Below are 241,210 nucleotides of genomic sequence, written 5' to 3' on the forward strand. Positions count from 1 at the left end.
TGATTTATTTGAGATCATAAAACACTAGGAACAAGACACACGTTCTTACGTGTAATCCGAGATGACAGATGTATTTTTAAAGAGTGAGTTTATTTCAGAAATGAACAAAAGCTGCAAAACCCAAATTAAAAAGAACTTGGATACATAGATAAGAGAAGCTACTATTCTCGCCTCAACTTTTCCAGTCTCAGCAACTGAAGCGTCTTTAGAAGTAACTTTCTCCCTTAAAGATGTGGGGCAGTCCCTACATAAGTCTAACGGGTCTGACCCTCCCCACCCCGCGACCAGGGGTCACTCAGCGCCCACGGTCCCCACTCCCAGGCGGCAGCTCCAGCGTGGCTGCGACTCACTCCCTCTTTGGGGATTTGAGGACGGAAGTGAACAGAGAACTCCGAGTCCGCGGAGTTACAGTCACGCGGGAGGCGACACGCTGGGTGGTGGCACCGGCGGGTCCCCCCACCCCGCTCCACCCGGGGCGGGGCCGCGCTTCCTTCCGCGCCCGGGAGAGACCTGCAGGTCCGGGAATTTCCCTGGCCCGGGGCTGTGAGCTTTCCCGCCCCGACCATGGATAAAAGGGGTGCTCCCGTCTCGGGGAGCCACAGAGCTCGCTCCGCCAGCAATCCCGCCGGCCCTCCCGCTCCAGGCACCGCCGCCCCGACCCTCCGAGCTGAGCCCCATGGCCCGCGCCGCCGCCGCCGCCGCCTCCCGCGCTCCCCGGCTCCTCCGGGCCGCGCTGCTGCTCCTGCTCCTGGTCGCCGCCGCCCGGCGCGCAGCAGGTGCCACTCGGCGCCCCGGGGTCCCAGGGGCGGGACCGGGGTCGGGTGGGCCCACTGGGGGACAGCCCCGCTAACCGAGTCCGTTCTCCCCGCAGGCGCGCCCGTGGTCTCTGAACTGCGCTGCCAGTGCCTGCAGACCATGCAGGGGGTTCACCTCAAGAACATCCAGAGTGTGAAGGTGACGTCCCCAGGCTCCCACTGCGCCCAAACCGAAGTCATGTAAGTGCCGCCGCGCGCCCCCGCTGCTACAGTCCTTGTCACCCCCACCGTCCCAATGTCCCCCACCCTGACCCCCAGCCCGACCATCTGCCTCATGTCGATTCTCCCTTCTCTCTGCAGAGCCACTCTCAAGAATGGACAGAAAGCATGTCTGAACCCCGAAGCCCCCATGGTTAAGAAAATCATCGCTAGGATCCTAACCACGTAAGTTATGGTTTTTATTCACATGTGTGACTAGAGCCATTGGTCACAAATACTGGCATCTGCCTCCTGAAAATTGTATCAGAGAAACCCAGGGTCTAGCTGAAGGACTGAAAATCATTATTTTACGATTAACTTTGCTGTTAACGTTATTAATCTGCTCTGGTGCCAGAAGGGTATTTCCAGTGCCCTCTATCCCCATCTCCCTCTCCATCTCCATTGAAATGAGTGTGGGTAAATGTGTTTTTCTGAAAGATTAAGTAGATTTAGCCAATGATGCTAAAATGCCTGCTACCCATTAAGGAACAACCATGTTTACCTCAGTCCCTAATGGGCTTCAGACTTGAAAAGTGGGACTCGTGGTTTCGGGCAACATGGGCCTCTAAATCTTAGTGCTGAAGAGCAGGAACTTTGCAGTGAGACCTCCCTGAGTTCGAGTCTAGGATCCCTGTGAAAGCTTTTAATCCCTTTGAACCTTAGCAAAATGGGGTAGATAATAGTAGCTATTCCATGTATTTGTTATATGAGGCTTTAAGTGAGGTGATGCATGTAAATTTTTAACCCAGCATGATAGTCAGGGAGCTTTCAAGCCAATAATAGATTTGATTCCACAGCCCCGCTTTTCCTCAATAGAAGAGCAAGCTCTCTGCTGTACAGGGCAGTAGGTAGAGCGGGTCCTTCTCTGGGTGCAGGGCTGGGCCAAGGGTCTGCGTGCTGAAATCCCTCCAGCCTCCGAGGCCAGCGTGAGAGAAGAGCAGCTTTCCTCAGCACCTGTAACAGTAACCCTTTTCTCATCATAGGGGCAAAACCAACTGACCTTGAGAGAAATAAGAAGCTCTTTGGTGGCAGTTCCTGAAAGGTGGTCCCTGCCCTTATTGGAACTGAAAGTGAAGAAGAGAACAGCCAGCTTCTGGTGACACTTAGAAAGGGTTGAATGTGTTTGACTATTTTGTATGAGAGTTCTATTTATATATGTATGTATTTATTTTTCAAAGCTTGTATTTTAATATTTTATATGTTAGTATTTAAAAGTGTGAATATGTTTAATCAAACATAATCTGTCCTGATTGCTATTTAATTTGAAGACGATGGGTTTTAAGTGTCTCATTAAACTAATAAATATTAGGAGACCACTGAGTGCCAGGCACTGTGACAGAGGTGGGGGGGACGTGGGATGGGAGAGGGAGATACAAGCAATGAGACAGCCAGATCACTGTTAAAGTCACAGAAAGTATGTGCACATCTATTTTTGTACTTGTTTAAAAGAATGTCAGTTGTTATTTATTGAAACTATTTCATATTATATGGTCAACATTTTTATGTTGAAGCTTCCCTTGGACATTTTATGTCTTGCTTGTAAGGCATAATGCCTTGTTTGATGTTCATTATGCAATGTTTCTCTTTGTCTTGGAACAGAGTTAAAACTACTGTTACATTTTTACAAATGACCTGAAAATAAAAGTTTTGCAAAAAATAACACGCTTGGGTTTTGTTTTATTCTTCTTGATCTTTAATTCCTCCTGGCTGCCCCAGGTGTTGCACAGGTACTGTAGGTCACACCCAACTTTATGCCTGTTCCCGGCTGTTACTTCCCTTACATTTCTGTTACTCAGGGAGGAATATTTGATACACTACCCTCCCAACCACCTTCAGAATCCTAGTTTTATATAAAATATTGCTGTTTTTCACACTGACCAATTCATTATTCAAAATCAGTTCTTTATAAACTTGTGAATTTTTATCGATATTTAATAAGAGTTCCTATAAATGTTGTTGGTAAGTGGTTTTTCAAACAATTATGCAATTTTTTCCCTTTTATTGAGGCTGGGAGCAAAAGGTGGAAGAGTGAATCCTTCCTAAGAACTCAAACAATTTGCACTATTTAAAATAGCAGTAGAGGGGCCACCCCCGTGGTGGTGTAGGGGTTAAGTTCAGCACATGCTGCTTTGGCAGCACAGGTTTGAGGGTTCAGATCCCAGGTGTGGACATACACCACTCATCAGCCATGCTGTGGTGGAGACTCACATTATACAGGAGAGAAAGATTAGCAACAGATATTAGCTCAGGGCTAATCTTCCTCAGCAAAATAAATTAAAAAAATAATAGAGCCAGCCCTGATGGCCTAGTCATTAAAGTTCGGTGACCTGGGTTCGCTTCTTGGTCACAGAACCACACCACCTGTCTGTCAGTTGCCATGCTGTGGCAGCAGCTCACACAGAAGAACTAGAAGGACTTACAACTACGATGTACAACCATGTACTGGGGCTTTGGGGAGAAAAAAAAAAAAAGAGAAAGATTGGCAAGAGATGGTAGGTCAGGGCTAATCTTTCCTTGCCAAATAAATAAACAAACAAATAAATAAATAAATAATCTACGGAGACAAATGCGTACTGTAAAGTAAAATACATGACAAAAATAGCATGAAGGACAGGTGGGGAGATAAATGGGTTTAGGATATAATGTTTCTTCAATTGTTAGAGAGAATATTAAGGAAATTGTAATGTAACAAGAACACATATTGCAATTTTTAGGGCAACTCCTAAGAAGGAAATGCAAAATTTTGGATTTAAAAATCTAAAAAAGAGATAAAATGGAATAAAAGAAAATACTTGAAGAATACAAAAGAAAGCAGAAATCAACGAGTAAAGGAACAAAATAACAGGACAGTGAGTGGAAGGACAAATCTTCCTTACAGAAGAATGCGTATTAATATAAGTAGAATCTCTCTCCTCCTGAAGATGGGGCTTAATTCCCCTCCTCATGTGAGTGTGGGCTGGGTTTTGTTACTTACTTCTGAAGAAGAGATTAGGAAAAGGGAAAAACAACAACATTACAATGGAGAAATCTGGCAGATACCACCTTTACTAAGTGATCAAGATTGTTATCACCAGTTCTGTCAGGTGAATATCATGTACTCCCTCCGTATGGTATGGTGAGAAGGGCACTTCATCTCCATGATAGTCTTCCCCGAAACCCATACCAGCAGTATAATCAGGAGAAAATCATCAAAAAAATCCAAATTGAGGAACATTCTACATGATATCTAACAAGCATTATTCAAAAGTGTCAGTCATGAAAAACAAGACAAGGCTGAGAATCTGTCACAGATCAGAGGAGACAAAGGAGAAGTGATGACTAAATGCAATGTGGTATTTGGGATTAGATCGTGGAATAGAAAAAAGACAGCAATGGAAAATTGGTGAAATCTGAATAAAGTTTAGTTACCACAATGTACCAATGCTAATTTCTTTAGGTTTGACAAACGTACTATAATTATGTAAGATGTCGACATTAGGAGATACTGGGCAAAAGGTCCAAAGGAACTCTCTGTACTGCATTTACAATTTTTTTGTAAATCTAAAATTATTACAAATTTAAAGTTTATTTAAAAAAAGAAAGGACAAATAGAATAGCAAGATAGTAGACTTAAATCTAACTTTATTAAGAATTACAGTAAATTTAAATTCAATAAACACTAAATAAAAGTCAAAAATTATCAAAGTGTATAAATAAAAAAATCTATACTGCTTAAAAGAGACACACTTTAAATATTAGAACACAACTTGAAATTAAAAGAATCGAAAGTGTTATATATATTAAAAAGATAAGAAATAACAAGTGTTGGAGAGGATATGGAGAAAAAGGAACCCTCATACACTGCTGGTGGGAATGTAAAATGTTGCAGCCACTATGGAAAACAATATGGAGATTTCTCAACAAATTAAAAATAGAAATACCATATGATCCAGCTATTCCACTTCTGAGTATTTTCCCAAAGAACATGAAAACACTAATTTGAAAAGATATATGCACCCCTATGTTCATTGCAGCATTATTCACAATAGTGAAGACTTGGAAGCAACCTAAGTGCCCATCAACGGATGAATGGTTAAAGATATATCTATACTATTTAGCCATAAAAAAAGATGAAATTGTGCCATTTGCAACAACATGGATGGACCTTGAGGGTATCATGCTAAGTGATATAAGTCAGACAGAGAAAGACAATTACTGTGTGACTTCACTCATATGTGGAAAATAAACAAACACATAGATACACAGAACAGATTGGTAGTTATCAGAGGGGAAAGGGTGGGGGGAGGGCAAAAGGAGTAAAGGGGCACATGTTTATGGTGACGGATGGCAACTAGACTTCTGGTCGTGAATACGATGCAGTCTGTATAGAAGTTGAAATATAATGATATACACCTGAAATTTATATAATATTATCAACCAATGTGACCTCAATTAAATACATAAATAAATAAATAAAAAGCGTTATATGATACAAAAACTAACTGAAAGAAACCTGGCATGGACATATTAATATCCATATTAATTACTTATTAATAATTATTAATCTATTATTAATATAAATTATTACCATATTGGTTAATAATTGACATATTAATTAAGGGCTAATTGATATATTAGGGCTAAAGGAAAGAAGTAGTCAGAGATAAAGAAGGCTGATTCAAAGTAAAAAGGGGTAATTGTACAAGTGACAAAATAATACTAAAATTTTATAAATTTTGTAATGTACTATCAAAATATATAAGGCAAAATGGAGAGAAATTAAAGTAGCAACAGATGGAACCATAATCATTGTTATAGATTCTAACAAACTTCTTTCAATACTTAATAGGCAAAGCAGTAAAGAATCAATGACAGTATAGAAGAGTTAAGCAACATGATCAACCAAATTGGCATGAGTGACATATATGGACACTTCATCAAACAACTGCATAAATTACATTTGTTTTTCCAACACACAGGGAACATTTTGTAAAAGAGACTACATGTGGGACATAAAGAATGTATCCACAAATTCCACAAATTTCAATATGTTGAAACGTTAGAGAAGACATTCTTTAGTCATCAAGTTTTTTTGATGACTTGTAATTTTTCTAGCTGAAATATGTATCCATACACTGTGTGTGATATGTTTGCTGTGGTTTATAACTCATCTCAACTTCCTAAATTTTGCTTCCACAATACAGGAAGCATGAAACAGTGTCATCATACTATTTTCATCCATTACAACCATATTTTCAGAGACATTTCCTCATTTCATATATTTATTTTTTGACATATTCGTTTGTAATTTTGGCTTTCCTGTATTTCTTTGGTTTACATTATATATAATGTAATTTAATTACTCATTACTACTTCCACAAAAGTTTAAAAAATAATCCTAAAATGATGCAAATACAAAGTTTATATTGAAATCTATTCTTTTAAAAGCCTTGGAATCATGCCCAAATCTAATATATTGGACAGTGCTCAGTGTTAACTGAAACATTTCAAAATAATTATAAATTGTTGAAGTCATCAAGATGGCTTTACTACAGAACAGAAGAAAGACTAGCTGTGTTGCAGAAGGAAGTATGCAGTTTAGGTATGGAAGAACCTCACATTTGGAGTTTCTGTTTTAGCAACTATATCTTTTGCAAAACTGACCACAGTCCCTTGTATATTGTATATGCCTAATAAATGTCTTTTGAATTTAATATCTATTTTCCTCTCATTTTCTGCACATGCCCTGAATCTGTAGATTACCCCAGCCTTTCCATCCTCCCCATAATAGATAGCCAATAAAGGTCACAGTGTGATCTGTGCAAGAGGGCCATGGAAATACCTTGAGATACATCTAGAGGCTTCCCAGTGGAGGTAACATCCAAACTGGGTCCTGACAGACGAGCAGGATCCTACAGGCATATGGCCTCCAGTGTCCCAGCCCTGCCACCTCTTCCTGCTTGAGTCTCTCCTTTCTCCCTACTGACAGAGTGAGATCCAGCTACATGAGCCGTTTGCTGCTCCCAGTACTCATTCTGCTCTTTCCAATAGCCACGCCTTTGCTCACTTGGCCCTCTCTTGGAATGTCTTCCACACTTCAGTGTTTCCCATTTACCTGGAAAATTCCTCATCATCTTTAAGATTCACAGGAGTGAGCACCTCTTTCAAGGAAACCTATCTGACAATCTCTCAGAAACCCACTCTATAAGAGTTGGATTAGGTGCCCCGTCTCACTCCTAATACTTTGAGAATGGTTTACCATGGTATTTACCATACTTTTATTTATTTTTTTTTTTGTGAGGAAGATCAGCCCTGAGCTAACATCCATGCCAATCCTCCTCTTTTTGCGGAGGAAGACTGGCCCTGAGCTAACATCTGTGCCCATCTTCCTCCACTTTATGTGGGGCACCACCACAGCATGGCCTGACAAGCGGTGCATCCGTGCGCGCCCGGAATCTGAACCCATGCCACCAGTAGCAGATCTAGCACACTTAACTGCTATGCCACAGGGGCAGCCCCTTTACCATACTTTTAAAAGAAATTTGATACGTTTATACATTGTAATATGATTGTCATAGTAGTGATAATTAGCACCTCTATCGTGTCACATAATTATCATTTCTTTTTAGTGTTTGGAATAATTAAGATCTACTCTCTTAATGAACTTGATGATTATAATATTGTTGTCTATATTAACTATACTGTGAATTAGATCTCTACGACTTATTACTACTCATTGCAAGTTTGTACCCTTAAACAGCATCTATCCTATCCTCCTACCCTCATCCCCTGGTAACCACCATTTTACTCTTTATGAGTTTGGCTTTTTTAGGTTTCACATATAAATAACATCATACAGTACTTGTCTTTCTCTGTCTGACTTATCTCACTTAGCATAATATCCTCAAGGTCCATCCATGTTGTCACAAATGGCAGAATGTCCTTTTTTCTAGTGGCTGAATAATATTCCATTGTGCATATATGTGCATATATATATATATATATATATCTCACCATCTTTTTTATCCATTCATCTGTTGACGGACACTTAGGTTATTTCCATATCTCAGCTATTGTGAATAATGCTACATTAAACATGGGAGTACATATATCTCTTTGATATCCTGTTTTCATTTCCTTCGGGTATATACCCAGAAGTGGAATTGCCAGATCATATAGTAGATCTATTTTTAATTTTTCCCCAGACTTTTCTAAAATTTTCTATTTGTACATTCATCTCTCCTATTGCATTGAGAGTTAGAGGGTAGCAGAGTCTGTCTTACTCCTCTTTGTATCCCTGGCACCTAACTTCAATCCCATCTTATAAATGCTGAGAAAATGATGAGTGAAACTGCTGAAACAAATGGAGAAAGAAAGGAATTAAATTTGGGTTGAGATGTCCTTTTGGATAAAAAGATAACTCTAGTAAGTGCAGTCAGTAACAAAAACCCAGCTCAAATTGGCTTAATGTAAAGGGAAAGCATTTGACCTCTGAAACTAAAAGACTGATGAGTAGATAGGATAAAGCTGGATACTGCAGCTCAAAAGTTCTCTTCAGTAATCAGTCTCACTCCAGATCAGGCTGCTTTTCTCTGTGCTGGCTTCATTTTAGGCAAGCTGTTCTCAAGCATTGGCAAAGCCCCACGCTTCTGTTCTACCAGACATAACTCAGCAGGAAGCAAGGGCTTGTTTTTCCAACCATTTCCTGACAAAGAGGACTCCGGGGAATTTTTCTGACTTGGCCAAGCTTAGGTCACTTGCCCATCCCTGCACCTATCAAGTGGCTGGGGGTTGGACCTAGACTGGAAGAACTGACCAGTAGTACTTTGGGTCATCAGCCCACTCCTGGAGCTTTGAAACAGGGTCACTCTACTTGAATCACCCAGACTGAGAGGAAGAAGAGCTGGTTCCCCAAGGAAAACCAAGGGTCTGTAGCCAGAAGAAGGAAGGAACTCAAGCCAGGCAGAAATGACAAATGGACCAGGTGGATAACATTGACGCTGGACAAAATGTTCTGGACTGAAGAAGTGGATGGATCCGGGGATTTAATGCCACATTCAGACATCTTCATTCTGCTCCCCTCAGAACCGGAATCATTCTACCAGAAGCAGTAATTGCAATCAAATAGGGTCGGCAGTTGTGACAACACAATGTCCCAAGGCCAGGACAGGGACAGCAGCACTGCACCGCTCACTCCGTTGTCCCAGGAGGCAGTAGCAACTCTGAATTTTAAAGGCAGGTTAGATTGTGTCAATCAAATATGCAAGATGCAGTAAATATGGTAGCTCAAAATGGGATTTAGCTACCAACGATTTATTTTAGGGATGGCTCTATTCTTTTAAGATTGGTAATTGTATTAGTTTCAAGTTTGGGCATGTAAATCTGTCATTCAGTTCATAAAATGAATAATAAAGACACTTGTTAAAACAAGAAAGAATTGGATTATTTTAGTAGGCTTCAGAACACCATGGCTTTTTTAATTTTCTAAAAAATAAATATGAGGCTGTTAGGAATTAAATTATGAGAATTGATATATTAAGGTAGAAAAAAACCTTTCTTCTGTAAGGTGTGTATTAAGCAAGTCTTAGAGACATAAACTCATAGATAATTCTACAAATATGAGGCTGCTTCTTGAAATGTTTCATCCTTTCAGCTACTACTGTAAATTTTTTGATGCTTTATTCATTCACCCTGAGTATTTGTTTACACCAATACACTGGGTTGGATCTGGAAAGCATTAGGGCAAATATTTTCTGTTCTTTCAAGTTATAAAGAGAGTAAGTTCTGAGTAACTTCTTGGTAATGCTGAAGGAGAAATATTTCAGTTATTAAAACATGACAAAGAGCCCAAACTGGGTCAGCAGAAAATTGTGATTTTATTTCAGCAAATAAGAGCTAACTAAAACGCTCAGTTGCCCTCCTGGGAAGCTCTCAGGGTAGAGTATTCACTCCCATTGACCTGCTTTTTGAGGTGAAGTCCACTGATTGGGAAAATCGGATAGATTGATGAATAGATATGGATTTTATTAACTTTAAGTATATCATATTCATGCCACAAAAGAAAACTCTTGAGATTAGTGAAATAAAACACTAGAGACTTTTGAGCAGTTTGCTATTTCTAAACGTTAGGAAAGGTGAAGTTGAACTATTCAACCAGGAGGATAACAAACATATTTAAACAACACAAAACCGCACTTCTGAAGTCATCTGTCCTTTGTCTCAGAAGAAAGGATTTTATTGTGTAGTAGTTAAAGCTGTACTGCCTGGAGCCCAAATGCTGAGTTGTACTGACTGTGAGGCCTTTTGGCAAATTACTTAAACGCCCTGCCCGCTAGTTTCCTCGTGGAGAAAAACTGTGGAGAAAAAAACTGGTAACTCCTTCATGGGGCGCTCGAGAAGACTAAGTGGGTTTTATACATATGTAAAAGATTTAGAACATTGCCTATTATGTCAAAGTATTATTTATTATAACACTTCATGTTTACTCAGCATTTTCCAAGCACATAAAATATGTCAGTTACTAGGGGTGTAGAAGAACAAAGGAAAGATCTGCTAAGGTTTGTTCCTTGGATAAAATTTCAAAAGTCTTAATAGCAATCTCATTATATTTTCTGTCTTTCATAATTTTTCTCTAATAAAAAGATATACATTTATAATCAGAAAAATAAAACTACATTTTTAAATTTTAAGGAATAGCTATTAGAATACATTTTTGAGCTACCATCTCAAGAAAACACAGAATTTCCAACTAAGAATCCCAGAAAAATAAAGATAAAAACAGCAGTATTTGCACAAATTCTCAGTTACTGCTGAGTTACTCATATTTTATAAACTTTAGGTCCTCTTTCATTTCCTACTCCTTTTAAAGAAAAAATTTAATTCCCTATTCTTTTTCACAGGACTGTACTGACGAGTACTGAAAAAAAATGTAAAGACAAATCTTTATTTATAATCTAGTCATTTAAAATCTTTCCTAATAATTGAGATGGGACATCTCATCTTTTATTCACATTTTGTAGTTGAAAACACTAAAACTAGAGTTATAAAATTACCCAATAATTAAACTAGACAACAAACATTCATTCTAAAATTTCTCTTAAGAAAAAAACTAATACAAAAATTTTATATTGGAGGGGTTTTTGTTGTTTGTTTTTTGGCAAAGTTTCTTTTCTCTTTGTACAAGAATTTTTATCCCCAGGTGAGTTTTAACTCAGTAATATGGAAAATGCAATTTCTACTTTATTTAGTTAAAAATCATAGCATTTAATATGTACTGGTGTTTTACAAATGTTAACACATTTATCCATCATAACCTGTTGAGGTCAATACTACCATATAGGGCCGGCCCCGTGGCTTAGCGGTTAAGTGCGCCCCCTCCGCTGCTGGCGGCCCAGGCGCGCATTGGCCACCACTTCTCTGGCCATGCTGAAGCCGCGTCCCACATACAGCAACTAGAAGGATGTGCAACTATGACATACAGCTATCTACTGAGGCTTTGGAGGAAAAAAAAAAAAAGGAAGAGGACTGGCAACAGATGTTAGCTCAGAGCTGGTCTTCCTCAGCAAAAAAAAAGAGGAGGATTAGCATGGCTGTTAGCTCAGGGCTGATCTTCCTCACACACACAAAAAAAATACTACCATATATCTCCATTTTACAAATGAGAAACCAAGGCATAGAGAGGTTATATGTCATGTACCCATAATTGGGAGAGCTGAAATTCCTACCCTGGCACCTCTATAGCATCCCCACACATACCTTTCCACTGGTATCCCCACACCTCTCACTGATCTGCATCCAGTGTCACACCTAAACCATCTGAAACCTACACATTACCCAATAAAGGACATTAAAATGGCGGGTGAAAAAATGAGCTACTGAATGGCACAGGCTAGAGTTAGCTTGAAATGTTTTATTAGAAGCCACTAGAAACAAAATATGATTGCAATTATTTCTCTAGAAAGGAAATCAAATCACTAGAGGCAGGAAAGTCCATATCACATGGAAATGAACGAGATTTGTGTCCGTTAAACAACGAAGTGGAATTAGATTCCTGACCTAACACTTAGACATGACACAGGAATGCATTTCTTTGCTGCTTAGCTGAGCAAAGGGTGCTACTCACACCAGGCCTCAGATCTCACACGCCCACGACCTTTTTAGTGCCTGGACAAAACTAGAAACTGTGAACCCCGTGACACAATGCAGCTTTCCCTCCCCTCAAAAGCTCCAGAATGACCACCAGCCTCCTATTTCAGATTAATCAACGCCATCTATACCAAAAGGTGGTACTCATGAATTTACTCTAGCTCTGGAAGTCCCAGAATTTCACCGGGGAAGTAAACTATGTGGGATTACGACACTTTGTCCTAAGTTAAATGCTGAATTAAACTTTTGACTCTGGTCATCCCCTTACCCGCCGTGAGATGACATGACACACAGTGTGATTTATTTGTGCTTGTAAAATACCAGGAACCAGGAGAACATTCTTATATATAATCTGAGATGACAGATGCATTTTAATAGAGAGTATTTACGCAGATGTAAATAAAATCATCAAGCCAGAAGATATTTATGCGTATGTAACAAATGAAAAATCAGTTATCCCCCCTCCAGCGCCTTAATTCCCCCAATGCTGATAACTGACGTGTCTCGGGATGCGTGACTCCGTAATAAGAGACACCGCCTCTTGCAAGGCGAACTCACTCCCTCTTTGGGGATTTGGGGACGGAAGTGAACAGAGAACTCCGAGTCCGCGGAGTTACAGTCACGCGGGAGGCGACATGCTGGGTGGTGGCACCGGCGGGTCCCCCCACCCCGCTCCACCCGGGGCGGGGCCGCGCTTCCTTCCGCGCCCGGGAGAGACCTGCAGGTCCGGGAATTTCCCTGGCCCGGGGCTGTGAGCTTTCCCGCCCCGACCATGGATAAAAGGGGTGCTCCCGTCTCGGGGAGCCACAGAGCTCGCTCCGCCAGCAATCCCGCCGGCCCTCCCGCTCCAGGCACCGCCGCCCCGACCCTCCGAGCTGAGCCCCATGGCCCGCGCCGCCGCCGCCGCCGCCTCCCGCGCTCCCCGGCTCCTCCGGGCCGCGCTGCTGCTCCTGCTCCTGGTCGCCGCCGCCCGGCGCGCAGCAGGTGCCACTCGGCGCCCTGGGGTCCCAGGGGCGGGACCGGGGTCGGGTGGGCCCACTGGGGGACAGCCCCGCTAACCGAGTCCGTTCTCCCCGCAGGCGCGCCCGTGGTCTCTGAACTGCGCTGCCAGTGCCTGCAGACCGTGCAGGGGATTCACCTCAAGAACATCCAGAGTGTGAAGGTGACGTCCCCAGGCTCCCACTGCGCCCAAACCGAAGTCATGTAAGTGCCGCCGCGCGCCCCCGCTGCTACAGTCCTTGTCACCCCCACCGTCCCAATGTCCCCCACCCTGACCCTCAGCCCGACCTTCTGCCTCACGTGTATTCTCCCTTCTCTCTGCAGAGCCACTCTCAAGAATGGACAGGAAACTTGTCTCAACCCCGAAGCCCCCATGGTTAAGAAAATCATCGAAAAGATGCTAAACAAGTGAGTTTCCTGTAACCCCAGGGAAAGTACTTGATCTAATGAATCTAAATAATATGGGGAAAATAATAATAGCTACTTGATGGGGTTTGCTATGAGGCTTAAGTGATGTCATGCATGTACTCTTTTAGCATTATGTTCTGGGTTTTTGAAGCTAATGATACAGTTGTGACCACAGACCCCTTATTCCTAATTAAACAGCATCCAGGAGCCTGGCATTTTCTGCCACACAGAGCAGCAGTGGTATAAGCAGTAACCACTAAGTACAGGGCTATGTAGTCATTTTTTTGAGTCTTACTAACCGCAACCGTTTTCTCAATACAGGGGCAGTGCCAACTGACCTAGAGAGAAGAAGGAAGCCTACTGGTTACTGTTGCAGCCTTAGTGGAATGGGCATGAAAGAAGAGAAACATACAGCTCCCGGGGCACCTGTACTGTGTTTAATGTGTTTGACTGTTTCTTATAAGAGTTCTTCTATTTATTTACATATGTATTTATTTATTTATTTTTCAAAGCTTGTATATTAATGTTCTATCTAATATTTAAAGATATGAATGTTTGCTAATTCACTGTACTGTTATTTTAAAAGGTTATTTTCATGCTAAATCAAAGTTAGTTCACTCCTATTATTTAATTTGAAGAAGATGCATTTTAAATGCTCTTCATTTATTAAACTAATTTTTTTTTGTCGGGGGTTGGGGGTGGGAGGAGACTACACTGAACATCCATTATGACAAAGGCTGGAAATAAATAGTGGGAGATCCAAGCAAATAGGTCACTGTTAATGTAGGGGAATGTATGTGTATATCTATTTTTGTACTGTTGAGAAGAATGTCTGTTATTTATTGTAACAGTTTCACAGTATGTGGTCAACATTTCTGATGTTGAAGCTTAAAGACTACGATGTTCTATATATCCCTTGGACATTTTATGTCTTCCTTGTAAGGCATAATGCCTTGTTTAGTGCTAATTATGTAGTGTTTCTCTATGTCTTGAAATAGAGAAGTTTAAATATTTATTGATATATTTTTAGAAATAACATGAAAATAAAGCTTTTTACAAACATTGCTTGCTTAGGTTTGTTTTTTACTTCTTGACTTTTTCTTCCTCCTGAATACCCCAGTGTTGTAAATTTATAACAGACTGTGGATCACACTAATTTAAGGCCTGCTGCTCGCTGGCACGCCTCTTGTTTCACTCTTGTTCATGAAGGCATCTTTGATGCTTTTTCAAAGTCCTTGTAGGCCCCCACCTTAAGAATCCCTGTTTTACATAAAATATTCATTTTGTTTCAGTATAACCAACCTGTTATTCAATTCTAGCTCTTTAAAATTTTTCCAGTATTTATACATATTTTTAAAAGAACTCTCATTTAAATTATTTTGTTAAATGGTTTTTCAAACAATTATACATTCTTTTCCCACATAATGAAGCTGGGAGCTAAATTGTCGTAAAATGGATTCTTCCTCAGAACTCAATTTGTGCAACAGGGAAAAAAAAACGGAAAAAGTGCGTGGCTGAGCGCTTCATCTGTATGAAGTTCTCAGGTTTCTGAGAAGAGCTTCGTTTTCTAGCCTTCATGGAGAGATAACGATCACTAGGTGTAGTGCTGTTCCAGTGCTTCACAGGTATGGTGATGGTTTAAATATTTCTAAACCTGTAAAGCTGAATTTACCCATTGCCCCAGGATGACAGGAACACATCCAGCCTTCTCAATAGAAACAAAGGCTGTCTGTCATCTCATGATAAAGAAGGATCTGAGTCACCTGGAAAGGAACACACTCTAAATCTGAAAAGAAGGAAAGATGGCGCACGTGTGGGGAGGGCCAGCTAGGATGTGTGCTTGTCTCTGATCCAGGACCTGTTTCTGGGCTCCTACATAGCCTTCAGCAGGAGGAAGAAGGTGGGTGCATACCCAGGCCTGTTCTGAGAAGCGGGGTAACTGAAGACAAGAAACAAATACTCTGAGCCTCCATATCCTCCCCTGAAAATTAAGTAAAATAGTCTCTTCATAACAACAATGGTATGTGCTCAGAATGAATGAGATAAGAGATGACAAGAGATTTTCACATATAAAGTATATAGGGTAACTATTCGGGTTAAATACTGATTCAGCTTGAACTAAAGAAGCCTGACTTATGGCCTATCAGATGTACCTTGCACGTCTGCTTTAACCATTAAAGAATGCACTTTCTTAGGATAAGAATGCATCCTTTCCCTCCTATACCCTATCTCTAATGCCAGTATTAATCCCTTTCCTGACCTGCTAACTTGCAACCGAATACCTCTTTAAAATTTGATGAATATGTGTCCTGGGCGTGTTTAATGTATTTTGTTCTTTGTTCTAAAAAGGTGTAAGACTGTACTGAGAACCATGCTTCTCCAGAATGCTTTCTTCCTTTCTGGAAAAGCCCTTCCCAGATTATGATCCTCACTTTGGCTCAAGTAAAACTCAATTTATCTCTCTTATCTATAGAATGGTTATTGGTTATTTTGCATCAACATTTCTTGGTGTAGTCTGCAGGATTTCAGAGAAGCCCACCAGAGACTACCTGGACTCTACTTTGAACTGGTGCTTGGTACCGTGCAGGCCCATTGAGCCCCTGCAGCTTTATGGCATTCTTCAGGTGCCCCTGGTGAGTTCTTCCTGAAACTCGGACCTCCTTATTTAAGTTGTAGGTCCTGACTTTTGCTTGAGCTGTGTCAAGTCTTAAGACTAGGTATCTTAAGGGCTACTGGTACATACCCTAAGTAAGAGGAACCTAGGGAGAATTTCCTAGCCAGGGGAGCATAGGGGGAACTTTGGAGTGAACAGTGCAGGCTGATCTTTTTAATTTGGCTTTAAATTGGAAAGAATTGTGTCTATAAAGTCTGAACAAATTGTTTAATAGCAAAATGAGACTGAAAACTCATTCGGCTCTCAAGAGAAGGGACACCAGCTCCTCCCAGTCGTAAGGTGTTCTCAGGTGACTGAGAACCTAGTGGGAGTGTCTGAGGTTGAGCATCGTGATGCACAGCAGTCCTGTAGAGAATTCCATAGTGATCATTCACTTTAAGTAATTGACAGCTCATCTGGGGATGCACACCTGAGGACTGGTCATCCATGTGCTCTGAGCCTCCATGGTACGTTTAGACTGCCAGCAGGAGAAACTGAGACACATAAGAGAACGTTCACAACCTTTTGAAGGGAGTGACACTCACAAGCAGCACGCTTCTGATCCACTACACAGTCTTTAGAAATTGTTCGGACTTCATAGTAAAGAGAAACTAAAAGAAAACGGGGAAATCGTGCTAATAAAGCCAACCGGTTCCTGAATTGGCATCTATAATTCTATAATTTCTAAAAGAATTCTATTTGATTGTCTTAAAGTAATCACTTCTATAACTGTAGTAGAAACTAACCCAAATGTCTTTCAAGTTAACATGATAAAAAAAATAATCTTTGGTAAATGAAAGCTTATTTAAGTTTCTTGATTTGAAATAAGCATGACTTCAGAGGTATGAGGATTGGATATGATGCAGACACGGAACCTTCATTCTCCCTGGGGTTATTAATCAAATAAGCTGATGTTATCTCTGTTACAAAATTTGTCAGCAAAAATAACTTAGAATGCTGGCTGATTTTGTCTAATGTCTCATGAAGTTTTTGTGGGTAATTTAAACATAATTTTTGAGAGGAAATGATTTAGGTAGATATAAATGAGATAAGAGTTTACAGATTAACTTTTAGTAATAATTATATTTTATGTCGTGTGTACTTACAACAGCTTCTAAAATCTCTTCAGTAACTTAAAACTTCAGAGTATTGCTAGATCAAATTAAATGATGGAAAATTCATTAAATATCTAGATTATTTTCAAATGAGATAAAGAACTATTAATTGCTTAACAAGTATAAGTTTACCACTTTTTTCTTCTTATTACAGGGAAAGTAAAGATGTTTGATTCTATTAGTAAACACGTCTTATGCTTTATTGAAAGGTTGTCCTATGGAGTAGCTCACAACTCTAGAAATTATGAAATTATTTATACATTTGCCAAGCCACAGAATGCTAATGTAAAAGACAGTCCATAATTGTTTATTTCTTTATTTTTCACTAGTAATTAAGGTGTCTAAGGGTTAAAAATTCTAATTAACATATGTAATTAAAACTACTAAAATAATAAGGGAAATGTCTTAATATGCAAGGAAAATAAAATGTGTTTTCAGTAAAATATATATTTTTATATGAAATTTATATATATATATGAAATGGAAATGCATTTTGTTAAGGAAAACATAGGACAAAATCTGAGTTTTATGCATGGCCAAACTGGCTAAGATTGGAATAAATTTAATTAAGTAAATGAGCTTTAGTATCAAAAATAAGCTAGTGAAAAATTAGAATTTGATTTTCTCTCTCTTACAAGGACAGTTTCCTGGGACTTCTCAAGGAATTTGTTCTCTTTTCCTATAAAGAGGGAGGTACTAAACTAATTAGGTTTATTTGGTATGCTAAATTGCATGGGAAGCATTGTCAAGTAAATGATGATAAACCTTCTTAGGTTATATCATGTAGGTAAATATTACTCATTTTCTTAACCCTGCTACCTCGCTTCCAGCACCACAGGAGAAAAATGACCACGACTGCATTTTATTATCTAAGTTGGTTTACAGATGGCTATTACTTAAAAGATAGGCAGGGACATTGCGAGGCTGAATATCCTGTCCAGCCTTGAGAACGTCCACTGCTCTCTGTTAACCCTGCTAACCCAGTGAAAGATTTCCTTCTACAGGCTCAAGAAATTGGCATGGAAGAAGAGAAACAAACGTGGCAACAAAAAGGAGGAATTTTTAACACCCCCATGCAGATGTGATTTGGGCCTGATAACAAACCATAGTGCCTAATGGAACACAATTGCCACTGCACCAGCATATACATAAGTTTACCCATTGGGCACCTAAAAAGATAGTTTTATGGGGAAAACCATATTTTTGGAAGCTTCCTCCCACAGTGGCTCATAAAGCATATGCTCATTGTACTATATTTGTACCATATGTCCTAAACATAATCCCAGGAAAACACTTCATGGGTCACAAGGTCACTTTCCTCTTCCTAAGAGACCCTTTGAGGTATGGCAATTGGACTTTGTTCAAACGCCACTATCTCAAGCATATAAATGTCCTAGTAATTATCTGTGTGTTCTCACATTGAGTAGAGGCCTTTCCTTGCAGAAGAGAGATGGCTTCAGCAGTAGGTAAATTACTATTGGAAAGGATAATTCCTGTTTGGGGAATTCCTATCAAGTCACACAGTGACCAAGGAACTCATTCCACTGGACAAATAATTAAATCTATTTGTGATATTTGGCCAATAATGCAACATTTTAGCTAATGCTACAATCAAAACTCAATTGGCAAAGCTTTCAGAAGCATTTAATCTCTCATGGCGAAAAGCTCTTCTGCTAGTAATTCTCAATCTTAGATTTACACCTTTTGGTAAATATCAGCTGTCTCCTTTTGAAATAATAACAGGACTGCCTATGCAATGAGATGAGCAAATGTATGAACCAACTTTGCTTAAGGAGATATATTACATTGTTGTTGGAGGAGAGCTCTCATTGAGGAGCTTAAAAGAAATGAAAGGTTGGTAGCTGATTCCTTTCACAGAGAGCTCCTGGGAGATGAAGACCTTAAGGATCATTGACTACAACCTGGAGATTTTATTCATTGGAAAAAGCATGAAATAAAAGACTCTCTGCAGCCCCATTGGAAAGGACCAAGCAGGTATATTTAACCAATCCATCCACTACAAAATTAAAGGCCATAGACTCATGGATTTACATTTCTCATTAAGAAAGTCTCCTTTGCCTGAGTGGATTTCAACTTCTGTTTCTGACACCCGACTTTGACTAACCAAGACAAATACCTCCAAACCAGGATGAGAAGATAATGGCTTCTGTTGGAAACAGCTGGCCCAAGACTCTGACCCAGGCCTGTATTTCCAACCTTATATCTCCTCATTTAAACCCTTGTAATGCTTAAACCATATACCCATTTTATAATTGTTCAATTTAAGATTTTCCTAATACTATCATACTTAAAGAAAGTGATTGGTTTGGAACAGACTGGTCTCGAAGGCCAGGCATTTATTGGGTGGCTCCTAATGGAACTCAATGGTTATATGGAACAAACCTCTGACCTTGGCTACCACTTGGATGGCTAGGATGCTGCACCCTGGGCTTCCATTAGATGCAGGGAAGAATTTGCCCTGAGACAACATCTGTTGCTGATCTTCCTCTCCTTAAGGCCAAATGGGCTCCTTCAGTGTTCCACTGTTATGACCACCTAGAGGCCATACTTATTCCTTCCTTGGGGCTAGAAGATGTCATATCACATGTAGAAGCCCTGAGTAAATGTACTCAACAAGCTCTTAGCGATTGTCAAGCAGGAATAGCCTTATTAAATACTGAAATATCTTTAATAATACAGGCTGTCCTTCAAAATAGAATGGCCTTAGATATATTAACTGCATCCCAAGGTGGTACATGTGCAATCGTTCAAACTGAATGCTATGTTTTTATATGTGATGAATCTTCCAAGGTGTCATCTCTGCTATAGCACATGAAAAAGCAGGTGAATGCCCTAAGCTACCCTACACCTAGTCTTGATTTGTTTAGTTGGCTCCCTTCTAGTATTGGCTGCCTTTTGTGATCTGGATTGCAATTCCTATCTCTATTACTCTTTGGAATTATTGTATTAGTCATAATATTCAAATTAATTACTGTTTTTTTGGCTCAGTGTTGTAAGACTTGCATGTAGGCTAGAGTAATGATTACTCAGTGACTTGAGATGATCGATCAATCTTACAACCCTGGACAAATTTCCTTTTCTGATAAAGACTATGCCTAAGAACTTATTTTTAATCTAATCATTTCAAGTATTGAATTATCCGTTCTATAATTGTTATAAACAATGTAACTATAGGAAGTCATGTGAAAGCACATGTACAATGTTTGTGTAATAACCTAAAAATAATTGAAAAATTACATAACCTATGAAACACTTCTGCTTTTAATATACCTCTATGCTTGCCCACTATATCTGTTTCCCCCTAATGTGGATAACTGGGTGAATCAATGAAATAAAAGCCTAGCACCAAGGGACATGATGGACCCACGACAGGCAGCAACCATTCTGGCACCAAGGGACAATATTTTGATCATCAGTGCTTTCTATTGAAAGATTATTGATTGAAAATGGAAAATGACAAGAGATTTTCACATATTAAGGTATATGGTGTAACTATGCAGTTTCAATACTGATTCAGCTTGAACGAAAGAAGCCTAACTTGTAGTCTATCAGACATATATTGTACATCTGCTTTAACCATTAAAGAATGCACTTTCTTAAGATAAGAATGCATACTTCCCCTCCTATGCCTTATTAGTACCTTTCTCCAACATCAGGGTCATGTTGACCTGCTAATTTGCAACTGAATACCTCTTTGAAACTTTGATGAATACATATCCTGGGTATGTTTAATGTATGTTGTATAAGACTGTACTGAAAATCATGCTTTTCCAGAATGCTTTCTTCCTTTCTGGAAAAGACCTTCTCAGATTATAATCTTCACTTTGGCTCAAGTAAAATTCACCTTATCTCTCTTATCTATAGAATTGTTATTGGTTATTTTGTGTCAACAGATGGAAAAGCAATGTTTAAACTGTACAGAGGTGAACAAATGCAAATCATTCTGGAAACTATAAATGCCAGCACTGATTCCTTCTTTAACCTCAAGTCAGGAGTATATGTTTTAGGCTGTGGGTAAAAAAACTTCCTTGGATTTCTCAGTGTTCTTGTGAAAAGTCCTAGCCTCTTCACATACCATGAGTATTAATGTAGCCATTTGTCTAGCTAATTGCTCTGATCCTAACAGAGAGTAAATCTTCTTTAATCTCCCCCACTGAGGACCCAGTGGTTACATCCAGGACTAGGTCTCAGGTTAAGCCCCAAAGAGTGTGGAAGACTGGAATGCTATCTTCCTATGTATTTACATATCAAAAGAGGTGAAGCCACAGAATTTAGAGACATCCATAGGTCATAAAAGTGGAGACTGGGGACTATCTGGCTCTTGGAGAGATTTATTTACACGTGAAAGAGTTGGTGTTAGGATTTAGGCCTATTGTGTTTCCAAGGAGACCCTTTCAGGAGGGGAAGGGGACAAAGTCCTCCTTTCCCTTTATAAGCACAGAAAATAAGTTTTTTCCCTCTTCCTTGGCCTATGGAGTGTCTAGCTACTGAAGTAGGACAATTCACCTGGCTTTCATTGCATCGCTCCAGGGGTAAGGCCTGAAGCAACCAGGAAGTGGCACACTTATTCACTGTAAGGTAATTAATAAGAAATCTGTCTTTGATCCAGAATACTTGTGTGCATTTAGGATAAAATCTTAAAATATGAATAGTAAAAACTCAACATAGGCCTTGTTAATTTGATATATGGAAAGAAGGATAAAGGAGATGCAGTTAGTTCATATGATGATTAGGAACATAGGCTATGAAGAATTATACTGAACTGGGAGTAGTTTCCAGTTCTAACACCTTCTAACTGTATGATTTGAGGTGAAGTTTCTTGATTAATCTAAACTTCATGCTCCTTTTATTAAAAAGGTACAATATTAGAGTCTCCTTTTTGAAGTTGTTACTAGAATTGTGCGTTATAATTTTAGTAAAAAGCTAAGCAGTGCCTGAGAGATGATGGTGGCTTTGGAATTTCTGGAAAAAAGACAGAGCAATGTGATTGAAAGTGGAGGTGCACATTAGTTTTCTATTGTTACTGTTGAAACCGAGCACAAAAGTTAAAAAATCTTCCCTGGGCTAGAAGAATAGAACAAAAACTTTGAGATAAGCTTTGCTAACTGCAGCTGTGCATATTAAGTGTAATCAAACTATTGTTTAAAATGAACCAGGTCTTTCTGTCCCTCCTTAGTATATCACTGAGCTGTCTTTCCCAGGAAGTCAAGGTTCAGAGATCAAGACTCAGCCTCACAAGGGCAAAGGCAGGCTGAAGATGAAAACTAACCAGAAAAGTCCAGACAGTCAAGGGAAAATTCAGTCTTCAAGGCCAAACACAGGCTGGTGGGAAGGTGCCAACCAGCACTGTCACGTGCTTCCCCTCCCCTACCTAAAACCCCAGAACATGCCCTCCTTCCCCTACCTAAAACCCCAGATGAAAACCCCTACCTTTTTTCCTTCAAGGGGGTGGATCTGAGTTCTAACTAACTCCCATCTCCTCGTCTGGCTGCCTTTTGATAATAGTAAACCTCTTTCCTTGCCACAAGCCTGGTGTTTTAGTTTTTTTCTTTATTGGCCCTACATGCAGCAGGTAAACGAACCTGTGTTTGGGTTTGGTAATAATTTGGTGAGCCAGCCAGGGGGTTCTTTGCCTGTGGCTCCAGGGCCCTGGGCCAACTGGGATTTCCTGGGAAGCAGTCCAGCAGCTGCCTAGGTGATTTACCCTAGGGGCTGTTCCCAGTATTTTCTGTCTGACCCAGTACCACTGGTCCTAGGCGTGTTTTTCTTGTGGCAAGGAAACAGGCTCTAGATTTGTTTGTTCATTTGTTTGTTTGTGTTGGCTTCTGGTTTGGAACAGACGTCCTTTTGGTGAGTTAAACTGACCTTGTTAAACTGATCGGGTCCTATTTTTCCTTTCTTTGTTTGCATCTGTTTCAGGGGTTCTGCTCCAGGTTACTGGAGTTTATTCGAGGGTCTCCAATTTTGTTGAAAGGACTAGGCATCTTGCTCAGAGAGGAAACTCTGGGACCCCATTTGTTTTTGTTGAGTTGCCTCATTAAGACAAATTGAGTCTTATTTTTCCTTTTCTCTGCTTCAGGGGTCTTGTTTGCCTCTGCTTGCCTCTGCTTCAGGGGTTTTGTTCCAGGATGCTGGAGTTTGGTCAGGGGGGCTCTGACTTTGTTGAAAGGACAAGAGATCTCACTCAAAAAGGACTAACTCTGAGCTCCATTTATTTCGATACTTGTGTGTGTGTGTGTGCATGTATGTGAATGTGTAGTTTGTTTGCCTCTGTTTTAGGGGTTTTGTTCAAGCTTACTAGTATTTGTTTGGGGGGAGCCCCAATTTGTTTAAAGAACTAACTCCTGGCTCCATCTGCTTTGATACTTGTGTGGAAATGTGTGAGTGTGTATAATGTCTGTGTGTGGGTGGCAGCATAATGGGAAACTCAGATTTGATTCCCAGTGTCAGCTCGCTGGGTTATGAATTGCAAAATAGAGATGTTTTCAGTTATAAACCTATGAAAAAGAAAAAGATGAAACTTAATCAAATTTGGAGTCTCAGCTTTCTTTCATGTTCATACAGATGCTAACTTGAAAACAAGTTAACAAAAGAATAAAAAGAAGCTGAGAAAAAAAATAAAGGGACTCTTCTCCTCAAGGTGGAAATTTTTTTAAAGGTTTTTAGGTTGTTTTTTTTTTTTTTTTTTAATAAGGCCAATAAGACAGTGGGGTAAATAAGACAAATATTAGAAAGAGGAAAACAACAAAGAGAAATCAGAAAAGGGAAGAGTCACAGGACTCATCCCAACAAGATGGAATTCTTTAGCTAGTTACTAAAAAGAAAAATGGGATAAATAGAATGGACATGAGTGAGGCTAAAACAAAGTTAATAAAACACTGTCTAAGGTTGGGTGGGTTAAAAGGACCTCATACTGACTCCCCAATATTAAAGGACCTCAAATAGGCCTGTTCTATTCACCCCAGTTTGAGAAAAAATTTTAAAAGCCAGAAGACAGAAATCACAAGGAGAAACCTGTCTCATTTGTCTCTGTTACCGCAATTGTTTGGGGCAACAGATAGGCTGCTAAGGTTAATAAACTTACAAAGATTAAAATGTTTGAGCTAATATTATATCAAGAGGTGATGTCAACTTTGCCTGAATGTTTTTTTCTGGGGAATGGATGTTATGTCTGGCTGGGAATGCTTCCCCCATACAATATTATAAGACTGAGACTTATTGATGGAGTCCTAATGGAAGCTATGATTAGTATAAGAGTTGATAAAATCAAGATAAAGTTTTGTAAAAATTGGTATATTTAAATGGGCTTTATGTAACATGATTACATCTCTTTTGCCTGATTGTATTGTGGGGCTGGACATTGTGTCTTACTGGGGAACGTTTCCCCTGCCTTATATTGTAAGAGCATATAAGTCTGCTCTTCTGGCAATGTTAATTAAATATGCTAAAGGAGATTTCACTTTAAAATGGCCAAAATGGGGTAATTTCAGTTTACCCAAACTGGTGTATTTGCATATGTAATCGGAAAAAGCCAGCCACAAACTTAAACAACCAATGGGAAGCCTATTTTAATTTTTTAGGCTTCTAAATGAAATCAGGAATACCTTCTGCCTCTTTAAAAGCAAATAATTAAATATGCCAGCAGCCAAACCCAAATCTGCTACTCCTCTCTCCTCTCTCTTCCCTATTTCAACTCTGTCGAAATTCCTGATCTAAATTTAAGCAAGTGAAAATAAGTAAACTTTTGAGGTAATTTGGAACTTAATGGTTTCTGGGGAACCTCTGTTTCAGACGAGATCACCTTAAAGGGTAACCCTTAAAAGAGAGGATTCGAAACCTCTCACTATGGAATGCAATCTTTGATTAATATACAGAAACTTCTAAAAGATAAAGTTATTTCAAAGAGCGCTATAAAAAGGATCCTTACAACAACAACAAAAAGAATCTTTAGTAAATGTTTTTGGCCATCTGAGCGGGTCCATCTGCTAGAAAAATAGTTTGGACCAAACTATTCTTCTGAGTTTTGTACCTGAGACCTGGTTAAAATTTTGAATATATCTGTTTGTGTCTATCTGTATGTGAGTCTCTCTATATATATTTGTCTCCCTCCAGATGGTACAATTTTAAAAGGAACTCTATTTAATTGGATTGAAGTAAGTGCTTATATAAATTATTTCTAAATATAATAGATACTAACCCAAATGTCTTTCACATTAACATAATATAAAATGACCTTTGGTAAATAAAGCCTTTTTAAGTTTATTTGTTTAATTAGCGTGAGTATGTTTTCAGAATTATCAACATTGAATATGGTACAAGCACGTTATCTTTGTTACAAAATTTGTCAGCAAAAATTAATAACTTAGAATAATAGCTGATTTTGTCTGATGTTTCATGAGGGTTTTGTAGGAAATAATATAATTGTTGGGAACAAGTAAACTAAAAAGATGTGAAAAGAATGCAAGTTTTTGGAGGAACTTTATAGCAATAATGATGTGTTATGGTGTATGTACTTAAAGCAACTCAACATGATGGTTAATTTATTTAATGGCACATGAAGTTTTTTGTGAGTAATCTAAATATACTAATTTGTTCAGAACAAATAATTTAGATAGGTAAAATAAGGTAAGATGCTTTGGGTGCAATAAATATGTTTTATGGTATATAGGCTTGAAAAATAGCTTCCAAAATCTTTTTGGTAACTTAAAACTTTAGAGTTTTGCTAAATTAAGTTAAACAATAAAAATTTGTTGAGTATCTATGTCATTTCCACATAAGATAAAATATTAGAAATTGATTACTAAACAAAGATTTGTCTGCCTTTGGTTTCTTATCTCAAAGAAACTGAAAGATGCATAGGTTTATTGATAAGCATGCTCATAAGCATGCTGAAAAATTTTCTATGAGAAAGCACATATTTCTAAGAAGTCTGTACACGAGGAAAGTAAAATGTATGTTTTCAGTAAAGAAGGTATAAATAAAAATATATTTTTGTTTGTTTTATTAAGAAAGATAAATTTGTCCTAAAATACTAGGAAAGAAAAAAGGAAGAAAATGTGGAACAAATTCTGAATGTAAAAGTAAGTGACTGAAGGTTTGTGGAAGTAAAACCCTGAGGTATTCTGTACATGGTCAAGTTGGCTAAAGTAAGCTAGTGGAAAATTAGAATTTGGCTTTCTCTCCTAAAAAGATAATTCTCTTGAACTTTCGGTCTGCTCTTGATAAAGAAGTTATAAAAGGTTTTTCTTTACCTTTGAGTACGTCTATCTAAAAGACAGAAAATCTATGTTCTGTTAAAATAATTTCCTATGTTCAAAAGGACTGAGATCTCTCTATTAAGGTGTTTTTGTGTTTGTTTGTTTGTTTTTTACTGTTTTAACTCTCTGTTTGCCTTTGACATCTTCTGTTGTCACCATGATTAAATGGATAACTAAGCATTGTTTCCTATGTGATCAAGTGTTTTAAAACTTTTTGATATTTTTAACAAACATCTCCCAAGGTTCAAAACCTGAATAAAGTCTTTCTTTTGACTTAACAGGAAACTTTGAGAATTTCCAATCAGCCCTGAGAGTTCTCAAAGAATTTGTTCTCTTTTTCTATAAAGAGGAAAATACTAAACGAATTAGACTTATTTGGTATGTTAAATTACATTGTAAGCATTATAAAATAAATGATAATAAACCTTCCTAGGTTATATTGTGTGGGTAAATGTTGTTAATATAAGTGTTTAAAAAAATATATAACATTCCAAAAGTTCTGGTCTGGTTGTCAGTCACAATTCTAGTTATTATCTCAAAGTGTTGTATGTCTCAGAAATAGCCAAGCGTCTTTGTCAATTGCCATTTTGAGTATTTTGTCACTTGCAGACAGTCGTTGTTTTACTCTGATGTTTTTGCAAATATGTTTCATCTTCAGAGAGATTCATGGAAAGGACTCTGGCACTGGCTCTAGAATGCAGGTTTCTGATAAACTTTCAGATTATGAAACTGATCTGGGTAAAAAGTTACAGAACTGTAACAGAGAAACTGATGGCCTCAGGAAACCACTAACAGAAGATCAAAAGTTGATATCATGGGACTGAATAAATTGGTGAGGATAATTATAATTTTTATTACTTTTTGTTTGAAATATTGCTGATTTTTTAATGTTTTGTTTTTACAGATTTGGGGAAACATTTTTCTCTTTTCTCTTAAGGAACTATGACTTATAGCAATTTGTACACAAAATTGAAACATTTATCTTTTTCTCCCTAGCTGATCCCTCCAGAATTTGAAAACTAGTGATGAGTAAGTATTCTTATTTTCATGGCACTATAGTTATTTGCATAACACTGGTTATATTACCAAGGCTTTGACTGGAATGTCATATTTGAGAAAAACATGCAGACTCATATATGACCATACAGCTTTGAGGAACAAAGATTGAACTTTATGGACTAAAGCCACTTGGAAATATTGGCCTGGTATCTTGCTTACAGGGTTCCCAGCAACCTTACCAGATGAGTAAAGAAGGTCACTTCTCTGGCAGGTACAGACAACCTCAGGATGTTTGGGGAACCTTAAGAGAAGAGATGAATTCACCCAAATCTGTAGGTATTGCAGGCATAGTCTAATGACAAGTCCTTGGATTGTCCTGGCCTCGGGAAGCCTATGAAGTTCAATCTGAGATTCCTTATAAAAATTTCCAGCAAAGCAGATTTAAACGAGCCTATATGATCAATTGCCATTCTTGCTGTTCCTATGTAAACATTTGGGCCAAGTTCATTGAAACAACTTATTTTGCAAAACAATGAGTATTAATTTGGCTACCTTTGGTAAAAATGAGGGTGATTTATAGAGAAAAGTTATGTTTCAATAGAAACTATAATACACATTTGTGGATGTTGGATTTTGGTTCTGTTAATTGTGTTTGAGGTTTTTGTTTTCTATATGTAAACTGGACTGGATCTTGAATTCTTCTAGTTTCCTCAAATATCTGGTACAGATCTCCAAGTTAACATTTTCAATTTGTTTCTATTCTTTTCATTTGGAATCATTGATAACTAAAACCACTCTTTTTCCTGCAGCCCTGCAAACTGAAGCTGGAAAACATGAGATAAACCTAAGAGAGATCGCCATGATATCCCATGTTTGGACAATCATACCTGTTGCTGTGTAAGCCACTCAAAAGGTTTACCTGAATGCTTGATGACATCATTGGAGACATTTCAGACTGCAGGGGGTGCTTCAACCCTGACATCTAGAGATCTTCTTCACTGACCATCCCCTGGCTCAAAAATTTGTTTATAATTTGCTCCATCCATTAACTTTGTTTTTCTTTTTGTTCCTTTAAAAATATTTCTTATTAAATACCTGGTTACTTGCTTACTCAATATAGACCTAACTTTGGGAGACCCTTCCTATGTTCTAGAAATGATCCAAAAGACCTAGAGGGAACTTGAACTAAGGAACTAGGCACTGTCAGATGTTTCTTTGCATCATCCTTGTCTCGGAGACTGGGTCCTATTAAAATCCTGGAAGCACAAGATGGGACAATATGAGAAGCACCACAGAGAATGGAAACCACTCCATAAAAGTACATCACAACTGGGATCACCCAAACTTTATCTGGCTTCATACTTTACACACTGACTTCTCTGAATGGTCAAGTGAATCCCTGACAGACTACAAGTTGCTGTTCAGAAAACAGTCTCCTAGAGATAAGTAATAAATAACTCCCAGGTTCTTTCCTTACTTGTTGGACTATTAGACAACAGGCTACTTGGCTACATCAGATTTCACTTGGGGTTCTAGGCACTAACCCTGATTGGTTTACAGGCATCTTCTGGATTCCTCAAGGATTGAAGTCCATTATGGAGGGGATTCTAAAATTTGGGCTGTCTATTTTTTGCTAATCTGTGTGGTCATCTATGTAATTACAAAATATGAACTTCACTGATCAGAATACTAAAATATTAGTCATGCAAAGCATATCTTGCTTTCCCCACCTGGTACCCCAAAATATCTTAAAATAAAGATAAAACACTTTCATTCCTCTGATCCTGATCTTCACCCTTTCATAGCAGGAAGTAGCTAGAATTGTCTTTGCCCCCATTCCCCAAGATTGAGGAATGATCATAAGACAATGGGGATTGAAACTGAGCATGAAGAGGTTAAAAAACCTTCTCTGGGCTAGAAGAAAAGAACAAAAACTTTAAGATAAGCTTTGATAACTGCAACTTTGCATATTCAGTGTAATCAAACTGTTGTTTAAAACTAACCAGCTCTTTCTGTCCCTCCTTAATATATGAGCGAGCTGTCTTTCCCAGGAAGTCGAGGTCCAGACATCAAGACTCAGCCTCACAAGGCCAAAGGCAAGCTGAATATGAAAACTAACCAGAAAAGTCCACACAGTCAAGGGAAAAGAAATTCAGTCTTTAAGCCCAAACACAGGCTGGTTAGAAGGTGCCAACCAGCATGGTCACATGCTTCCCCTCCCCTTCCCAACACCCCAGTACATGCTCTCCCTCCCCTACCTAAAACCCAGATAAAAGCCCCTACCTTTTTCCCTTTGAGGATGCAGATATGAGTTCTAACTAACTCCTATCTCCTCATCTGCCTGCCTTTCAATAATTGCAAACCTCTTTCCTTGCCACAAGCCCAGTACTTCAGTTTTTTTATTTATTGGCTGTCCTATGTGGTGGGTAAACAAACTTGTCTTTGTGTTTGGTAACACTGTAATAAATTATCACAAATTTAGTAGCTTAAAAGAACACAAACATTCTCTTACAGTTCTGGAGGTCAGAAGACTGAAATTAGTTCCACTGGGCTAAAGTCAAGGTGTCCGCAGGGCTGGTTCCTTCTGGAGGCCCTATGGGAGAATCCATTGTCTTGATCATTCCAGCTTCCAGAGGCCGTCTAAGTTCTGAAGAAGTAATGAAAAGCAATAGGATATATTAGAGTATATGAGGAAGCCATTTGGTTTAAAACTAATTTGGCCTCACCTTGCTTTTCCAGAAAGGCCTGACGTAGCCTGTTGAGCATGCATCGTACATCTTCTTGAAATATTTACAATGTCTCAAAGCCAAGAACGATGCCCTTAAAGATAGGGATTTTGCCTCCTTCATATCAGCATTTCTTTAAGAATAGGCATTTCTTCCAAGAAACTAATGATTAGTTACTGATCTGCTTTAACTCATCTCATGACCACTGACCTGCTGACCACTGACCTGCTGTGTTTACTTTGCGACCCCTGACCTGGTGTGCCAGCAAAGCATCTCATGACTGTATTAAAAGAGATATTCCTGACATAGTTGGTGTATGTTCCTTGTTACAATATGGTATGTAACCACTCTGAACACCCTGCTTCTTCAGAGTGCTTCCTTCCTTGGTGAAGGTACTTCCAGGCTATAGTCCTGAAAGCTGACTCATATAATAAGCTCACTCCAATTTTGATTAGTAGACTAATTATAGATTATTTGAATCAATATTTCTTGGTGTAGTCATGGCAGGGTTTCAGAGAAACCCACCGGAGACCACCTGGAATCTACATTGACCGGCATTTGGTACAAATATGGGCCCATTGAGACCCTCGCTTCACCACATTCTTCGGGTACCCCAGTGAGTTCTCCTAAAACCTGGACCTCCTTATTTTAAGTCAATGGTCCAGAGTTTTCTATGAGCTGTTTCAAGCCTTAAGACTAGGTGTCTTAAGGGGTACCAGTACATACCCTAGGTAAGAGGAACCTAGAGGGAATTTCTAGGCCAGGGGAGCCTAAAGAGAATTTTGGAGTGAATGAGGCAGGCTAGCCTTTTTAATTTGGCTTTAAATTGGAAAGAAGTATTGATAAAGTCTGAACAAACTGCTTGATAGAGAAATGAGAGACTGTAACTCATTTAGCTCTGAAGAGAAGGGACACTGCTCCTCCCATCCATCAAGTGTTCTGAGGTGCCTGAGAACCTTGTGGAAGTGTCAGAGGATCAATCTTCATGACTTGTAGAGGTCCCATAGGGAACTCCATTGTGATCACTCACATTAATTAATTAAAGGCTTTTCCAGGGACACACACATATAGCACTGGTTGTCCAGTGCTCTCAGCCCCCATGGCAGTTTTAGAATGCCAGCAGGAGAAACCAAGCAATGTAAGAGAGTGTTTATGACCCTTCTTTTAGGGAGTAATACTCACAAGCAGCACATTTCTGACCCAATACACTGTCCCTAGAAGTTGTTCAGACGTTATAGTAAAACAAAACTGAAAAAAAAGAAAATGTGTTTCTAAAAGCCAACCAATTCCCAAACAAGTAACCTCCCCTTGGAATTCCAACTGGCTTCATGCTGACCTTTTCAAGGGCTTAAGAAAATGAAGATACCTGTAAATGGCTGGCAAGATAACCCAGGATAATTTAAAATTACAGTGGACACTTGGAGGCTTCTTTTGAGCTTCCAAAACTTGTCTTTTGCACACCAGGTTTAAGAGCTGAGGAACAGAGAAATCTTTAAAGAGTTAAATTTGCCGCCTTCTGACACAATTGCTCAAAACCTAAAGGTTCCAGAAGTTGTAAATAGTTACAAAGAACAGCAAAATATTACTAAGTTTGTTTCACATCCTGAGAGCTTAGCTTGATAATCATCAAGTTGGAGGCCCCAAAATACAGTCAGACAAAAATGTGGTTGCACCCTATTTGTGATCAGAGATAGCTGGACAGAAATGTGGGTTGTGCTCCATTTGCAGCTAAGGGTCTTACCAAACTGCCATAGTCTCAGGGGAACTACATTGGCCATTAGAAGGAATGTTCAAATTAGGTAAACCTCATTTAAGAGTGCGCTTAAAAGCAAAGTGCCAAAATAGCCTTATTGAAAGTTTTGTTGCAAAAAGCTAAAACAAAAACTTAAGTTGTAAAAGGTAGCTAAAAGAAAAGCCTATTGGGTCATGGCTTTACAGACACCCTTGTAATATACCTTTGAAGGAGGGCCTAATATGAGGTCCTCCCAGAGTTAATGAAACTCTGAGAGATTTTCTGGGAAATTGTTATGTTAAAGATTAATGGAGTTGTTCAATGCTACCAGGTGTAGTTACTGTTTGTCCTGGTTGAAACCTGATAAGATATTTGAAAGGATTTAGCAACTTATGATCAGAAATTTGGCCAAATTGGAAGCTGATATTCAGAGCCTGATAGGAATTGTTTTTAGGCCCTCTTCCCAAGGCTAAAATAAAACTAAGTACCCAGAGTGAAAGAAGCAAATTAGGGATGACATAGTTGGACAGGTAGATCAATCCATAATGTCATTTAAGTTACAACCCAATTTCTGATGAATTAAGAGCAACTGTTCTTAGCTTGCAAATCTTTGCAAAACTGGAAATGCAGCTGTAGAAGCAGTTCTGATTCCACCCATTTCCTTTATCTCAAAAAGTTTGTAACCTCTCTGAGAACTGTTATCTAGCCCATCACCAATTTCTAAGACTGAAGAAAAAAAGGAGAAAAGGAAAAGAAAAATGCCTATAGAACATCCTTGCCCAAAATCTACCATCTTAAGTGTTTTCTCCACAAATATTAGTAGAAAAAGCTCAAAACAAAATTTGGATTCAATTAATTTTCCATAATGAGTGAACTTTGTATTACTGTACCTGATTCATGGCAGTAATTTAAAAACAAGAGCTAAAGAATCTCTGTGTATGTGTGTCTATATGACATATATTTGAGTGATATTTTTACCTCCAGATGTTATAATTTATAAGAGAGCTCTATTTAATTGGCTTAAAGTAAGTGCTTATATAAATATAGTAGAAACTAACCCAAATGTCTTTCATGCTAACATGATATAAAACAATCTTTGGTAAATGAAAGCTTATTTAAGTTTGTTGGGTTGATTGAAATAAACATGTTTCCAGGCTTGTCAGCATTGGATATGATACAGACATGTTATCTCACAAAATTGGTCAGCAAAAAAAAAAAAAAAAAAAAACACCTTAAAATAATAGATGATATTACCTAATGTCTCATGAAAAGTTGTAGGCAATGTAAATAATTATTGGGAACAAATCAGCTACATAGATGTGAAAAAGATAAAAGTTTTGGGTGAACTTTTTAATGATAATGGTGTGCTATGGTGTATGTACTTAAAATAACTTCCAAACCTTTTGGTAACCTGAAACCTTAAAGTTCTGCTAAATTAAGTTAAATGATAAAATTTGTTGAGTATCTAGGTCATTGCCCCATAAGATAAAATATTAGATATTAATTACTAAACATAGATTTATCTACCTTAGCATTGCATTGCAAAGAAACTGGAAAAATACTTGGCTTTATTGATAAACATACTTTGTGCCATGCTGAGAAATTTTCTATGAGAAAGCACATGTTTCTAGGCAGTATTTGTGGATATGCCAATCCATAGGATGCCAATATATTGAAAAATTAAGGAAAGTAAGATGTATGTTTTCAGTAAAGAAATTATAAGGAATGGAGATTTTTGTTTTGTTAAGAAAGATAAATTTGTCCTAAAGTACTAGGAAGGAGGGAGGACATGGGACAAATTCTGAATGTAAAAAGTTATAAAATTTTGTGGAAGAGGAACTCTGAGGAAAGAGTTTGGTGCATGGTCAAGTTGGCTAAGATTAAAATAAATTTAATTAATTGAATAAGTTTTAATATCAAAAGTAAGCTGGTATAAAAATTAGAATTTGGTTTTCTTTCTCTTAAAAGGATAATTTCCTTGGACTTTTAGTCTGCTCTTGATAAAGAGATTATGAAAGGTTTTTTCTTTACTTTTGAGTGGTCTACCAGAAGGTTTTTTCAAAATAAATTTCCTGTTCTCATCAGGTCTTTAGTCACAGGAGCTAAGGTTTTTCTTACAACTATTTAATTTTCTATATTTGCCTGAAAATCTTTAATTGTCACCATGGTTAAATGGATAACTAAGCATTGTTTCACAGTGACCTATGATCTTGTTTGACCAAGTATTTTAAAACCTTTTGATATTTTTGACAAACTTCCCCAAAATTCAAATCCTAAATGACTTCTTTCTTTTGACTTGAAAGTAACTTTGAGAATTTCCAGCAGATCCCTGGGACTTCTCAAAGAATTTGTTTTCTCTTCCTATAAAGAGGGAGATATAGGTGGCTGGCCCTGTGGCTTAGTGGTTAAGTGCTCATGCTCCGCTACTGGCAGCCTGGGTTCGAATCCCGGGTGTGCACCAATACACTGCTTGTCCAGCCACGCTGAGGTGGCGTCCCACATACAGCAACTAGAAGGATGTGCAACTATGACATACAACTATCTACTGGGGCTTTGGGGAGAAAAAGAGGGAAAAGAAAGGAGGAGGATTGGCAATAGATGTTAGCTCAGGGCCAGTCTTCCTCAGCAAAAAGAGGAGGATTGGCATGGATGTTAGATCAGGGCTGATCTTCCTCAAAAAAACAGAGGGAGATATATTTATTTGGTATGTTAAATTGCATGGGAAGCATTGTTAAGTAAATGATGATAAACCTTCTTAGGTTATATTGCTGGGTAAATATTCATTATCTTAACCTTTCTACCTTGCTTCCAGCACCACAGGAGGAAAATGACTACAACTGAATTTTATTATCTAATTTGGTTTACAAATGGGTCTTATTTAAAGGGTGAGTAAGGACGTTGTCAGGGTTGATATCCTGTCCAGCCTCAAGAATACCTGCTACTTCCTATTAACTCTGCTAATCCAGTAAAAGATTTCTTTATACAGCCTCAAGAAATTGCATGGCAGAAGGGAAACAAATATGGCAATGAAAAGGAGGAGTTTTTGACACCACCATGCAGATGTGGTTCAGGCCCAATAACAAACCATAGTGCCTATTGGAGCACAATTGCCACTGTGCCAGCATATACATCAATTAACCCATTGGGCACCTGAAAAGATGATTTTATGGGAAAAGCAATACTTTTGGAAACTTTCTCCCACAGTGGCTCATAAAGCCTATACTCATGCTATATGCCCAAAGTATAATTCAGAGACACCACTTCATGGATCACAAGGCCATTTTCCCCCTCCTAAGGGACACTTTGAGATATGGCACCTGAACTTTGTACAAATGCCATCATCTCCAGGATATAAATATGGAGGATATATGTCTTAGTAATGATCTGTATGTTCTCACTTTGGGGTGAGGCCTTTCCTTGCAGAAGAGCAATGGTTTTAAGTAAATTATTATTGGAAAGGATAATTCCTTAGGGAGTTCCTACTGAGTTACACAGCGACTGAGGAACTCATTCCACTGCACAAATAATTAAATCTATTTGTGACATTTGGCCAATAATGCAACATTTTAACTAAAGATACAATCAAAACTCAATTGGCAGAGCTTTCAGAAGCGTTTCATCTCTCATGGGCAAAAGCTCGTCTGCTAGTGCTCCTCAGTCTTAGGTCTACACCCTTTGGTAAACATCAACTGTTTCCTTTGAAATAATAACAGAAGGGCCTACGTAATTGGAAGAAGGAATGTATGAACCAACGTTGCTTAAAGGAGATATCTTACATGATTGTCAATGTCTCATTGAAACACTTAAAAGAAACTAAAGGTTGATAGCTGAGTCCTTTCACAGTAAATTCCTGGGAGAAGAAGACCTTAAGGATCATGGAATAACCTGGAGATTCTGTTCATAGGAAAAGACACCAGATAAAAGACTCTTTGCAGCCCCATTGGAAAGGACCATACCAGGTACTCTTAGCCAACTCATGTGCTGCAGAACCAAAAGGCATAGACTCATGGATTCACATTTCTTGTTTGAAAAAGGCTTCTCCACCTGAGTGGATTTCAGTTCCTATTTCTGATACCCAACTTCAACTGACCAATACAAATTTCTCCAAACTAAGATGAGAAGAAGATGGCATCTGCTGGAGACAGCTGTCCCAAGACTCTGTAGCAGGCCTGTATTCCCAACCTTGTATCTCCTCACTTAAAACCTTGTAATGCTTAAACCATATACCCATTTTATAATTGTTCCACTTAAGGTTTTCATAATATTATCATACTTAAAGAAAGAAAGTGATGGGTTTGGAATAGACTGGTCTTGCAGGCCAGGCATTTATTCAGTGGTTCCTAATGGAACTCAATGGTTGTATGGAACAAACTTCTGGCCTTGGCTACCACCCAGATGGCTAGGATGCTGCACCCTGGGCTTTTCTTGGTTGCAGAGAAGGATTTGCCTGGAGCTAACATCTGTTGCTGATCTTCCTCTTCTTAAGACCAGACGGGCTCATTCAGTGTTCAACTGGTATGACCACCTAGAGGCCATACTTGTTCCTTCCTTGGGGCTAGAAGATGTCATATCACATGTAGAAGCCCTGAGTAAATGTACACAACAAGCTCTTAGTGATTGTCAAGCAGGAATAGCCTTATTAAATACTGAAATGTCTCTAATAATACAGGCTGTCCTTCAAAATAGAATGGCCTTAGGGCCGGCCCTGTGGCTTGGTGGTTAAGTGCGTGCGCTGCGATGCTGGCGGCCCGGGTTCGGATCCCGGGTGCGCATCAAGGCACCACTTCTCCGTTCATCCTGAGGCCGAGTCCCACATACAGCAACTAGAAGGATGTGCAGCTACGACACACAACTATCCACTGGGGCTTTGGGGGGAATAAATAAAATCTTAAAAAAAAAAAAAAAAAAAAAAAAAAAGAATGTACTTAATACTTTAAAAAAAAAAAAAAAAAAAAATAGAATGGCCTTAGATATTTTAACTGCATCCCAAGGTGGTACATGTGCAATCATTCAAATTGAATGCTATGTTTTTATACCTGATGAATCTTCCAATGTATCATCTCTGCTAAAGAGCATGAAAAAGCAGGTGAATGCCCTGAGCAAGCCTACAGCCAGTCTTGATTTGTTTGGCTGGCTCCCTTCAGGTATTGGTTCCCTTTTGTGACCTGGATTGCAATTCCTATTTCTATTACTCCTTGGAATTCTTGTACTAGTCATAATATTCAAACTAATTAGTGTTTTCTTTACTCAGTGTTGTAAGTCTGGCATGCAGGCTAGAGTAATGATTGCTCAATGACTTGAGATGGTCAATTGATCTTACAACCCTGGATGAATTTCCTTTTCTGATAAAGACTATGCCTAAGAACTCATTTTTAGACTTTAAGTATTGAATTATCATCATTGTTACTGTACCTTTTCTATAATTGTAAACAACGTAAGCATAAGGAGTCATGTAAAGGCACATGTACAATGTTTGTGTGCTAACCTAAAATTAATTGAAAAGTTACATAACCTATGAAATGCTTCCCCTGTTAATATATACCTCTATAGTTGTTCCCTATATACAACTATTTCCCCTCCCCCCGCCATGTGGGTAACTGGGAAAATAAATGAGATAAAAGCCTAGCACTGAGGGTCATGATGGACCCAGGTCAGTCAGCAACCACCTTGGTGCCAAAGAACAATATTTTGACCATCCATGCTTTCTATCAAAAGATTATTGATCAAAAGGGGAAAAATGTTGAAATAAGAAAAATCAATAGGACATATTGGAGTATATGAAGAAGCCATATGGTTTAAAACTCATTTGGCCTGACTTTGTTTTTCCAGAAAGGCCTAATGTGGCCTGTGTAGCATACATCGTACATCTTCTTTAAACATTTACAAGGTCTCAAAGCCAAGAATAGTGCCCTTAAAGATAGGGATGTTGCCTCGCCCCATAACAGCATTTCTTTAAGGATAAACATTTCTTCCCAGAAACTAAGAATTAATTACTGATCTGCTTTGACTCATCTCATGACCACTGACCTGCTGACCACTGACTTTGTGTGCCAGAAAAGCATCTCATGACTGTAGTAAAAGAGATATTCCTAGGGCCGGCCTCATGGCATAATGGTTAAGTTCGGCACACTCTGCTTCCGCAGCCTGGGTTTGTGGTTTCAGATCCCGGCCATGGACTTACACCACTCATCAGCCATGCTGTGGTGGCAACCAACATCCAAAATAGAGGAAAGATTGGCACAGATGTTAGCTCAGGGCTAATCTGCCTGGAGCAAAAAAAAGAGGAAGATTAGCAACAGACGTTAGCTCAGTGAGAATCTTCCTCAGCAAAAAAAAAGAGAGAGAGAGATTCCTGTCATATGTGATGTATGTTCTTTGTTCCAAGATGATATGTAACCACTCTGTACACCTCGTTTCTTCAGAGGGCTTCCTTCCTTGGTGACGGTCACTTCCAGGCTATAGTCCTCAAAACTGGCTCATATAATAAAATCACCTGAATTTTGATTCATAGATTGATTATGGATTATTTGCACTGACAATTCCATAGCTCATGGCCATCTTCCTGCATCTTCAAAGCTATCAGCATAGCCTCTTCAAAGCTCTTTCTTTCTATCACTCTGCTTTGTCACATCAATTTCTGTCTGATTCTGGCTCCTTCTGCATCCCTTTTATAAGAATTTGTATGATTTTATCAGGCCCATCCAGAATAATATGGATAATCTTCCCATTGCAAGATCTTTAACTTAGTCATATCTGCAATGTTCCTTTTACAATGCAAGGTAACATACTCACAAGTTCTGGGGATAAGGACAAGGACATCTTTGGGGAGCCATTGTTCAGCCTTCCACAGGAGACTTGAATTTCAGTGTTCAAAGCAATTGTTCATTAGCAATTTACATTACAAAATGTACATATTATAGAAGGAGAGTTGGAGATTGTGGGAGGAACCAAATGATACCAACACTGGCTGAAATTCAATACAACTACACTTAATGTCCCTAAGTTAAATAAAAGCAGATTTAGGCATTTTCTCCAGACTGCTAATGGAAACCTTCCAAGGGCAAAGAGCCACTGCAGTGTGGACTAAAGGAAAGTTATTTTGGGGCATTGTGCTATTACTGCTGCCATTACTGCTTCCTGATGGCTTTGATGGGGCTCAGAGCAGGCCACCCCAAAATATGCCACTGTGGCATATTGATTATTTTGAATTAAAGTTGTGCATTGTGGCCAAATGCACTTGAAAGAAAAGGAAAATCTCTTCTTTTTGTTACCTGGCCAAGTTAATTGCCTCCTCTGAGTTTCAGTATCCTCATCCATAAAATAAGAACATCGTTGTAGTGTTGTAAGGTCTCAAGATAATACAACAAAAGCATGTAGAGTAGCACTGGCATAAAGCAATACTCAACAAATGGTTGTTACTATTAGTACAGTGTATGATATCTACATCAGAATAAATAATTATTTTTGAGGAGGGAAATATGAGACACAGTTCAAAATGGAGTATTCAATGTGACTTACAGACTTGTATAGCCCTTAGAGCAGCTGGAAGATTGTGGTAGTATAATAGCTTATTTTAAAAAGCCGGCCTGGTGGTGTAGCAGTTAAGTTCTCGAGTTCTGTTTCAGTGGCCCGGGGTTCGCTGGTTTGGATCCTGGACGCAGACCTACCCACCGCTCATCAAGCCATGCTGAGGTGGTGTCCCATATAGAAGAGCTACAACTCTACAACTATGATACACAACTACGTACTGGCGCTTTGGGGAGAAAAAAAGAAAAAGAGGAAGATTGGCAACAGATGTTAGCACAGGGCCAATCTCTCTCAAAAAAAAAACCTGAGAATTTGACCATCTTAGAGTATTAAGAGTCTAGAATTCTCCACAAATTAAATATACTATCAATCTGGTGTTGGGTCAAAGGTCTCAAATTAGAGAACCGTATTTGAAAGTGAAGATCCCTGAAAACCTAACCATGATCACTTTGACAAATTCCATAGTAAGTAATTTTAATTCCATTAAATCCAAAACTGTAATTCCAAGTTAGAAAGTACTCCTTTAATTTGATTCTTCAAACATTTTTTTAACTTACGTCATCACAGTGGCTACAAATGCTGATAACACACAATTTGATCACCTCCACTTGCTTCGTAGAGAAATGAGACTCGAGGAGATAAGATTGTATCTGAACAGTGTTTGTAATTCATTGTGGTGCTTTTTGCTTGGCATAAAGGCCAAGAACCCAGCAATCAGTTCAATGTTACAAAGTCATTCAATCTTATTGCATGTTGAGACTTTTCCCTCATATGTCATTCCCTGTCACAAAGTTGTGCCTCTTGGAGTGTGAGTCTGTCTACAATGTTTATCAGCTTTTTCTCTGTATGCTGAGCTTTTATTCATCTTTATAGATACAATTCAATGGTATCTCCCTTTGTGAAGGCAAATGAGATATTCTGATTATTGAGGTTATGTGTAAAGTGGCACTATATCAATAATTGTATAAATTATTCAGTTAAAGGGTTTGATTTATTGATGCAGGAAAAAATGTTAAATATGACGTAACCAAGGCCATTTAAAAAAAATGAAAAGAATCTGAGCTCATAATCATTGTTAATAACTCAGTTTTGAGAGCTCTGAAGCTTAACATACTGTTCTTGACAGGACAAGAGTTATTAACTTATCAGTAGATGGCAGATTTCAGTAGGACCTTAAGTATGATCATGCAAATGGACATAAAAAGCAAAGATACATGAAAACATATTAATTTCCTGCTTTGCACAAGTATGGTTTTTAAAAAGATGCACATATTTTCCCATGACAATATTCTTTAAATCATCATTAAGTGAAAATGGCATGTATCTTTTAAAGTTGCATAGTTCCACCCCTAGGAACAATAAGGCAAAAGTTCATATCTCTGTTAACAAATTTATTACATTCTGCACTTCCCATCCCTCCCAAATAAAACACACTGGAAAAATAAATTGTACTTCTTTATTGGCCAGTAACTGACAAATACCCCTTTCATAAGCTTCTGCCTTCATTCTTCAACAAGGAGGGAAAAAGCAATAAAAACTCATTTCGAAATCGCGGTGCATAAAGAACACTACCGTGTTGATTCAAGATCTGAAATCAGAGATGCCTACCGAGATCACACAAACATTTTTATCTTTTCCTTTTATCCATTGGAAAGTTTCATAAAAGAGAAACTACATCTAAAGAGATTTTTTTTTGGCTTTAAGCAAAACAAAAACTGTAAAATATCTAAAATTAAACCAGGACATACATACAGATTGTCAAACATCAAAGAAGTCTGTGTAGAGGCAGAACAAAATCTATTTAATTGCCTTGAAATACTGAGTACAATGTTTTGTACTCGTCTTATTAGAGATGACAGAAGTAATATCATTGCAAATCAATCTAAGATGTTTATTTCAATGTTGGTTAACAGATGGAATTATTATATTCAACTGAGATATCACATCTAATTATCATATTAATAGATTTTCACTGAGTGAAGCAGTTTATTTTATGCTTATATAGGTTTTCTTGGTGACAATAAAGACCTTAAGGAATGGATTTTTGGTCTAGTATGTCTAACACAGTTCCATAGCAATAGCTCAATAATGCATGTTTATTATGATATTGGCAAAGAATTGGTCTTTTGTGATTACTCCTTAATTATTTCTGTCAATGTTGAATTGTTAATCCAATGTTGTGGCCTGCGACATTGATTTAAAGTATTAAACTTAGAGTAAGGGAGCACGGCCGTCTTCATCTTGACTCAGAGTTTTGCTGTCCCTATCTCACGTAGCGGATGTCATGAGAGGCAACACTTGTGACGTTAGTATATTCAGACATTCATGTTTATTTTTAGTTCTTCTAAACTTACCGAAAATGTCCAGTTGATACTTGAAGCTTCTTGCTGTAGCTGAAAAGAAATCATGTAAGTAGGAATCATGGAGGAGAAAATACGAGACTCTGATAGTGGAATCTTCAGAGCTGAAATGCCTGCAATACATGCTAGCCTGAGATGACAGGAGACCGAGGCTTTGGGCTTGTTGGAGAGGAAGAAATTTTTCCTCCCACTCTTCTGGGTTCTTCTGGCTGGGGTAAGAATTAAACTGACATGAGACAGACTAACAGGAGAAAAACTAACGGAAGTTCAATAACATGTTTACCTCCTGTGTACATGGGAGAGACCCAGGAAAACTGAGTAACTCACCAAAATGGTTGAAGCCACCACCTGAAATATCATCTTCAGCTAAAAACAAAGAAGATTTTGGGGGGTGGGGGAGTCAGTTACAGAAGGTTACAAGCAATACCACAATAAACCCTTAAGGGTAAGGTTATTATGCAGACTTATGTCCTTGCCTTCTGCATTAAGAGTTTCTAGAGATAAGGTCATCCTCCTCTTCCTGGTACAGCAAGGGAGACACCTTAGAAATGGAGAGTTCTCTTATAAATGTAAGTGTCTCTTATAAAAGGGTAACTTTTACTCAGTTTTCTGAAGTTTCTTAAAAATAATCAGCCTAAAATAAACCTTATGCCAAAGAGAACTATTTTAGGGTGGCAAATTCTACTCCTCTTCAGGCATTAGCTATATATGGTGCAGGAAACAACTGCTCAGTCTTCAAGGTCCCATTCTAGAAACTGCCATATTCCCTCTCCAAAAAAACCCCAAATATCTGACATGACAACATGAGTAAGGTGTAAATTGGAATGTGTAGATTTAATTTTGAAGTCAGAGAATATCCACAATAAGCAAAGATACATGGTTAGCAGTAAGGATACATGGATAATTCTAGATTATTTTGAAATCCTTTACGTACTTGAATAGAGGACATTCAAAAGATGCAGTATGACTCAGCAGGTTTAAAAAATTTTTTTAAATTGCACAATATGGTGTATATGATAGATATAAAAATTTTATAAAAACACACATATACATGTTTTATATATACATATAAAAGATTGTATAATATATATATACATATGTATGCTGTAAATTTGTGTATATACATACATGTACAGTTTTAGGAGCAGTAACAAACTGAATAACTATGCTCATTTCCAAGTCCAAGACATGGAACATTACCAGGATACTGAAAGTACTCTGCGTACCCCTCTCCCATCTCATCCCTCTCCCTCCCTATCACCCCTCCTCACAGACACATCTTAACCTTATCTTGAACTCAGTGTCAATTTGTCACTTATCTTTATAAATTTACCACTTATGTGTGAAATGTTAAACAATTCCTTAGTTCTGTTGGTTTTTGAACTTTGAATAAATGAGATGATGTATAAATATGACTTAATTCTCTCGCTCAACAATATGTTTGTGAGTTTAATCCAGGCGGATTCATTTTTACAGATGACTGACATTCCATTTTATGACAATACCAACATTTATTTTGTGGTCCACGGTTGGATAGAAGTTTGGGTTGCTTACAGTTTTGCTATTGTGAACAATGCAGCTCTCAACATTTTTGTACTGGTTTCTGGCTACACATATGTAAGAGATACTCTAGGATATATATGTAGGAGGAGAATTACTGGCTGATGGGGTATACACATCTTCAACCTCACCAAATAACACTATTTTCCAAATGGTTGTACTGATTTATTCCACCCACAAGCAATTCATGAAAGTTCCTCTTTCTCCACCTACTGGCCAACACGTGGAATTGTCAGACTTTTTAAATTGTTGCCAGTCAAATTACTACATAATGGCATCTTATTGTGGTTTTAATTTGCATGTCCCTTATTACAAATAAGATTAAATATCTTTCACATGCTTATGAGCCATTTGTATTTGATCCTCTGTGAAATTTTATTTATTTTGCACACTTTTTCTGTTATGCTGTTGGCTATTTCATAATAGCTCTTTCAAAAACACATTTTGTATACTAATCACTTATTACTTATATATGTGGCAAAAAGTTGTATCTGTGGTGTTTTTTTAAATAAATTTTTTGTAATATAACTTTTTTTATGGCTAGTCTCTTCTCAAAATCATAAAAATATTCTTTTATATTGCCTTCTAAAAATTGGATACTTTTGTCTTTTATTTTTATAACTCAGAATTGATTTTTGTCACAATGTGAGGCAGAAATTCAATTTTATTTTTCATATGTGGATCACCAATTGTCTCAGCACCATGTATAGAAAAATCCATCATTTTCCAATCTCTGCCATTTATGAAGATAATATATATGCATGGGTTTGTTTCTGGACTCCATTTTTTTCTTCATTGGTCAATATGTTTATACCTACACCAATGCCATACCATCTTAATTACTATAGCATTATAAAAAATTCTTGGTAAGTAGAAAGGCAAGTTCTCCAATACTACTGTTCTTCTTTAGGAGTGTCTTAGCTCTTCTTAGTTCTTTCATATACACCTTAGAATCAGCTTGTCAATATGAGAACTTTGAGTGAAAGTGCATTGAATTTATATATCAATTTCAGTAGGGGTAGTTGACGCATCTTCAAAGTAGTAAATCTTCCATTTTCTGAATTTGATGTAGTTCATAAATTGAGATCTTTAACTAACATTTAAATTTTTTTCTTCTTGCTCATTATTTGTTCAACTTATTTCTAGAGACTTTTGCATCTGAATGCTATCATAAATGGTGTCTTTAAAACTGCTTTTCCGATTTTTGTATATTATTTTTGTACCATCAGCCTTCTAATTATGCATCTGTAAATTACTTTACATTTTCTACGTAGTCAATTATGTCATCTGCTACTAATGTCGGTTTTGTTTTTCCACTTATTATAAATTTTTTATGTCTTTTTCTAGCCTTGCTGCACTGGTTAAAACTTTCAGTACAAGCTTGAATGGAAATGATGATACCAGGTATTCTTGTCTTGTTCTCAACAAACTGCTTAAACATTTCACCACTAAGTATAATATTTATTGTAGATGCTTTATAGCTTTATGAGGTTAAGGAAGTCACTTGCTGTTAATAATTTCTTTCTAAATCGCAAGTGAATATTGAATTACAGTATTCTTAAATCCTGAAATTTCCACTCTGAGTAGAAACTATGGTGAAATGGCCATGTCTGAACCTAACGAACTTCTGAGGAATCCTGGAGATGCAGGTAGAGCCCTGTGGTCTGCGGAGAGCAGCTGAAAACTTCAAAATTAATATAAATGGGAACTTAAATAGGAACACAGAACACTTTCCTTGTGATTTGGACAACTATGCTCTCCCTACTCAACAGTAAATAAGATGTTAATGAGATTCTAAGAGCAGAACGAACAAACAAAAATAGACCAAAAAGACTGCCAGAGATATAATGCTGAATATATGGTAAACATTCTATGGTGGCAGCTTAGGAGATACATGTATAGATTAACAAACCTAATACAGAGCCTTGTACATAGAATTACATGTATTATGTACATATTACATACATAGTAATAAATGCTTTCTGATTGGTTTATTGTTGAAAAGGTCCTAACTCACAGTTTAACTGACATTCATAGTTAATGGTTGAAAAATTTGGTAGTACATATAGAACATTGTATGCTAAAAATATGGTTAGTGTAATATTTGAGACAAATTTGTTTTGAAATACACATACTTTGTAGTTGCTTTCAAAAACCCAATAAATAACATTAAATCACTTTAGAATTTCAAATGAACCATTTCTTTTTAAAGGTAGTGCTCCCATCTTTAGTAATCCAAATTGTCTCCTTTCAGAGTCACATTGAAAGATGGAAAATTAATTTGCTTGGTTCCTGAGGATGTATGGGTGATGATCATATCAAAAAAGTTAAAGACAGATAAAAGCATATGCCAAGGTGTCTTGAAGCAAACATTTTTCTTCTTAAGTAGATTGATATTTAAACAAAAGCTCTGCTGTAGATTTGAATGAATTGTGACTATACTACTGTGGCATGACCTGTTATAATTATTCCTACTAGGCGTGTGATTAAAATGGTTATAAGTTGTCTTATTCATATCAAAACATAAGTATATTAGCTAAGAGAAATTTTTAACAAAATTTTCCCCTACCTTTGGAGAAAATCCTTTAACCCAACACAATGTTGCTAGAAGCTCAACTTCAAGCCCAGTTGACGAATCATTGGGAAGAAATGGGATAATGAGAGCAGACTCTGCGACAAGGATTGAAGTGCAAGTATGCGTTTTGGCAGGTGCAGGGAAGGACAGCAGAGGAGTGTACAGAAACAATACCCAGATGGGAACACCACCCTGGGACATCAACTGAGCTCCTGCAGCTGGTTCTTCTGGAGGAAGATCTGAATGATGCACCTCCATGGCCATCAGAGACAACAAGCCTCAGATTCAGGAATCCCAGCAAATCACATGCAGGACAATCAAAATAATTCCACACCTGCCACCTCATAGTAAAACATTAGAACATGGAGGACAAAGAGAAGATCTTATAATAAATAAATGTAATAAATCTTCTATGGGTCAACACTCCAGGGAAGAGGCATAGACAGACCAGCTCATCCAGTCTCTGGATAGTATATAACACAATTCACCCAGATGGTAAGTCCATTATAAACTGAACTGATCTGGATCTGGGTTTTGTTTTGGTTTATTTTTTGTAAAATAAATGCAATTACTGTGGCTTTTCAGAGCTCATTTTCTATTTAGTGAGTAGTAAGCAACTTTACAATAGAAAACTAATCATCAAAATTTTCTTTTGTGTTAGTCACAAAATCCATTTTGAGATGATTTCTCTATTTCTGCAGGACTAGAGTGGAAAGAAGGGTTAGTAGGTTGTCCATTGAATTATTTGACTAAGTTTAGCTTCCTTACTTTTGTGGCCTAATTCTATATACCTAATGACTCTTGTTCTGACGTTCTTGCCTTGAGTATTCTATTTAAGCTTAAGTGAATATTCACTCTATAACCTCCTAGACATGCTGAGAAATATTCTGCCCATGTTACACCTGGCAATGGCCTTCTTCCGTTTGTATGGTTTTGTTTGGAGGTTGTATATGATTAATAGTCTAAATGCAAGTCCTGGTGCAGACATGCTGCATTCACATATCAGACCATTACTAGCTATGTGACCTTGAGCAAATTACTTAACTACTTACAATTTAGATTTTCTCTCTTCATCCCTATGAAACTCTATGCTCTAGTTATATCAAATTACTTCTTGGTTCTCTGAAAATGTAACCCAGGCCCTCCAGGACCAGTTCAACTGACCCCATCTCTTATCAACAGAGTGATTAAGAATTGTCTTTCAGAAAAACTGCCAAGTCACATAGCCAGGGCATGCGCACAAGGAGAAATCATGACCTGAAACAACCTCAGAACAAAAAATCCTCCTTCCCTCAGAACCAAAGGGCCAGGACATGACCAGAACTTGAAAGTTGGACTCATATCAGAAGTGAAGGGTCCCTCATTCGGGAAGATCTGGTGTTAAAATTCCTTCCCCACCTCATCAAAAATGTTTAGAACCCCATCATAAATGTTTAGAACCCTGTCATAAATGTTTAAAACCTTAGCATAAATGCTTGAAGCCCACCAATCAAAGCCTGTCCCATCAGTGTTTCCATGTGCCAGCCCATTCTCCTTAACTTCTTAAATTTTGCCCCAAATCCTGAATCAGGGAGACAGATCTGAGGGCACATGCCTCCTGTCTCCCTGCAGATCAATCTCTCAGAATAAAAGCTGATTTCTCCCCCAAAGGCTGATGCCATAATTAATTGGCTTGTTTATGTGCATTGGGCAGAGAACCCCAATTTTGTGTGGTAACAAAAATACCATTTTCTGTTTTGGCTCAGGGTCTTACAGATGCTGTTCCCTCTAACTGGAACATCTTTCATCTCTTCCCCACCTCCTAGCCCATTCATCTGGTTAATTTTTACTTATTCTTTAGCTCTTAGTTGACAAATCACCTCTTCCAGGAAGCTTTTCCTGAGCCCGCTAAGTATTAAGTAGCTAACGAAGTGTCATAACAACAATCACTTCATTTTCACCCTGATTTGCTAGTAAAAGGAAATGAGGCAAAGAGAAATGAACTGATTTGCCCAAGGTTATAAAGCCTGTTAAGGGCAGAACCAAGGCACAGTGTCATACAGTGTCATATTATCTCCATTTTCTTCCGATTATTTTCGCTTCAGCTAGCAAGGCCAGCTCCACCCTGGTTGCACACCAGCTTCTGTGGAAGCTGACTTATAAGCCCCAGAAAGAGATCCTCTGCATATTGCCGGGTGAGGTGCCTTTCTTCCCCATGACACAGTAATTCATCAGGCCATCTAAGACATCCTGAGTTCTCCTTGCCAGCTCTACCAGTTTCCCTTCACTGGATCACCAGCTGCTAAGAACTTAATCTGGACTGATGCCTACCTTCTGCATTCTCTCCTTGCTGCCAACATTAACAAGTAGCCACTGTGATTTAGTTAGCTCTTCCCAGAGTTCACATGGGGCACCCACTGCTCCTCTGTTTTTATGTTTTGCTTTATAAACAATTCATTCAGCTGCCTAAGCCAGGGGCCTTGGTTTCATTACAGACTGACCCTCTCCCTCTGCTTTGTGTCCACCTGGGCTCTAGGTCCTGCCATTTCTACTTCCTTAACAACTCTCATATGTAACTCCTCCTCTCCCTACCTTGTGAAATTGCCTTAATTACGCCTTTCATCAGCTTTGACTGGACCATTGACGTAACTTCCTAACCTGTCTCCCAGACTCCAGGCTGTCCACTCCAGTCAGTTTTATTCACTGCAAAGTGATTGTTTTGAAGAGCAGATCTCATCAGGTCATTCTTCAACTTGAGATTCTTCAGTGGCTGCCTGTCACCTACAGTCAATATCACTGGGCTTACGTGGTGCGTTAGTCTGCTCAGGCTACCATAACAAAGTACTACAGACTGAGTGGTTTAAACAACAGAAATTTATTTTCTCCTAGTTCTGGAGGCTAGAAGTCCAAGATCAAGGTGTCTTTAGGGTTTGTTTATTCTGAAGCCTTTTTCCTCGGCTTGCAGATGGTCGTCTCCATGTATGTTCACATGGTCTTCCTCTGTACGTATCCATGTCCTAATCTCCTTTTCTTACAAGGACAACAGTCATAGTGGATTAAGTCCCACCCTAGTGACCTCATTTTAACTTGATTACATTTTTAAATAGACTATCTCCAAGTAAGATCACATGCTGAGGTACTGAGGGTTAGGACTTCAACATACGAATTTTAGGGAGAACAAATTCAGTCCACAAGTGGCTTACCTCTCCCTCTCACTCCAGATCTTCATTTCTCCTTCCCAGAACCTATTAGAATTACTCATTTTCTGTGTGTGGGTATCTTGGAAAAACTATTCTATACAAAAATCAGCATATGTGTTTGTGTGTGTGTGCATATTGTTGACACACACACAGACACACTCCTTTTTTCATAGTATGCATGGGAAAACACCATGCACACTGTTCCGCACCTTGCTTGTTCTGTGTAAAAATATGTTTTGGTGAATGTTCTATTTCAGTGAATATTTTTATATATTTCCTTGGAGGTAGAGAGATATGAGGCATAGTATTTTATTGTTGGGATGTATCACTATTTATTTCAGAAGTTTCATATAGATATAATTAGGGTGCTTCTAGTCTTTTGCTTCTTTTGCTCTAATTACCGTATCTCATGTCTTTCCCTCGTCTAACTGCATTGTCAGAGCACTTCCCAAACTCTGTTACATAATAGTGGTGGTTCTAGATATCCTTGTCTCAATTTCAGCCTTCTAGGCTATTTCTTCTTTTGTTCTACCATTAGGCATGATGCTGACTTTTGGCTTCTGTTATACATGACGGTTATTACTGTTGTTACTTTTAATATTTTAGAAATATCTATTGAGAGAATACTTTTCCACCCCTCATGTATCTTTTTAAATTGAAGTAGCTCAATTTGCATAACATTCCTAGTCTTTACTTGCTCCTTTTATGATTCTGTCCAGAGGAGAAGTAACATCTTATTCGGAAAGAACGAATCAGGCATGCTCAGTTCAGTACCTCCTTTTTTCTCCTTGGAAGCAGGCCTTCCATGTGGATGAGACCCCTCTGGTTCAACATTTCCAGGGACTTAGTGTCTTTCTGCCTATTTGTGGTATTCAGTTGGCAGCCTATAAACTCACATACTAAGCTACATCTTCCAAGGTTTTAGTTATTAATACTAAATACTGATTTTTGATTCCATATGCCACTCATTTGACTTTTCTTTTTTTTTCTGATTTTTTTTTTTTTTTAGTGCTGAGGTGGTTTCTTGAGCTCTTTAGATATCCCAACAGTAAGTGTGCAATCATATTTTATTAAAAGTTTTAAAAATCTAGAATGGATGTTTAATCCACTTTTAACAATGAGTATAGATAATTTAATCCATTGCCAGTTTATTGATATAGGCATATAGTATGTGCTGAATAAATGGTTATTAAATTTAAAAATCACTGTATTTGTATACTCATAAGTAAATGCAACACTATCTTTAATGTGCTTTGAGGTATGATTCCCAAATTTATTCCTTTTCATACCATATCAGTTAAAAACCTTCAATAAAGAACATCATGGGGATGTGGTTTATTCTCTTCTAGTTTTAGAGGCTAAGAAAGGTTTTCATTTCCTCTCAAATGTAGTACCAGAAAGGTGTCTTAGAGAACCAATTAATATAATACAATTATCTGTGTATACAAATAACGTTTGTGCCAAAATATAATATCCTCTAGACAATGAAAGATATAATAACAATCATAAGTACAAGAACAAATCACTCCCTATACAGTTATTTGATACAAAAAGTAGTAGATTTAAACCAAGAACCTCATCTTTGGTTTGTACTAGGAAAAAAGGGCCCTTTGGAGTTCTTTTCAAGGACTGAAGTAAATGTCATTTCTTTTAAATTAATTCTCTAGGCTGAGCTTTCTTTGAATACAACATCGTGATGGGTGATACACCTTAAATTGGGTAAAAGAAATCCTGCTTTGAAAGGGTTACATATGTGAAGTTTCTGGAAATAAGAGTATGTAGGTTAAACGTATGGCTGTTACAGCCAGGCAGACTTATGTGTGAACCCAGACTTCGGCACATACTAGCTGTGTGACTCTGAAAAAAGTTACTTAACCTCTCAGGGTCTCAGATTCTATATCTGTAAAATGAGAGGGAAAATTGTAATTCCCCTTAAACCTTTATAAGGCTGTTGTAAGGATTAAATAAAGAAAAGGTAATGCATGTAACACAGTACCTACAGTACCAGGGATATAATAAGTTTTCAGTAAATATTAGTAAATATTGTTTATTTTTAATATAATTGTTAACATTCATATTAACTCTCTTCCTTTTATTTTCTCTATCAGTTAAAATCTACCTATAACTCATTTGTGCCAAATGGATTTCAATAAAAGTACAGGTAATTTCACAAACAAGGCTCAAAACTTACTGTTTATCATCCATATCATTGTCCCCTCTACTTAACCACGAATGCATTATTGTTATGTGGCAAGGTGAAGCTGAGTTGGAATGTATGTACAGTTTCTTTTTCCTTGGAAATGCACCATAAGCGCAATATGTAAACAATTTTATAAATGTTCTTTTTGTCTGAGACTTTTTCCTGTTTATAAATTACATTTTTTTCCTCTAACAACGTAAGTGGAGATTATTTAGGACAAGGAAACAAGATTTTGCCATCCACTGCCCACCCCTTTCCAGTTGTAATGACTCAATTAGATTTTCCTGCATAAGAGAGTTACAGCCACCAAAGAAATATGGACAATTTAATTTGACTACTAAATATTAATAAGCTTTTATTATAACTTTTTGAGTTGAGTACTATTAGAAAACATTTCAAAGGAACATAGTTAATGTAATTACGAACATTCTACATAGGTGTAAATATTTAATTTGTACTTCATTTTCACAGTTAAGATATAAGTAGTAGTTAAATTCTAACATTGTGTTATATGTAATGACAATCAAGTGAAAATAACGTGTACAGTAAAAGCTCTGGGGCAATACACCCACATATAGACAGCATTCTTATTTGAAGACGTGAGGATGGTGACAATAGTACATCTTTTGATTCTTCTCCTCTTCCTCTTTGTCTTCTTTCATTCAGCTTTTCTGTAACTTTCAATTTTTTTATAATGAACATGTATAACTTTTGTAACCAAAAATAGAACCTACATTTAAAAAAAATTCCAAGGTAATGTTTAAACAACCCACAACATCTAGATATCTGAAAGTCAGGACCAGGTCCACTATGTAAATACACTAATGAAATGAGCTTCATCTCTTCCGCAAGTAACATTTTTATTTTCTGTATTATTATGGCCAAAAAAGGTTTCACCAAATATTATTACTAATTTCTTACAAATATGCTAATGAAAACTTATATTTATTATTCTTTTCTGTGCATCCGCATCCATAGATGACAAGCTTTTCAAATCATTACCAAGCCTTTGGGTTCATGAAATATGGGTTCCCTCTAGTGGCCAAATTAATTATGGAACATCAACCTGATTTTAGAATTAGAAAAGATTAGAATTAAGTGGATTACATATAAAGAGAATCAACAAATGTTTAAGCCCTGTGTTTTATCAATTTTAATTGAGGTATAGTTTACATACAATAAAATGCTCCCATTTTAAGTGTGTAATTTGATGAGTTTTGATAAATGTACAGACCATGTACCATGTCTTGTTTTGTTCTGTTCTTAATCTTAGAGATCTTTCACCATGAAGTATGTTAACTGTGTGTTATCAGCTTGATGAGTATCCCTCTATTTCTAGTTTTCTAAAACTTTTTTATTTTTATTATGAATGAATGTCAAATATTTTTTCTACACCTATTGAGATAATTGTTTTTTCTTCTTTAGTCTGTTGATATGGTGAATTACATTGATTGATTTTTGAATGTTGAACCAGACTTACATTCCTAAAATGTAAATAATTCCTATATCAATAAAAAAGAAACAAATCCATTGAAAAAAAGAAAACTAAAATGGCTAATAAATAGAGTAACAGATGCTTCATACATTAGTAATCAAGAAACTATAAATTAAGACCTCAGTGAATACTATTTGTTGCTCACTAAATTGAGTAAAATTTACAATACCGATAACACAAAGCTTTGGTAAAGATGTGACTCAATAACTTATTCACAGCCATTAGGAACAAAAATTCCTAAGTTAATAAGAAAATATTTGTTACTAACTTTTAAACTAAAAAAAATTTAAATTGTGGTAAAATATACATAAAATTTACCATCTTAACTATTTTTAAGGGTATATTTCTATAGTGTTAAGTACAGATGCATTGTTGAGTAATCAACTTCCAGAACTCTTTTCATCTTGCAAAACTGAAACTGTATACCCATTAAACAGGAACTCCCCACTCCCCCTTCCCCTAGCTCCTGGCAACCACCATTCTACTTCCTGTATCTATGAGTTTGACTGCTCTAAGTATGTCACGAAAGCAGAATCATAGGTGTTTGTCTTTTTATGACTGGCTTATTTCACTTAGTATAATGGGCTCATTTCATCCATTTTGTAATATGTGTCAGAATTTCCTTTCTTTTAAAGGCTGAATAATATTCCACTGTATCTTTTTTCCACATTTTGTTTATCCATTCATCCACTGACGGACACTTGGGATGCTTCTACCTTTTAGCTATCGTGAATAATGCCGCTATGAACATAAGTGTACAAGTGTTTCTTTGAGATTCTGCTCTCAATTTTTTTGGGTATATATCCAAAAGTGGGAATGATGGATAATATGGTAGTTCTTTTTTTCATTTTTTAAGGAACTTCCATACTGTTTTCCATAATAGTTGCACGATTTTACATTTCTACCAACAGAATACCAAAAGGGTTCCAATTTCTTCATATCCTCACCAACACTTGCTTTTTGGTTTTGTTTTTTGATAGTAGCCATCCTAATGGGTGTGAGGTGGTATCTCATTGTGGTTTTGATTTGTGTTTCCCTAATGATTAGTGATGTTGAGGTAGTGGCCAGAATTAAGCTTATGTTTGCAGTTAAAGTTAGCTTAGAAAAGAAAAACATAAGAAAGCCTGATTTATAGTTTCAAAACCAAATGTAATTGTTTTTTATTATAGGGTCATAATCTTTCATATTCAATGCCTTGGGGAAAATCTCTTCTTCAAAGAATTCCTCTACTCAGATTGAAAAACATTTCATGTCCTCTGTGTCAAAATTGACTTTACTGGAGCCATTTTCAAATGGAGTCAGAGCTGCCTTTCCAGAGTAACGGCCTTGCTGTCTTGAACCTTGGACTGGGCCAAACCTTTCTACTAGGCCAAAATGGCAATTGTTTTACAAGCAATTGTTTGAGAAATCAGCAGGAGAATGGACATCCTGATCACAAAGACTGAGTATTGTGGACTTTCTGAAGATAGAATCAATAGTCAATCGATGTTTAGCCAAGACTAGCTCTCTGCCTCCAACTCCAATTAAAATTCTTTGTAATACAACCTCCCTTCTTTGACTTTAAAAGCCCCTGACTTTTACTCCCTAGTGGGACACTATTTGAGTTTCTACCTGAATCTGTGCTCCCCGAATTGCAATTCTTTGATCCCAGATAAACGCTTTGCCTCTTAAACTGGTCTCTGTTTTTGCAGGGTGACACCTGCAGTGACTTGGATTCATAAAAATCAATATTAATATACATTGTTCTTAATTAAACAGCTAAAAATGGCAATATCACTCTTGTCCAGAGGTGATCAAGATTAGCTTTCAGGGTAGCTACAATTCTGTTGGCCAGGGCATTATCCAGAAACCTGGGGAAAATTTCTCATGGTACAACCCAGTTCACGGATATTAACTTCCCCATTTGTAAGAATAGTAGGCATAATGTTCTGCGGGGGTGTTTTATTAATTGAGAAAAAACCAACATGTGTCAGAAAACTTATGGTCACCCAAAAACTGGCAGCGGCCCACAATACACATTCTCTGGTGTACTTATATTCTCCGGAAAAGGTTCGAATACACACTCCACACCTCTGGACGGGAGTAGCAGCTATGTCAAAATCTCCCCAGAGGTGACTCTGTTTGAGTTCATTGGGCATTTCATTCCATTCCTGCTGAGTCTAGGTCCAATTCATTCATTTATTCATTTAACAGATATTTAGTGAGCACTTAATGTGCGCTACCCACTGGGCTAGGCTCTGGGGATAATGCCATGGAGGAGACACACAGATTGGAAAGTAGGTAGCCTTGCTGGTGGGGCTACCTTTAGAGGGCAGTGGTCTTCCTTTGCTTGATGCAGACTCTTCCCTCAAGATGACTTTAATGAGTTACTCAGAAGCAGTGGAAGTTTATGTTTGGGTAGGATATAATTTAGGTTGCTCATTAGTAGGAAGTATACACCTTATACGTGTGAAGAGAGAGAAAGCAGGAGCTGGCAAGGCACTAGCATAAGACAGAGGATGAGGAACAGAAATGAGCAACATATCTCCTTATGAGATAGGCACCTATTCTTTGTAAGGCCAAATGATTAAAGAAAGCTTTGAATTGATGAGGTTATGTTTTGAAATAATGTAATGGTAATGTAATGGATTCCTTATTAACCTCAATTAACTAATTTTCAAGAAATTACTGAACACATACTCTTTGCCCAATACTGTGCTGGGCGTAATGGAGGTGCAAAAGAAGCGGAGTATAGGGTACTTGACCTCACTGAGAGCATGCCATCTTCCATCAACAAAGAACATAGAATATTGCCCTCTTTGCTAGACTGACAACTACTCCTGGACAGGAATCTCTCCTTTAGGACAAACACTCTGGCTGCTGTCCTAGCCTAATCAAGCCACAACCACTAGCGATAAACCTATAGCAAGACAAAGTTAGGATAACAGATTCCTTGCCAGGAGAGAGAATGCACAATAGAGGAACCCAGAAAGGTCTCATCAAAGAAAGGATGATACAGGGTTATTATAGGATTTGGGGAAGGGTAGAGTTTAGGTGAGATTCAAATAAGGCAGTATTTTGGTAGGCTCAAAGCAAAAAAGAACTGTGTGTAAAGGGGCCAAGATCAGATTGGACTGCAAAGTTGGTCTAGGGACCTGTTTCTTTGGAATTGACAAAGTTAAGTTAGATGTGGAATGTGTCCAGAAATCCTTCATCTGAAGCTCTGTACCTAGGTTGGAAAGAAAAGCCTGCTTCTTTGCGTCAAATTGACTTAGATCATCCAGGCAAGAGTAGGATGTTTCATTCTTATTGATAGGATTTTAAACAGTAAATTTTCTGATAGTCTATGATTTTAGAGAACAAGGATTCTAAGAAAGCAAGCAGTGGTCAAAGGGACTGTGATGACACTTCACAGCTGCAGCCTGACCTTGGGAGAAATATTGTTTCCTTTAACTTTGCAGCTGGTTTTATCTGACTGTGTCTTATCTGTGTCCATTTTCCCAGAATAATGAATGACAAGACTGATTTTTACTTTTTCAAAGGGAGCTGATATTTTGCTTTTTCACTGCAAACTCACCACACAACGCAGGTTCCTAGGCTGTGTTCACTTGATCACACTCTGGAAAACGATGGACATTGGTCAGTTTTTCCTTCCAGAAGTGGAGATGACAAGGTAGAGCTATAGAAATCCTAAGGTCCAGGACTTATTCAGCCAGGTCCCGCTCCTCCCTGCACACACTCACACCTTTGTTTCTTTCTCCAGCTCCCAAGGTATCCCAAGGTCGCACTAGGGGAGTGGGAAACAAAGAACCAATAACATCCTTCTTGCTTTAAAACAAATTCCACGTAGCCACGGAGACTCCTAGGCAAGAGCTCTGGCTTGGGAGAAACGGGCGTGCTGCTTGAACTCATTAGTTTAGACGCCTTCCCTGTTGCCTCGCTGTGGGAAGATCAGCAGCGCGTCTGGTGGGTGCGAAATCACTCGTTAAGCCTCCACAGTCTCACAGAAGACCCAACCCATACCCTGCCCAGCCTGGGGCTTGGGTTCTAGCCCCGCCCCCGACGGTCCCGGCGTCCCTTCGGCCCCGCCCCGGCGCTCAGCTCCTGGCCCCGCCCCTGCACGGCGCGCCGGAACCAGGCTGCGGGTGGCACTTGCTCTCCCTCCAGGCCGGGGCGGGGCGGGGCCCGGCCTGCCGCTGCGAAGACCTGAGCGGCGGGAGGTGGAGCGTCCGTGGGGAAGTCAGGGACCCGCGGCCATGACAGTGCCGGGCCGCGGCCTATCGCTGCTCCGCGTCCTTCTGGGCCGAGTGCCGGCGCTGGGCAGGAGCGTGGCGCTGCTCGTGGGGGCGCCGGGAGCGGCCGGGCCCGCGTTCCGGGGCTTTCGGAGCAGCGGCGTGAGGTACGAGCGCTCCCGGTCGCTCGCTCTCCTCGGGGCCGGTGCTCCGGAGCGCGAAGCCGCCGGCTGCGGGAGGGGCGGCGGGCGCGGGAGGCCGGGGCTCGGGGACAGCGGCGCGGCGGGGCTGACGGCGAGGCCTCCCGAGGTCCCGGACTTGGCCTCGCCGGCCGTGCGGCGGGTCGCGTCGGCGTCAAGTCGGGCAACTTGGACGCGCTCTGCTCTGGGCTCCGGCACCAGAACTTCCGTCTTTGCGGCAGGTGCAGTTGAGTGATTTAGGATGACCTCTGAGGCCCTCAGGAAAGGTGCCGTAAAAACACGCGGTCTGCTGGGTTCAGACGTTTGTTTCTGTTTTGGTTGTTGTTGTGTTTGGTAAACAAAGGAGTGGGCTGTGTCCAGATGGTTTACTAGCTTTTGAGTTTCTGAATTCCTTTGTTGGTGGTAATACTGAAGTCTTTTCCAGCTCCAAATTTCTAAATGATTTCACAAAATCGCACATTAATCTTGATTTCTCAGTCTTTTTCTGTATGGAGCTTCCCGAACCCCTTCAATCTAAGATTGATTCACTGCATCTCTTTGGACCGTGTTGCTGCATTTCGTTGGACCTTGCTGCTGGCTAGTACAGTGCAAGTACAAAACAGTACGGTTTTAACTCTTCTGCACAGTGGTGCCCAAGAACCCTTCACCCTTCCTTCGTTTACTTGTCGTAGTTGCAAACTCAAACCTTAGAAACTAACAATGTGTTCTCTTGACCCAAAGTCAGTCCAGAAGAGATTTTGTTTTCAGACTTTCAGGGCTTCCAGTAATGCGCTTTCACTGCAGTTTTACGTGGCCAGAGATTGTGTCTTACTCATCTTTTTGTGTCTCCAATGCCCAGCACAACACCTGGAAGAACGTAGTGATCGGTAATATGGAAACATAGCTACTGCTTATTCATTTTAAATTGATTAACTCCCCATGGTATACATTTGGGCCTCAGTTTTGAGTGACTGAAGTCAAAAATTATTTTCTACAGAGTTTACTTTGGACGTAGTTTTTAGTGACTAGGTCTTCCACAAGGATATGTGAGAATATGTGAGAAACTAACAGTGATTCAGAGTTCTGGTCTTGTAAGCTCTTCTGGGTCTGAAAGAATGTACCAATTGGTTTGGAATTACTAACTCTGCACTCTAGGAAAAGGAGATTCTGTAGAGTTCTGTTCGTATTACAGAATTGAAGGAATTATCTACTATAGTCACTGTATTTATTTAGATGTGTAATTATTTTTCAGTTGTTTTAGGGCTTCTTTCCAGGGTGAGGATAACCTTTTTCAAATTTTACCAGTTGATTAATTTCCCTTTGTCAGCTTGATATAAACAACCCCATCCCCGCATCCTCTCCATGTACATTGAACAGGAGGCACAGCAACCCTCATATTTGTTGTAACCACTTGCTTGTCTCTCTCTCGTGTACACACACACACAAAGATAATTTAGATCTTTTTTGTTATATTTAATGGCTTCCTCATAATTTAAAGTAGTAGAATGCAATAATTTTGGAAAGCTAGTCTTAATATAGATAAGAAGTATTACTTTCAACCCAGCTGCTTTCAGCCCCATTTGAAGCAGATTATAACTGTATAAAAGTAAATGATACTTTTGATGGTTTTTATTGTTTTTTATTTATTTATTTATTTATTTTGTGAGGAAGACCAGCCCTGAGCTAATATCCGATGCCAATCCTCCTCTTTTTTGCTGAGGAAGACTGGCCCTGTGCTGACATCTGTGCCCATCTTCCTCTACTTTGTATGGGAAGCCGCCCCAGCAGGGCTTGGCGATTAGTGCGTTGGTGCGTGCCTGGGATGCGAACCTGCGAACCCCGGGCCGCCCCAGCGGAGCACAGGCACTTAACCACTACGCTGCCACCGGGCCTGCCTGATGGTTTTTATTTTTTAAGGCGGCGCTAATTAAGTTAGGAAAGGATGGTGTTTTGACATCCTCTTGGCACTGAATACCATCTGTGAACGTGAGGTTGGCTGTATGGTTGAGAAACACCTATCCACTGGTGGGTCTCGGGTGGGGAGGAACTCGGACAGTGTGTTGATGCTTATTGGTGTCTCTTTTCTCTTCTAGGACCAGCAGAGAGAAGAGATTCCATCTTCCAGAGGTCGCCACTGTCTGCCTCCCCACTTATCCCCATCATCAGTCATCTTTTTTTTTAAATATATAATAACACATTAGTTGTGTAATTCTTCATAGTGAATGTGATTTAAATCTGACATCATTCCTATTGACTTGAAATTTGAACCTTAGTGTTATTCTTACTGAAAATTGTCTTTGAGTTTGATAAATTCCCTAATGATATTGACTCTTTTAAATTAACAGATTTATTACCTGTTTCTGAGCTATATAGAGCTTAAATGAAAAACAAAAAAGTATTTTTGATTATTTTTTCATATTTTTGAATAATGAGATGCCTATAGCAGTGGAGCATATAAATATTTTTTTAGTGGAGGAGTGTTTTTTTTTTTAATAAGTGGAATTTCAAGAAATAATATTGACAGAATTTGAAAGTTACAAAATCTTGGAGTATCATTTAACATTTTTCTCTCAATGGTTTTCTGTTTAAAATTTGCAATGAGTTTTTTTTTCCCTATTTACTGAGAAATTAGATTAATTGGAAGAATCTATATTTAATGCCGAAGAAATAAATAAGCCCTCCTATTTGTTGCAACTTATTGTTTCTTGAAATGAATTATGTAAACAGCCAAAAAGTTAAAAATAAAAGATTCTTGGTGATTAAATTTTTCCCATTTTGCCTTGCTGTGTGAGGAGTTTACAAATCAGAATGTCCTTGGGTTACAAACATCACATGAATCTTTGGTCCAGTGCTTTTCAGTGTATGGAGCCGGGCAGCAGCCTATCCCACTTGGAGGGGAGGTTCCAGACCTTGTACATTAATGCTGTGCTCAAAGTGGATTTGCAGGTATCCTACAACAGGGACTGCCCCAAACCCTGCCTTAGATCATCCTACCTGGACTCATTTTCAGTAATTAAGTGATATCTCAAGTGTTTGTTCCATGTTTATCCTGTTGCTCATTGATTCCTAAAATCATTAATTTGGCAGCTTCTCTTTTTTTCCCCCTCCTGCTCTGATTCCTTTTAGCATTTGTAAAATTTTGCATACTAGTGTACATCTCTCTATGCAAGCCTCACCTTTCTTTATGTCTCACTGCCAATGGCTTTATAATTTTTGCAGCTAGGCTGACATTTTAAAAAACCTGCATTTTTAGAGCTAGTAAAAGACACTGGTTTATGTTATTTAAACGGTCACGTCTTGTAGAGTGAGTAGTTGAATTTAATAATTAAAAAAAGACATTTTATCAGTAAGGCTGTTTATTTTTCTTCAGACTCTCCCTTCTAGTACTTACTGAATATTTCTATTTCTGCAGTAGAATTGTTTGATTTAAAGATCCTTTTATGCTCATGTGAAGCTTGAAGGACCCAGACTCTAGTTGGGACCCTTACAAAGCTGATTTTCCATAGATCGATTTCAACCAAGGTAGAGTTAGTCTCCGTGGCTAGCAAAGGGGGTTTCTCAAAATCATATTTTATTTTGTTGGCAAATATGATAGTGTGGTTCTCCTATCTTAATGCCCTACCTATTCTAATGAAAATGAGATGTGATAGCTGTCTGGCTACAATTTTGATTTCTAAGCAGTTCTTAAGTCATTTTAAATTTAGAACCTAAATGTTTCACCATTTAGTGTTGTATGTCTGTGTGTGTCTGTTTATGTCTGTATCCCAGCTGTTAAGAGATAATGTGTTCTAATGTAATGTCTCCAAAATCAAGTTTTCTAATTAAAATGAATCAATAGATGAAAAAAGACTAATATTAATCTCATATCTTTTTACGCAGTCATGGTTTTAGTAATAATTTAGCAATTTCTTTAATGACCCAAAACTTTGTTTTTCAGATGCTTTGAAGTTATGTTATCCTTTCATGTTAATACCCTGAGGGATGATTAAAAACAGCAGGAGAAGAAAAAATACCAGATAATCTTCCATGGTCACACATTCTCATGGAATTCCATGGAGCTCAGTGAAGGTTTTTAAAAATAGTTTGGCTTAGGGGGCCGTCCTATGGCGTAGCGGTTAAGAGCGTGCACTCTGCTGTTGGCGGCCCAGGTTCAGATCGCAGGCGCACACCGATGCACCGCTCGTCAGGCCATGCTGTGGTGGCGTTTCATAGAAAGTGGAGGAAGATGGGCATGGGTGTTAGCCCAGGGCCAGTCTTCCTCAGCAAAAAGAGGAGGATTGGCATAGATGTTAGCTCTGGGCTAATATTCCTCACACACACACACAAAAAGAATAGTTTGGCTTAGAAATGATTAAGTTGTGGAGGGAGGTTTAAAGAGATAGGAGCTTGGGGGAAATTTGAACTGTCAGTGAGTGGGATAAATTAATGATTAGTAATAGATGAAATTTGCTATTAAGAAGTGCAATTTGGACCAGAAATAACATACCTAAAAGATAGAAAACTTTGTGGTCAGAGTGGAACATAATCCAAACCTAACTTAGTGTCAAAGAAGAACTGAGGGTTGGATATTATCTGGGAAGGTTTATCCAGCTGCTCCACTTGACATTACATCATAAGTGTTTTCTGTGTTGCCATTGTTTTTGTTAACATTTTATTGGCTGCATCCTATTACATTAAGTCATTTGGCCATAACTTACCTAAACATCTTGCTATTGTTCAATGTCTAGTCCTTGGAATATATGAAATAATTTACTCTCAGATTCAGGTCATATTGTTGTCGACATGATACCAGCCAGGTTTGTTCACTTAATGATCTGAGCCCTACGTAAGTTTCTATAATTACTCTCATTAAAGAATGTGCCTAGAAGCAAAAGACTGTTCAAAGATTCATAATTCTAAAGTGAGGGCATATATATAGTTTAAAAGTGATGTTCCCTTCTAGCCCCCTTTTTTGGCTATTTATGATTAACTTTGCAAAGAATATCATCTTGCCTTTAAGTAATCCATTTGTGTTGTTAAAAAATAAATATTTATTAATATTTAATGAGCCCTTACTCTGTGTTTGGCACTTTGCTAAGATTTTCCACACAGTATATCCTTTAATCCTCACAACAACTGTAGGAAGTAGACACTATTACTATTCCCAATGAACAGATTGGGAAATTGAGACTTAGAGAAATTGAATAACTTGTCCAAGTTAACACAGTAAATAAATAGTGAAGACACGGTTTGAACCTGCATGATCTACCCGTGATGTAGTGCTTTGCTCTACAAGCACTTTATAATTGTTGATATACCTCATGATTGCTTTTCCTCTTTTTGAAAACATTGATTAAATTTTGTAGAATTTTTGTGAATCAAGAAAGCTAATTTTGCATATAAATCTTAAAAATTATCTTGTCAGATTCCCTTAAGGGTGTTTCTAAACCTGGGGCTTCATGGATAGAATTTAGGGAATCCATAAACTTAGATGGGAGGTGACTAACCTCTAATAAATTTAGCATTTTCTTCAATTGTGAATGTTGGCAACAAACCACAGAAATATTAGCAATGCTTGTGATGTTGCCAAAAAAAACACAGATGTTTCAATATCAGTGTTGATGCAGAGAGCTCAAAACATCACGTACACTCATCACTACTTTGATATTATGGTAGTTATTAGACCTGCCACTAGATTTGATGCTTTAAAAAAAAAAAGTGATGATATTTCAATAAAACTGGTTTCCTTGTAAACCTGTGTATTTTATATTAAACTTTTAAAAAGATTGTTCTGAGACGGTGTCCATAGGATTCAACAGACTGCCCAAGGGTTCTCATGGTACAAATCTTAGCATCTAAGATTCTTTCTGAAAAAGCATGGGTGTTGTTTAGGTAGCTACTGATATTCTAATTTACAGGTTAGGGTCCTGAAAGAATTAAGTTGCAAAACTGAATAAAAGAGTCATACATAATGAAAAGAATTTGCTTTATTTTTCATCGATTTACAGAAGTGTAATTTCTGATAAAATTATTTCAAGGTATATGTATAGTATTTAAGATGTGAAGTGAAATGTTTTTTAAAAGGCCATAAACTTAACATTCCTAAGTATTCGTTTATTTAAAAACATTCATTTACTTCAAAAGGCTCCCAGTACTAGTGATTGGTTTTATTACATATGTAATTTTGCCCTGATTCCCTTGGGTTTTATTTCTATTGTATTGTTAATTCAAACTCAAAACCTCCAAGTTATGCTCTAAGATACAAAGCAATTAAACTGTTAGGACCTGCAGAGAAAAGTTAATTGCTAATGATTGTATTAGGCTTTTTCATCTTTATATATCATAAAACAGTTCATTGCAGCTCTAATTAAAGTTGTGGTTGAAAATGAGATTGAAACCTAGATGCAGAAAGAAGATGCCAGGTATACAAATTAATACCCTGTTGATCTTGGGTAGATTTTATTTGTTGTTATTTTACTATTTTGCAAAGGAGTATTTTGCTACACAAGAAAAGTAGTGATTTTTTTTCCTGTTACTACTTTGCTTTAGTTAATTAAATACTTCATTTAGTCCTAGAACCATAGATTAGGATGGTTACAGTTTATTTTCTGGAAGCTATAGATAAATAAACTCATAGAAACAACACTAAATGCTGATGACTTTCTGGTCCCACATTGCTTCTGGTTATCTGAATATGTCTCCACAGAAACTAGGAAAGAGAGCCATTTTTGCAAACCAGCCAGTCAACTCTTAGCCAAATCCTCTTGTGTAAGGTCAGCAGAGAACATTCCTATTATATAGATGAGGAAATTGCATGCCTTTGAGAGCAGTTAAGGACTTGTCCAACCTCATTATAGCTACTCATGGTGAACCAGGGCTGACGCTCAGGACTTGTGGCTTGGGGTGAATAATTTGTACTGCGTTGTGCTGCCCTACTATTCACATCGCTATGCGGTATGATTTATTGCTTCCTGATGAAGCCACGTTTAGTGCTAGCCCAGCAATGGGGGGGAGAATAAAGCACTGAAAAGGAGAGTGCTTTATCCTGCCTTCTTTGAGGGTCAACTTGCAACATTTCTGCCTTTTCAGAAAATGTTGCCTGAGCAAGTAATGACAGGGTGCATTGTGTGAAAGATATCTAAGGGATCAGATTGACTGCACTTTTGATGTGTATTAATGGCAATGTGACTATATAATTTTTTGACCCAAGCAGCACATTTCTAAGAGAAAAAAGAGACCTTAAAGTAATGAAAATTACATATTTAGAATATTTATTGACTTACAGATATACTAGTGGGCCTATACAAGAATTCTATTCGAAACTTTTTTCAAAATTAACATTTTAAAAGGTAATTTATATCCTTATACATTAAAACAATTTAAAATTTTAATCCTAATTTTATATTAATATTTTTTATGTTAATTATTTGAATATTAACTTTTTAACACATGCCGAATTCTTGGTACATATTCATATACTTGAATCAGTTTCTTAGCCATATCTTCCTTTAACACTTTGATACTAATAATTTTCCGGAAAAAAAAAAGATGCTTAATTTTAAAATTAAATCGCTTCAGTTTTCTTAAAAGTTGCAAATTATTCTTTTCTTTAGACAGTAGTATTTTTAGTTTTAAAAGTACATCTCTACAGATGCTAAAGCACCTGGTAAGCTCAGAGCAAACTCTGCTAAATGGAAGACAGTCTCAATTCTCTTGTTTTCGTATTGAAATGAGAAGATATTTCAGTCTCAATATTTTCACAGGTGTTATCTTTGTGTCTCCTTTTAGTGTACCTTTTTTTGAGAAATACTTAATTTAAAAGTCATCAAATAAGTTGTTCCTATTTATGATTTTTTAAATATTGTACCATATTTAGATGTAGGAACATTATAGGTCTTCTCAATTCCATTCCATTCCATTACAAAATATAAATTTATTCGCTGGAAAACAGGAGCTCCATCAAAAGATTCTTCCCACAAATATGAATATTTTAAATTGGGATTATAGCTGTGTATGTTTACTAAGGCTGCCGTAAGCAAAGTACCACAAAGTAGATGACTTAAAACAACAGAAATTTATTCTCACACTTCTGGAGGCTGGAAGTCTGAAATCAAGTATCTGCAAAGCCATGCTTTCCCAGCCTCTTGTTGCTGGTAATCCTTGGTTTTCCTTGGTTTGTAGCTGCATGACTCCAGTCTCTGCCTCTGTGGTCACATTGCCATCTGCCCTCTCTGTCTTCACATGGAGTTCCCTCTGTGTAGGTGTCTCTGTGTCTCTTCTCTTCTTATAAGGGCAGCAGTCATATTTGGATTAAGGGCCTACTCTATTCCAGTATGACCTCATCCTACATCTTCATAAGGTCACAGTCACAGGTACCAGACATTAGGATTTGAACATATCTTTTTGGGGGACACAATTCAACCCAGAACAATAGAATTTCAAAATGGTTCGTATACTGTTTGAGCCATCATTGTTTGATCAGTTCTTACATTGCTCTTAAACGGGTAAATTTCTGTTTGTAATCTTTGGTTTCAGTGATTGCAATTCACTAAAAGTTTCAAATCTAAGGTGCCCCCAAGCCGCCTTGGTCTATTTTTTGAATATGTTGATTAACAATTTGCAACAGATTTAGAACAAAATGCAACAATTGTAGCCCTGTTAGGCTGATTTACAAAATAAATTTTTAAACACAGATTTCTAAAATCTGATGCAGGTGGTAAAGAGAGAGTACATTCTACCATAATAAAATATTTTTTGTATTCAACATTAACTTCGTCACAATAGGTTTATAATTTGGTTACAATAAGTATGTGTTTATCTGGACAATATTTGTTAATTTTGTTTTCAATTCTTTAGTTGTTAGATTATAGCTTGTTTGTGCACAATTATGGATAATGTGTCTCATGACTAGTTTTGAGCACGTATGCTTCATGGGTTTCTTTATATTGAAAGTAGCTGACCCCTATCAGGAATACTAGAGTGGGGATTCCTGTTTTGAGAGTGATGGGGGCCTAAATCAGTGGTTCTTAACTGGAGCTCAACAGAACCACTTTATAGATGTTTTAATAAACCACTGTGGAATTTTTAGATCTAGCCTATAGAGTGTCATAAAAAGTTCCTGGCAATTCCTTAGCCAGTCTGTCTCATCAACTGTGAGTCTCTTGTGTTCTGTGACAGAAATTTTGTCAAAGATGGTGGAGGTTTTCTTAAGACACACAAAGTGCAAGCTCTAGAGGCAAAGATGGTTGAGTTTTACATTAGAATTAAGAACTTTTCTTCAAAAGTAACCATAAAATAAGTGAAAAGACAAGCCACATACTGGTGATACTTGATACACAAATATAACTGACATAAGATTAGTGTTCAGAATGCATAAACTACTACAAATTAGACACAGATTAATAATCCATTAGAAAAATGGTTGAAAGAGATGAACAGACATTCCATAGAAGAGGAACTCCAAATGGCCGATAAACCTATAAGATGTCCAACTTCTAATAATTAGGGAAATGCATATTAAAACCACAGTTAAATGCCATTTAACTAATTGGTTAAGCTAAAAACGTTGGCAATATCAAGGAAGTAGAGCAATGGAAACTCATATACACCAGTGGTGGACTTGTGAACTAATGCAAACACTTTGGAAAACAAGTTGTCATAAATTGAACACACATATATGTATCCTATAATCCAGCAATACCATTCCTGGGGGTATACTTTACAGAAATATTATAATATATATAGAGTATTTATATATAACATTATATTATAATGTTTATATTCTATTTGTTATATATGCTGTATATTGTTATATCTTTAAAGATAAAAATGTTAGATTAAATTATAAAGGAAAGCAAGAGAATTATAACCCAAATTTTAGGATAGTGTTTAACTATGGCAGAGGATAAGGGTTTGGATAGGGAGGGGTTACACAGACGATTTCAATGATTATGGTAACATTTTTCTTAAAATGGGTGGTAAGGTTGTTAATCATGTTATTACTTTTCCTTTTCATATGTTTTATAGATATTTTGCATCTACTCAGTTTTAATATAATTCAAGAACTATTTTGATAACATTTAAAAAATATTTTAAGTTAAAAAGATAAATATTCAGAATACTACCTAGCTCATCATTTTATTTTATGCATTCCTTTTTAAACTTTAGTCATATGCATGCACGTTTTAACAGTTATAAGTATGTACCTACAATTTTTCATTTCATTTTTTCACTTATACAATGAATATTTTTACATATTGCTCTTTTTATAATTATTTTCAGTGGCTGCGTAATAATTCCAACAAATTATAATACAATAGACAGTTTAACTCTGATAATTCCACAGATATTTAATAAACACATACAGTGTGCAAAATACTCGGTTAGGTATTAAGGATATCATAGAAAATATAAACTTCCTGCCCTACACAGCTTGGACTACAGTAGGGGAGACTAATTTTAACAAGGACATAAGATACTACAAAAGGGTAAGAGTTGGGTGCTGTGGGAGCTCATAGCAGAGGCAATTCCCCAGGGTAAAGGGGTCAGAGAACACTTCCCAGACTGCCTTCTGGGACTTGCTGAGACTGTGCTGAGACTTGAGGTATATCTGGGAGCAAAGGAGGAACAGACTTCGTAGGGAGGTTAGATAGGTGAGAAGGAGAAAGAGTATTTCAGGTTGAGGGAATAATATATGCGGAGGCCCAGAAATGAGAACCTGGCACACTTGGTAAATTGAAATGCGGCTATGTGTAGTGTGGGACTTGGTGAGCACAGTGTTCTTTAGTAATGAGGCTAAAGAAAGCTCACGCAGGGGCTTGTAAGCTGCAGAAAATTTGGATTTTAGTTAAAACTCCCTTTTCTCAGCTTTTTAGATCAAAAACTTTGAAGTTGTATTTGACTTCTGCTCTTTTTCTCACACCCTACACCCAATCACAGTAAATCCCAGTGGCTCCACCTCCAAAATAGATTCCGAATCAGGCTAATTAGCACGTCTGCTACTAACCCCCTTGCTCAAGCCACCATCATCTCTTGCCTGGGATACCACACTAGCCTCTTAAGTGGTGTCCGCACTGCCGCCTTTGCTCCCATAAAGGCTGTCCTCTACATTTTAACCAGTTATCGATGAACAATGAAAATCGGGTCATGGCACTCCTCAGAATCTCCAAATGGTTTCCTGTCTCACTCACAGTAAAAGCCAGTGTCCTCTTGAAGGCCTGCAGGACCTTATGTGATCTGAGGTCCCCCTGCTGCTCTGACCTCGTGTTCTGTCCTGTCCACTTGTTCTTTCCACTGCAGGCACTGGCGTCCTTGCTGTGCATCAGACATGCCAGGCACACTCCTGCCTAAAGTCTGTTGTTCTTGCTGTATACTTCTCTTGGCCTAAAAGTCTTTTCTCCAGATAACCACGTGACTTACTCCCTCATTTCCTTCATTTATGCTCAAATGTCACCTGATTAACCAGAGAAGTGACACCTTAACACACCTACATAAAATGGCAACTCTAGCCTCCAGATATGCCCTTTCCTTCTGTTTTTCACACATAATATGTTAATATTTGCTTTTTAAAAAAAATTGGCTTATGTCTTCTTTAGCTAAAATATAGTTTCCATGAAAGTGGGCAATTTGTTTTGTACACTATTATTTATATTCCTGGTGCCTAGAATAGTGCCTGGGGCATAGAAAGTCCTCAATATGTTTTTACTAAATTAGTAAACAGTGGGCATGTAGTGAGGAGTTTTAACCAGGGAACTGACATGATTAAATTTGGAAAATCACTCAGGCTTTAGTGTGGAAAATGGATTGGCATAGATCAAGACTTGAGCCAGGGGGAGCTCTTAGGAGCTGTATGCTTCTGTGGCTGAACATTTGAATTGTTGCTGATATTTAACGTTTTTCAACAATATGCATGTTGAAAAATCTTATTTGTTTTTGTACTCAGGACTATGTGAGCTAGATAATGTGTGTATTCACCAGTTCTTCCAGCATATGGACTGCTACAGGCATCCTCCCATTGGGCTTCCACTAATTCCAGGTTGCTTTATTTATCCTTGTATTGTGTCTGCCACAGAGCCAGGCTTGCTGAGGCTCTGCAGTGACTGAGGGAATCAATAGGATGGGCCAGCTGCCACTGAAAATGCTCAGAGTCCCTATTCATAATTGGGTGACAGTCTTAAGGGTGTTTACCCATAAAAACCAGCTAGGCCAGGCTATATCATGCCAGCTATAATTAACAAGCCGACTTAGCACATCAGTGCTGTGATGTAAAGTAATATTACATTACATTACACTTGTCACTCTCTCAGACTCCACCATACATAGTGCAGTCCAGTTTAATCTGTATGTAGAGTGTCTCTTTGGAAGCCAGGAATCAGTTTATGCTATTGTCATCTCTGACATTCTCAGGGTCACACAGTTTTGTAGTGTCAAGGCCATAATTATCCTGGATTATGTTCAGTACTTGCCAGTTTCATAGTAGCCTATGAACAAATTACAGTGTTTAGCAGAGAATCAGCTAATAAAACTTGTCAGCAGCAGCATTGCTATTTATATGCTGTAAAATGCAACGTGGAGCTCAGGTGGTTTTGTATTTTAAAATAGAAACATATGTTCTTTACAATAAGAGTGAATTCTAGTATATTAGCAGATAAATCTGCTTCTATAATAGCGTGTTTTACCCTAACTGAATATTGCTGACACAACTTAATTTATGGAAAGTGTTTATTTTTTACTACCTCTTAGAAATGAGTCATGCTAGAATTAGTTGCCATTTCTGCAATTAGTATTTGCTAATATAGGAGGTCCTTGTTCTCTTAGCATTAAAAGGCCACTTAAATGAATTAATAAAAAATGGGGGCCAGCTCCGATGGCCTAGTGGTTAAAGTTTGGCATGCTCTGCTTTGGCAGCCCAAGTTCGGTTCCGGGCCATGGGACCACACCACTCATCTGTCAGCGGCCATGCTGTGGCAGTGGCTCACATTAAAAAAAAAAAAAAAAAGAGGAAGATTGGCAACAGATGTTAGCTCAGGGTGACTCTTCCCCAGCAAAAAAAAATAAAAAATAAAAAAAATAAAATAAAAAATGGGCACCAGAAATTCATAGTAAATAGTGAAAAATTTTCTTAATCTTGAAAAATAAAATTTAAACTCAAAATTAAGTGTATTTTATCTCAACTTAATTTAACCTATAATTGTAATTATGTACTAATTATTAGAATATACAAAGACACAAACTACAAAAGCTCATTCAAGAAATAATAGATAACCTGAATAGCCCTCTATATTAAAGAATTTAAATATATAGTTTTAAACCTTCCTGCAAAGAAAGCTCCAGGACCAGATGGCTTCACAGGTGAATTCTACCAAACATTTAAGGAAGAAATAATACCAATTCTACACAAACTCTTCTGGAAATTTGAAGAGGATGAGATACTTCCTAACTCATTCTATGAGGGCAGTATCACCCTGACACTAAAACCATAGAAAGACATTACAAGAAAAGAAAACTACAGACAAATACCTCTCATGCACATAGATGCAAAAAATTTAAAAAGTTTTAGATGAAATCCACAATATCTGGAAGGGATAGGTACATCATGACCAAGTGAGGTTTATCCCAGGAATGCAAAGTTGGTTTAACATTTGAAAATCAATCAGTGTAATTCACCATATTAATAGACTAAAACCAAAAAAAGTATGATATATGATCATCTCAATAGATACAGAAGAAACATTTGACAATATCCTGATAAAAAGTCACATCAAACTAGGAGTAGAACTAAATTATAGAACTGAATGTATAACCTCAACCCCTAAAAGTTCTAGAAGGAAACATTGGAGAAAACCTTTGTGACCTTGGGTTAGGCAAAGATTTCTTATATACAACAAAAGCATGATCCATAAAAGGAAAATTGATTGAAATACATCACAATTGAGAACTGATCTTCCAAACACACACTTAAAAGAATGAAAAGGCAAAGCATAAACTGGGAGAAGATATTGCAAATCACGTATCTGATAAAGGACTTGAATCTGGGATATATGAAGATCTCTCAAAACTTGATAATAAGGAAATAGCCTAGTAAACAGTAGGCAAAAGATTAAATTATACAATTCACCAAAGAAGATAGGCAGATGGCAAATAAGCACATGGAAAGATGCTCAACATCATTATTCATTAAGGGAATGCAAATTAAAAGCACAATGAGATACCACCATATAGCCACTAGAATGTCTAAAATTTAAGACGGACCATACCACGTGATGGCAAATATGTGGAGCAACTGAAACTCTTATACACTGCTTGTAGAAATTTAAAATGGTGCAACCTCTTTGGAAAACAGATTTACAGTTTCTCCCAAGTTTAAGCATATACCTACCATATGACCCAGCCGTTCCACTCCTAGGTATTTTCTCAAGAGAAATGAAAGCATATGTGCATACAATGACTTGTACATGAATGTTTACAGCAGCTTTATTTGCCATGGCTAAAAACTGGAAACAACCCAACTATCCACCAACAATTGAATGGATAAACAAATTTTGATATATCTATACAGGGGAAAATTACTCAGAGTAAAAAGAAATGAACTATTGATACATGCAACAACCTGAATGAATCTTAATTATGCTGAGTGGAAATAGCTGGATATAAAGGAGTATGTAGTGCATGATTCCATTTTTATAAAATTCATGATAATACAGACTAATATATAGTGACAGAAAGCAGATCAGTGGTGGCCTGGGGATGGAGGAGGAGCATGGCAGGGACAGAGGAAATGGTGAGATTATAAAGGAGTACCAGGAAACTTTTGGGGGTGAAGGATATGTTCATTTTCTTGATTGTAGTGATGGTTTCCCAGGTATATACGTATGTTACAACATCAAATTCTACACTTTTAATATGTGCAGTTTATTGTATATCAATTATACTTCAATAAAGCTGCTACAAAATTAGGACTGTGGAGCAAGATTGATACACTGAATTTACCATGACCTTCCATGTCTTGAAAGCTATTAAATTTTCAGTGAAAAGTAGAAAAAATTAGAATCAATAGTAGAGTTTTCTTTTAATTATACTTTACATTATAAATTATAAATTTACATATAATTATGATGTCTAGTTATAATTGTATTGTATAACCAATCTGTTTATTTGCTTGGTTAATTGTTTACCCATAGTTATGATTATTATTAAAATATACTTTTGTGTTGAACTGAAGAAGTGGTTTTCAAAGATGATCATGCACAAGAATACTTGTGGGAACTTTTTAGATGTGCAGATTCACAGACTTCCCCCTCTAGGATTCTGACTAGTGGGTGTGGTCATGGGGTCTGGGAATCTGCAAGTTCAACAAGCTTCCCAGGGAATTTTGATGTATGTGTCCATAGACCACATTTTGGAATCCCTTCTTAGCCACACCAACCTAGTAGAGAGGGCAGTTGACCTATTTGGAAAAAGCAGCAAGTTTGCATTTTGTGTTGGTAGATATTTGTGGTGCCTGCCCTCACTAGAAAATAAAAAGTGTACAGGGACTGGAAAGAAACTATAAGGTTTTCCTTTCCTCCTTTTCCTCTTCTGGTTCTCCCTCCTTCTCCTCATTCCTCCTCCTCCTTTTCCTCTTCTTCACATATTCATTACCTGCATTTCGCATTTTGTGTAATAATCATGTGCTATAGATCATGCTTTCGCCAGGCCTTTCAATAGCGAAAGGACGGGAGCAGCAGGACAAAGGAACCGTCTTATATTTTTTCAGGTATCTTTAAGAAATAAACACACAGTAAGAGCAACCTTAATTCACCACTTTTAAGTTTGATATCATGGAGAGCAGGAAAGCCTTCTCATAAGGCATTTCTTTGTGCCTTTCCAAAGATAGATTTATGTCATCTATCAAAGTATAGTATTTCTTACCTTCTTAAATACTGAAAAACTGCCGGGAAGTAATGTTCCGTGCAAAGTTTTTCTATCAGAAATGATGCCATGGTGTGGGGGAGCCACTGAGCCGTCTACTTACTGACCTGGTCCCCACAGTAATCAATGACAAGCATGGCAAGACTGGTAGCTGTTGTCAGAGTTGTCCTGGAGCTGTGGAATGAAATTTTTCCTTGAGTAATTTAAAAGAGTTGTAGAGTACAGAGCTCGTGACTTCAGGGTCTCGTGCAGGATACGCTAACTAAGAGTGAACTGACTTAACCTTAGGATGGTAAGACTGTGAGGCCACATATATACAACATGGCACCGGGCTTTGAAGATAGGTGCTGGTTTTAACTAGACTGTGCTGATCTGCCTCTTCTTAAAAAATAGCAGAACCTTTAATAGAGCCAATATTATAGTCGAGATCTTGAGTATGTGGTTTGATAATTTTAAAAAATATAGGGGCTGGCCAGGTGGCTTAGTGGTTAAGTTTGCACACTCTGCTTTCGTGGCCTGGGGTTCACGGGTTAGGATTCTGGGCAAAGACCTACACACCACTCATCAAGCCATGCTGTGGCGGCATCCCACATAGAAAACAGAGGAAGATTGGCACAGATGTTAGCTCAGGGTCAATCTTCCTGAAGCAAAAAGAGGAAAATTGGCAACAGATGTGAGCTAAGGGCCAATCTTCTTCACCAAAAAATAAATAAATAAAAAATATATGTATATATATATGAAAGTTATGAAGAAATACTGTAGATAGAATATAATGTAGAACTAAAAGGCAGAGCTGGAATCCTTCACAAAATTATAAATATATTTATGAAACTGAAGAATGGGTGTCAAATATACTTGAAAAAAATCAAATTTTGGTTGCTCACTTGGAGTATCATAGATGTTTTGTCCACTCTTGTAACTTAAATTTATGTGGTTAAATGTTCTTATTGTCTTTTTGGTACTACATTTATTCTTTTGCTTTCCACAGACATGATGCCATTGTTATCTCAGGAACTGAAATGGCCAAACAAATCCAGAAAGAAATCCAGCGAGGTGTGGAGTCATGGATTTCCCTTGGGAACAGAAGACCTCACCTCAGTATCATTTTAGTGGGCGATAACCCAGCAAGCCACACATACGTCAGGAAGAAGATCAGAGCCGCCTCTGCTGTAGGTGGGGTTGCATTTTAGTTGTACTTGTTACTAAATAATATTTTCTGATTTTACTTCAAAGTGTGATAATTATGAATGATAATTGTCAAATAAGTGCTATTCAAATAACGTGTTATTATTATCATTAGAGATTATTCAGTTACCAAAGTTTGTATTCATTTCTTACTCTTTCTCTTCAGATTTCTTATGGAATCAGATCAGTATGATTTCAGATCCTATGGTGAGATGTGAGAGGAACGCTTCACATTTAAAAGGCCCATTTTTATTACACTTGCTCTAATCAGATAATAAACCTGGCTAGTTCACTCTCTCAAACTTGGCCTAATAGTGGTGGTGGTGGTATTGGTATTTTGACTCTATTCAAATCCACTAACAGTAGCTTATCACAAATAAGAGAAATTTGCCACATGAGATACTGGGCCAAGAATGCATGTGAATCATGAGAAAACATCTGTACTGTTTGAGAAATCCCTCCTGATGATGCTTTGAACATCATTTTTGTAGAAGGGCCTTCCTTCCAGTGGGACAGGAGCAGAGGAAACCAGTCACATGCTGTGTAAGACACCATTAGTGAAAAACCACATCTTTGTTGTAACAGTCAAGTGACTTTCTATACTTGTTTTTCTTCCAGGTATCTGTAGTGAGATCATTCTAAAACCTAAGGATGTTTCTCAGGAAGAACTTTTGGATATAACTGATCAACTGAACATGGACCCAAGAGTCAGTGGCATATTAATTCAGTTGCCACTACCAGGTACATAATGCTCTTCTGTATGTCTGGTTTGGTAAGGGGAAAGGACATCTTTTAACGTTATATCTTGATACCACAAGTAATTTATAAAATATGTTCAGAAGGGGACGTGCTATTACACTAGCATGAAATAGGTGACAATGTCCTAATGACTTATGTTTACAATGACTGAAAATTATGAAAGAAAAATTTAGGCATTGGTAACACCTGCAGTCTTTTCTTTGTGCAATAATAGTGCAAGACCATGAAAATGACTGTGTAAGCTGTGTAAGCTGCAAGTGGGCATTTTTACCATAATCAATGGTAAAAATAATAATTGTTCTGTGACCTTTTGAATGTTTTCTCAAAACATTAAAAACTCTCTTACTGTGGTTTTTAAATGTATAGGGAAATGAAAAAATGGTATAACTATTATTTATTCAGTACACTATAATTTAAAATATTAGAAACTTTGAGAATTAAAGTGTTTTATTTCTTTGCAAAAAACTGTCGAAAGGAGTTTGAACAATACTTGCCTTCTTCTCATCGTATAACTTATAATATGGAGCAAACATTTTTCTATGCCTTGGTGAATTAAATTGTCATATTCTTTTCTAAGTTTGGAACAGCTTCCGTTTTGTCCTTTGTACTTCCAAAATCGTGAAATATCTCTGGGAGTTTCCTTAATGTGAAGTTTTATGGTAGTGTCACTTCCTCTGGGATGTTGGCATCCTTTTTCTTGCAACAACTTTCCTCATTTCTGTCCATCAGCTTGCCTTCACTAAGTTCCTATGGCTGCATATCTGCGTGGCTCCAAAGGGCACGGGGTCGACATTCCAGGGTCACCTATTTCTTGTACAACCCATTTACATTCAATTAGAATCCTATTGAAGTGAGTTTATCTTGTTTTTCACATCATAGTTCTTACTTTCACCCTGGGCTAGATCTCCCCTATCTTTGCTTTGCTGTCGCCATTTTCAGATCTTCTGTTCACATCCGTTATCACTTCCAGCATCATCACGTTTTGTGTCTTAGCTGCACTTTCATCTTTATAGGCTAAGTCTCTCTGTCCATTATCCACTTTTTTGAAATCGCACGTGAGTTTATCACTGGGAGACAAGGAGGCAACTCAATTTGCTCTCTATGTTTGAAGTGAATAACAAACGTGCAGTGACCAGTCATGGACAGACTTTGAAAGAAGTGAGATGTTGGTCACTGATCGTGATGCTCAACTGTTATTTACATAGTGATTAGTGGACCAAAGAGCCAACAGCTTTTGTATAATTACTCACAGTTACTATACCATAATAACTGAAATTTAAACTGTGTTGTTCGAGGACTGGTGTTATTTAACTGAATTGCAGCTCTGAAATTCATATGTATTTCAACAGAGCAAAGACAAGACTGCCGGTATAGTATAGATTACGGTAGTTTTATACAGTTTGAGTTCTTCTGTAAGTTTTGACTTGCAGAAAGTAAACCCGTATGATGCTATTGCATGAGATCTTTGTATGGTATTAATAATTTAATTTATCCAACAATACAACCTAATGTCTTAGTATATGTTATAACTTTGTGCTGTTTAAGTTACACCAAAAATTCACATTTCTAATTCTTTTCCTTCAATATGGCTGCATTAAAAAAAATTTTGGGGGCCAGCCTGGTGGCGCAAGCGGTTAAGTGCGCGTGTTCTGCTGTGGCGGCCCGGGATTCGCCAGTTCGGATCCCGGGCGCGCACCGACCTGCAGCTTGGCAAGCCATGCTATGGCGGCGTCCCATATAAAGTGGAGGAAGATGGGCACGGTTGTTAGCCCACAGCCAGTCTTCCTCAGCAAAAAAAAGAGGAGGATTGGCAGATGTTACCACAGGGCTGATCTCACAAAAAAAATAAATAAAAATTGTGAAGTTGGAAAATATCTTAGAAGTTATCAAGGTTTCCCTGTGAGAAAAATGCTTCTGACAGATAATACTATAGAGTCATCATGTTAAAATTAGTATAGTGATTTATCACTTACTTTGGGAACTAGAAAAGGAATTCAACACATACAACACGCTCATTTTATATCATAGGATATTAAGGTCTAGAAAACATCAGGGGTTTATTAATATCACAAAAAATTTTGGCAGTGGGTTTAAAGCCAATTGTTTGACTCATGCAAAAAGAAATCTCTTTTTTGCACTGTATTTGCCAAGCAATCATCTTGTGGTTCAGTTTTTATATTTCCCCCATTTGTATTTGTACTACATTCAAATAGTTATAAAAAAAAAGCCACAAATTTCCAAATAACTACATTAGATTTACTTTGTCTTAAAAAATTAAATTCATATCTGTAGAAATTTTACCCCCTTATAGGCCAAGTTCCTCATTTGGCGAATTTATTAGCAATTTGCCACTAGATGGCACTGGTAATCCATCTGTACTAAAATAAATTGCTTGAGTCCTGTGTTCATTTTAGAGAGGGAGAAACATAGAGCCAAAGGGACCATGGTTATAACAAATATCTGGATGCTCTGAAAAAGGGCAACTTTCTATCTTGCTGAAAAGCCAATAATATACAAAATATTAGTGGCTAAAATTTATTACAGTAAGCATTTATTATGCTTCAGACACTTTACATTTATTAATTCATTGAATCCTCACAATAATCCTATAGAGTTGGAGCTATTATTGTGTACATTTTACTGTTGAGGGATTTGAGGCACAGAGAGGTTAAATAACTTCCCCTAAGGTCAAAGAGCTGGTAAGTGATTGAGCAGGGATGTAAAGCCAGGCAACTGGTCCTCATGCCATTACTTCTAACCATTATGTTACTGCCCTCACCATATCAATGCCCTCAGCATATCAGTGTTAGCTAGTGAGTAGTATGTGCTTACTATGTGGCAGGTATTTCTTTATATGGATGATTTTATTTAACCTTCAAAACAGACATATGAGTAGGAATTATCTTCTTCATCTTGCAGATGAGGAGACTCATCTACATTACTTTATCTACTTAACCTGCATTCTACTGGGACATAAGGTTTGTTGGTTAAAGCAGGAAATCATAAAACAATACATATTTACCTTAAACATTGTATTATAATATAAAGCATTTAAATACTCATTCATTCATCAATCTTTTCATGTAGGTCCAAGGCTCTTTGGAACCTACTGGTTGGAATTTTGTATCATCTTCTGGCATTAATAACCTGTGATTCATTGCCTAAAATTTTCAGTTTGTGGTGAAACTATCTAAGTAAAAATTTATCTAGATTTTTAAAATGTCTCGCAATCTTCATAGTTGTCTTGCCCTTATCTAAGTCATTACTAATTCTTTTTAGTTCTCAAGAATCTTTCCACAACATTCAATTTAGTTTTCATAAAAATAACAGTTGTTTTCTTTTCGCACTCCATTGTCATTTGCTTATATCTTTTTTCTTTTTTCTTTTTTTTTGGTGAGGAAGATTAGCTCTGAGCTAACATCCTATGCCAATCCTCCTCTTTTTGCTGAGGAAGACTGGCCTTGGGCTAACATCCATGCCCATCTTCCTCTACTTTATATGGGATGCTGCCACAGCATGGTTTGACAAACAGATCTGAACCTGTGAACCCCAGGCCGCCGAAGCGGAGCTCGTGAACTTAACCGCTACGCCACAGGGCCGACCCCTGTTTATATCATTTTTAATTAAATTACATAATTTACTATGAAAGAACTAGCAAAAACAGATTGGGAAATACACACAATTGTCTCTTAATTATCATTAAACTCAACTGGTAGGGACAGGAGTAGTTTATTAACTACTTTCTGATATGTTCAGCAAGCCCTGGGCATTGGCCTCTACATTTTACAGAAGAAATGGAACTCAGTCATTTTGGTAGGTTGGCTGTGACAGTGGGTTGAGATAGCGTCTCCTGTACATGTCTTATAAGATTGTTATAATGAACCAATGAAACAATGAACAATTGAAATTATTTTAGTCTATTACACCTCCAATTTTCTATAATTTGGTTAATAATATGGGTTCTAAATTATTTCATGATTAGAAATCAGAGATTATTTTTCATAATTAGGGCGATAGCTTGAGTAAAAGAAATTCTATCTACTTAGGCAAGAGAAACAAAAGAAAAAATAAACAAATGGGACTACATCAGACTAAAAAGCTTCTGCATAACAAAGGAAACCATCAACAAAATGAAAAGACAGGGGCTGGCCCCATGGCTTAGCGGTTAAGTGCGTGCTCTGATACTGGCGGCCCGCGTTCGGATCCCGGGTGCTCACTGATGCACCGCTTGTCCGGCCATGCTGAGGCGGCGTCCCACATACAGCAACTAGAGGGATGTGCAGCTATGACATACAACTATCTACTGGGGCTTTGGGGAGAAAAGGGGAAAAAAAAAAGGAGGAGGATTGGCAATAGATGTTAGCTCAGAGCTGGTCTTCCTCAGCAAAAAAGAGGAGGATTGGGGTGGATGTTGGCTCAGCGCTGATCTTCCTCACAAAAAAAAAAAAAAAAAGAAAAGACAACCCACCAACTGGGAGAAAATACCTGCAAATTATATATCTGACAAGGGATTAATTACCAAAATATATAAAGAACTCATACAACTCAACAACAAAAATCTGAACAACCCGATCAAAAAACGGGCAGAGGATATGACCAGATATCTTTCCAAAGAAGATATACAGATGGCCAACAGGCACATGAAACAATGTTCAGCATCACTAATTATTAGGGAAATGCAAATCAAAACTAAAATGAGGTATCACCTCACACATGTCAGAATGGCTACAATTAACAAGACAATAAATAACAAGTGTTGGAGAGGATGTAGAAAAAATAGAACCCTCATACATTGCTGGTGGGAATGCCAACTGGTGCAGCCACCATGGAAAATAGTATGGAGATTTCTCAAAAAATTAGAAATAGAAATACCATATGATCCAGCTATTCCACTACTGGGTATTTATCCAAAGAACATGAAATCAATAATTCAAAAAGATTTAGAAAACACCAGTGTGTAAAGATACATGCACCCCTGTGTTCATTGCAACATTATTCACAATACCCAAGACTTGGAAGCAACCTAAGTGCCCATCAAGGTACGAATGGATGAAGAAGATGTGGTATATATACACAGTGGAATACTACTCAGCCATAAGAAACGATGAAATCCAGCCATTTGTGACAACATATGGACATTGAGGGTATTATGCTAAGTGAAATAAGTCAGAGGGAGAAGGTCAAATACCATGTGATCTCACTCATAAGTAGTAGATAAAAACAATAACAAACACACACATGGAGACAGAGATTGGATTGGTGGTTACCAGAGGAGAGAAGGGGAGGGAGGAGGGCAAAAGCGATGATTAGGCACATTTGTGTGGTGACTGATTGTAATTAGTATTTGGGTGGTGAACGTGATGTAATCAATGCAGAACTAGAAGTATAATTATGTACACCTGAAATTTATACAATGTTATAAAGCAATGTTACTGCAATAAAAAAAATTAATTAAAAAAACAAAAAACAAAAACAAAAAGATTTATGCACCCCTGTGTTCGTCACAGCATTATTCACAGTTGCCAAGACTTGGAAGCAACCCAAGTGCCCATCAATGGATGAATGGATAAAGAGTATGTGGTATATATATACAATGGAATACTACTCAGCCATAAAAAGACAAAATTGTGCCATTTGTGACAACATGGATGGACCTTGAGGGTACTATGCTGAGCAAATAAGTCAGACAGAGAAGGACAAATACCATATGATTTCACTCATCTGTGGAAGATAAACAAACACACATAGATAAGGAGAACAGATTGGTGGCTACCAGAGGAGAAGGTGGTGGTGAACACAGTGCAGTTTATACAGAAACTGAAATATAGTGATGTATGCCTGGAATTTACATAATGTTGTAAGCCAATATGACCTCAATAAAATAATTTTTAAAAAAAAGATTGCATTCATCCTTTAGGAACTGTTTTAGGCCCAAGGGATACAGCTGTGAGCAAGACAAAATCCCTTTTGTCTTGCAGGCCTGTAAGATTTCTTAGCGTATTGCAGTTATTAAGCTGAACGTATGAAATTGTCATCTTTGTAGGTTGGAAAGGGTTGCATATCTACAATTTTATATGATTCAATCTATTGAAAAGAACCCTAATTAATAAAGAAAGAAGAAATTCTAAATTAGAATTATAATTCTGATGTTAGAGGACCAGCTTGCATAAGGATTAAAGAGAATGCACAAGCAGTTTCCGTGCATCTCATTTGGGTAAAAAGCAAAGAAATGAATTCTAGAATTCTGTCCTGTATGGTGGTAATGAATGTGTCACAGGCCAAGCCCCTGTTTATGTCCAGAAGCTGTACAGCTTTGATCAGGGTTGGAAGTACTCGTGATATAATCATGTGTCCACAGTCACGCCACCTAGCTGTTTGTCCTGTAGCTGCTCCTAAAACTGGGAAGACATAAAAACAACCGTATGTGGATGCTTCCCTAGTCCTGTCCTGACTGTGCATAGATTCTGTCAGTATCATCAAGTGATCATTTTGTCAAGACCAGAACGACGTCTGCTATTTATGTTATATATTTTTTTCTCCTAATTAGGTATTATTTGCTTTTAGCTTTTATTGAGTTGTATCTATTAAACTGATAGTATATTAAAAGTTATATCATTCGTAGAGTATGTAGAGTATGTATCAGTATGTAAAGTTGGAAAAAAGGTGGAATAATGGTTTTTAAAAGATGGGAACCAATGACATCCTTTACAAACTAAAGCAATGAAAGAAAAATTTTGATATCTAGAAGCTTGAAGCACACTGGAAATTTTCTATAAATATTTGTTGTAGTATGGGATTTGGTACAGAGTGGATTGGTTTAAAAGGGTTTAAATTACATGAACTCTATGAAGACATTTAGATGGAAGCCTAGAAAATAGAAGTACTCAATGGAATTTTAATGTGGTATTTTACAACTGTTGCTCCATGACAACAAATATTACTAGTATCAGTACTGGCAAATATTTACCATTTACTATCGTCAGGCACTGTTCTAAAGTGCTTTACATAAATAAATCATCTGACACTCACAACAACTTTTACCAGTAAGTACTATTTTTTTAATTGGTGGTTTATAGTTAAGGAAACTAAGTGAACTGAGAAACCTGTGTAAGGTCACAGAGGTAGTGAGTAGCAGAGCAGTGCCAGGAGACCTAATTATAGCGTCCTTTCAACAATAATCTCAGTCCTACAACCGAGACAGCAAGGCAAGCACCAAGAGAGATCCTTGCTCACCCCCTCGTATTTTCTTTCTTTTTAGGAAGACTAACTTCTCATCTATTTCTGAAACAAAATTATTCCATAGAATGGGGAAACTTATTCTATCTTATCTATTTTTTTCTAAAACAGTTTTTCAAATGTTTCCCTTCTTTTCCCTATCTAGTGTGAAGCCTTTGAGGATTAACATCTTCCAATTTGTATAAGGGAATTGAACAGAGAAATTAGAATAAAATATAAGATTAAAGGATTAAATCTGGAGGGAGTAAGAAGAGTTAGAATTCACTGTATAGATTTAATGAAGATAAAAGTTTCCAGTAATTAGTAGGCGTGAAAATGTGAATATTGACCTAATTAGTAAGCATGTAGATATGTGTATTTGTCCAAAACTTGGTTTTTCATTTGGAGAAAAAAATGTCTTGCCATTATTGCTTTTCTTGTGAGATTACAAAATTTATGTATGCAGTATACTTATTACTCTATTTTTAATGTTCTTGACCAGAATGGGAAATTTTCATCACCCTAGACTCCTTCATGTTCGTAGAGGCATTTATTCTGTTTATTTCTAAATTTTGACTTGTCCTTTGTTATAGCTTTTTTCCCCCTTTCTCTAGGGAGAAACCCCAGTTCTGTGTTTGAGTGTTCAGAATAATTCCACAGAATGTTTCATTACTTTTTTAGTAATATGTTGCCTCTACTAGATTATTTGTTCCACCAAAGCAGTGAGAATTGCAGTTAACGTTTTATTCCTGAAATTCACCCTGTATTATGGTAGATTCTTAGTGGGGTTGTTGCTGGGATGAATGAACTCTGTAGTTTCTCAACCACTGTTTGTTGTTATTGTTGTTGTTATTCAAATCTCATCCTTCTGCTTATTTTTCTACATCTAAGAGTATAGTAAGTTCTGTCACTGATCAAGATTTGATGAGAATCTTATACCCCCATACCCTTGAAAGCTACCTATAGCTATAGTATTTATTACATGGAGGACATGCTAGGATAATGCACATTTTATTACTTGAATAGGGCCTCTGACCTCTTAACTACATTGGTTATCTTTCAAACATACCAAAGCTGACTTCTTTCCACTCTTCAGGTCTTAGCTTAAATGCCACTGCCTCAGAGAGCCCTTCCTAGCTTACATCCTTTGAAATAGTTTTAATTCTGTCATTCTCTATTTCAGACCTGCTTTTTTTCTGTGGTAGATACAAAAAAACACTCCAAATATCCACATACTCCCTTATATTTCTCAGCCTCTCATAGCAGTTACGTTGGGCTGTGTGACTACTGGCTACTGGACTGTGAGGGGAAGTGACTTTTTTGAGCCATTTCTCAACCAAGATGGTTAAAAACTATTTGTGTCTCCACCCCCACTCCTCTTTTTGTTGCAGTCATCACGGAACATAGGTGTTACAGATGATTGTAAATTACAAGAACGAAGGAAGTGGGACTCTTATGGAGTCTTGCATATATAAGAAATAAATATCCTTTTATAAATGACTGAGATTTCAGATTAGAAAAAAACACACAAGTTTAATAAAAACTATAAACCCACAGATCTAAAAAGCTTAAAAATCTCCAAGCCCATGAAATATGAAGAAAACTATACTAAAGAACACCATAATAATATTGTTCAAAACAGTGTGATAGAGAGAAAAAATATTAAAAGGAGCAAGGGGCGAGGAGGGGAGTCACATTACATGCAGACGAACAAAAGGAGGAAGACAGCGGATTTCTTGTCAGAAACAATGTAAGCAAGAAGGCAATGGAACATCTTGAGTTGTTCAGTTTTGCAAGAAAAAAATTGTCAATCATGAATTCTATACTCAGTGAAAATATCTTTAAAAAAAGGCAAAATAAAGTATTTTTTCAGACATTTAGGGAAGGAAGAACCCAGACAGAGCTGAGAACAATCACCAGCAGACCCAGATTATATAAAATGTTAAAGGAAGTCCTTCAGGGAGAAAGAAATGATACCAGATGAAAATATGTATCTACCCAAAGGAATGAAGAGTGCTATAAATGGTAGCTACATGAGTAAATATATATGATATTTTTCTTATTATTCAAATCATTTTAGAATATAATTGATGTTTAACAAAAAAATTAAAACAATGCAATACATGACTCATAACATATATAAAAGTAAAATGTATGACAATAGCACAAAGTCAAGAGGGAAGAAATGGTAGGATATTCTTGTGAGATTCTTATACTATATATGAAGTGATATGATATTATTTGAGGATAGACTGAGATAAGTTAAAGATGTATACTATAAAACCACAAGCAACCACCAAAAAACACAACAAAGAGTTATAGCTAATAAGACAATAAATAAGAAAAAAATGGAATCATTAAAAATATTCAATTATTCTAAAGGAAGGAAGGAAAAGGGAGAAAAGACAATAATGAAAATACATAGCAAGATGATAGATTTAATCACATAAAATGTAATGTTGTAAATAATCCAGTTAAACGTCAGAGGTTGTCAAATTGGGTAAAAAGTAAGATCCAACTGTGTGCTGCCTATGAAAAGCACACTTCAAGTATAAAGACACAGAGACATTAAAAGCAAAAGGATGGAAAAAGTATACCATGCTAACACTAATCAAAAGACAGCTGGACTGGACTGGTTATGTTAATATCAGGCAAAGTATATTTCGGAGCAATGAATATTACTGGGGATAAAGAAGGTCATTACATAGTATTAAAAGAGTCAGTTTATCAAAAAGAAATAACAGTCATTCATTTATATATCTAAGAAGAAAGCTTCAACAAAAACTAATTGAATTGTAAGGAAAATAGACAAATCCAAAATTGTAATAATAGATTTCAGTAACTCTCTCTCAAGTGAGAGAACAGGTGGACAGAAAATGAGTAAGGATATAGACTTGAAGTACAATATCATCCATTTTGACTTAATTGACATTTATAGAACACTCTCCCAGCAAACAACAGAATACACATTTTTTTCAAGTTTACGTAGAACATTTACCAAGGTATAACGTATTCTAGGCCATAAAACAAATCTAAAATATAAAAGGATTCATGTTACCTAAAACATTTTCTCTAGCTGCAATGGAATTAAATTAAAAATAACTAACAGAAAAACATGTGGAAAATCTCCAATTATTTGGAAACTGAATTACATACTTCTAAATAACCCATGTGTCCAATAAGAAAATAAAAGAGAAGTTAGAAATTATTTTTAACTTTTTATGAAAACACAACATATCAAAATTTGTGGTATGCTGCTAAAGCAGTACTTAGGGGGAAATATATAGCACTAAACATCTATCAGAGCAGAAATTAATGAAATAGAAAACAGAAAAATGATGAAGTAAATCAATGAAACAAAGCTAGACTGATCAGGATAAAAAGAAGATTCAAATTGCCAATATCAAGAATGAGAGAAATAACATCACTACAGATTCTATAGATATTAAAAGGATAAAAGGGAATATTTTGAACAATTTTATGACAATTAATTTCACAAGTTAGAAGAAATGGACAACTTTCTTGAAAGACACAAACTGCCAAAACCCACTGAAGAAGAAATATATAACCTGAATAACTCTTTAAAAATTGACTTTGTGGTTAAAATCCATTCCACAAAGAAAGCTCCATGTTCAGATGGCTTTACTGGTGAATTCTATCAAATATGTAGAAAATAATAATACTAAAGAGGAAGGAATACTTCTTAACGCAATATATGAGGCCATCACTACCCTGATACCAAAAATCAGGCAAAGACCTTACAAGAAAGTAAAACTACAGACCAGTATCCTTCATGAACATAAATGCAAAAGATATTCAAAAAATATAACAAATAAAATCCAACAATATATAAAAGGGATCATTCATCATGATCAAATGGGTTTTATTCCAGGAATGCAACATTGGTTTAACATTAGAAAATCAAACAATATATTTCACCACATAAACAAACTAAAAATGAAATATGGCTATCTCAATAGATACAGATAAAATGTTTGATAAAATCCATCATTTATTCCTGATAAAAAGCTGTCATATAACTAATAATAAAAAGGGAACTTCCTTGGGGCTGGTCCTGTGGCGTAGTGGTTAAGTTTGTGTGCTCTGCTTCGGTGGCCCTGGGTTTGTGGTTTCAGATCCTGGGTGTGGACCTATGCACCACTCATCAAGCCATGTTGTGGTGGCATCCCATATATAAAGTGGAGGAAGATGGGTACAGATGATAGCTCAGGGCTAATCTTCCTCAGCAAAAAGAGGAAGACTGGCAACAGACATTAGCTCAGGGCCGATATTCCTCACCAAAAAAAAAAAAAAAAAAAAGGGAACTTCCTCAAGCTCATAAAGGGCATGTATGAAAAATTTACAGGTAATATTATAGTTGATTATGAAAGACTGAATGTTTTCCTCCTAGGATCAGGAATACATCAAGGATGTCTACCCTTACCATGTCTATTTAACCTGGTATTGGAGATTCTAATCACAATAAGGCAGGAAAAATAAAATAAAAAGCAGATAACATGACTGTCTTGAAAATCTAATGGAATCGAGAAAAAAAGGGCTACAATACTAATAAGTGAGTTTAACAAGGTTGGAGGATACAAGATTAATATGCAGAAATCAATTGTCATTCTATATATTAGCATCAAACATCAGGTATTGAAATGAAAAGAAAATTTAAAATTTAAAAGCTTCAAAAATATGAAATCTTCAGAGTGACATCAGCAACATGGTGGAGGGAGCTATTCCTTTGATCTCTTCCCCTTTGAACTACAACTAAATGGACATTCATTGATCAATGGAGGATACCCACACAGCACAACAGGATGTCTGAGAGACATGCACAGCTATACATCTGAAGTCAATGGACTACCCCCAGGGAGGTGGCAGGGATAGGTGAGCACTCTCTGGCTCCCCAACAGCCCTGTGCACACATGCAACTGCTCTCCTGGCTGGAGCGCCCATAGCACCACTGCAGCCCCAAAGGTGGGAGTGTGCCTTGGCATGACTGAGAGAACAGGTGATGACAGCCCTGAGCCCCTATGTGATCACTTTGCTGTGGTTCCCAGGGAGTGGCCCAGGCTTGGACCCAGTGGAGAGGCCCTTCCCAGCAAACACAACAGCTGGCACAAGCAAGGAGGTGATGGCCACAGATCCGCGCTCTTGGGTGAATGAGTTCCCAGCTGTCACGAACACCCATAGTACTGCTGTGGCCCCCAAGTGGGGAGCGCATCTTGGTAGGACTGTGGGAGCAGGTGGTGGCAGCCCTGAGCCGCCATGTGATCACTTTCCCATTTGGTGGGAGAGCCCACAGGGTCACTGCAGTCCCAAGGAGTGGCCCAGGCTCGGACAGGCACAGCTGACAGGGATCATGGAGGGCTCAGAATACACAGCTCCTGTCTCGCGCCCCGCTCCAGTGGTGGCAGGTGGAATCTGTGACAGATACTGTCACTATGCAAAGGCACAAACCCACCCCATCAAATAGTATGAAGAGCTATATTAATACTCCAGACCAGAAGACAAACACCCAGAAATCAATCCTGAATGCATAGAAATTTACAATCTAAATGACAGAGAATTCAAAATAGCTATCATAGAAAAACTCAACAAGTTGTAAGAGAATTCAGAAAGACAGTTCAATGAAATCAGGAATAAAATAAATGAACAGAGGATATTCTTCACAAAAGAGATTGACACTATGAAGAAAAACCAATTAGAAATGTTGGAGATGAAAAACACAATTAATGAGATAAAGGAAAATGTAGAGTCCTTAAAAAATAGAGCTGATATTATGGAGGACAGAATTAGCAATTTAGAGGATAGAAATATAGAGATGCTTCAGATGGAGGAGGAGAGAGAACTAAGACTAAAAAGAAATGAAGAAATTCTCTGAGAAATATCCTATTCAATTAAGAAATGCAACATAAGGATTATAGGTATTCCAGAGAGAGAAAGGAGGGAGAAAGGAGCAGAGAGTTTGTTCAAAGAAATAATAGAACTTCCCAAACCTGGGGAACGAGCTGCAGTTACAAGTAAAAGAAGCTAATAGAACTCCTAATTAAATCAATGTAAAAAACCTTCTCCAAGGCATATATTAGTAAAACTAACAAAAGTCAATGACAAAGAAAAAATATTAAGGGGAGCAATGCAGAAGAAAATAACTTACAAAGGAACCACTATCAGGCTTTAAGTGGATTTCTCAGCAGAAACCTTACAGGCTAGGAGAGAGTGGAATGATATATTCAAAATTCTGAAAGACAGAAACCTTCAGCCAATAATACTCTATCCAGCAAAAATATCCTTCGGATATGATGGGGGAAATAAAAACTTCCCCCCGCCAAGACATGATCAAGAAGGCCCTCATACCTGAAAAAAAAGAAAGGGTTTACAAAGCCTTGAGCAAGGCAATAAATAGGCAGAAAAAAATCAGAAAATTGCAACTCTCTATCAGAACAGATTAGCAAAGATTTAATTATAACATTAAAGATAAAGGGAATGAAAATATCAAAAATAAATATAATCACTTCACATTAACCACAAACTCACAACACAAAATGGAATAAGTTGTGACAACAATAACTTAGATGGGGAAAAGGAAAGGGATAGAACCTGCTTAGACAAAGGAAGTAAGAGGCTATCAGAAAATGGACTGTCTCGTCTATGAGATCTTTTATACAAACCTCACAGTAACCACTAAACAAAAAATCAGAACAGAGATACAAATGACAAATAAAGATAAAACTGAGAAAACCATCATAAAGAGCTACCAAACTGAACTGGCAGTCCAAAATACATGGGATGAGAAACAAGGGAAATACAGAACAACTGGAAAACAAGTGATAAAATGGCAGCATTAAGCCCTCATATATCGGTAATCACTCTAAATGTAAATGGATTGAATTCTACAATCAAAAGACAGAGTGGCTGGATGGATTAAAAAGCAAGACCCAACAATATGCTGCCTCCAGGGAATACATCTCAGCTCTAAAGACAAACACAGGCATAGAGTGAAGGGATGAAAGACGATGCTCCAAGCTAATGGCAAACAAAAGAAAACAGATGTTGCCATACTTTTATCAGACAAAGTAGACTTCAAGATAAAAAAGGCAATGAGAGACAAAGAGGGGCATTATATGATGATAAAAGGGACACTTCACCAAGAGGACATAACACTTATAAATATACATGCACCTAACACAGGAGCACCAAAGTACATAAAGCAACTATTAACAGTCCCAAAAGGAGAAATTAACAGCAACACAATAATAGTAGGGGACATTGACACTCCACTTACATCAATGGATAGATCATCCAGACGGAAAGTCAACAAGGAAATAGCAGAATTAAACAAAAACCTAGACCAGATGGACTTACTAGATATATAGAACACACCATCCAAAAACAGCAGTATACATATTCTTCTCAAGTACCCATGGAACATTCTCAAAGATAGACCATATGTTGGGAAACAAGGCAAGCCTTAATAAATTTAAGAAGACTGAAATCATATCAAGCAACTTTTCCAACCATAATGCTATGAAACTAGAAATCTACTACAAGAAAAAAGCTGGGAAAGTGACAAATATTGGAGACTAAACAACATGCTACTGAACAAGCAATGGATCAATGAAGAAAGTAAAGGAGAAATCAAAAAATATCTGGAGACAAATGAAAATGAAAATACACCATACCAACTCAAATGAGAAACAGCAAAAGCAGTCCTAAGACGGAAATTCATAGCAATACAGGCCCACCTTAACAAACAAGAAAAATCTCAAATAAACAATCTTAAACCACACCTAACAGAACTAGAAAAAGAAGAACAAACAAAGCTCCAAGTCAGAAGAAGGAGGGAAATAATAAAAGTTAGAGCAAAAATAAATGAAATTGAAGCCAGAAAAAAAAAACAGTAGAAAGGATCAAAGAAACTAAGAGCTGGTTCTTTGAGAAGACAAACAAAATTGATAAACCCTTAGCCAGACTCACTAAGAAAAAAAGAGAGAAGGCTCAAATAAATAAAATTAGAAATGAAAGAGGAGAATGGATACTACAGAAAAACAAAGGATTATAATAGAATACTGTGAAAAATCATATGCCAACAAATTGGACAACCTAAAAGAAATGAATAAATTCTTAGACTCATACAACCTCTCAAAACTGAATCAAGAAGAAATAGAGAATCTGAATAGATCAATCACAAGTAAAGAGATTGAAACGGTAATCAAAAACCTCCACAAAAGTAAAAGTCCAGGACCAGATGTCTTCTCTGGAGAATTCTACCACACATTCAAAGAAGATTTAGTATCTATCCTTCTCAAACTATTCCAAAAAATTGAAAAAGATGGAACATTTCCTAACACATTCTACAAGGCCAATATCACCCTGATCCCAAAGCCAGACAAGGACAACACAAAGAAGGGAAATTACAGGCTAACATCAGTGATGAACAGATGCAAAAATCCTCAACAAAATATTGGCAAACCAAATACAGCAATACATTAAAAGGATCATACACCATGATCAATTGGGTTTTATACCAGGGACGCAGGGATGGTTCAACATCCGCAAATCAATCAATGTGATACACCACATTAACAAAATGAGGAATAAAAACCACATGATCATCTCAATAGATGCAGAGAAAGCATTTGAGAAGATCCACCATCCATTTATGATAAAAACTTTCAATAAAACGGGTATAGTAGGACAGTGCCTCAAGGTAATAAAGGCCATATATGACAAACCCACAGCTAACATCATACTCAATGGGGAAAAACTGAAAGCCATTCCTCTGAGAACAGGAACAAGACAAGGGTGCCCTTGCCACTCTTATTCAACATAGTGCTGGAGGTTTTGGCCAGAACAATTAAGAAAAAGAAATAAAAGTTATCCAAATTGGCAATAAAGAAGTGAAACTCTCACTGTTTGCAGAAGACATAATTTTATGTGTAGAAAACTCTAAAGAATCTATCGGCAAAGTATTAGAAATAATCAACAACTACAGCAAAGTTGCAGGGTACAAAATCAACTTACAAAAGTCGGTTGCATTTCTATACCTTGATGATGAACTAACAGAAAGAGAACTCAAGAACACAACCCCATTTATAATCACAACGAAAAGATTAAAATATCTGGGAATTAACTTAACCAAGGAGGTGAAAGACTTTTACAATGAAAACTATAAGACATTATTGAAAGAAATCGATGATGACATAAAGAAATGGAAAGATAGCCCATGCACATGGATTAGAAGAATAAACATAGTTAAAATGTCCATACTACCTAAAGCAATCTACAGATTCAGTGCAATGCCAATCAGAATCCCAATGATGTTCTTCACAGAAATGGAACAAAGAATCCTAAAATTCATATGGGGCAACAAAAGACCCCAAATAACTAAAGCAATCCTGAGAACAAAGAACAAAGCTGGAGGCATCACAATCCCTGACTTCAAAATATTCTGCAAAGCAGTAGTAATCAAAACAGCATGGTATTGGCACAAAAGCAGACACAGAGATCAATAGAACAGAATTGAAAGGCCAGAATTAAAACCACACATCTACAGACAGCTAATTGTCAACAGAGGAGCTAAGAACATACAATGGAGAAAGGAAATTCTCTTCAATAAATGGTGTTGGGAAAACTGGACAGCCACGTGCAAAAGAATGAAAGTAGACCATTATCTTGCACCGTACACAAAAATTAACTCAAAATGGATTAAAGACTCAAAGGTAAGACATGAAACCATAAAACTCCTAGAAGAAAATATAGGCAGTACAATCTTTGACATCAGTCCTAGACTGAATACCATGTCTACTTGGGCAAGGGAAACAAAAGAAAAAATAAACAAATGGGACTTCATCAGACTAAAGAGCTTCCGCAAAGCAAAGGAAACCATGAACAAAATGAAAAGATAACCCACCAACTGGGAGAAAATATTTGCAAATCATGTATTTGACCAGGGGTTAATCTCCAAAATACATAAAGAACTCATACAACTCAACAACAAAAAAACAAAAATCCGATAAAAAAATGGGCAGAGGATATGAACAGACATTTTTCCAAAGAAAACATGTAAATGGCCAACAGGCACAGGAAAAGATGTTCAACATCACTAATCATCAGGGAAATGCAAACCAAAACTACAATGAGATATCACCTTACACTTGTTAGAATGGCTATAATTATCAAGACATAAAACAACAAATGTTGGAGAGGATGAGGAGAAAAGAGAACTCTCATACACTGGTGGGAGTGCAAACTGGTGTAGCCACTATGGAAAACAGTATGGAGATTTCTCAAAAAATTAAAAATAGAAATACCATACGACCCAGCTATCCCACTACTGGGTATTAATCAACAATTCAAAGAGACTTATGCACCCCTATGTTCACTGAAGCATTGTTCACAATAGCCAAGATGTGGAAGCAACCCAAGTGCCCATTGACTGATGAATGGATAAAGAAGATGTGGTATATATATGCAATGGAATACTACTCAGCCATAAAAAAAAAAGACAAAATCATCACATTTGCAACAACATGGGTGGAACTTGAGTGTATTATGTTAAGTGAGATAAGCCAGACAGAGAAAGACAAACACCGTATGATTTTACTCGTATATGGAAGATAAACAAATACATGGACAAAGAGAACAGTTTAGTGGTTACCAGATGGGAAAGGTTTGGGGAGTGGGCATAAGGGGTAAAGGGGCACATATATATGATGAATGACAAATAATAGTGTACAACTGAAATTTCACAATGTTATAAACTATTATGACCTAAATAAAACAAAATAAAAAATATGAAATCTTGAGACATAAATTTGACAAAAGCTGTGAAAAACCTGTTAGTGCAGAAGAATAAATTAGTGCAGAAAGGATGTGCTTTTCAACAAATGATGCTGGAACTATTGAGTTGCAAATGGATATGAAATAAGAACTTGATAAGTTAAACTTCATCAAAATGTAGGACTTCTGCTCTTCAAAAGATACAGTTAAAAGAATGAAAATATAAGATATAGCCTAGTAGAAAATATTTATATATCTGGTAACATATGTATGTACAAAATATGAACTCTGAAAAATAAATATCAAGAAAGTAAAAACAACCCAATTAAACAAAGCCCAACTCCTAGCCAGAATAACATAAATCCTTTGGTCTTTACAACAAGAAAAAGCTGAACAAACCAAAAAATCAATACTTTTTTCTTGACTCATCAGAGAACTGTGGTTGCAGGGCAAACCACCATCCCAAAATCTGAAGAAACAGGCAAATCCAAAGAGTCACAACCAAGATCTACTTACCTGGAACAGAAGCTACTGGAGCCATAAACTGATAGGAACATTTAAATGGTAATTTTGATGAATTTCTGGAGGCAGAGTGTGTACTAGCATAAGAGTGAGAAACTCCTGCGGCTGTAGTCTTGAGTGTGACTTGCAACAAAAAAATCACAAGGCATGCCGAAAGGCAGAGAAAAGCAGTCTAAAGAGACAAAACAAGCGTCAGAACCAGATTCACGTATGACACAGATTTTGAAGTTATCAGACAGGGAATTTAAAATAACTGTGATTAATATGTTAAGGACTCTAATGGAAAAAGTAGACAACATGCAAGAACAGATGGGTAATGAAAGCAGAGAGATGGAAACTCTAAAAGAGAATCAAAAAGAAACACTTGAATTCAAAAGCATTTATGTTAGAACATACATGAAGAATGCTTTGATGTGCTCAGTTGTAGACTGGACATGGCCAAGGGAAGAATCAGTAAGCTTCAGAATATGCCCGTAGAAACTTCTCAAATTGAAATGCAAAGAGAAAAAAGAAGAAAAAAAAACCCAGAACAGAATATCCAAGATCGGTAGGATATTTTCAAAAGGTATAACGTACACATAATTGAAATACCAGGAGAAGAGAGAACACGGCAGAAGAAATATTTGAAGTAATAATGGCTGAAACTTTTGAAAATTAATGACAGACACTGAACCATAGAGAACACCAAAAAGGATAAATATTAAAAATGGTCAAAAGATTTGAACAGACACTTCACCAAAGAAGAAATACAAATAGTAAATAAACACATGGATAGATACTCAACATCAGTAGTCATTAGGGAAATTCAAATGGAAACTGTAGTAAGATACTACTACACACCTATTAGAATGGCTGAAAGTAGAAAGACAACTGACCATACCATGTATTGGTGAGGATGTGTTGCTGGTGGGAATGCAAAATGGTACACTTTGAAAAATAGTTTGGCAGTGTCTTGAAAAGTTACATGCATGGGGCTGTCCCATGGCCTCGTGGTTAAGTTCACCGTGCTCTGCTTCGACGGCCTGGGTTCAGTTCCCAGGTGCAAACCTACACCACTAGTCAGCAGCCATGCTGTGGTGGGAACCCATATACAAAATAGGGGAAGACTGGCACAGATGTTAGCTTAGGGTGAATCTTCCTCAAGCAAAAATAAAAATGAGAAAAGTTACGTGTGTATATATCTAACATATGGTCCAGCCGTTCCATGTCTACGTATTTACCTAAAAGAAAAGGAAACATATGTCAATCTAAAGACTTGTATAGTGCACGTTCATAGATGCTTTATTTGTAATAACCAAAAGTTGGAAACAACTCAACTGTCCATCAACAGGTGAATTGATATAAACTGTGGTATATCCATACAATGGACTATTACTCAGCAATAAAAAGGAATGAAATATTGATGCACACTACAGCATGGATGAATATCAAAATAATTATGCTGAGTGAAATTACCCAGGCTAATAATAGTACATAATCTGTGATTCTTTTTGTATAAAATTCTATGTAATGCAATCTAATATGTAGTGAGAGAAAGCAGATCAGTAGTTATTAGTCTGGTGGGGCTGCCATAACAAAATACCATAGATTGAGTGGCTTAAACAACAGAAATTTATTTTCTCACAGTTCTGGAGGCTGAAAGTCTGAGATCAGGATGCTACCATGGTCAGGTTTTGGTGAGAGCGGTCTTCCTGGCTGTCAGATGGCCCTTCTTTCTGTATCCTCACATGGCGGAGAGAAAGAGCAAGCTCTCTGGTGTCTCTTCTTATACAGACACTAATCCCATCATGAGGGCCCCATCCTGATGGCTTTGTCTATACGTAATTACTTCCCAAAGCCCCCATCTCCAAATACCATTACATTAGGGATTGGGGCTTCAACATATGAATTTTCGAGGGACACAATTCATTCCATAGCAAGTGGTTACAGGTGGTTGGAAGAGAGGGGACAGGAGTGGGAGGGAGGAAGGGACGAGGAAAAGGGGCATGAGGTAATTTTTCAGGATGGTATATGTGTTCATTAGCTTGATCATAGTGATGGTTTCACAGGTATATACATATGTCAAAGCTTATCAAATTGTACACTTTAAATATGTGCATTTCTGTCATATTCAAATATTCTTAAATAAAGCTGTTTTTGTTTTTTTTTAAAGACCAAATCTATTAGGAATACAAATAAATGCAATAAAACTATATGGAAAGGAAGTCAAGGGAATGATGAGCACAGGATGCAGGATGAAGTTGATGTCAGGTTGGAGCAGAAAAGGGGATGGGTTAATGAGTAGATTATATGGTTAAATGTAGATTACTGTCAAGACCATAACTTTTGTTTTGGGTGGTGGATTTGCATATTCCTAGCTTATTATGAAAAGTAAGTAATTAATTATTTAAAATCGGATTGTACTTGGACCAATGTTGAGATTATGTCACAAGCCATGAATTATGATTCAACCAATTTATGCATTTGAGGTTTATTCAAAGAAAAAAGGCCAGATTTCCAACATAATATTTTGTTCAAATCCTTTCTGACATGATTTGAGTGTGCACATAGAAACAAATCCATCCCCACAATGTAATTTATCCACTTTTTAAAAAAAATTTCTCATAGATAACATTTTTATCAAAAAATTTATATGCAAGAGGAACAAAATGGAAGATTCTCCTGTGTGTGGATTATGTTAACCACATGATGGCAGCATTGAGCAAGCAGTGATTTTTTTTTTTTTTTTTTTTTTTTAAGAAGGTTAATGGTTTATTCTGGAAACTGGGTAAATCACTTTGATATGATTTACATATTAATGGGATTGGTTGGTCCGTGTAGCCACATATGCCTCTCTCTATTCATTCACAGGTGGAAACCATCCCAAGAGTTTTTTAGTTCCTCAGATCTACAGAATTACATCTTTTTGAGCGATTACTATCATAAATGGGCTATATCACGTAACTTGAGATGATTTACTTCCCAAAATTTCTTCAAAATCCAAAATTTCTTGGAATAACAGTAGTTACTTCTTTTCTTTTTCATCCTTTTCTTTTTCCTTTATCATGATATCCTCATTCTATTTTTGAGTGCATTCAGCTTTGATAAAGAATTTACCCTTTGTTTTAAAAGGCCCTTTGAAACATCTGTATATTTCTTTGTAGCAAGTCTTTGAAAGATCTATTTATATGACTGCTCTCTGACCCTCTCCATTCATTTACCAGTTCAAAAAAATAGACCTAGAATTCAATTTATATATAGCTGTGTGCCAGGCACTACAGGAAAGAGGTAGTTAGAAAACAATTTGAAACTGACTGTCCTTGAGAAGTTTGCAAGCAAAACCCCCAAAACACAGCCTCTCTTCTTTTCCCTTGTGTGTAGAAGCAGCTCATTAGAGTAGACATGCTCACTTATCTGAGTGTTTTCCTCTATAAAATATACACTGCTTCGAGTGCAGTGCTATCTATTTGACAGAAGTCACTGTGTATAGTGCCTAGGAAACCAAGGGCTTAATAACCCAGGCTGTCTTCAACACTGCTTCTGAAGAGTAAGGTGACTTTTGGAACTCCATGTACTTTTCAGAGCACCCAAGAAAATCATTAAGGGCAAATTTTGCATGATGTGTAGGTTCCCACTCCATTAATTATTTTTTATAGCCTGTGAAGTAAGCCTGCCTGGGAACATCCTGTGCAGTTTCTGTGGCTATAGGAGAAAGAGGCTAAGGAAGGGTGGAGGGCCAGATCCACCCCTCTCTGGCCCAGAGAACACCTCCCACTCCACCTCCAAGCTCTCCTGTATTCTCAGATCTGGGGGTGGAGTACCACAGTGAGATTAAAGTCACTTCCCATTCCTATTTTGTCCCCGTACTCCTGGATGATGTAACAGCTCTTAAATGATATTGGGCAAGTGGTAAGCATCTGGTAAGTATTTTCTGTCTCAAAACCTTGATGTAGAACCTCGAGGGTGTAACTTAAACTTATTTATTGGCTTGAGAACAGTAAACACAGCTTCCAAAAATCTCTCTCTCATTTACTCCTAGAAAATACTTAACTCATTAAGATGCTATAGCTAAATAATTTGATTAGGCAGACATTTATTCCATTAGAATAAGTAAGTTCCTGTTTGGTTCACTTATGTATCCTAAACCCTTAGAACAGTGCTGGGTACATGGTAGATATTCAGCAAATATTTTTTGAGTGAATAAATGAATGAATTTTTAAGGGCCTTATATTCATGTTCAGAGTGTGGACTTAAACCTATTAGCATAAAGATTTGCCTGAAATTTCTGATTTTTAGTCCTGAAAGGAAGGAATAAATGAAAGATAAACAAACATGAATCTTTTATATTAAATTTGCATCAGGGAACTTAAAAGTGCCAGATATCTAATAATGCAGATGCAAAGATATTGAAAAATCAGGATTTTAAGGAAAGCCACCTTTGGTTTTTCATTATATTTTTAGAAGATGGACATCAGAGGTTATAGAAGGATGAGACATCTTTTCCTTATGGTAATCTGTTCTGACTGTTCTCAGTTGTCCACTAATTTTGTCTCAGTTTCTTCATCTATAAATCTGGGGTAATAGTAGTCATTTATTCAATAAATTTCCAGGCACAGTTCTTTGTGCTAGGAATACATCAGTGAAAAAAGCAGACAAAAATTTCTGTCATTGTGGTAGTAGGAGAGACAGACAGTAAAATATAAGCACAATGAATAAGCAATTATCTTTGTTAGATTGATATGCTATGGGAAAAAGAAGTAGAGCATGGTAAAGAGGATCACTATGTTGGAGGACAGGTTTTGTTTTTGTTTTCTCCTCAATGTTTTATCATGAAAAATCTCAAACATACAGAAAAGTTAGCAGAATGGCACAGTGAACACCCGTATGCTCCCAACTTAGATTCTATCATTGTTAACATGTTGTTATATTTGCTTTGTCACATCTGTCCATTTATTCATCCATTAATGCACCTTATTTTTAAACCATTTAAAAAAGAACACAATGTACCTCTAAAACTTCAGTGGGCATATCATTAATTACAGTTCAATATGTATGTTTTCATGTGAAACTTAGATGCATTGAAATGCACACATCTTAAGTTACTAAAGTTTTGAAAAATGCAAACTCCCATGTAACTTAAAATCTTATCAAAATATAGAATGTTTTTATCAACTGAGAGAATTTCCTCATGTCCCTTCCCAGTCAATCTCTGTTCCTATGTTTCATTCTCACTCTCAAATAACTACTATTCTGATTTTTTTCACATGCATCTTGCCCATTTGAATACCTTCCTTTGTAAAGTGCCCGTTTGAGTATTAAGCTCATTTTAACTAACTGAATATTTTATCTTTTAATGATTGAGCTTTGAGAGTTCTTTATGTATCCAGATACAAGTTTTTGTCAGATACGCATTTTATAAATATTTTATCCCAGTCTTTGGCTTGCCTATCCATTTTTTTAATGATGTCTTTTCAGGAGCATAAGATTTTAATTTTTCTCAAGTCTAATTGATAAATTTTTTCTATTACACTTTATGCTTTCTCTGTTCTTTCTAAGAAAACTTTGCCTATACCCAGCACGCAAATTAAAGTTTTCACTCAGAAACTATTTAGTTTTAGCTTTTATATTTGGGTTTATAATCCATTTCCAATTAATTTTTTTGTATGAAGCACGAATTGTGGTTCAGTTTTGTTTTGTTTTGTTTTGTTTTTTTCTATATGGCTATCAAGTTGTTCAAGTATTATTTGTTGAAAAGACTTTCCTTTTCCCATGAATTGCTTTTGGCACCTTTGTAAAAAATCAAATGACTATATAAATGTGAGTCTAAAGCTGTGCTCTCTGTTCTGTTCCATTGATCTATTTGTCCCTATACCAGTACCACACTGTCTTGATTACTGTAGCTTTCTAGCAAATCTTGAAGTCAGGTATTGTAAGTCCTCTAACTTTGTTCATTTTCGAGATTGCTTTGGAGATTCTACGTCCTTTGCATAGCCATATAAATTTTAGAATCAGTTTGTCAGCTTCTACCAGAAAACCTCAGCGTTATGATTGAGACTACATTGAATCTATAGGTCAATTTGGAAGAGTTGACATCTTAACATTATTGAGTCTTCCAATCCATGAATATGGCACATCTTCCATTTATTTAGGTCATCTGTCAGCAATGATTTGTAGTTTTCATTATAGAAGTCATCCTCAGAATTTTAAAACTTACTCTTAAGCATTTTATGGCCTGTAAGCTATTGTAAATAGAATTTTTAAAATTTCATTTTCTAGTAGTTGCTGCTTGTATACAGAAATACAAATTATTTTTTTTGTATTGACTGTACTCTGTGATCTTGCTAAATTCACTTTATTAGTACTTTTGTTTTGTTGTTTTGTAAACTCTTTAGGATATTCTGCATAAATAAAACACTATGCCATCTGTAACTAGAGAGTTTTACTTCTTCCTTTCTGATCTTTAGGCCTCTTTTTGCTTTTCCTTATCTTATTCAACCAGCTAGGATCTCCAATAAAACACTGAATAGAAATGGTGGGTGTGGACATCCTTGCCTTCTGTTGTTGGGGGAAAACGTTCAGTATTTCATTATTAAGTATGACGTTAGCTGTAATTTTTTATGTAAATGCCTATCATATTGAGGACTTCCAGCTTTGCTTTGCCCTTGGTCAACCACAATTGCAATCTATTTAGTTCTCTAAGCCTTAGTTGGGCTTCTTGGAGTTTGCCTCCTGTGTGTGTTGTTCAGGGGTCCGTCACAGATTTAGGTAGAATTTATAGACACAATTTGAGTCTCCCCTCTGTGGCTTTCTCTTTTTCTGGATATATCCCTTCACTTTCCAACTGCCGTAGTAGCCCCAAACTTTGTCTTTTGATTCCTAAAGCAAGTAAGACTGCAGATTTCTATCCAAGTTCTAGCTGTTCCATGTCTAGAAAAGCTTCCAAAATGGCAGCTCTTTCAGTGACATTCCTTTCTTTCAGACGTCCGCTCTTCTCCGAATCTGTCTGCTTCCAGTGACTCTCCAGTGTTTTCAGATAGTTGTCTTTTAATATAATTTTCCCAATGATTATAATTGTTTTCTGTGAGAAGTTTGGTCCAATATAAACAACTTCAACATTATCAGACATGGAACCTACATTTTTAAATAATGTGGTCAGAATAGTCCTTACAGAGCATATGGAATTTAAGCGAAGATTTGAAAGAACAGAAGGATTTAGCCAAAGTGACAATTTTTTTGGAAAAGCTTCCAGGCAGACAGAAGAGCTATAGCCAAGGTAGGAAATGCCTGATATGTTGGAACAGCAAAAAGAGCAGAGTTTTGAAGAGAACAGTGGTGTGATCAGACATGCATTTCAACAATACAACCCCTACTATTTTGTGAATAGATTATATAGATGCCAGTGTAGAAGTAGAGAATTAATTAGGAGGCTGTTGCAAGAATTGATAGAAGAGAGAATGGCCACTCATACCAGAGTAGTGTCAATGGACATGATGAGACTAGTGAAGTGCTAGATCTGTTATGAAGGAAGAGCCAACAAATTTTCCAATTGACTGGATGTTGCGTGTGAAACAAAGTGAGGTGTTCAAAATGACTCCAGGGTTTTTTTGGCAAGTAGCACAGAAGGATGGAATTGCCATTAACTGAGATGGAGAAGGCTCTGGGTGAATCAGTTTAATAAGACAAGGTCTGTGCCCTAAAAAGCTCACACTCATAAGTGAGAGAGATAATTAAATAACTAATGTGATCAACTAACTGAACTAATATATTAAGTACTTTTTATAGCAGTTCTATAGAAGAACAGAGGAGAAAAATGTATCATTTCAATTTGTGATGAGGGAACAGGTGGCAATGGATCAATGTATTGAAGAATAAATAAGGTGTGAAAGAACAGAAAGGAAGGAATTAGTAATGGAAAAATAATTATGAGCAATAGCACAGAAATGCAAAAATTAATGCTAAGGGCTTGGGAATGGGACACAGTTTGGTGCGAGAGTTAAGGATGTGTGATGACAACGATTGGAAAAGGGGCTGGAGCACTTGGAGAGAGGAAACTATAGGAAAAAGATGTAATAGAGCTAAAGAATATATTATTTACTAGGCTAATGAACTTGCACTTATCCAACAGGCATTGAGGAAGTGGAAAGAGGTACTTTTAAACAGTAATGTAAAAATCCTTGGGTGGAAAATAAACCAGTAATTTGTTTGTTCCTTTTTTTTCTGTTCCTTGTCCAAAGGCAGTTAAACATATTATAGATAAATTGCAAAAATATATATTCAGTGTTGTAGTTCTGCAGTGTGGTCCCTTCAGGCATTCCCTGAGCTGTTCTATTGCAGAGTTATGAATTTAATTTGATGACTTTTTTTTTTCTGGCATGATTTAATGACTTCTCATGATCTTAAATACAGGAGAAAAACAAACACAAAGTGAATAATGCCAGTTTCCCCAGTCATTTGGGTAGGATATTAAGTGGTTAGTTGTTTGCCAACATATTCTATGAATCAAAAATGTGTTATAGCCATTATGAAAAAATTGATGCTATTGAGTCTTATGATTGTTTCTTCTCTTCAAGTCATGGGCCCCAGGGGTGAGACATCAGGGGACTTTCAGTAGCAGTCAGTCAAAAGTATAAAATGAATTTATTCCTCTTACTCATATATAACAAAAGGTAGTATTGGTTGTAAAATGTTTGTTGCTTTTTTTGCATGTGTTTAGATATGGATTAGATATAGTTAATCTAGGAATAGTGTATTTGGAGGCCTAGAAGAAACAGTATATTCCTTGGGATAGTTTAGGATTATCCAATGTCTTTATTAAAAGAGATGGGGGACCCTATCTGATTTTAATTTTTGAGTGGTATTTAAGATGATTAATATTTATGACTTTTGTGTAATACAGAAGGAAAAACTGGTTTTTAGGGCAAAAAGATGTGGATTTGAATTCCACATCCTCCTCTCAGTAGTGGTTTGAGATAGGCTCAGTCTCACACTCTTTGAATTTCATCTTTAAAATGAAGATTATGGGGCTGGCCCGGTGGCGTAGTGGTTAAGTTCAAGCATTCTGCTTCAGCGGCCCAGGATTCGCTGGTTTGGATCCTGGGCGCGGACCTACACACCGCTCATCAAGCCATGTTGTGGCAGCGTCCCGCATACAAAATAGAGGAAGATTGGCACAGATGTTAGCTCAGGGACAATCTTCCTCAAGCAGAAAAGGAGGAAGATTGGCAATGGATATTAGCTCAGGGCGAATCTTCCTCACCAAAAAAAAAAAAGATTATAATATCTTTTCTACCTTAGTCTCCAGTAACTGTGAAGATCAACAGGGAAGCTGTATGATGGTTATAGAATGTTGTAAAGCACTAAATGTACGACATACTAATTCATATTATTGCCATACACTGTACATTATATAATAAAAGGTACATCTCTCCTGGCAAAGGGTGCACGTGAGATTTAATCCCACTGCTGAGATAACATAGAGTTATATAAAAATGGTGTATGAATTGGTTTCCTAGATTTTTATGATCTTACTATTTTTAATCTGCTCATATAGACTCTTTTAGGCTAAATAACCAGTACATGAATAATCAGTTTTCATGTGTTCTCTATATCACACCTTTTGTATGTCCACATTCTGTCTTTTAAACAACTATTACTTAATTAGCTTGAGACAGAATTGTTTTGAAATAGTGACCTGAGTTATGAATTGAGTTGCAGTTTAAGAAGTACATAAGAGGACAGGGCTGTAATTGCCAGTCTCTTGTGCTTGCCTCCAAATTTTTAGATGCTTAGATTTCTTCCTGAGTATTTCAGCTGTTGTGTGAGAGCAATTATTATTTGTTACAACTTAATGTTATTTTCAGTGAAAGAAACAGCACAGACCAGTAGATGATGAAATTCAGTGTAGCCCAGGCTTATTGGTAAGAGGATAGCTGTCAAAATCTACAAAAGAGGTCTTGTTGAGTTCTTTCAATCAATGTCCAGCCCATACATATATTAGCCAGTTTTGAACTTAGAAATGAACTAATTTGAGCCCTAGCTCAATAATGGAGATTTAAAATACAGTTGTTTTTCTTTTCATTTACAAAGCTTTTCATTTTGTTGTAAAAAATATCCATGGGAGCCAGCCCTGATGGCCTAGTACTTAAAGTTTTGGCACACTCCTCTTCAGCGGTCTGGGTTCTGTTCCTGGGTGCAGAACCACACCACTTGTCTGTCAGTAGCCATACTGTGGTGGCAGCTCATGTAGAACAACTAGAAGGAGTTACAACTAGAACATACAACTATGTACTGGGGCATTGGGGAGGAAAAAAAAAAAAAGAGCAAGATTGGCAACAGATGTTAGCTCAGAGTGAATCTTTCCCAGCAAAAAAAAAGAAAAAAAAAAACTTAAAATGTGTGGGGTTGGTTTAAAAAAAAAAAAAGTCCATGGCATGAAGCTTTTGCGTGAGTGGATAGGTGTCTTAAAAAGGAATCATCATCATCATCACCATCACCATCATCATCATCCAGATTTAAAAAGGAACCACTATTTTTGTCCTCAAATAGTAAACTAAACATAAAATTTTAAAAATGTTTTACTAGAACCCATATAATCATCTTCTAACTTCAGAGAAAACAGATAAAGGCTTACTCGGCTAGAACATTATAGAATGAATACAATTATTGAAAGTGAAAAACTATTGATTGGAGAGATATTCCAAAGACCCAATTTCTGTTTGAGTATGATTCAAATTGCTGCTTTTATATATGTAAAGGACTTTGGTAATCTAATGATGGCAAATTGGATCTATTTAAAGTAAGATGGCGGTAGTGTCACTTTTAGACTACAAAAGATCTAAGACAAGGCTTGGCTTTTTGAAAACAATTTGAACTTGGACTTTGAAAATGTTTTAAAAGATTATGTCTAAATGACATCCATTGTGTAATGGACAAGAAACTTTTATGTAGCAAATATACTTTTATTTTAATATTTTTGGCACATGAGTTAATTGTTGGGTTTAGGGTAACCTAAGCTACTCTGCATAGAGTAGTAACAGCCTATTTTATATTTCTATACTTACTACTTTTCAAAATGAGGTGATGGGCATCTCATTTGATTAGTTCATTACTCAAGTTTTGTTCTTTTCCTTTCATATAGGAAACCATAATGATATTTTGGATTTCAATGTGCTAGTGCTTCAGGGAAATGGTGTGTGTGTGTCTGTGTGTTTTATATTCGCTTTTTTGTTATGTCATTTGGGAGGAAGCTAGACACTAATAGTGTCATGACTATTTTTAACACCAACAAGGCCCTTTTAATCTGTAAAGCTAGAAATATTTAATAGAAGCCTATTTGTGGAAATGTCTTGTATAGGAAAAACATAGATTTAGATATGCAGACTTATTGAGGCAAAGACTTATCTCTTGACTGTTTCTAGATCTCACTGGTGTTGTCTTATTTCACAGATTTTTCCCTTTCAGCAGGCCAGCCACTTCTGGCCCTCTACTTACATATACTCTTACAGCAGTTAATTACAGCCATTGGCAAGAAAAGGAAAAGAGTCACTATTTTACGCCTTTACTGAAGCTGAATCTTAAGTGATCTGGCTGTAGGTCTTCACATTTCATTTTCCAGACTTCCAAATAAATAACAATTGTGAAATTAGACCAATATTATTTACTTTTCAGACCATGTGGATGAGCGAACAGTATGCAATGGAATTGCTCCCGAAAAAGATGTAGATGGATTTCATATTATCAATATTGGAAGACTGTGCCTTGATCAGCATTCTCTCATACCCGCCACTGCCAGTGCTGTTTGGGAAATAATCAAAAGAGCAGGTTGGTAACTCTCGGTCTACAGGACAGGCGCGCTCAGAGCCAAACTGCGCATTTGGGCATTGCCTTGGTGGAACCGTCTCAGTGCTGTTGGGTGAAAGAAAATGATAAGCCATAAAACTTCAATCTGTAGAAAGATGTAAAGTTATAGAAATCAAATAATAATCCAAAATAAAATAAAATTAGGAACATATGCCAGGTTACAGGCAACTACTGTTGCACCATATAAAGAATGAATTTTCCAAATAGTAGGTTTGTCTCTCTACTTTTAAACTATAAACTTAATATATTTTGATGTACATTTTCTAAAATGTATTATATTTTTTCTTACCTTTAAAAACAAAATGTGAAGAACATGTTTGAACCATCTCCAGTAACCTAGGATTTCGTTATAAACATTTATCCTTGAACTGTGTTCTGAATATAGTGGTGCTCTCACAGACCCTTGCGGTGTGTAGAGATGTTTCTCTCTACATTAATTGACCCCATATTGTCTTTTATATGTATGACTCTTCAGCCTCTATCACTGTCTCTTCCATTTCTAGCAGCATCTTCTCCTTTCTAATCTACTGTTTTCTAACTGAGAGAGAAAACTTCCAAGGGAGGGCAGATCCTAGAATCATCCTATTAGACTATTAGTACTTGGAAAAACCTTAATTCTAACTTCTTCATTTTACTTATGAAGAAACTATACCCCAAAGAGGTAAAGTGTGTTAAATCTGCAAGTTTTATCTTTCATACTTTTCTACGTCCATAAGTATAGTGCTTCTCTAAAGCACTCTCCTCTGGAGTAAAGTGCATGAGCTTTGTGAAAAATCCTTATTTCCCTGCTTCATTTTGCCCCAGATTTGCTCAAAGTTTGATTGCCAATTAAGCTTGACATTGTTGTACGTTGCTTTATAATTAGTAGTTAATATATTTTAATTCTCTGCACTTCTAACTCTTCATGTGAATCTCAATGTTTAAAAGTAATTTAATGGCAACTTGAAAATGTTTGTGGTTTTTTTGTGTGTGTGTGTGAGGAGATCAGCCCTGTGCTAACATCTGCCAATCCTCCTCTTTTTTTGCTGAGGAAGACTGGCCCTGGGCTGACATCCGTGCCCATCTTCCTCCACTTTATATGAGACGCCACCACAGCATGGCCTGCCAAGCTGTGCATCGGTGCGCGCCCGGGATCCGAACCAGTGAACCCTGGGCCGCTGCAGTGGAGCGTGCGCATTTAACTGTTTGCGCAATCGGGCCAGCCCTTGTTTGTGGTTTTTTAATGAGGACATAATCAGAGAGGAAGTGACAAATCCAAGAAGTGTAAAAAGAAATATTTGTAAATAACGAATGTGGGCACATTATAGACAAGCCACACAAATATCCAAATTTAATTAGAAGTTTTTAAAGAAGTTTCAGTTGGCCATTCAAATGTTTAATTTGCTTCTTGCTGTTGATTTTTCATTTAAATCAAACTCTGCGTTTTAAGGAATTGAAACATTTGGAAAAAATGTGGTTGTGGCTGGAAGATCCAAGAATGTAGGGATGCCCATTGCCATGCTTTTACACACTGATGGAGAGCACGAACGGCCAGGAGGTAGGTGGGACCTTGGAGATTCTATATGCTCCTACAATTTTCTTACTTCTTAAAATCATCAAGTAAAGATGTCTGAAAATGTGACTTAGCACATTTGTGGGTTTATGCAAATAATGGTTTCCCTTATTCCTCACTTAATGACATGAGCACCTTGAAAGTGAATAAAGGAATTACTGGAAATATGTGGCCCCGTTTTTTCTTTTGGCTATACATACTTTTTTAACATCATTAATAATAGAGACACTAAGAAACGTAGAAAGCCAGTAGATACATAAAAGTCACATGTTGATAGACATCTGCCTGCTCATACACACACACACACACACACGCACACGCACACACAACACCAATGTATAGCTATATAGATTTTTTATCATTATTAACTTTGGTGAATTCCAGTTCCTGATCTCAAATTTTCAAATACCTCTTTTAACTTTCAGGATCTTGAGTGACATAATGCATATGAAATAATTTTTTAAGCCACAAAGCTGTGTGGAAAATAAGCCCAATGATAGCATATCATGTATCTAAAATGATGAATAGTGAGACTTTTGAATATTATTTTTCCTTCCTGGCCCTAAGGATTTAAATATTGCCAGAAATCAGAATGTATATGTGGATCCTAGTAAATTAAGGCCTGATAGTGACCCCAGGTAACTTTAAAAAGCCTTAGTTTTGAAGAGCTCTTTAAAAGGCTAAATCTGATGGTATGAACACAGTTTTCATGGTAACCATCTACAAAGTTGTATTTCCAGTTTTACTGTTCACTTCTAACTTAATCTGTTAGTGCTTATTTATATCTCTTAGGGTGTAATAAAGGTATTGATTTATTTGCCTTTATATAATAGTTTCTATGTTAAGCAAGGTAAAACAGCCAGGAAAGTTTACCTAGGTATACCATTTTTGTTGGAAAATTTTGACCAAGAGCCAGTAAGCAGTTTTTTCTTCGTTTTCAACATTTTATTTTCTTATCTCATCAATAACAGGCAGCATTATGTAGCTCCATGACTTGCACAGTACTGTCTCATAAACTGTCTTATTTATTTCTCGATAATTCTAGCATATATTAATATTATTCGCATTTTGCGGTTAAAGGAAATGAGCTTTAGAGACTTCAGGTGGAACTGTTGGCTACAGAGCTGGGAACTGGGTGCTGACTGTGTGGTTAGGAGGCTAGACTTGGAGTCAGACTCCTCTCCTGCCAAGCCCTGTGTCCTTGGACAAGTCATTTAATCTGTGTAAGCCTCCACTTCCCTCATCTGTGAAGTGCAGATAATATTAATATCTCCTTCAATAGGTTATTGTGAAAACTAAATGAGACATGAATGTAAAACACTGATTACACCACCTGACACAGTAAGTGAGGTAAACCCTTGGTACATGTGAACTGTGGCTATTACTGTTATTTTCATTATTATGCTTAGATTAAATCTGTGGCGATACTAACCATAGTGTTTAGAATAACATGACCCAAGGTTAATGATGTATTTTTTCACCTTCATTTGAAATTTTATTTTCTTTGTCTGGTGAATTTTATGTTTGCTCTTTTTTGGATCAAATCTAGTCTTTTTTATAATAATTTGCTTACATGTAGAATTTATAAAGTCTATTAACTATTTTATTAGAAATAGGACATCATAATGCTTCAAATCATACTTTACATTGCACTTTTTTTGTAGATATCAATATATTGTATGCTAATTTCTTGATAAATTTAAATTTTGAATTATTTGTCTATAAAATACAATAAAATAAAAGTGTAAGAAAATTAACTTACCCCTTCTTTATGCAATATTTATTTATTTATTTATTTATTTTGTGTGTGTGAGGAAGATTAGCTCTGAGCTAACATCGGTTGCCAATCTTCCTCTTTTTGCTGAGGAAGTTTGGCCCTGGGCTAACATCCATGCCCATCTTTGTCTATTTTATATGTAGGACACCTGCCATAGCATGGCTTGATAAGTGGTGCATAGGTCCATGCCCGGGATCTGAACCTGTGAACCCAGGCTGCCAGAGCGGAGTACGTGAACTTAACCACTATGCCACCAGGCCGGCCCCTCTTTATGCAATTTTAAATTAGACATTCCTATGTCATAAAACATATTAACTTTATAAATAATATATACTTTGTATTATAAAATATCTCACTTGAATGCATGTTAAAAATTGGATAAAAGTGGAATTAGTTATAATATTGGTTATTTACAAGTCAGGTAGTTAAATTTACATTTATTATAGCAGCATCTAGGTGCCGTTATTACAGTATCTAAATTACAGTATCTAATTACAGTATCTAAAAGGTAATAAATTATATTAAAAATGATGTTGGACAGTTTGCAACATGGGTGGTGTTTATTCTCATACATATTTAATAGTTGTATGGTGACATACATGCTTACTATAATGAATTGTTGAGAGCCGCTTACTGAAGATTTGGCATCTATGGGAAAGTTAATATTTCAAACGTCTATGTTTGTTAGAGTAGTAATTATGTGCAGAGATTACTTGTGCATTGTTAGCTAATGGAAATAATGAAGGAGGATTAACTCGGCAAATTCATATCTATATAGTTTGTTCTGATGACACTCACAGTGTTGAGCGTTCAGCTCCCACTATATTTCTTTGCCAGAAGAGATTCAGAACCCTCATGATTCATTTGTGTCTTAAAGCCAAAGATAATTGCACTAGAAGAAAAATGGTCATACTGTAATTTACCTTTATTAATATGTGTCTACTCTTGGCTAGCTTTTAGTCTTGATTATTTAGGACATGAATCTCAGCTGTTTTGTGAGAAAGAGCTTCTTTTAATTCCTCAAGGGCTTGAAATATTTAGAGGACTGAGAAGGTGTTAAAATCTTGAGGTAAAAGGATAGTGCTGATACTCAACACAGCAGGACGCTGCAGGGAGATTACCTTCTGCAGAGGACCTGTCATCACAGAAGGCTTTGTAGAGGATGTGGCATTTGAGCCACTGTGTAGTTTAGAGAGAGTAGTGAGACATGGTTCCTGTCCTCCAAGAGCTTATAGTCTTGGTGGTGATGGTGGACAGGATGGTACAGAGGAGGCATGATATACAAGTATGGGTGATTTAAATTACAAATATTGAGTGGCACAAAATAAAATTTGGCAGCCCTAAGCAAACATTCCATTTGCTTAGGGAAGCCCGTGATTAACTGACGGGCATAAAGAGATTGACAGTGGAGAGTCTCTTCTCATGAGCCCCACTACTTATTAGGATGTTTGAGTACCATTGTGACCACCTATAGATCACTGTGTATTCTTTTTACTTCTTTGTATGTAGTAACCTACCCAGTTTCACCTTCTTTCAGAATGAAAACTGAATACCATTGGCTTTAGCACAATGTATTTATTTTTAGCTTTACTGTGAGGAAGCAAGAGAGAAGTTCTTCAAATTCTCTAAAACAATTTTTTTCCTTCAAGATAACAAAGTGCCATAATGACCAAGGCCTTATGATTATTAATTGTCACCAAAGGAATACAGAATCTGATTTTATTTTAAATTCTTTTAAAGTAAGTTCCTTTCTGCATATCTTATATTCTTATGTAGAACATTTCATCTAAATAGATCCCCCTAAACAGCCACAACATGGGGTTACATGCTCCTCCTTTAACTAAAAGGTTGTGGTATCATTGCAGTAGCATTGATGCTGGGACTTTTTTAAAGAGTATTTTGAAAGGATTAGCAACCAGCTGATTTTGCTGAGAGTCCTATGGGCCCAGAGATGTTCTTAATTTCACGCAGCCAATATGCATTCAGTACTTGTTCCCTATGAAACACTGTGGGGTACAGTGGTGAAAAAGACTTAGTCCTCTATTTCCAGAAGATGACAGTCTGCACCTTCAGAGTTCATCTTTGGACACTGTGTTTTCTCAAAGCACTGCTTCTGCACTGGTGTTCAGCTTTGCACTCAAGCTGCCGTTTTGCTGCAACTTTCTGTATATCAGCTATTTTTTATTCAAGGGGCATCCTATCTAAATGGAAAACCACAAGAAATTTTGCCAATGGAATGCCTTTGCTTTGTGAAAATTGGCTCCAGTAGTGAAAATGAACATTTTGCCAGCCTGGGAGCTTTATCTCCCACCTACAGGAGGTACCTTCAGGCAGTAATACAGCAGTGGATGTTCGAGGCAGTGCAGCGTGAAATGGGTGGTATGTGTGATTAAGCTCCACCCAGTGCCAGGTTGGGCCAGGCGTTCTCGGGTTTCAAAAAGAGGAGCCAAATAGGAACACCTAGCAATGCAGGAGTCACACAAAGGATCGGGCTGAGACTCTTAGTCTTGTTGGCGCTGAGTGGAGTGGGATGTTTGCTGCCTCTGTGGAATGAACCATTGTCAAACTGGGGCAGGGAGGCATTTAGTCTCTGCCCCTCCCCTCCCACTCCCTCTAAGTTAGAGAAACTCATGGTAAGATGTTGGGGATATTGTATTTCTGATGCCTCTGTGTTGATTAGACTTTACTGAATTACAATTTCGAGTTTGCATAGTAGAAAGCAATAGAAAAGAACCAATGCTTATTCTAGTCTCATTTTCTAAGCTGAATAAATAATGAGTACAGTTTCATTTTCGGTGTCTCCTAAATTCAGCCAGCTAATATCTGGAAAGCACTGTACTTGTAAAATATGTTTTCTTACATCAGACAGCTGGGACTAGTGCACTGTTGAAACTAACATTAAACATTATATAAAATGTATGATGAAGTCCAAATCTTTCTCTTTCCCTTTCATTTTCTCTCTTTCCCCATGACCTCAGAGTACTAGGCATTTGTTTTACTACCAGCACAAAGCATCCCTTTTCTAATGTCTGTAAGCCTGGTTGTTCTCTTTCTGTCTGGTACCTTATGCTGAAGCTCCGCGGAACTACACACTGTTCCCCAAACACACCGTCTCTTCCATGCCTCCTTGCCATTATACACCCTGTTCCCTCTGCATGGAATGCTCTTTCCATCCTCACCTGCTGTCCTCTCACCTCCCACTCATCTTTCAAGATGAGGCCCACATCTTCTAACTTTTGCATGTTGTGTATGCTGCCATCACAATACTAATCCCATTGCACATTGGTTGCCTACCTGTTCCCCTTTCCTACACACACATAGTAAATGTGAACTTCTCAACGACAAATATTTTAGCTTAGGATTTTTGTAGCTCTGAAATTTATATAAAGGTACTAAACGCTTAAAAGAGTGTGGGCCCTATTCTGTTTGATCAATAAATATTTCTGAAGTTTCCTCTGTTTTTGTGTGCTTATATGTTACTCTTCTTATTCTGAGGTCTTTTTCTACTTCACTTGGTGAATATTTCTGCAGACTTTCAGGACTTTCCAGCATTGCTCCTATTTGCCCCCTCCCTCATCATTGTTCTGATTTAACTTCTTACCTATCATCCTTCAGCGTCCCAAATAGTCAGTGTTCCCTCCGACTCATCCATTATATCTCAGCTCAGGCGTAACTTCCTCAAGCAGGCTTCTCTGAGAACCCCTCCCACCCCTCTCACACCTCCATAGACACACTGAAGAACTTTTCCTTCATGATATTTATCAGTTTGCGATTATCGTTTATTTGTATCATTCTTTGATTAATGTTCATCACACTCACTGAACTGTTAACTCCACAAAAGCAAAGACCAGATTAGTTTATTTTCCCAGTTTATCTCTAGCACCTAGCACAATAGCTGTCCAAAAAGTCTTTGTTCAATAAACGAATGAATCCTTTATTTGCAGACCAAGAGTATCATGAAAGTTTTAATACAGCTATTCATAAGCTGTATTCTTTGGACCACTGATGTGCCACAAGATCTAAAATGGGTTTAATTTTTTTAGAAAAGAGAAAAGAGTTGATCAAATAAGTTTGGGAAATCTGGGTTAAATGAAATCAAACATATAACGTGGCTGTGATATCTCTCCCAGGCTTTAATATAACAACATAGTATACCCTTTAGTATAGTAAGCACTGTGAATCTCTGAGAGAGTAATAGTATTCAGTATTTGACTCTGAAAGTTTTTAATATAGTAACATAGTATAGCCTTTAATATAGTAAGCACTGTGAGTCTCTGAGAGAGTAATGGTATTCAGTATTTGACTCTGGAAGTTTTTTTTTTATCCTGACACAATATATATATTTGTATTTATATTGGCTATATATTTATCTCTATATTTGCTGTATTTGTACTAGTATACCCCAGAAGTCTGGTCTTTTTCCACAGAAAGAATGAATAGTAGGGCAATAAACAGCACATTGTTCTTCAAGATGTCTGCATTTTTCACTTTCATATGCAGGAACCTTGAGAATACTTACTTAGCATTAGTCTATGATCTTGTAAGCATATTTGCAAAATCAGACATTGTGGTAAGATTGCTGGGTTTATTTTCATCTGTTAATCTTGGAAAGCATAAAATAAATGCAAAAATTATATAAAGCTTTAACAAACAGACCCTATACACACACCTTTTAGCCAAAACAACTAGAAAGGAAAGGGCAGAACTTTGGCTCATGCTAACACTTGCCCCTTGTCCCATGGCTGAGCTAGCTAGCTCATTTTGGCTAGGTTTTAGGAGGGTCTAATTGCTTTAAAATTTAGTTATTTTTTTATAGCTTGAAATCTGTTTCACAATCAGGAATACTACCATCAACCCTGACCTGGCAATTTCGTGCTATGAAGAATTTGGTTACCTGGGAATTGATTCACGTGGATGATTCAGCACATTTTATCCCTATTAGTAGGAAAACAATCCTAGAAATATAAGGCTTCCAAGCCAATATCTTTATTTTTTTTAATTTTTTGTTTATTGCAGTAACATTGGTTTATAACATTGTATAAATTTCAGGTGTACATCATTATACTTTATTTCTGCATAGATTACATCATGTTCACCACCCAAATACTACTTACAACCCATCACCACACACATGTGCCGAATTATCCCTTTCGTCCTCCTCCCTTCCCCCGTCCCCTCTGGTAACCACCAATCCAATCTCTGTCTCTATGTGTTTGTTTATTGTTGTTGTTATCTACTACTTAATGAAGGAAATCATACGGTATTTGACCTTCTCCCTCTGACTTATTTCACTTGGCATAATACCCTCAATGTCCATCCATGTTGTCACAAATGGCTGGATTTCATCATTTCTTATGGCTGAGTAGTATTCCGTTGTGTATATATACCACATCTTCTTTATCCATTCATCCCTTGATGAGTTCTTTATATATTTTGGCACTCAGGTTGCTTCCAAGTCTTGGCTATTGTGAATAACGCTGCCATGAACACAGCGGTGCCTGTATCTTTACACATTGGTGTTTTCAAGTTCTTTGGATAAATACCCAGCAGTGGAATAGCTGGATCACATGGTAGTTCTATCCTTGATTTTTTGAGGAATCTCCATACTGTTTTCCATAGTGGCTGCACCAGTTTGCACTCCCACCAACAGTGTATGAGAGTTCCCTTCTCTCCACATCCTCTCCAACACTTGTTGTTTCCTGTCTTGTTAATTATAGCCATTCTGACAGGCGTGAGGTGATATCTCATTGTAGTTTTGATTTGCATTTCCCTGATAGTTAATGATTTTGAACATCTTTTCATGTGCCTGTTGGCCACGTGTATATCTTCGTGGAGAAATGTCTGTTCAGGTCTTTTGCCCATGTTTTAATTGGGTTGGTAGTGTTTTTGTTGTTGAGATGCATGAGTTCTTTATATATTTTGGAGATTAAGCCCTTATCAGATTTGCAAATATCAGGTTTGCAAATATCTTCTCCCAATTGTTAGGTTGTCTTTTCGTTTTGTTGATGGTTTCCTTGCTGTGCAGAAGCTTTTTAGTTTGATGTAGTCCTATTGGTTTATTTTTTCTATTATTTCTCTTGCCTGGTCAGACATGGTGCTTGAAAATATGTTGCTGTGACCAATGTCGAAGAGCGTACTGCCTATGTTTTCTTCTAGAAGTTTCATAGTTTCAGGTCTTACATTCAAGTCTTTAACCCATTTGGAGTTAATTTTTTGTGTATGGTGTAAGGTAAGGGTCTACTTTCATTTTTTTGCATGTGGCTGTCCAGTTTTCCCAACACCATTTGTTGAAGAGACTTTCTTTTCTCCATTGTATGTTCTTGGCTCCTTTGTCAAAGATTAGCTGTCCATAGATGTGTGGGTTTATTTCTGGGCTTTCTATTCTATTCCATTGATCTGTGTGTCTGTTTTTGTGCCACTACCATGCTGTTTTGGTTACTATAGCTTTGTAGTATATTTTGAAATCAGGGAGTGTGATACCTCCACCTTTGTTCTTTTTTCTCAAGATTCCTTTAGCTATTCGGGGTCTTTTGTTGTTCCACATAAATTTTAGGATTCTTTGTTCTATTTCTGTGAAAAATGTTGTTGGAACTTTGATAGGGATTGCATTGAATCTATAGATTGCTTTAGGAAGTATGGACATCTTAACTATGTTAATTCTTCCAATCCAAGAGCACTGAATATCTTTCCATTTCTTTGTGTCTTCTTCAATTTCTTTAGCAATGTTTTATAGTTTTTGGTGTACAGACCTTTTACCTCTTTGGTTAAGTTTATTCCTAGGTATTTTATTCTTTTCGTTGCAATTGTAAATGGGATGGTATTCTTAATTTCTCTTTCTGCTACTTCGTTGTTAGTGTATAGAAATGCAACTGATTTTTGTATGTTGATTTTGTATCCTGCAACTTTATCGTATTCGTTTATTACTTCCAAAAGTTTTCTGGTTTCTTTAGGGTTTTCTATATATAAAATCATGTCATCTGCAAATAGTGACAGCTTCACTTCTTCCTTTCCAATTTGGATCCCTTTTATTTCTCTCTGTTGCCTGATTGCTCTGGCTAGGACTTCCAGTACTATGTTAAATAAGAGTGGTGACAGTGGGCATCCTTGTCTGGTTCCTGTTCTTAGAGGGATAGGTTTCAATTTTTCACCATTGAGGGTGATATTTGCTGTGGGTTTGTCATATATGGCCTTTATTATGTTGAGGTACTTTCCTTCTATACCCATTTTATTCAGAGTTTTTATCATAAATGGATGCTGTATCTTGTCAAATGCTTTCTCTGCATCTATTGAGATGATCATGTGATTTTTTATTCTTCATTTTATTAATGTGGTGTATTATGTTGATTGATTTGCGAATGTTGAACCATCCCTGCATACCTGGAATAAATCCCACTTGATCATGGTGTATAATCTTTTTAACATATTGTTGTATGCGATTTGCTGGTATTTTGTTGAGGATTTTTGCATCAATGTTCATGCAGTGATATTGGCCTGTAATTTTCTTTTTTTGTACTTCTGAGGTGTCTGTTGTAATTTCTCCTCTTTCATTTCTGATTTTACTTATTTGTGCCTTCTCTCTTTTTTTCTTGGTGAGTCTAGCTAAAGGTTTGTCAATTTTGTTGATCTTTTCAAAGAACCAGCTCTTGGTTTTATTAATTTTTTCTATTGTTTTTTTAGTCTCTATTTCATTTATTTCTGCTCTGATTTTTATTGATGAATTTTTCATTTCCAGTATCGTATTCTTCATTTCTGATTGGTTCTTTTATATATCTTCCATTTCTTTGTTGACATTCTCACTGAGTTCATCTATTCTTCTCCCCACATCAGTGAGCTTCCTTAACACTCTTAGTTTGAACTCTCTGTTGGGTAGGTTGCACATTTCTGTTTCACTTAGTACCTTTTCCGGGGTTTTGTCCTGTTCCCTTACTTGGAATGTATTCCTTTGCCTCCTCATTTTGCCTCTTTCCCTGTGCTTGTGTCTACGTATTAGGTAGGTCAGCTACGTCTCCTGCTCTTGGATAGGTGACTTTATACAAGTGATGACTTAGGAGTCCTGCAGTGTGCTTCCCTCAGTTCTCAATGTTCCAGGGGTGACCCCTATGTGGGCTATGTGTGTCCTTCTGTTGTGGCCTGTTTGCTCTCCCTGTAGGCACCCAGGGAGGCTGAGTTATGCTCCTGGCCAGCTGTTGTAATGCTCAGCTGCTTGTAGTTGTTGTGGGCCCTTCAGTCTCTTTATCAGGTGTGGGGAGCCCCAGCACAGTTGGCTGCAAGTTCTAATACCACATTTGTGTTGCAGTATTTCTTTTAAGTGAGTAGGCCCCCAGCGTGGCAGGTTGTTAGGCTCAGGGCCTTACAATTGCTATTAGCCTCTAGCCTTTAGGTCTCTTAGTCAGTTCTCTGAGGATTGCAGCTGGGTGGGGCTGGCCTCAGGCACAGGAGCACCCAATTGTTTCAGACTTTGGAAGGTGGGGCAAACCCCCTATGTGGGTCTTTGAGAAGCACAAGTCTTCTGCAGCTGACAAGCCCTGCCGCCCACAGGTCCACACACACAGTCAACACAGTCCTGCCCCCTGTGTGCACCCCCCCACCTCCCGAAGTGGACCCAGTCTCTCCATGACAGGAGCCCCACACACTCCACCACTGCCCCACACTCTCCACCCACTCCTTGTGCATGCCCTGCCACACTGAAGTTGGCTCAGTTGCCAGGCTGCAGAGAATCCAGTCACCAATCTATGCAGGCCCACAAGTTGCCTGAGGGCTTGTTGTTGGGTGGGGCCAGTCTCTAGGGTGGGCTGCCTGCCCTGGCTGAGCTGGATTAAATCGGTGCTCTAGCGGGTGTGGCAGACCTGGGCTAGCAGGCCCCACGAAGAACTCCAATGGCATCTGTGTCAGCACGCCCACACCAGGCCACAACAATGGCTGCCGCCAATGTCCCAGTCCCTGGAGAGGTCTCACCTCTCACCGAGATGCACTCAGGGCCTATCAGATAAGTCTCTTTTCACCAAAGCACTGTGCACCTTTCTTTCTGGTGATTTTAGGATGCTTTCTGAAACGGGTAAGTTTGCGTGCGGGCCCTTTAAGAGCCGGTTTTACTTGTTTTGTGAACCAGGTTTTCTGGGGGTGCTCCCCAATGTTCTAGTAGCAGGCAAAGTCAGATATTATGCCACTCGTCTCAATTGTGCTGGGTCCACAAAATGCCCACAGCGGGGGCGCTCCCCGCTCAGGGCCCCGCGCCTCCAGGGAGGCTGCGTACCTGTGGGCTGATCCCCAGCGGCCGTGAAGCTGGCGGCTTGTGAAGGCGGCATTTTTCCTCTCCAGAAGGGAATTTCTGCCTCTTCCACCTCAATTAGGATTGTCCTTTGTTGCAGGAGTTCCTCTTATCCAGTTTTCAGTTCTGTCTCAGGGGTAATTTTTCCATGAGTAGTTGTAAATTGGCTGTGTCCGCGGGAGGAGGTGAGTTCAGAGTCTGCCTACGCCGCCATCTTGAATTCTTTGCCCAATATCTTCATTTATACCTGCCAGGTTGTTCACACTATAGTTGCAGTCTTGATTGGTGAAGATTGCCTCCTGGAGCAGGAGAGCCTGGTGTTAATGAGCATAGGCTCTCTAATTATCTTGCCTGAGTGCACATTCTGTTCCTGTTCCTGTGAGATAAGCAGACGTGAGGTTGTTGGGAGAATTAAGGGATCAAATACATATAAAGAATTTAGTGTCCATACATGGTAAGTACTCAATACATATTAGCTTTTACAGTATACTTATTCTAAAAAGTATTTAAGGTGGGCCACAGAAATAAAACACAATGCAAAAGAGAAATAGTTAAGAAAAAGGAGAAGCAAGGCCTGGAATTAAAATGGAGCCAAGAATAAGGCTATTATTAGAAATAAGCATATCATTAAATCTTCATGGATATATTCCCACTGCCAAGCACCCTGCTTTTTATGTACTGGAGCTGAATATATGTTTGGTGAATTTATTTAGTTGAGTCTAAACTATACTTTCTATGATTAGGTCACTAATTTCACCCTGAGAGCTTTTTAGCAGGAAAAAAAATGACTGGTTACCCAATTAAGTATCATTAGGATTAAAAATAACACGTGCTCAGGATAAATAAAACATTTTCTGATATTAAGACCAAAAAGTAATTTCCCCTGAGGGTTCTTATAAATGGGAAACTATGTAATAGACTGAGTAATATTCATAACATGCTTTTTAATTTAACGAAATGACCACATTTTATAAGGCTACTTCTTTTATTGTTTAAGCTCAGATTAAAGCTACCACTGGCATGCGTTTCTCTTATCTCACTAGATATTTTTTCTCATTCTCTGTTTCTGGGTCATTCTCTTCTTCCCAACTTCTGAACCAGTGGTTCTCAACCTCAGCTGCCCACTAGGATCATCTGGGGGCCTTTGAAAATATAGCTGCCCGAGCCCAACACAGAACAATTAAATCAGAATCTTTACGAGTTGGACCTGAGAATCAGTATTTTTCAGAAATCTCCGTAGAAGATTCTAATGCGGTCAGGGTTGAGGACGACTGCTCAAAACACTAGAACGAGCCTAGGGCTTCACTTCTTATTCCAAAACCATTCCCTAGGTGACCTTTTCCAGCCCCATAGCTCTAAATACCATCTGTATTCCCCTGTCCTCTAGACCCATGTAACCACTGTCCACTTGACAGCTCCACTTGGATGGCCAACAGGTATTTCAAACTTACCACATACAAACCTTCACTCCTAGTTTTACCTCGCTTGGTTTTCCGCATCTTAGGAAGTGGCACCATCACTTCACCCAGTTGCTCAAGCCATCCTTGACCTCTCTCCCACATCTAATGTCTTATCCATTAGCAATCTGTGTAAATACACCCATGACCTCACCACCTCCACTAATAAGATCCTAGTCCAGGCAGCCATTATCTCTCACTTGGAACACTAAAATTTACAAACAACAAACAACAAACAACAAATTTAGTTTCCCTGCATCTGCCCTTGTCCCATCTCCCATATGCAGTCTGTTTTCTACACGGTGCCTCTCAATCATCCATGGCTTCCTGTAACACTCTGAACAACATAACACGAGAATAAAATCCAAATTCCTTACAAGACCTTTCATGATCTGACCTGGGCTGCGTCTCCTTACTCATTTCCTACCTTCTCACCCTCCATCACTGCCCTCCAGACACCCTGCCTTTTGCTTTCCTAGAACAGGTTGTACATGCTCATGTGTCAGGTCTTTGCCCTTGATTTTCCTTCTGCCTGGAATTCTCTTTTTGAAGTTATTTACTTAATTTATTTCCTTCTGGTTTCTGCTCAAATGTTACCTCCTTAGGCTGTCTCTGACCACCATATCAAAACAGCACCCCGGCTCTCTACTCACTTACTCTGCACTCTTTTTTTCATAGCACAATTACTATGTAAAATTTTATTATATATGTGTTTGCCCATTTGTATATCGTCTTTGTTGAATATATGAATCCATGATTTCAATTTAGTAATTTTTGGCCAAGTCCAGGGGCAGAGTTTTGAAATATCTAGAGACACTGGTGGTCAGGATTCAGTCAGTCCTCCCTAATACTCTTTCTCTCAAAGGAACTTGGAGATAGATATTGAAAAGGAGTGAGCTTGAAAGAGTATTTGACTAACTAAAAGTGAAACTGTATGCCTTAGTTATCATCCACCCAGTGGCCCAAGGTGTCTGGAAGGTAACTGAGGGATGATAAACAGCAAATCAAACCAGCTGGGTCTTGGCCAGATACAAAGACATTAAAGCCTGGCCCATTTTAAGCATGAAAAGAAGGCTTAGATCTGAGTGCTCTGTAACTATACCTAAAATTATTTAAACAATTTAATCCAGAAAAAGCAGCTGAAGTTGAAATATAAAACTTAGAGTAATTGGATTTGAGGAGTCAAGAGAGTGCAGTATTATTTTAAGATCTGGGAAATGGGCCTCTTGATCATTTTACAAGTTGTAAAAATTAAAGCTAAAAACATCCTTTTTGCGTTGGAGGCACATGTGCTTTCTGTCATTAGATGCTCTGTTATCAGTACTACCAATGTGTTCCAGGTGGGATCTGAAAGCAGAATTTCGCCCTCAGGAAAAAGAAGCGTCATCAAAGATCCCACGCTGGCTTCCTGAAAGAGTCAGGATGATCATCCCAGAAATGCTTGTCTGCTGACAGAAGTGAGAACAGAGTGTTTGCCAGCTCTGATTTGACGACTATGAACCCCAACAGTTCTTTTTCTTTCTGCCCATCGTGGAGTCTATACAGTGAGATGATTGAGAGCTTGGGCACTAGAGTACACCGAATGAGTTTGAATTCTGGCTCTTATTATAGTTTGTATCACCTTGGACAAATTACTGGACTTATGTTTCCTCTTTTGTAAAATGCAAATAATATTAGTTTCTACCTCATAAGAAATACTCTCACAGTGTTCTGTGAAGATTGTATGAGTTAATATGTGTAAAGTACTAGCACAGTGCTAGACGTCTAGTAAGTACTTATACGAGGGTTATTTTAATCACATGCGTTTTGGCTCTGCCCAATTCTCTACGGAGAATTTCTCTGTAGAAAAATTTTTTGTTTGTTTTTATGCTTAAAGATGCAATAGCAACTTGTGGAGAGAGAAGGAAATACATATTCAAATCCAGAATCTTTAGGCCTCTGGAGGCATTTGTCCGAAAACAGAACTCAGGCTTCTTTTCTCCATCGGGTGCTGTTCTGTTGATGAGTACCGAGTTTTCCTTCCTGTGATTTCCTCAGTGACTTTTCCTTTAAACCAGACCATGATATGAATTAATGTATCGGGAATGACTCAGTTTTCCCTTATCCAGAGAAAATGACAAAGCAAAACCCTACATGTGAGATTCTAGCTCCTGTTGGCTTCGCCATTTTGCTTCATCTGCTGACGCAGGTACAAGCAGGTATTTGAAGATTTGCCTCGTGGAAAAGGAAGTTGAGACTTGTTCCATGTTGCTGTCAAAGATAGATCCAGAATGATGGTAAAAGTTGCAAAAAGTTAGACTTTAGCTCTTATAAGGAAGAAGTTTCTAACAGTCTGGGCTAAATAATATGCCTTCCTCATGTTTTTATGGGAAATAATTTATCGATGCAAAAAGCATAGTTAAAGGAGGCTTGAAGCAGAAGCAAAACAAATTCCTACTCGCATCAAGAGTCTGTCATCTCCTACACTAGTCTCAGCTGGCGTAGATAATGATGCTCTGTGCCAACACTGTAAGTTATACCTCCTTTTAATATGGAACTTATCACACTATGTTATAATTCTCATTTACATATCTGTTTTCCATATGAGAGTAGAGAATTGTGTATCTCCATTGCTTAGCATGGTACTGGGATTATTTCTTGATTATTGAATAAATGAAGATAGGGAATGGCCTGGAAATGTCCAACAAAAGTAAACTCCCCATGTAAGTAACTGAAAAAAAAATAATGGTACTCTAAAATGAGGCAAATTGTGTTGTTTTTTCTAGCTTTTTTTAAATAGCAAATATTATTTTCTTCAAATTGGTACTCTGCGTTAGTTGCCAACAACTCTTTGCTACAATTTGCAATTTTGCATAAATTACAGAGGGAATAATAGCCTAGAAAACTGCTCAGGTGCCTCCCGGTAGACAATCCTTGATTGACTGTGGACTTTTACACAGTGAGAAGCAGATCTTGCCCAGCAGTTAATTGTTAAGTTCTAACAGAACCCTGTGATTCTAGGATATAGGTTCTGTCTTTTATTGTTGCCATATCCTAGAAACGTGATGGAAAGCCCTAGGCAAAATGGAGTTGCTTAAGACTCTGCTAATAAAAAATTTTTATCTGGATCTGTGTGATAGTTAAAAAAAAAACTAGGCCCTCGCCCAGGGTGTTATCATATGCACAGTAAGAGGATAAAACTGAGTGTGGGAAAAAGTCATCTGAGGGTCAGTCTATGGAATAGCCGCTGCACCTAGTTAGTACTGGTTGCCCTAGGAAAAAGTTGAGGAGATAGAAAAGATTAGGTGCAGCAAGCCAGAGGATTCCTTGAAGAAAAATAATGGGGCACTAGAATTGAAAATAGGAATGACAAGAATTTTCACAGATTAAATAAGAATATAGTGAGCAGAATAGCTAGCTCTCAGGAGCAGGAACAGGTATCAAGTTGCTCATCAGCAAGGGGCAAAGGCAGAAGGGTCTGAGGCATTATTTGAACACATTTGCTTTTAACTCTCTTGGTTCACCTCTTTTGCTATCATCATGTGGTCTACCGAACAGCAGGCTGAAAGCCTTTCCATGGTTTGATATCCCCATGGTCAGAAACTGATCAATCAAGTCTAAATATGACTTTGATATTTACCACGAGTATCGCTAGCCAAACTTACTTAGGACTAATAACAAGTTAACTAGATATTATTGAAGAGAGAGTGGAGTTACCTAAAAGATCTTTCCATGCTGTTGAAATTCATCTCAATATTTTTTCTTTTGCTTAAAACTTTACAGATTGTTAATTATATGTATATACAATTCCCTGGATTATTATGTGTTTTTCAATACCTTGCTGAAATCATCAATACTGCTGAAGTGGAAGGTTTTGGTTTGGTTTTGGTTTTGGTTTTGGTTTTTGTGGGGATTTGGGGGGCTCTCATTTGGAACCAGAGAACGCTTGAGTGGGTTGCTAATGTGTAAGGTGACCTTTCTCCCTATAGGAGAGAGACTAAGATAGAGATAGGAGAATGCTTCATAATTTTGGTGCCTTGGGATGCTTCTAAACGTATACTCTACGCTTAGAGTTGATGGTTCATAGCAAGTGAAAGGAAGAGAATAAACAAGAGAGACCCATAGACTTTTACCCTAAGTAACTGGGCACACGGTGGTCCCATTAACTGAGATGAGAAAGACTACTATTAGTACTAGTTCCTCTCTGTTCTTCCTTTTCAAAGCTTTCCTGGCTATTGTCTTTTATTTTTCTGTATTATCTTTAGGGTCATATTATATTCTTCCAAAAAAAAAGGTAAAAATACCATTTTTTATTGGAGTTGTATTAAATTTGTAATGAACACAGGGAGAATTGTTATCTCTATGATATTGAGTCTTTCTATCCAAGAAGATGTTTCATCTTTCTAGTTCTTCAGTCTTACTTATGTCTTTTGGTGGTGTTCTAGAGATTTTCTTTTACCATAGAGATTTTGCACATAAACTTAAGTCTATTTCTTAGTATTTTATCTTTTGTATTGCTCTCATAATGGGGTCTTTTCTTTCGTTATATCTTCTAACATGCTGTTATATATGAAACCTATTTATTAGTGTATATTCATTTTTTACTTGGCTAACTTCTTAAATTCTCTCATTGCTTATAATATTCCAGTGTTTAGATTTATTTAATGTTAACATTTTGACTTTTATGTTTATTGATCTTTTTCTAATTTCTTTTGTTTATTTTATTTTTTTATCTAAATTTTTAAGTTAAATGATTAATTCACTTATTTTCTTATTTCTATTTTATTGAGAAAATAATTTAGGTCTATGACTTTTCCTCTAAGCTTTGCTTTATCTTTATTTTTTATTTATATATTTTTTTTGAGAAAGATTAGCCCTGAGCTAACATCTGCTGCCAATCCTCCTCTTTTTTGCTGAGGAAGATTGGCCCTGGGCTAACATCCATGCCCATCTTCCTCTACTTTATATGGGATGCTGCCACAGCATGGCTTTGATAAGCAGTGTGTAGGTCCACACCTGGGATCTGAACTGGCAAACCCCAGGCCACAGAAGTGGAGTGTGTGAACTTAACCACTATGCCACCAGGCCGGCCCCTGCTTTATCTTTATTTTATAGCATCTAATATATAGTACTTTCATTATAAATGTTTCTAGAAATTCTTCAATATGGTTTTGTGGGGTTTTTTTGACCTGAGGATTGTTTAAAGTAGGATTTTAAAAAACTTTCCAGTGGAAGGGACTTTTAATTTCTGATTTTGTCAATAATTATAATTTTAGAGGTGTGATCAAAAAAAATATCTATAGTTTATGTAACTGTCTTTGGGTATTAATTAAAATTTTATTTGTAGCCAAAATCGTAACATTTAGAAATATATTCTTTGGGTACATGAAAGGAAAATATATGATCTATTTTCAGAATTTGATATATTGTAATCAGGCTTATAGCATTAATTATGTTATTTACATTTTCTATATCTTTGATCTGTCATGGATTGAGAATGGTGAATTAAATTTAATGAATACAATGTGTTTCTTTTTCTATTTATATCTTTTGTAATTTCTGCTGTATGAATTATATTTCTTTTATTTGTTACTTATATATTTATCATTGCTCTGTCTTCATTTGAATCACCGCTTTGTATTATAATGTGTACTTCTTTGTCCTATTTAATGCTGAATTTTTCCTTATTTGACAGTAGGAACATCATCTTGTTTTTTTCATTTTCCTGCTATACATTTGCTATACATCTTTTATTTTCAACATTTCTAAACAGCTTTGTTTTAGATGTGTCTTACATAAAGTTTAGAACTGGATTTTGCTTTGTGAGCCAATTTGAAAATATTATTCTTTTAAATAGATAACAGGAAATTTTGTATTTATTAATTTGATAAATATATATAGTCTGAATTGTCATATTAGTTTCTGTTCTGTTTGTTGTTTTTATGGTTTTGTTTATTTCTTACAGTTTTTTTGGTGTATGGTTTTTCTTATAATTAGGAAGGTTTGTGGTTAACTTAATTATAACTTTATACAGTACTCTTAGTTCTCTGTTTCTTTATATGGTATCTATTGATACTCTAATAAAAGAAATGACAAAATGTTTCCTTTTTCTTCCCTGATTCCATTTCTTTTGTCTTCTACCTGATATTTGCCAATAAAAATTATCTTCGTGGTATGTTTTCTTATACTTTTAAATATTCTTATACTTCTGTTATTTGATTGGTCAGCTTTAAATGATATCTGTCGATTTCAGTCATTACATATTAGGCAGTCAGCAAACTTTCTCATCTTTGCCCTTCCCATTTTAATTTTCTTAGTTGCACCATTTCTACATAATCAGAGCAAATAGCATTACATTTGGTCTGTGACCCCAATCCTCACATTTTTTAAGTCTTAGTTTTGTAATTAAATATATTCAAAACTCTCCAATAGTCATTTTGCAAGTTTCCTCGAATATATTTTGATTCATTCAAGTTCATCTTTTAGCAAATTCCTCTGGAAAAACTCATGAGAACGATATTCCCTGAGTTCTTTCAATTTCAAAATTGTTTGCAACCTTTAATCTTGGATGATTTGACTGGATATAAAATCTTTGACTCCCGGTTTCTTTATATAAGTCTCTTGTAGGTATTGCTCTGCTGTTTTCTGGAGTTGATTAAAAACCTGAATTTTTGCCTGATTCTCATAGGATTCTTTTATTAAAAAAAAGATTAAACTTTAAAATCCAGCAACTTTATTAAAATATGTCTCAGTGTTGGCCATTACAGGTCAATTTGTATGGATTTGAGTCTTTTTTTCCCCATTTTTTGTGACTTTAAATTCTTACTTTTTAAATTTTTGGCATAATGTTTGGTCATAATGTTCAGCTTTTCCATGACAACATTTTTCTGTTGAGTTTATTGGTTGGTAAATTTTTAAAAATTTTTTTGCTTTTGTTTTTTTCTTGAGTCTGCCACTTTTAAATGTATCCTTTTATTTACTTAAAAATTTGCATATAGTAAAATTCACTCTTTTTGGTGTACAGTTCCATAAATTTAGACAAATGCATATAGTCATGTAACTGCCACTAGAATCGGAACAGTTCCATCACCCCCAAAACTCCCCTGGGCTGATCCTGATATAGTATCCTTTTTTTAATGCTGTGTCAACTGCTTCTTAAATTACTTATCATTGAATGAGTTGGATTTCTTGGATCTGCTATTGGCAGGACACTTCTGCTAGGGTTGAGGAGGAGGTGCTGGGCAGCCTTCAGATTCTTCCTTCACCACTTGCACAGAGTCAAACTGCTTCCTGTTGAAATGGCTCCTCTGCATGTGTCTTTGTGTTACCACCCGCTGTGAACTATACCAGATCCAGGAGGGCTTCTTCTGCCGTGGTTCCTATTTTCTCTGCTACAAATAAGAGAGATACATTTTGCATTTGACGTGAACCCTTCACATTCGGGAAGTATGTTTCTGCAGTCGTTTTCAGAGATCTGGGCTGCTGGCCACCTTGGTATTCTCTGCATTTCTTTGCTGCCTTTCTCCCTGTGTGGTATCTGCTAACTTTGCTACTCCTGGGTAACTCTTAAATGTTTTTGGAGTCTGTGTTAAATATGTCTTCTAGTTTTGCTAAAAATGGAGATTGTGCAGTTTTTGTTGTTGTTAACTATGTAGCATTTGTACGTTATCCGAGAGGAGAAGAGAGAAGATACTGTCTCACACAGCCATCTTCTTACTGGACATCCTTCCTTTGACTGCCCTCATCACTGCCTTTCTCTCACTCCTCTTCCTTGACTCACATTTTAAACAGTGGAATCCCTCAGGCTGCTAACCTCCCTTATTCACTCCTCACTTCATTAAAGCGTGTATGAATACTTCCTGTTATATCTTAGACCTCTTAGTCATTTCCTAAACACATAATTTGAAAGTTGGTCCATTTTTTCCTGCTCTTCTTTTGGCTTGGAATGCCCTTTTCTTCCTTCCCCTATTAGGATACTCCTGCTCATAATTTAAGACTTAAAAACTATATTGCCTCCTTTAGGAATCCTTCCTTGACACCTCCTCAAGATGAGGCATCTGCTACAGCTCAGGCAAAATTAATCTCTCACCTGAGCTTGCAAAATACGTTGCCCCATTTTTAGTGTGCTTATCTTGCTGTTTTCAGTATTTATGTATCTTATTATCAAGCTAATGAGTATCCCCTGCATCTGTATATTAACCTGTCAATTCATTCAAATGCTGGGTTTCTAGGACTCTGCTTATAGCTCTCCTCTGATGGTCACCACATACCCTCATTTGGTCCCATTTGATTTTCCACTGGTCAGTTGAAGGGTACAGTATTTTGGGTCATATAGATTTCCTTATCTAGCTTTTGTTCTCAAAGTGGGATTTAATCATTTCAAAGCAATTTTCCTGCTCTTAGGATGGAACTGAAACTCCTCTAGAATTGGTGCATTCATAAATTTTGACAAAGCGCGGTAATCATTAACGGAATTTCTTCTGCATTCCAGGTGATGCAACTGTGACGATAGCTCACAGATATACCCCCAAAGAACAACTGAAGATCCATACTCAGCTGGCAGATGTTATTGTAGTAGCTGCAGGTAAGTCTTTAATGGCTGTTACTTAGTGGAATGTGATCAGCAGAGTAATTCCTACTCTAATTGCTGATATGTCTGTAAGAAGAGCTTCTTGGGAGAGTTAGGTATATGTATGACTAACTTCCATCAACTGTGTTGTGTCTCTTGGCAGTCATCATATTGGTCCATTGTACCTACGTTAGCATTTGTCACTTTGTTATGGAAAACCCAAACAGCCTTTCGAATGACAGATTAAGCACAAGAACAAATGTGCACTTTGCCAATTCGTTTAACAGACATGATTGATTCTAAACATGAATGAGCTAGGAAATGTTAGCTCATTTCCTAATGAAAATGTGGAGACTGGTAGGAAATGCTGTTGAAAAGATAGCAGGGCTACTTCATGCAGGACCCTGTAGGCCCATTGTAAGGACTTTTATATAAGCCAAGGATGGCTGACAGCAGGGGATTAACATGGTCTGGCTTATGTTTTTAAAAGATTACTCACACTGTGTCAAGGAGAATTGACTCTAGAGAGACAAGAGTAGACACAGAGAGAACAGTTATTACACTTTTATTTAATATATCTAGAGTTTTTTCGTAATTTGTTTTACATTCAAACATACAAAATAATTCTACTCTTTACTTCGACCTTTACTCTTGCCACATAGGATTTCTATGTGACAGACAATTGTGACTCTTCTTGCTTTATCCAAGGCTTGAATGAGAGCCTTTTTCATTTTGTTTATCAATTAGATGTTAGTGGTAATTCCTAGACTTTACGTTTGAATTTATGAGTATTTACAAACTATGAAGGGAGAGTAAAAGTTCCAAAAGAAATTGCATTTGATGAAGAGAATAATGATAGTTTAAATTAATTTCAATCAAATTTAATTCACTTTCTTATTCTAATAGAGACCCTTTTCTGGAACTCAAAATATGTATGTGATAACACCAGGTGGAATAATTTGCCTCTTTATAGAGTAAAAATAGAAATACTCTCGTTTCTAGAAGTCCCAGCTACCCACATTCCTGTTTTTCTGAGAAATTATATTCAGATGATATCAAATGCAAATTTTTGAACTGGATTGACAGAAATAAGACAGATGTTTAGCAAGGCAATAAACTTTTTCAAACCACACATCAATATTAAGTGACATACTGCTGCAGCGACTGATATATTCATGGAAGACAAATGTTACATTGACTTCTTTATAAAAACACTTGGATTCATACACAAGACTCAGAATTTGGTGAGTAGAGAGGAATTGGAGTGGTCATCTTTGTCCATCACTAACTTTAGAAAGAATGAAATTTACATTATCTTTAAAAGATGCTACTTGACTCTAACGTTAACAACTTGAAAAGAATATTTTACCATGATTTTAGTTCCCATTTATCAATTATAATATTGAGTGTATATTTTCTTCTAGTAAAGCACAATATCTCGGAATGCATTCATGCTCATGTTTTTCTTGTCATGAGAAATGGCAAATGGGTGATCACAATCCTCTTTCAAGAACAACTGACATTCTGTTGTGACTAAATCAAACTTTATGTCACAAGCCATTCTGCCAACACTGTCATCATCAGTGAGTTTCTCCTAGAGTACAGGGTGTTAAAAAATAAGACAGGAAAATAAAAAAGGACAGTAAAGGAAGAGAAGGGAAAGGAAGGATCAAATTTATATAAAATTAAGAAAATGGGAGCCAGAAGGAACTCAGGACCCTAGGTGTGGAGACAGATTTTAGGCGCTCTACTGCAGCCATTCTACTTGTTATCCTCTTACCACCAGAGGGCACCAGTCAGGCGCACAGCTAATGTAGACAGCCAGTTGGCCACACAGGGTCCTAATCCTGGCCGGAAGATATTTTGAGTGAAGGCAGTGCAAACAGCTCTCGTTCCCTGTCTTGTATGCTAGCTCTAATGCCTCTAGATACAAGGGTATGCTAAATGCTGGAAGGCAGCCCTGTATATAACCCTGCAGTCATCTTGAAGAAATAAATATTTGGATAATGGGAAATTTGGGGGAAGAAAATTGAGAATTTATAAGAAATAACTAAAGATTGCTACATTTCCACTTCCTTAATATTCACTTGGAGATTTTAAGGATAAAATGTGTAGATGTTGGTAAATTATAGAGAAGGCATGAATTAATATAAAAAGAAATTCCATGTAACCAGACAATAGGAATGAAATATTACTAAAATGACCACCTCATGCATTATGTGTGGGAAATAAACAAGTACAATTAGCAGTAGGTATCAAAGAAGGAGATAACGATCTAATGGCAGAGGTAGCTGGAACAGGGAGGGTTTGATCGTTGTCATAACCAGAATGTCAGCGTATATGGAAGCAGTCCCATCTAGAAGTCAGGAGGAGTAGAAGGAGGAGGAGTGTGTGATGTATCAGAAAGATTAATAATGTCTGAGGATGACAGTGAAGAATGTGGTGATGAAATCTCGGACTGAGCTTGCAGAAGAAAAAGGTAAAAGAGAAAATCATTGTGTGAAGATCCTGGGCATGAAAATGATTATCTTAGGTTCATATTAATCTCACCCCTCCAGGTTCTCAAATTCCCGTAATCCTAACCTTATAGCTTTAAGTAAATATATCACTTACCTTTTAAACATTTCCCCACAAAAGTTGAGATTTAGACTAATTTAGAAGCTCAAATCTGAAAATCGCATCCTGTCAAACTATGCATTTAGAAATAAGAGGTTTCAACTTCCTATTCAAAGCCACCTCTCTGAATTCACAGAGAGAATCAGTCTGTTTCTGGCACTTTAATGTACTGTGGTTATAGCACTTAACACCTTTTTATAGTTGTCTGCCGTCTTCACTAGACTACAGCAGGGAAAGGACTGTTTTTTTTTTTATTTTTTTAGCTTGGTAGCCAAGTGCTTAGTGGATAGTCAATAAATGTATGCTGCATTGATTTTGAGATTACAACTGAAACAAAGACTTCTTTAAACTGATACAAATTTAGCTGATAAATTTTTAAAAGTAAAATTTTATAAGGATGGAATCATTAGTCTAGTTATTGGTTGATTTGTATAGTGGTAGCATTATTTTTGTGAACTACTAAACATTCCTAGTTTGTCATTGTCAAGTAATTGATGCAGCCATAAAAGTGAAGGATTTTTTTCATGAAAGAGCGGTTCATGTCATGAAGTGGATGAATGGACTGATTTGAGTATAAATGTTAAGATTAAGATATTTTGAGAAGGGTAGAGAAAGTAAAGAGACTATTATAGGCGTCTAAAATGTAGGTAGAGTATTAAACAGTTGAATGGAAAGAAGTAGTTTAGGGGAAGGCTAAATTGGCTTGTATAAGGCTGATTATGAAGGGAGAGCTAGCCAGAATAGGACACCAATTCTAAGAGCGTTTTAGAAGATCCTTCGGTTCTCTCATATCTCATGCTTCCAGGAAGCTGGGGGAAATCCTAAGTTTGTAAAAGTTCTAGAAATCTTCATTATCCAGGCAGCATAGACAAGTTTTTTCCTGATGTTATCCAAAGGACCCTCCACCCTTCTGAGTAAACTCTGTGGAACTAGCTTCATTCAGAAGATGAGCTGCTGAGGCAATGCCACTTGCATGTTAACCTCTGGATGCAGAGTGTCATAGTTGGTGAAAGCTGGTGTTTTGTCCACTAAGCCGTCCCCTCCAGCGTGATGAATGAACCTCACAGTCATAACTCTAGCGTCTCTATTGCAACACTTTTAATGATAGACACTGTAATATAAAACAGGATAAATGGGCAATTCAGTGGAGTAATTTGGAATATTCATACTTACTCGTCATAAAATACAAGGTGACCAACCACCTTCTTTTCACCACTTCTCCCATCATATTATCAAGTTTTAGATACACTCCCATCAAACATCATCCTAGGTTCTCAATAGAGTTTTCCCTCTGGTGGATTTCCTCCTCCTTGGAGCAGGATTAGTAATTTTCAGGATGCCAGGATACTGAGAAGTTCCAAGGGGTGGGGCATGGAAATAGTCTATTCCACCATCCGCAGCTCATGCAACTCGGGAGTGGAACCTGCTTGCTTCCAGCCCCGGGTGCTTCCTGAGTGCGCCAGCGCATTTCATGGTTGCACTAGTGCTGTTGTTCTTCCTGTTTCCTGTTTATCATTCTCCATCTTGTCCCCTTTAGCCTCTGCTTCTCACTTAGAATTCCTTCCCGCCTTCCCAAATTTGTCATTTATCTCAATTTTGTCAATTATTTTCAATAGTATAGAGTAGTGTAAATGCACAGGCCTTGCTAGAATAAGAATTCCAGAATTTAAATCCCAACTCTTCCACTTGCTAATTGTGTAACCTTGGTCAAGTCATCCCATCTCTCTCGCAGCCTCAGTCTCTGTGGTGTGAAGAATAGTAATAACCTCTAACATAGTGTTGTTAAGCTGGTCAATCCATGTAAAGAGCATTAATCAGTGGCTAGCATTTGCAAAGACTCAATAAATGTTACAGGCTAGTATGTTATATGTTAGTCCTTATTAGGCCATTGCATATGAATATTTAAACAATAATTTAGAAATAAGAAATCAATTGATTATTAAGCTACAACTTCGATATAACTAAAGGAATATACTTTTTGTTTACTTTTGATACTAACATAATATCAAAGTTGACTGATTGTCATAAACAGAAATAAATTAATCTAAGTGACTTAATGTAAGAGACCACCTTCATAAAAGCTTTATTTTCACTTAAGATTTGTGGCTTCTCAAGATAACACCAACCTTGGCTCATAGCTGCAGATTCGGTGGTCCTTGGATGGGTCCTCTCTCTTTCTCTCTCTTTTGGAACAATCTGGCTTTGTGAGGGGTTAGGGAAGGTAGAGGCACTAAGGTGAAGGGGTTTGTTCTCTCAGGCCTTGACCCACCCTCCCATTCTCCTTCTCTCTCTTTCTGCCTCTACTCCCCTCCCCATTTCAGCCCCCACAACCCATCCCAGAGCCTAGTTACCAAGTAGGCCAAGGCTCCCTGATCCACAACAAGCAAGCCTCATCCACATATAAGAGGGCACTAGACTATTGATTCTTTTCCTACTGTTAAAACCTAGAAAACTGGACAATAAGAGGGGGAAAGAACCCATACTCAGCCAAAGCCAACCACAGTTAACAATTTGATGTTTAGTCTCCCACTATTTTATATTTATATGTAAATCCAAATATTTACACAATTCTTTCACCCTGTACATACTATTTGTATTTAACAGCTCCACACTGTGTACATTTCCTCATAAACTGAATTCTTCTAAACATGATTTCTAATGACTCCATAGTATTCTGTGCTATGGGTATACTATAATTTATTTATTCAATTCTTGATTTTTGGACATTTAAATTATTCCCAGTTTTTTAGTATTATGAATATTGCAGTAAACAACTGTGAACATCTTTGTAAACACGTAAGATTATTTGCACAAGGGACCTATAATATTTATTATATTGGTCTTAAGTTCTTCATTTGCTTATGGTTACTTGTATTCTCAAAAACAAAATTAATATTTAAACGTTTGTGTATACCAAAGGTTATATATGTGTATATAATATTAAGACATATTTTGTGCCTTACATGTGTATTGTTAAATAACTTTAACATATACAAAGGTAGTATATGTGTATCATTTGTAACCCATTCTGTAGGCCTGTTATCATTACAAATCAGTGCACCCTGAGGCTTTAAGGATACACACAAGAAGATGGCAGGCAGTCTGTGGTGTAAGGGGAAAGAGACAAGAACATGAGGCAGGGTGTTGTTAGAAGAAGCATGGCCTTTAAAGTAAGGAGGATCTGGGTTCGATTTCAGTTTTAACTTTAAAAATCATGTTTAACTCTGGGCTTCATTTTCAACTATTGTAAAATGAGGTAATAGTACTAGTGGTACAGGCTGCTATAAGAATTGAGTGCCTAGCACATAATTGGTACTAAATGAATGTCATTTTCCTTCCTTCAGACTGATATTGTTATGTGACCCTATGACTAAAATTACAGTATGCTTCAAATGAAAATATATGAAAATTTATCATCTTGCACCAAAAGACTTCATTAAGTTGCTGCTACTTTGATATATAGACTGTAAAAGGTGTATATAAACTGTTACTCTTACATTTTTCCTTGGCCCATGTTATCTTCAAAGAAGTGAAAACATTCTTCTCGAAATCAAGCACCTGAGAAGCCTCCTGAGGCTGTGTTTCTTTTTCTTCATTTGCCTAGGATCCTTATATTGTTTTCTCAACTGTTATAATTACATGGTCTTGTGACAAAAGGGTTACAATCTTTTCATCTCCCGTGTTTGCACTTAATCGTATCAATACATGGTAAGCAGGGACTGATTTTTTCTTTGGAGGTTCTTCTCTCTGCATATATAGACACTACCTAATTTCCATGGGTAAAACAAGCGTCAACAGCAATATCCCAAAAACTTCTTCAGTAAAGAGCAAATAGATCAAAGATCTTTCTTTATCATGGAGAAATACAGATTTCCTTTGAAATGTATTTTATTTTATTTTTTTTCCTTTTATTTATTTTTTGTTTATTGCAGTAACACAGGTTTATAACATTGTATAAATTTCAGGTGTACATCATTATACTTCTATTTCTGCATAGATTACATCATGTTCACCACCCAAATACTAATTACAACCCATCACCACACACCTGTGCCGAATTATCCTTTTCGCCCTCCCCCCCCCCTTCCCCTCTGGTAACCACCAATCCAATCTCTGTCTCTATGTGTTTGTTTATTGTTGTTGTTATCTACTACTTAATGAAGGAAATCATACGGTATTTGACCTTCTCCCTCTGACTTATTTCACTTGGCATAATACCCTCAACGTCCATCCATGTTGTCACAAATGGCTGGATTTCATCGTTTCTTATGGCTGAGTAGTATTCCGTTGTGTATATATACCACATCTTCTTTATCCATTCGTAGCTTGGTGGGCACTTAGGTTGCTTCCAAGTCTTGGCTATTGTGAATAACGCTGCCATGAACACAGGGGTGCATGTATCTTTACACATTGGTGTTTTCAAGTTCTTTGGATAAATACCCAGCAGTGGAATAGCTGGATCATATGGTAGTTCTATCCTTGATTTTTTGAGGAATCTCCATACTGTTTTCCATAGTGGCTGCACAGTTTGCACTCCCACCAGCAGTGTATGAGAGTTCCCTTCTCTCCACATCCTCTCCAACACTTGTTGTTTCCTGTCTTGTTAATTATAGCCATTCTGACGGGCGTGAGGTGATATCTCATTGTAGTTTTGATTTGCATTTCCCTGATAGTTAATGATTTTGAACATCTTTTCATGTGCCTGTTGGCCACGTGTATATCTTCGTTGGAGAAATGTCTGTTCAGGTCTTTGGCCCATTTTTTAATTGGGTTATTAGTTTTTTTGTTGTTGAGATACATCAGTTCTTTGTATATTTTGGAGATTAAGCCCTTATCAGATGTATGGTTTGCAAATATCTTCTCCCAATTGTTAGATTGTCTTTTCGTTTTGTTGATGGTTTCCTTTGCTGTGCAGAAGCTTTTTAGTTTGATGTAGTCCCATTGGTTTATTTTTTCTATTGTTTCTCTTGCCCGGTCAGACATGGTGCTTGAAAATATGTTGCTAAGACTGATGTCGAAGAGCGTACTGCCTATGTTTTCTTCTAGAAGTTTCATAGTTTCAGGTCTTACATTCAAGTCTTTAATCCATTTGGAGTTAATTTTTGTGTATGGTGTAAGGTAAGGGTCTACTTTCATTTTTTTGCATGTGGCTATGCAGTTTTCCCAACACCATTTGTTGAAGAGACTTTCTTTTCTCCATTGTATGTTCTTGGCTCCTTTGTCAAAGATTAGCTGTCCATAGATGTGTGGGTTTATTTCTGGGCTTTCGATTCTATTCCATTGATCTGTGTGTCTGTTTTTGTGCCACTACCATGCTGTTTTGGTTACTATAGCTTTGTAGTATATTTTGAAATCAGGGAGTATGATACCTCCAGCTTTGTTCTTTTTTCTCAGGATTCCTTTACTTATTCGGGGTCTTTTGTTGTTCCAAATAAATTTTAGGATTCTTCGTTCTATTTCTGTGAAAAATGTTGTTGGAACTTTGATAGGGATTGCATTGAATCTATAGATTGCTTTAGGAAGTATGGACATCTTAACTATGTTAATTCTTCCAATCCAAGAGCACGGAATATCTTTCCATTTCTTTGTGTCTTCTTCAATTTCTTCCAGCAATGTTTTATAGTTTTCCATGTACAGCTCTTTCACCTCTTTGGTTAAGTTTATTCCTAGGTATTTTATTCTTTTTGTTGCAATTGTAAATGGGATGGTATTCTTAATTTCTCTTTCTGCTACTTCATTGTTAGTGTATAGAAATGCAACTGATTTTTGTATGTTGATTTTGTATCCTGCAACTTTACCATATTCGTTTATTACTTCTAAAAGTTTTCTGGTGGATTCTTTAGGGTTTTCTATATATAAAATCATGTCATCTGCAAATAGTAACAGCTTCACTTCTTCCTTTCCAATTTGGATCCCTTTTATTTCTTTCTCTTGCCTGATCGCTCTGGCTAGGACTTCCAGTACTATGTTAAATAGGAGTGGTGACAGTGGGCATCCTTGTCTGGTTCCTGTTCTTAGAGGGATAGCTTTCAGTTTTTCACCATTGAGGGTGATATTAGCTGTGGATTTCTCATATATGGTCTTTATTATGTTGATGTACTTTCCTTCTATACCCATTTTATTCAGAGTTTTTATCATAAATGGATGCTGTATCTTGTCAAATGCTTTCTCTGCATCTATTGAGATGATCATGTGATTTTTATTCTTCATTTTATTAATGTGGTGTATTACGTTGATTGATTTGCGAATGTTAAACCATCCCTGCATACATGGAATAAATCCCACTTGATCATGGTGTATAATCTTTTTAATGTATTGTTGTATGCGATTTGCTAGTATTTTGTTGAGGATTTTTGCATCAATGTTCATCAGTGATATTGGCCTGTAGTTTTCTTTTTCTGTGTTGTCCTTGTCTGGTTTTGGTCTCAGGGTAATGTCGGCTTTGTAGAATGAGTTAGGGAGCTTCCCCCCCTCCTCAATTTTTTGGAAAAGTTTGAGAAGGATAGGTATTAAGTCTTCTTTGAATGTTTGGTAGAATTCACCAGGGAAACCGTCTGGTTCTGGACTTTTATTTTTGGGGAGGTTTTTTGGGGAGGTTTTTGATTACTGTTTCAATCTCCTTACTGGTGATTGGTCTATTCAAATTCTCTACTTCTTCTTGATCCAGTTTTGGAAGGTTGTATGATTCTAAGAATTTATCCATTTCTTCCAGATTGTCGAATTGGTTGGCATATATCTTTTCATAGTATTCTCTTATAATCTTTTGTATTTCTGAGGTGTCTGTTGTAATTTCTCCTCTTTCATTTCTGATTTTACTTATTTGTGCCTTCTCTCTTTTTTTCTTGGTGATTCTAGCTAAAGGTTTGTCAATTTTGTTGATCTTTTCAAAGAACCAGCTCTTGGTTTTCTTCATTTTTTCTATTGTTTTTTTGGTCTCTATTTCATTTATTTCTGCTCTGATTTTTATTATTTCCCTTCCTCTACTGATTTTGGGCTTTGTTTGTTCTTCTTTTTCCAGTTCCTTTAGGTGCATTGTTAGATTGTTTATTTGAGATTTTTCTTGTTTGTTGAGATAGGCCTGTATCGCTATAAACTTCCCTCTTAGAACCGCTTTTGCTGTATCCCATAAATTCTGGCATGTCATATTTTCATTTTCATTTGTCTCCAGGTATTTTTTGATTTCTTCTTTGATTTCTTCATTGACCCAGTCATTGTTCAGTAGCATTTTGTTTAATCTCCACGTATTTGTGGCTTTTCTGATTTTCTTCCTATAGTTGATTTCTAGTTTCATACCGTTGTGGTCAGAAAAGATGCTTGGTATTATTTCAATCTTCTTAAATTTATGGAGACTTGTTTTGTGGCCTAATATGTGATCAATCCTGGAGAATGTTCCATGTGCATTTGAAAAGAACGTGTATTCTTCAGTTTTTGGATGGAATGCTCTGTATATATCTACTAGGTCCATCTGTTCCAGTGTATCATTTAAGGCCAATGTTTCCTTATTGATCTTCTGTTTGGATGATCTATCCGTTGGTGTAAGTGGAGTGTTAAAGTCCCCTACTATTATTATGTTACTGTCTATTTCTGTTTTTATGTCTGTTAATAATTGCTTTACATATTTAGGTGCACCTACATTGAGTGTGTAGATATTTATAAGTGTTATATCCTCTTGTTGGATTGCTCCCTTGGTCATTATGTAATGACCTTCTTTGTCTCTTTTTACAGTTTTTGTTTTAAAGTCAATTTTGTCTGATATGAGTACTGCTACCCCAGCTTTCTTTTCATTGCCATTTACATGGAGTATCTTTTTCCATCCCTTAACTTTCAGTTTGTGAGTGTCTTTAGGTTTGAAGCGTGTCTCTTGTATGCAGCATATATATGTGTCTTGTTTTTTTATCCAATCAGCCACCCTATGCCTTTTAATTGGAGCATTTAGTCCATTGACGTTTAAAGTAGCTATTGATAAGTATGTACTTACGGCCATTTTTTAACTTTTTTTCCCCTCAGTGTTTTAGTAGTCCTTCTCTGTTCCTTCCTTCTTCTATAGAGAATTGATGGTCTCTTTAGTTTGACCTCTGTCTGAAAGCTCTACTCTTTAACTTTCCTCTTCCCTCCTTTTATGTTTTTGATATCATATCTAACCTCTTTTTTGTGCATTTGTATCCATTACCCTCTTATCATGGAAATAGATAATTTTTCCTATTTGTGGTCTTCTCTTTTCCCCTTAAATCAGTCCCTTTAACATTTCTTGTAGCACTGGTTTCTTGGTGACAAACTCCTTTAATTTTTGCTTGTCTGGGAAATTTTTGATCTCTCCTTCCATTTTGAATGATAACCTTGCTGGGTAGAGTATTCTTGGCTGTAAGTTTTTTCCTTTTAGCACTTTAAATATATCGTGCCACTCTCTTCTAGCCTGTAAGGTTTCTGCTGAGAAGTCAGCTGATAGCCTTATGGGGTTTCCTTTGTATGTAACTTGACTTTCTCTTGCGGCTTTTAGGATTCTCTCTTTATCTTTAATTCTGGACATTTTGATTATGATGTGTCTTGGTGTGGGCCTCTTTGGGTTTATCTTGTTTGGGGCTCTCTGTGCTTCCTGTACCTGGATGTCTGTTTCCTTCCTCAGGTTAGGGAAGTTTTCATCTATTATTTCTTGAAATAGATTCTCTGCCCCTTTGTCTTGCTCTTCTCCTTCCGGGACACCTATAACACGGATGTTAGTGCGCTTGATGTTGTCCCAGAGGTCCCTTAGACAGTCCTCCCTCTTTTTAATTCTTTTCTCTTTTACCTGTTCACCTTGGGTAATTTCTTCTAGTCTTTCTTCCAGCTCACAGATCCGTTCTTCTGTGTCCTCTACTCTGCTTTTGAGTCCCTCTAGTGAATTTTTCATTTCCAGTATCATATTCTTCATTTCTGATTGGTTCTTTTTTATATCTTCCATTTCTTTGTTGACATTCTCACTGAGTTCATCTATTCTTCTCCCCACATCAGTGAGCATCCTTAACACTCTTTGTTTGAACTCTCTGTCAGTTAGGTTGCTCATATCTGTTTCACTTAGTTCTTTTTCTGGGCTTTTGTCCTGTTCCCTTACTTGGAATGTATTCCTTTGCCTCCTCCTTTTGCCTATTTCCCTGTGCTTGTGACTACGTATTAGGTAGGTCAGCTACGTCTCCTGGTCTTGGATAGGTGACCTTATGTAAGTGATGGCTTAGGAGGCCTGCCGTGTGCTTCCCTCAGTTCTCAGTGTTCCAGGGGTGACCCCTATGTGGGCTACATGTGTCCTTCTGTTGTAGCCTGTTTGCTCTCCCTGTAGGCGCCCAGGGAGGCCAAGTTATGCTCCTGGCCAGCTGTTGTAATGCTCAGCTGCTTGTAGTTGTTGTGGTCCCTTTAGTCTCTTTATCAGGTGTGTGGAGCCCCAGCACAGTTGGCTGCAAGTTCTAATACCACATTTGTGTTGCAGTATTTCTTTTAAGTGAGTAGGCCCCCAGCGTGGCAGGTTGTTAGGCTCAGGGCCTTACAATTGCTGTAAGCCTCCAGCCTTTAGGTCTCTTGTCAGTTCTCTGAGGATTGCAGCTGGGTGGGGCTGGTCTCAGGCACGAGAGCACCCAATTGTTTCAGACTTTGGAAGGTGGGGCAAACCCCCTATGTGGGTCTTTGAGAAGCACAAGTCTTCTGCAGCTGACAAGCCATGCCACCCAAAGGTCCACACACACAGTCAACACAGTCCTGCCCCAAGTGGACGCCCCGACCTCCCGAAGCAGACCCAGTCTCTCCACGGTGGGAGCCCCACACACTCCACTGCTGCCCCACACTCTCCACCCGCTCCTTGTGCAGGCTCTGCCCCACTGATGTTGGCTCAGTTGCCAGGCTGTAGAGAATCTAGTCACCAATCTGTGCAGGCCCACAAGTTGCCTGAGGGCTTGTTGTTGGGTGGGGCCAGTCTCTAGGGTGGGCTGCCTGCCCTGGCTGAGCTGGATTAAATCGGTGCTCTAGCGGGTGTGGCAGACCTGGGCTAGCAGGCCCCAGGGAGAACTCCAATGGCGTCTGTGTCAGCATGCCCACACCAGGCTACAACAATGGCTGCCGCCAATTTCTCAGTCCCTGGAGAGGTCTCACCTCTCACCGAGATGCACACAGGGCCTATTAGGTGAGTCTCTTTTCACCAAAGCACTGTGCACCTTTCTTTCTGGTGATTTTAGGATGCTTTCTGAAACGGGTGAGTTTGCGTGTGGGCCCTTTAAGAGCCGGTTTTAATGTCTTTGTGAACCAGCTTTTCTGGGGGTACTCCCCAATGTTTTAGTAGCAGGCACAGTCAGATATTATGCCACTCGTCTGGATTGTGCTGGGTCCACAAAATGCCCCCAGCGGGGGCGCTCCCTGGCTCAGGGCCGCACTCCTCCGGGGAGGGCTGCGTACCTGTGGGCTGCTCCCAGGCGGCTGTGAGGCGCTGCGGCTTGTGAAGGCGGCGTTTTTCTCTCCAGAAGGGAGTTTCTGCCTCTTCTACCTCAGTTAGGATTGTCCGTTGTTGCAGGAGTTCCTCTTATCCAATTTTCAGTTCTGTCTCAGGGGTAATTTTTCCATGAGTAGTTGTAAATTGGCTGTGTCCGCGGGAGGAGGTGAGTTCAGAGTCTGCCTACGCCCCCATCTTGACTACTCTATCCTGAAATGTATTTTAAATTGCTAAATGATATGATGTTTATACTTAATTCTATTTGGTTACACAGGTGTATATCACAGGGGCAAAGGGCCCTTTCAAGGTATGTTTCTAGCCACTGGCATTATCATTTTGTTATGTTTTTATGGTCTTCAAAGAATTTATATTATGAAATATTTAAAATATGCGTAAAAATAAGCAAAAGAACAATGTTAACACCAAACAACCACCAACTAGATTTGTCAGATCTAAATATTGTTATGCATGTTTTCAATTTCTACATGCTATACATTTCTAGAACTTGTTTTATTCTAATGAACATTGTATTGTGAAGATTTGCCCGTGCAAATATGTGTAGCATTAGTCATATAATACTCAATTGACTGAGTATCCACTTTCTGTTGGTGAGTATGTAGTATGTTATTTTCAATTTATTGCTTTTATAAACAGTGCCGTAGTGTATAAGTCTGTACCTTGGATTCGTTCACTCTTTCAACAGTTATTAATTTTGCCACTACTTATACCAGGCCCTACATCAGGTGCTGGAACACAAAGATACATAAAATATAGTTCCAGCTCTTGAAAAATTCAGAGTCTAGCAGAGGAGAAAGATGTACAAATCAGTGTAATATAGTTTGCTAATACAGTATTAGAGGTGTGTGTGTGTATAGATATATATATGTCTATATATTTCCTGCTATCATCTAGAAAGACGGAAAGAGAGACAGAGACCAAGAGAGACAGAGAGAGAGCACCACTGAAGAGGGAGTGACAGCTGTGTTTCACTGACTCTGAAGATGGAGTGATTGAGCTGGGTCCCATCCCACAGAATGAACAGAAATTCACCCAGCAGAATGAAAGGGAAGGGGACTTCTGGCAGCTTAGAGCTGTAAAAGACTATGCGTATATCAAAAAAAAAGTTAACTATTTCAAAATGGTAGATGCCTGTCTGTGAGTGGTAAATGGTGAAGCTGAGCATTTAAGAAGGGCCAGACAGCAAAATGAATGAGGAGATTGGGATTTTCTCCTGTAGATCATGGGCAACTACTAAATAGTTGTGAGCATTGGAATCACATGATCATATTTAAATTTTAGAAGGGTTACTCTGGTAGCCGCTAGGTTACCAGATGAGAGATGAGGCTGGAAGTAGCATTGATGTGGTTCTAAACTAATACAGGAGTAGTTGAAAGTGAGACGGAGAAACAGAAGGACTTTCTGGCTTTGGATCCCAGCTATATGGTGTTACCATTAGCAAGGAAAAGCATATAGAAAGGAAGCAAGGTTTGGGAGGGGTAGAAGATGAGTGAGTGGGAGGAGATGATGAATTCCATTTGAGCTTGTTGAGTTTGAGACACTCATGGTATATTCAGGTGGAAAAGTCCAGAAGAGGATTGAGATATGTGTATTTGGGGTTTGGGAGAGAGCTCTTATGTGGAGTGACAGATTTGGAAGTCGTTAGCATCAATGGTACAGGACACTGAGGTATGGATCATACCATCTAGAAAGAGTTTGTTTGTACTGTGTGGATTGAACAGTCCTATTCTGACATGTCTGAAGCATGTTAGTTGATGTAAGTTACATAACATTGCCTTCTTGCCTCTGTATAACCAGTGCCAGTGAAAAATGACCTATTCTTGCTGCAGCATTCACTTTGACAAATTGTGTAAGAAAAAACTTTTTTTCTGAAACTTTGCTGTTTTATACCTGTTGTTCTCTTGTAACTCCACCCTTTATCATCTGTGAAAGCAGTTTTTGAGTAACATGAGAAAATGTCTTTAATAAGCCAAAATACACCATATGGTAGAGACAAAATTATATTTTAAAAATAGAATGATTGACTTAACTTCACAAATGTTGAATTTTTTACATGCATAAATTTAAGCTTCATTAATAAATATTTCTCACAGCCTGTATTTTCTCTTCATGCTTGCATTTCTGGTCAGTGCATGTGGATTTGGCCTGACCGTCCAATGCTTTACCATCTAATGTATTTGATTCCCATTATATGGCTTAGCCAGGTTACCCACTTGATCTGCTCTTCCCAGCCTTAATTCTCACAGCCTATTTTATCTTCATAGTATTTTTTCCACAGAGAGCCTGGTTTCAGTAACCATGTATTTCCCATGCCTATTATTTAATTATTTTAATACTTTATAAAACAGAAAGAAATTGTTTTCTCAATCCTTTATGGTCTGATTATCTGATTTCTGAGCCTGGGTTACCTGATTTTTGCTGAAATATGTATTGACTTAAATTCATTCTTATTCTTTAAAATCTAGGACCTGAAAACGAAGGTTCTACATACTTTGGATGTGCTCATAGTTCTTCCTGGCCATCTATTTCTGACCAGTCTATTTTTCTGGTCATCCAGTCTATTTTTTTCTATTTATTCTTCCATCCCTATGCTGTGCATTCAACTCTCCTGACGCTCTGGTCAAGGCAGACATGGTCATGACATTCAGGGTCTACATGCTAATAGGGATTAAAAGCCCTCTATCCCTCTGGTAGCAAATGATTATCTCTGCATTAAAAACAGGATAGGTTCAGGCCAGCCCTGATGGCCTAGTGGTTAAAGTTCGGCGCCCTCCGCTTCGGCGGCCTGGGCCCGGTTCCCGGGCACAGAACCACACCACTTGTCTCTCAGTGACCATGCTGTGATGATGCCGGCTCACATTAAAAAAAAAAGAGGAAGATTGGCAACAGATGTTAGCTCAGGGCAAATCTTCCTCAGGGGGGAAAAAAAACACGGATCAAAGAGATCTCTTCTCTAAAAAAAAAAAGCAGGATAGGTCTAGGGTATCTAATCCCTAGCTATCAAAGGGTGGTGTCTAAAGCCATGATATTTTCCCTGGTGTATCAGGAGATGATTTAAAATCTACTGTAAGGCTTCTGTGCCCTTTTTGAGTATGTCCTTTGAATATTATCACTCACTTCAACAAATGACTCCAATAAATGCTATCTAGAACACACTGAAGAGAAGGTTTTAGGCATTGTTTTCTACCATACCTTCAGTGGGCTTACCTCTTTCTAATTTATTAATTTTTCAATGGACTTTACTTTATATGAGGCTGTATCAAGTCATAATTTATAGTTGTAAAAAAGCTGTTTAACAACACCTATGTAAGGCATAAAATATGCCTTAATATTATGTAAAATTTAAGTACATCATGTTAACATAGGATGACATTGGGTGCCTTTATTTAAAGTAGAAAAGTCCTCTCTCAGGCATCACATTTTGAATTTTGCTGTGTAACAAAATAATAAAAGAGACGGAGAATGGAAACATGGAGAACTTAGATGTGGTACAGTATGTGATGAGCAAAGAATAATAAGAATTATAATGGGACAACACTCACAGTGACCACATAGAGGGGACAGCATTGAAATGACTTCCACTGTATTGTGACCTCCAATAGCCAAAACCATGTCTTATTTATCTTCGTATTTCTTGTACCTAGTGAAGAACCTTGCACTGGGGACTAGAAGACTCGCTGTTGAATGAGTAAACTTCCTTCTTTAGAAGTCAAGTGTTTATCTTGGTTTAAGCTTTCTTCCTAGAAGTTGAGGAGGGCCTTCATAGGGGCAGATGGTCTCTTCAGGATCCATTCAACCTTAGATTCTCCTTTTGTCTTGTTTGGGGCTGTTCCACTTCTTGAAGGCTTAATATGGCATTGCATCAGCACCATTGCCTCAGAGCTTGCACCTGCAGCATTCAAAGGTAAGGTAGGAGGAGGCAGAGAAACAGCTGAGAAATGACGACTGTCTTCAATGAAAGAACGAGAAAATACTCTTGCTTTCCTTTCTAGTATGGGTAGGAATATGTGCCCTTCTTTGGTGAAGTCATCATTCCTGTAGTATATTCAGATTGTGTGGTATTGCTGGATGTGTCTTCCAAACATGTGTTGACTGGCAGAAAGTCAAATGGTTTCATTAGATGTATAGTCAGTCATAATTAGTTGTGGCTTTGCAGTAACATCCACATATCTAATTAAAATCCAGGAAAATTGAAAATTAAAAAAAATTCAGGGATCAAAATGTAACACATCAACACTTGTGTAATAATCTGAAGAGAGGCGGTGTTTGAAATGGGCTGTGGAGAATCTGACTGTGCACCTGGCTACCTGCTTTGGGTGTGGCTTTGGTTCTGAGGGACAGCAATGGGAAGGAAGGAACCACTGTGTTGGCATAGATCTCCTCAGGCAGCTTTCTGTGAAAGTCCCTTCTTTTTACTCATTTATATAGTTAGAGAAAGGTTTCTGGCTCCGTCTTTTCATCTTTCACCTAAGCACATTTCCTCCAAATTTATTTCTGATTTAGTTAATTAATAATTGCTTATCTTAGAATGACTTACCTTTGTTACAAAACCTGAGGATTAATAAGTACTATGCACGAGTGTGGGCTTTATGACTATGATTGGAACAAATTCAAATAAGTCATAGTTCTTCTCTGAGTGTGCAGATTGCAGGCAATTCACTCTTAGTGTCTTACTAATATACGCCCTTTAAATCAAGATAGTAATCAATATCAGGGATCAGATATTCCATTGCAAAAACAGGCAGATGCAGTTCAATACTATTCTATTGCGTTTCTGTTGTGTGTGTTTCATAATTCATTTTAAAGCTTATTTTAAAGATAACCAGGAAGATTCTTTATCTCTGTAAAATACACACACACACACATGCACACACACAACAAAGGACACATTATAATAGACATTCTTTCCGGGATAGTTGGTCAGGATATTCCTAAAAATAATGTGGTACACCATGTCAGAATGAATGAGAATCCCTCCTTGTATATTGAGTAACATAAGTTTTTTTAGGTCGCTAAGATATCACCCCAAATTTACTTTTTTGGATAAAAAACTATTTGAAGGAGTTCCTCCTTCCTTTGCTTTATGATAAATTCTCTGACTTTATAGTGGAAGCTCTGCAAAGGAGTACTGAATGGCTTGGAAAGAACTCAGAAAATGGAGTTAGTTTACCATGGGCACTAGATTAGAGAGTAAACTTAAATACATTTCCTCAAATACAAATAAATAGATTTTAAAACTGGTTTTGGATATAAGCTTTTGAACAGACATTATCTCAGTTCCCAAAATACTACACTTAGGAATTTATCCTAAAGAGAATTGTAAGGAGGCTTGCAGAGATAATATTCAGGGATAGTCACCACAGGTTTATTTATGATAGCAAAAAGTTGGAAACAGCCTAAACACCCAACAACAAGGGAGCAGTTAATGAATGATGGTGTAGCTATAGAAATGAATTCCTACAGCCAATTATATTTTGAAAAATAATTAGATTAGATTACATCCATGATAAAAATCCAAATATGACCACACACAGACACACACACTGCATACCACACACATACTCCACACACACTCTGACAGACAGAAAAACAAAGAAGGAAGAGAAAAATACAACTTGAGAAGAGTGGATACCTCTGGCTAATGGGTAATAGGTGATAGATAAATATTGATCCCTTTTTTGTCTTTCTCTGAATTCTCCATAATTATAATTATAAAATGAAATTTGTTTCATAATTTTAAAATGAATTTCATAATTATAAAATTTCATAATTATAAAATTAAATTTTAAAATATTCAGATGCTCCATTCCCAATCTGTGGCAAGATTCTGCCTACTGTCCATGTCATCTTCTGAGGCTGTTAACCTTTTACTCCAGAGGAATGTGGGAGTGGTGTACTATACTGAGATAGCTCGTCTCCTACAAAATACCAAATGTGTTAATTAAACAGCTTTTCTTGGAAGAAAAGAAGAAATGAAAAGAGATGTGAATTAAATGGATGAATTGTATGAGATGTAAATTATATCTCAATTTGTCATTGTTAGTGCCATGGAGTCAATTCCGACTCCTAGCGAACCTGTGTACAGCGGAGCAAAACCCTGCCCAGTCTTTGTGCTTCCTCCTCTCACTTCCTGGCACTATATCAGACCGTGCTCTGCTGCCATTCATAGGGTTTTCATGGCCGATTCTTTTGGAAGTGGCCAGGTCCTTCTTCCTATTCTGAAAGCTCCACTGAAGCCTGTCCACCGTGGGTGAGCCTTCTGGTATTTCAAATACCGGTGGCAGAGCTTTCAGCATCACAGCAACAGGCAACCACAACAGTAAGACAACCAACAGAGGGGTGGTGTGGTTCCCTGACCGAGAAATGAACCCGGGCCGCGGCGGTGAGACTGCTAAATCTTAACCACTAGACCACCAGGGCTGGCTATATCTCCATAAAACTTACCAAAAAAAAAAAAATGATGTTGGAGACTGAAAGACCAAGGGATACTTAAATTGAGGTAATTTTGCTTTTAAATTCACTTCCAAATATATAGTAGAAAGAAGTCATCTAGTTTTCAATTAGCACCAAGAGGAAGGAGGGGGGCAAGAATATGAGGGCAACAGGTAGGCAAGGAAAACCTGTACCTGCTCTCATTTGCGTTCCTGACTCCTACCTTTGCCATTCTATCTTGAACATCCTTTGCAGCTGAAGCTCTTTCCTCTTGCCTCAAGCCCCTAGAACTATCCAGATGTCATTAATACCTTGTTCTACTATAGTCAGCCGAGGGCAAATCTAGATTTTAACTGAAGCAAGCTTTGTAGTAAATAGGGGCACATCCATTTCTTTGCCCCTATATCAGTATTTTAAACCTTAGAAAAACCTATTTAATTTCAAATTTATCTGGTTCATCTCCAGCACTAGCTAGTCCATTGATATATCTAAAAATATATAGAGAGATTACATTTTTCCCCTATATGATTAAATAACACATTCTCATATTTCTGAGTATCATGGAATATTATTTTTGAAAATGTGGTGGTTCTTGTAAAACAGATTTTAAAGTAATCTTTGAATAGAGAGTTTCAGTATAGACTTTTCATAATTTTATTTAAATATCAGTGTTCATAATGTTTATTATAATAATAATGACTAATATTTATCGAGCATTTCTGAAACATCATCTTATTTAAACTTCACAACACCCTTATGAGGTCAGTAAGGTTATTATACTTGTATTATAGATGCAAAAAGTTGAGGCTTAAAGTGAATTTATTTGCCCATGGTCATATAATGAAGTGGCTGAAACAGGACTGGGAACCACATCTCACTCTAAAGCCCCTAATCTTGATTCTTCATTCTACTTTTGGGTTTTGCTGCCATGATTTTGGAAAGTGGGATGTGCCTTTATTTTCCTTGTTATTTGCTTTATGTTAAGTGAAAATGTTATAATAATTGAAGAAGCAGGCATCAGGCATGTATAACTATTTCTCAAGAATTTATAGTTATGTTGATCACACTCCACATTTTATTAGTAACACTTTTTAATAGACCAAAATGGACATATTTAAGGAAGAGAAAAAACTAGCATGCATTTAAATTTGCAAAGGTTGCAAAATTGTGACTATAATTCTATAACTCTCTGCCAGTAAATAACATTTCACGTTCATATGTTCAAATAGTGAAAAACTTGGCATTTTCCTTAGCTGAGTAGAGTATTACTACATCTTTATTCCAGTTCTGCTTTTACAAAACACAGTCTGCCATACGTGTCCCTTTCATAATGTGTGGTGATGATGAACAGCATGCTCTCACAGAGTGATGCTGACATCCTTTAGGAATTAATAACCTGTTGAAAGGGCAAAAAATTATCCCTTCATCTCCATTCCTTTTTGTCATAGACTTATATTTGTTTCTGGCAAAATATATATTTCAACTGGAAAAACTTAAGCTCCTGGTCTCTTTTTTATATGACTTTTATGGCCAAGGAATTAATTTATAAATCAAATCAAAATCTTTTTTACCTCTTGTTTATTCTTGCATATTCATTAAACGGTTTCTCACCATCAAATGTGCCTCATTAGAGATTCTGGCCTGTAACTCTAGATGGAAACTAGTTGGTACACCACTAATCCTAGAATAATTAGGTAAAGGAAAGGCTCCCCCCTCCTTCCCTGCCAAAAAGACAAAAATAATGACTTGCTAATTATCACTTTGGTTTCCTGGAATCAGCTAGAGATCATAGTCATGTAACAATAGCAACTAAAACAGGTAACATAAGGGGAAATTTAGTGCATTTATATGTAGTCCTTTAAGCCATACTTGTTTTTTACTCTAAAGAAATAACTGGGGATATTCACAAAATAAATTTGCTAAAATTGCCAAAAGGAGATTAACAAGGAAATTTATTTATGGAAATTTAATTATACCTTGACTTTTTTGAGAAAAAAAATTTGAAGCAACTTATAAAAAAAGACATTTTAGTTACTTAGAAAGAAGGTCACTTACAGTAACTTAATATCAGTAAAACTGTATACAACGTAATATGCATATTGTGTTTGAGATTTCAATTAGGAGACTAAGAAGCCAAAGGCAGTTAGCATTCATCAGTTGTCATGCTCTGTGCTTTCATCTACTTAATTTTATTTTTACAGCAAACCTAGGGCAAGGGGTGGGAAGTGTTATTCTGTTTATTTTTATAAATGTGGAATATAATCTTACCATTAGAGTAAGATCACACCATTTATAATTGTCAAGGTGGGGATCTGTTTGCCTGCAAAGCCCAAGTTCTTTCTGATGACAAGATTGCATGCTTGTGCAGACCAAATGGCAAACCTGATTACCCTCCTGGGTAACTGCTAGTTCCTAGTGCAGAGCTGTCAGTGTCATTCCAATTTCCCACATGAAGAATTACTCAGACCGTACTTTGTCCTATTGGGCCACATTGTGCAGAATAACTGGTATACATCTACATTTCCCCCTGAGATTTGTGATTTGGAACTCCTGCATTAGCTGCTCACTTCTCTTTCCCCTCCTGCCATCCTTGCTTACCACTGCCAGGTAAGACCCTCCCAAGACCTGCAGAGACTCTGACAGCTGTTTCACTTTCTTGTTCCTTCTCCATAGCCCTGCAGTGCCAGCCAAGCCAATTAAATTATAAGGCACGAATGGAAGAAACTACTCAAATAATGTTCTCTCTCTTCTTGGAAGTTCTTTCCTCCTCACCACCAAGAAAAAAGAAACATCTCACAAAGAATACTTTGAGTTTATTGGTCAAAATTCTGAGGATTTCTCTGTTATCTTCAGATGTCTACTAGGTGCTTACTGAACTGTATTCAATTGCTTCCTCACATTAACTCCTTTTCACCAAGTTAAAGTGTATAGGACAAGAACCTTGGTGACTTTCCTGTTTTTCCCTGGGATTCTATTCTCATGTCTTTCTCCTAATTAGATTAATGTGCCGCTTTCCGAGGACTGACATACTAAGCTAGTCTAAAGCTACGCTCTCCCTCCCTCCCTTTGTGTACTCAACACATTTATTGAGCACTTAGTAGTGCCAGGTACTGTGTTAAGTGCTGTGCGTACAACAAAACTTACTGAGTTTCTGCCCTCACGGAGTTTGAAGTCTGCTCTAAACAGACATTAGTCAAATAACAACATGCAAATATAATGGCGAGGTTTGAAAATTGGTGAGAGAGGAAAGTTCAAAGGCTATGGGTGCAAATATAGAGGGGGGCTTAGTCTAGTATCAGGATTGGTGTGGCCACAGAAGGCCACAGAAGGCCTCCCGGAGGAAGTGGCTGGCATACACTTTTCAAGAACTTATTAATAATAAGCAAGAAAGACCTTCGCAGTTTCTTTCCTTTTACCAGTTTTAACTAGGCAGCTAGCGTACTTCTGCTGTATTTTTATTCTAGTGCACTTCAGTTTTACCAGTCACCTTCCACACCACATATTTGAGTTCCCTGGGGACAGGGGCTCTGTCGGTTATCCTTACACTCCCAGTCTCAGCCTAATCTCATTACACTCCTCTTGGGCTACATGGGAAGGGGTTGTTATGGTCCCACGAAGTCTTGAAGCTTTCTCAAATCCACTTTTGTGGATTTTGTTCATTTTTTTAGAACAAGCATTGACCTTTTTTGATATTTAGTTTTATTGTTTTGTTTTTAACAAGCATTTTGTTTTTTTACCTCAAAAAGTTATTTCCTTGATTTGCCTGCTTTCATCTCAGGCCTCTCCAGAGTTCCATGCTCTGCATATTTTAGTGTTTCCAAACGGATATGAATGTGTTGCCTTTATTTTTTGTTTGCTCCTTGCATCGCAAAGCTTGTTATAAGCAACTAGCAATTCCCCCAAAACAAAGCTTGTAGGCAAGGTAACAGGGCCACACATTAAATCCCTAAGAGGACAGAGCTTTTCTCATTCTCTCAAAGTGCCCATTCTTTCTTGACTTCAGGGTGCACGCTGACCTCCTCTATGGCAGTAGACTCTGTGAGGTTTGGTCCCAAACATTGTTTAATATATTGTTTTTGTGCTTTATGGAGGACCACAATTAGAAATAACACCATTCAGCTTGTTGATAGGTGTGACAGTACAATCCTCTTGTTACTATTTGTTCCAACAGTTGTCACGTTATTATATGTTTAAGGTCGGGCCACTCCCTGTTTGTAGGGAGTGCGTCTCAAGTGAAGAGTGAGATCATTCATTATATTCATCACCACAGTCTTTCCAATCTGCAAGGAGTGGTATGATCCTTAGACCAGAAAGATGGATGGGATGAGGAGGTCTTTGCTTGGTGTAGAGATTGATACATCTCTTTTTGGCTGAAAGAAATGGGTTGGAGTACCCAATAGTCTGCTTTTGTCAGTGGGAAGGAAGATATCAAAGAAAGACTGGTAGTGGGTACAAAAGGCACCCAGGAGAGTTGTGGTGGACTTGAAGTTGCCCTCTGGGCTAGACTATAGTTTGATTTCAAGCAAATTTAGAATTCTGCGAAAGCAATGTTCCCACTGTGAGCTTAACAGCTCCCCCTTAACTTTTTTTCAATACTTAACTTTTTTTCTCATGAGATTAGTGGTGATATTAACAAATAAGATTTTTTTATATTGTATGTGACAATATTTGGAAGATCTGCGTAACTCAATGAAGTGATATTTTCCAAATAAGCAATGCATGATGACACTAAATGCATTACAAATGTAAGATAGACCAATATTCGATTTTAATATTACAAAGTATGGAAAGCTCATTGAAATGGCTTCAAATTCCACAATGCAACTAACCTTTAAGAAACTATTACTTGTGAAGTTTTGGTGTAGATTCAAAGAAAGATAACCAGAAAGAAATAATTATCTTAAAAGACTATTACAACACTTCTCCTTTTTCCAACTACATATGTGTGTGACTCTGGATGCAGAACCAGATTTGAGAATCTAGCTGTCTTCTATTAAGTTGGACATTGAAAAATTATCAAAGTTGTAAAACAGTGCCTCTCTTCTCACTAGTCTTTTTTTTTTTTTGAAGGGGGGATATAGTTATTTTACTTAAAATGTGTTATTTAACATGTGATAGGTTTATTATTGTTTTTTTCCAAAGAATTAGGTAAATATTTAAACAATTTATCAGTTTTAATTGCTTATATGGTAAAATCAATGGATATAAGCCCCATGAACAAAGCTTTTTTGTGTCTTCAGTAATTTTTAAGAATGTGAAGTAGTCTTGAAACCAAAAAGTTTAAGAACCCCTAATTTGGATAATAACACTCTTCCTTCATGTCTCTGTTCAAATGGTGTGTGTATAGAGGACTGTCTAAAAATAGCAGCCTTTCATGTTTTTTCTGGCATTTCTCATTACCAGACATTGTATTATGCATCTATTTATTTATTTGCTTACTAGCTGTCTTCCCTGTGAAAATGTGGGCTCTATTAGGGAAGGGACTTTTGTCTATCTTGTCCATTGCCTTATCCCCATCATCTACTATAGTATCTGGCACATAAAAGCTATTTAGCAAATATCTGTTGAAATAATGAGAATATTTCCTATCTGGATATTTTCCCTAAAGTGCTAAAACTTCAGAGATTCTGTGTGTAATTCTTTTTAATTATGCCTCACACCTTTGCTATTATTTTTGAGTCTCTCATGGATTTTTATACTTCCTAGTGGATCCAGTCAGTTTTCATGTGGTGTTCTCTTCTGCTTCAACCCCCTCATCATCCTCTCCTCACAAAACACTTTCATATAGAGATGGGGTTCCATTTTTCCCTGCCAAGAACAGCTTCCACCATGGCTAGACACAGTCTCTTAACTGCATACTCCATCCTAGATGTGCTGGAGCCCTCAAGGTAGAACTGCACGGAGTTCTGTTGCAAAATGGGAAAGAATGCCTCTCTCTCATGGTATTCTCTCTTAGAGGGGCACAAAACATACTACAGAATCTTTAAGGAAAGAGCCCTTGCCAATTTTTATTTATGGCTTCTTCCTCTCTACAACCCTGCATGGACTCCATGGGAGTCTGGAATCGAGGCCAATGTGAGTTATGAATGTTAAGATCACTTAGACTCATCTGTCCCCTAACAATAAATATTATGCTGGCTTAAACCCATCACATACTCCTGACTCTCTCTTTCTTTAGAGCAGGATCTCAACCTTGGCTACACATTTGAATCAACTGAGAAGCTTCAAAAGTGCTGTTGCCTTGGTCCCACCCACAGAAATTCTGATGTAGTTGATCTGGGAGGGATCCTGGTTATTGAAAGTATTCAAAGCTCCCCAGATGATCCTAATGTGCAGAGCTGGGTGAATTGCTCCTCAGGCCTCCCCATAGGGACTTCTGTCACGCACATCCCTCCAGATCACTGGGTATACCCAGCCATAGTTTTTCCAAGAGTTGAATGTAATGTAAAACTAGCTATTTCTGATATTTTCAATGGAGAAACCAAGTCTCTTATAAATACAGGATACACTTGAACTGGAATGTGATCAGTTGAAAGTGAATCAGCCTTTCTCTTCTCCTAAATGCATAGTGGGAAGTAAAATGTTTTGTCTATCGTTTGGTGGTTTTATTCAGACTCCAGCTTCATCTCCAGGCATTGCCCTCAACACCCATCCTAGACTCTAACCATCTCAAACTCTTTTCAGTTTCCTTAAACCTCAAAGTTTACTGGAAGTTCATGTTTGTTTGTTTGTTTGTTTTTTATAGTCAGGTTCCTCTGTTTAGAACAGCTTTTCTCATCCTTTTTAACTCACTCACTTCAAGACATGTCTCAAAATCAACACAGTCCTCTGGAAAACAAGCCCTCACTGCCATAGGTTAGGTTCGGTGTCCCTTCGCTGATTGATTTCCCTCCACGTCCTGGGCATTTCTACATCACGGTGACACACTCTATTATACCTTTCTGACTCTCTTGTTTGATCCTGAACTCCTAAAAACAGACCATGTATATTTCTTAATTTCTGAATTATCGATATCCAGACAGAGCCTAATGTGTAATAAACCATCAGTAAGTGCCTGTTAAATGGATGAGTGGACAGATGGATAAGTGTATTATATGTTGGAAAAAGTTAATTAGTGAATATTTTATGAAATCTCTATATTTGAAGTGTCCTTAGGGGTTAGACATCCATAACTTATATTTTACGTGTGATGTCCAGACAGTCTTATGATTCATCTTGGGTCATACTCCTAGTTGCCCTGTACCTAGTGCTAGAACTAAGAATTCCTGACTGTCAGTCCAGTGCGTTTGCTATTTAGAATTTGCTGTGAGTTTTTTGTTGATGTTATGTTGCTTGGCTTTGATTTTGGTTGATTAATAATGGTTTAGGCACTGCTATGTGAGAAAGCACTTTGCTGAATATAAGTCAGAATTTGGGGAGAGTGCCTAAATTCTTAAGCTGCTCAGTTACCACAGTTCATGCCATCTCCTCCAATGGTTGAAACCATGGCCCATTGCCATTCCATAGTAAATACTCAAATAGTGCCTTTAAAATGCATCAGAGATCATTAATATATTAAAACATATGGTCAGGTGAGTTGCATAGTACTTGCACTGAAGCTAAATAAATTTTTAAAGCAAAAGTAATTTAAATAATTCTACTTAATTAGATTATGCCTGAGAATGAACATGAGATAGAAAGATGAATATGCTCAACTTTCAGACAGTCTCAGTTCCTACATGTCTCTTAGAGTTGAAGTGTCGTGCTGCATTGCTTGTGAGTCTACAGATGAAAGGTATGATTTGCTTTTCATTCAGCATAGCCCCTAAGCCTGAGCCAGCTACCATCTCTGGTATCAACTAGAGGAACTGATCTGATCAAGTGCTGGAGAGAAAACTAGCCATGTTGGATTTCCTGAGAGGCAGTGGGTTGTGCTCCAACCTGGTACCTTCAAGAGCAGTTTTCATGGACATTAAAACCTATTACTCCATTAGACAGGATTTTTCTATATATATAGGGAAATGATATTTATACTTATTTTATGGTATATATTATATGTCATATACACTATATATATTATATTGTTACAGAGAACATTTTATGTAAATAAATTATTTGTATGATCTTCTGGTCAATAATGGTGAATTGAGCACATGCTGAAACATACTCCATCCCATCTGCTCCAAACTCAGACATTAGAGCAAAATATTTTTAAAGTTAATAAACATAGTTGTTCTAGAAAACAAGAAAGAGAGATCTCTATAGACTGGAATAAGAATATTCGTCTAAAAGAAAAAAGCAGTGGGAAACCGATAAGGTTCAGAACAGTCTGAAACTGTGAAGTCAGTCTACAGAGAGGGTTAAATTTGAAATACAGAGATTACCCATCTTTCTTTCCCTCTTCTTTCCTGATGCAAAGACACCTCCCTTTGGACAGCATGCAGGATTTGTGCTAATTAAAGTAAAGTGTGCTCAAAAACATCATCAGACACTTCAGAGAAACTCAATCAATTATAATGTTTGATATTTTCATCCAATTCTTAGAGTCAATGTAAAATTTTATAATTTTATTCTATAAAATATGAAACATCTGACACTATTATGAATATTATAGTAAATTTGGTTTAAAAGTTCATCATTGAAGATGAAATAATTAGTTTTTGTGGTGATAATATGAATATAAATATCCGTGCAGAACAGTATCCTTATTAAGAAACCTATGGTAAGGGAGACACTTCTGGAATGGTGGCATGAGAAGCTCCATGGACCCCTTCCCCAGTGAAATAACCATAACTGGTCAAAAATATTTTTTTTAAAAAGTTATTTTAAATCTCTGAAAATTCTTAAAGGGCATACAGCAAATGGGGAAACATTCATTCAAGAAAGTCTACTAAATCTCTCTAAGAAAAGTGCAAGCCTGTGGCATTTGAGCCATGACCCACTGCTGCCCACCCCTCCTCCAGCTCGGTACAACAGAAGTTCTATTTTGGGCAAGTGTATCCAAGAACACAGGGCTCCCTCTTCTTAGATCCCAGTCTAGTATCTTCCCAGGTGAGGCAGGCTGCCAGAATTTCTCATCTCCCTCTGCTTGTTGTTGCAGAAGCTCTATTCAAAACAGGAGCAGCTGAGAACTCTGGGTCTCCTTTCCTCCACCCAGCTCCCATTCATTGGGCAGAAGCTCTACCCCAGGTGTTGCAAGTCAAGAATACTGGGTCTCATTTACCCTCATTCCAGCACACTTGTAGGGTAGAGGTTTCATGCCAGAAAAGGCAAACTGTGAAGACCAGGGGCTACCACCATTCCTGCCCCCAAATACCAGCTTATAAAGCAAGAGTGTCATTCTGTTGGCAGGGGGCTACTGTCCCCACCCTCAGGTCTGAAGAACTGGCTCAGAGTTTTTGCATAGGGGGACAGGCAGATTGCAAAAACAGAGAGCTCCATAGCTCTTCCTAAGGGAGGTGACTTTATCTGGAGAGAGCGTAAGAAAGTTCAAGCCTAAAGGCCCTGTCAAAAGTCAAAGGAGATTTTGGTGGTGGACAATTAAGAGGTTGGTAGCCCATGAAAGCAATAAGCTAAATCATAGATCAGCTATATATTTAACAGAGAGAAACAGGGAAAGATAAGGCTAAGAAAATACCTCCTGGTATTGGAGCAAAAGACTGGCCTCAAAGACTACGCTTGTAAAGAAGCTTGCATCTAACTGGATCAGACTGTTAGAGCAATTTATTCCCTAAGTTATTGTTGAAACAGTAGATTGCTCTACTGTTTCAACAATTGCTGAAACAGTTGAAACAATTGTCCACTGACAATTAGTGGAGCCTAAAAGCTGGATGTGATACCAGTAGAAGAAAACTACCTAAAAGCTCACCAGAGAGATCAGGGAAAGATAGAGTTAAAGAGAGCTCTGCTAAAACCACTGTCATCCCATGGTGACTACGTGTATGCCCAAGGCTATGCTCTGAGTCATGACATCAGAGGCTGCACACTACAGGTGAAACAGATTTCACTGAAATAATATAGCCAAGTCACTAAACAAATAAACAAGTAAACAACAACAAGAAGTCCCAGTAGGGTGGATCAGTATCCAGAGTTGCTATGTTATCTAAAGTATCTAGTTTTCAACAAAAAAAATTGAGACATGCAAAGAAAGTAAAGTGTGAGACTTATTATACACAGGGAGAAAAACATCAGGCAAAAGAAAATGCCTTTGAGAGGGCCCAGACATAAAATTTAGCAGATACAGACTCCAAAGCAGCTACTATAAATATATTCAAAGAAGTAAAGGAAACCACGCTTACAGAAGTAAAGGAAGGCATAACGACAATGTCTTGTTAAATAGAGACTATTAATAAAGATATAGAAGTTATCAAAAAGAACCAAATGAAAATTCTGAAGTTGAAAAGTAAAATAAGGTAAATGAAAAAACTTCATTAGAGAGGCTCAATAGTAGATTTGAGCTGTTAGAAGCAAGAATTAGTGAACTTGAAAACAGATCAATAGAGGTTGTGCCATCTGAAGAGCAAAGAGTAAAAGGAATAAGGAAAAATGAACAGAGCCTCAGAGAAATATGGGAAACTATTAAGCACACCAGAAATGTGAGAAACTATTGAGCACACCAACATATGTGTAATGGATTACCAGAATGGGAGGAGAGAGAGAAATGAGCAGAAAAAATATTTGAAGAAATAATGGCTGAAAACTTCCCAAATTTGATGAAAAACATTAATGTACGCATGCAAGGAATTCAACAAGTTCCAACTAGGGTAAACCCAAAGACATCCACTCCCAGGCATATCATACTTAAAATGTTGAGAAGCAAAGAGAAAACCTTGAAAACAGCAGGAGGAAAATCACTCATCACATATAAGGGAATCCTAACAAAATTAACAGCTTATTTATCATCAGAAACAATGGGGGCCAGAAGACAGTGAGATGACATATTTAAAATGCTGAAAGAAAAAACTGTCAAACAAGAATCTCATATTTAGTAAAACTCTCTCTCAAAAATGAAGGTGAAGAAAAGACATTTCCAGAACAACAAAAAATAAGAGAATTTATTGCTATCAGACCTGCCTTACAAGAAATACTAAAGGAACCTCTTTAAGTTGAAAGCAAGTACCCCACACAGTAATTCAAATGTGCACACACAGAAAACAAAGAGTTCCAGTAAAAGTAATTATGTAGGTAATTATAAAAGACAGTGTAATTTATATTTCTTCTTTCTTTACTTACTTAAAAAGCAAATACATACAAATTTATGTACATAATTGTATTGATGGCCTATAACATATTCAAATGTAATATATTTGATAACAGCATACAAAGGAAGCAGATGGGAGCGAAGCTATAAGGAGATGACTCCAGATGGTAAATTGAATCCATAGGAACAAATAAATAGAAACAGAAATGACATATAATACTTCCTCTAATTTTATCTCTCAGATATTCTAAAAGACATAAAATTATGTAAAATAATATTTATGACAATATATTGTTGTATTTGTAACATATAAAGATGCAATAAGATGTAATATGTATTACAGTAGTAGAACTAAAAAGGGGAGGAAGGAATAGAGCTGTATGGGATTAATATTTCTGTATCTCATTGGAACTAAGTTAACATAAATCTGAGTCAGTTCTGATAAGTTAAAGTTGTATACTGTAAACTCTAGAGCAACTACTAAGAAAACAAATCAAAAATAAAGTGAAAAAAATTAGAGAAATTAAAATGTTACACTAGAAAACATTCCCTTAATTAAAGAAAGCAGTAAAGGAGAAACAGAAGAAGAAAAAATATGTGAAGCATATATAAAAAATATGTAAAATGACAGACATAAATCCAACCTGATCAATATAAGGCTACATATGCATGGATTAAGCAATCCAATCAAAAGGCAGAGATTGTCAGACTGGTATAAAAGCAAGATTCAACTATATGTTGTCTACAGGAGACAGACCGTCAGATTCAAAGATACAAATAGGTTAAAAAGTAAAAGATGCAAAAAGATACATCATGCAAATGGCAACCATAAGGAAACAAGAGTGGCCATACTAATAGACAAAATAGACTTTAAAACAAAAAAAAGTTACTAGAGATAAAGAGGGACATTTTATAATGATAAAAGTATCGACCCATCTAGAAGATACAGCAGTTAACAAACATTTGTATACTTAAAAACAGAACCCCAACATGCATGAAGCAAAAACAGATGGAATTGTAGTAAGAAATAGACAATTCACAATAATAGTTGGAGACTTCAATACCACACTTTCAATAATGGATATAAGAATTAGGCAGAATATCAACAAGAAAATAGAAGACTTGAACAACACTACAAACTAACTAAACTTAACAGACATCTCTAGAACACTCCACACAACAATGGAATACACATTCTTCTCAAGCACACGTGGAGAATTCTCCAGGATAAACTATATGCTAGGCTGTAGAACAAGACTCAAAAAATTTTAAAGGATTCATATTATACAAAGTATGTTTTCCAATCACAATGGAATGAAATTAGAAAGCAATATCAGAAAGAAATTTGGGAAATTCACAAATGTATGGAAATTAAGCAGCACACTCCTAAGTAACCAAGGAGTGAAAAAAGAAATCACAAGGGAAATTAGGAAATACTTTAAACTGAATGAAAATGAAAACATAACAAAACTTATGGAATGCAGTTAAGGCAGTGCTTTTAGAGGGAAATTTATAGCTGTTAATATCTGTATTAAAAAAAAAGATGGGGGGGCCCGGCCTGGTGGCAAGCAGTTAAGTGCGTGTGCTCCCTTGCGGCAGCCCAGGCTTCGCCGGTTCGGATCCCGGGCGCGCACCAACGCACTGCTTGGCAAGCCATGCTGTGGCAGCATCCCATTAAAGTGGAGGAAGATGGGCACGAATGTTAGCCCAAGGCCAGTCTTCCTCAGCAAAAAAAAGAGGAGGATTGGCAGATGTTAGCACAGGGCTGACCTCCTGACAAAAAAATAAAAAAAGATGAGGGGCTGGCCGGGTGATGTAGTGCTTAAGTTTGCGCGCTCCACTTCGGCGGCCTGTGGTTCACGGGTTCGGATCCCAAGTGCAGACCTACACACCACTCGCCAATCCATGTTTTGGCAGTGTCCCACGTACAAAAAATAGAGGAAGATTGGCGCAGATGTTAGCTCAGGGACAACCTTCCTCAAGCAAAAAGAGGAAGATTGGCAACAGATGTTAGCTCAGGGTCAATCTTCCTTACAAAAACAAAATAATAATAAATAAATAAATAAGATGAAACGTATCAAATCAATAACCTAACCTTCCAACTTGAAACACTAGAAACTATACTAAAATCAAGGGAAGCAGAAGGAAGGAAATAAAGATTATAGCTAAATAAACAGAGAATAGAAAAACAATAGAGATTATAAACAACACCAAAAATTGGTTTTATGAGAATATCAACAAAATTGACAGTACTTTACCTAGATTGACAAAGAGAAAAAAAGGGAGGCATCAAATTACTAAAATCAGGAATGAAAGAGATGATGTCCTACCAACCTTACAGAAATAAAAAGAATTATAAAGGAATACTATGAAAAACTGTAATGGACAAATTCCGAGAAAGATACAAACTACCCAAACTGGCACAAGGCGTAATAGAAAATCTGAGTAGACTTTTAACAAGTAAAGAGATTGAATAAATAATTTAAAAACTTCTCACAAAGAAAAGCCCAGGCCTAAATGACTTCACTAGTGAATTCTACCAAATATTTAGAAGCAAATTAATGCCACTGCCTCAGAAACTTTTCTAAAAATAGAAGAGATGGTGACCTTTCTCTGCTCATTCTATGAGGCCAATATTACCCTGATACCAAAACAGACCAAAATATCACAAGAAAAAAAACTACAGACAAATATCCCTGATAAATATAGACCCCAAAATCCTCAATAAATACTAGCAAGCTAAATTTAACTATAAGTAAAAAGGATAATATACCATGACCAAGTAGGATTTATACTGGGAATATAGGGTTGCTTTTACATATAAAATCAATTAATGTAATCTACCACATCAACAGAATAAAGGGCAAAAGCTACATGATCATCTCATTAGACATAGAAGAAGCATTCAACAAAATGTGACATTCTTCCAAGATAAAAGCACTCAACAAACTAGGAATAGAAGGAAATTTCTCAATTTAATAATAGGCATCTTTGAAAAGCCCATGGCTAAAATCATACTTATTGGTGAAAAACTGAATGTTTTCTCCCTAAGATCAAAAACAAGACAAGAATGTCTGTTCTCACCATTTTTATGCAATATTGTACTGAAGGTTCTAGCCAGGGCAAGCAAAAGTGAGAAAACACATTTAGATTGAAAAGGAAGAAGTAAAACTATCTCTATTTGCATATAACTTCATCTTGTATATGTAAAATCTTAAAGAATCCATTAAAAATTATTAGAACTAAAAATGAGTATAACAATGTCTCAGGATACAAGATCAGTATATAAAAATCAATTGTATTTCTATACATTAGCAATAATCTGAAAATGAAATTAAGAAAACAATTCCAAAAAAATAAAATACTCAGGAATAAATTTAACAAAAAGAAGTTAAAACTTCTACCCTGAAAATAAAACATTTTTGAAGAAAATTAAAGAAGACCTGACCTAAATAAAAGGAAAGATGCCCCATATTCGTCCCATGTTCATGAATTTCCATATGATTTTTAGGATTAGACTGTCAATTTCAGCAAAAAAGTCTGCTAGGATTTTGATAGGAATTTCACTGAATCTGTAGATCATTTGGGGAGTATTGCCATCTTAATGATATTAAGTCTTTTTCAACCAATACTTCTGGAACAACTAGATATCCACATATGCAAAATAATGAAGTTGGGCTGCTTCCTTATACCATACACAAAATTTAACTTAAGATGGATCATAGACCAAATATAAGAGCTAAAGTTATAAAATTCATTGAAGAAAACATAGCAGTAAATTTTCATGACCTTGGGTTACACAAAGACTTCTTAACTATGACACCAAATCGACAATAACAAAACAATTCAACAATAACAAAAAAATAGATAAATTGAACTTCATAAGAAATTTTTTAAAAGCTTTGTGCTTCAAAGGACACCATCAAGAAAGTAAAAAGACAACCCAAAGAATGAGAAAATATTTGCAAATCAAATATCTGTTAAGGGATTTGTATCCAGAATATACAAAGAACTCTTACAACTCAACAATGAAAAGACAAATAATCTAATTAAAACCTGGGCAAACGATCTGAACAGAGATTCCTCCAAGAAGTTATACAAATAGTCAATAAAAGCAGATGAAAAGATGCTTACCGTCATTAACCATTAGGGAGATGGAAACCAAAACCAAATGAGATACCACTTCACACCCAGTAGGATGGCTATAATCACAATGGCAGATAATATCAAATGTTGGCAAGGATGTGGAAAAAATGGAACCTTCATACTTTGCTAGTGAAAATATAAAATGGGCAGCTTCTTCAGAAGATTATTTGCAGTTCTTCAAAATGTTAAACATGAAGTTGACATATGACTCAGAAGTTCCACTTCTAGGTGTATACCCAAGAGAAAGAACACATACCCCCACACAAAAACTAGTGCACAAATGTTTATAGCATCATTATCTATAATAAACCCAAAGTAGAAACAACCCAGATGTCCATCAATTGATGAATGGATAATTAAAATATGGCATAACCACATCAAGGAATACTGTTTGACAATAGAAAGAAAAAAGTACTGAACTACATTCATGCTGCAACATGAATGAATCTTGAAAACATTATGCTAAGTAAAAGTAGCCACAAAAGACCACATATAGTATGATTCCATTTATATGAAATGCCCAGAATAGGCAAATCCAGAGAAGTAGAAAGTAGATTAGTGGTTGACTGGGACTAGGAGGAGAGAGGAATGGGGTGTGACTGCAGACAGGTAAGAGGTTTCTTTTGAGGGTGATGAAAATGGTCAAAAATTGATTCTGGTGATGAATGCACAACTCTGTGAGTATACTAAAAACCATTGAATTGTACATTTTAAATGGGTGAATTATATATATATATAATATATATATAATATATATTATATATATATTATATATATATATATAAATCTGCTAAGAAAAAAAAATATATATAATATATATATATATATATATATATATATAAATCTGCTAAGAAAAAAATCTTATGGGGGTGGCCCCGTGGCTTAGCGGTTAAGTGCTCGAGCTCCGCTGCTGGCAGTCCAGGTTCGCATCCCGGGCGCGCACCGATGCACCGCTTCTCCAGCCATGCTGAGGCCGCGTCCCACGTACGGCAACTAGAAGGATGTACATCTATGACATACAAATATCTACTGAGGCTTTGGGGGAAAAAAATAAATTAATTAAAAAATTAAAAAAAAAAAACTTATGGACGAAATGACTTGGGATTAATTGTTGTACACACATAATTCAGAATTTCTTCCAAATGAGATGAGATTTTCTACCAATTGAAACAGAAGCAGTAGATGTCAACATTTACAATTTTTTATATATGCACACACATATGTATACCTATATATGTATGTATTTCTTTCCTGCTCATCATCAATGTTATAGAAATTTTGAACCTTTAAATAATTTTTTGTCAGTCAAACTAAATGTACTAGAGTGGAGTTGGAATTTTATAAATGAATCATCTAAATTTTGTTTGCATTTTATTCAGAATCAATTGGAAATTTCAAATCTCAGTATTCAATGAATGAAACACCAAAATTCTGCAGGTTTTGTGGCACTTATTAAAAACCTTAATTTAATGAAATATAGCTTTGTGAATCAAAGAATAAATAGTAAAAGTTAAATGCGAAATATCAAAAGCTATATAGAGATCTAATTTTTAAATTCTATAATTGAACTTTGGAATATCTCAACTAATGGGATGAATCTTTTGATGGAGCTCATGTTTTTAATAGAAAAATTCATAATCTTATTAGAATATACCAGAATTTTCATGGATATATGTAAAATAGTCATTAGGAACAAAATTAGGGGAAAAAGGAAAGAGAGATGGCAAAAAAGTAACATTAGATTTTTTTTTTTTTTTTTGCTGAGGAAGATTAGTCCTGAGCTAATATCTGTGCCAGTCTTCCTCTATTTTATGTGTGGGTCGCTGCCCACATGGCTGACAAGGGGTGTAGGTCTGTGCCCTGGATCCAAACCCATGAACCCGGGCTACCGAAGCAGAGTGTACTGAACTTAACCACTAGGTCACGGGCCAGCCCCACACTAGAAAATTTTTAATTGCATATAACTATGAGACAGTGGAACATTTTAAAATAAAAAATTGTATAAACAAATTTATGTCATTAAATTTTAAAACCTGGGGGAAAAATGGCATGAATTGGCCCAAGAAGTAGAAAATCTGATTAAGTTACTAACTATAAAATAAATTGAAGCAGTCAGCAGAGTTCTTCATATTAAAAAACGTAAGTACTAGATGGTTTTGAGATCATTTCTGTTCTTTAAAGAACAAATAATTATGTCTTATACAAACTGATTTATGGGAAGGGAAGAAAGGGAGACAAGGAGGTGTGGAGGGGTGGAGAAGAAACATTACCCAATTCAGTTTATAAAAGTAGGATAATCAGGGGGCTGGCCCGTGACGTAGCAGTTAAGTGCGTGCGCTCCACTGCTGGTGACCCAGGGTCGGATCCTGGGCATGCATCGACGCACTGCTTTGTCAGGCCATGCTGTGGCAGCATCCCATATAAAGTAGAGGAAGATGGGCACAGATGTTAGCCCAGGGCCAGTCTTCCTCGGCAAAAAGAGGAGGATTGGCATGGATGTTAGCTCAGGGCTGATCTTCCTCACAAAAAATAAAAATAAAAAATAAATAAATAAATAAAAGTAGGATAATCATGATATCAAAATGAGACAGAGATGACAGGGGAATAAAAAGCCTTCAGTCTAGTCTTACCTACAAATATTAGTAAGTTAAACACAACAGTGTGTTAAAAGAATACAAGACAAGAATTCAAAATTTTAAAAATATATTACCATCACTCTTAGAATCTCAATAGACGCTGAAAAAATAATTAGTAATAGTTGACACCCATTCGTGATTTAATAAAACAACAACAAACAAAGAAGCAAATAAAAAAAAATTTCATTCCAAGCTAGGAATAAATGGAAATTTTATTAATCTAATGAAAGGTATCAACTGAAAATAAATAGAAAAAAATATACTCAATTGTGAAATACTAGAATTATTCCCATTCATTTAAGGATGAAACAAGGAAAACACTATTTCTTCTATTCTTCAGCATTGTATTCATGTTCCTGGCTAATTCAATAAGTTGAGAGAAATAAATTAGAAGATCAAGACTTGAAAGAAGAGACAAGATGATGTCTATTTGCAGATATGATTGTTTACCTATAAAACTCAAGATAATCAACTAATAAAATACTATACCTAATGAGAAAGTTTGGCAAGGTTGCTAGATACAATAATAACAAAGGAAATACTGGGATTATGAAAAAATAGTTTGTGTTTCCTAAATATCAGGCCTCGTTTGTGTACATTATCTAGACTATCTGGCTTTCAAGAGCTGCGTCTTTAAAGCAAAGGAATTGGACTCACTGGTTTTCAAACTGGTCTCTGGGGAACCTAAGGGGCTGTTGGCTGGCTGTAGGGCTCCCCCAATCTCACCTCTTTTCAACTAGTATATGTCTCTTTGCCTTGATCATTTTACACACTGAGCTTGGTAAACATTTTTCCTCTAAAGAAAGGGTTAAAAAGTGTTTGAAACCCCATTCCATTTGACTTTAAAACATGGTGGTTGATAATATAGACCTTTGCCTATTGCCCTCACTGGCTTCTCACCTCTACCCGTGCCCCCAAATGCACCAGTGTCTATTTGAAGGGAACGAGATTTGGTTGATAGGAGGAAGAAAAGAGAAGCATGCGTCTGGCGCCTACAGGTCCATTGGCCTTTGCAGAGAAGTCGTTTAAGGCAGAAGCTAATGATTACTAGTAACTAATTACTCCTCAAGAGTAATCCTATGAATTTCTGAGAATAATGGGATTCCATATCCCTTGATGATCAACTATGGCACAGAGCAGGGCTCTGGTGGCCCTCAGCTCTGTAAGGTACCTGGCACTGTTCTAGCACTCCAAGGATTAGACGCTTTGGAAGCATCCAGAGATTGTCCTTGGTATGGGCATTATTCTCATGACGGGCATCATAGCCGAACAGGTCTCAGATAGGAACCAAAGAAACCAGGGAAAAAAGGAAAAATAGGATATGGTCTGTGGTCATTGCCACTGACGCATCAGTTTATAAACACTTTTTTTTGAGGATTTCTAGAAATAACAAGAGGACCCTTGGGGGAAAACACTGAGGTACTCTTACTACTAATGTGGGTTCAATTTAACTAGGATGCATTTAGCCATCATATGAGTGTCTCCAAAGCAAATAATGCTGAAGAAAGTTTTTCTAATCTAGAAAGAAACATATACATTCATACAAATTCCATTGCAATTACTCTTGTTATTTAGGTTGTAGGACAACTTCTGGCTAAAGGAGTGATCCTCCTGAATAAGCATTTCCATGGTGTTACTTTTATATCTGAACAAGAGTTCTGGTTTTGTTCCCAGCCTCACCTCTGACTCATCACTGTGAAAGTAAGAAATCATTTAGCCTCTCAGCACCTCAGAATCTCTCTTCTGTGAATGAGGATAATGGGTAAACCTTCTCTTGCTTCACTGAATTATTGTGAAGTTTAATTAGATAATGTTTGCACAGCCCTTTGAACTCTACTAATTAAATTGATGTGTAAATACGATGCTTCCTTTTATCAGGATGCCTTGACTGAGCCATTTCATAAACACTTAAAGATGACTATGATAGGAGGATTCACAGGGAAAGGATTAATTTTTTTTTAATTCATGTGAACTCAATTCTGAGATTGTCAAATAGGCATATGAAAATACCCAGTTGGGGTTCTAATTGATGAGAATAAGGATAATAGCCTCACACTTGCTCAAAGGGTAACAGTTATACCTTCATGTCAGGGTAAACTTAGCTCCTGGGTGTAGAATTTTGCCCTATGTGTGCTTTAGGTACTGGTATTGTTTTAAAACATTGTATTTATTCAGTGTATTTTGCTAAGACAACATTGGTGATTTATTTCATATTTGTCATATAAGGAATCACAAAATAACAGATTGCAATCACCTAATAAGAAAGTCATAATCTTTGAGGTAGTATAATTCTGTGTAGATCATCCATTGGTTAGTTTACTTATCGATCCAAGAGATTTTCACCCACAACAGAGAATCTTAGATGAATCGGAAATCTTATTAAATTTCCTGATGAGAATAGTTCACCCTAAAATAATTATCCCAATTATTTTAGAAAATCTGCATTAATAATAGGCCTTTTTCTTCTGCAAGAAATAAATTCATAGATGGATTAATTGGCTTGGGGAAAAAAACACAAGCTTACCTCCATAAACCTGCCTTGGGCTTTAGTGTATAATTATATTTGTAAGCTAGACTTTTTTAATGATGATATTATAAGTACATAACAATTAAATTTCATATTTTTCTGAATATCCCATAATATACAGTTGATATGTTTTATTAGGAACTTAGATAACTGATGTGAGAGTTCTGAAAACTCCTACATATGAAGGTGGGAGTTTGCAACAGCAAATATTTCTGAAAAATCTAATAGCTAGTTTATTATTACTTGTAATGTTTCTTATTACCTATGTACTTCAGGAATATATCTGCTGATGGACCAGCATAACATAAAAGTACTTTGAACTGTTAGAAACTTCAAACTGAGCTTCTGATTCATGTCTTCTGAAATATATGTTCTGCCCCAAATCTTCATCTGAATGATAGGAGTAAAATTACAAGAAAATTTCACATTTTTTAGGTCCTGGTTGAGGGCTTATGAAAAGTGTGAGGGTGCCTTAGTAAACGGGGCATAACAACCCAGTAGGTATATTGTTGGTATTTCCAGAAGAAGACAAGTAAGTACTGATTATTATAATCCAAAGGGACACTAAAGAAAACAAAATATGGATCCAAAACTAAAATGTATAGCCTCAGAAGGCACAAAGATAAAATAGAATTTGAGTTTGCTGCTACAGGAAACCAGGAAATGACTATTCTATTTATGGATCTAAAATTCTGAATGAATCTATATCCTCACCCATTGGGTTTTTTAATGAGGAGGATGAATGTTCTAAGAATCAGTCCATTCACTATCAGTTTTTGTCTTTATTTGGCTTGTGCTTTAAGAGAGCATTATGTAAATTTAGATAGAGGTCAATCTGAACTTCGATGGGTTCAGCCTGCTAACATCATAGAAGTGTTACCCACAAAAACTCTGGCACCTCTTTGAGATCTTCAGTTTGGGCTTGATTTAGACACACAGGTACCAGTAAGTCTAAGTCAATATTCAAATAGCCGTGACCTCATTATAAATGGGGAGTCCTCAGGGACTTTAGGAAAAAAACCATCATGACATCATTTCATATGTCGGCAATTCCATTTTCAGAGTACATCTCTCCCTGTCCACTTAGCAGGTGTGGTGTCAGAGAGGAGGAAAGACTGTACCTCTGCCCTGGGCCAGGACATGTGGGGAATGTGTGAGGATTATTAGACACCCAGCACCTGAGTAGTTGGTTTACTCCAAGGGAGATGTTGAATAAGACTAATAAAGGTTTAAAACTAATAAAACTAATAAAGTGGTGCCCAGATCAAGCAAAAGGTTGTCCTTTAACATTGTGAAAAATTTCTGTTGTGAATTTAAGGGTAAAATGGGAGATTGAGCATTTGATTCCTCCTCCTCCTTGTCTTCCTCCAAGAACAAAGTGCATTGTTCACTTCCTTTAGGTTTTTTTTTTGGTGGGTTTTTTTGGCTAACGTTCTTTCTGTTTACAGTATCTACAAATGTCTTCACCAAGTGACTTCCTCTTTTGTTTAATGATTGGGAGCATCTAATTGTTTTATATGTAAAGCCATAAATTTATTCTGAGTCTTACTCTGTTTTTGTTCTTAGGCTCTTTCAAAATGTTCATCAAAGTGCTGGAGATCTGGCAATGGGGCTATTTCCCATGCTAGTTTTTCCTGTATATTAAGTCTTCTATTTCAGGCTTAAAGTTATTCACAAGAAGTTAGCAGAGAACTCACTACTTCTGCATCAGGAGTTACTTCTGAATGCTGTGCAAAGGTATTAAAGAGCTTGTCTCTGAATTTCCCAATGGATGGATCCTTTGTTTCCTTATAGGACTGAATCAGAGTCTAGCCTATGTTCACAGGAATGATTTGGGGGATAGTTTCCAAAAGACCTTGTCCAATATATACAGCTTTTCTAAATCCGTCTGATTCCTTATGCAATTTGGGGTCTTTGAATTCTACCTTTCCATCTAGTTCTTTTGCATCTAAACACATATATTTGGGAGTTCTGGATTATACGTTCCTAAAACTATTACTAATTCTTCTGCAAATTTTAACTTTTTAGGCTTTGGAAAATTTTTAACACTGGCTTTCAGTTCAAGATGAGACTAGATCTTAAAAACAAAGTGGTTTTCCTGTTCTGAGGGGCATTGAACTTTTTGAAGTAATTGCACTTTGGGGGTTTCTGGCCAGCCAGGAGGAAAAAGGAACAAGTCAGAAGGAAATGGAGAAACATAGGCTGGGGGAAGAGAATAATAGGAAAAAGGCTATTAGATTTGTGCTGAGATTTGGAGGAATCTAAAGAGACCATTTTTAATTTATCACCTTTTGTTTGCCTTGGCCAAGAAATCTTTTAAGGGAACAATTTTGGAATCTGAATATCTTTGGATACTTCTTCAAAAACATTAAAAAATACAGGCCATTGGATGTTTGGAATTTTATTCCTTTAGTTCTAAGGCATTTCTCAAATGAACTCTTTTATTCACATCAAAGTTCCTCAGAATGGCGATTCTAATCTAAATTGTCCTTGGTGAATTGATGCCTTTTAGAGAGGTAAGTATAAGAATTTGCGATATGATGTAAATACATGTAAGAAGCAGAAGTCTACATCCAAGGGGGAATGGTTTTAGGTTTCGACTGAGGCAAATCCAGGAGACTCTAGGACTGGTCAGTTGAAAGTGCTGTACCTTGTGCCTCAGCGCCCCCGTGGCCTAGTGGCTGGCCAATCTCCAGCTGCAAACCTGACTAATTTGCAGTTCCCTGCAGACAGAAAGGTTTGGAGAGATTTCACAGACAAAACAAAACAAGATTGAGGACAGTTCTCATAAAATGTTGCTAAGTGACCTGAGGCAAAGTTTTTCCATAGGATTTTCCAAAGTTCAAAAGCCACTGTCTGAATTTCTTAGTCCTCAGGGTCAGTTTGAGGACTGGATTTATCTGATTTACCCTCATCCCCTTCCTGTGAACTTTTCCCTTATAGATATACAACAAAAAATGGCAGAGACAGGGACAAACTGTGTTACAAGTAATAAGACTGATTTCCACCAAGGATAAAAGTTCTTTAAGTGATTGGATAATCAAAGAATTCCTAAAAAGGGTTCCTTATTCATAGAAGATCAAATAAACTCAGCATTTGGGGAGCTTTAATGAAAAGAAATCAAAGTTCTGATTCAATGCAAGACTTACCTCATCATCCCAGTCAGAGAGACCAACAGCTCCCTGTCCCAGCAAGAGGTTCAAGAAGCCGCAGAGGCACCAGTCGTTTCTGAGTTGATGTCTTGGATCATGGCCAAGAGTTCTTGATTAGATCTTCATGGATCCCCAATATTATTGAATACTGACACTCCCCAGATATCGCCCAAACAATCCAGCGATAAGACAGATCTGAGTTTATGGTTACAAAAGCATGGGAGAACACAATCTTGACAGTCCCTTAGAAGCAGTGGTGCCTGGAGCTAGCTCCCATCAGCCTGAGAAGATTGACTCTGAGTATCTCTTCCCAATTCCATGTTCAGTGATATCATCTTGGCAGCTTGAAGTCAGCCATGGTAGGAATATTTATACCACAGAAATCATCAAATTTCACAAATCAGGGATTTTTTTTTCCCCTGGAGAGCTGCTTTACCTTAGTAGCGTCTTGGGGTATGGAAGCAAAGTTGAGCTATTTAGGAGATGTTGAAGTTTATTTCAAGGCAAATCTTTTAATACAGAGGTTTGATAGGACTGGGTAAGAATCATACTATAAAAGGTTAGGATTGGTGGACGCACAAGGAGAGGGTTTTGAAGCAAGAGTTTCCAAGAGTCTTGGAGAATAAACAGTCATTTGACACTGTACTGAAAAGTCAAACAGTTTGATGTTAATTAAAATGAGTTTTTCAGTAAGTTCCTGAGACAGTGAAATTACTTGCAACTATATCTTTCTGGGTAAGTTTCCTGGAATAATAAAGTCATGTTGATGAAGACAGTGGAATAGTAAAGTCATGTTAATGTATACAGTAAGCTATTTGGGTGTGGATGGTTTCCGTTCTCACATATAATCCTTGAGCCTTCAAATTATATAAGAATTAAGGATATATTTGCATGGAATTATCACAGCAAAAAATAAATAAATAAATCTCGTGGGAAATGTTCGGGTGAAATCACTGTTCATTTTTAACTTTAACAAAAATTAAAAAAAAAAAAATTTTCTGACTCCACATTCTAATGGTCTTATCTCTACCAAATATTTAAATAACTTTTACTGCTATTTCACTGTTGTCAAGTGATAAGAATTTAAATATATTGCATTTGTATGTTCTGGGAACTAAATACATCATGTCTAAGAAATTTTTCTGTGTCTTTAAAAATACAATTAATGACAAGTTTACACTTCCAATCATTTGCCTCTACAAGACAACAATGTAAGTAGACGACTTAGAGTATTTAACATCTGAAATAGATTTTGTATGTCTGCTTGTTATAATTTCAACCATTAAGTACCATTTGTATTATTTCTTTCTTTTCTTTAGTAGAATGATAGGGTTAGAAGTCTGCAAAGGTTCAGAAATGAATTAGTTGAGAGAAAAAAGAAAACATTTTTTTTAAAATTTGACTAACAAAAGAGAATGTTTAAATCATAGAATTGGAAGTCATCACTAACCTTCCCAATTCAATCCTTCCTTTACCCTATTGTGAATATTTCTAATGAGGAATAAGGACAGTATAACATTTCTCTTTGTGGCATATTTTATTATTCTTAAAATATTCTCTATATTGAGCTAAAATCTTTTCCGTTCTTTTGTTCCCTCCTTCCTTCATTCTTCCTTCTGAAAACATGCAGAGTAAATCTACTAACTATTCAGTTTTAACATATTAAAGATACTACCACGATTACTGGGTTTTGCTTTTGCTGTTAGGTTTTTTTAATTTCCTGTGCTAGGCAGCCTGAGGGTATTCAAAAATTCCCCTATTTCAGAGGTGTTGAATGTGTGGACTGGTCCTGGTCCATGACTGTTTCTTACCCTCTGGGAACCATATGTTATAGGTCCACAGCAAGATAAGGAGCTGCTTCCTTCACTGAAAAAGTCTTGCTATGAAAAAGTAAAGCTAGCTGAGTTAAACAGTGTGTTTAGTGATAGAGTTGCCTACCTTGTGGCATAAACTTGTTTTTTGTCTTGTCGCAAACTGATTGTAAACAGTTACACCAACTAGTCTGATAGCACTTGCTCCATATGACATAATTTCTTGATCTGTTCTAATCATTCTTCTCTAGACTAGCCTCTGCAATGCAACCAACATTTCCAGAGATAGTCTGCTAAAAATATAGTGGAAAACATTACATCCTTGTATCTGGACACTGTTTGTCTCAGTGTAGCTTAATAGTTATTTTAATGAGTTTTTAATCAAGTATAGCACCTGGTCAGAATTATACATTTATCCCCTTTCAAATTCTTCTTGCTACTTATAGTCTATCATTCCAAAGTGGCTACCTACTAGCTATGCTATCCAATTTTGCATCATTTGGAAATATAGATTATGCAGCTATTGCTGTGGAAAAAAAAAAATACCCCAAAACTCAGTCACGTTAAACAACTACTTTTTTTTTTAATTTCTCATGAGTCTGTGGTTCAGCTGGTCAGTTATGGTGACCATAGCTTGTTTCTTCTGATCTTCACTGGGCTTGCTCAAGCGTCTGCTGCCTTCAGCTGGTGGTTGGCTGGAGGCTGACTGGTCTAGGATGGCCTCAGCTGAAATGACTCAGCTCTCCTCCACAGGATTTGTATCTTCCAGTAGACTAGTTTGAACTTGTTCTCATGGCTATGACAGGGTTCTAAGAGAGATAGGAAGCAGACAAGACCTCTGTGAGGATCAGCCCCACCCCTGGCATAGGGAAGAGCGGAGAAAGGTGGAAAATGGACCTGGAGAAGGACAAACATAAAATAATCATCACAATGCCAATGTGTTCTTCCAAATTTTTTATAAAAAATTTGAAAATGGCACTGACAAATACTTTTCATGGAAGACCTCAATAGACCTTTTTACAGTTGCACTGATCAACTGTTTTGGAATGTTATCTAACCAGCCATGACTGTACGAATAGGAACTTTGATGCAACCCACGTTTTTCCATCATGTTAATAAAGGTTCATTGAAAAATTCTGTCAAATTTGATGCTGCAATTAAGAAATCATCTGTTGTTTTCTAAACATAAATGATCATCACTGCATTATCTATAATAGCAAAATATTGGAAAGAGTGCAGAATAAATAGCTTATTGTAATCCATATAATAAATTATTTCATATGATTTTTAAATTTCAAATAATTGGTGAAATGAGAAAATGCTCACAATTTTAATGGCAAAGTGGTAAGGTATATAGTGAAACACAATATAAACAAAATTACAGGCATCATACTTTATATTTAGTATATAAATATTTTGAAATCTTAGAGAGGAATACAATAAAAAATACACTTATTATCTTTGGATGGCAAAATTATAGTGATTTTTATTTTCAACTTAAACTTTTAGATATTTTCCAGATTTTCCACCACAGACATATGTAACATCATCATCAGAAAAAAATAAACATGGATTTAAGTTTTTTCCATTTTGTAATTGTCCTGGGAATTAAAATCAAGCTCACATTTCCCACTATTTTACACATTTGTCCATTGCCAATCTGATCTTCTCTGAGAAATTGTAGTGAACAATTACAATTAGGAGGGAGAGTTGGATCTTTCTCAAAAGCATAGTAGCTGGATTTTAATAACTATTTCATCAACATTTTCATCTTAAAAATATTCCCTGGAGCCATAATCAATGTGGGTTTTCTTTTTCTATTGGATGCCAAGAAGAAACAGGATTTTATGACTATCTTTAGAGCAATACTCAATAACTATGCTAGAACCAATAAAAAGGAAGAAGTTCTATGGGACAGGATAGGAAAGCAAAAGAAAAAATAGATGTCAAACATTGATGCCTTGTTTGTTATATCATTATGTGGCTGAGGAACCTATCAGATAGCTACATCTATTTTGGCACTGACCATTTCTTTATAGCCTTTAAATTCTTACTAGCAATAAAAATCATGTGTCACAAGGTGACGTTTAAGCCACACTGAATGCTTAAATGGATAGTTCAGAGGCTAGAAGAAAGCCTCTGACAACACAACACGTGGCCTTTTTCCTGCAAGGGATGTAGGATGTGAAAGTGAGTAAATACCTACCAGACACAATGTCCACCAGAGGCATGTGATAGAGTAGAGATGGCCACAAATTCTTGGATTCTCCTCCCACTTAGAAGTGGAGTCTCTATCCCTCCTCTTAAATCTAAGTGGATTCTGTCACCGCTTGACCAATAGAATATGACAGAAGTGATATTGTGCCAGTTTCCAGGTTCCAGTGTTAAGCAACTGACAACTTCTACTTCCTATCTCTTGGAATTCTCGCTCTTGGAATTCTCGCTCTTGGAAGCTGCCAGGCTGTGAGAAGCCCAAGCCACATCGAGGAGCCATACCTCTGTGCTCCAGTTGACAGCCCCAGCTGAGCTCAGCCAACCGTGAACATCAACTGCAGCCACGTGAGTGAGCCGTCGGACAATCGGCCTGGTCGCATCTTTAGATGACTTCAACCTCAGCCACTGTTTGACTCCAATTATATGAAAGACTCCAAGGGAGATCCATCCAGCTGAGCTCAGTCAACCCACAACCATGGAATATAATAATAGTTGTTTTAAGACACTAAGTTTGGGGATGGCTTATTAATTATTAACAAAAAATTGTAACATTAGCCATTGTTAGCTGGTACTGCTGTACTTGAAATAAAAATCGAAAATAGTCATAGAAAATAGATGGTGACATAAAATCTCTGTAGAGCTATCTTTCAAACTGGAATGGAGAAATAGTGAGTAGAACTTACTATATCTTACACCTTTTTGAGTCATATACAGACATAATGAATCAGAGAAACCAGGAAGAAATAAAAAGAAAGTTCAAGATAGCACTTCATATTTGGAGTTAATGAGATACCACTTTGTGTAAGGCAATTTACAAGTTAACCACAACCCCGAGGAATATGAATTATTATCATAATTTTTTGTTTTTATCTTTCTGCCCTCCTTCCCTCTCTTCCTTCTCTCTGCCTCCAATTTCTAAGTTGTTTTCACTCCTCTCCACTCCACCTCACTTCAGCAGGAGCTGTTTCATCTCCATAATCTCCCCATGCTCTTTACAGTACATGAAATCCAAAAGGATGCTGCTCAGGCAGGTCTCCATTTGGAGAAGTCTGGTGAGCAATCGCTAAGGTGAAAGGGCAAATCCTGGCAGGATTTTCTCCACAGAAGCCCCCATGTGCTCCCTGTGTTCTTTGGCTTGATCGGAAATCATCAAGTGCTGTTGGCCTCTTTCTTAGGAACAGTGTATTTCGTGTATTTTTTTAAAGCCATGACAACAAAAACATTACATGTATAAACCTTTGTTTTACTCCAGGACAAAGTGTATTTTCCAGAGTGTTTTACAGCTCTGTTTTACTTTCAGGTATTCCAAAGTTGATTACTTCTGATATGGTGAAAGAAGGTGCTGCTGTAATTGACGTGGGGATCAACTATGTCCACGACCCCGTGACGGGAAAGACAAAATTAGTTGGAGATGTGGACTTTGAAGGTAATAAATTATATCTCTTTTGATAAGTGAAGAAGAAGAAAGATTCTGCTTTGCATGTTTTGATAGTATAAAGAGAAACTTTCTATCTATTGGGGCATTATTATTAATCATTACACCTCTTTCCTCTGAGGGAAAAGAGTTTAATCACATTTACGTAGTTCTTTCCTTGCATCCTTCTTTCTGCCTGCCTGCCTGCCCATCTGCCTTCCTTCTTTCTATCCTTCCTTTCCTCCTTCTCTCCTTTCTTGGGAGGAAAGCACTGTTAATATTTAGTTTTAAGATTAAATTCCTTGTAGTGCAGTTTCTTAGTGAAAGAATTCAACTGGCCTTTTATAGCGGGCATTATTTTGATTTTTTGGAACGTTATCTCTGTACTTCACCATCCATGCTCTATACTCAGCCATTCAATGTTAGAGCCAGAAGGCATCTTAGGGTGTGTTTGCTAACCCTAACTATATTTCAGATCTAGACAGTTACCTGGATAATTCAAATCAACATTCTTCACTTGTGTTTTAAAGAAGATGAGGAAGAGGAGCTAGGCTAACATTTCTCTGGCCAATGATGGAGATAAGGCAGCCAATGTATAGTAATAAAAAAACAATTCTAACCCAATGGCTTATCTCTACAGATGAGGAAACTAAGCCCCAAGACAGACATGTTTTTAGATGCCTGACCCCTAATCCAGTTTTACTTCCAATATCTTTGTTAGATTGCATTCAGGTTTCAGTGTAGTCTAGGAACTTTAGATGTCTAATAAGACATGAATATAGTAAAGTAAGTGGAGATATTTTCATATTAGAAATGTTTTATATGTTAGATTGATCATTCTGGCCAAAAAGAGCAGGCCCATGTGAAGAACATCATTAGCTATAGGTATGTCTTTACAGACAAACTGAAAGGAATAGATGTGGCAGTTTTTTAAATAATTTATATTTTACATTTCCTCTTGGAATCTAATCATCAGCTGATGGTTTACCCAAGTCCTAGCATGGTGTGGAATAAAACTGAACATGCAGGCACTCAGAAGCGTCCCACGCTATTGGCCCCATGTATGCGAGATTCCAGAGTGCACCACGGACCAGATCCAGGTAGGCAATCTGAGCCTGGTGCTAAAAAGGAAAGAAAAAGAGGAAAATCTGAGGACACAAATATGCAATAATACACTCTGGGGACAGAAAGGTGAATAAGAGCAAAGTATAGATGGACCTTATCAAAGAGCACACTCCTGCCCTCATAGGCTGTCATTCATAGGGTCCCTGCCAGGGATGGAGCTTCCAGTCTCACAGGGGTGGCTCTCCAAGTGAACATATGTGTCCGTCTGAATATATGTGTGTATCATGTGTCTATATTGAACTCTTTTAGGAAATGACCTCATTTCTTTATTTCATTTTTCATGTTCAATCACCAATGTCAGATATCAATAATGTATTTGAATTTCTCAACTTGAAAGAGTCAGAATACATTTCAAATTAAAACCTGACCTTATTTCTTATTTTTTGTATTGTCATTCTGCTTCTTTTTTTTTTGTGAGAAAGATCGGCCTTGAGCTAACATCTGCCAATCCTCCTCTTTTTTGCTGAGGAAGACTGGCCCTGGACTAACATCCGTGCCCATCTTCCTGCACTTTGTATGGGATGCCTGCCACAGCATGGCTTGACAAGCCCTGCATCAGTGCACACCCGGGATCCGAACCGGCGAACCCTGGGCCGCTGCAGCGGAGCGCGCACACTTAACCACTTTGTGCCACCAGGCCGGCCCCTCATTCTGCTTCTTGATAACATTATAGTTAGCATGTGTTTATTGCAACATTACCGCACACTTATGATGCACCCAGATGGCATAGACAGCACACGATAACCAGCTCGAGGCAAGAAAAGCAGGGATGTTTGCTGTTCACAACCTTGACTGTTCTTGTGGGGCAAGCTTACCTTGCAGTTCACAGCATCTTGTAAGAGCCTTCTCTCATATGAAAGTTCATTGGTCTCAGATCATTTCCACGCATTCTTATGTTTAGCTAAGAATGTTTTTGCTCATGACAGTATTCTGAAAGCATTAAAAAATAGCATTTTGCAGTGGGTGCATATGCTTGGTCACACATAGATATGCACTTCAGTTTGCATACCACTCCGCTTGGTAGAATCTGTTAAATTAAATTGCAGTTATGTGTGTTTAAGTATTTAATGAAATAAAAAAGGAAATGACAAAGAGAAACAAAGCTAAAAGATGAACAGGAAAGAGCATTGGGCTTGGAGACTGAAGAGGTGTTTTTAGACCTAGTATTGTAACCCGATCACTTTGTAATCTCTCTGGCCATCAGTGTTGTTATAAGTTAAATGATAGCAATGGCTCCTTCCAACTCTAATGCTTGGTGCATCTTGGACATTCAACTGAGTGCTACCAAATGATGGTGTACAAACATGGAAACTTTTGGAAGGTCAGGTTTTTCTGATCCTGCCATAAAATAAGCCCATATGATTGATAATAATACTCTTGCTACTCTGCTAGTTCACGGAGCCGGAGCCCTAAGGAAGATCTGGACTTGGTAAAGAAGGCCTTGCCAGCGAGGCCATGACTCAGCCACCCAGAGGAGCAGGCAAGTGATAGGTTTTGACATGTTGCTCTTCAGGTTGTTCATCAGGACTTAACTTGAGGTGAGGGATGATCCCTCAGCTGAGAGGAAGGAACTTTAACTTGGGTTATGCCACAAAACTTATAGGTAGTGTTTGGCTGCAGATTGTCACAGGGACAGTGTGGCTGCTGTGTGCGTATCGGTGGAAGTTTCACTATAACTATAGCCAAGATAAACAAAGCGGATGTAGGTAACATCAAATGCTGAAGTAAACTGTCCTTGCAGAAATCTTTGGCTCACTAATAAAGGAAACAGGACGACCTATTTCCAGTAGATTACTTTGATGGGAATGATTTGTAAAGAATAATTTTATCAATTACCCCATTTGGGGAATATCAGAAATATGTAAATAATTGAAAATTCAATGATTTGTAAAACCAAGAGTTAGTTTATCTATTTTTTCTAAGAAAATACAGATGCCTACTTGTAATCTTCTACATTATTAAACGTTTTGGCCAGTTTTGAATCAGGCTCCTCTCTAAGAAGAGTGATATTTTATATCAAATACACCATGAGCATTGCATCACCACTTGTTATGGTTCTTGACAGAAGGAGACATAAAAGCACCCTAAATATTTCTTTTTGACTTTAATGTCAGGTTTTTGTTTTGGTTTAGATATAATTTCCTCCAGAGCGCATCTTTCTTCATCTACTGGGGTTTCTTGCTCTCATTTTTTTCCTCTGTTCCATTCTCTTCTTCCTTCTTCCTCCTCCTCTTGAGCCCAGAGTAGAACAGAATAGCCCTTCCTGAGCTGACAGCATTGTGCTGTGGTTAGGACTAGAGAGGAATAATAGTTCTTGTCCCTCCATCACTCCTCCAATAATTTCCTGCCACCTCAGTCACAAGATTGCCAGTATTCTTAGAGAGACGGCTGGCAGTCTAGCAGAAAATTACATTGAGAGTAAGGAAGGTGTGAGAGGCTTTATTACATGGGGAGACCCTCTTCTCAGGTCATTTGCAATTGTTCTTCATTTAGTAATAATAGTAGCTAGTGTCTGAGAAGTACTCACAACGTGCTAGGTACTGTTCTCAGCCTTTTACATAAGTTATTCCTTTAATTCTTACGATAACCCTGTAGGGTAGGTATTGCCATTATCCCCCACTTACAGAGGCACACAGAGCCTGGGCATCTTGCCTGAGATGATGTAGTAATGGGGCAGTGTGGGTTCACAGCTAAGTGCTTGGAATTTTTACCCTCTATTGTCTCCACAATCCTGTACTTCACTTAGCCAATACTTTGCTTTTGGGACATGAAGTTAGTTCGTTTATCCCCCCCACACACACACAAGGATATGTAAATAGCAAGTCTGAAAGGTGCCTGGACAACAGTATTGATGTACAGCTGTCCTCACTCTGCATGGTTCTGATGTGTATAGATTTCAGTTACCATGGTTTAGCTAAATAACACCAGTCCCCCGATGAAGTGGTTCGAATTTCAGTGTGCATCGTATATTAACTGTAATTACGTAAAGTGCAGACTTCTCTGCTAGCTCTTCAGTCCACAAATCATTGTGTAAATAAATGTGCATTGTGATCTGTGATCAATCACATTACTTCGTTCAAAATCTGTTGGTGGTTGGTCATGGCATATCTGCTATTCAGTTTAGACAGCAAAGTGTGTAATTCTGTTGACTCCTTGCCTCCCAGTGATAAACCACATGACATATAAAAATAGACCATGGAAAGGGAAAATTGCCAGCAAAAGACTGAAAAGTGATAATGCTGAAAGTGAAATTTGAAATAACTGACCATGGATGTTGATAATGCCACTATGCCATTTGAGAGACTCTAGATATACAGCCAGAGGAACTGAGTGAAGGCAAACTTATTGACATAAACGAGGAAAGTGGTTGTGACTAAAAGGACGACAGTATCTCAGAGGAAGTGACACTGACACAAAACTGCACATTAAAGGAATTCTCAGAAAAATTTCCTGACATTGGAAGGGCAAAGACAAAATGTTGGAAGCCAATCCAAACTTAGGAAGGAATCTGACGATTCACCAAGGTGTAGAAAAGATGCTAACTCCAGATCATAAGAAATATGACCAGAAGACAAGCACCGTTCAAACTATTCTTGATAAGATCTTTACATATAAATAAAACACCTTAATTCTCAATGTTTCTAGTGTTTTAAATTATGGTGTACTAAGTAAATATTAGTTTTACTATTATTTTCACTTCCCTACACATTTATAAACCAGAGTAAGAGAGTTTTAAATGTTTTGACGTTAAAACACTAAACATTTTTAAAGGTCATTGCACAAACATAATTTGCCCTGTTGATTAAGATTGCTTTGCACCATTTCAGCTCGCACAGTCATTTTTATGGTCTTTCACTACTGTGAGAAGTGAACACTGCTTATATTTATCTTCATGTCCTATAATAGTCGTGAAATTAGTGGTCATATAGTTCAAATTCATATCCAATGCCATACTCATCTCTACCACATGATTATTCAGTTCTATTTGATTACAGTTTCTCAGTGTCACTACCCATGTAGGATGTTTAGTGTGGGAGGCATTGTTTGCTTAGCACCTTTCCTAGAGAATCCACACTTGTGCTTTTCCTCGGTATAGATCCAAGTTAGCCTTCCCTGCAACACCGTTCCTCTGTGGGTGCTTTGGGGAATTAATAGGGCCTTAAAGTTATTACTAAATTGAAGTGCTATTTTTTTCGTATTGATCCTCAATTATAGAACTGAAGATAGTTCATCATTGCTTCCAGCCTCTGACAAATACTTACCATTCCCTTTCAATAACCTGAACATGCCTCCCTCCTCCAATTTAAGACATTAAAAGAAGAAACAGTATTTAAAAGCATCTGCGATGAAATTATTTTGTATGTCTAAGAATTATTTTTCATTACTAATAATCATACAATAAATAATCTATCTGAAAAATTTAGATTTGCTATATAGATTTAAAAAAATAATAGTGGGACATATCTACTTTCACCTGGAATTTCCTTTAATCATTTTCTTTTGGTAACTTTGAAAGAAACTTCATACATTTCTGACAAAGAAGGCTGTATTCTCATAAGACAGAAACAAGAGATTATGTGGTACGAGTTGTTAATTGCCTCTTCTGAATAACAACCTGGAAAGCAGTCTGCAGTCCTAGACTCGGAAGCTAGTAATTACACTGCTTGTATGACAGCAGTTCACTGAATGGATTTGGTCAGCTGAACAATCTAATGAATGACTTCCCGTGCTGTTAATTCAGCTAACCTTGCTCACATTTGGTGAACTCTCAGGCCTCATTTACACCTCATAGCTAACCCACAGATGCTTCTATAATCTTTGGAAGCCTTAACAGCTTTGCTTCAGTTTTATGATGAATTCTGCAGAGATGGAGGTGCAGTGAAAGGAACTAGAATGTCTGCTCATTATTCCCTACCATCTCTCCTCCCTGTCTTCCATCCCTGCCCATGTCTCTCCACTCACTGGTCTATACCAAAACAGAGAACAAAATAGTGCTGGGAGAACTGGTGAAAAGGAAGTAAAGAGGTAGGAAGGAGGGGGAATGTGTAGGCACTTTTCTCAAAATCAAAATAGGTGGGATTAATGTCTAAGAGTGATTCTCTCTGCTGACTATCCTATAAAGTTATAGGATAGCAAATAGAAATTATAGAGATAAGTCTAAAGGTACATTATATTGTTGAGGAAACTTATTTAAATTATAAAAGTAAAGAAGCCATATATTGTGGAAGAGACTATGTAATCCTCTGACACAACCAATACTTTCCAGTAGTTTCATGGGAAGCATCTTTGCCATAAACACCTTTGCCACAAACATTTTCACCAAATAATTGGCCATAAGGAAATTTTGCTGTAAAAGAGAAAACAATGAAAAATAAAAGAGAGGGGCTGGCCCCGTGGCTTAGTGGTTAAGTGCTCACGCTCCGCTGCTGGCGGCCTGGGTTCGGATCCCAGGTGCGCACTGACGCACCGCTTCTCTGGCCATGCTGAGGCCGCGTCCCACATACAGCAACTAGAAGGATGTGCAGCTATGACATACAACTATCTACTGGGACTTTGGGGGGAAAATAAATAAATAAATAAAATCTTTTAAAAAAAATAAAGAGGGACATTAGAAAAGATAATGACACATGAAAAATTAATATCAAAATTAAAAAGACAATTACAAAAAATGAAAGGACAAAATATTTGAATACATTTAAAATATGTGTAGATTCATGGCCATACTGCACAAATAACTGATTTTATTTTGTGGCTTTTGTACCTAAGCACTTGGCTTCGAAGTCTTTCATTCATAGTATTATACATTTTTTTTGCTTGTTGATTCTTTTTCTCCTTCGGCATCACATTTGCCATAACTTGATAAACCTTGGTTTTGACTGGTCACTTTTTCTTTTTCACTAAAACTTTTTCCTTCATTAAAAGAGGTATCAGTTTCCAAATACTAGGATGCGTATTTGTAACTGAGCTTTGTGTTGCGTTGTGTAACGCAACATTGTCACATGTCCGGTGATGGACGTTCCAAAGTTCTATGGGAAATGTGGGAGGGTGACTGTGCTCTCACCGAAGGATCTGCAGAAACTGATATGTTATTGTATTCTAGTATAGTGTGCAGTCTGGCTTTACACTCTCTTATTTCACACTACCAGTAAGTTTTATCACCATGGAGACAAAACTTGGAGAAATGAAACCAAAAACTGTCAATCAGTCAAATTTTATCTTTTATGACAAAATTGTCTTAACGGCCGATTAGTTAGTTATGTGGCAAAAACGCTTATGGCAAAGGTGCTTACAGAGAAACTACCTAGAACCACAACCAATATTTTTTTTTACCGTCGTTGCTTCTAGGTAAAATGTTTTGTGTATGCATATTTTATATAGACTGAGGAATACATGACTTATACACTTAAATTTTTATCAGTCATTTTCCATGTTGAGGTCCTAGTTCATGGTTATGTTTAGTGAATATATCATGGTTTGCTTCACTCTCTGTCTCATTAAATGCTTAAGTTGTTTCCATTTTTACCCCTCTTAAGTCTCATGCTAGCATATAGGTTAAGCTGCTATAACAAAGGGACACCAAAATACATTAACTCAAACAAGATAGTTTCACTCTCTCCCATAAAAGTCCCAAGTTAGTCAGGCAGTCAAGGGAGTTAGGCAGCTCTGTTTCATTCAGGGATACTGGTTTCATCCATTTTACTAGTAGTATTGGTTTGCTAGGGCTGCCATAACAAAGTACCACAGACTGGGTGGCTTAAACAACAGAAATTTATTTCTCACAAATCAGGAGGCTAGAACTCAGAGATCAAGGTGTCGCCAGAGTTATTTCTTCTAAGACCTCTTTCCTTGACTTGTAGATGGCCATCTTCTTCCTGTATCTTCACACTGTCTTCTTTCTGTACACGCCTGTGTCCAAATTTCCTCTTCTTATAAGGACATCAGTCATACTGGATTAGGGCTCACCCAAATGACCTCATTTAACCTAAGTACCTCTCTAAAGACCTTATCTCCAAATACAGTCACATTCTGAGGTACTGGGGGTTAGGACTTCAGCACATGAATTTTGGGGGGAAATAATTCAGCCCATAACACTGTTCCACCTGAGCATTGTTCTCATCCACATCATTGAGATTGAATTGCCTCCCCATCTGTTTTCTTCCATAGGAAGGTGAAAGAGAGACAAAGGTAAGTGACTTCATCTTTAAGAAAATTGATGCAGGTAGATGCCTGCATCACTTCTGCTAGCATCCTCTTCACCTAAACATAGTCATATGGCCATTCTGAGTGGAAGTGAAAAGGATGCAGAACCCATAGTCTTTAGATGGGAGACCATACTTTGGATGAATAATGATCCACTCTGTGCATAAGAACTTGAATCTCTCACTTGGGGAAAAAAAAAAAGAGAGAGAGATTTCTTGACTGAGCATCCACATACCATTCAGTCTATCCTGAATTCACTCAGTTGTGAAAACCCCAGGGACAATCTTATCATTATCTGCTTGCTTTTTAGTCAGTTTCAAAGCTTGCTCCACTTGTTAACTCTTTCCTATGGGGTTGGTGGATACCTAGTGTCAGTAAAGTCATACTTGGCTCAGATCTTGCAGTGTTAACTCTGAACTCTCCGTAGGTTAGAGATATGTAGATTTGCAATAAAATTTGTGTAGACTGTACAACTTCATCAAATTGTCTTCAGTTCTAACTAAACTCGTTTTTATTATTCAATCATTGGTAGAGACTAGACACTTTTTGACCACTTCATGCAATGTTGAAAATATCAAGTCCCTTTGTGGCTCCTATTTTTCACCTGTCCACCTTTACTGACCTTATTTTCAATCTCTTGATCATTAGTGATGTTTGCGGTATAGCCCTTCAAATTCACTAGGCCACACCTTTTATTGAAATGTATGTCATGCAGTATGCTCAGCAGATGGAAAAATAACAAAGGGAGCAGGTCTAGAGACCAGCCTTAGCCCAGACACCATCTGCAACAGGTCCTGAGCAGGAAAGGCTTATGAGTTACCACCTATTTTGAGTGGGCAAGAAAAAGAGACCAACAAAGTGAGACATGGCAGGAGAGCATGAGGCCCTCAGGGTGGTCTGCTGGGAGGGGAACCAGCCAGGTGGGGTCCCTGAGCTTCCCTCTGCCCCTGCTGGCCTCACTGTGGCATACAACTGGCCCCAGGTAACCTGCCTCCTGAGCAAGGGCACCCAAGACAGGTCGGAGGTGAGGCTGGGACACCAGAGAGATGGGGTAGCAACTGAGGGCAGACCAGCCATGCCTGAATTGGGCTGTGTTGGCCAGACTTTCCAGGGTGGAAGTCTGCAGTGGTCCCAGGGCCCCTGGCCTCGAGAGATGTGGCTCTTGCCCCTACCATGAGGCTCTGCTGGAAACCAAGGGCCTGTGCTGGGCATAGCCCGCAGAGCCTTTATTACTGGGGCTAGTGGTAATTTAAGGCAGCCCGAGACATGGAGGCCCAGGTCATACCTGCAGGAACTAGGAATAAGCCTACCAGAAAGCCCCAGCTGCTGTTCCTGGGCCCAGGGTTACACAGGCCCCTCAAGACCCCGGGTGTCTCCTGGTTCAAGTACTAAGGTTATTATGTGTATGCCCAGTCAGGCACTGAGTTACCTGCTCCCACCGTGCAGATATATACCCAGAAGTGGGATTGCGGAATCATATCGTAGATCTGTTTTTAAGTTTTTGAACAACTTCCATACTGTTTTCCATAGTGGCTGTACTAATTTATATTCCCACCAACAGTGCACAAATGTTCCCTTTTCTCCACATCCGCACCAACACTTGTTATTTCTTGTCTTTTTGATAATAGCCATTCTAATAGGTGTGAGGTCATATCTCACTATGGTTTTCATTTACATCTCCCTGATGATTAGTGATGTTGAGCATCTCTTCATGTATCTGTCGACCATCTGTATGTCTTCTTTGGAAAAATGTCTATTTAGATCTTCTGACCATTTTTAAATAGGATTGTTTGGTTTTTTGCTATTGAGTTGTATGAGTTATTTATATATTTTGGATATTAACCTCTTATCAGATATATGATTTGCAAATATTTTCTTCCATTCCATAAGTGCCTTTTTATTTTGTTGATGGTTTCTTTTGCTGTGCAGAGCTTTTTAATTTAATGTAGTCCCACTTATTGATTTTGCTTTTGTTGCTTGTGCTTTTGGTGTCAATTCCAAAAAATTGTTGCTAAGACCAATGTCAAGGAGCTTCTTCCCTATGTTTTCTTCTAGGAGTTTTACAGTATCAGGTCTTATGTTTAAGTCTTTAATCCATTTCGAGTTAATTTTTGTGAGTGATGTGAGATAGAGGTGCAATTTCATTTTTCTGCATGTAGTTATCCAGTTTTTCCTGCATCATTTATTGAAGAGACTATCCTTTCCTCATTAAGTGTTCTTGGCTCCCCTGTCAAATATTAGTTGGACATATATGTGGGGGTTTATTTCTGGGCTCTGTATTCTGTCCATTGGTCTATGTGTCTATTTTTATGCCAGGACCATACTGTTTTAATTAATATAGCTTTGTAGTATAGTTTGAAATCAAGAAGTATGAGGCTTCCAGCTTTGTTCTTCTTTCTCAGGATTGCTTTGGCTATTTGGGGTCTTTTGTGGTTCTATACAGATTTTAGGATTGTTTTTTCTATTTCTGTGAAAAATGCCATTGGAATTTTGATAGGGATTGCATTGAACCTGCCTGCATTGTAGATGGTTTTGGGTAATATAGACATTTTAACAATATTAATTCTTCCAATCTAAGAGCACAGGATGTCTTTCCATTTGTTGTGTCTTCTTCAATTTCTTTCATCAAAGTCTTATACTTTTCATTGTATAGATCTTTTAGTTCCTCAGTTAAATTTATTCCTAAGTATTTTATAGTTTTCCATGCTATTGTGAATGGGATAGTTTTCTTTCTTTCTTTTCCAGATATTTCCTTGTTAGTGTCTAGAAACACAACTGATTTCTGTATGTTGATTTTATGATTCAGCAATCCCACTTCTGGATATATATCCAAAGGAAATTAAAACGGGATATCGAAAAGATATCTGCATTCCCATGTTTATTGCAGCATCATTCACAATAGCCAAGATATGGAAAAATCTAAGTGTCCGTCAGTGGATGAATGGATAAAGAAGATGTGGTATAGATATATATATTTGTAACAACATGGATGGACCTTAAGGGCATTACGCTTACTGAGATAAGCCAGACAGAGAAAGACATACTGTATGATCTCACTTATATGTGGAATCTAAAAGAGCTGAACTTGTAGAAACAGAGAATAAAATGATGGCTACCCGAGGCTGGGGGTGGGAGAATTAGGGAGGTGTTGTTAAGGGTACCAACTTGCAACTAGCAGATGAATAAGTCCTGGAGATCTAATGCACAGCATGGTGATTATATTCAAAAACACTGTATCATATACTTCAAAATTGTAAAACACTAGATCTTAAATATTCTTACCACAAAAAGGAAATGATAATTATGTGGCGTGATAGAGGTGTTAACTAAAGCTATAGCAGTAATCATATTGCAATACATAAATGTATCCAATCAGCATGTTGGACACTTCAAACTTATACAGTGTTAAATGTTAATTAATCTCAGTAAAAAAACTTTTAAAAACCACAGTGCTCAGGATCTTAGGTTCAAACTGGGACACAGTGGGGACTGGTGCTGCCTGGCTCTCTGCTCCTCAATGCCCTGCTAGCCCTTTGGGGCCTCCCATGGGGTCCTGTGTGCTGCCACTGCAGGGCACCCTGACATGGATAGGCCAGGAGGGTGATAGGGCCAAGAGCCCTCCTGGAGATTGGTCACCTTGCCCTGTAGGTCGTGGAGAGACACAGGGCCGGCACTAGCTCACTGAGCTACTGCAGAGAACAGTGTTCATGATGGAGTCTGTGCTTGCACTTGGGGAGGGATGTGTGGATGGGGAAGGGGTGATCCTAGAGAGAGAGGGAAAGAAAGACCCTAGCCCAGCTACCCTGGGACAGCAAGGGAAAAGAGAAAGGCCAGAGTCTGGGCTGGTCTGTCTGTCCACTCTCAGGCCTACAACCTGCTCTTTTCTTAAACTGCATCAGAAATGGGACACCCCCCAGCCTTGGAGGGAACAAAACAGCTGAGCCCATCTGCCAGCGATTTCTTCCTGACCCATGATTCCCAGCTCAGTGGAGGCCCAGGGCTTCTCTGTCCCCTCACAACAGCCCTTTGCAGACAAAGCTGGGGAGGCGGGTGGGAAGGGGAGGGGCTGCCCACGGCCCTCTCAGGAATTCCTGGAGGCCAGAGCAGGGCTGGGAGAGGAGGGGCTGCAGGAGGGGGTGATGGGATGCTATGTGTCAGGCATTGTTATAGGCACTTGAGATACAATAGTGACCTAAATAGGCAAAGCCTTACCCACAAGTACTAACATTCTGGTGGAGAAGACAGATAATAAACAAATACATACATATCCATATAATATATTAGGCAGCATTTGGTGTTCCAAAAATAAAACAAGATAAGGGTGGCTAGAGAATTATAGCCACTTAGAAAGTAGCCAGGGAAGCTCACTGCTGACCTGAACAAAGTGAGGGAGAGAGCCATGTGGATATATGGGGAGGAACATTCCAGGCACGTGGAGTAGCACATGTGAAGATTTTGAGGTGCAGCATGCCTGGTGGCTTTGATGAGTGGCCATAAGGCCATTGTAACTGCAACAGAGTAAATAAGGGGAAAATGGTGGGAAGTAAAGTCAAAGAGGTAGCAGCAGGGGTGCCACATCATATGGGACCTGATAGACCATGGAGACGAATTTGGGTTTTGCTCTAAGTGCAATGGAAAGCCATTGGAGGCTTTGGGGGAAAGAAATGACACTTGACTTGATTTTAACAGAATCACTGTGGCTACTGAATGGTGAATAGACCTTAGAGAGGTAAGAGAATAAATAGGGTACCAGTTAGTAGGCTATAGTAATTATCCAAGTAAGAAATTATCCAAGATGCGGCGTGGGCAGGGTGGTAATAGGTGAAGGTGTTAAGAAGTCGTTAGATAGTAGATAAAATTTAAAAGGAGAGTTGGAATGATTGGCTAAATGATTAAATATAAAGAAAGAGAAGATCAGTTATGACTCCAAGAGTATTCAAGTAAGCAAGAATGAAGGTGCCAGTTGCAGAATCCTTTTGAGATGAGCCTGAAAGGATCAATGAATTTCCCCCTAAGTATGTGTATATATAGGGTAGAGAGTGGGCAGAGGAGGAAGGGGGGTCTTTCTGGGTGGAGGGAACAGCAGATCAAAGGCAAGGAGGAAAAATCACAAAAGGCCTAATATACTCAATAGTAAGCCCAACATTGTTTGTTTGAATGAGGGAAGTATGATATTGTAAAAAATCGTGAATTGTGCCCCAAATAGCTGGAGCCTTACCTTGCATTCTTCAAAAGAATCTCCACTGGACAGGAAATCTCGCCTACAGCAAAAGGGACTCTATAATTTGGGACTCTATCTGGTCAGAATTATTCCTCAAAATGCCAACCCAATAGTCAAAACATGAGGAAGGAAGACAGTCTAACATTACATAGAAGCCCAGTATCATTCTTCTAAGAAACTACTAGAAATGGAACTAAAACTCCAGTGCTTTTAAACCAGCTTTTCATCTGTATTTTCTCTTCTTTTACTGTAGTCACTTCCAGGTGTCTTGTGTATGCCCCATACTCTACATTTGAAACCTGAGAGTTACCTTTCACTCAGTGCTCTTTTTATATTATGTCCCACCTTTCATAAAAGATTATGATTTGGAGTCAGGCTGACTTGGGTTTGAATCCTAGCTCTGTTGCTTAAAACAATTATGATCTTCAGCTAATCACGTCACCTCTCTGAGACTTGATTTTATCATCTGAAAAACTAAGATAATAATACCTATCTTATAAAGTTGTTATGAAGATTAAATGAAATAATCATCTCAGATGAGCTAATGTATGTGACTTGCTGAGCATAATGTCTGGCAGAAAACAGTGTTTGTGTGTGTTTGTGTGTGTGCACATTATTCACCTTTTCTCTCCATTCCCACTTCAGTACTAATCTGGAAATATATAACTTCACATTTCAGTTACCACCCTGATCCTCATTACTTTTCTGGCCTCAACTCTCTTCTGGTCAAGCCTGTTTTTCACCCAACAGTCATATGAATTCATTTGAAAGTACTCATGCTTATCCCCATCTTCTCCAAACTCCTACAGCAGGTCTCCTCTGCCTCGCTCATTTTCTCTTAATCCTATATTACCTTGCATTTTACTTAGTTGTTTGCAACTAAATTGTATGCCTCTGTCAGGTAAGCTTTCTGTCCTACATTTCTTTTGTATCTCCATCCCACACCAGGTCTCAGCCTCCTTAGTCATACCATTGGTCATTCGTATGATCATCCTCTGTACTTACAAATCTCTAGTGTTGCCCTCACATTACAGAAGTAATTCCTTAAACTTGCCTTAATGGGAACAAAAGCTCCCACTCAAGGTGGCATCAAACACATTAATCTACAACAACCCTGATCCAGTAATGATACACCCATTGAGTCATTCATTGATTTACTCAGCACATTTTTCTCACTTAGTACACATTTGAGGTACCGGGGATATAGCCGTCCATGAGATAGACAAAGTCCCTGCTCTCATGGGACTTATATTCGCCAGATTATGTGTCAAAGTCAGCTTCTTTTGGAAGTAGTTTTGACATTACTTACTCCCGAGTGTGTGTTTGACAAGATGGGAAAGTAAGAGTGGATGACCAGTTTCTAAGAATATAGGACTGTTTTTGAACTATATCACTTTTATAGAACTATTAGTCTGTGATGTTGTAAAGAACCAAATTAAAGTGACCCCCACTGACTCCCCACCAACTCAGTTTTCAGTGTTAATCATTTAATTTGATGATGTATGTCTTAGTCAGTTCAGACTGCTATACCAAATTACCATAGACTGAGTGGCTTAAACAACAAGCATTTATTTCCTACGTACAGTTCTGGATGCTAGAAGTCCAAGATCAGGGTGCCACCATAGTTGAGTTCTGATGAGGACCCTCTTCTGGGTTGCAGTCAGCTAACTTGTCATTGTATCCTCACATGACGCAAAGAGTGAGAGAGCTCTCTGGGGTTTTTTTATAAAAGCACTAATCCCATTCTGAGGGTTCCACCCTTATGACCTAATCACCTCCCAAAGGCCCCACCTCCTAATATTTCACATTAGAAGTTAGGATTTCAATATGTGAATTTAGGGAGGACGCAAACATTCAGTCCATAAGAATATGGTTGATTAGTATGACTCAAAATATCAACTTTTTCTGGTAGATGATTACAAAGTAGCCCAAAATTCCAGCTTTGGTAAAAGAGAAGACCTAACACTTTAACCCAGAGGTGATCTCTTCCAATTGTTTTGAAAAAGTTGATGGAAATTTGCAAAAGCCTCTGTTAGAGAGACTATTACTAATACTGTGGTCATAGCGCCTATGCATGTCATTTCATAAAACAGGTAGAACCACTATAGGTCACTATGAGGTCTCTGTCATCACTGAGCCAACTGCCTCCATTGTTGCCTACAACATGGACAAAATGCTTATTGTGAAGCCCAGGTCTTTGAAATCAGGTCAACATTTAAAGACTTTCTTTTTAGTGGAATGTACTTGGCGTTGAATGATCTACCTTTATAGAGAAGAGTTAAAGTTGAAGTATAAAAAGGACATCCACAGGAACAAGAGAAGGGCCTGATATCTTTCTTCTTCTTTTACACTTAATGATGAGAGTTTTTTTGTAGTTGTTTCTCAGGGCCCCATATTAAAATACAAATACCTATAGGAGGGAAATTTTATCTCCTAGTATCTTGGGTTGGTTACAGCAGACTATTGACATGGAGGCCCTGCTAAGACGTTAGAAGAGGACTCCAAACAGCTTATCTCATTTACAGATTTGCCACTCTGTGATAAAAATGTTCGGTTGCTTCAGCAGAAAGGATTGGAGAGAATGACAGGAGTCAATGATGATTTTGTTTTTTTAAACAAGTCATGAAAGGGAGATATTTTTAGTCATTTTGATAGAGCACTAGAAATATAGCAGTAATCCCTACTCCTGCCCACCAAAATGGAAACTGGCAATAGCTGACACCATCCATGGTCAGAAAGGAGGTTCCATAGACAGAGTTCACAGAGAGCAATTTCATATTTTCATCAGGTGACTGATTTTCTGTTTGGCTCCACCGAATGCCTTCTGAGAAGTATGAGTGGTATTTTTAGGTATTCACATCTATGAAGTGGGTAGCTGGATATATATCGATTTGATCTAATATAAAGAGAAAAGGAACTAAAGCAAAAAATCAAATAAAGGCTTAGCTACCATACACATACAGATAGCATAGTAAGTAGGTGAGGAAAGTCTTTGTAAGTACAGCTCACCAACCTAATGAAGCCAACACAATTTTTTCAGAAATGTGGATCAGAGTCGTATACTTTCGTACCAATTAGAGCATTAATCCTCTCTGTACCATTACTGTCCCACAGGATGCTGTGATAACGAATGTCTTAGTATAAACAGAAAACATGTAGAAACCCCAGGAATCAGACAACCAGATAAATGCAAGAGAAAGCATAATAAGTTGCCTCTGGGGCACCTGAATCCTTGTTGCCTTGCAAGAGTTCAATGGTGAGCCATTACCTTGTCAAGGAGCCCTTTACTCTCTCTGGCTCAGCATGCTTTTAAGTGTCATTTTTATATCAACCATTTGAGAAAGTTGAGTGTTTTGCATATTACCTCTTGAGTCATACTATTTCTCCAGTCTTATGCCAGTCAGGTTTTTCTGGTTGTTATTCACGAACTTCATTTTCCTGAAGCTTGTCTCCTGTTCATTATAGGGGATATGTTTGAGAGGTCATGCCTAAATGGCCTGCATTTAGAAGCATGGGAAAATTCTCCAAGCATTTAATTTAGACAATTACACATGTATACTCAGAGGCTGAAATTCACAGAAGAGGAACAAGAAATTTTTCTTCTGCTGTCTTGTCACAGATAAGGAATCATTCCTTTTCCTTTAGGGGAAGGGAGTGGGTTTTAAAAATTAATATGTAGCATTGTTGGAAATCTGACCTAAGCCGTAGAGTACTTCCTTAAAAGTGACAGAGAATTGTACAAAATACAAAGGAAAATAAAACAATACTACAGAAACTTGAGACATCAGTTCCTCTTCCTCCATGCAAAAATAGATTTATAAAGCTCAAATGTATTCTTTGACTTTGCTAGAATATATAATTTCTAAACCATACTAGCAAAATTAATTCTGTTGAGGTATATCTGGAAATTCCATTATTTGAGAGCTTTGGCATAGTATATGATGTATTGAAGCAGAAATTCACTCTCTGTCTAAGAATTAGTGAGTCTTCCTACAGAGTATCTTAGATGAGAGTTTGGATTATTAAGCCAGGCCCTGGGAACCTGGGAACGTAAAGTTTCCAGAGGAAATGATGACCAAACACACAAGCCAGAGACACCCTGTCATGAAGCAGGGTTGACGGTGCCAAATGGTTAATGATCACATAACTTCTTCCTTTATTCTTACCTAAGTTGTTAAAGGGCATTTTAATGTCCCTTATGTTGCTATTAGTATCCTTTATGAGTAATCTTTCCACGCCTTGTGACCACGTGTCACCCCTGGATTTTTTTGAGGCGCACACATAAACTGAACACCAATTTCTTCCATCATCCTTGTCATCACTTTAAATTTTAAACCTGAAATAATCTCTGCTCCACACCTATCATTCTTATCCTGATATTGAAAAATGGTTGCCTTTAAGTAAAAATAATGAAAATGATGTCAAGTCAAGCCTGTCTTAATTCTTCCCTTTAGAAATCTGAAGCTCATAACAGGAAAAAAGTAGCCATCCACATAGCGAAGAAAAGAGAACACAGCAGATTAGATATATATTCCAGGCATAAAAAGGATTTCTTGGATAATAATTTAATGACATGTAAGAACCTGAAACATTATGAAAATATAACACGAATTTCTCCTTTAATTTTCTTCTGAAAATTATTTAGCAGTACACATTTTTCTCTCCAATTTCTCATCTTGCAAAACTAGCTATTCCTTAATATATAAATAACCAAATTTATTCACAAAAGACCTTCTTAAAAGCTTATTCACCCAGAACACAGTAACTACAGCTGCCATCACCCAACCTAAGTTGCCTGACCCCTTACCTCAGGGTCACGCAGCCCAGGACCACCTCCCCAGCCTCACCCTGTCTACTTTCTGTTTTCACCATGTGCTTCTGTCATAATGAGCTTCTTTCAGCTCCTCCATTGCATCAAATTCATTGTCAGCTCCAAACTTCCTTTGCTTTTACTATTGTCTATGTCTGCATTGCATTCTTTCTTCTTTCTCACCCCCTCGGGCATCCATAAAATCTTGAAGCTTTTCTGTCACTTTACAAATATTTCTCTGACCCCCATATCTGATTTCTGTTCCTCTTCCAGGTACTCACACAAAAATTTATTCCTATCTTAGCACATCTCACTTTACATTGTTAATTTTGTGTTCTCTCTTCCCTCTGCCCCAGATGATAAACTCATTCGTTAGAGAAATGTGCAAACACAGAACAGCCACTTTCCCCATTTGATCTTATCCTGCCTCAGAATATATTTTTTTTCCTAATTTTAAACATAGTTTAACCATTGCTCATAGGTTAGTATCAAAAATTTTTAACATTGTCTGCTAGGCTGTCTGTGACCTGGACGTTTCCATGTCATCCCTTGCAATGCTTCCCCTTCACTCCTATCTTCAGCCACATTGGCGGCCTTCATTGTTTCCAAGAGTTCATGCTCCTTTCCTCCTGAGGGACGCGTCTTTCCACCTTCATCACAAATATTGTTCCCCTCACTCCACCCTCTCCATTTCACCTGGAAAAGTTTGATTTATCCTTCAGGTTTCTGGACTTGATGTAGATAAATGCCACATACGTACACAGTGCTCAGGCTCAGTTAGGTCCTCCTAACAGTCACAGTTCAGTAAATATTTTGTTTGTAGCACATTTCATAGCCTTCACTCAATTATTATTTAGGTAATTATATTTATAGTATATATCTCCCAACTAAACTATAAGTTCCAAGGGACGGTGACTACGCCTGCCTTTCTCAAGAAACATTTGCTATGAACCTGATGGCCTAATGGCTAAAGTTCAGCGTGCTCTGCTTCAGCAGCCCAGGTTCAGTTCCTGGCACGGAACCACACCACTCGTCTGTCAGTAGCCATGCCGTGGTGGTGGCTCACATAGAACAACTAGAAGGACGTACAACTAAAATATACAACTATGTACTGGGGCTTTGGGGCAGGGGAAAAAAGAGAGAGAGGAAGATTGGCAACAGATGTTAGCTCAGAGTAAATCTTTCCCAGAAAAAAAAAAGAAACATTTGCTGTGAATCTATCTGAGCCAGTTTGTAGCATGTGTGGGAACAGTGAATCATTGAGTTAGGAAAATATGCAAGAGTTATGAAATAATGCAAGACAAGGATGCAGGGCCAAATAATGAAAGATCTTAATTGCCATGATAAAGAATTTATATTTTATCCCAGAGACAGTGAAGATTCATCAAATGTTTATAAGCTGAAATGATCTAATCTGTGTTTTAAAGAATAAATGTGACAGCAGGTTATAGGGCTGATGTGGTAGAGACTGGAAACCAAGAGACTATTATAGTAGATTATGCAAAATGGCTGCACGTATCTTATGTCCCCATGCGCACATCCCCTTGGCGCTGTGGCTGTGCCACTCTTCCTATCCCAAACCTTTAGATTTGAGCTTGACCATGTGACCTGCTTTGACCCATGGGGCATTAGCAACTGTCATTCAAGCATCTACACATTGGGGTTTGCCTGGGACCTGACTGGGAAACCTGAAGCCACCCTGCGAAGTAGCCCTACTGAAGCAGTGAATTTCAACCATGTTTTACACTTCCTGTTTACATGTATAACACTCCCCCACCCCACAACCACGATTAGAAACATCTCTCGCTTCAGCAATGATTCTCAGTGGTGCGTTCTAGAATCTTGAGGTAAGGGGAGACATATGTAGTTTGACTACATTTCTCAGGAGATTCCAACATACTCTCTCACTACAAATTGAAAATCACTCTGCTGAGTTTCATGGATCAATGAATGAGCAGTTAACTCAGCTTGAGGAGTTAATGGGCACCACAAAGGAAGTGATGTTTAGCTAGATCTGAAAAGGAAGAATAAATATTCATCAGGTGGAGAAGTGTCAGAAGTGTATGTCAAACAAAGAGAATAGTAGATACAAAGATAAATCTTGTATCTAAAATGACTGATTTTAAATAGTCATCTCTTTCTTACTGTACAACTTAATGTAAACTAACATTCTAAATCATGCTGGTAGAACCATATCACTTTCAAGGAAATCCACAGGAATTTACTTTGCAGGGTCTAAAGTTTACAGAGAGGTCATTCAAATAAATTGTCATGATAATTGTTGCCTTTCCTCAAAATATTCTTATTTTTGAGAACCTGGTTTAAACATGACCAAGTCATTCCCATCTAAATCTCATTCCTTAGAGCAAGTTCCATGAGGATAACAATAGGATATGATCATTGTTTTATTTGCCTTCATTCTGAAACAGTTTCAGTAACTCTAAAATCATGTTGGCTTCATGAAATTGAATCTAACCCTGGTTTTGTGATACATGTTCATGAACCACTCATGAAAGCGCTAATATCAATCAAAATCTAATAACCGATTCTCACACATACAGAACTTTTGGAATGTTCCTTAAAACACACACATACTCCCTCATATCTAAACACACAGTAAATAAGTCTGTGAAGGAAATTACTGCCTTAAAATGCTTCTGTATTTCTTTTCAGTGGAGCATATAGAACACCTTTTCCCCACATATAATAGGATTAATCTTTAAAGGCATCATCTTTTATAAACAGGTGCAAACCCTTGTCTGCCCTCAGGGAAAGACCAGCCAATGAGAGGTTATTCTGGTGATGTAATTCTTGTTAATTTACTCTCTTGTAGGCATGATTGGGGGACATGCTTTTCAGAACATCAAACATATATTGAATTTAACTCTTTCTCACACGACTAATTTTTGCTCATAGCCACCTCTGGTACTTTATAAACACATTGCTTAGGACAGCTCTGAAATAGTTATGCAGAATCATTAGACTAGAGAATTTCTTTTAAGCATTGGCATCTGTACCCACCGGCATTTGCCAATAATAATCCCCCAACTTTCTTGAAAAATCACTTACTTCCATATTCTGATCTTTATGTCAACAAAGAATACACTAACACTAGCCAGCATGAGATAAGTTTATTATTTCTTTCTCAGACATAGATTCTCATGAAAATCAAATCAAAAGGAATAGAGATCTTTTTAAGGTCAAATTCATCATGGTCTGCTTCTTATGACTGTGTGTAAACTTCATTTTCACATCTGTCCACTTTATTTGAAAGATAAAAAATATTTGAAACAACTATTTGAATAACCAGGTGTGTTCACAGTGATATCATAAACTTCTGTCTAGTGAGTAATTTACAGGGCTCCATTGATGCCACTAAATGCTTATGAATGTCCAGAGAAGCCCTAGCCCAGGTCAGATGAAGACCCATTACCCGTCACATAATCTAATTCTATGAAGTGATAGGCAGGACGGGATAAATGTGTGTTAGTTTCCACCAGTAAAGTGTGTAAAAATGCAGACACCAAGCTACAAATTTCGGACAGGTATTATTTCATGCAGCAGCTCATTCCCATTCCCTCTTCCTCCACCCTAAAGCTCATTGTTTGAGCAAAAGAATGAGATAGTAAGCATGTTGGGAAAAACATAATTTGGTAAAGGGGGGTCATGATACCTGAGCAGCCCAGTGGTTTATCTGACATGATGCCCAGAAAGAAAGCAACTCAGACTGCTAAGCCAGCTGTGTAATTTGAAGTGCTGGATGTAATTCAAAGATGATGAGCTCTGAGTCTTCATAGTAAAAATGTAGGAAAATTACTACATTGGAACTTTTTCCTCTTTGTTTCTTTTTTCAGAATATCCTCCTAATCATCTAGAGAAAACTGGGCCAATTTTTGGCAAATGAGCCTTTCTTAGGACTTTTCTACTTGTTCAGGTCATGGTAATACAGATGCATTGGGATGGGGTGGAATTATGCAATAATAGAATGTTTCAAACCTGGCTCTGAATAATGTCTCGATCATATAGGAGAGTAGTAAGACACTTCAGTGAAGCACACTTTCCTCACCTATTAAAATGAAATAATAATTAAATATTAATTATGAAAATAATGTGTATAAAGTTCTTGGCAAATAGTAGGTACTCGATAGTAGCTATGATTATTACTATTTTTTCCATATACACATAATTCTAAGCCACTTCACTTTTCAAAGTTGAAAACCAAATTGTATAAAAATTATCGTATATCAACAATAAAGTCCCTGATATAACCAGTTTTATCCATTTTTTGATTGTGAAATATACCATTTTGTTTTCCATTGAAGACTTAGTTTGCTCTTGATTATTAATTTACCATTTTATTTTTATCTATTAATATCTCAAAGTTAGTGCTTTACAAATATATGATTTTTATATACTATCAGTGTAAATAGTGGTAGTATAATACATTTCTTCTGGAGACCTGCTAAAATTTTTAAAGGCATTGCTTCTCCAATCCTATAGAAGAGGTCCTGGAAGGCATTGCTCATGCCATTGAGTCAGCTTATTGAAAAATGAAAAATGCAGTTTGTCACCCTCATGCAAAATGAGTAGCTTGAGTTTTTCATGAAATTAGCTTGAACTAAATTGTTTTGATGTTGTTTGTATCCAGTCAAAAGTGCTGACACATTCCTGCAAATTGATTTTAGATTTTGAATTTCAAGGGCTATTTAGTTCACTTTATCGAAATTCACTGAATGCCTAACATGCACGTGGAGAAGTTCTAAGATTTAAAATGACAACCACTACCACCACAAAGACTTGGTTTCTGCCTTCTAGGTTCTGGTGACTAGTTAAGGGAAGAGACAGCACAGCGTGAGAAGTTGCATGATGGAGTTAGGTATAAAGTTCCTGTAAACATAGATGTTGGAGCTTTTAATTCAGGGTTGGAGGGGGGAGTTTTTGAGGAAAATTATAGATAGGTGACATTTTATTGGCTTTTAAGGAGTAATAGGAGTTTCTTATTTGGATAAGGTAGAAGAGTATTCCAAGTGGAAGGAATAGCCAGAGCAAAGCAAGAAAGGATTGATAATTCATAGCTATTTATGAACTGGCTATTGACCTCATTGAGTGTTTCTACACCGGAGAGCACATTGGATGGAAGTGTGGCAAGGGAGAGAGCATGCTTTTGAGAAACTAAAATATTACCTTCCAAATCACAGTATTCTTATCTTTTCTTTGTTCCATACAATGAGAAGATTCATGGCACAGTAGCTGGATTTTTTTTTTTGTGATGTCTTCAAGCTTATTTGGACTTTTCTTCAAGTAAAAGAATATTATTCCTTTGCTTTTCCTATGATTTAAAAATTTTTATTGCAATGTACTACTACACTTTAAATAAGGCGAACATAAATTTCACAAACTACATTTTAAGAAGGCAATATAAATTGTACAAAAATAATACTTACCATCTAGAAAACATCTGTTGGTTTTTATTTATCCAGAAGCATATATGAGCAAACTTGTAAAAGGCAATACGTCAAAATAACGTGATTAATAATGTCAGATTATGCATTTAAGAAGTATTGCTAACTTTGTAAAAGAATTATCTGGGAAAACTTCATTGTTCTTAACACGGCGAAGCACTAAACCCGCAGGTCAATGCATGGAGCCATTCGGCTGTAATAATGTGGGTGTGAAACATTCTTAAATAAAACTTGCTGCAAGTTCTCTGCCATTTTCTTTGAGTCTATTCACTGAATAAGAAGTCTTCATCCCTTAGAACAGGACCATGTGTATATGCTCAGTACCTCAAATATCTTTAATGATTTTTATTAGACTTGCACTGGAATGTTTTATCCACATACACATGATGCTATTGTTATAACAGGAATATTCCAATTTAATGAATGGTGGGTGCTGAACTGTCTATAGCCTGTCTCTCTTTTGTGACCAATATCATGTATTTTAAAAGTAGTTAACTGGAATTACAGGTATTTGGGTCAATCATGAATTACAGATTTTTATCATGTAAAACTAACTGAGCTGCATGGAGATTCAACCTACAGTTTTGATCCCTTAGTGTTCTTTCTATCCACATCAGGTAGCATACACAGAAGTGTTTGTCTAAGTGTGTGTGTGTGTTATAGCCTACTTCATTCTGAAAACGATTTGAGGTCGTTTGAATTATATGTAATGCAGAAAAATCCACTATATTCTGTTAAATTAATTAAACAAGGAGGCCATTAGACTGAGGGGGCTGTAATGCTGCGGCAGCCTACATAAGCAAACCAAAATCTAAGCCTGTAAATGCCTTAAGGGTACCAAACTGAAACCTAAGGACAACCAGTCACAAACAGCCAAGTAGGCTTTAAGCTACATTAATAATTTCCTTACTTTGCTTCCCGCTCTTCTCTATAAAAGTCCCTCCCTGAGTTCCTATTGGTGGAGTGCTCCTAACCACTTCCGGTTTGGTGCTGCCCGATTCCAATCCATAAATGGTCAAATAAGTTCCTAAAGTTTTTAATATGCCTCAGTTTATCTTTTAACAGTTCAGTATGTTTAAAAATATGAAACTCTGAGAAAAATTTAAAGAATACTTTCTATTTCCTCCATCAGCTGTTAAGAAGAAGGCTGGTTTTATCACTCCAGTTCCAGGAGGCGTGGGACCCATGACAGTGGCGATGCTTCTGAAGAACACCCTTATGGCGGCTAAAAAGATCATTTACTAGATTACATGAAAGAATAAAGCAAGCCGAAGTCACGCTATTTATTTATTTGACGAAGGGCAAAAACCTTTATATTTTACTACAAAGGTATTTATGTCTACATTGTATTTATTTTTCCATGGATGGAATCATTGTGGATCAGATGATTCATACAACTTTGTGCATTTCCTGCTAACGGACTTTGAATTTTAGGAAAAAACAAAACAATTCCAATGAAAACTTTGGTAGCAATTATTTTGTGAATAATATTTGTTCATAATGTTAAAACAATGAAGGGCTCATAATAAATGAATATATTTTTGAACCAATTAAATATCACACACAGTATGTTTTCAACAACTGTTTTGTCAGCCAAATGGGCACCCATGTAAAATATAATTTAGGTTTTGCTATGAGCATGCTCAATTTTTATATATTTTATGTTCTATATCATATGCTGAAAAAGAGCTACTTGCTAGAAGAAAGATAAAATATTAAAAATAAAATCTGGATCTCATACATCTCCTAAATGCATCCTATGAGGCATCCTAATGAGAAATGATGCTCTATTCAAAGAAAGAAAAATATACAAGGAAGGCAAAAAATGCAGTGCTACTTGGAAATAGTTATTTCACATTGTAAATGACTACTTGCTATAGTTAAAATAGAATATGTTAGGTTTACATGTAATTTCTTTGTTCTTCTAGAAAAATATTTGGACAATAACTTTCCTTGAGGAATAATGGAAAATCCAAACACAAACAAATATACAGAACAAAACTAACGTCGTATTTTCCCACAAATATCAGAAAAATATGATATAGTATGAGCAAGGACTTCATTAAAAGAGCAAATGTTATGTTTGTTCACAAATTCAGAAATATAATAGGAAAATTTGACACTTACAATGTGCCAAAGCTAAACCTTAGGATATGACTAAAAACCTACTGCTTCGTTGCCCATAGTTCTTCTCTCTTCTGTTATGGCATTTAGTTCCCAAAGTAGATGCCATGTTTCTAACACAATTTAAATTAGGAAATACATGTGAATGGCAGTTGAAGGCTATTTTGAGACTACGCTAGGCACATAATTTTATTGTTTTCATGCCCAAATCCCAGTGTGTTTATGTACCAGCAATGATTCTTACCCAATGCATGTCTTCATCAGTGTGAACTCTTGATCATTTGTGTGAAAATAGACTAGATGTTTGTAATTAATAATATTTCAACTGTATAATAAAAAAAAATTTGAAGAAGAATACTTGTCTTCTTTTTCCTTAAGATATCTATAAGTTTCTTTGTTCATATATTTGTTATATATTTCTTTACAGCATGCTGGGGAAATGTACAAGTGTCTCAAACATGAAAGAAAAGGTTCTATAGCCCATTCCACAATCAGTCCAGACCAATCTTTGTCTGATAACCCTGACAGAGTTTAAATTCAAAGCTCCCAAGCAAACATTTCAGAAAGGGCCTCTTTAATCATTAAGAGCCTCAAATTCTGAAAACAAACAAAATGACCCAAAATACATGTACATAGAAAAGGTAAAGTGTGTAATTTTGAAGCCCCTCACCCTCAAAGTGCAGGAGAAGTTATTTTGCGAATATTTTTGCCCCTTTGGCTAGGCTAAAATTCAGGAGTGAGCCTTTCCAGAGATTAATTAAAATACCGTAAAAGAAAAATTATCCTGACATTTGTTAAAAACAGTGAGGAAGACTTTATTCAAGACTATTGCAATGGGGTCAAGACTATTTCAGTGGGGTCAAGACTATTTCAGTGGGATCAAGACTATTGCAATAGAAGAGACTGAATTCAACTCTGAATGCAACAAAGACAGCTGTGGATTTATAGCCCATGAGCAGAGTGAGGGGAACAGTGGATGGAAAATTACTAAGAGGAACTTGATTAGACATCAAGGGTAGGGGGATTCTTTCTAAACTAGCTTACCAGGATTCTTGCTAATGGCAGACCAGATATCAATGGTGGGGGATGAGGAACTTAATCAGTACCAAGGAGGGGAGGATTCTTCGTAAACTGACTTAGCAGGATTCTTTGCTAAAACTGGACTCAGCAGACCAAGTTGAGGCCTAGTCAAGAAGAGGACTCAGAGAAGCATGACTAAAGTTTGGTCAAGGAGGAAGCCTTTGTCAACACATAAAGGAAATCAAGTTGGTTCATTGGTACCATGACTTTATTTATGGATATTTGGGGTCCATAAAAGATAGACATATGATGGCCTTGTGGAGGAGCTTTGGAGAACTAAGTTTCCTTCTCCTAGAAGTATCTGTAAAAAGGACCTTGAAGAATTAATGGGGATTGAACAATAATATGAAGATATGGAGGTGAGAATGAGCTTAGCATATATATATATGAAAGCAAGGGATACAGTCAGACTAAAATGAAGTGTGTTTTGGAGAGTGGTGGAAATACAGCTTGATAAGTATGCAGAAATAGATTAGAGAAAGCCTGGATAAATCAGAATTTAGACCGTATTTTAGTAAGTTTTGAGAATTGTAGTTAGAGCCTGGAAGATGTAATCATTGATTTACATGAGGAAGTTGTAAAGGGAAGCTGATTTGGAGAAGAGATAATATGTTCAGCTTAAGACATACTGAGTTTGAGGCGATGACATAATAGATAAATAAGAATACTGATGTAATATCAGTCTGGGAAGAGAATAAGAATTCATGACTAGTGATGAGAATTTGGGACTCATCTGCACGTATTAACCACTAAATCCCCGACCTTTTTGACACCTTGTGTCTTTACATGTGTTCAGTAGTAACAGGTATCCTTGATTGAACACCTATCATGTGCTAAATGCTTTCCTTTTTTTTTTTTGGTTATTGACAATCCCCATTTGATACATAAGGAAATCAACCCTTGGGGTTATTGAAAAGCCTAAGCCAAGGCCAAATGGATAGCAAACCGAGGTCTGTTGGGATGATGAGAGCCAGAACCCACTCTCTTTTCACGACACACCATTCTGCCTCCCCTCAGTGCCCAACCCCGACCTCGAATCCTTTCTTTTATGGCTGTATGTTTAAATTCTACATGTTCTTTAAGATTCACTTCAAATAAAACTGGTCCATGAAAAATGCTGGGACAGTATGACTAAGTCCCAGCCCTGAGCTCTCATAGCCGTTTATGCAGACATCCATGGCAGTTATCAGTCCCTACCCAGTACTGTAGTTATGTATGCACTTTCCTCAGCTCCCTCCAGGTCCCTGGGGTCAGAGTCCATGCATGATTTGTCTATTTGTTTTGCAAACATCATTACACCCAGCCCAGTGCCATGGACATGGTAGGCATTCAATATTTTATGAATGAATGAATGGCAACTGAATTCATGAGAATTACACAATAATTTTAGAGGGAGATAAGCAATGGACTGGTGACTGTTTCCTGCTGGTGTCCAGCAATAAATTTTGATTGAGTTAGTGAAAGAGCAAAAAAGAAAGAAAAGGAAAGGAAAAGAAAAAAAGGAGGGGAGGGAAGTGAAAGAGAAAGGGAGGGAAGGAAAAATAAGAGAAAGAGAAGGGAGGGAAAAGGAGAAAAGGGAAGACACTTGCAGAGATGCTTATGACTAGAGGAGAGAGATGAATAAATTAAGAAGACAGAAAAAGTGGTAGGAAGGGAAAATGATAGGGGAGAGCCACAGTTCTTAGCCTTCTCCTTTCTCACTCTGACTGGCTCTAACACATATCAAGAATGAATAAAGATGTCAGTGAGGCCACGTTGCGATACCCATCTCCCCTCTTCTTCAGGATTGAGGAAAGGACTTTTTGGTGAGAGGACTGAAGAAGTGAAGGTAGGAGACTCTCCCATAGAGGGTGTAAGTGGGCTCCATCAGTATGAGTCCCAGATGAAAAGAAGCATTTGGAATGATTAGAGCTATTTTCTGGTATAAACCTTAAGCTAAAGTGGTAGATGAGTTTCTATATTATGTGGCCCAATTCACCAGAGTGGGGAAACATCTAGAGATACAGTGATCCATTTCTCTCAGCCCAAATGTGTGTGAAAGCCACAGTTCATTTAATATTTAGATTCTTATGATAAAGGTCATTTATTTAAAGCTTGATTTTAGGAGATAATTGAGAGAATTCCTCTGAGATCAGAATACTGACTCCTACCAGAGGACACAGCTGCAGAAATGGAAAGGGTATATGATCTGTCATCTGAACATGGATTCAAGTCCTGACTGTGGTGTGTGCTTTGGCAAGTCACTTAATTCTTTTGAGTCTCCATTCCTCATTTGTCAGATGGGAATAAAAATAAGGCCTATTGTTTATTTCTTTATTCACTCAAGACAGATTGAGTATTTACTCTATGTTAGGCACTGGATTTGTTGGAGCCAGGATTACTGAAAATTTAGATGTGCGTGAAAATCTTCCATAAAATGCAAAGCACCGTGCAACCACCAGTTAGTAGTTATTACAAAATGGTTGTACTTCTATGTCCCAGTCTTAGAAATAGAGATATTTAACATTAGTCCTAGCATCTCCCTCCAGAAACTGCTGTTCCCAGACACAAACACAGTTTCTTTTGCCCGCCACACAAGAGGGGCCAAATAAAACTGGAATGCCAGGCTTATGACAAGGAAAGGGTTTTTATTATTATTATCGTAAGGCAGCCAGACGAGGAGATGGGAGATAAAACTCAAATCCACCCCTCAAAGAAAAAAACGCAGAGGTATTTATTTGAGGTTTTAGGTAGGGGAGGGGAGGGGGAGTATGTGGCCCTGCTGGTTGTTGCCTTCCCACCAGCCTGCGTTTGGCCTTGTGAAGCTGCTTGCAGGGAGGGGGATGGCGAGATAAGGGAATGCGAAGGCGGGTGTCCTCAGTTGTCGGCCTCCATGACGGATGGTGGATTCTGGCGCCAGGAAGCCCAGGAGTTGGGGTCTGGGAAGCTTCAGCTTCTTGATCTCTAGACATCAGTTTCCCTGTAATAAAACTTTAAGGACAATTAGCTAAGACTCCAGCGTGAGCCCAGCATGGGGCCACCTGGGCTTTTAACAATTTGTAACTTCTATTTGCCTTGTGCGAGGAGGGGTGGGGTTAGTGCACTAATCTCAACACTAGCTTCATGCATATGTGAAGCTAAAGGTGAAAGAAACCGATATTGACATATGAGTGTAACTAAAGAAGCAGGGAAAGGGGAGGGGCTCGGGAGTGCCAGGTGTCGGGGCAATGGACTGGTGGACTGCAGACCCTTGGCCGCCTCTCTGTAGACAAAAGTTTTGGATCTGCTCAACAGGACATTCCTGAGGAATCTAAGAAAACATTAGTTATTTTCTTATCAGGGAGAGAAGCAATAGTTTGGGCAGAAGATTTAAATCTTTTGCTAACAAGTCATTCTCTCTACTGTTTACTCACTGGCTACTAATTAGCTTGCCTACCTGCAGTTCTAAGTGTTTCTCCAAAGTACACTGAGAATAAGGCGGGAGAGGGGAGTCTGCTGAGTCAGGGTCATTTATAGTTCCAGCGTGGCTTCCTTCCATAAGATGACTTCCCTTATGTTAACTTTTGACTCCGTCTAGCTCAGCTAATTCAGCGGCACTAACACTGCCATTGGTTGTGATGGTTTATTTAATCCTTTGCAAATGATTTCTTTTATTTTTATTTTTGTTTATTTATTTTTTATTTATTTTATATCTTTTGTTTTTTGTTTATTGCGGTAACATTGGTTTATAACAGTGTATAAATTTCAGGTGTACATCATTATACTTCTATTTCTGCATGGATTCACCAGCGGTGCAGAAGATGATTATTTGATTTATAATTCAAATATTATTTGCCTGGGAAAAATATTATCCAGAAACTGTCTTAATAATAAACAGTTAAAAAAAAACTACAAAAGTAGAAATACAAAATGTAGGCACATTTAAAGTGAGCCAAATACTACATATTCTTTTAACTTTAAAACGATGACTCCTGCGGTGAGTGATTGCCCAAGTTATAATGAGTTCAACAAGCTCATTCTTGTGTAATTTCCAAAGCCAAGTTTATATGTGAATAGGGAAAGGGAACCTTTCCGGTAAAGTGAATTTGCTGGGTGCACATGTTGCAAACGATAACCACTCTTGACTTAAACAGGTTTTCAAGGTACAGAAAATGAGAGCAATTGAAATTCCTGGTAGAAAGACACAACACCTCTGCAAAATATATTTATAAATTATTTATAATAATTTGAAGCAAGTGAAAATTTATGGGAAGCTCTTATAATCACAAAACGTAGTAGCAATATTACGTTTTGGCCTTTAAAATGCACTTTAATAATCATAACTAGATTAACAGTGAGAAAACTGGGAATGTTTTGTGTTAAATTTAAAACTTTCCAATCATTAGATGTACTAAACCTAAATATTTTAATTTCATCTTAATTATTATTATTATAATTATTGTTATTATTTTGGTAATTTACCGGTTCTCTCTAGCCTAATCATTGGGGTACAAATTTAAGCATTGTAGTTCCTGGAACTTGATAGCCCATTCCATTTACTCAGAAAAATATTAAATGGCAGAATGACATAAAGGTAAATGTTATACTACTAAAAATAATTATTTTTATAAAACTTGTAATAGTAAAACTAAGTAGCAAAAACTAAAATGGAATATTAAACCTCTGTTCTTACACAAATTTAATTGTTCTCCCCTGTCACTAAATGACAAAATATCTTGATTTGCAGTGGAACACAGTCTGTACTGAAAAGTCGTGTAACTGCAGTTACCAGGAATATTTCTCGTATTAACAAGTTATGCTATTTCCTAGTTTGCAAATATCAAAACTCCCCTCTCTTGGAATCCTATATGGGTCCCTAGCAACGTTGGAGCTGATACAATTCTGTTCACACCTATGGGGCCTTTCCTGAATTCAGATTCTTTTTTGTTGTTTTAAGGACTTTTACATACACAATTATGCCCACAGGTAACAGGAAACCAGTGTTTCAAAAGAAAACTTGATCACATTGCCAGATAACACAGGTATCCTAACCAAGTGCGTGATCGCCTCGAGGCTTTATGCTGCTGCCAGATGCACATATTTTTTTGATTGGTAAGAACTCCCAGATGACGCTTCATGAAATATAAATGAAAGACTCGGAGAGCTCAATAAAAACCTTCCACCCGCCAGTCTAGGAGGATACGAGCGAGATACTGTTCACAACTCCAGGAAATGGCTTTCGGAGTTCCAATCTCAGTCTATCTCTTTTTCAATGGTAGGTGATTTCTTGTTTTGTTAATTTTGTATCAGCGTAAAATGTGAATACGATTCATTTTCTCTGAATTAGTGAGAAGTTGGCTTTTAACAGTAGTTCCTCAAGACAAAGATCAGAGCAAGGAATCTGTGAATCAGTTCTTATGTAGTTTATGTTCCTCTCCTAATATATTTGACACCTCTTTTTTTGAGACCTTTAAAATGTTTACTTTATACAGTTGAGGAGTATTTGATACATTTTACTATTATACAGTAACATCCTTATCATTGCATTGGTATATGAATGCATGCATTTTCTCTTAAAAATTAATGTGTTTCTATTTTCTATAATTATAGTGTAGTACATGGAATCAGTATGAATGAGAAACTGTAGGGAAATCGCCCTAGTCAGGTTATGGATTTCAAGTGTAAATGAATTAAAAATAGAACAGAAGTGGTAATACATAGAATAAGAGTCACTTTCGATCTGTTGCTTGTACATACAAGGAGGCTCCCTCGCTAAAGATGCCTTCTCCCCCTTCACACAGCAATGACGGCACTAACTGAAGAGGCAGCCACGACTCTAACGCCCCCCGTCACAGCCCAGCAAAGTAACTGGACAGTTAACACAACAGAAGGTATCTTGTTTGCACTTCTTTGCACTTTGTATTTCAAGGGACTTTTTTTAACTTATAAGAGAACTTTGGATTGTGATGAAAGCAACATTGGAGAATTTTAAATATATTTTATTATTAGACGATCAACTCTTTTAGCAGGATGCTGTTAATGGGAGTGACAGGTAAATGTCAGCAAGAATTGCCTTTTTAAAAGGAGGAAGTGAAGCAAATGAGAGAAACAAAGTTTGTCTTCAGTTACTGTCCTGAACGTGAAACATGCCACCTTTTCTGCTTGATTCCTGCCTGGGTCCCAAGAACCCAGGAGTGTTCAGAGGCCATTTGTCCCCATTTTGGCATTCTTGATGAATGACATCATATTTTGATCTGCGACTATGAGTTTAACAGCCAAAGAAATTATGGCTACAAGATGAAGCCTTAATCCACTTTCTCTCATCTTTGGAAAGATCTTTTTTCTTGTTTGTTTTTGGGGGCTTTTGTTGTTGTTTTAGCATATGCTATATTTCCTACCATTTGTACCCAATTTTTGTTGTTGATAGTGATGGTTTTTTTCCCATTTTATTATTAGTATTAGAATAGCTTCTGGCTGCTGTTGAGCATCAGCATTTTTTCAAACCTGTTTGAACCCTCAGAGGTGAACTTGGAAAAGCTTGTTACCTGCCAAGACCTGTGTACCCGGTGGTTATGACTCGCACGCAAATCACTCACTGCCCCCGATATGAAGATGGGTGAGGGGACATAGGACAGAGAAAACATCCTATCTTGCTCTCAGAGCCAGGCAAATAAAAGATCAAGTCAAATATTTTGTTTCTGAATATGAAAGGCAGTAATATTTGAATACTCCTCATTTCACCAATAATTTTAAAATTTAAAAAGTTTACTTAAAATATTTTGCCCATTTGAGTTCTCGAATATCTATCAATTTGCAAAACAAAATCAATGTGGGTTTTAGACTAACTTTTAGCCAACTTCTTCATGTCTTCTGAGCCTTTGAACAGAGAGGAAACATCTTCATTAGAAGATAATATGGTAGAAAATTAAAATGCGGTTTCCTCTCAGTGACTGACTTTATCCCAGTAACTTTATCCCAGCTCCACCTTTTTCCTTCTTTCATAGTGAACTGCAAGTAAAATTCTCCAAGTTACAGGCAAGAATAATGGAAAAAGGGATTGAGTATACCACCTCTATAGTTTTCCTTTGCTTTCTTGATGGAGAACTTGAGTTTTTCCTTGCTTTTTATTTAACTTAAAAATCTGAATCCAATATCTTATGAAAATTTCATAAAGTTATAACTCATATTCTTCTCCTTAGGGTGAAGATGAGTCTCTCCAGTATTCTCTTTCTTTGGAAATGGCTTCTTTCAGTTTTCACATTTTCTAGTAAATCCTGATTCAGGCTCAGGTCATTGAACTTATCTAGTCTTGAAGTAGGAAAACCTAGCACAATCTATAATGGGAAATTCTCATTGCCTCAGAATTAATTATTAAAATGAGAAATTAGATTCATTACACTACATTAAAAGAAATGAATGTGAATTTTAAGGTAATATTGTGTGTTCTCAACCAAAATGAAATTATACAATACAGTATCTTATATACCTAAAGATTTAGTATTTTCAAAATAAAACAGTATGCTTTTTTAGAACTATATTTTCCCTAAAAACAAATAAGTAGAATTCTCTTAATCTACTTAGCAAGGCAAACATAGTATAATGTAGTGACAAAATAAAATGCCACTCATTCTGCTTGAGAAAAATTTAAGAATCGGTAAAGTATACCAAAAAGGACTCAGTTATGCAGTTTTACCCAAGGGTCATTCCCACGGCACAAATCCCAAGGATGATAGAGTAGAGGTCTTTAGTACATCAGGGAATGAGGAGTAAGCATCCTGAAATATATATTTTACCACAACACAGCTTCCCAAAGGGAAGCTTCCCACAGAGGCTTCTGAACACTTGACCACAAAAGTTTTGCCAAGTGTAGTCACTTGCATAGTGTTAGAGCTAGAAATCAAAACCCAGGTTTTCTAATTTGAACTCCATGGCTTTCCCCACTATCTTGTAATTTAACTGAGTAAAATTTCCAATTGGTTTTCAAAGGTATTATCTTAACTATGTTAAGCCTGAGCCATAAGTTGTTTCATGTATAGGTCATAACAACACTTCTTCTGAAATCAGTTAGGAAAAATGCTCCTTTTTCAGTTAGCTACTCATGATAGTCCACCTAAGAGGAGGGAGAATTCTCATCTTACTGTCCTCTGAGGAGTGAAGAGAAATCAAGTTCTTTATCCCACAAGCGTAAATCCAAATCTTCCTAAGTGCTGACCTCTCAGGTGTAAAGGGGAGAATGAAAAAATTGTGTGAGATCATCTCTATTAGCATTCAGACATACATTTGGGAAGCCTTGCTCAAGATAGCCTGCTACAACTAGAATCAATGCTGCCACCTTTTGGCAACCTTGTATCTATACCTTATTATGTAGCTTCTAAGGAATGAAACAATCACCAATCCACCTCCACCCCTAGTAATTAATGAAATGTCTAGATGATATTAACCTAGCCTTTGTGGATATAACTGGCCAAGGGAAAAAAATCAACAGTTCAAAGGACAGAGCACCCAAAGAATATTCTTAAAATTAAAGATCTCTTTACATCTATGTTACAAATCTACTGTAAAAGTGTGACCCACTTCATCTGTAAATATTCTATTTCCTTTTTCCAGCTGACTACACAGAAGGACCCATAGCCTTGAAGTTCTCACATCCTTGCCTGGAAGACCTCGATAGTTACTGCATCAATGGTGTTTGTGCATTCCACCATGAGCTGGAGAAAGCCATCTGCAGGTAATTGCAAAGAACTTCCCAGGTCCTGGAGTTGGGAGACGGTGAATGTGTGCCACTGCTGTTTCACATAGTACATTTCCACACACCTCTAACTTATCTAGTAAAAAGAGTACAGGGTCTGAACATGACTCACTGATAAGCTATCTAATCCTTATTACTCAAAAATATGGTTCCCAGATTAGCAGCATCAACCTGGGAGCTTCTTAGAAACGCAGAGCTTATGCTCCACCTCAAAACTATTGAACCCAAATCTGCATTGTAACATGTGAAGGTGATTCCGAGTTCTCACGGGATTGATTATAGGATGAAATGAAATAGACTATGGCAAAAAAAAAAAAATCTGTTATATCAATTGATATCATTATATCAATTGCCTAAGAGACCAGGAAAGGGAGGAAAAAAAAAAAAATAGTAAGTATGACCTTTCAAAATACAAAGTTCTAGAGCAACTAAGATACTATTTTTATACTCATTGATTTGCTTGGCATCCTCCTATGAAAGAGTAGGTTAACAATTTTCTAGATCAACTCATGCAAACGTACTACCTTTCCCTTCTACCAATGAGGAAAGTTGCAGTAATATGGGACCTTAATGAAATGATTATGGTAAAATACATAGCTTCCTCAATACCTTTTCTGGATTAGCTTTCCTTTGGTATTTTCCTCTTTAATTTAAATTACTTACTTTCCAAGGAAATTTTTTAATTCTTTGAAATTGGTCATTTCTTTGTATTTCTATCATCGTAAGTTTTAAAATTATATATTCTTTTTTCTTTTAAAGATGTTTTACTGGTTATACTGGAGAAAGGTGTGAGCACTTGACCTTAACTTCATATGCTGTGGATTCTTATGAAAAATACATTGCAATTGGGATTGGCGTTGGATTATTATTAAGTGGTTTTCTTGCTATTTTTTACTGCTACGTAAGAAAGAGGTATGAAAAAAACAAACTATCAAGTCACTGGGCACTTGTTCATTTGGCAAATATTTATTGATCCCCTACCATTTACCAGGCCTTGACATGTACAATGTTTTAGTGAAAATACGGCTGTAAATCTGGCAGGTTCCTACATATTTGTTTTGATGCTTTTCTCATAAACCCAGAGAAGTGGTAAAAATTTACCTGCAGTTTTAAAAGGATAGCTCCAATTTACAATTTCCCTTCATGCTCATCTCTGTCTGCCTACATCAAAGTTAAAATGAGGAGGATAGGAGGCGCCACAGGGGTAGAGGCTAAGTGTGCCTTGTTCATAATTGTCTATTCAGTGCCAAATACTGTGCCTGGCACACAACAGACACTCAGTAAAAAATTGTTGAATGAACAAATCAAGAAATGAGTATTAAAGAATGAAAATGTGGGACAAACATGTGCCATTTTCTTCCCAGACATCATTTGAAGCTATATTCAGGAGATACTGTCTACTGCTAAAAGCCCAAGAAGATAAGCTTGATCCACTAAGTATAAATTACTTACATATTAATTCTTTTTTCTGGCTTATCCACACTAGTAATTTTTTCTTAAATCCATGTAACCAGGGAAAAGTCAAGAAATAATGTAAGATACATTTAAGAAAAAAGTATAAATCTATTTCTCTTGCTATACTCTATTAACTAAGTTGTCATTTTTAAAATCAGCAAGACTTTACAAATAAAAAAAAATTTTGTTTTTTTAATAATTGCATCTTAGAGAGAATAAAACCTGTTATATCAATTAATATTGCTATATTGATTGCCTAAGAGATCAAAAAAGGAAAAAAAAAAGGCAGTAAGACCTTTTAATGTTAACAAGACAGCTGTCTGAGGTCAGGTTCTCTAGAAGCAGAACCTAAGAGGGGGATTCTTGTGCAAGTGATTGGCCAAAGGAATGCTCTAAGGTGGAACCTGTAATAAAGTAAAGAAAGCTAGAGCCGAGGGAGAAGGTGAGCAAAGATGTGGGTTTAGCTAAAGTCTAGCCTCAACCTGATTCCACAGGGAGATCTAGAACATGAATGGCATTGCAGACCTATCCCAAGATGAGGGATCTTGGTTTCAGTACCCTGCATCAGCCAAGCATGGGTGGCAGGATGCTCCTGGTGGAGTAGGAAGCAAGGACTTGGAATCTCCCAGGAATCTTCAGGCAAAGTGCTCTGTTGGCCAAGGGCAATCCTCCGGAGGAGGATGCTGCTGGGAGCCTGTTAACACCCACTACTGCTGGGGGGTGGGTCCACCAGCGGGTAAAGGGGATCTGGGTGGGACAGCATGAGCAACTGCCACACCAGAGCATATTTATCATCCTCAATAAGCTCTACAAACAGCGGTCCAATTCATATGGAAACTGATGCTCTGTTTTAGGTGTCTGAAATTGAAATGGGCTTACAACGTTTGTTCTGGAGGAAGACCACTGTGAGGCCTTTGTAAGAAATGTTCATGAGGCATTTGTAAAAATCAGTGGACCCAAAACTGAAATCTTCAACTGAAGCAACGAAACCTCCCAAGCTGACTAGACTTGAAAATAATGGAAGCTGAGATTATGATGAAATGAGAGAATAAACCTCATGTTGGTTTTTAGACTTTGCCGTCATTAGAGTGCCATGGGAGCCAACTGAACAAGCTACTGTGACAGAAGTCAAGTTCGTAGTCCTATTCTGAGTTTGTTGCTGTTTTGTGTGGTTATTGTGCTCACGGCAGAGACTGAGTTTCCTGTTTCTGACCACGTCAGATGTGAATTTTCATGGGAATAATGAACCTTGCAGCAAGCCAAGGCAATGCCAAGCTTGGGTTCTTCACGTGCTTGCTCCCAGTATTTTGGACCACTACTTCATGGACCTAATCCCAAACATGCTGCTTTCACCGTGTCTAAAAGAACATGATGTCAACTGTTAGGATGAGATCAGTGTTATGGTACCTCCAGTGAACCAAACATATTCCTGAAGTCTAAGCCAGAGAGAAGAAAATGGAATGTCCAAGGCAAACACAAATCATACCCAGTTGGTGACAACAGTGTGGAGCCTTTATCTGTGAAATATGGAATAAGCTACAGAGTTTCTGATGACTGAAAGCTATCTGCATATTGAGCCCTGAGTAGGCAAAACATTTCTGTTTCTGCATGGATTATAAAACTTTTTGTTGGACTTATTAGTCTCCTAATGCTTATGTTCATCACTTCCTCCTATTTTTAGCCGAATTACCTGGTGACTATCCATTGGGACTGAAATTCTAGAGTTCTACTAATAAATAAAATTCTACAAGTGGCCCTGAAATAGAAACTGAAGAGTTGAACATAAGAATTTTTCCACCAGCCGACAGCATGTGCAAAGTTTCTTTACCATTTCTGAATACTTGAAAGGAGATTTGCACAGAGAGAGAGAAAATGGAACAATGGTAGAAATATCTATTTAGGAATTAGGGTCCTTCCTCTTTAATCATGTTTTATCCACATAATTCAAATAGTCTTGTGCAGGTCCCTTAATTTCTTTGGGCTTTGCTTTCATTTTCTACAAGGCCCTTCTAGCTCTAAAGTTTGACAGTGGGAGACAAGAGAAATTTTTCCACATCTGTGCTGAAAGTGGGATTATTCTCAATCCCACCTCTGTCCCCAGCCCCATCTCTAACCCCAAAACGCACCACTGGATATCATCTTAGTTGTATATTTTAGTGTTTCGTTTGTAAAATAATAATTTAAGAATTTGTTTTTAAAGGAAGTAAAACATGAAATTAAAGAATAATAATATTGACCATTTTTCTTTGAGATTCAATCTAAAACTACGGACTTTTTTTTTTCCATTGTGATACAGACAAGGAAAAGAATTTTGATCATGAGATGGGTTAAAAGAGGATCAAATGTGAATATTCTTTCAATAGTAGCCTATTAACAAGACTTTTGCTTGTATTAAGTTATGACTTTTCATTCACTCCTAAACACAACTTTACATTCTGCTTTTCTTTGAGTAGAAGGTATTTCACTTGCTTTGTTTTTCCTTCAGAAGGAATTTAATGCAGATGAATCACATGTCAGCACTTTCTGCATGTCCTCACACAGTGTGCAAAGGTTACATCACGTCAAGGAGTGGGAAGGTAAAGGTTCCTCCCAGTGACTCCAGCGACCACACCTAGAAAGCTATGCCCTTCCTGAGCATTTCAAAATGGTGTTAAAAAGCTGGGGAGAGTCTGGAAGGAACAATAAAGCTTTCATCAGACTGCTGCCTGATGAAAGGAAAGAGGAATCAATGCTAGAGACTAGAGAGGTGATAACCTAAAAAGTTATAAATATTTGCTGTCTATAAATATTTCTAAATTATAAACATAATATAATTGAAATTAAATAACATCGACAAAGAATTTAAATTCCCAGATTGCCAAACCAAAAAGTAAACCAAAACAAAAACCACTAGGGCCAGCCTTGGTGGCCTAGTGGTTAAATTTGGCGTGCTCCACTTCGGCAGCCTGGGTTTGGTTCCGGGGCACGGACCTACACCACTTGTCTATCAACGACCATACTATGGTCGCAGCTCACATACAAAAAGAGGAAGATTGGCAACAGATGTTAGCTCAGGGCGAATCTTCCTCAGCAAAAACCAAACAAACAAACAAAAAAACCCACTAGAGATTCACATTTTTTCACCTGTGAAACAGTATGCATTAATGGTATAAAATCCACCCAGTGAGACTGTACAGAAATTTAGAGTGTGGCTCATGAGAAGCCATCTGTCTATGGTCTGTCATACAAAATAATCTTGTGATCCCATAACTCCTAGAGTTAATTTGCCAGGATGGAATTTCTGGCATTCCTATGGCAATATTTATGTGTATAAGCAGGACTTAAGCAGGAAAATGCACAAATACAAAATGCTCTGAAAATTTTTTCGTCTTCTATTTTTTTCCCCTATGCAATAAGACCCTGAAAAAAGCCTACCAGTGAAGCCCTTGCATCAGAACTACATTTTCAGCTATCAGTTTATGGATCATTATGTGGGGTGGATCATTTAGGGAAAAAATGAGAGCATGTTTCTGGCAGCTTTGACTAAATCAAACTGGCCAAGGGATTCATCAATTTCTTTCATTTCCCATTTTGTCTCCTTCCTGTGTTTATCCTTCAATGTTTTGGAAACACATTCTTAGGTTATCAATATTCATGAGTGCTTCATTAGTTAATATTCTAGAGCATGATGGGGGTTGGAGCAAACACTATAAGTTCAGTCATACTTGAACCAGTCAATGGGACTAATAATTGCTTGTTATTGTATGTTCTTTCTCCAAATTAGTTTTTTGTATAATTATGTTTTTATAACATTTGAAGTAGATGAAATTATAACTTGGTTCATCTTTTAGTGTTTCCTAGCACAATACAAATCTAATCCCTTAATTTTGAAATGCCCATTTTGGTGACGTCAGGAAGATTTCCATTCATTATATGTATTGAAAAAATGTCTTAAGAAAATAACAAGGCAAACATCAGCAATTTAAGCTTTTGATGTTGAACATAAGGACAGGTTTTCTCTGCAGAAGACTATGAATAAGCCATCTCACTTCTCTGAATTACAGAATGTAACATACTCTCTGTGGTGTGATGTAAATATTGATACCCGGCAACCCACACTCATGAGAAGGGTTACCAGAATCTCTCTATTGCAAAATACCACTCTTTCTGGCTTACATCACGGCTACACGACGTCAGGATACTTGCATCTGCCAACGTGAACTGGAAGTGTCGAAATTTAATTTGTCAGAGTCTGGCACTGCTAATCTGGGTGAGTCTACATTTCTGTCCAAACCTTTGGCGCAGCCCTATTCAGTAGCACATTCGGAAGCATATCCTCCAGATTCAGCTCCAAATTTCCGTTAATTACTAAATCAATGAATGCACAGCTCGGAGCACAAGAGCCTACGCAGTTAATTTCCTAAGAATCCAAAGGCTAGATCCCTTGAGAATATCAACATCAATAAATGTGTCCCATCATTATATTTCACTCCTCTGCTGAAACTAATCATGATGGATATTCCAGACTCTGGGCAACACCCACAGCTTCCAAAGAAACATCTCATAAAGATTAGGAATGTGACTATATGGTAACAAGGAGAATTGAATTATTTAGTCAGGTCTTATCTATATACCTCATGGCCTTTCTTTGTCATTTTTATGTCTCAGATATTATTGGAGTGTAAGTCACTTAGATTGAGATTCAGTTAAGACCACAATCAAGCAGGTATCAAACTAGCAGTACTTTTGATCTTCAAAAGGATCTTAATTAGGCTTCACATCTTTCTGGAAAGAACGGCATCTCTAGATCTCTAAAATTGCACAAAAATATTAATTCAATATTAATTTCCTTCACAAATGTAGTTGAAGTAATAGTGTAATATAGCTACCATTTATGGGCACTTACAACATTTGAAAAGCATTATTAGCATTATTTTAATTAATCCACACCCATGTGTAATTGAGGCTTAGAGAAGGCAATTCAATTTTTCAAGGTCACATAGTCTTTAAGTGGCAGAGCTTAGACCTGAACCAGGTAGATCTGATGCCAAAGTCCTTCATCTAAACTGTATATGACAATGCTTCCCAATATTTTATGGAAAATATTAGTGTTGGGGGTTGATTTCTTGACGAGCTTAGAGATATACCCAAGCTATCTGTATGCAAATGAAAAAAGTTTTTTTCTTTAAAATGTATAAAATAATAACCTTTGTCATGAATCAACCACAAAAACTCTCTGCTGTCATCTGCAGATTCTTAGGATATGCATGCCATCCTTAGGGTGGGGGCAGAACAGGCTTCAAGTGCCTGTTGACAGTTGAATATATAGTCTGGGAAGAGACTGTAGACTGTGAGTGAACCCTGGTTCATCCTCAGGACTCAGGGGATGAGGAGGTCACTTGGGCACACTTGACCCCAGCCTGTGGACAAGGGTTCTCTGGCACTGATGTTACCCTAACTGGGACACGCTTGGCTTAGTTTGGTGATGGGATGAGGAGTGTATGGTTTTCACATCTATGGGAAAATCTCATCAATCTCCTCCCCACCACATCACTCTCAATCCTAACCCTTGTCCCAAATACACCTTAATAGTCAATGGTGGTGGTCCAGCTTGGTGTAAAAATTGGAAGCAACATTTAAAAATCTATGCAATGGATGGACACTTAAATGACCTGTGATCTAGTCCAGCTGTGTGATTATTTAACTTTGCTGGGGCCCTTTGGACATCATATTCTTGTCTGTGAAGTGGAGAAGTTAGATGAAAGATGACCTCCACATTCCCTTCCTGGTTGGAAGTTGTATGTTGGAAACATGCGGCCTACCAGGCAGATCCAGCCCACTGAAATATCTACTTTGGCTTTCATGGTGTTTGTTTTAAATCAAGTCCACATTTAGAAATCAAGATGTTTTACTGTTAAAAGAATCCAGCTTTTCTAGCTTCTTTTGAAGATATAGAGTGCTGGCCCTATATTCTTACATAGCTTTGGTTAGGAGTGGGCCCTCAACACCCAGCCTGCTTCTGTCACTATGCTACGCCTTCAGGGTTCCTATGGGCCTTTAAAGCCTGCAACCTTGGTTCTTTGGATTAATTTTAAGATCCTGCCTCATTTAAATTCCTCTAAGTCTAGTCATCAGGAGGCCTGTAGAGGGCCTTGTTGTACTGCAAACCGCATGAACCATAAAGGACTCGCAGATGGACAGGTTGCCCAGGAATGTGCTCTTTAGGAGAACCCACACTCACCTGGAAGCCGGCAGGGGAGGGCATGCGATGACTCAGACACTCTGTCCTGCCCACGCCCTCAGTCACTCTCTGCTATAATCTTTGCCAGATTTGTCTTCTCAGTGCTCAACCCTGCTTATGTTACCTCCCTGCTCAAAAATCGACCCTGACTCCCCACCTCGCGCCGTGTTAGCAAAGACTCCTCTCTGCAGTGGGAGGCCCTGCCCAGAGAGGCTCCAGTGGTCTCTCTTTCTCATCCACCCTCTCAGGGCTCCCTACTGAGACCCTTAGCTGCAGCCAACAGCTGCCCTGAAGACCCACAATTCCCCTCTGTTCGATAGGCAGAGTTCCCTCTGCTGTTCCCTCCACATGTGTAACCCTCCTCCATCTCTGTCTGCCAAGATCTTACACAATTATTTTCAAATTCTGCCTCTTCCTTGAAGAACTGTGTTATTTACAAATATCATCTTTCCCTCCTTTGAACTCCCTGGATATCCTTTTTTTTTTAACCTCGCAAATGGTGCTTACATTCTGCCTTGTATTATAATAGTTTTTGTTCCTGGCTAAATTCCAGTGGTGGTAATAATAATAATGGACTTCATTCATTAGACTGTGCCCAGACATAGACTGGGCACAGTGCTAAGTAATTTATATACAGCATCTCTTTCAAACCTCAGAGACAGCCAGGAGGAGGATTTTATTGGGGGATGGTGAATAGTGGTGGAGAAGAGGAGTCTTTAGAATTTAACAGATTGAAGTTTAAATCCCAGTTCCGTTCCTTACTAGCTGTGCTACCTTGATCAAGTTTCTTATCCTTTCTAAGCCTGAGTTTTGTCATTTATAGAAAGGGGATAATATTTATCTCCTGCAGTGTTTTGAGGGTAATAGTAAGTGCTCAGTGAATATTAGCTATTTTATTATGATTGCCTTCCATTTTTCAGATTAAGAAATTGATATTTAGGAAGCTTAAGTAACTTGTTCAGTGATGTGCAGCTGTAAGAGGTGGAATCTGGACTTGACCCCAAGGCTGTCCAGTTCCAAGGCCTACTTCACTCAGCACAGTATTATGACCATGGCTGTTGCTTGGCCAATATTGTTTGAGACAGGATCTGCAATTTCAGAGAGCTGGGTTTTGAATCCCAACTGCTTATTAGCTCTGTGATGGAGAATAAATTATTTAACCCCTCTAAATCTCAGTTGCCTCCATTATAAAATGGGGTAATAATTCTACCTAACCCATGGGGTCATTTTAGGATTAAGTTAAATTAGATAGCTAATGTATGTAAAATATCTAGAACACAGTACTCATTCAATAAATATTACTTATACTTAGTAAATATTTGAAACTCCTGTTGAAGCTCTTATTGGCACTCAATACAGTCGGTTTTATGATGATGTGATATATGCCTTCCTAAAAATCATCACACTGCACAACTGAGCAATAAGAACCTCAGTCAGGGCTTATGGGAAAACTGAGGTTAGGGGTATAATGCTCAAAACCTTTGTCAGTGACACATTAAAAAAAAAAGAAACCTAATAAAAACAGTAGCATAGTTTTATATATTTTAAATGGTTAAGAAATACATAAATAGCTCAGCATATAGGGCACTATCTTGAAAAACATCTGAAGTTTGCTTGTGGAAGTGGGTGTCAGAAGGGTTGTAGCTTGTGAGTTACTGTCAAGTGATGGAGGAAGGGTTATAGAAATTGGATGGAAAGATGTAACAGCAGATGTGGATGAGTTAGCTCATAACACAAATGTGAACCAAGGTAGCCGGTATATATTTGAGATTTGGGCATGTGTGTGCGTTTTGTGTAGTCTACACAGCTTGGCTCAACAGCTTTGTGCGTTTATCTAGCGGTTGTCCCAGAGGAAATCATGCGGAAGCAAACAGAAAATTCCCATTAAGCTCAAATTGTTCTTTTATGTTGGAAGAAATTCAGGTTTTCAAAACAGGTATTCAAACAGAACTGACTATACCTTGAAATGATCACAACCCTTGTCTCTCAACCCAAACCTTAATTATAATTATTAGGCACTTAAAATACTCTGATTATATTAGGCACTCAGGACCTTGGGGACTAGGGCTTATGATAACCCTCATTTCTCTACCTAAGTTTTTTTTTTTTTTTGTGAGGAAGATCAGCCCTGAGCTAACATTCATGCTAATCCTCCTCTTTTTGCTGAGGAAGACCGGCTCTGAGCTAACATCTATTGCCAATCCTCCTCCTTTTTCTCCCCAAAGTCCCAGTAGATAGTTGTATGTCATAGTTGCACATCCTTCTAGTTGCTGTATGTGGGACGCGGCCTCAGCATGGCCGGAGAAGCGATGCGAGGCCGGAGAAGTGGTGCGTCGGTGCGCACCTGGGATCCAAACCTGGGCCACCAGCAGCAGAGTGCGCGCACTTAACCGCTAAGCCATGGGGCCGGCCCAATCTCCACCTAAGTTTTAACAGGAGTGTCAAGGACATCATTCCAAGGCCTCATGTTACTGTGGATTCACATTCTTTCAGACAAACATTATCACAGTGTTTGTTCTTTCCTTTGTCAAGTTATAAATGGCTAGAAAACCTCATGACTGTATTTTCCTTCCTAAATTAATTAACACTCTAAGATGGCTTCCTTCCAAATGTTATCAATTTACAGCACTAATGTGAAGAGTTCCAGTTCTTCCTCCTTTGTCATGACTTATTCCCCTGCTCTTTTTTTTTTTACCCTCTGAGGAAACCATAGTTACATTTATTCAAGTATTTAAATGAGGCAGAAGGAAAAAGAAAGTTTGGCTTCCTTCTGCAGTCGATATTAGGCAATAAATTAGGTCAAACTGCAGATCTTCCAGCAGCAAGCTCTTGCTTAAGAATTAAGAATACATTTAATAGAAAGGAGGGGCTATTAACCAAAAGGAAATCTATAAGAAAGAAGAGAGGCAAATTTGGTATGATTAGGGTCCCCAGCTTGAGCCTAACACATGTTACTCTCAGGATCAGGTCTAGGTGGGCCTGGCAACCAGGCGTGTCTGCACACTGGTGCTTTGTGCACACTCCAGCCCATTTGCTTTAGGGACTAGCGAGCCTCCTGTGAGTGAGCACACCTTCAGATGCTTCTCAACCTGATCAAAATCGGTTTATCTTCCAGAGGTTTGTGTTTGCATGGCTAGGGAGATATATGACATGCAGTAAAAATTTGTTTGTTTGCCTTGCCAGCATCCACACCCCTTCTGAACACAGCACCCCAATTTTGCTTTGGAGTATCATTTTTCTTTAGCTTCATTGCACCTAGTTTAGGTGTGCTTACCTTACCTCTAATGCAATCAGAGCATTCCATCGCACCCAGTACTAGCAATTAACTGAGAGGCAGACATGTGACCTAATTCAGATCAGTGCAAATTAGCCCTGGGAATTTTATTGGAACTCTTTGGGGGAAAAAGTTTTCTATCTCAGGTTTCATTGCTCAGTTAGCAGAAGGAAAGCTTAGAGTTTTGTAAAGGCCATCAATGCTACCACAGGATAACAGCCTGATTGAGAACGAAACTACAACAGAGAGAAGCAGTAAGAAGCATGGAAGAGATATCGACCCCTGACGACCCCTGATTAGAGCTCTGTTTGAAGTTTCAACTCTGTCCCTGGACTTTTTAGAATACACTTGTCAATACAGTTCATTATTAGCTTAAACACTGATCATCTTCTGAAACTGTCAAATTTACTGAAAGATTAGAATAGAAAGTTGTGAATTTTTTACTCCTTAGAGATTTTGTAAGACGTATATTGCCACTTTTTTGGCTACATATGTCTTGGTTTGGGAGAATCTGGGTATTAACATTGCAGCTAGTAACCCACATGGCTATGCTGCAAAGTGTGATTTCTAGATGTAACCAGGAGTCCTGCATAGATAGATTTTCTAAAAAATTAGTTTGAACTTCATAAATTAGTGGCAATTTTAAACTTTTTTTTAAAAGACTGTCTTTTTTTTTTTTTGAGGAAGATTGGCCCTGAGCTAACATCTGTTGCCAATCTTCCTCCTTTTTTTCCCTTTTTTCTCCCCAAAGCCCCAGTAGATAGTTGTATGTCATAGTTGCACATCCTTCTAGTTGCTGTATGTGGGACGCAGCCTCAGCATGGCTTGACAAGCAGTGCGTAGGTCTGCGCCCAGGATCTGAACGGGCGAACCCTGGGCCGCCCAAGCAGAGCATGTGAAGTTAACTGTTATGTCACTGGGCTGGCCTCGCAATTTTAAACTTTTGATTACATAAACCATGCTTCCACGAATCAGTTTCCACCATCCCCTGGACTTGTGCTATACCAAATGTTTCTCATTAAATGTACAGAGCTCCACTGTTCTGCAATAAGTTTCCAAATAAGGCAAATGAACTGAAAATTCTGTTTTTTAAAACATCATCCTTCATTTACTTAAAATGAGAAATTTAACTCATATGCTTATAGAGAAAATATCCATGATGAGAAAAATTCAGAACAACCTAAGATTGTGAGGCATGTTGAAAAGGAGTAATTGTCTATTGGGTTCCCTGAGCTGAACTTAAAAGTGAATCAGTTGAGAGCAGGCTCTCAACCACAAATAGTGAAGTGGTAGTGGCAATCATCAGCAGTAGAGCTACAAATTTTAAGAGGTACTTAGATGCTTAATTAAAGATCAGTTTTATTGCTGTGAAGCTGCAAATGATCCAAAATACTGGTGTTTCTTTGGTGAGAAAACCCTAAGATATAAATGCATGAAATCATCAGTCTTACTGTGTATTTAAAAACTATCATGCACATTTGAAATAAAATCATCAATCTATTTTGAAACTTCCAAGACAGAAGTCTTAACTAGGAAGAATGGAGAACCCAATCAGAGGGTCAAATTAAAACTGCTTAAAGCTTCCTTCAAAGTCAATTTCAGAATCACCTTGGATGGCAAGTTGGATATAACTGGAGAATATTTTATGAAGTCCCACATGGCTCATACGACCGCAAACTGAAGCCAAGCTGAATGAGTTGCCTTTATAAAACAACTCACATTTTAATAGTAAACAAATAGTTGAAATATTGAGCTCAATCCAATTTTGTTTAACTAAGATTGAGTGGAAGCAGAGAATTTAATTGTTGCCTATTGTATTGTTATTATTTTTTATTTTTTAATTTTTATTTAATTTTTATTTTTTAATTCATTTTTTTATGTGGTAACATTGGTTTATAACGTTGGATAAATTTCAGGTGTACATCACTATACTTCTATTTCTGCATAGATTACATCATGATCACCACCCAAATACTAATTACAACCCATCACCACACACATGTGCCTAATCATCCCTTTCGCCCTCCTCCCTCCCCCCTTCCCCTCTGGTAACCACCAATCCAATCCGTGTGTATGTAGTTGTTTGTTGTTGTTTTTATATTGTTATTAAATTTGTGGATGATGTTCGTGATGACATAAGTTTGTGAACTGCTTTATGGTAAAACAACTGAAGACATTTTAAAGAGTTTTTGGTATCCTTGGTATTGATTAGAAAATATGTGCAATATTTACATATATGGGTAAAAGGTATGACACAGAATTTCTGACGGGATAGCCCACATCAAAGCCATTATGCACTGGAACTGAACTCTCCTTACCTCAAAGAGTTTGCTTCATGCTTTTCTCAGTATGTCTGATGGTTCAGTATAAATGTTAACATTTATTAAAAACAAAACAAAATAAAAATTACAGTAGTTTGAGTTTTTTTTGTTTTAGACAAATGTGTAATAAAATAAAAATAAATTAGGAAGTAATAAAATAAGACGACTTTAAAAGCTTGTTCTAGCACAGCTAATCTTCGACAAAGGAGCCAAGGACATACAGTGGAGAGAGGAAAGGCTCTTCAACAAATGGTGCTGGGAAAACAGGACAGCCACATGCAGAAGAATGAAAGTAAGCCAATATCTTATACTATATACAAAAATTAACTCAAAATGGATTAAAGACTTGAATATAAGACCTGAAACCATAAAACTCCTAGAAGAAAATATAGGCTGTACACTCTTTGACATCAGTCTTAGCAGTATGTTTTCGAATACCATGTCTACTCAGGTAAGAGAAACAAAAGAAAAAGTAAACAAATGGGACTACCTCAAACTAAACAGCTTCTGCACAGCACAGGAAACCATCAACACTGACTGGGAGAAAATATTTGCAAATCATATATCCTACAAGGGGTTAATTTCTAAAATATATAAAGAACTCATACAACTCAACAACAAAAAAATAAACAACTTGATCAAAAAATGGGCAGAGGATGTGAACAGACACTTTTCCAAAGAAGATATATAGATGGCCAACAGGCACATGAACAGGTATTCAACAGCACTAATTATCAGAGAAACGCAAATCAAAACTACAATGAGATATCACCTTATACATGTCAGAATGGCTATAATTAATAAGACAAGAAATAACAAGTGTTGGAGAGGATGTGGAAAAAAGGGAACCCTCGTACACTACTGGAGGGAATGCAAACTAGTGTAGCCACTATGGAATACAGTATGGAGATTTCTCAAAAAATTAAGAAGAGAACTACCACGTGACCCAGCTATTCCACTACTGGGTATGTATCCAAAGAACATGACACCAATAATTCACATAGATTTATGCACCCATATGTTGATTGCAGCATTATTCACAATAGCCAAGACATGGAAGCAACCCAAGTGCCCATCAATGGATGAATGAATAAAGAAGATGTGTGTGTATATATATATATATATATATATATATACACACACACCACACAATGGAATACTACTCAGCCATAAAAAAGACAAAATTGTGCCATTTGCAACATGAGTGGACCTTGAGGATATAATGCTAAGTGAAGTAAGACACACAGAGAAAGACAAATACCATAGGATTTCATATGTGGAAGATAAACAAACAAACATATAGATAAGGAGAACAGATTGGTGGTTACCTGAGCGGAAGGGGGTGCGGGGAGGGTAAAAGGGGCAAAGGGCACATATGTATGGTGACAGATAAAAACTAGACTATTGGTGATGAACACAATGTATTCTATACAAAAACTGAAATATAGCAAGGTACACCTGAAGTTTAAACAATGTTATAAACCAATATGATCTCAATAAAATAACTAAAAAACAAAAATTATCCTACTTATATGCTGGTATAGAGGAGCATAGATGCTTATCAATTTTCAAATCTAAAATTAAATAATTGTTTTCTATATGAATAATAATAATTAAAAAGTAATAGTATCACAACAACGAATTTTTTTAAAAAACTAAAAAGTGAAAATGAACCCATGGCTTATCATAATAACATAAAGTTTAAAAGTTGGCTTATTTAACAAGTGATATTTTTAAGTCTGCTCAACCAACTAATATAAATGCTTGCATGAATAATAAACTTGATTGTGTGCAATTTCAACCATTCATTTTGTGAGTTATTTCTACCAATGATATTCTAGTAATCAGATTACTTGATTACAAATCTCATAATTTGTGTATTTCTTACCTAATCCACCACAAAATGATAAGTAATTCCCATTAGATATATTAAGGTTGCTTCATCATCAAAATCCCTATGGGTTGAAAACTCTTTTTTATATTCATTCACATTTTAATCACGTCTCTGGTGCCATTTCTCCTTGAAAATGTTCTTGGCCTTTGCCTTGGGGCCGGCCCCTTGGCTTAGCGGTTAAGTGCGCGCACTCCGCCACTGGCGGCCCAGGTTCGGATCCCGGGCACGCACTGACGCACCGCTTGTCTGGCCATGCTGAGGCGGTGTCCCACATACAGCAACTAGAAGGATGTGCAACTATGACATACAACTATCTACTGGGGCTTTGGGGAGGAAAAAAAAAAAGGAGGAAGATTGGCAATAGATGTTATCTCAGAGCCAGTCTTCCTCAGCAAAAAGAGGAGGATTGGCATGGATGTTAGCTCAGGGCTGATCTTCCTCACAAAAAAAAGAGAAAATGTTCTTGGCTTTTTCCTAATTTAATCCTGCAGATCTAGTGTATGAATTTCAAACTGCAGGATGATATGTTTTGAATTCCACTTGCCTTTGCTATATGTAGCTTGGATGAAACTGTTCACTGAGTTGTTAGTATCAGTTGTTCTTCTATAAATTAACAATACCTGGCAGTAATCAAAGAAATGACCAACTTCCACAGAAATCTGGGTACCCTGAATACTTGTCTTAGTGTATGGACTACCATGCCCTTTAATGCAGCTTCCGTATCAATGGTTCTCAAAATTTAGTGTGCACAGGAATCATGTGGAGAGAGGAATCATTTAATCATATTAAAATGCAGATTACTGGGCTCCAACACAGACCAAGAGAATCAGAATTCAGTAGGCAGTGCCTAGGAATTGATATTTTTAATAGTACTGTACATCCCCCCTCCCCAACTCCACAGTCATGGAAACATAGTTGTGGAGATCTTTGATAGCAAAGATGAAAAGCAAGCAATATAGTTATTTTCCTTGCAAGGAGAATATTATTCCTAACTCTATCACTTTTTTTTTCTTTATGTATTTAAAATATGGGGAAAAATCTGAAATATTCAGTACCAGAGATTTTCAAACAGATTGCTTTTAAAACCTCTTGTTCAAACTACATGGATAGAGATGTTAATGTAAAATTTAGCCTCAAGATATTTTTTGGCTTCAAAATTATATGAGTACATTTGTTCTAGCTTATTGAGCAGCAGCATGAATAAAACAGGAAACACAAATCTTATTGCAGTTAAAATGATCTGTTATGGCTTTTCCTATGTGTCATCCATGTAAAGTTTTTCATATGCTAATTCTTGTTAATGTGAGATTGTTAAACAAAAATAAAAATGTTATTAGAGTCATTCTCACCACAATGAATGAAGGAAAAAATTCCCTTTCAGTATAGACCGGAAAATGTTCTGACATGTCAATTGATGCCAAATCCTGTTGCTGTGCTGGCACTGGTAAAGTTCTACACTTTCTTTTGTGTTGAATTATTACCTTTTCAGCACATTCATTTTGGTAATTTGCCTTTCAATGCCTACCATGTTATCCCAGCAGTATCTTTTCAAAAGTACAAATGACTATTCAACTATCAGTTCTATTTTGAAGTACTCTGAAAACTTTGAATTACAAAGTGAGACAGGTTGAACTTTAATAATACACTTCAGTGAGAATGTTCATTTACCCCTAACATAACTCTGTCACATCAAAACTATGCATTATAGATTTGCTATATTTCTCACTTAACACAGCAGCAGAATCTGATGCAATCATTGGGGTTCAAAACATAACTTTGTAAAGTGCTTTTTCTCTGGTCTCTGATATCATCATAATTGTATCATTTTTATGCATACATTTTAACCTGGAAAATGATTTTAGAGTCAGAAATTACTACTGTATGACTGAACTCAGAAGAAATAAGTGGATATCACGAGGTATGAAAAAAGAGATTGATACCAGAGTCACAGAGCAGAAGTTGAAGCTATAATGGGAAGAAAGTGATAGGTGGTTGGAATCTGTCACAGATATATGCCTTAGGACCTAGGATGTTAAGATCTTATGGGCAGATGTTTAGAGCCCTGAGCTAAGAAAGCTCTGCTCTATTAATGAAGAGGGACTAGAAAATCTCTACCAGATGGTCAAGACCTCAGTAGATGGAAAAATACCCACCTCAGGCTGTAAGTAGAAACAGAATCAAGTTCAAGAAATCAGAGATGGAAGATATACTAAGCAAGGATACAGGGGCCTGAAATCACATTACTCATACAGTATGGGAATTCCAAGCTGAGAAACCCAGTGTAAAACGAGAGAGAGAAAGATTCAGAACCAACGGCCTTCATTGCAACTCAGCAGACTTCATTGTAATGCTCTATAGAGAGGTCTCCATAGCCAATGGAATGCGATGGCCTTCCTGAGAACATATTTCCCACTTAAGATGACTTCATAAACAAAAATTATAAAACATATAAAGAATTTTAGAGAGGAGACAGTCCATAGACCCAAGAAATGTGGAATTCACACCTAAGTGATTGGAGGAAGTGTGATCTAAAGGCCTTTTAAAATAGGTAGCTTAAAATGTTCAAAGAGACAGAAGAAGGAATCATAAAACAAGAGGAGGAAATTGAAAAATAGACAAGTGAAAATCTTAAATACAGTCTTTGGGATTAAAAAACAAAATTCCTGTAGATAAATTATACAGTAGCTTAGGCACAACAAAGAGAAAATAAGAGAAATGGAAGGAAGATCTGAAGAAATCATCTAGAATGCAGCACAGAGAAGTAAAGAGACATAAGGAATGAAAACTTCCAAAATATGTCTAATATGAGTTCCAGAAGGAAAAAATAGGTTAGAGGAAATATTCAAGAAATAATGGCTAAGAACGTTCAGAACTGAAGCAGGACATAAATCTTCAAGTGGAAGATGTATACCTAGCCTTGAGATAGATGAGTAAAAACAAGTCTACACTTTAACAAATCACAATGACATTCCAGAACATGAAGGATTAAAAACTCTTAAAATTTACCAAGAAAAAAAGATATATTACTTAAAATGTAAATTAGAATGGCAGCAAATTTCCCATGAGTGAAAACAGATTATTATACAATGGAATAAAATGTTCAAAATATTTAGGTAAAATCAATGTTACCATAGAATTCTACTTCATTTAAAATTGATGTTACCATAGAATTCTACCCCATTTAAAATCGATGTTACCATAGAATTCTACCCCATTTAATCATAAAGACAAAATAAAGATATTCAGCCACAAAAGATAGTGCTTTCTAACATGTAAACTCAAACCACTTATGTATAATTGAGATTTCAAAAATTCAGTGAAATCCTACATAATGGGTTAATTTCACATTTTTTTTTCTATGACAAACATAGTTTACAACTTTAAGTGAATAGTTTGCTGGAGCAAATACTTTAACAAATATAGTTTTTTAAAACAAACATTTGGGTCTCCAGGTTACAAGTCAACCAAACTTGTAAATTTCTTTGTGCTTAGTGAACAGACCTAACGAGATACTCAACTTTATGACAAGATGAAAAACAAACAATAAATTTAATGTAAGTTTGTAGTAACTCACCAGTTAACATTTGCTAACCTTCTGTTATCTCTATGAGCTATGAGTTAATCATCCCTCTACCTTTCCAAGGAACGGTGGTAGTTGCCTTCTCACTCTTTTCAAGATTTCTTATTAAACTCAATCAATGCTTATACCTATGGCCATCCTTTCTAGCAAAGTCTAAATTAAAGAATATAGGGCTTATAATTTTCTATTTCTGAAAAGACCGAGAGTTTATTACTTCTAAACCATCACTGAAAGAACTGCCAATGAATATACCTCAACAAGATGAAAAAAGGTCCCAGGAGGAAAAAATACCATGCAAGTAGCAATGGTGAGCGAAGAACTCAGAGATATTTTTGTTTGTAAATAGAAATAAATATTGAGTAGAAATTAAAATTAACATGGGGCAACATTTAGAAAACAATGTGAAACTTAAATACTAGGTAACAATAACAAGGATGTTGGAGGGAGAATTTAGAAAGACGTTCAATTGTGCTAAGATCTTCTCATCTTGTTCAAATAAAGAATAGAGATCTGGACTAAAGAGAGATCTTGTTATAAAACTTAAAAAATTAAGAATGGGTGTAAAAGAATATGGTTAACCATTATAATATCATTAAATATTTATGCCTTAAGGATGAATAGTATGTATTACTTTTAAAATAGGAAAATAGGGGCTGGCCCCGTGGCTTGGTGGTTAAGTGCGTGCGCTCTGCTACTGGCGGCCCGGAGTTCTGATCCCAGGTGCGCACCAACGCACCGCTTCTCCGGCCATGCTGAGGCCCGTCCCACATACAGCAACTGGAATGATGTGCAACTGTGATGTACAACTATCTACTGGGGCGCTTTGGGGAAAAAAATAAAAAGGAGGAGGATTGGCAATGGATGTTAGCTCAGAGCCGGTCTTCCTCAGCAAAAAGAGGATGATTAGCATGGATGTTAGCTCAGGGCTGATCTTCCTCACAAAAATAAATAAATAAATAAAATAAAATAAAATAGGAAAATAAATAAAAATATACCAGAGAAACTCTTTCTACCAATAAAAGGCAGAAAGAGAAAAGTAAAAGACAGAAAGAAAAATTGTGTTGAACAGAAAAAAATAAGATAGTAGTGATAAGTTGAAATATATTATGAATTATAATAATTGTAAACAGTTGGAGATTTCTAAACTGGGATAAAAAAAGAAATCCAGGTATTCAGTTAGTTATTTACAAAAGATAAACATAAAACCAAATGACAGATGCCTAGATATCATATTATCACTAAAAGAGAGCTGATGTAAAATATGAACTGGAATAAAGTTTAAGGCAAAACGCTTTAATAGTGATATAGAAAAACCTTACACAAAGATATAAATAATAATGCACCAAAAGCTATCATAATCCTGAACTGGTGTCTACCTAGTAACCTGAAATTTATAAAATAAAAGTTGACAGAATTACAGGGAGAAATTGACAAATATATAATCATAGATGGAGAGTTTAAAATGTCTCTGAAGGGGCTGGCCCCGTGGCCAAGTGGTTCAAGTTCGGGGTGCTCTGCTTCTGAGGCCCGAGTTTGCCGGTTTGGATCTTGGGAGCAGACCTGCTCTGCTCATCAGCCATGCTGTGGTGGCATCCCATGTACAAAATAGAGGAAGATTGGCACAGATGTTGGCTCAGGGCTAATCTTCCTCAAGCAAAAAAAGAGGAAGATTGCTAACCAGTGTTAGCTCATGGCGAATCTTCCTCACCAAACAAAACAAAACAAAACAAAAAAAGTCTCTCAAAAACTGATTGTACAAGCAAACAAAAATTTCTTATGAATAAGCAGATTTGAATAGCACAATTAATAAATTTATTCTAAAAGACATATACACTATCCCATAAAGAGGGTCCCGACATTCTTTTCAAGGCAAGAGGAATGTTTACAACAGGACTTGTCAAGGAGACTCTTAAAAATGGAAATTATGCAAATGTTCTCTGATTAAAAATGATGAATGAGAAATTAACAAAAAAAGATAGCAAAAGCAAACAAATAAATGTACTAAATACTAAAAATGATTGTTTTAAATAATTCATGGATTAAATAGGAAATAAGAATGGAAATTAAAAAGTACTTAAAACTAAAAAACAGAACTTCTCCTTCCTAGAATGAGGGGTCAAGGTAATTCTGACCAACCATTCCACTGATGTTAACCTGAAATGCTGAGGGAAAAAAACCCAACCCTCTGCTTGAAGGTGAAGGAAAGCCAACCACAGAGTGAAGAACTTCGAGTCATGATTCAGGAGAAACAATAGCCAAGGAGTGAGCCCAGCACTGGAGCTGTTTGTCCTTTGGGGTCATTTGCCAGTTCCAGACGGAAAGGTTGAAAGGCCAAGCAGACCCTTTGACTGAAGAAAGGGACTTTGAGGACACAGATAGGAGTTCAAGGTTTACTGCAGTGGAGTTGCGGTGGGGACTGATAATCCCCCTTGCTCTGAATTGGAACCCAAAGGGCTACACTTTAAGGGTAAGGGTAAGTCAGAAATAGACCCTTATAAGGACTACAGTCTTTGAAATTCGATTAATGAGATCCCAAAAGTATACTGCCCCTCAGGCGCTTGATAGAGGCAAATGTAAATCAAATTGGCAGGAAAAAAAAATTATCCTAAGCCTCAAATTGTTTTGAAAATAATTTGCAAATATATGGCAGACAACTTTGCAAATACATGACTGGCACACAATTAAAAATAAAGAGGCACACAAGGAAATAAGGCAGTATAAATAAAAATTTGCAACAACAACAGATAATAGAAACAGACCCACCCAGTTTCCAGATGTTAGAGCTCTCAGACAAGACTTTACAATAACTATGCTTACTATTTCAAGGAGATAAATTACAAATGAAAAATTTGGCAGAGAACAACAAACTATAAAAAAAAAGATATGTAAAATTTGTGATGGTTTACACGCCCCCCACCCCCACCCCCAAATCACACATTGTTCATGGATACACACAAAGTTTATGGTAGTGGGTTGCTTCAGAGGAGGAGGAGAAGGATGAGGAGGAGGATGGAACAAGGCATATAGCCTTGTGGTTAAGAGTACAGACTCCAGTGCCAGGCAGCCTGGGTTTTTTAGCTCTACCATTTACAATCTGTGTAACGTTAGGCAAACTATTTAATCACTCCACACCTCAGTTTCTTCATCTGTAAAATGGCCATAATAGTAGAAGCTAACTCACAGGATTGTTTTGAGGATTAGTTAACCAAGGAGTTAACATACTAGTTAACATACTAGTTAACATAGGGAATTATGAATTATAATATGGAAAGAACATAGAACAGAGTCTAGCACCAAAGAAATACTGTACACGGTTGGCTATTTTTGTCTATAATATCTTCTTTCTTTTATTAAAAAGAATTGGAAAGAAATATTAAAAATTTCCAATTCCAAATGGTGGTTATATAAATATTTAGTACATAAATCTTTGAACTGTTCTAAAGTTTTTAAATTTATCAAAAAAACGGTAGGAGGGAAGAAAGAATGGTGGGGGGCGGGAGGAAAAAAGAGGGGAAGGAAAACTTTAGATGGCTAGGCTGAGGGAGCAAAAGACAGGAGATATTCCTGTTCCGGTGACCCAAAAGCTATTGAGGCCTAGTAAATCAGATTACACTTGAGTAAAATAGTAACATATTAACAGAATTAAGTAATCGTTGTAAGGTGAATATTGCAAAATGGTGAACATTCACCTAGGAATGTCCAATTATAGCTGTCTTTCTCAAAACTTTTGCTCTTAAATTGGATGCAAGTATCAGGTAGTCTACTTAGCTCAGAGGAAGTTACACAACAATGCACGTCGAATTCATAAATTTCAACCCATATCTTCACTGTCTATCTCCCCTACCCACCCTGTATGGTTTCTTTTCTTTCTCTATGGTGCTTATCACCCTCATACATACTATACAATTTAATTATTTATGATGTCTATTATTTATCTTTCCCTCTGCTAGACTGTAAGTTCAGAGGGTATGGTTGTCTATTTTTTTTCACTGATGCAACTCAACACCAAATACAAATAGCAGGACCTCAATAAATCCTTGCTGAGTGAATGACTGAATGAGGGCCTCAAAGTGCGTATACCATAATTTCTTTCCCTTGTACAAGAATAGCATAAGTGATTTAGTTCTAATGGGGACAGTTTCCAAACTTGTATAAGGGAAACTTGAAACAACTCATCAGGGGCTACTTTTTAATACCAGAAAGTATCACAGACTTATTATTTCTTGAAGCATACTAGAGTTTTCTTTTAATAATTTAATTATACTATACTTTGTTTCAGAAAGGATTTAAGACAGCTGAGTATCAGAGTCAGATGAAGTTAAAATTATTTGAAATTAAGTAAAAATTTATACTTACTATTTTTTAAACATTAAAAAGATATTTTCTTTTATTGTTAATATGAATGCATATACAATTCATATTTAATCAGTATTCTTACTATTTATCAATAATTTTGAAAAATGGAAAAACATATCCAAAATTAGATTTTGTGGTATATTATTTTAGTCATTCACACCTGGAGACAGACATGTGAGCTTATTGTTATTAAAGACATTTGCAAAGTACATTGCAATTGTAGGCAAAAAGACTCAAAATGATGTAGAAGATACTTGCTAAAATGTATTTTGCAAGAAATCACAACATATAATATTTATAGAGCATTTACTCTGTGCTAGGTTCTGTTCTAGATGCTTTATCTTTATTAATCATTTAATTCTTACAACAACCCTATGAGGTATAATCTCATTTTATAAGACGAGATCTTTGAGACCCAGAGAAGTGAAGTAATTTGTCTAGAGTTGGCAATTAGTAAAGATTCACCTGGACCCTTGAGTTGTCTCTTTTTAGACATGCTTATCCTGCAGACTCAAAGTATTTCAATCCCTATAACAGAAGAACTTTACTGTAAAAGTAAAGAATAATATAAAATCATCAACAAATTTCCATGGACAGAGAGGTAAAGGTCACAAGAATAAAGAATAGCATACAGGAGGAACAGAATCCCACCGAAACTGGTGTAGTGGTTTTGCAACCAAGAATCTCGTTAAGTCTACTGAGATGGTAAAAAGTTGTGAAAGACATTATAGTCAGAGGTTGTGTAAAAGGTTAAATTTGAGGTATACCAGGCTACAGGTATGCTGTGCTAGGTTACCAGAATCAAGATCTCAGAAGAGATAAACAGTCTCAAACTGGGAATTGGTCTAGGACAGGTGAGCCTTGACCCATCTGAGTAATTTCCTGTTCAGATTGTGTGACCATGAAGGTGCCCCAGGTTCTTTCTCCCTGCCCATCCTGACTTGCGGATACATTCCATTAACTCGTAGCTTGCTCCAGGGAAGCCCTGGGGCCCATACTGTCAATAGCTGGGTTCAGAGGGAGTGATTCATGTCAAGGCACACACTAGGCATGACAACTAGCTAATTTACCATGAAAAATATTGGGTCATAAAATAGAAACATTTATGAGAATTGTTTCTTCATGTCTATGATGCAACGTTACATACCGAACAAAAAGAAGTGAAACTACCATCTCATGTGGGAGCAAAATTCTTTCATTACAAGTGAGGTTGAATATTTTATATGTTTATTGACCATTTGTAATTCTACTTTTGGGAAATTCCTATTCATCTTCATAGCCCATTTTTCTATTAGGCTGTTTCAGTTTCTTTTCTTTTCTTTTTTTTTTTTTGGTTGATAATATTGCCCTGTCTACTTTCTTTATTTTTTTTTTGTGAGGAAGATCAGCCCTGAGCTAACATCCATGCCAATCCTCCTCTTTTTGCGGAGAAAGACTGGCCCTGAGCTAACATCTGTGCCCATCTTCCTCCACTTTATGTGGGGCGCTGCCACAGCATGGCCTGACAAGTGGTGCATTGGTGCGGGCCTGGGATCCGAACCCCGGGCCGCCAGCAGCAGAGCGCGAGCACTTAACCACTATGCCACGGTGCCAGCCCCTGTTTCAGTTTCTTATTGACATATAGAAAATTTAAAATACTTCAAATACTAACCCTTTGTGTTGCAAATGTTTATTCCAAGTTGTTTTCTATTTTTTATTTTGTCTATATTTCTCTTTGAAATGCAGAACTTAAAAAGTGATTTTCATATCTAAAGATCTTCTCTGCACTAAAGTTTTCACTTTAGAAAGTTTCTCAACCACAAAAAAAAAAATTTAACTAGTTTTAAAGATTCTATCTTTGTATTGCAAGCTGGAAATTTTAGTTGTTCTTTTCTAATTCATTTGTGATTTATCAATTTATTGTGTATAATATAAAAAGTTACATACATATTATATACATATATTAAATTAATATGTATATTTCCAAGCTACAGTTCTATTTCATTGCTCTCTTTCCCTCTTCTTGCACCAGTACAACATGTATATTTAATAATTGTAGCTATATAATATGCTTAAAGATCAGGTAAAATTAGAACTGCATTATTAAGCTTATTTTTCAAAGTTTTATTGGCTATTCTTGCTCATTTCTCCAATTAAGCTTTTGAAAAAATAAGTTTTAATAGGTTTTTATATGAACATGATACAAAGGATTAAAAAAATATACTCAGAGAATGGTAATTCTTTCTTCCACTATTGTTTCTCAACCACCACTTCTACTTTTCAGAGGTAACAATTATTTTGTACCACTTTACAGATATTCTATACATAAACTAGTACAATCCTTTATAAGCTTGTTTGCCAAAAAACATTACTATACCAAATACACTAGTTTTTGTGTTTTTTTTACCTAATGTTATATCTTTGTAGATTTTTTTTTTTATGCAAGTACATCTGAGGCTGAATCATTTGTTCCAGAGTTGCATAGCATTGCCTTGCTCCATGCACCATGTTAATTAACCGGTCTTCACTTGGTGAGCATTCACATTGCCTCCAGTCTCTTATCACAGCAAATGGGGCTGCAGGCAATATCCTTGAGTGTACATCAGGTTGCAGATATGGAAACATATCTGTAAGGATAAGTTCTTAGAAATGTGATTGCTGCTTCCTAAAAGTGGAGCTGCTAGTTCAAAGACTCATCTCTTTCTGTATTTAAAATATGTTAATATTTCCACTTTATCAACCCAGGGCCCACATCATTAGTTAGAAATAACGCACCATTTATACAAAGAAAATTAGCACTCTGCTTTATGTCTTGCAAATATTTGTTGTTTGTCTTTTGAATTATTTATGGTGCTTTTTGATGCCTATAACATTTCATGTGGTTGAAATTATCCATCTTGTATTTTATGGTTTCTGTTTCCTTTCCAAACTTAACGAAGCTTTCACTTGTAGGCTAAGAAAAAAAGCTTTTCTGGTGTTCTCTAGTACTTTTATAGCTTCATTTTTAAGTTTAAATACTTGATCCATCTAAAATTTGTTTTAGTGCAAAGAGTAAGTAAATAAAGTCATTTATTTTTTAAATGCCTATCCCAGTTTCTCAACATTTATTGAATAATCTCTGTTATGCACTGATCTGCAATGCTACATTAATATTATATACTACTCCTGTATTGCTTTCTGTCTTTGGATTCTGGTTTGTTTCATTGATTCACTTGGTCTATTTCAAAAATTGACATGTTATTTTGTTATTATTGTATTAGATGCACAGCTTTACTTTGGAGAGAATTTACATTATGATGATGTTGAGTGTTTCTATCCAAGATCAGGGTATATCTTCCAGTTGATTCAAGTCTTCTTTTATCTTTTATAATAGTATTTTAATATTTTGTTCATAGAGCTCTTGCACATTCTTGTTAAATTTATTCATAGATATTAAAAATCATTCTGATATGACTGTAAGTTGGATTTTCTGGATTTTATATTCTAACTGGTTGTTGATTCTATATAGGAAGGCCATCAATTTTTGTTTATGAAATTTGTTTTCAGCCATCTTACTGAAATATCTCTTTGATTGTGATAGTTTATAATTCTCTTGTTTTTTAAAGATATAAAATCATTTTTTATATTAATAATTATCACTTATCTCCTGCTATTTGAATATTTTTGCCTCTTATTTCTTTCGCTCATCTAATGCTGACAATTATACTAGTTAGTAATAATTTGTTTCATTCCCAGCTTTAGTGTGAATACATCTAGTGTTTTCCATCAACATGATATGGACTCTTGAGTTGATCTATGTATAATTAAAAAAAAATTTTTTTTTAATTTATATTTTAGTAAAAGTATTTTTTAAATCAAGAATGGATATTGAATTTTATCAAAAGAATTTTCAACATCTATGGAGATTATTATGATTTTTTCCCTGTTCCATTAATATGTTGAATTAAATTAATAATTTTTATCATGGTAAGCTCTCTTTGCATTGCTAGTATGAATCACACCCGCTCTTGTTGTATTATTCTTTTAATGTGCTACTGAATTTTATTTTCTGGGTTTTTTCCCAAGATTATTGTATCAAAATTCATATGTGAAATTGGTCTAAAGTTTTTATTTGTGCTGTCTTTGTTGGATTTGTGTCAATATTACGCATACTGTAGTATGAAGATAAAGAGCATGAACTCTGGAGCCAGACTAGCCAGGTTCAAATCCCAGCTCTGTTACTAGTAACTGTACGACCTCGGGCAAATTATTTAACTTCTCTCTGCATTTGTTTCCTTGTCTGTAAAGTGAGAGGTCTGGTCTATTTCTGGTTCTTTCTTACTATTAAGATGTAACTCTTCAAGTCCCAAATAAAAGGCAAGGGGTACGGTAACAAGGACCCTCCTTTTTGGTAGGATCTAAATTCTAATTTTGTCCACGTCCTTGTAAGTCTGTCAGTAGCTCTGCTCAGCTTTTTAGTCCCTCATCCACTACTTTCTCTGTTGGGAATCACCCCGAGGGGAATGTGGGGCTCACCACCCTCCCTCTCAGATGTGCATCCCTTGATTCCTTACTGCCTTGCGAGCTGTCTGATGCCTTCAGAGCAATGCTTTCTTTTGTTTTGTCTTGCTCCAGCTTCTCTAGATATTCTCAGTAGAAACGTTAATCCAAAATACCATAGACTCCCCACTTCTTATCATTAGTGTAAAATTTAAACAAACTAAGATTTTCGGCTCCAGTAATTATTTTAATTTTGTTTATATCTGTTTGTTTACTTGCTTTTCTCAATTCTGTCCTCTATGTCCCCCTACTGTGTTTTAAGCAATGTCTATCATCTTTTGTTTGTGTTTCAAAAAGATGTTCATTTATAAGAAATTTTACTTTTCTTCTATGTTTTTGTTAAGCTCTGACAATGCGTGCCTCCAGTCATTCTGTGTTCTCATCACGAGGCCCTGAGGTCTTCTATGTTATCTAAGAAAACTTGGATTATGACTCTAAGTCACACAAGTTTATGGCAAGGTATTGTCATAGTTTTTATCTGCTCAGTGGAAATATTTTTCTTGTGAGTGTTCTAAACCTGCCATTGTTTCTTGTTTTCCTTTCTCCTTTTTTTCCTATCATAACTTGTGAGACTTTTTTCACTAACAATATACTCAATTAGACTGTAAAACAAAAATGTATAATGTAACTATGGTTTTAATAGCATTGTATATTATGCACAGTAAGAGGAGCAAAAAAACACTTGGAGGTCAAAGGCAGGGCCCTGGCTCTTTACTGTTGGATTCAAATCCTGGTTCCTTCTGCTATAGTTTTTTTCTTATCTATAAAATAATAATAAATTAAAAAAAATAATAGTCATACTTTCCTCATAAGGATTTGTAAGAATCAAATCTGTATTAGTTTGCTAGGGCTGCCATAACAAAATTCCACACATTGGGTGGCTTAAACAACAGAGATTTATTTCCTCAGAGTTCTGGATGCTGGGAAGTCCGAGATCAAGGTATAAGCCGGTTTGGTTTCTTCTGAGGCCTCTCTCCTTGGCTTGCCTTGCTGCCGTGTCCTCACGAGTTCTTTGCTCTGTGCATGTACATATATCTAATGTCTCTCCCTGTGTCCAAATTTCTTCTTCTTAAAGGACTCTAATCACATTGGATTAGGGCCTCATTTTAACTTAATCACCTCCTTAAAGACCCTATCTCCA

The 241,210-nt window shown here is 37.3% G+C and overlaps 4 protein-coding genes across 7 annotated transcripts; all 4 read left to right on the forward strand.

Moving 5' to 3' along the window:
* The first annotated feature begins 424 nt into the window (after window positions 1–424).
* LOC101394178 (permeability factor 2-like) lies at window positions 425–2,660 on the forward strand. The gene is made up of 4 exons (XM_004419171.3): window positions 425–776; window positions 872–995; window positions 1,116–1,199; window positions 1,997–2,660. Exons 1-4 carry the CDS (start codon window positions 677–679, stop codon window positions 2,010–2,012), a joined length of 324 nt encoding a protein of 107 aa, XP_004419228.1. The 5' UTR covers window positions 425–676; the 3' UTR covers window positions 2,013–2,660.
* A 10,182-nt stretch (window positions 2,661–12,842) lies between these two features.
* On the forward strand, window positions 12,843–14,608 carry LOC101394429 (permeability factor 2-like). The gene is made up of 4 exons (XM_004419172.3): window positions 12,843–13,121; window positions 13,217–13,340; window positions 13,461–13,544; window positions 13,866–14,608. The coding sequence occupies exons 1-4, from the start codon at window positions 13,022–13,024 to the stop codon at window positions 13,879–13,881; spliced, it is 324 nt and encodes a 107-aa protein (XP_004419229.2). The 5' UTR covers window positions 12,843–13,021; the 3' UTR covers window positions 13,882–14,608.
* Window positions 14,609–57,057: 42,449 nt separating this feature from the next.
* On the forward strand, window positions 57,058–203,013 carry MTHFD2L (methylenetetrahydrofolate dehydrogenase (NADP+ dependent) 2 like). 3 transcript variants are annotated; one of them, XM_004419173.3, is made up of 8 exons: window positions 57,058–57,321; window positions 74,210–74,394; window positions 75,025–75,147; window positions 105,337–105,489; window positions 106,958–107,065; window positions 128,053–128,145; window positions 176,609–176,734; window positions 201,673–203,013. In XM_004419173.3, the coding sequence occupies exons 1-8, from the start codon at window positions 57,179–57,181 to the stop codon at window positions 201,783–201,785; spliced, it is 1,044 nt and encodes a 347-aa protein (XP_004419230.1). In that variant the 5' UTR covers window positions 57,058–57,178; the 3' UTR covers window positions 201,786–203,013. The 3 variants fall into 3 exon arrangements, with proteins under 3 accessions (XP_004419230.1, XP_087290558.1, XP_087290559.1); XM_087434433.1 differs by lacking the exon at window positions 57,058–57,321 and adding an exon at window positions 59,528–60,279; XM_087434432.1 differs by lacking the exon at window positions 106,958–107,065 and having other exon boundaries at window positions 57,092–57,321.
* Window positions 203,014–209,354: 6,341 nt separating this feature from the next.
* Window positions 209,355–216,110, forward strand: EPGN (epithelial mitogen). 2 transcript variants are annotated; one of them, XM_004419174.3, is made up of 4 exons: window positions 209,355–209,593; window positions 212,310–212,430; window positions 213,211–213,363; window positions 214,761–216,110. In XM_004419174.3, exons 1-4 carry the CDS (start codon window positions 209,506–209,508, stop codon window positions 214,813–214,815), a joined length of 417 nt encoding a protein of 138 aa, XP_004419231.2. In that variant the 5' UTR covers window positions 209,355–209,505; the 3' UTR covers window positions 214,816–216,110. The 2 variants fall into 2 exon arrangements, with proteins under 2 accessions (XP_004419231.2, XP_087290560.1); XM_087434434.1 differs by lacking the exon at window positions 214,761–216,110 and having other exon boundaries at window positions 213,211–213,631.
* Window positions 216,111–241,210: the final 25,100 nt, after the last annotated feature.

Source organism: Ceratotherium simum, chromosome 8, assembly GCF_057802395.1.
Source record: "Ceratotherium simum simum isolate JZ-2026a chromosome 8, ASM5780239v1, whole genome shotgun sequence".
In the NCBI taxonomy this organism is placed as follows: Eukaryota; Metazoa; Chordata; class Mammalia; order Perissodactyla; family Rhinocerotidae; genus Ceratotherium; species Ceratotherium simum.

Excerpts from the sequence above, each read along its gene's own strand:
- EPGN (XM_087434434.1), top strand. The coding sequence starts at position 209,506 with ATGACGGCACTAACTGAAGAGGCAGCCACGACTCTAACGCCCCCCGTC. Across the intron at positions 209,594-212,309 it reads GACAGTTAACACAACAGAAG|CTGACTACACAGAAGGACCC; the intron begins GTATCTTGTTTG and ends TCCTTTTTCCAG. Across the intron at positions 212,431-213,210 it reads CTGGAGAAAGCCATCTGCAG|ATGTTTTACTGGTTATACTG; the intron begins GTAATTGCAAAG and ends TTTCTTTTAAAG.
- MTHFD2L (XM_004419173.3), top strand. The coding sequence starts at position 57,179 with ATGACAGTGCCGGGCCGCGGCCTATCGCTGCTCCGCGTCCTTCTGGGC. Across the intron at positions 75,148-105,336 it reads AATTCAGTTGCCACTACCAG|ACCATGTGGATGAGCGAACA; the intron begins GTACATAATGCT and ends TTTACTTTTCAG. Across the intron at positions 107,066-128,052 it reads AGAGCACGAACGGCCAGGAG|GTGATGCAACTGTGACGATA; the intron begins GTAGGTGGGACC and ends TCTGCATTCCAG.
- LOC101394178 (XM_004419171.3), top strand. The coding sequence starts at position 677 with ATGGCCCGCGCCGCCGCCGCCGCCGCCTCCCGCGCTCCCCGGCTCCTC. Across the intron at positions 777-871 it reads CGCCGCCCGGCGCGCAGCAG|GCGCGCCCGTGGTCTCTGAA; the intron begins GTGCCACTCGGC and ends TTCTCCCCGCAG. Across the intron at positions 996-1,115 it reads TGCGCCCAAACCGAAGTCAT|AGCCACTCTCAAGAATGGAC; the intron begins GTAAGTGCCGCC and ends TTCTCTCTGCAG.
- LOC101394429 (XM_004419172.3), top strand. The coding sequence starts at position 13,022 with ATGGCCCGCGCCGCCGCCGCCGCCGCCTCCCGCGCTCCCCGGCTCCTC. Across the intron at positions 13,122-13,216 it reads CGCCGCCCGGCGCGCAGCAG|GCGCGCCCGTGGTCTCTGAA; the intron begins GTGCCACTCGGC and ends TTCTCCCCGCAG. Across the intron at positions 13,341-13,460 it reads TGCGCCCAAACCGAAGTCAT|AGCCACTCTCAAGAATGGAC; the intron begins GTAAGTGCCGCC and ends TTCTCTCTGCAG.